Source organism: Lonchura striata, chromosome 15 (assembly GCF_046129695.1).
Source record: "Lonchura striata isolate bLonStr1 chromosome 15, bLonStr1.mat, whole genome shotgun sequence".
NCBI classification, from domain to species: domain Eukaryota; kingdom Metazoa; phylum Chordata; class Aves; order Passeriformes; family Estrildidae; genus Lonchura; species Lonchura striata.
In genome coordinates, this window is record NC_134617.1 from 6,332,325 (window position 1) to 6,611,498 (window position 279,174).

At 52.2% G+C, this 279,174-nt stretch overlaps 10 protein-coding genes and 1 pseudogene across 13 annotated transcripts in view; 6 read left to right on the forward strand and 5 right to left on the reverse strand.

Moving 5' to 3' along the window:
- The first annotated feature begins 19,896 nt into the window (after positions 1-19,896).
- ARSI (arylsulfatase family member I) lies at positions 19,897-22,656 on the forward strand. The gene is made up of 2 exons (XM_021552220.2): positions 19,897-20,216; positions 21,249-22,656. The coding sequence occupies exons 1-2, from the start codon at positions 19,897-19,899 to the stop codon at positions 22,654-22,656; spliced, it is 1,728 nt and encodes a 575-aa protein (XP_021407895.1).
- Positions 22,657-29,333: 6,677 nt separating this feature from the next.
- Positions 29,334-63,667, forward strand: CAMK2A (calcium/calmodulin dependent protein kinase II alpha). The gene is made up of 18 exons (XM_021552244.3): positions 29,334-29,603; positions 35,072-35,166; positions 38,170-38,229; positions 41,866-41,920; positions 42,157-42,222; positions 43,749-43,821; positions 44,194-44,296; positions 44,769-44,852; positions 45,446-45,540; positions 45,925-46,047; positions 46,792-46,875; positions 48,190-48,232; positions 49,958-49,998; positions 55,656-55,704; positions 57,000-57,075; positions 57,872-57,966; positions 58,297-58,534; positions 58,740-63,667. The coding sequence occupies exons 1-17, from the start codon at positions 29,542-29,544 to the stop codon at positions 58,527-58,529; spliced, it is 1,437 nt and encodes a 478-aa protein (XP_021407919.1). The 5' UTR covers positions 29,334-29,541; the 3' UTR covers positions 58,530-58,534; positions 58,740-63,667.
- A 2,217-nt stretch (positions 63,668-65,884) lies between these two features.
- SLC6A7 (solute carrier family 6 member 7) lies at positions 65,885-79,501 on the reverse strand. Of its 2 annotated transcripts, XM_021552288.3 has the most exons (14): positions 79,164-79,501; positions 73,582-73,762; positions 72,793-72,924; positions 71,987-72,221; positions 71,361-71,499; positions 70,954-71,088; positions 70,243-70,346; positions 69,576-69,700; positions 69,087-69,199; positions 68,874-69,005; positions 68,455-68,554; positions 67,999-68,099; positions 67,626-67,793; positions 65,885-66,691 (listed from the first exon to the last, which is right to left on the reverse strand). In XM_021552288.3, exons 1-14 carry the CDS (start codon positions 79,194-79,196, stop codon positions 66,476-66,478), a joined length of 1,914 nt encoding a protein of 637 aa, XP_021407963.1. In that variant the 5' UTR covers positions 79,197-79,501; the 3' UTR covers positions 65,885-66,475. The 2 variants fall into 2 exon arrangements, with proteins under 2 accessions (XP_021407963.1, XP_077642801.1); XM_077786675.1 differs by having other exon boundaries at positions 68,874-69,199.
- A 6,059-nt stretch (positions 79,502-85,560) lies between these two features.
- Positions 85,561-98,151, reverse strand: CDX1 (caudal type homeobox 1). Its single transcript, XM_021552207.2, has 3 exons — positions 97,725-98,151; positions 86,437-86,582; positions 85,561-85,818 (listed from the first exon to the last, which is right to left on the reverse strand). Exons 1-3 carry the CDS (start codon positions 98,149-98,151, stop codon positions 85,612-85,614), a joined length of 780 nt encoding a protein of 259 aa, XP_021407882.1. The 3' UTR covers positions 85,561-85,611.
- A 7,463-nt stretch (positions 98,152-105,614) lies between these two features.
- PDGFRB (platelet derived growth factor receptor beta) lies at positions 105,615-136,518 on the forward strand. 2 transcript variants are annotated; one of them, XM_077786676.1, is made up of 23 exons: positions 105,615-105,979; positions 119,425-119,500; positions 120,509-120,805; positions 121,241-121,504; positions 121,781-121,908; positions 122,212-122,386; positions 122,975-123,167; positions 123,379-123,494; positions 124,243-124,369; positions 124,530-124,741; positions 125,379-125,473; positions 125,732-125,864; positions 126,275-126,379; positions 126,470-126,580; positions 126,930-127,083; positions 127,916-128,082; positions 128,323-128,441; positions 129,555-129,677; positions 131,082-131,193; positions 131,477-131,576; positions 131,678-131,783; positions 132,261-132,499; positions 133,004-136,518. In XM_077786676.1, the coding sequence occupies exons 2-23, from the start codon at positions 119,452-119,454 to the stop codon at positions 133,152-133,154; spliced, it is 3,276 nt and encodes a 1,091-aa protein (XP_077642802.1). In that variant the 5' UTR covers positions 105,615-105,979; positions 119,425-119,451; the 3' UTR covers positions 133,155-136,518. The 2 variants fall into 2 exon arrangements, with proteins under 2 accessions (XP_077642802.1, XP_021407855.2); XM_021552180.2 differs by lacking the exon at positions 105,615-105,979 and adding an exon at positions 116,057-116,104.
- A 5,477-nt stretch (positions 136,519-141,995) lies between these two features.
- On the forward strand, positions 141,996-161,575 carry CSF1R (colony stimulating factor 1 receptor). The gene is made up of 21 exons (XM_021552219.2): positions 141,996-142,186; positions 146,649-146,894; positions 147,653-147,937; positions 148,646-148,782; positions 149,459-149,618; positions 150,491-150,680; positions 151,649-151,764; positions 152,001-152,121; positions 152,792-152,982; positions 153,562-153,674; positions 155,102-155,228; positions 155,717-155,821; positions 156,147-156,257; positions 156,391-156,553; positions 157,081-157,178; positions 157,299-157,414; positions 158,142-158,264; positions 158,389-158,500; positions 158,794-158,893; positions 159,447-159,552; positions 160,019-161,575. The coding sequence occupies exons 1-21, from the start codon at positions 142,138-142,140 to the stop codon at positions 160,148-160,150; spliced, it is 2,901 nt and encodes a 966-aa protein (XP_021407894.2). The 5' UTR covers positions 141,996-142,137; the 3' UTR covers positions 160,151-161,575.
- Positions 161,576-161,821: 246 nt separating this feature from the next.
- HMGXB3 (HMG-box containing 3) lies at positions 161,822-181,428 on the reverse strand. Its single transcript, XM_021552202.3, has 20 exons — positions 181,350-181,428; positions 180,574-180,721; positions 179,976-180,150; positions 178,819-179,382; positions 178,062-178,160; positions 176,425-176,556; positions 174,231-174,646; positions 173,706-173,881; positions 173,317-173,414; positions 172,657-172,755; positions 171,983-172,132; positions 170,046-170,347; positions 168,601-168,728; positions 167,925-168,056; positions 167,483-167,667; positions 166,680-166,899; positions 165,481-165,614; positions 164,978-165,094; positions 164,460-164,669; positions 161,822-163,746 (listed from the first exon to the last, which is right to left on the reverse strand). Exons 2-20 carry the CDS (start codon positions 180,717-180,719, stop codon positions 163,291-163,293), a joined length of 3,939 nt encoding a protein of 1,312 aa, XP_021407877.2. The 5' UTR covers positions 180,720-180,721; positions 181,350-181,428; the 3' UTR covers positions 161,822-163,290.
- Positions 181,429-191,179: 9,751 nt separating this feature from the next.
- LOC110482727 (E3 ubiquitin-protein ligase makorin-2 pseudogene) lies at positions 191,180-192,129 on the reverse strand (annotated as a pseudogene).
- A 7,759-nt stretch (positions 192,130-199,888) lies between these two features.
- Positions 199,889-207,301, reverse strand: LOC110482733 (neuropeptide Y receptor type 2). The gene is made up of 2 exons (XM_021552192.3): positions 206,983-207,301; positions 199,889-201,319 (listed from the first exon to the last, which is right to left on the reverse strand). Exon 2 carries the CDS (start codon positions 201,300-201,302, stop codon positions 200,118-200,120), a length of 1,185 nt encoding a protein of 394 aa, XP_021407867.2. The 5' UTR covers positions 201,303-201,319; positions 206,983-207,301; the 3' UTR covers positions 199,889-200,117.
- An 11,298-nt stretch (positions 207,302-218,599) lies between these two features.
- On the forward strand, positions 218,600-224,557 carry LOC110482703 (nuclear factor 7, brain). 2 transcript variants are annotated; one of them, XM_021552144.2, is made up of 7 exons: positions 218,600-218,675; positions 219,175-219,449; positions 220,016-220,111; positions 221,727-221,960; positions 222,340-222,359; positions 223,094-223,209; positions 223,307-224,557. In XM_021552144.2, the coding sequence occupies exons 2-7, from the start codon at positions 219,177-219,179 to the stop codon at positions 223,849-223,851; spliced, it is 1,284 nt and encodes a 427-aa protein (XP_021407819.2). In that variant the 5' UTR covers positions 218,600-218,675; positions 219,175-219,176; the 3' UTR covers positions 223,852-224,557. The 2 variants fall into 2 exon arrangements, with proteins under 2 accessions (XP_021407819.2, XP_021407821.2); XM_021552146.2 differs by having other exon boundaries at positions 218,600-218,671.
- Positions 224,558-228,296: 3,739 nt separating this feature from the next.
- The window catches only part of FLT4 (fms related receptor tyrosine kinase 4), a 57,596-nt gene continuing 6,718 nt past the window's right edge, over positions 228,297-279,174 (forward strand). Inside the window, exons 1-27 of the mRNA XM_021552182.3 lie at positions 228,297-228,494; positions 249,541-249,637; positions 255,466-255,737; positions 259,331-259,443; positions 260,353-260,515; positions 260,743-260,882; positions 261,583-261,751; positions 262,281-262,398; positions 262,983-263,134; positions 263,796-263,958; positions 265,656-265,800; positions 268,347-268,455; positions 269,810-270,169; positions 270,416-270,562; positions 271,215-271,346; positions 271,618-271,724; positions 272,028-272,163; positions 272,970-273,074; positions 274,495-274,608; positions 274,875-274,963; positions 275,133-275,280; positions 275,840-275,934; positions 276,277-276,399; positions 276,759-276,870; positions 277,236-277,335; positions 277,827-277,932; positions 278,869-279,008. Of these exons, the coding sequence (XP_021407857.1) occupies positions 228,437-228,494; positions 249,541-249,637; positions 255,466-255,737; positions 259,331-259,443; positions 260,353-260,515; positions 260,743-260,882; positions 261,583-261,751; positions 262,281-262,398; positions 262,983-263,134; positions 263,796-263,958; positions 265,656-265,800; positions 268,347-268,455; positions 269,810-270,169; positions 270,416-270,562; positions 271,215-271,346; positions 271,618-271,724; positions 272,028-272,163; positions 272,970-273,074; positions 274,495-274,608; positions 274,875-274,963; positions 275,133-275,280; positions 275,840-275,934; positions 276,277-276,399; positions 276,759-276,870; positions 277,236-277,335; positions 277,827-277,932; positions 278,869-279,008 (3,713 nt within the window). The 5' untranslated portion in view covers positions 228,297-228,436. The remainder of the gene's footprint in view (positions 228,495-249,540; positions 249,638-255,465; positions 255,738-259,330; positions 259,444-260,352; positions 260,516-260,742; positions 260,883-261,582; positions 261,752-262,280; positions 262,399-262,982; positions 263,135-263,795; positions 263,959-265,655; positions 265,801-268,346; positions 268,456-269,809; positions 270,170-270,415; positions 270,563-271,214; positions 271,347-271,617; positions 271,725-272,027; positions 272,164-272,969; positions 273,075-274,494; positions 274,609-274,874; positions 274,964-275,132; positions 275,281-275,839; positions 275,935-276,276; positions 276,400-276,758; positions 276,871-277,235; positions 277,336-277,826; positions 277,933-278,868; positions 279,009-279,174) is intronic.

Sequence of the window (279,174 nt, forward strand, 5' to 3'; positions counted from 1 at the left end):
GTCACGCCATGGGGCTCTGTCACAGGACACGGGGGTTCACGCCATGAGGCTCTGTCACAGGACACGGGGGTCACGCCATGAGGCTCTCTCACAGAACGGAGTCACGCCATGGGGGTCTCTCACAGAATGGAGTCACGCCATGGGGGTCTCTCACAGGACAGGGGGGTCACACCATGAGGCTCTGTCACAGAACAGGGGGGTCACGCCATGGGGCTCTGTCACAGAACGGGGTCACGCCATGGGGGTCTCTCACACCCCTCAGCTGGGGACGGGGGACACAAAGAGCGGGTCCCGTCACGGCGGTCCCGAGCAGGGAGGGGGCGGCCAGCCCACGGCGGCTCCCTCCCGCCCGCAGGGGAAGCGGGGCTCACCGCACGGCCCAGCCGGGCCCTCACAGCCCCGGGCAGGAGATGGGGCGAGCAGAGAGCGGCAGGGCCGAGGACGAGCCGGCACCAGCGCGTGAGGCACAGCCCTGTGTAATTCTGTGTAATTCAGAGCGGTTTTCCATCAGATTCATCCAAAGTGCTCTGAAGGCGAATCCTCAGAGCTGATTTAGTGCTGGGTGGACTCTGAGCTGCTCGGAAGAGCCACACTGGCGTTTTTGGGGCTTAAATAAGCAAAGGGGCAGAGGGAAGAAGCTGCTCCTGATGCAGAGCAGCTGTTGGAGAGGGGCCTGTGAGGGGACTGCCCCACTAGCACCCCTCACCCCGTGCTGATACTTTCCAGGAAAAAATCTGGCTCCCATCACTTTGGCAGGGGTTTATTTTTGGAAGGCTTAATAATGTCCGTGGTGCGCCTGTCGCTCATTCAAAATACAGACCCTGTATTTGTATTCTTAGGCAGGATTAAATCTAAAACTGGCCTGGCTCCAGCTGGCTCTTGCACCGAACGCCTTTGACACCAGCATGGTCCAAGGCTGTAAAGGCACGGTCCAGGTGGCAGTTTTACAGCTCCTGTAAATGAATCGCAGACCTGGACAGCCCTTTCTGGGACTGACCTCCTCCTGCTCAAGTGGGCACTGCAGCCTGGCGTAAACGTGGCCTCAGCACACTCTGTGAGGGGGTGGCTGGACCACAAGCTGTCCCAGCGCTGCTCTGAGGTGACATGAGGCACAAAGTCTCAGCTGGTGGCCTGGTTTGCAGCCCTGGTTTTCCTGTCTGGAGAGGAAAAGCCAGATGAAACAGCCCAGGGCAGAGAGGAGAGAGAAGGGTGTCTCCTGGGGAGGCTGTGGATGGGGCTGAGCAGACAGAGGCAGCCTGAGGATGCTGTTCATGGCCCCTGGAAATGAGGTTGGATGCAGATTGAGCCCCTGGAGCCCAAAAAGAGCTCTGCTGCAAGGATATGGATGAACAGCTTCAGACCTGCTTTGTGATTGTCTTGGAATGGCTTTATACCTTTAGGAATTGCTCAGTTTGCTTTGTTTAGTTAAAGAAAAAAAAGCCAAATCTGAGCACTAACCCAGCAGGCTGGTGATTAGAGGAGCTGGTGCCCCGGGTTCAGGGTCTCTTCCAGGCAGCAACGCTCTCCAAACATCTTGAAACAAATGTCAAACTATTAAAGGAGGCTTGTGTGGTGCAGGGAATTGCAAAAGCACTGTTTGGAGAGGTCTTGGGGGAGGGTGGCAGGTGACCAGATTAGCAAATCATTGAGATTCCAGCAGAGAGACAAAGGAGGGGAGCACATCCTGCTAACCTGCAGGGGGTGGACAATGCAAGGAGACACTCAGGTCAGGTAGGGCAGGAGAGAGGAGCACAGCCCTGCAGGGCGGGGCTGGAGGTGTTCTGCCAGCCCCGCTTCTCCAGAGCCCTCTGATCTCCGTGCCAAGGGGACGATTCTTTACAGGGTGCCCGGGGAAAGCATCGCAGCATTTGGGTGCCAGGAATGCAGCAAGCCCCTGCTCTGCTGCATTTTCAGGCCTCTCCTCTTTGCCTGTGGTTCAGGGCACACATGCACTAGAAAGCATGACTTTGACCAACTTCAATAAAACATGGAAAGGAGGAAGATAGATGGGCACAGATGGGAGGAAACGCTTTCATGAGAGACTGCTTGAGAAAGGAAAATAAAGGATGTTAAAGCTCTGAGCACCCATGTACAAATAGCTTGAAAAATTGACTCCATTTTCCCCCTGCCTCCACCAAGTATCTCCTCACCGGTCTGCCATAGTTCAGGGTCACCTGAGTCCAAAGCTTCATACCCTCAAACCACGAATACACTCCACAAACCACAGCGCAGGGCCTGGGAATAACACAACCCACTTGAATGAAGAAATCTGAAAAAAAATAATATGTATGCTGCACCACAATTACAGGTAGAGAAGGTATTTGAGGTGGTTAGTAAACATGTCAAAAAATAAATACAGCTATTCAGTCAGCAAACAGATGCATGATTATAACCAGGAAAATCTACCCCAGCCCAAAACCAGCTGAGATCCAACAACATGTGCTTATTAAGGAGTGGTATTTTTTTGTGTGTGCACATTTTTTGGAAGGAGTTTGAAAATATTTTGCCCACTCTTTATTTTAGGAAGGTGAAATGTCCCTGGTGGATTTCAAAATCCAGCCTCTCAGGTATGTGTTCTCCATGCCAAGACACTGAGTCACGAAGGGATTGGAGGAAGCTGTTGGAAGTCCAGACAGGGGATAAAACAGCTGTAATTGAGGAGCCAGCTCAGCTCCGTCTGCTAATAACCACACAGCCCTTCCCTGCCCTCAGCCTACAAGCTGAGGTCTTTGCTTGCTGCCACTTTCACAGGCTCCCTGGTTATTGCTTGGGGTCAGACTTGTCCACACCTATTCCGTTCTGAATGACTGCTTGTGTCCCAGCCAAGCCTGGGGTCAGGAGTGTGCCTGCAGGCTGGGGAGCTCTGTCCTTCCTGTGTTTTTCCCAGCAGGAGCTGACAGCCCCCAGGCATGTCTGCAGGACCCTTGGGTTTGCAGGGACACACAATGCTGCTCTCCACCTTCAGGTCTTTGTCCACCCTGGCATGTCATGTGTGGTAGCAGTGCCATGTCTCCTGTCACCTTCTGTTTGGTGCCTTTTGTTTGGTGCATATGGGGTTGGTGATGCCGGATGGGACTTGCAGAATGAAGGGACTGTGATCCAGAGGGATCATAGGGCAGGGTGGCACACAGCACGTGTGGCATCTATATGTAGGAAGGTCTCAGGCTCTTTTCCCTTTGCTTCTGGCTGGTGTTTACACCACAGTGGTGGAGCAGGGACAAGAGGAAAGATGCTCTGTTTGCTCCTCAGCTGCAGCAGCTCCTCACTTGACATGTTTCATGGCTGCTGGTCCCATCCAGAATATTAGTTGCAGGCACAATGCTCCTTCTGCCTTGGCTCCAGAGCAGGGTGGGATGGGTGGCCAGGGACAGGACCCTTGAGACCCCCAACAAGTAACTCTGATGTGTTTCATGGGTCAGAACATTGGCTGAAAATGCAAGTCATGTTTAGAAGGATAATCTTCATGGCCCAGTTCAGAAGCTGAGCTGAACTTCCCTGCTACTGAGTGCCCTGTCAAAGAGCTGCAAGCCCTCTGCCTCCTGGAAAGAGCCCAGGGGGCACCACCTGGGCAGAGCAGAGAAAGGAATATGGAGGAGGTGGAGATGGGGCAGGACAAAGTGCAAGAAGTAGATGGAGATGAAAGGTGTTGAGGGACAGTGAGGAGAGAAGGTGAGAGCATGAGCAAAGAGAGGCAAAGGGGGAGCAGTGAAGGGACAGCAAAAGGGGTTTTTATTTGCAAGGGAAGATGAGTCAGGGAAGGGAGGTATGAAGTGTGTGAAGCAAAGGAAAATCTGAGGAGGGATGAGAAGCAGAGGAAATTATGAATTTAGCCTGTGGGGATTTGCTCAGTGGGGCCCGTGGTTGGGCAGCTCTGGGTGTGGAGGGGGTTGCCAGGTGCTGCTCCGCAGGGATTTGAGTCACAGCAGATCTCACCACGTCTGGGCAAGGAGCTGGGCTGGACTGGGAAGCGCCACGGGCAATATTGTCCCTGGCCAGTGCCACTGTCCTCTGCCCAGCCAGTGGGCTCAGTGGGCTTGGTGGGCTCAGGCTTTGCAAGGACAAGGAGCTGCTTTGGGAACAGTCTGACTCAGGAATCCCGTTTTATTCCCCCCCTTTGTTTTGCTGTTCTCTCCCCCTCCTCCTTTTTCTTTGTCTGCTAATGCACAGCAGATGGGAGGAAATGCCATTTTAAATGCCACAGCATCCTGATGAAATGTGATGGGTTATGGCAATCTCGGATGAATCATGGCATTGTTTTGTGCACAGGCCCTGCTGCTGCTCGGCCTCACTTGGGCAGCTTGCTCCCTCCAGCTTTGCAAGCACACTGAGGATCGTTCAGGCCTCCCCACCAGCCTGATGGCAGGTGCCCTCCCCAACCTGGGTGTCCAAGTCACATACATTCATTTCACCAGATGCATTTCTGGAGGCCAAGCCCATGACACTTTGCCAGTGATGAATCCAGCATTTAGTTTTGAAACATCTGCTCCACATTGCCTTTGGGGACTTCAGGGGTTATAAATGATACTCAGTTCTCATGTTATGTTTGAAAGATTTTTGCACAAGGTGGAAGAACAAGATCAAAGGAGCCTGACCTGGTGAATCACAGCCCTCCCCAGCACCTCCAGCTTAGCTCTTGGCCCCTCTGGAAAGCTGGGTCTCCACACCTGCCTCCTGCTTGCCCCCACAGCAAGGATGGACTCACAGAGCCAAACCTGAGGGCTGTGATGTGGCTGCTTGCTGTTGAGGCTTTGCTTGGGGTGATCAGATCATTTCCCCTAAGCCATGAGGTAGGCATCTAATAATATTGACTCACTCTCTGGCAGCTTGCTGCCAGATGAGAAGGAGCAGCTCAGAAGTGAAAAGAAAAATATTAAAATATATATACACATATCCCAACAGCTCCATCACTGGAACTCAGAGCGACCCAGCCCTTTTAGTTTCAAACTAATTAATTGGGGGGAAAAAAGTCACCTCTAAGCCTGTGGAATATAAAGCAGTCTTTTAAATTTGGTAGCTGAAAGAACAGATTTGAGAACTCCAACGAGCAGAAGACGTGACATTAACATTTCGTTGCAATATGCTTAACAGCCTCGATTGGAAGTGTCTCTCTGGCTGTGTCTCACTGCCTGTGTGTCTGCTGGCGTGGCACTTATTCAGTGCTGGCACTGAACACCAAATAGCATTAGGCCATTTAATTTCTCATTTTTTTGGGGGAGTAGATCCAATGCACATCGATGCAGTGAGCAGAAGGGCTGTTATTATGAATCAGCCCCCAGCCCAGCCCTGCTTTCCTCTCCTTTGTAAACCTATCCCTGTTAAAGGCCTGGCAGCCTTACGTGCAGCACGGCCAACACCAACAGCCACAACAGCTCTGCTGTGTTGATCCAGGGCTCAGCAGCTCTGCCTGGGAGGAGAGGGAAGGGGCTCTGTTTGCCTTCATGAAGCCAGGGATCTGGGCTATTATTTTTCTCCCACTGAGCATCCTTTGCTGCTCCAACTGAAGTCAAGAGGTGTGGGGCAGGAAAAGGGGCTGCTTGTGCTGGGGTCCTGCTGTGGACCTGAGCTGTGGTATGTGTCCTTCCAGCATCCTGAACTTCCTCAGCTCCTTTCTGAGCAGAGCAAAACTGTTGCTCCTGGTTAAGTGCCACAATATGAGACTGAGAAAGGAGGAACAACCCCTTGTTTTTCAGCAGTGAGCTGCCCCACTGCTGTGGCTGTATCCTATTACTTTGCCTCAGGACAGCTGGCTCTTGATTGTGCTCCCACCAGACCAGCAGCATTTGTCCCCCTAGCCTGGCAGTCTCTGTCCCACAGTCCCTGACCATAATCACCACCTGTGGCCAGCAGATTTGTTCTGAATTGCCCCCATGTAGAGTCTGGGAGGCTGGGAAAGAGAGGAAGGCTTGCTGAGAAGGCTCAGCAGGATGGATAAGGGAAGGATTTCTGTGAGGAGCATCAGTGTGCAGCAGCATGTCCCACCACCCTCCCTGTGGCACCATTCTAATGGGGCACAGCCATGTGCCAGCAGTGGGGATGCAGCAATCTGAAAGCAGGGTTAAGAAGAGAGAAAAAAAGTAAGAATTTAGGCCTCTCTTTCTGAGAATTTCTGCTTTGTACATTAGCATCCCTTCCTGGTCCCCTTGTGCCTGAATGTGGCTGCTGGGCACGAGAGAGCCCCATTAATGGGCTCTTGATGTGTGTTTATTTCGTTTAGCACATCCTGAGAGCCGTGGTGAGAGCCTCAGAGACGTTCATTACGCTGATTGCTTTCCCTGCTTATGAAGATGGAAAAAGCCACAGTGGTTAAAGGAGTGGAATGGACAGATGCCAGATGCATTAGTGCTCTGGGCAGTCATGGAGGGCTCCTTCCTTAGGAGTTTTGCCTCAGGAAGAGGAGAGTTGAGAAGAACATGGCTTCCCCAGGAGCTGAACTCATTGTCCAAGTGGCTGTGGGTTGAGGAGAGACCCCACAAGGGACACAACACCCTGCAAGGGTCTACCCTGCTCTGGCAGGGCTCAGCCTGAAAGCAGGGGAGACTTGTGTGAGCACATCCAGCATGAGCCTTGCCTCGTGTCACAGTGCTGCCAGCCCTTCCTGATGCTTGTGGCATGAGCAGCCAGGGGTGGGCAGGGTAATGGTCCTGCTCACAGCATCCTCATCCTCTAAAAGTGTGAGTGCTGAGCCAACCTGACTGGCTGCAGCCCAAACCCTCAGTCCCTGCCCGGGAGAGGCAGCCACAGAAGGGTGGCTGGGTGACCCAGCACAGCCTCTGCTCCCTGTCTGCACAAGCTCTGCCTCCTCTGCCAGACAAGAAGGTGGGCAGGATGGAAAGTTCGTGCTCCTGCTACCCAAACCTGTCTGCTCCTGGGCTTCCCAGGTGAACTGTGAGGGACTTTGCTTCTGCTCAAGTGGGACACAACCCCACACTGGCTCCAAGCACATTCTCCAAATTGATGTAAGTTTGATGTACCAGAAAAACTCAAGTTTAAGGCAGGAGCAACAGGTACATGTGTTCTTGTGAAGAAGTAACATGTGGGGGGCCAGATTTGGACCTGCACTGATGAGGATAGCCAAGATGGACTTCTGTAGCAACATTAGTCCCTGTTCTCCCTGCCTTGCTGAGGGGCAGGATGGTCAGAGATGCCCATTTATCTGTGTATGACAACAATACGCAGGAATTGCAAACAGATTTTTGCCTTATCTTGCTTGAGGGTTGTTGCAGTACAAGGATTTATTTTGGCTCTTCTGCCTAAAAAATGTATGCAGAGATTCCACCAAAGCACATATATATATGTTTCTCTTGGGAACAGAAGAAAACCATTATCTGAAAAAGCCCTGCACTGTTATTAATCTCTGGAGCTTTATCCAAGTTTCATTAGGAATCTGGACATACTTGAAATGGCTTTCAGATAAAGCTGAATGAATCTCTCTCTGTCTCAGAGGCTGTTGTGGCTTAATTTCCTAGCTGAGATTTGGGTGGGTTGGGAATTGGGCAGGAGATTTTCAGCCACCTAAACCAGGAAGGAGGGAGTGCCTTAAAGCAGCCCAATCTGAACGACTCTCAGACACTTTCCGTGGCTTGCCTGGAGCGTGGGGTGAGCAGGGATGTCTTGGTCGAGGGAAGCTCTTCCTTGAACGTGAAATTGCCTTGGAGACTCCTGACTCATGGGGCAGGAGAGCTGGGAGAGCCAATCCTCTGGGAGTGGAGAGCCTCCCCTAATCCCTGGGAGCAAAAGCCAAAGCAGGGATGCTGGAATAAGGAGGATGCTGAAGGCTGTCCCCTGCCTTCTCTGGACCAGGGGTCCTGGATGTGGCCAGCTCAAAGCCACAGCAAGCCTGCCAGTCCTTGTAAGCCACAAGAGGGTGACAAAGTGCCATCCTGTGCTGTGGTGGCCCCGGACAAACCCAAAGGTGTCCCAGGCTGGCAGAGGACAATGATCCCCTTTGGAGGGCAATCAGAGACTCTTGGAAAGTCCTTGATGATGTCCTGGATGGGAGAAAGTGCTGGCTGGAAATGGGATGCTGGTACTGAGGAACTGTGGACTTTTTATTCCACATAGCTTTAGTTAGCATCAGTTCTGGCATCAGCAAACCATTTTTGTTGCCAAAAGCTGAGGGGGGGGGGGAACTCCCCAAAATTGATGTAGCAGACAAAGAGGGAATCCTTGCCTTTGCTCCCCATTGGTGGTCTAATGTGAAACCCATGATATATACACAGAGCTACTCCATGTCTGTCTTTTGTGCTCATGGAGAGCTCATGGCCAGCCAAACCTGCACCTTCCAGTGCTCCAAACATCCTGCGTGCTTGGAGACATGGATTGGTGGAGGAGCCGCCTGAACTCAGACAAGTTTGGGGTGGAGGCAGCCTGGTACCACTGGACAGAATGCTCCAGGACCATCTGTGCCACCTGAAATGATACTGAAAAGGGAAGATGCACCTTTTACTCTTTCTGCTTGGGATATCCCCAAAGTGCCAGTGTATGGTCACTCTGGACATGTCACACCTCACAGGCTGCGGCCTTCTGTCCACAGCCATGCTGGCCATCTTTTGGCCCTGTGGGGACTCTGTTGCAAATCCCAATACTTGTGGCCTTCCCTGGGGAGTACCAGTGGTCTGCCTCTTCTCCCTCCCTCTGAGATGGTAGCATTGTTCATGGTGTAGTGTGTTTGGGGACTGGGGATATTCCTGCAGGATGATCTTTGCCATTCTGCTTCTAGAAGGACAACCCTTCTGAGCAGCTGCCCGAGGCACTGTCCAAGACAGAAAATTGAAGTGCTCTGGGAGGTTTCTCCTCCCAGGAATCTCAACCTCCCTCTGTCCCTGGAAGCTGGAGCAGCGGGTGTGGGCTGGATGGCATCTCCGGCCTGGAGCTCCAGCCAGCTCCCCTGTGACTTCATTTGGGCTGTGATGGGGAGCCTGCAGTGCAGCAGACAGGAGGGTGGCTGTGCCAACCTCTGATCTTATCTGCTGCTGAGATCAGCTGCCGAGGGCTGGCCCTGCCTCCCAGAAAGGTCGGGCTGCCTGGCTGAGAGCTGGGCATTTTCCCACAGAGCGTGGACTCGTTTTACCCCTCATGCTGTTGCAGGAGTGCACCTATGGATATGGTATATTGGGATGTATATTTGTAAATCCCCTCGCTCCTAACTGTTGTTTGTGCTGTTATTGGTAAAAAGACAAGGGGACAAAGGGGTGACTGCCCCCTAAGTGCTTCAGGAGGTGCAGGGACATGGGGTGATTGTGAAGGAGGGTGTTTGCCCGGGTAACACAGGCTTTTCCTTGCAGCTGCAACTTCTTCACTGAGTTTACACTCCAAGGGGATTCTTTTCTGTTCTCTTTAAATACTAGAAGTAATTAGATGCTGCTTATGAGTAATTGCTTGGACTAAGGAGTCTGGTTTCAATTAAGTGTTTGGTATGAAATGCCTGATGGTTTGGTAGGGAAAAAAGTAAGCAAACTCCTCTTTTAGGCTCCCAGGCTGCCATAGGGTTAAAGCCCACCTTTCCTCACCCATCTGGGACTATGAAGCCCTCCAAGAGGGAGGTGGGAGAAAACATTTTCTCATTTGAGGAGGGTGGGGAAGGTGGAAGAGGGGCTGGTTATGCCAAAACTAGCAGGACCTGGGTTTTTTGGTGAGGAACAGCTGATCCCACGCTTACCTTCAGTCCCACAGCAACATACAGGAACATTTTTGCCACTCCCCAAGGCAGAACTGTGAAAGCCTAAAGCCAATGTTAACGACCGGCTTGCAACACACTGGCTTTTACCGACCTCAGTGAAAATTGTGACAATAAATCTGCCTCAGGCTCCAGTCGTTAAGTTGTCCTCAATACCACAAAAATCCCTGCATATTTTCTGTTTACTTTGGCCCTGCAAACGCTGTGCTCTGTTACAGTGTTAATGGCAAGAGAGATTTTCGGGGCCTTGGCCGCGGCAGCGGGAGGAGCGGATGGAGGGAACGGGCTCTGTTTGGTGCGTTCAGCACATTTTATCAGCTTATCCGATCCGTAGGCAGATGAAACACTGCAAGTCAAGCGGGGTGAGAAGAGATTTCCCAACAGGGTAAGCAGGCATTTGGAGGCAGGAGGAGTGTGGGAACTGCAAGGGAGAGGAAGGTTTGGGATCTGGGGCTGGGGAAGGCTCTGTTCCCTTTTTCTGGCCGAGAGTTCGGGCTGAGGGGCAGGACCATGTGTGTGGCATCTCCTTGCACAAGCTCTGTGGACAAACCCAAAGGTCTCCCGGGTGCTGTAGGCATATCCTGATGCATCCCAGAGACCATCCTGGAGATGTGATGCTGAGGAGCTGGACCAGGGCTGACCTGCGCAGCCGTTCCCATGTTATCCTCGCATCCCTGGGCTCTGGTCACCTAGCAACAGTGCATCAGATCTCACAGCAGCCTTAAATAAATGGTGTTCAGCAGGACTGTGAACCCTGCCGGGCCCCACATCCGCATCCCCACTGCTGCAGCCTTGGCTCTGGCAGCTCTGCAGTTGCCAGCACAGTCTGTCATGTGCTGCCAGGGCAGCTACATAATCCGTGCTCATGCTTTCCCCTTCCTCAATCCCCTCCATCCTCCCGGATTTAAGCCAGTCCTGTGGCACCTGGTACACTGGGAGCTGCTTTCATCATATTTGAGAATCAACTTCTCCCAGGGCGGGATCCCAACCCTGCCTTGACTTGGAGCTGCATCCCCTGTTTTCATTTAGCTCGATGTTTAGGGGAGCTGAATATGGGTTATACCTTTCCATTTATAGTTTTAGCAAAGCATGATTGGATTTTGTTCCAGTCATTTTTTATCTTGACTAAAATGTCGGTTTTGAAGACCTATTATTAGCAATTTTTTGTATAGCTTCTGGATTACTGCAGATAATCATGAATCACCCTCTGCAGTATTGATATAGGTACTCTAAGCCTCCCAACAACCACCCTGTAAGTAATGCCTGTGATTACAAGCAGAAAACCCTCAATGGTAACGAGTGTGATTGGAATATGGGAATGGTGCTCCAGATCCAGTGTCTGCAGAGCACATTTCTCCAACAGAGCACATTCCTCCTGTGTGTGGCAGGAGTCCTGGTGCACATGCTGTGGCTCAGTTCCAGCTCCCAGTTCCAGCCTGGGACTTTGCTTCCAGCCCCTTCCAACCCCTTCTCTACATTTGTCCTGCTGGGTGCCCTTGTTGCCTTACGTGGTCTCCCAGTGCTGGTTTGGTGCTTTCTGATTAGGAAACTGCATCTCTTTGCTTGATCTGATGGTTTTACTGGTGCCTGGTGGGCAGCTGCCTACACTGGAGTGAACACAGCACACCCAGACCCCTGGCTCCATGAGGAGGCTGCTCCAGGCCCCTCTGCTTTGGAATGAAGTTATTTGCACCCATCATAAAATCTTAGAATCATTAAATTTGGAAAAGCCCTCTAAGATCATCATGTCCAACCATTAAGCCAGAACTGGCAGTTTCACTCCTAAACCATGTCTCTAAGCACCAAATCTATATGTTGTTTCAACACTTCCAGGGATGGTGATTCCACCACTTCCCTGGGCAGCCTGTTTCAATGCTTGACTACCCTTTCAGTGAAGAAATTTTTCTCAACATCCAATCTCAACCTCCTCTGGCACAATCTCACCCTGCAGAGTTTGTCTGCAAATGCCATGTGCTGCCTCTGAGGAATCACTCATGGAGTTTTCTGTTCAAGTGAAATACTCCAGTGTTCTCAGTAAATTCAGTTGAGAGAAACTGGGTTTTATTCTCATTACTCTGCTCTGTTTCCCATTCAGGAGGGAGGAATACAAGCTCCAAAGTTTAATCCTAGATTTCTCTACTGACAAAGCTCACTGCACAGCCAGGAAAGGAAGCTCTGCTCGGCTTGGGCAGAACTGATACAGCATCATGCTCATCCTGGACCTCTTCTGTGCTAGTTTAAGGTCCATAGGGTGTCTGGGTTTAAACCAGGACCTTCTGGTTTGACTCCTCTTAGGAAGCACTAGCAACAGCAATGCTGCTGTGTTACAAACCAGGGCAAAGGGAAACGTGGGTGCTCAATATTCAAAGCTCCATTCCCTTATATCTTGCTTTCCACCCTGCTAAAATGTGGGCACCCTGGGCCTTCGAAGAAACTTCAAAGGAGGCAGCACACCCTCTTCTGTTAGCACTAAAGACTGATGAATAATAGAGTGGACCCACCCACTTGTACTTTAATCTGTCATGTTCTATGGAAATTAAGCCTTTCTTTTACAAGAAGGCAATTTGTGCTCTTGGCATCCTGGGTGAGAAGGAGCTCTCATCTCCTGCTGGATTATTGATACCTTTTGTATTAAGCAATGCAGTGTCTAATTGGGCTCTTTGCCTGTTCTGAACCACTCCCCAGACAGTGCTCAACAGCACAGAGATTTTTGGAAAGGGTGGGAGCGGGAGCTTCCAACACCTGTGCCCAGGGTTTGCTGCTGCCTGCAGGGATGGGTGGGCAGAGAGCAGCTGCGGGTCTGGCTGGACATGCTCCCTGCCCTGTTCCTGCTCCAGCAGCATGGTTGTGGACAGCCTTGATGTGAAACTCTTTGAAATGCCACTCCTGAGCTTTCTGATTTCGTCTCCTGCCAGGATGGAAAACAACCCTTGGTGCTGGGGAGCAGCAGTGTCTCTGCCGTGGTCCCCCAGAGTGCTGAGGAAACTCATCCTGGATAAACAGGCATCCATTTGCCCGAAGGGGGTACAGGTGTGAGCCCTGCTGGCACGGGCAGCTGTGTTTTCCTTGTGCTGAAGTGGGGTTATAAACAAGCAGGGTGCTGAGGCCATCCTGCCCTGCCCTGCTGCGAGCTCAGCGGTGATAAAGGGCTCCTTGTCTGGGGCAGGCACCTGAGCCAATCCAGGGAGTGCTGGGCTTCATCCTCCTCGTCCCCCACGCCTTGGCAGCAGGCAGAGCTCTGGGTGGGCACCCTGCCCACCGGCCGTCGCATCTCCTGCCAGCCCAAACCCACCGGCTGCCTTTGAAGAGGTTGCACCTGAACGGGGAGATGGAATTTAAGGACAGGCAGGAGCCAGGAGGCTGCCCAGCCCTGGGGAGAGGATGGCCAGTCCCTTGCTCTGCTGTGGCTTGGGAGGAGAGCCAGGACCCTGGTGGAGTTTTAGGAGGACATGGAGGGGCTGGGGCTGCTCCCATGGACCCAGGAGTTTGCTGGGTTCCTGCATACCTCATGGCCATGGCTGCTCCAAGAGGGAAGCCTGTTCAGGGGCTCCACCAAAGGTGCCAGGATGCAGCCTGGAATGGCTCTGGGATGCAGAGACATTTGCCAGGCAGGTGCTGGGAAGAATTGCTCTTTCTTTCCCAGCCTGGGTGAGGCTGAAAGTGATGCCAGCATTTTGCATACTTTGAGGATTGAGGAGTTTCTGTGTCTCCCATGATAAATCGTGTCAGGAATGAAGGTGGGGGAGTCCAAAATCAATAAGCTGGGGAAGCCAGTGTCAGGGTCACATGGCAGTGCTGCCAGAAACCTATGCTAAATGCTTAAATCCTTCCTTCCGCTGCCTTGGGACCTTCAAAGAGAGCCCTCAGAGGCCAGGGAACTGCTGACTCTTTTTTTATACAATATTTTAGCAAGGCTCACTCACCTTCTGGAAGGTGAGTGTGTTGGGGGCAAAGTAAAGTCCACACTGGGAGCCTGAGCCATGAGAGCCTGACGGGACCAGGCAATACCCACGTGCTCTCAATCTTCTTATCAAACATTGCTACACCTGGGCAGGTTCCTCATCTCCAGCCTGTCCTGCCTGCAAAGCCGGAACTTGAATTGCTTCCTGTCACCCTCTCCAAAACCTGTGGCGATCCACATCTCAACACATTCCTGGTTCACAGCAAAGGGAATTCTCCATCTAGACTGCCAAGCCATGATGTGAGCCGTGGGGCTCTGCTGCGAAACTCCAGCGGGGAGCACCTCGCTTCAGGGAGTGCTGGATTTTGGGTTGGAAAGAGGGAGCAGGACGAGGAGCGAGAGCACCCAGGCGACGTGGAAAGCTTGCCATAAGGCATGGGAAGGAGGGAGCGGTGCCAAACCCATGGGCTCCTCTCCAGCTCTTCAAAGCAAATCGTTAGAGAGAGGAGAGGAGAAGGCGGCGAGCTGCAGTTTCCCAGAGGGTGGAGAAAGGCAAGGGAAAGAATATTATGTGAAGGAAGGGAAGCTGATGGACTGAAGTCTCCCGAATGAAAAGGAAGGGAGAAAACAAACATGAGCAGGAAGGCGTAGAAGTAATTTCACAGGAGGATTTGCAGAAAATCATTGAGATGCATCATCACAATGACCAAAAACAGAAGAAAAATTCCTAAACCTAAGAGGAACTTTTCTTATTCAGGGCTTTTATTTCCTATTTTGCTGGTACTGCAGGACCTGGAGAGGAGGAAGGGGAACAGCAGTGTTTTTATGGGGAACAAACCCTGGCCAAGCTCAGCATGTGTTGTCAGAGGCTATGGTTTACATTAGAAAAGACTCTAATACTGTGCTACGGCTTCCAAGTGCCTTTTGACGGTGATGATTATTTTCAACTGCTCAAATGGTGTGAAATACAGGCAGGGAATTGAAAAAAAAGACCATTTGGCTTCAAGAAAAAAATCCAGTGCCCCTGTCAGAGGGAGAGCTGATGCTCTCCTCTCTGCTCCATAACGTGCTGCCTTGGTGGCTTTGGCATCCTGTGCCATGGCTGCTGCTGCACCGCTCTTCGTCCTTTCAGCAGTGATTAGGGTTGCATAACCAGGAACTGATGCAGATTTGCTGTTTTCTCCTCCTCTTGCTCCAGCTCCCAGAGAGTGAATTATGGCATGTTCAAAAACCTCTGAGTTTCCTCAACCCAAATCTTGTCCCTGTAATCTGGTGGAGGTCTTGCTGCAGCGGTTGTCACTAGAAAATTGGTTTCTATCCACAGGGTCCATATGGCCAGAGGCAGAGAGGTGCTGGGCTCTGTGTGGGAAAAATGAGGTCCTAGAGTGGGCAAAAGAATATGGAGGGCTGGTGGGGGAGGAGGCAGGTCCTGGCACTGCCTGGCAGGAATGCTGCCTGCCTGAAATGCATCGGGGAGGGAAGATGGTCCTTGGGGATAGCCCTGGAGGATAAGACACTGGGGAGCAAAGAGTACTCCTGACACAAAGAAGTCCAGGACAGAACCGTTTACCAGGCTGAGGACATGATGTCCAGGACCACGTGGAGGCTCCCAAAGTCAGTGGAAAAGTGCTCATCTCCAGCCCCATCCTCTCCTGGGCTTGGAACTAGGGATGCCTCCAGCCTCTTTCCCTCACCACAAATTACCTGGCCCCTTCTATCAGCCTTTCCCCCCTTTCTAGACAAAACAACCTTTCCCCACTCCTGGGACTGCTCCTTTCTTCTCCAGACTTGCCTAGCCTCTTTCATCATGCCAATAAAAGAGTAAATGCATCACACGCTGGCCAGGGAGAGTGGAAACCCTTAAACATCTAAGAGGTGAGAGCGACAAGAGGTGTTTTTCTGAGGCTCCCTGATGCCCTGTTAGGTCAAATGTCTTGCTCTGAAGCAGGAGAGAGGGGACTTGTTAAAAACCTTTCATTTTTCTGATTTTTAAGGTCCTGTTTCAGCAGGCCGGAGGCCGAGGCGTGAGTGGGGCTGTCGGAGGGGAAGGGCAGTGAGCTGACAGCGTGCAAACAGATTGTGCAATATTTGCCTTGCACAGAGCTCCCATTGTAAAGCCTGGGAGTTCTGCTTCCAATAAATCCCCTGCCATAATGCCCCATTGATGGCAAGAGAAAGGCAGTATTGAGGGCTGAAACAGCTACAGCCTCAGGAAGGGTTAAAAAATAGAGAAAAGGGGGGAAAAAGTAAAAAAAAAAAAAAGAAAGATTTGAGACTTAGTTTTAAACTTTGCTGTGTGGCCCTCGTGGCAGATCGCAGGCGCAGAGAAATATGTGGAGCCTGTTTGCATAACCCCATTTGCAGCGAGCACTTTCGGAGCCAAAACGCAAGTGCGGCCGGAGCTGGGGGGCGGTGGGGAGAAAAAAGCAGGAAGGGCTGTGTTTATTTTCATTCTTGCCCCAGGCCACATAAAATTAATAATTTGAAAAAAAGTAATAATTAAATATTTGGTCAGAGAACCAGCTGTGCAAATGTGAGGAGCTGTCACAGCTGCAGGGACATGGAGGGACTTGGTCCAGGCACTGGTCAGGGTTTGAAGACTCACAGGTCATGTACCTGGGTGTAAAGGCACCAAAAAGGAGCGTTTTGGACTTTGGCTGGTGACTTTACCCTGGTTGCTGAGTGATTCCTCAGCATAGCGGCTTGGTTCCAGCTGGGAAGGGTCTGCAGGCACCTGGAAGGGCTGGGCTAGGGTGCAGGTGGGTGATGCTGTGCCCACAGAACTGCTGCCAGCCCCACATCACCCAGCATCCAGCTCACCTGCTGGGCCTCCCCATCATCCTGAACTGATACTGCTGCTGCAGACAGGGCTGGGAGGGAGATTCAGTGTCTTTTGTCACAGCAGCTGATGTAATGGGAGGAGCAGGGCTGTCCTTGCCAGGGCAGATGCAGGACCAAAGCAGGCAGGGTCTGCTGGCTGGCTCAGCACTCACAGCCAGGCCAGCTGCCAGGGGAAATCTCCCCATTGTGCAACATGCTGGAGCTCTCCAAGGAAGCTCCTGGCTCTTGAGACATCTTTGAGTGAGGCTGGACGAGTGACTGCCTTGAATTAAGAGCGGTTGAGGGGGTGCCTGCAGGCCCTGAGTACTTTTTCCATCCCAAGACCTTGTGATGCATTAATCACTCTCAGAGCAGCTGTGCAGACAGCTTAAATCGTCCTGACCCCAAAACTCCAGACGTGTAATTTCTTCCTCCTCCTCTCTGCTAGCCGCTCCCTTCTCCTGCCTCCTGTCATGGTATCGGTGGGGTTGGTTGGAGGGTCCCACTGCACCCCATTCCCTGGGATCTGGAGTGTTTTCACTGTATCCCTTGCTGCTTTTCACCCTTTCATAATTTCTTGGAGGAGCACGCAGAAAGTGTCCATGTGCTGCTGAGACCTAGCCAGCTGTCCCCGAACCTTCTGAGCAGGGTCACTGCCAACAAATTCACTATTTATTCACCCTTTGGCTCTTGGAAAAGCTCCCTTGGCTGAGTTAACCCTGCTGTTTCCTCCCCAGACCTAGGGCCAGCTTGGACCCATCACTGATTTAACTGAGCTGGCTGCCCTGGCTGGCACAGAATGTCCCCTCCATGTGTCTGTACGTGCCCACATCCCTGTTGCCACCTCCTTCCCTCCTTCAACCCTCTGAGCTTTGGTCACTGACAGCAGCTTAAACTCAGGATGACTCTCCCAGCCCGTGCCTCCTGATCCTAAGGGTGTGAGCTGGATGTGACCCACCACACAGCTGTGGAGCAGCAAATCCTCACACCCAGGAGGTGCTTGGCTCTGCTCTTGCTCCTCAGAGGTGGGATCCAGCCCTGCTCCTCGTAGGTGGGCTCCAAACCCACTCCTGTGACCACACATCCCTTCTGCTGCCCCCTCCTGCACCTCCCTCCTGCTCATCCTCTGGCCCCAAGCAAGACATAGTTTATCAGTGATCTGTGTTGCCTTGAACCCAGTTTCTCTGCCATGTCTCAGGCCTGACATCTTCAATTTCCTCTCTCATCTGTAACACTCACCCAAGTGGACCATTATTTATTATTTGGGAAGAGCTCTGATTACAAGCCCTGGCAATAACTCTGTCTCTGGTTTGGGGTGTGTGTACAGAGCCATGTGTACAGGAGAACACAGGATCCAGGAGACAGGGATCCCCCACCTCTATTTCCCTTCAGTCACATCCAGGTTTTTCCAGGAGGAGGATATTTTTCAAAACTAAAGGTGTTGGGGAAGAAAAGGAGGCAAGTGGTGGGAAGGAGGAGAGAAAGAGAGAAGAGAATCGGGTGGAAGAAATGAGAGATGAGCCCCTGGGGATTAATCAAACCTCACTGAAGGGCTTAGCCCAGCCCTTCTGAGCTGTTGAGTGAGCAGGGGTTCCTGCCAGCAGGGAAAAGCACAGAACACAGCTATCCATCCCTGCCTCCTGCTCCTGTCCCCTGCACCCCTCCCTGTGCTCCTGCAAGCCCCTGAGCCCCGGCTCTGTCCTGGTCCCTGTCCTTGACCCCATGCTCTCTGCCGGTGTCTCAAGCTAGGAGGGAGAAGCCCATCCTCCCTTTGCTGTTCCTGGGAGTCCCGGAGAGTGAGGAGCCTTTGATCCCTCCTCCCCACTCCTCCATGGTGTCTAGGGTCCTAGGGAGCAGGCTGGCGTGGGGCAGGGGGGACACTTGGGGACTGGAGGGTCAGTGGAAGGACAGGGAGTGTGGGAGGAGCCCAGGGAGGGGATCTGGGAAGGGAAAATGTAGGGAGCCATGGAGCCATCTGTCTCATCCACTCTTCTGAACCAGTTCTGAAGGCAGAGTCCTCCCAGACCCCAGTGAGCCCCCACCACAGCCCTGCAGGTGTAAAGGCAGATGGCATGGCTGGGCTGGGGGCTCTTGGTGTGCCCAGTGTACTGGGACCCCTCAGGTCCATCACTTTGGAACTGCAAACAGCCACAGGACTCTGCTTGGGCCAGCTCTGACAGGGATGGGTCAATGTGAGTGGGTTTGTGCAAAAAATCCCCTTTCCTGGGCCATGTCCTTGGCTGGGAAAGTGGGGGGGGACAAGATGGATACCAGGCACGAGGGCTTCCTGGTGAGTGCTGGCCCTGCAGAAGGAATTGCACAGGGCCATTGCACATCTCTGCCAACTCCTTCCGTGAAGCATCAGGGCACTGGCCCCTTGTCCCAGCACCCCAAGCTCAGATCAGTACCCCCTGCATTGGCAGAAGTCTCTGGTTCCCATCAAACCTTGCTCCTCTCTGGCTGTGACAATGGCCCTTTCCCGCCTCAGTTTCCCCACTTGGAAAATGGGTGCAGCAGCACCCACCACTCCTTACTGCTCTGCAAGTCCCCGTGTGGTTTTATTAACACTGGAGGTGTTCAAGCAAGTTTTTGCAACTTCTCGTCGCTCGGGGTTTATTTGGACGATGGTCCTGTCAGTGTGGGCAGCTGGCCCCAGCAATCCCTCCCAGAGATCCAGCCCTTCCCGCTGGATGCTGCGGGAGCTTCAGCTGAGCATCCCACCGCGGGTCCTGATCCATGTGTCACACGCCTCGGTGGCTCAGGGAACGCCACGCTTAGGACCCTGCGTGTCCTGGGGCTTCCCAGCTTTTTGCTGGAGCTGCTGAGCTGGGAGGGGCCGAGCCGGCAGCTCCCCATAAACCTGGCGGCTTAGAGCAACTCCTGACAGATGTTGGGACTCTGCCTGGGAGCGGAGGCTGGGAAAGAGAGAGGGCGGCTCTTGCCCGGAGAGCGAGGAGGAGAGCTCGGCACCCCTGGCTTGAACTTTAGCACCCTCTTCCGCAGGAGTTTAAAGACGAGGATCGCCGGACCCCGAGCGAGCCGCCCGGATAGCCGGGCAGGCGCAGGGCTGGAGCAGACCAGAAGCCAGAACAACTTTCTTTGACGGGGACTTTGTGGAGCTCTTCATAAAGAAATAACAGCAGGGGAAAGCCCCAGGAAGCCAGGAAGCGTTTCCAGCGCTCGGGACGCTGGTGAGCGGCTCCGGGCCGCCGGCAGCCCGTGCGAGGAGCTCGTCCCGCCGTGCAGATGTGTGTGATTGGAGCAGCGTGAGCTTATTTTCCTTTGACTGAAGGCAACCCAGCCCCGGCGGATTAAGCTCTTTGTGTGCACGCCAGTGTGCCTGGATGGAAGCTGCTCCCGCAAAACCAGCTGCGAGGGTTGTGGGGAGCATCCTCTAGGTCAGGGAGCCCTCCTGGAGGAGGGGGAGAGCTCCTGTTTCCGTGGCTCTGAGGCGATGCTGGGACAGTAACACCCTTGGCAGGCAGCACAGCGCTTCGGGATGGCCGTCTATGCCCTCACGGGTTTCTCGCTCGTCAGCCTGCTCAGCTTTGGCTATTTGTCTTGGGACTGGATGAAGCCCAGTTTGGTGGCTGATGTGGCCACAGACCCCATGGAGAAATCACTGCCTCCCACCTTCACCAGGCCACCCCACATCATCTTCATTCTGACTGATGACCAGGGCTACCATGACATCGGCTATCACGGCTCAGATATCCAGACGCCGACGCTGGACAGGCTGGCAGCAGAGGGTGTGAAGCTGGAGAACTACTACATCCAGCCCATCTGCACCCCGTCCCGGAGCCAGCTGATAACTGGCAGGTAAGCCAGTGCCTGCCCACAACCTACTCATGTTCCCCTTTTGTCCTTTCTCTGAGGGGCTTAACCCCAGCTTGCTGCTAGAGTGATGCCCTGGTGTATTGGCTGAGGATGGAGATCTGGATTTCTCTAGAAAGCTTCCTGGGTAAATAGTTGATTTCCACACAGGATAAATAGTGGCACATGGCAAGAGCAAAAATGTGGATGCTGCTGGGTAATGGATGTCACTTTGGGAGAGGGTGGTCCCTAGTCAGGAGGTCTTTGGTGCTGGGCAAGGAGCTGTGTCCCCAGGTAGTCCCTGACACACTGGCCCTTGGAGATTTGCTGTGAGGCCCTTGGTGTGTGCTTTCCCTGAGCACAGGGTAGAGCTGCACTAGCCAGCACAGGCTGGATGTTGCTCCACTGCCTTTTCCCATGGCAGCACAGTCAGATGTCCCCTTATCCTGGGCCATTCTGCCTTCTAAGATAGGTGGGGCTTTCTCTGGAGCAGTACTGTGTGTTCAGCATTCACTGTAGGAGGCAGATCCCACCAGACCACCTCCTGCTGAGAAGTAGGCCCCAGGGATGTGCTCACCTACTGCCTGGAGTGGTGGAGCCCACCATGGTCCAAGCAAAGGCCTTCCTTCTCTCCTGAAGGTTCTTGAGGGGTCCCAGATATCTTTGTGGTGTGCAAAGCAAGGGAGGACAGAGACAGGGGGGTTATTCAGGTGGGGCATTTTGAGCCCACTTGCTTGTGCTCCCCAGCCATGACGCAGCCGAGCCACCTCCCTAGGCTGGTAGCAGTGGGGACAAATGCTGGTGACATTTTTGTGAGATGTCTGCTGAGCCTCTCTCTGTGTTCTTTGCATCTACTTTTGGTACTTATGGATGGATGAGGAGCTCCCTGTCCCTGGCTGGAGCTTGCTTCATTGGGTTGGGTTGGGGACATGGAAATCTGCATTTGTTTTGGTTCTCTAACACATAAAGTGCCATCACATCCTCCTCCAGTGCTGCTCCTCATCACCATTGCTTTCCCCTGGCTCTTGCTCCTGGCAGGTACCAGATCCACACAGGATTGCAGCACTCCATCATCCGCCCTCGGCAGCCCAACTGCCTGCCCCTCGACCAGGTCACCCTGCCACAGAAGCTGCAGGAAGCCGGCTACTCCACACATATGGTGGGCAAGTGGCACCTTGGCTTCTACAAGAAGGAGTGCCTGCCCACCCGCCGGGGCTTCGACACCTTCCTGGGCTCCCTGACAGGCAACGTGGATTACTACACCTACGACAACTGCGACGGGCCGGACGTCTGCGGCTACGACCTGCACGAGGGGGAGGACGTGGCGTGGGACCAGAGCGGGAAGTATTCCACCTTCCTGTACGCCCAGCGCGTCAGCAAGATCCTGGCATCCCACAGCCCCAAGGAGCCCATCTTCATCTACGTGGCCTTCCAAGCGGTGCACACGCCCCTGCAGTCTCCCAAGGAGTACATCTACCGCTACCGCTCCATGGGCAACGTCGCCCGCCGCAAGTACGCGGCCATGGTGACCTGCATGGATGAGGCAGTGAAGAACATCACCTGGGCCCTCAAGAAGTATGGGTACTATGACAACAGTGTGATCGTGTTCTCCACGGACAACGGTGGGCAGACCTTCTCCGGGGGAAGCAACTGGCCACTGCGGGGTCGCAAAGGGACGTACTGGGAAGGGGGAGTGCGTGGCATTGGTTTTGTCCACAGTCCCCTGATCAAGCGCAAGCGTCGGACAAGCTGGGCGCTAGTTCACATTACAGACTGGTACCCTACTCTGGTCAGCCTGGCCAGGGGCAACCTGAGCAATGTCCAAGGCTTGGATGGATATGATGTCTGGCCTGCTATCAGTGAGGGCAAGGACTCACCACGCACTGAAATCCTGCACAATATTGACCCCTTGTACAACCACGCCAAGTATGGCTCCTTGGAGGATGGCTTCGGCATCTGGAACACGGCTGTGCAAGCTTCCATCCGGGTTGGGGAGTGGAAGCTCCTCACTGGTGACCCAGGGTACAGTGACTGGATACCCCCACAGACCCTGACCAACTTTCCAGGGAGCTGGTGGAACCTGGAGCGTCTCACTGATGGCCTGAAGAAGTCCGTGTGGCTCTTCAACATCACTGCCGACCCCTACGAGCGCTACGACCTCTCAGGGCAGCGCCCAGACGTGGTCAGGACCCTCCTGATGAGGCTGGTGCACTACAACCGGACAGCCATCCCGGTGCGGTACCCTGCGGAGAACCCCCGGGCTCACCCAGACTTCAACGGTGGGGCCTGGGGACCTTGGGCCAGTGAGGATGATGGGGAGGAGTGGGAAGGTGGCCGGGAGTCCCTGAAAAGCAGGAACAAGAAGAAGAAGAAGAAGTGCAAGATCTGCAAGCTGCGCTCCTTCTTCCGCAAGCTGAACACCAGGCTCATGTCCAACCGCATCTGACAGACACTCCTCCAGCATCCACCCATCCTGGCCAGGGTGGGGCTCTGGACTGCAGTGCCATGGGATGGGAGCGAGGGAGAAGGACAGGCAGGGAGGTGGCCAGTGCTTTCTTGCTCTCCCTTGCTCCAAGGTTTACTCCAAAACACTTCTCCCCCCTGGCTGGAGTGGTGGCCACAGGGAGTTGTTCCCAGTGGGTGAGGAAGGGCAGTGTGGTCTCTGCTGCAGTGCTTGGTGGTGGTGAATGACTGTGCTGAGCTGGGCTGGCCCTGCACAGCTGCTTCCAAAGAGAGAGACCCTTTCCTCAAGGATTCTGCAGCCAGTCATAAGCTTTAAGTGTTGGCCATCACAAGGGCAAGAGGAAGCATGGGGTGCTCTGCCTTCACGTTAAACCTCAACATTTCTGTTTGTCCCTGGCTTGCAGCCTGCTGCCAAGCAGCTGCAACCTTTGCTCTTGCTGGGAACTCAAGGCCTCCCCCAAACCCAAGACCACATTGCTTCTTTGTGGAGCACTGGATTCCTGACCACAGATGTCAGACCTGAGATTCAACGTGGCTGGACTAAGTAATGCTGCTACTGTGACCTCATGCGGGGCTATGGCTTCCCCTCTGCACTGGCCTGGGGAGCCGGGAGCAGCCCTGATGAGGAGCTGTGGCCATGGAGGCATGGTTGGATGCTCCCAGAGGACAGGTGGTTCTCTTTGGCCTCACATTTGGGAGGCAGGTTTGACCCAGGCTCTGGCGGTGGACTGCACATGGGTTAGGTACCCAGCAGAGCCTTTCACTCAAAATTTGCCTGGACACCCCCATCATCTGCAAGCCTCTAGGCACCCCTGTTCCTCCCTATGAATCCTATACATCCAACCAGCCAACCACCCCTGTCTGCCCCTTCCCAGTGCTGGAGCTGTCCCTGTCCCCACATCCCATTGCTGAACCTGGAGCAGTAGAAGATCTCAAGAAGGTCTCTGCAGAAGCTGATCTGCTGTTTTGTAGCTGCAGGACTTTAGAAGCAATGGTGGAGGACGGGGATGATGGGGACGTCTCCCGCCTGCCAGCAGCGCGCCACATCCCCTCGCCACAGATGGGCACTGCTCTTCCAGCAGCGCACGCGTGGGGAGGAAAACACCTCCCCATCATCCGCTGCTGTGGGGAGCCAGCCCATCCCATCGCCAGCGGCCAGGGAAGCCAGCGAAGCTCCGGGCCCCCGCGCCTTCGGCGGGGTGAGAGCGCGCACACGCGCGCTCGCAGGATCGCTGGCGAGGATGGAAGGGGGTAAATAGCTTTGAAATCACTTTGGATGCATGGTGCATTTCCATTTACACAATGTGTTTTACATTTCTCCCCACAGGTTTCTCTTGGTGCAGCGTGTGTAGGCGAAGGCCCTGCTGTGAATTTTGAAAATAGTTATTTTTGTCTCTGGAAAATGAGGCCCGTTAGGACTTGTCAGCTCTTGGATGAGCAGTGTGGGCTTTCTATTTTTTTTTCTTTTCCCCCCTCTCTTTCTCCCTTGCAAAATAACATTCATTTAAAATCTGTCATTGAAAGATGTGACAATTGGCAGCGTGCACACTGAATACCTTTCAGTGCTCTTTCAAGCCCTGTGTGTGAGAGAGGGATGAGGATGAGAAGAAAATGACATGTTTGTATTTTTTTTTTTCTTACTCTTAGCTGGATTATTTGGGGGTAATGGGATTTTCTCTAGAAACAAAGGGGAAAAAAACCAGCTGACAGCAAAGCAGAAGAGAGGAGGCTTCTTCTTGTAGAGCTGGGAAGGAGTTTGAAAAGCTGGAGCGTGGCAGTGTGTGTGCCAGTCCCCGCTGCTCCACGCACGCCCATTGCTGTGCCATCCCACCCCGCTGGCTCCCTGCATCCCTGCAGGCACATCCCAAGCACAGGGTTCAGAGGGGACCCCGCTCCTCCATCAGCCCCATCTCCATCCCTGCTCCCTTAGCATGTTGCTCCAAGACGACTGTTCCACATGGCATTACCTGGGTGGAGGTGAGCCCCAGGAGGAAGCTCCACATCCTCAAACTACCTCAAATCAGCCAGCCTGGTCCCTGGAGATGTGCACCATCAGTGGGACTGCGGCACCGGCTGCCATTTGGCAAAGCCAAGCAGTTGCTGAAAATAAAGCAACATTTTGCTGAAGAAGAGGAGGCTGCTGCAGACAGAGCCAAAGCCAGGGGAGAGCAGCAGGTGATGCTGCAGGGGCTTGGGAATAAATATTAGCTAAGGGAGCGTTGGTGCTGAAGGGAATGGGAGAGCAGGGCTGGACATGATGTGGTGACAACGCTTGGGAAACAGCTTTCATTTCCATATTTACATAAATGCATCCAAGTTTAGTCCTTCTTTTATTTTCTTTTTTTTTTTTTTCCAAAAATGTAAATTTCCATGAAAACATGCTCCATTTTCCTCCCTTCTCTTTTACAAACATCCCCATGAAAATGCTCGTCTGGTCTCACTTCCTCTTTCTGGGTTTGGATCTGCTGGGCTGATGCTGGGTTTGCAGTCAGCCTGGCCACAGTGGTGGATCTTCTGTCATCTGTATTTTAATTAAAAAGAGTTGGATTCTGAATCTTTGCAAGAAAAAACAGCTGAAGGAAAAGCTTAGTCCCTGAAAACAAAGAGGAGAAGTAGGCAGGAGCATCTCCGGGTGCTAGGAGAGAGCAAAGCCTCCAGCCTGAGGACAGCAGCTGTCCTTCACCCCTGATTCCAGCTGTGCTGTGTCTTAACATTGGGCTGGGAAAGGAGATGCAGCTGCTGCCACGTGTTCTCCTCATCACAGCAATGCTCTTAATGGTCTGTGCTGTGAAAAACGCAGCTATGTGCCAAAATCCCATGTTTTCAGAGAGCTGAAGTCCTCTGAGACTGTGTGCGCGCTCTGGCTGCCAAGGGGTTAATGCAGCTGGAGAGATGCTCAAGCAGTGGAGTTCCCCGCACCCGGGAGATGTGTTTTCACAGACAGGCTGAGGCTCCCCTCCCTCCCAACCTCCCTTCAAAGCTCCTGGCAAGCCCCAGGGAGCTCCCGAGCCCAGCAGGAGCTGGATGCAGGATGGGGGCCTGGAGGGAAGGGGCAGGGGGTGCAGCCGGGGCCCCCGGGGATGGAGGGGTGGTGGCTGCCTCTCTGTCCGTGTGCACTGGCTGTCCCCACCCTGGCTGTTTCCAGCCTGCTGGCTGGAGCGAGTGGGAAGGGGATGGGCTGGGAAAGAATGGAGTTGGGATGGGATAGAGATGGGGAGGAGGATAAGAGGGGGGTGGGGCTGGGCTGGGCTGGGCTGGGAAGAGGAGGGGAGTGGGATAGGACGGGGATGGAATAGGGATGGGATGCATTAGGCAGGACTGGGGGTACGTCAGAGCCTCTCCAACCCCACAGGCAACTCCCACCGGAGAGAGGGAAGAAGCCCAGTATCAGGCCAGGGGATGGACATCCCAGCAAACTGCCCCAGTGGCAGAGCACCCTGAGCATCTCAGAAGGTGTTCTGCATCAGGGGCACTTGTGTTCTTTCTCATGCCAGTGATCTGAGGACATGTGGTTTTGCAGGTTCCCCCCACTCAGATCTGGTGCACGATGGTTCCAGGGAGCCACATGGCACCTACTGATTGTCCCCAAGTGTCATGGGCATGTCCATTGGAGGGTCTTTGCCTATGAACCCTGCTGTAGGGGAGAGAGTGGCACTGAGAACACCCTGTCTCGGCCAAAAGCACCTTCCTGTGGTTGCAGGAGTAACTGCTGGGCCCATAGGGACAGGGCACGTTTGCAAACACAGCCCTAAATGTAAATCAGCTCTCCTCACCACGGTATTTATAATCTTATCTAAAAATAACCCCAAATTCAGCTTTCCAGAGGACAGCAACTGAGCATCCCCCAGACCCCAGCTTGCATGTGAAACTGTCCCAGTAATTTTGGGATCTCTGCAGTATGTAATTGGCAGCCTGGCTGGTTTGGTGTGCGAGGCACTGCTGTAAGCCCCATCCCCTGGGAGCAGGAGCACCTGCTGCAGCCCCCCAGGACACGTGGGTCCTTCCTGAGCTGCGCATCCCGTGGGGTTGGGGTTCAGCATCCGACCTCGGGTGCCCACCCTGGGCCAGCCCCGTGGTGCAGAAACCAAAGCTCTACAGGCAGAGCTAGAGGGTGTGGGGAGCAGGATGCATTTTTGGAGAGGCCAGCCCAGTGATGGAGAGGAGCACTGGGGATGAAGGTCTCCATCAGGTGGCCAGACCCGAGCATGGCAGCAGAAGAGCAGCATGGCTCCCAAAGCCCTGCAGGAGCAAATCTTGGGATGGTGGGAACAGACACATCCTGAGAATATCCGGAGGCCTCTGGGAGAGGACTGGGACTATTCCCCCCTACAGGGGAACCCCCAGCCCAGAGGTGAAAGATTCCACCCAGAGCTCCTGCTCCCCTCGGTCTGTCCCCAGGCACTCAGGACTGAGACCTGTTCCTGCTTGGGAAAACACTACCAGCAAAGTAGAGCTTGTTCAGCATGCAGAAGTCTGACACCCCCTTACCCTAAGAAACAAAAATGTCGAGGAAAAGGAAAAAAACTGAATAGAGAGAAGAACAGAGAGGAAGAAACTTTTCCTGGAGAGCCGTGTCTCTGCTGGGCAGGAGAACCCTGGGGGGGGAGGCAGGGTCCTGGGGGGGACTTTGCCATCACCCCTGCCCGGGTGAGGGGTTTGGGCTGCAGCAGGGGCCCCGGGGGGAAGGAAGGGACACATCCCTCCTCCGGCTCCGGGAGCACGCAGAGTCACGCGTGTGGGGTTGAGCACGTGTGGCAGTGTGGGGGTGGGCACGGGGAGGGGGGCAGGTCACATTGCGGAGCTCACGGGGACACGAACAGCAGCGCAGGTGGGAGGGAGGTGGGAGTGAGGCAGGGGCACAGCGCTGCCCACGGCCATCCAGGAGGTCTTGGGAGTGGGGGGCTCTTGCTCTTGCCTCTAGGGTTCCAAGGGGCTGCTGGGGGCTGGCAGCAAAATGCTGGGGGAGGAAAGCACTCCCACAAACATCCAGATGCACCGGCCCCCATGGCAGCCCCCCACCACCTGGCAGAGCCCTGGGGTGGAGAATGAACCCCTCTTTTTTTGTGGGAGCACCATGGGGAGGAGTTGTGCAGATGCCTGGAGGCATTTTGGGGACTGTCATGTCCCCGGGGCACAGGTGGCACATGTGCATTGCCTGTAGCCCAGGTGGGGGTGCCTGGTGTGCTCTGCCCATGCCAGGGCACGGCCAGGGTGGGTCTGGAGGTCATCAACCCTTGGGGACTGTGGCCTCACCCCTGTGCCCTTCCATGGCTGGGAATCAGTCCCTGCTCTGCCACCAGGGTCACCTGGATGGGACCAGACAGGAGCGGGAGGCTGGATGCAGGGATACAAGGTGGGGATGAAGGTGGGTAATGGTGCAATTAATGGAAAAGCCATTAGACCTTTCTCCTCCTCCCCCTCCTCTTCCTCACTCCGCCACTTGCTGTCCTCCTCCACTTCCACCTCCTTTCTTCTCTCCCTCTCTGCTCCTCCTCTCTCCCCTCTCAAAGATTTCTCCCTATTTTTGTCTGGTTAGAACCTTTTATTTTCCTTTTAACCCTTCCATGGCAGCCTGAAAGAGAACTCAATCTGTCTCAGCTGCCAAAGGCAATGCCCTCCCAGCTGGCACAGGGAGTCCCTTCTCCTGTTGTGAGGAGGGCCCCGCTGCTGCAAAATCATCCAGAAATGGGACACAAGCCTAGTAGAAAGATCTTCTGGGGGAAGTCAGCAGGTGGAAAATGCAAGGGGTGCTGTAGACAGAGTGGGTGCTGCTGGATCCCCAGAGAGGGCTGGTGGGGACTCAGAGGGAAACCCCTTCCTTGAGGTTTTGGATCTCACATCTCCACTTTTATCACACTTTTTGTGCTTTCTTATGTTCAGCACAGCAGAAAGGCGACTCAGCAACAAAAAGTCCAAGGACTAGAGGCCAGACCTTCCTCCTATTCGCACTTTGAAACTCCCCCCTTTCTTCCCTGGCTTGGGCAGCACAGGGACACAGCACCCCAGGACACAGTCCTTTTGCTCCCCTCTAGCTGTGCTTCAGGCCAGGCTGCTCATCCCTCTCTGTGAGGGACCCTCAGGAGCTGCTCCACAGGAACCCCAGGGCCCTTGGGGGATGCAGTGGGCAAATGGGGGAGTGGGGAGCAGCCAGCCCTCCCCTGCAGTGTGATCGGGGCCAGCCCCTCTGGGGACCCTGGCTGAAGGTGGGACAGTGTGGGGACCTTGGGACCTGCCATGATTTCTCCAGCTTCTCCTGACACACTTCTGCTCCATCTGCTCCCTCCTGCTGCAGTGTGGCCCCATCCCACAGCCCGCAGGGCCCCCAGGAATGCTGCTGCAGGTACCAGAAGGGCCTGTATTTTTTTTTTTTTTTTGGGGCGGGGGGAGATAAGCAGTTGCTGGGGTGACAGCATCCTCCTGCAACATGGAAACCACAGTTTCCATGGAAACCTTTTTTGCCCCAATTATTTTACCACTGCCACAGCCTTTAATTTGCCATTAATAGTTGTATTTTAGATGTCCCCCTCCGCAGCAGGTGGGTGACCCCCGGGCAGCCCCCGGCCCGGGTGCCCAGCAGGGCCCTGGTCCCCACGGAGGGCGGCGGGTTTGGGAAGCAGTTGCCCCGGCAACAGAAACAGGGCGTTTCTGGCAGCGGTGGTCACCATGGGGACGGCGATGCTGACGAAGGCTTGTGAAGCTGAGAAGACAAATTGCCCTCATCATTATCTCCGGGCTTGTCAATCAAATATATTCCCTTATTTACCTCAGCGAGGAGAGAGCCCCGGGAGCACACGGAGAGGGAGGGAGCGAGAGGAGAGCTGCTTGCCCCAAACTCCGCACCGGGAGGGAGCATTTCCAGCCCCTCAGGATGGCCACCATCACCTGCAATCGCTTCACTGAGGAGTACCAGCTCTTTGAGGAACTGGGCAAGTAAGTTGGAGATGGGGCTGGGATGCTCAGAGCGGGGCTGTGCCCTGGCTGGGAGAGAGACTCAGCGGTGCTGGGAACTGCTGGAGATGAGGGAAAGCAGATGGGCATGGAGAGAATGCCGTGGGAATCAGAGAGGGCACGCGAGTGAGGACAGGAGCTTCCAGCCCCAGACCTGCTTCTCTGTCCCTGCCTGAGTTCAGGGGCTGCTGGTGGATGCTTGGCTGGGGGCATGGGACACCCCAGAGGTTTGGAGTTGCTTGGGAAAGGCTCGGTTGCCCCTCTTATGGAAAAGCTGCTCCCAAAAAAGAAGGCTGCTAGCTCCCTTGGGAAGTTCTCCAGCTGGTAGGAGGGACAGGACAGCTGAGGAGGAAAGCCAAAGCAGTGGACACCCCTCACATTTCGTTAGGGAATTTATTTGTGTAGATTCACTAGGGCTTGAGTAGATCTGCAGGAGACCCAGTCTGCCTGGCAGTCCCCAGAGAATCCCTGTGGCTTTTGGAAAGATCCAGGGTATTCTCCACCCCTGTCCCAGTGAGCCACAGCACTGTCTGACCCTGCTTTCCTGCAAAGGAGAGCTCGGCTCCTCTGGTCCAGCTGTCATCGTGTGTGCCTGGATCAGTGTGTGCGTGTGTGTGTGTTTGTGTGTGTGTGTGTGTGTGTGTGCAAACAGAGCTGCCTGTGCCCAGCCAGGGGATCCTGGGGAGCACTGAGCACCCCCGGGTGGAGCAGGGGATGCCAGGTTCCCTGTGTGGAGGGATGCTCCGCGTCCCGCCCAGCGCGAGCCTACAAAACGGGTGCAGGAGTGAGCAGGCATGTGCCTCTGTTTTGGTTTCTGTGCCTTTTTTTGGAGCTGGTGTGCAAATCTGGGCCGTGTGGCCACCGTCCCTTCGGAGTGGCTGGCAGCGTGGTGGTGGGCTCAGGGTGCCTGTGCCCTGGAGGGGAAGCTGTGCCCGTCGGCAGGCACAGGGATGCTCCAACCCCGCAGCCCTGCATTGCCCGGGCACAGAGCAGCCTGTGCCTCAGCGTGTGCCCACATGCACGTGGGTGTGTTAAATGGGGGCGAGGGAGAAGGGAGAGGGCAGAGATGGGGACATGGAGAGGCTGAGACAGGAGGACTTTCTGATGGCTGGGCTGAGTGCTGCTCACATTCCCCAGCCAAACTGTGGCATCGGAGTGCTGCTACAAAGTGCAGCTCCGTGGAGGCAAATGGAGCCCACCCTGTCCTGGGACATTCACACCCATCCCTGTGGCATCAGGGTGACAGAGAGGGGCTGGTGGACTGCAGGGGATTGGGTTCAGGAGTGGGTCCCTGTGGTGGGGACAGCCCCAGCTGGCACTGCAGGCAGGGGGATGGGCACCCTCCGGGGAGCTGGTGGCAAGGTGGGATGTGGGACCTGCTTTTTCCAGACTTTTCTTGGCTTTTCAGGGCTCTAGGGTTTTCTGGTGGTGACAGGGGGTAGGCAGGTGAGGCAGTGGCTGTTCTGTGCCTGTGGTGAAGCTGTGGGGCTCTGGCTGGGCAGAGGTGGCTGTGGGGATGTGGAAGGGAGTTCGCAGGCTGGGAGTGATGGGGGAAGACCAGGAGGGCTCCTGAAGGTACCTGGGCTGTGATGCTTTGCTGGGTGGGTGCTGACTGGAGGGTTGAGCACCCAGGCTCGGGGGCTGCTTGCATTGCCCGGCACTGTGGTCCAAAACCACCTGGACAGATGCATTTTAAAGGGAATAAAGGAGCAAAGCTGGCGCAGCAGCTCAGCAGCCCCTGAGAGCATCGCCCCCGACCACCCCAGTTCTGGGGGGATGCAGGGCAGTAGCCCCAGCTCGGTGCATCCCACAGCTCTTCCATCCACTCAAGAGGGAGGTACAACAGCATCACTGAGGTGTTCCCGAGTTAGGGGCTTCACCAGGTTAGCCAAGGTGCTGTGGAGCTGGTTGGGGATTTTCCACTGGGATGGTTTCCAGCACATCCTGGCACATTCAAAAATCAGCGGTTTCCCACGGGGAAATTTCTGCTTCATGGGCTTAGAGAGGGAAATCAGGACGAAGTGCCGCACCTCTGCTCTGCTGCGGCAGCTGCTGGCGCTGGGCAGCGCCGTTCCCCTCCGGAGAGACGCTCCCGGTGCCAGTCGGGGCGGGTGTCCTGGCAGGGCTGGGCAGAACCGCTCTCCCCGCGCCAGAGCCGGGCAGGGAGCAGCGTCCTGCAAGGACTCAGAGCAGAGAGGGTCCATCTTGAGTTTGCTGTCCCCAAGGGACGGGAGCGGGCTGTTGTGGGGCACACGGTGAGTCCCCAGCCCGGGCTGCCAGGCTGCTGCACCCGCCCTGTTTCTCTGCCGTTCCCTCGGCTGGCACCCACCCTGGCCGCCGGGCAGGCGGGGGTCTGAGATGCCACACACCTAATGGCAGCAGCACGGTGGGGCTTTGGGGGCAGGCCGAGATGGGCAGGGAGATCTGCAGAGTCTGCCCAGCGAGGCACAAGCCCTTGGCACATCCCTGCACCTCCCAAGCATGGGAGGACATCTGTCCCGAGCGGGGGACACGGAGCTGGGGAAAGCCCACTCCTGCGGCAGCCCCCGCAAAGCTGAGCCAGTGAAGGGCTGCTCCGATCCCCACGCCTGCAGGAGGGAATCGGGCGGGGGGCAGCGGGGGGGACAGGGAGAGGATCCTGCCCACGGCCCCCCGGAGTAGGACAAACATGAAGTGCAGCTCCATCGGCGCCTCCAAATCCGCCCCCGCAGCAGGTTCAGGGAGAGGCTGGAGACAATTACCGTGCCGAGCCGCAGGATCAGCCCCTCCGCTCCCGGAGCTGCAGGAGAGGGGGCTTATTAAAAAGGAAAAAAAAAAATATGGAGGAACAAAAAATCCCCAGCCCACACTCTGCTCTCTAGAAAGGAAAAAAAATGCCTCGGAGGAGGAGGAGGTGTTGAAGAGAGGGAGGGTGGCAGCAGCACAGCCGGGCACTGGCAGGGAAGGTGTGAAAAAGGGAGAAGCGGAGCAGCCTGGTGGCAAAGGCGCTGCTTGAGCTGGTGGGGAAGGCCGTGGGGACGAGGCATGGGGTCATGCCTGGCCTAGGGATCAAGGGACAGAGGCTGCAGGGCTGGGGCTCAGCAGTGCCAGGGCTCGGGGCTGCAGAGACAGGGCTTGTTCTAGGCTGTGGGTCCAGCCAGGTGACCAGGACACAGAGTGTACCCATGGCCCTGCAGGTGATGTACCCGTCCCTTGCTCACACTGGGACATGCTGTCTCATCCAAGCCAGGCAGAGATGGGGGTCCTCAGCTGCCACCAGGCTTGGGGTGATCTCCACCCAAAGGCCCAGAACCCTGGGAGCAAAGGAAGATGCTGCTGCCCATGGCCAGGGAACAGGACAGGAGACCTTCCTTCCAGAGGGGTTTCTTGCAGCTCAGCAGGGCTGAACTCCCTGCATGGCACCCCCAGCACTGCCTGCAGTGCGCCATGAGCCCTTGGTGTGGAAGGGGATGCTGCCTTTGCCATGAAGATGATGTATTTAGATGGAGCAAAGTGGTTTTTTTCCCCGCTAGGCTGGAAAAATCCTACATGGAACTGAGTAGCAAGGTAGCAGCCTGGCACAGAGAGTAGAGCCGGGCTGGGGGTCAAACACCCAGTGTGGAGGGTTCCTGGCCAATGCAGACCCACTGAAGGACCCAGCTGGAACAAGGATGGGGGTATGGCAAGTATGCTGTACCCCTGGGTATCCTGCACCTGCATCCAGTGTTCCATGTTCCACCCACCCTCCAGGCACACAGGGTTTTACTTATGCTTTACAGACCACAAGTAGACATTTGGTTTCTGTTAGGAAGGTCTGGAGGAGCCAAAAGCCAGGAATGCAGCTGGGGGAGTGAAACAGCCGCTTCCCATGGCTCCTCCTTTTTTGCTGTTCAGTTCAACTAAATAGATGAGCAAGTGGCTGTGGACACTGGGACCAGGAGTGACTATTAGTCTCCAGCCTCCAGTGGATCTGGGACACCCACAGCCCTCCAGCCTCATGCTGGGTTCTGCAGTGAAACCCTGAGCTGGGGCAGAGGGACATCCCTGCTTGCTGCACTCTCTGCTGCAGACTGTCCTGCCACTGCAGAAACATCACACATGTCTTTAGGACAAAAATTAGAGAAGATGAATCCCAGGGATATACAGGAGCCCACAAACTCTACACGGTGTGGGGTTCCCAGCAGGATGAAGAGAGCGAGACCACAGGACTGCCAATAGTTCTGGTCTGCCTACCTACTGCAAGCTGGATACGAAGCATTTCGCCCACCCTTTCCAGTTATTCTTCCCCAGGATTCAGGGATATTAACAGCTCAGCTCTTTCAGGAGCCAGGATTAAATGGCAGGACGGGGAAGCTGGGAAGCACCAGGATGTTTTCCCTCAACTCCTGCCTGGCACGTGCCGTGAGCGATGCTCTGCGAGGCAGCACTGGGCGCGTGGGCTGCCAGCTCTGCTGGGGCTCCATCCCCATCCCTCCACACCCGCTGCTCGCCTGCTCCTCCAAAAATCACATTCAAACCCAAATTGCCCGTCTCCACCCGCCCCTGCCGCTAAAATCAATTATCAGCCGCACTCGCCAGCCCGCGGCCTTTTATTCCTCAGCAGGGAGTTGGAGTGGGGTGAAAGGGAATGGGGGAAGGTGGGGCAGGAGGTGGGATTGCTTTTAATAGTTGTTATTTTAGCGATTGGAGAGGTTTGGCAGGAAAGGGAACCTGGCACAAAGGTTGTGCTCAGCAGGGCTGGAGCGTGCATGTGTGTGTGATTGCAGTGCTGCAGCTCCCAGCATTGCGCCAGCACTGGCAGTGCCACGAGCTGGCAGAACTTGGGGCATGGGGTACCAGGGCAGACAGGAGTCTTTGGAGTGTCCCAAGGCCTGCCAGACCCCAGAAGAGCTTTGCACATTAGCTTGGGCATCTGCAAGGTGCAATAGCATCCATCCCTGTCCAGCTGGGCTCCATCCTCACAGGGTCACCCGGCTGTCCCTGCCTGGGTGACAGTTTTGCAGTGCGGGGTGGGAATCTGGCACTAGTCACAGCTGCCAAGTCCTGCTGTGACTGAAGGGTCTAGAACACACAGACTGAAGTGACCAAGAGCTACATGGCAGCTGCAGCCATCACGGTTTCCCTTGGGAACCAGTGGGAATCACTGCCCCTTCCCTCCTGGCAACAGGTAGGGCAAAGCCAGGAGGAAGGGGAGGAAAAGTGCACGGTGCCTGGGGTGTCCCAGAGGAGCACAGCGGGGAGAAACCCACATTCCTCTCTAGGCCCGCATGTGCCTCCTCCCATCATCCCTCAAGGATGGTGGTGCAGGGAAGTTGATCCCTCCTTGTTTTGCACAAGTCCCTGCTCCAGTCAGCACCTATCCCCATCCTTGTCCCCATGCTGTGGCTGCCCCTCACCCCACAGTCACATGAGAGCTGAGCTGTGCTTGCTCCCACACTGAGCCCTTCACCTCTGGCTTCTTCTGTTCTCAGGGGCGCTTTCTCCATTGTCCGGAGATGCGTGAAGGTGTTGGCAGGACAAGAGTATGCAGCCAAGATCATCAATACCAAGAAGCTCTCTGCTCGAGGTAAGTACTGAGGGTGTTTTGGGGAAAGCAAGAGGTGAGCAGGGCTCATACAGTGGGGAATTTGTCCCCTCTGCATGGTGCTGGGATGATGCCTTTGATGTGCAATGAGATGAGGGGTCTTTGATTGAGCTGTGCTTGACTCCTCATCCCACTCTGTCCCCACTGCAGTACTCACTGAGCTCCTTGATGGATGAGCTCCTCCATCCCAAGGAGGTGGTGTCTTGGTGGCTGCTAGCCACATCCCATCCAATCACAGGGATGGCTCTGCAGCCTGTCTGTGCCAAGGCTCAGGGGAACTCCCAGACCCCAATCTACATCGTGAGCCAGAGGACCCCATTTCTGTCCTGAGACCTCCTCACCACCACCCTGCACACACATTGCAGCAAAATGATGGTTACAGCCTTGCAACAAGTCAGAGTGCTGCCAGCTTTGGGCACAGGGTAGCACAGTTATTTTGGGAGCATAACTTCTGAGAGGGCCCCTGCTGACACCCTGTCCCTGCACTGGGGTCTGTAAGTTTTCTTACTCATATACCTACATCAATGAAAGGGGAACACCCCTTCAGGTGAGGGTTTGACTTCATTTCTACCTGGGGCCCTCAGCCCTTGCAGCCATCTGCTCTGGTGGAGCACATTGCCTGTTTGCTGCTGGAGGGTCTGTCCCAGTGGGTCTATCTCTAGTGAGGCTGAGATGAGCCAGCACAGAAATCATTAACCAGCCCTTGCCCCAAGCCAGGGACCCCTCTGCCCCCGTGTGCCCCACCTGGCAGAGGAGCTGTGATGAGGTGGACTGAAAGGAGGAGGCAGCAGATGCTGTGTCCCCGCTCCGGCTCCTCCCTGGCTGTTGGGAGTGCAGGATAAGTGCTGGGAGGAAGCGCCCTGCCGGGAGGGTTTAATTAACCTCCCTCGGTGTCTCTCCCAATTCCACTGCTGGCCTCCAAAGGCAAAACTGAAATGCAGGAAAGAGTGACAAGCTCCTTTCTGACCTGGAATTAAACCAGCATGTCGCAGGATCCCTCCCACAGTGCTGCCAAAGCAGCACAACACAGGCACTGAATCCCTGAGGTCCTCCAGCACCGACCCCTGCCCCTCTTCAGGGATGCAGGTAATTTTCTTCCTCCAAAGCCAAAGGCTGGGCTCTGGACAGGGTGTGCAGTGCTGGGCTCAGCCCTTGGCTCCTGCCCGTGTAGCCCAGCTGGCAAACGCCTCCCAGTTTTCAGGGCTGCCTGGAGCAGCAGATTGAGCCGCCTTCCCTTTGCTCCCTCCTGCCTCCGCTCTCCTCCTCCGACAGTTTGCCCCTTTCCATTCTCCCCTGGGGTTTGTGCTGTCCCTGCAGTGCCCAGCAGTCCCCTGGAGAGGATTCACTGGAGTTATTTTCTCTCTCTGCCAGCTGAATCACCAGTGACTCTGGCTAATGATCTGGACCCCCTATTTCTGCAGTGCTGGCAGGGGGGATGGCACTTCCCCAGATACAAAGGGCAGGCAGGAGGGAAGTGGGGAGAAGGTGAGAGAAGCTGCAAAACATCCCCAGCCATGGGCTGCTTCTTTAGACATCCTCCTGGCTGCCAACACAGACAGGCCAGGAGGAGACAAGTTGGAGATTTTAGAGGAAAAATTGGGTTTGGCTGTGTACAGGAGCTGGGTTTGTGTCATAGGAGAGGCTGTAACCCACCTCCTTGGTGAAGTGCTTGCCCCACTGGTCACACTGTCCCTCCATCCCATCCCCATCGTCCATGCCACAATGGACTTGGACTTTAGTTGTGAGAATATCCTGAGCTCCAACCTCTCCTTGTCACCCTGTCCCCCCCTGGGAATGTTGCCACCCATCAGGGGAAACAATGTGGGCAGCTGAATGAATCCACCAAGGTTATCTCAGCCTTCAGCTCACAGCCTCCAGCGCAGGCTGCAAAATGCACCCCAGGGCCCAGGGTGCCTCTGGGACAGGACACTGAGACCTGGGGAAAGCTGCAGCCCTGCAGAGAAGGGGCTGCAGCTTGCAGAGAAGGGGCTGCAGCCCTGCAGAGAAGGGGTGCAGATTGCAGAGAAGGGGTGCAGCCCTGCAGAGAAGGGGCTGCGCCGCTGTCACGGCTCAGCGGTCGGAGACACCCAGGTTTGGTTTGATGCAGAGCGAGACTCTGGGGTGTGAACCTGCAAGGTAGCAGTGATAGCACTGAGAGACAGCAGCCCTAATTATATCCTCACTTGTCCTGGCTGCTGAGTGCCTGCACAAAATGCCTCCAGTCAGGCGCCTCCATGCAGGGTGGCTGGGTCAGGTGTGAGCAAGGAGAGAAGAGCAGAAGAAGAAACAAAATGATTTGCAGATTCATTCTGAGCTGTCCCAGGGTGGAGGATTTTTTTGGCTCAGCTCAACTTGCTTTGCCCAGAGCTCTGTTGTCTCACATCCCCAAGCCTGCTGAAAGCTGGGGAGTGGGACCTGTGCTTCCTGTTTGGAGACAGGCACTGGTTCTGAGATAGGGTTCTGCTGTGCAAAGGAGAGCAAAGCCCTGATGTGGAACGGCTGACGATGGCGAGGGGGAGTGAAGCCCATAGCCTCATTTCATCCTCACACCTCTCACTGGTTCACTCTGCCTTCAATTGCTCAAATTGTACCATAGGAGGCTGGCAAAGTCCTGGCTGATTGCCTGTGCCTGGGTGAATAAGAGAAAAAGGAACAGTGCTGCCAGCAAGGATAACCCAGGCAAATCCAGGGTATTTGGAAGGTGATTGGAGATTGTTCAGCAAAGAGAAGGGGAGAGTGAGGGATCATTGCAAACCCCAGATTGCCCATGGCATCAGTGACTGAGGGGCTTAGCCAGGGACTGCATCTGTGCTGGGATTGTGCCCAGTTGTGCCCTGATGCAGATCTTATTCCAAAATCTGTAACTCTTTCGCAAAAACAAAAAAAAAGCCGCTCTGTCCCCCCAGGTTTCCTGTGCCATCACCTCCTCTGAGAGCCGTGGATTCTCTTCCTCAGATCTTAATTTAGGGCGATTGCCTCTTTCAGATCACCAGAAGCTGGAACGAGAAGCCCGGATCTGCCGTCTCCTGAAGCACCCCAACATTGGTAAGTGCCCCAATTGCTGCTGCTCCGTACCTGGCTCTGCTGCCCACTTGCCCTCCCATGTGCCAGCCAGGGCTAGGCAGTCTCCATCCATAATCCAGCCCTGTCTGTAGCAGCACGGACTGTTCATCCCAGAGGCTGAGAAGGGCTCGGTGTCATCCTGCCTGGTTGATCTGCAGAGCCATCCCTCCTCTTCCTCACGGGAAACACCATCTTCAAATGGGGTCATGGGGGAAAAAGCCCCCACTGGGCACAGGGGACTGAAGTAAGTCCGGACTAACCCGCTTGGCCATAGCTCCCTCAGGGAGAAGCAGAGCCCCAGGAGGCTGCAAGAGGCTATTTTTACTGCTCTCCCCCCGCTCGGGTGCCGTATTCCTCTGCATGCTCCAAAAAGCGGCTGCAGCTCGGAGCAGCAGCAGCGGCAGCGCGGGGCGTGTAGGAGGAGCGATGGCGGGGGGGAAGCGAAGACTTTCCCACCGACCGTCCATCTGAAAGTAGCCTCCTTCGGAAAAGCTGTTTCAGGAAAACTCCTGAGCCCCTGCAAAAGACAAAAATAGGCCAGAAGGAGAGAGAGAGAGAGGGGAGGGAAAAAACTGCAGTAAAAAAAAAAAATAAAATCCCAAACTCCATCCTGGAAGGGATGCTGATGCAGCCTCTTGATCCCTGTGGATGATCTGGATGAACCCTTTTTTCCCTCTGCTGCACCTCAGGATATACCAACCCCAACGAGATCCTGCAGCTTTTGGGAAAGCATTTGGTGGTTTCTGCAGCCCTCTTAACCCACAGTCGGGAGCTGGGAGGGTTCCTCTGTGGCTGAGCTGCTCCCTGTCCCCATCACTGCTCCGGTGACCTGGATCCGTCCTTCCCCAGGAGCTGCTGCAGCAGATTCAGGGAGCTAGATCCAGGGCCACTGGGACAAGCCATGTGCCTCCTGTCCCATAAATATTTCAGTTCCAAAAAAGACTGTCAGCTTCCATCTGTCTCGGGCACTCGGCTGCATGGCAGGTCTCCCCTTCATTGCCGGGGTGCCGGACCTTGCAGCATTCCCCAGCCTCTGCTCCAGCAGGACCAGGAGCTGTCCTGCAGGGGTCCCTCCGGGGCCTCCAGCCTCCTCTTTGCACCAAAATACGTGCGGGGATTGCCGAGACCTGAAGGAAACACACTGCAAAGTGTGTGACTAGGAAGAAATACTAAACCTAGAGGAACTCACCACGTGAGACCTGCCGGATGGCACCTGCAGGTTCCCCATGTTCCCAGGCTCCCCAGGTCCCCAGCTTGGCCACAGCTCTTTCCCACCACTGTCTTCCACCCTTCCCTCTCCATCACCTTCCCGTGGGGCTGGCAAGGTCTCTGAGGACCAAAACACCTCATCTGTCCCTGCCCTTGTCCCCCATCCCTACACTACCCCTTGCTGTTTGGCTGTGACCTGGCAGCTTCAGAGCTGCAAAGGCTGGAAGGGGTTAACAGCATGAGATGCTAACAAGCCCAATCTGCTGCTATTTATACCCAGGAGGCTCTTCTCCACCCCCCGCCCCACACCTTCTTTCCTTTCACCCCCCTCTACTGCTCCTGCTGCCTGGAAACTTGGGCTTGCAGCTTCCCTTCCGTGCAGCAAAGGCGGCTCTGTACCCACACAGGAGCTGGAGCGAGCGCTGCCACTGCAGAGCAGCCTGGCCTGGGGAAGAGGAGGCACTGCTGCTGGATGAGGCAAAGCAGCCCTGTCCATCCCTTCCCGAGGAGAACACCCCAGCTGTCGAGGGGCTTTGCTGTCCTCTTACTTGCTCCCTGCACGGGGCCCTTCTATCTCCCATGAGAGGCCATGCTGCAGTTCCTGGAGGAGCCAACCTGTGCTGCACTGTGCCTGCTGGAGAACCTCACAGGGAAAGCTGTGCACGGGCAAAGGCAGTCCCAGGTCTCCAGGACTCCACAGCACATCCACAGCACTGAGTGGCATACTAGGGAGAGCTGTTTCCACTCAGGGAAATCTTGCTTTATTGGGAAAACTTTGGCTGCACCCAGCCCTGGAGTTTGATCTCCGGGTACTTGTCCTCTGACTCTCATTCCTGAAGCTGTGTCCTGCTCCTGCCTTGGCTCTCAACTCTGAGATGGAGTGGTTTGGCCAGTGTGGCTCTCTGACTATGGTCAGTAACAGATACTTGTAGGATCAAGCTATATTTAGAGCAGCTGCTCCCTCTCATACCTTCTTGGCTCCTGGCAGCCACAGGCTTTGGGACTTCCCCAAGCAGGGACCGTATCTGGACCATATGCTTATGGTTATGCTGGCCTTATCCACACCAAACTCACCTAATCCCTCTGAGAATACTTTGGCTTCTGTGGGATCCCAGGCATAATACCCCCAAATCCCTCCCAGGCGAGATGAAACGGGAGGAAATATGTTTCTTCCAGCAGAGGAAGGCAGAAAAGCTGGGGTTGTATATTGGAGAAAAATGGAGCAGACACAGATGTCAGAGCACAGGGGATGTCTGCAGAGGCCAGCAGTTAGAAATGAAAACTGGGGAATGGAATGAGCAAGTTGTGTCAGTAGTCAAGACCACAAGAGAGACAGAAAAGATGCTGATGAGCCCATCAAGCCTTGTTTGCTCTGTGCTCTGTGCCCTGGCCAGATGAGGTGATGATGCTCTTGGCAGCTGCTGGATTTGCCCACAGAGCTTGGAGACAGGAAAAGGACCAGCAAAGTGGTGTTTGCTGGCCTGGCAGATAAGAGTGACACAGCTCAGTGTCTGCGCTCAGTGCTGGGGTTGTTATCTCCTCTGGCTCACACTGAGTCTGGAGGATGTTTCCATATAGGGCTCAGCTGATTTAGATGCAGTAAAAGGGGCTAGGAGTAAAAACTCCCACAAAATCTCTCACCTGAATGTTTCTTTTTTCCTCACTGATTCCCAACATTCTCAAATATGTTGAAAGTTGTATCAGGCTGAAGCCAGGTGAGAGAGAGGAAGCATTAAATATTCATAACCTTTAGGGAATCAAACAAAATACGAGATGGGGGCAGAGGATGCTGGACATGTGTCTGTTTATCCACCTTACCTGTTTCTGTGCCAGTCCCCTTGCTGCACACCTGCCTGCTAAGTTTGGGCAGGGATCTGAGCCTGAAAAATCAGCATGCAGCAGGGTGACAGGTTTATACCTGGCAAAGGGTGTGCCCAAGGGGAGATGGTGCCAGGAGATGGGGCAATTCAACACGTGGAGATTCCCAAGGAGAAAAGGAAGGTCATGAGCAGAAAATAAAAAAGCCCCATGGGTGCCAGAGTTGTCAGCTCAGCTCCCTGCTGAGCTCTCCCTCTGCTCGGGCACCTCTCCTGATGGGACACCCATGCCTGCAGCCTTCCCAGTGCCCAAGATAGCCCAGCAGCTGCCTGGAACCCTGGCCAGGTGCAGCCCCAGGGCAATCCCCAGTTTGGATGTGATCTTTGAGTCTTTCACGACTCTCCAGGCTGGGGCCATCGCTGGGGTCCCCTGTTGAGCAGGGACCCCCACCCAGCCAGTGGAAATAGCAAGAGGAATAGCCCTGCTGTGCCCTTCCCCAGCTCCTGCCTGTGCCCAAAGGGGAGCAAAGGCGTTCCCAGGGAGTGGGGTGGGAGCCAGGTATACCCCATAACCCTTCTGTCTCTGCTGCAGTGAGGCTCCACGACAGCATCTCTGAAGAGGGCCACCACTACCTGATATTTGACCTGTGAGTAATGCATCCCCTAACCCACGGGCACTCCGTGCTGCCCCCGGAGGGACGTGACCTCCCGAGCCCTTCCCGAGGCTGGGTTTGACCCAAACTCGGGTCCCCAAGCCAGGCAGAGGGCAGGTCCCTGTGCTGCACCCCCGCTTCTCCCCCCATGCACGGTGCAGTGCCATTTTTGGGGGTTTGCCAGGGCTGGGTGTGCTGCCAGCCAGTCCAGCCCCGCTGTTCTCTCGCAGGGTCACCGGCGGGGAGCTCTTTGAGGACATTGTGGCCAGGGAGTACTACAGCGAAGCGGATGCCAGGTGAGCCAGGCTGTGCTGGGGACAGGCGGTGTCCCCTTCTCCCACAGGCTGCTCCCTCCCAGGCTCCTACAGGACTGGCTTTCTGCAGCACCAGCTCCTTCTGTACTGGGAGGTGTTTTACAGCCACTCTGCAACACATATTCATAGACTGGAACTGTGGGGAAAAAAGAAAACAACCAAACAAAACCAAACCACCCCAAATGCTCTTTTTAACCCACTCAGCTCATGTGCCAAGAAGTGCCTGTGCTGCCACAGGACTGGTCTCCACTTTGACTCTGATGGCTCCCAGCCATTGCCCACAGTGTCCTCATTCCCCAGGATGCTGGGATAGCAAACATCTGACCTCACTGTAAATGAACACGGTGTTGGGGGCTCCCTGGTCTCAGGGCATCAGGACTGCCTGGTCTGGGGGCACCAGGGCTCCCCAGGCTGGCAGGGAGGAAACCCAACACCAGGCTGGTGGCCAGCCAGGGCCATGTTAGCACAGACACCCTGGGGATGTCACTCCTTCCCCGTGGAGCTGCATTCCAGCCCTCTGCCAGTGTTTCTCTGGCATTTGCCACTTGAGAGCACTGAGGAGGAGCAGTCAAGACAGGCTGTGCTGGAGCTCTGCTCCCTCCCACACTCCCACTGGCACTTTCCAGGTACCTTCTGCAGAACCATTTCAGTCACCCCTTTGGTCCCTGCAGCTCATCCAGGGGACAGTATTAGTCTCACTCTTTTGAGGGGACATGATCTGGCCCTCTCCAGTCTCCAGATATAATGTGCCCCCAAGCTTTGGCATAGCCTCCAGGCTAAGCATAGCCTCTATGTATGTCCAAGGGGTGGTAAACTCTACACTACCTCTCTGCATGGAAATATCCATTATTTCTAGGCAGAAAGCAATCTCATTTAATGGGCTGCCTGCACTGAATCCACTTACAGCCCATCCACTTATTAGTGTCATACAAATAAAATAAAATACATGTAAATAAAGACCTTCTGCCTTGCACATAAGCTGCTTTGGAGCAGAAGTGATCAGTGCCTCTGTCTTTTTCCCTTCCTGTCTCACGCACACAACAGAGCTGGAATGTAATGAACTAGATATAAAGCAAGCAGACACAGCAGAGCCACCTGCATTAGAGGAAAGCAGGGAAAAGGGGCTGGAGCAAAGGTTGCACAGAGCACATCTGCTCTGCCTGTGTTTGGAGACCAAATCTTTGCTGCTATTGTGGTTCCACTGTTGGTCTCCAGCTCCCCGCCTCCAGTGCTGCTCCTGTGGGGTCCCCACAGGCTCAGCTGTGTTCCCTAAGTTCCTGCTCACCATTATTTGGTGTTCAATAGCTCTGTTAGGTTCCTACTGGGTTAGAACTGCTCCCCCCAGGCGTGTGGGTGTCAGTGGAGGGGGATGCTGAGCTGGGCTGCAGGGCTGCTGATGGGCAGCCTGATGGGGAGAGGGGCAGAGGGGTGAAATGCAGCAGAATAGAAGTGTCTGAAAAACTCTGCCTCACCGGGCACTTGTGTGAGCTTTCTCCTCTCTCCCACAGCCACTGCATCCAGCAGATCCTGGAGGCCGTCCTGCACTGCCACCAGATGGGGGTGGTTCACCGGGATCTGAAGGTAGGAGCTGCAGGGAGAGCGCCTGTGGGAGGACAGGGAACCCCATCTGTGATGCAAAGCACTGTGAACAATGCCCAGAGTCCTCCAGGGCTGCTGGAACAGCTGGGAGGAACCGTGCAGGGCTGCGGGGAACGCACACAGCAAAGACAGCTCCGGACTGAAATAACACAAGGGAGGTGGGGTAGGGAGGTCTTTGCAGTCTGTAAACCCCTAAGGATCCAGGGACACCAGGACACAAAGCAAGACAAAGCAGTTAGGGAATACATCCTAATCATCCAGATCTTCCTCTGTGCTGTGCTGGGAAGCTGCCCCTGCCAACAGCAGAGTTCCTGAGGGGTTTTCACTCCTCTCCAACCCCATCTCCCTCTGCAGCCAGAGAACCTGCTGCTGGCATCCAAGCTGAAGGGTGCTGCCGTCAAGCTGGCTGACTTTGGCCTCGCCATCGAGGTGGAGGGCGACCAGCAAGCGTGGTTTGGTGAGTAGCACTGGCCTGAGGTGGGGTCCCCTCCAGCCCTGCTTGGCATGGTAGTTCAGGGGGGCTCCAGGACCTGGGTTATGGGAGAGTCCCAGCAGCAGCAGCCCAGGAAGCACTGTGGATGAGCAGGCTGATGTGGAGCAAACAGCTCCACAGGGACTAGTCAGTCACCGAGGTGTCCTGGTGAGATGGACAGGCCAGCAACAGGGACAGAGCAGCGGAAGGAAAACCTCTTCCAGGCGCTGGAAGTGCCCAGCAGAGCACCCCAGCCTTGGGCACCATCGGGGCTTTGGCAGTGGCAGAAAAACACAATTTGCTCTGCGCTCGGGGGTCACGGAGGTTTCTGGAGGGAGGGTGTCTGTGCCAGGGGTCGGGATGTGCCAGCACCCTGGGCTGTGCCTGGCCGGGAGCAGTCCCGGCTGCGGAGCGCTGCGGGACGGGGGCTGCTGTGGTGACGGGCTGTCTGTCGCAGGTTTCGCCGGCACCCCGGGATATCTGTCCCCCGAGGTGCTCCGGAAGGACCCGTACGGCAAAGCCGTGGATCTGTGGGCTTGCGGTAAGTCAGAGCTGGGCTGGAATGCCGGGAGCGGGCTGGGCTGCGCTGGGCGGGATGAGGCAGGCTGGTCATCCAGCTGCTCTCCACGTCCCAAGGTGCAGTTTCCAGTCACACCTCAAGGAAGTCAGCGTGGAGGATTTACCCAGGAGGTGGCACATCACCCTGGGCAACACGCTCTCTCCCAATTCAGTGGCACTCTTCTCTGAAGGATCACCCTCTTTGTTATGTACCCAAAGCTCCCAGCCAGGAGAGATCCTGCCTCTTTTCCCTGTGGTGCTGGTGGAGTCAGGCAATGCCTCCGTGCAGTTGCAGCCATAGGGGAGCCTTTTTCCCTCCACGATGGGAAGGAAGCATCACCCACCCCTGCCAGGGCACCCACTTTGGGCTCTGTGTGGTGCCTGCCAGAGCCTTCAACCTCCCCAGCTGCTGAACTGGACCCACCAACAAGCCTTTTGCTCTTTAAGCACTGAGCAAATCTTCATGTTTCCCCAATTTCTGTTTCTCTGCTCGAGCTTGATCAGTCCCAGGCTGTGTGTGCTCCTGCTGCCAGCAATGAACTCTTTCCCACTGATTCCATCTCCTTTCCTGGGCAGGTGTCATCCTCTACATCCTGCTGGTTGGGTACCCACCCTTTTGGGATGAAGACCAACACCGACTCTACCAGCAGATCAAGGCTGGGGCTTACGATGTGAGTGGGTTTGTCTTGCTGCCCCTTCCACAGTCTCCTCTCTTTCCTGCTGTCCCTGTCTTGCAGCCTGCTGCTCTAGAAGAGCACCAAGACAAATTCTGACCGATGAGAACAAGTACTTTCCTCTGCCCTGGTCACAGATCGTTGGCTTCGTTGCCATGCCCACTTGCACACATTGGCACATTTCAGGGTCACTTTGTGGGAGAGGCAAGTCTTGTCCTGAGCCTTCCAACTTCCTTTTTCTACTCCTGCTCTTTGATTTTCCATCTGGCAGCTCTTTCCAGTGACTACCATTTCTCCAACCTATCCCAAGCTGCAGGAGAAGCAACTCAAGTGCAGAGGGGCTCTCTGCCATTTCTCACCCTCATCCCTTTGCTTTGGCAGTTCCCCTCCCCTGAATGGGACACGGTCACTCCTGAAGCAAAAGATCTCATCAACAAGATGTTGACCATAAACCCATCCAAGCGCATCACAGCAGCAGAGGCTCTGAAGCACCCCTGGATATCGGTGAGCTGGGGCCGAAGGTAGAGAGATGTGGGGATTCACAAGTGGGAAATATCCCATTGGGGATCACTTGCTATCAAACATGCTGCCTGCCAGCTCTCTTCTCCATCCTGGGTAGATGGTTTCCTGGCAGGGTTCCTCTCAATGCTCTCACAGCAGCATTTTCCCTGAGGTTTTACAGCAGAAAAAAGCTTGTGAATGCAAACAGCATGTTCCTGGGGGACCTGGTGATGGCAGGCATACACAGGCTCCCTGCCTTGTTGGGAACAGACTAATTTCTGTGTCACGCTGTGCTGGGGGGTCTTTCTTCAGAGGCAATGGGAGTAGGCTCATGTTCATCCATCCATCCACTCCAGCAGCAATGCCCCCACCCTTCACTGCATCCCGCTGTTTCAGCTGCTGGTTCTCACTCTGAATCAGATCCTAAAGACAGGAGGAGTCTGTGGGCTTAACCACACACGTGCAAACCCTGAGCACATTGCTAAACATGGCTGGTCAGGCAAGGGGTTAACTCAGGGGGCAGACAGTTCTCCACACACCCTCACCACCAGAGCAGATCCTGCTGACTCCAAAGCTTCGATCTCTCACTGCCGATTAAAGTTTTATCTGCTGCTGCTGCTGCTGCTGCAGGCAGCTCTGGCCCATGCCTTGGCCATGGGAGATTATACACGTGTGTGAGCATGTGAGAGCCAGTTGGGGGGTCCCTTCTCCCCAGAACTGCTCTGAGCCAGGTCTCTCTCCCCTCAGCACCGTGCCACCGTGGCGTCATGCATGCACAGGCAGGAGACAGTGGACTGTCTGAAGAAGTTCAATGCCCGGAGGAAGCTGAAGGTAACTCTGTCCAAGCTGGTTGCTAAATGCACGATCAGATCATTGGTGGGTTTGTTCCCTGGGTGGGAAACAACAGGGTGGTGTCTATGGGCAGTGGTGTGGGGGTGATGGGCATTTGGGGACCCCCATTGTGAAGAAGAGGAAGGAGACTGAGTGTAGTGACAGGTTCATCTGGCGGGGTTCCCATCTGCTCAAAGAAAGCCATGGTGAAGGAAAGCACTGTCATACCAGACACTGGGTGAGGACTTTTGCACTGGAGCCAGTATCAAGATAGCTTCTTTTTGGGGCTGGCCTGGGAGGCACAGTGAGACCCTTTGCCTGATGGCCGAGGCACTTTGCAGCCAAGAATAAAGGGATCCACAGACAGACAAAAAACTCATCAACCCCAGCAGCCCCACAGCCTTTCCCTTCTCGGATGCTCCATGTACCACAGCCTGGACCCCTCTGAAATCACCATCTCCAGCTTGAGCACCTCCCTGAGGCACTAATCTCCCGGGTGCTGCTCAGCCTCAGCTGGCAGCAGGGCGCTGGGAATGGGCTCTGGAAATCACAATGCTGCCTGCAGAGCAGGGTCAGGCTGGGCTGAGCCACAGCCTGAGCCATCAGCACTCCAGGCCTGAACACAGCATGACACAGAGCAGACAGCTGCAGACTACTTACAAGATTATCAAGCAACAAAACTGTCTATAAACTATTATTACTTTTCAGCTAGACAAGTAATCAAATTAGTTCAGGCATACACTTCAAAATAGTAATCCATTACTGTAAGCAATTAGTCCAAAGTAATCTCATTATACACTTAGCAACTAGTTAGTGGACTCAGCTGGAAAAGGGGAAAGATTTTTACAAATGTTGTTTTGCGGTGGTGATCTTTGCGTGGCTCCCATGAGCAATCCCTGCCCTGCTGCTCTGAGCTGGCACAGCTTTAATCACAATTAAATCCGGTTCCACTCCCAGTGGGTCCCCTTGTTGCCAGGTGCTGGCCCCAGTCAGTGGGGTTGTGCTTCATCTAGGACAGGGTAGTATGAGAATGAGAAGTGTCCCACAGATATTTAATATCCCTTTAATCTCAGAGGCAAGGCAGTTTTAGAGAATGCAACCCAATGCCATGGTGCTGGGGATATGGAGTCAGGTATTGAGAGCTGCTTTTGATGGCAGGAAGAGAATATCAGTCCGTGGGCAAGTTTCCTTCCTTCCAGTGGCTGGGGGGCAGGTGCTGAGCAGGGCTTTCCTCCCCCAGGAATGGGGGGAGCAACAGGGTGCAGGGACCCAGGGTCCAGCACACCCTTTCCTTCTGCCTTCCTTGTCTTTCAGGGAGCCATCCTCACCACCATGCTGGCCACCAGGAACTTCTCCGGTAGGTGCTGTCTCTGGGACTCATCTCCTTGTCTTACAGGACACCCAGGGCAAATCTGTAGGGTCCCTGGAAAGCTGGCTTTGCCTGATGTGTCACAGAGAGGCTGAGACTGCAGCCTTGTGCCTTTGGGGATGTGTGGCTTTGGGTGCTTCTCCAGAAAAGGTCACCTGGCACCTCCAGGCTAGCTGCTGTCATGGGATGCAAGAGAAAAAGTGTGTGGTTGAGGCTCAGTGATCCACAGTGCTTTAGGGTTTTGGGGTCTGCATGCACCCAGCCATCTGATTTGTGCAGGCATGGGGGTGTGGGTGCTGGGGGCAGCCAGAGCTCAAGCAGCTGGCTGTGTGTCCTCCTGGAGATGTCTGTGGCTCAGGGAGAGCATCCTCTGCATGAGGAGCAGGGAAAGGCTCTCGGCGCCACTGCAGGCAGATGGCAGCAGGATCTCGCAGGTCTCTCCCCAGGCAGGTGGATGTTAATCCTGCAGGATTCCCCACTCTCTTCTTGCCTCCCTACATCCCGAGGGCTGCCATGGCGACAGGACCGAGCATGGCAGCCCAGCCTATGCACTGGAGAGGTCTCAGTGCAGGCAGAAGCCCTCTGCTCCAGTGCCTTCCCCGAGAGCTGTTCCCTCTGGGGACACCTCGCCGAGTATGGGATTTCACAGGCGATTCCCCAGGCATGGAACCAAATGCAGCCGTGTGACTGCAGAGCTCATCCACCCGCTGTCACCTCCTGCCCTCCCCAGTGCTGGAGATGGCCCTGCAGTGGTGCTACAGGGCTGGGACACACCAGCCAAGCCCTGCACGCTGCTGAGCTGGCTGGTGGCAGCTGTTTGGGGTTAGCTGGATGTTTCAGGGTGCTTTTCTGAGGCTCCCCGAGTGCCAGGTGTAGGAGGTGGGCAGGGGTGCCAGGGTAGAGGGCTGTGGCCAAGGCTGGTATCTGCATTTGTCGTGGGGGGATCGTGCTGACACATTTAGCACTTGCGGCGGGCGCTGGAGGAGTCCAGCAGCTGGGGGGATCCGATGTCAGCCCCACACCGGGAGAGGCGGACAGGAAGCATCGAAAGGCAGGAATTTCAAAGCATCTCTCCTCGTGTTGCCCGTCCCACGTTGCCCGTCCCACGCAGGGCCCAAGGGAGCAGGCGGGGCTGGCGGGCCACAGGCGCTGGGCTGCAGCGGTCCCGTCCTGCGGCGGGGCTCAGGGCAGCGGGCTGTGCAGCCGCGGGGGCTGGGGCACTGTCGGCAGCGGTGGGTGGGCTCAGGGGAAGGCGCCTGCTTTTCATCCTTGTCAAAATGCGGGCTTGCAGCTGTCGGGCCGGCGGGCCGGCAGCACATGATCCCGGCAGCATGGGGCTAAAATTAGAGGGCGGCAGGCGGGCAGCCCATTCCTCCACACTGCACCACGCCGGGTCAACAGCACAGCCCGGCCAGAGCCCGCCTCTGCCGGGCAGCCCTGCCAGCCCCCTCCACCGCCCCAGGCACTTGGCGTGACGTTAGGACTCGGGTCATGCCCCCGGCCAAGAGCCACCGCGCTAGGACAGGACAGCGCCGGCAAGGTCGCCCCTGAGCTCCCGCGGGCTGCGCCGGTGGCTGCTGGAGAGAAGAAGAGCCCCAGCAGCCGGGCCGGGGGCTCCTGCCGCTCTGGCACCCACCGCCATGCTGCTGATCCTCGCCCTCCTGGTCTTGGTGCCCTGCCTGGCTCTGCTAATCTCCTTCCTCCTCTCTCCAGGAGGCAAGAGTGGTGGCAACAAGAAGAATGACGGAGTGAAGGTAAGCTCAGCCCCGCTGCCCTGTGCCGCCCGCCCCTCTCTGCCGGGCGGTCTGGGGGTGTCTGTGCCGTGCCGGCGGTGAGCGTTTCCGTGCCCTGCTGCCCGTGGGCTCTCGGGGCTGTGCCACGCCGGCAGTCCCCGCTACACCCTGCACTGTAAAGGGCAGCTGCTGGCTCGGCTGTGCCGGTGTGTCCCGGCCGCGCTCCTGCCCGGACAGGCAGCGCACAGGAGGCTTTGCAGCGCGGCGGGCGAGGGGAGTGGGCTGGTGCTGAGGGTGCTCGCTGCTGCTTCATTGCCGGCAATATGCGCTTGTCCCTCGCTGCCCCCAGGGAGGGGGAGAGGCAGAGGCTGGACCAGGACAGGGGACAGGAGGAGGCAGCTTTGCAGCCCTGGACCATGGCTCCAACAGCAGCTATCTGGTGGGATGGGTGGCCTCATGTCCTGCTCGCTCAGCATGGGGGTCCTGCTGCAGCTGGTGAGACTGGTCCCAATTCCTGTCCCATCCTGTACCAAGTGCTGATGTGCTGCTGGGTGACATGTGGGTGCTTTTAACCACCTTCACAGTGCTGCTTGTCCCCTGTGCCCAGTGCAGACAGCAAAGAACCATGGTGGTGCTTTGACAGAGTAAATGGCTTGGTGATGCTATAAAAGCAAGCTGGTGCTTGGTGGATCTTGTTTCTTGGGCTGCAGAGCCTGCGGGTTCACCAGCCCCTCTGAGGTGGGGCCTCAGCTCTGCTCCAGGACAAGGTGGCTCCAGGAGGCAGCAAAATTCTGCTGTTTCTGGTAACATGGAGATGTGGTGGATAGCAGTGGTTATTCAGCTCTGTTAAACTCCTCCTGCAGGAAGGAATGATCCATGCGAGGGTCCTTCTCTCCTTACCTGTTCCCTTCATAAATACAATGGATCACTCAGCAAGGGAGAGCTCGTGTGGTGACATCCTCCATCGTGGTGACATCTTCCATCATCTGGCAGAGCTTTGGGAGCCTGACTGCAGCGTGGCCGCTCTTCCTCCTCCACTGGGGCCCTTTGTTGGGAGAACCTACAGAACCTTCTCCCACCCTTTTACTGGGACCCAGCTGTTGGGCTGTGACAGGTGCAGGATTTTGGAGGAGCAGAGCCCTCAGCCAGCTTCTTCCTTCCTCAGTACGAATGAGTGATGAAGCTGATGGTCTGGTGATGGCATGTGTTTCTCTCACTCTCCCAGACCCAGCAGCTGGGACAGGAGAAGCCTGCAAGGACTGAGACCATGCACAGCCCTCCAAACCTGGTCTCAGCTCCACGAGAGGCCATTCTGCCCATGCAGTGTTATTCTGCAGCATGAGGCTGATGGCCTGGATGGCTCTGAGAGGACATTACTTTGAGCTGTCAGGATATCATGGGACTCCCAGAACAGAATTAATAGGGCTGGTGCTGGCAGATCCCATGGTAGTCACAACACCTCCTATGCTAGCCACTGCTGGCCTGTCCTCTGCTGCTCTGAGGTCCCGGTTGCTTCTGAGAGTCACATAAGATGTGACACCACAGGTAGAGCTAACTTGGTATAAGTTGCTGGAGCACAAGTGAGACCAAACAGAAGATGCATTTTTAAGCTATTAAAGGAGAGCTTGCTGGATGAAGAGGCTTCATCAGGCACAGTCCTGAATCTAATTTTCCAGCAAAAAGGGACAGCTTTGAATTTGCCAGCCCAACTTGCTAATGATGCTCCCTGTTGGACTTCAAAGGAGCTTCGAGGGCAGACATTATCCTGGGAAAAGAGGCATTTCCTATTGTAGCAAAATAGCTTGTTTGGGTGAACAGCCTTCTGGCTTTTCACTGAAACTCAGTGAGGAGAGTCTGGTTTCAGAGCAGGATCAGAGAGGCTGGTTTGCATCCCCAGCCCTCAGCCCTTGCTGGCAAGAAGGGAGCAGATAATGAGGCCTCATTCCAAATGCAACCTACCCACCAGCACTCATCTGAAGAGTGTGGACAAGCTCTGAGAATGAATTTGCCTTTTCAACAAGTAAAGGGGAGACAGCTTGGCTAGATGGCCAGGAAGGTGAAGGAGGAGAAGACAAGGTAGAAACAAGCTCACTCCAAACAGCTTCCTTGCATTGTCCACCTTCAGCATAACCATCCCCACCTCTCATTTCCATGCTCAGCCTGAGGAAACCTGCAGTGTATCTCATTCAGGGGGGCACGGGGAGCCTGGGTGTTGGGTGAAGCTCTAATGGCCTGCTGGGCAACCAGCAGATGTGAGGACACTGCTGAGCAGTGTTAACTTCTTTAACTGGCTGGAAAAGCAAGGTAGGAACCTGGAATCCTGCCTTGAGTTGTTGGCACAGTGGGAAGGGAATGGTCCTGTCTGCTCAGAGTGGGGCCACGTGGTGTGGGTGACAGGAGAGTGGTGTCCCCACTTGGAGTAATGTGCTGGAATGGCCATCCCCACGAGAACAGGCAGATCCCAGGCAAGCACCCCTGCCTTTCCTGCCCAAAGCTGTGCTGGTGGGCAGCAGGCAGCTGGAGCTGCCCTCTGGCCTGTCTGCACATCCTTCCAACACCAGCACGGTGCCAGCCCAGGCCCAGATGGCTCAAAACCCTCCTGAGGAAGTTCCTCACCTACTAAAAGCATTCCTGGGACCAGAAATCCCCCTCGAGCCCTGCTCTGGGATCCATGGGAGGGCCTCTGGTCCCAGCAGCTATGATACTCTCACTGCCCTGTGTAGTGTCACATCTCGTCCCATTGTAACGAATGGAATCACTGCCCCGTGTCACATCCTGTCCCGTCCTGAACTGACGAGCTCACTGCCCCGTGTTGCATCCTGTTCCTGTATGTCCCGACTCGATGCAGTCACTGCTTTGTGTTGCATTCTGTTGCGTCTGAAACTTCTGCAGTTTGCTGCCCCGTCTCATGTCCTTGGGTAGCAGAAGCTGTCAGTCCTCCCTGCAACAGCCCAGCTCCAGTGGCTCCCTTTCTCCATGGGGTTCCTGACAAAATACCACAGCTCGCTCTGCCCTTTAGGACATCTTTTTTTTCAGTGAAGGAAGGGCGAGAGTTGACAGATGGCCCAGTGCCTGAAGGGGTTACAGAGTGCTGGAGAGAGACTTTGGACAAGGGCATGGAGTGACAGATCAAGGGGGAATGGCTTCACACAGATAAAGGGCAGATTTAGATTGGATATAAGGAAGAAATTATTTATTGTGAGAGTGTTGAGGCACTGGGACAGATTACTCAGAGAAGCTGTGGGTGCCCCATCGCTGGAAGTGTTCAGTGCCAGGTTAGATAGGGCTCTGAGCAACCTGGTCTAGGAACTGGATGATCTTTAAGGTCCCTTCCAACACAAACCATTCTGTGATTCCATGATTCTGTGACCTATCGAGGTAGGGGAGAGCAGCAGTAGTAGAGGGGGAAACTCACTGAGGATGTTGGTGGGAGCAGTTAGGATGTGGAAGAAGCAATGAGGGAGAATGGATATCATCAGTTTTTATGCTGTAGCCCACCCACACACCCTAATGGATCTCTCTATGGACTTTTCCAAGAGATTTGCACAGTGTGTGGTACTTTTCCCTCTGCAGGGCAGGCACAGCTGGTGCCTTGTTAAATATGCTGGTACAGCACTTTGTTATTTGGCACTGCAGATTCTGATTTCTGCACGTTGGTATTCCCTGACGCACACTAGGATTCATTCCCTGGGAGCCAGAGGTGCAGAAGGGGTATGCAGGCATGTCCCCCTGTCTCCTAGCTAAATTAAAGATGGAGATGGGGAACAGAGCACAGTAAGGGAGGAGAGTCCAGAAATAGATTGGGATTGCAAGCAGAAGAGTAGATATGTGGTGATCAACTCAAAAACCTTAAGGCCTAGTGGTAGTGGTCAAGGACGGAGGTAAATGTGCAGATCTTCTCTTTGGAGTCCTGATTTAAAGCACTGGAGCTGTTTTCAGGACTGCTTCCTGCACTGCGGGCCTGCCTTGAGGCCTTAGTGCCTTTCTGGCCTTAAACCAGCCAGGTTAGGACTGGTCTAGTTTGAAAGCTAAAGGAATGTCTCCACAGCAGTTAGTGCACCCAGAGCAGATCCAGAGAAGTCAGTAGAGCATTCACACTGGGCACAGGGCTGTGGTGAAGCTGCCTTAGCTTTTCAGTACCCTGCTTCTGTTCCTGTGAGCTTGCCAGCCTGGTCACAGGCCACCAGAGATAGGTCTAGGGATTCCCTAGAGGGGTTTCCACACGCTCCTAGGGATTCCATTTTCCCTAAAGGGATTCCCATAGGCTCCTAGGGATTCCCTTTTGGACTAGCCAGGTCCTTGGGATGAGCAACCCCAGAGATTGTGGCAGGTCAGGAGAGAAAAGTGCTATCAGGAATGCGGGGAGAGAGCTGGCAAGTCACCACCAGCACTGCAGCCAGCGGCACGTCCCCACAGGAGCAACGAGTCCCTCTGCGCCTTTCGTTTGCCCATGAGGATCAAGAAGGGTGGCTCAGGAGCTGCTGCCTTTCATGTGCTGCTCTCAGCCTTTCTCACTCCGTGTCTCTTCCTGTTCCATCTCTTCTCCTTGTTTTTCCAGAAAAGAAAGTCCAGTTCCAGCGTTCAGTTAATGGTGAGTGTCCTTCGTCTTCCTAAATGCCGATATTGCTGGGCCTCTCCACATGTTCCAGCTTCCCCCGTTTTTGGAAGTTACCTCGGGGTAGGGAAGAAGGGACAGCGGGGTTGGAGGGAACATCCTCAAAGCCGTATCACCCACAAACCCCATTAACAGGGTTGGTGCAGGCACTTGCTGGCCACCAGCTGGTGGGCAGCCAGCCCTGGTTCTTGCTGATGGGTTCTCATGCCGTTTCTCCCAGTTCTCCTGACTCAGGTCTGCAGGCTGCATCGGTCCAAGGAGCCTTGGAGAAACACCTTCCATGCCTCTGCGGGGACTGTATGGTCATGGGACACCTTGCCAACCTACATCGGGGTCTTCTGGGTAATACACAAGCAAGGCTCTGCTGGGAAGAGCTAGCAGAGCCATTGCTCTAGCTCCGCTAGCAGAGTTGCCTTGATGAGGCTCCCGGAGAGAGATGGGGGATCAGTACCCCTCTCCCCCCAAATCTGTGTAGTGCTCAGCTGTTTCTTGAGAGAGCTGTGTCTCAGCCTTTAGTGGTCCATGTGGGTCTTGGAAGCACTGTTTTATTGTACATTTCTCTCCCTACTCTGCGGTCAGTGTGGTCTCTCTCACTCCTGCACAGTCCCCTCTTTCTCATCCCAGCTCCTTCTCGCTGTTAATTTGTACATCTCTCTCTTTATTGTACAGTCAACATGGTGTCTTCCACCCCTGCACAGCCCCTCTCCCTGCCCCTCCGGCAACGCTCCTAGGAACCCACCACACGGCCCCTGGACCTGCCCCCATCTCTGTCCCCACAGGTGTCAGTAGGAAAGGCAGCACCGTTCCTACGAGACCCTCCACAGCCCACCTCTTGTGCCCTTGGCGACAAGGAGTGGAGGTCAGGGAGGGCTCTGCCAGTGCTGCCCCAGAGCTGTGGTTGAGGACAGGTTGGACCTGCTGGCGTTTTCCTTGGTTTCTGTCTGTTGGCACAGTTGAGCGCTGTGGGGTCAGACTCGGGGGGCTGTCGAACACACGAGCACCATCTGTCACGGGGAGAAGACTCTTCTCACCACCCCATGTCTCCTTTCTGTTCTTTGCTCAGGAATCGTCGGAGAGCACCAACACCACCATTGAGGACGAAGACACCAAAGGTACCAATGGGGGCAAATGGGAAGGTGGGCAGGTTGTTTTGGAGGGGTGCCCATAGGTCTGGCCACCTCTCATGAGATATTTGCCACGGTGAGGCAACCCACCACCATCAAGCTGCCTCAGGGCCCATCAGAAGTTGCTTTAACTCTTCAGATGGTTTCACTGCTGGTTTGCTGACACGAGCAGCTGGGGCACTGGTGGTGAGGAGTGAGGTGCTCCCATGAACAGGGATATTCCCTGAAAGCAGGTGTGGAAACGGCAGGAATCTGCAGGGATAGCAGCCTGGCTGCTCTTTTAAAATAAGCTTCCCTTTGGGAAAAGCCTCCAGGGGAAATCCCTGTCTGCCGCCTGCCTGCCTGCCAGCGGCAGCTTTCTAAGAATAACCCAGGGAATCATTTATCCGTGTTAATTTGTAAAGTCTCTCGATGAAGTGATCCCTACACAAAGCAAAATGGACTTTGTCCTGACATGAGAGCTAATGGGACAACTTGTCCTCCTGGAGAGGGGCTCCTTGGGCCTGGATGTGGAGGCAGGTGGTGCCTAGGAAGTGGTGAGATTCCCTCGCCTTTCTGAGCAACTCCTGGGAACACATTCCCTCTCCTTTCATTAGTCACAATGCAAAGGAAAAAAAAAGTCAAATATGATGTCAATTTGTATTTGAAGTGAAACTTTGTTAATAAGCCCAGGGTTACCTCTGACATTTCCTCCTGCATCCCTGGGAGCCCCAAAGCCACTCTTGCAGCCCATCCCTTCCCAGATGAACTGGCAGTGCCTGGAATCTCTGGCAGCAGCTGCACAGTTCTGTGCCCTTTGCAGGGTCTTTTCTTGTATCTCCTGGGGTGGCTGCACATGTCAGTCACCTGTTCTCTTCCCTTCTGAGACCATTTCCTCCCATTTCAAAAAGAAGGTGAGAACATTCTTGGTGCAGTTCACCCTAGCTGGCCTGTGCTGTGAGTCCTGGGGTAGAGGGTACCAGCTTAGCAAAGTTTTTCAGCCAAAACCAACCTGTCCCAACTTTAGGACTGAGGGTAACTTCCCACTTGATGATTAACCTTTTGGCTCTTTAGGAAATTACAGGCATTTTCAGTTTTGCCCTGGCTTTGAAAATCTGGAGATGAAGAGCCATGTCTCTCTCCCCAGCTGCTCTCCTGCCTTTTCCCTGTACAGTTTCCAAAGTCCCCCCACATCCTGTGGTCTATTCCTGATGAGATAAAGATTTCTCACCGATATGGTAACACCAGTGCCTACTTCTCATTTGTTTTATCCTTTTATTTCCCTTTTCTCTTTAAACCAACAGTACGGAAGCAAGAAATCATTAAAGTCACAGAGCAGCTGATTGAAGCAATAAGCAATGGCGACTTCGAGTCCTACACGTGAGTGTGCAGGTTTGGGCTGGGTGAGGGCTCAGCCTCCCAGGCTGGAGTCGCTCACTCTTACTTGCCCAGGGGATTTTACTGCTGCCCAGGGCAGGGTGACAAGGTTGTTTGGTGGGGAAGAGTGGAGACCATCCAAGAGAAGAAGGAGACATCAGTTTCCAAGCCTGATGCTGCTCTTGTGCTCATCTGACCACAGTTCTCTGGTCTTACTGTCACAGATGAGCCCAATTTTTGGTTTGCAGAAAGGAATAATTGTAAACATGAATTATGGTAAAAGAAGTGTTTGTATCCATGGAATCCATTATATCCAGATTGCCACAGGCTGCTCTGAAGTGTAGATGATTTCTGCTTGCTGAGCTGATGCTGTTCAGAGTACACCTCTTCTGTGTCCAAGGATGATGTAATTAGTGATGTCTGAGGGAGTGCAGTCATCCCTGCATCAGAGGATCGCAGCAGGGATATTTTGACATAGAGCAGATAATATGAGCTTTTTCCCTGATGTCTTCCTTTCTTGTAAAGAAGATGACAATGTCTGACGAGGTTTAGTTGCAGAGGGTGACTGATGGAGAAGGCACCCTGCTTTGGTGGGGCCTTGGCTACAGTTAGTGGTCGGGAGGGGAGGTGTGCGGGCAGAATGCAGGGTTGAGGTCAGATTTTTGCAAGAATTACTCACTGGTGCAGACATGCCTCAGCCTCAGACTGAGGGAGCCATCCTGAGCAGGAGGCATTTGGTTCTCGTGTCAGAAGTAGTGAGATAACCTCTCCCTTTTCTCTTCCTTTCCTGGCTCCCCAGGAAAATGTGTGACCCTGGGATGACTGCTTTTGAGCCTGAGGCTCTGGGCAACCTTGTGGAAGGCCTGGATTTCCACCGATTCTACTTTGAAAACCGTAAGCAGCTCACTTGCTTTCTGAGGGACCCCTCCCACCTCCCATGTGCCTGTCTTGACCTCCATCAGTTTGTTGGAGGGAATAGGGCTAGGGTTGCTGTGGGAGCATCTCCGGCTGATCTGGAAGATCCCAGCAGGGGTTGTTAGGCCAGCTGGGTCCAGGTATCTGTAGAGGTTGTTGGGTTAGCTGTTTTCTAGATGGACCCATGCTGAATCCACCTGTACAACATTCACTCAGCGCCGTCAAGCAGAGAGCTTAACAAAGTGTCTCCACTTCCAACATTGCTGCCACCCAAACTCCTAAATCCACTTGTGCTTGTTCCCTCACCAGTGTGGTCCCGGAACAGCAAGCCCGTGCATACGACGATCCTGAACCCCCACATCCACCTGATGGGAGACGAGTCTGCCTGCATTGCCTACATTCGCATCACGCAGTACGTGGACTCTGGAGGGATCCCCCGCACTGCCCAGTCCGAGGAGACCCGCATCTGGCACCGCCGGGATGGCAAATGGCAGATTGTTCACTTCCACAGATCTGGCGCGCCCTCGGTCCTACCGCAGTAAGCCCTGTGAGTGTCCAGGGTGGGGCACAAGGGATAGGGAGGGCTGCTGTGGGCACGCTGCAGCGTTGGGGCTCTCAGGATGTGGGATCCTCTCCTGAGGATCTGCGGTGGGGAGATGGCTGATTGCTGTGAGATAGCAGTGGGGAGAGGGATGCTCTGACAAAGGGATGGTCAAAGTGAATTCCGGCTCTTCCCGGGTTGTGTTTTGCAGCTGAAGTGTGGCCCTGCCCGTGTTGGGTTTGTCACTGACTGACTACCAAGGGGAGACCTCCTCCGACATGTTCACCTACGGGACTTTGGCTGTTGGCTCTGCTGCTTGGTTCCTGCTGGAATAACCCCTCGCTTCTCACCGCACACACACGACAGCCCCGCCAGTGCAGCACAAGCACCCCATCAAACCCCCCACCCTGCCGGGGTCGTGGCGCTGGGCCCCCTTCCTCTGCATGAACCAGAAAAAGAGAAACCATGAATTTCAACCCAAGCATCTGCCCGGTGTACAGGCCCCCCTCCTCGGCTGCATAGCATCGGTGGGCCTCCTCACTACCCAGCACATCTACTGAACTGGGCTCATCCTCCACCTCCATTCCCACCTCTGCTGGAAGCCCTCCATGGAAGAAGAGGGCAGTTTTGAGCCGCTCTCTGCTGCACCCTCCCTGTGTGCTGGTGGATTTTGCTTTGCTGCTGTCAAGGTCCCTTTCTGCTGCCATGACTCCTGCCTGCTCCCAACCTGAGTTCCTGCTTCCCAGCAGCCTCGTCCAGGGAACTGCAATTCAATCCATTTGCCAAGTCCATTTTTCATGCGTACCTGTGCAAGGAGGGCCGTGTTTGGATGGGTGAGTAAAGACTATCTGTTCATTTTCTCTTCCCAGCGCAGGCTGGCTTCTTCCCAGGAGAGCAAGTAGGTTTGCACCCTGGCTCCAGGCTGTGGAGCCAACTGCTGTGCCAAGAAGGATGCTCTCCCTTCTTCCTCCCTTCTCCCTTTGGAGCAGAGACTGGCGATGCTGGGAGAAGAGAGGAGGAGAATGACAACTGCTTCCCTTCAGCACAGATGGGAGCTGGGGCTCTCCCATCCATGTCCAGGTGGTAGCATCGCCCCTGCACCCTCCTCCTCACCCACCACCCAGCCTGGGTCCTTATCCCCAGCACCCACCCTGCCCCCACGTACAGCACTGGCGTTCCCTTGCTCCCGATTCCCAGGATGGGATGGGGCCAGCCAAGCTGGCTGCTGGCTCGGGCACAAAGCTCCATGGCCCGCGTGACTCCTTCCAGCGACAACAAGGAATGCAAGCTTTAGTGACAAACTGCAGAATCTGATTGTGCTTCAACAAAAACAAACAAGCCTTTCGCTGTCTTCTCCTTTGAGCGCATGCCTTTTTATAGGGGAAAGAAACCAACCTACCGTGTATTTCGTAACTTGATTTTGAGTATTTGCTGAAATGGATCTTTATGTAATAACTAGAAGCATTCAACTGTTTAAGTGGGGCGGGAGGGGGTATTTTCGGGGGTTGCTGTTTTTCATTGCGTTTACATTTGAAGTGGGGTTGTTCTGCCACGATGCTCCTACCAGGGGTCCCACGGCTGCCAGCCTCCTCCTCTCACACCGTGGTGGCTTGTCCCATTCTGTCCTGCAGCGTTGGGTGGCAAAGGCACCCGCCTCCAGGGGCACCCATCTCCAGGGGCACCCACATTGCCGTGGCACCTTCCTGCACCCCATGGGTCTTCCTGCAGGGCAAACCACAGTGGTGGCTCTGGAGTGCCACCAGCATGTGGCTTTCAGGACAGAAGACATGGCCAGGAAGGGGAACGTTAGTTTCACCTCTTTGCCATCAGGTAGAGGTTCAAGTGTGGGTGTTCTTCTGGCAATTCTTCCATTTCAAATTCTCTTTTTTCCAACTGTAGCCTCTTTGCTCACTGATGAGGCTTCTGCAGCACTGCTGCCCCGGGGTACTTTCTAGCTCCACTCTCTTCGTCTGCATGTGTTTAACTTTTTAGACGGTGCGTGTGTTGAAAAACAAAGAAACGAACAAAAACTGCTTCTTTTGGACCTAAAAAAAAAGGAAAAAGGAAAAAAAAAAAGGAAAAAAAAAGAGGAAATGTTTCCTCCATGTAAATTCTGAGTGTGTATTTTGCATTTTCAGTGGTTTTGAATGCTTTGCTCTCTGTTGAGGCAGGGACAGCCACAATGCCAAATGCAGCTGCATCCTTGCAGACTGCAAAATTATTTTCCCACTGGATGGAGGGGGAGAAATCTAAACTGCTGGGGCATGGACAGGCCCTGAGAAGTGTTTTGGTGTGTTCCTCTGTGCCAGCAGTGTGATGGCTGCTGGTGATGTATGTAGGAGATGCCTTTTTGGGGGCAAATCACAGAGCTGATCCATGGGTGCCCACGGGGTTCCCCATGCCTTTGGTGGACCTGTGCACCATAGGCTTGCAAGAGTTCCCCAAAGCAGGGAAATCCATGCAGGGAAAGGATTAACTTTTAAGGTAGAGTTTGGGTGTTTTTACAAATCTGTTTTTCTTCCTGTAGTCATGTAGTGCTGAAGTTTTTTTAATTTTTAAAGGAAGGACTCAGCTCTTTCATAGTTCTCTCTCTCTCCCTCTCCAGAGCTGGCTCTGAAGCTGGCTGTGGTCAGTGTCATCCACCTTCTAATGTCCAAGCTCTTCAGGTGTCAAGAGGATTTTTGGGAATTGGTATAAGGTGGATGATGATGGAGGACATCATATCAGGACTCTGCATGGGGGCTGAAGGGCAGATGCCATCACAGCCTGGTTTTGAAGCTGCTGATAGCTGTGGACCTTGGGTGGCCTGTGAGGGTGAAGCTGCTCCAGCAGCTGCTACTGGAGAAAGGACTGGGACTGGGGTCTGGTGGGATTCCCTGGGAATAACAGATGAGATGTTGGGGTAGATACAACCTCCTTTCACTGAGAACCCACAGCCACTTCTAGGGAGAAGCATCTTGGTCCCAGGAAGGCTTTGAGGTGTCCTTTTGGAGGGAGTTTCTCTTCCTTGAGGTTTCCCTAAGGTCATCTCCCCAGGAGGCAGCTGGATGTCCTTGCAACACTCCTTTGCAAGGGAAGCAGAGTCTGAAGTTTAAACTCATTCTAGTCTTCCAGTCAAGCTTCAGCCTGACCAAGGAAGACCCAACTTCCCAACATGCCCACGCTGGCAGCATTAAGCACCTGCACTTTAGGGGTCTGTCCTGCCTGGTGTTTCTGCCCCACCTTGTCCTGCTTCTCCAGAGCAGGTTCCTGTATCTCCAGACCATCTCAGCTAGCACTGATGGACCTCCACCTTTTCTTTCAGTATCCGTGGAAAACATCTGTCTCTGTCTTCCTTCGCATTTGCTGATTTCTCCTAAACTTGCAGGAAAGCTATATAAATAAGTTTCCACCGTCCTTCTTTGGCTGGAAGAGTCAGGGATGCTGCTCTACTTTTAAGCTGTTGACATTGTCCCTGACACATGTAAATGGGCATTGCCCCAACAATCTCACCATGGATCTGGGAATGAAAATGTCCAGGGATATTCCTAATAAGCAACATGGGCAGGGATAGAGTTTACCACCATGGACCTCCTGTCCCATCGGCCTCAAGTCTGGAGATCAGGCTATGGCACATTTAATTTCCTGGCACAGACAGAACCCCTCTCCTCTGATCTCCTGGTGCCTGGGTCAAACCAAACTCAGAAGTCCTCCAAACTCATCCTCTCTTCCACCTCTCCCAGACCACAGGGGATGTTTAACTGGAAGCACTTGCTGTAGTGGTGTCGAGCTCCCAGCTCCACAGGTGGGTTTCGGAGCTGCCTGTTTTCCCTTCCTGGCTGCCAAGGTCCTTTGGCAACATCATAATTTCTCACATCTTGCTGATGCATCCCCTCTGGAAGACAAAGAGGCCTCAGCTCTTTGCTGGAGGAGCCGGCGCCCTCCTTCTCACCCCAGCCAGACACTGCTGGGAGAGTTGTCTTTTCCCCTCAAACCCACATGAAATGCCCCTTCTGCCAGGCACCAAATCCTTGTCTGACCCCAAACCTGCCTCTCCTCCCATGGCTGCCCCCATGGATCTCCAGAAGCTGAAGCAGGCAGCAGTCATTTCCTCCCACCTGGAGCTCCTGGTGGGCTCTGCAGCCCGTGGTGGGATTGCAGTGCCGTGTGTGAGGGGGCAGCCACACAGCCCCATGGACCAAGAGGTGTCTGCCAGCAGGAGATCACATCCTCTGATCACCTTAGGAGACAGACTGACCCTTCTTGCCCACCACAGGATGGGTTATGGTGTACCCCACGCTCCTGATGCTGCACAGATCCTCCAGCCAGCAGAGACCTTACCCTTGCCCATGTCCCAAGGTGCAGGTCCTGTCCGTATCAGACAGGGAAACCCAGATGTGAGCAGGCTGTGGGGACACCAGAGCAGGGGCTGGTGGCCACTCTGCCACCAGATTCATCTGAATCTCCTTCCCTCCTGCAGGTCATCAACAGGGAGTGGGAGAGAGGGAGCAGTGGAGGGGACTGTATCGAGTGGCTCCTTCCTTCTTTGGATTGTTGTCCCTTTTTTCTAATTGTTGCACAATTTTAGGGCTTTTGTAACATTTTTTGGACAAGCAGGGAAAATATGTTAACAGTGGTTTAAAGAAAGAAATTGAGATCTATCTCTCTCTTATATATTATATATATATATAAAAAATATATATACTTACAGGAAATCTCTATGGAAATATTTATTTAAGATGATTGCAAAAAATATATTATAATTAAGAGTATACCAAGCTTTGTCACGTAACAAAATAATCAAGCCCCAGGGAGGGGTCGCTGCCTGTCCCCTCGTGTCTGTTCGTCCGTACGGTTGCAGCTGAAGCCTTTCTCTTCTCTTTTTGTAAGTGCACTCGAACTGTTGAGCAGTGTGACCGTGTTGGATTCAGTGGGAACTTGGGGGGGTGGGGGGGTGGGTAGGGGAGGACTGATTTTGTTTCCTTTTCCTTTGTCTTTTTTGAACCTGCGGCTGTGAACAGAATGATCACTGCTCAAATCGGATGCTCTGTTTGGGGAGGGCGGTGGGGGGGGACGGGGAGCGGGGTGGGTTTGGGAGGGAGGGCGAGTGTCAGTTTTATTCTTGGTGTTCAAGTGCAATAAATAGCTACCAACTTCTGAGCATGGAAACGGATGATTCTCCGTCACTGCAGTGACTCAGACCGTCTGCCACCCCCTTGTCCCTCCATCACCGCACTCCTGTCCTCGAAAGCATCAAGGCTGAGACCAGGCCTTGGGCAGGGGCTGCAGGTATCCTGCTGCCTGCAGGATGCTGGTACTCCGGACGCTGCCCACCCCTCATCTTCAGCATCTCTGTGGTTTCAGAGAGCTCAGTGTCACACCCAGACCCAGCTCATTGCCATCCAGCCCTTTTCCCAGGGGCAGGGCTTTGGGTGCTGCAGGTGTCTGGGATCCCCCAGCAGGTGTTTAAGCTAAATGGGGGGTGGAGTTGCCCACTGGGCAGTTTGGGGAAGTTTAGAGGAAGCTGATGGGCACAGGACCTCCAGCTAAGTGCAGAGAGTGTCTGGGGGGCTCCCAGGGGCACCTGCTGGGCTTTGCTCATGCAGGTGGGCTGGTACCTCAAGGGGACTGGAGTCAGGCTGCCACATTCTCTGCTCCTGCTCCACGCCAGGCCCTGGGGTGCCCCCTTGCCCCCTTGTCTCTGCCATCTGTCCCAGCCCTGGCAGGTGTCAGCACTGGAGTGTTCCCCCCAGCCCTGGGCAGCCATGCGTGGCACAGGACACGTGTCCTCTGGATGTGCCACTGCCCCACTGCCTTTTGCCCTTGGTGTCCTCCCTCAGTGCCAGCTTTGCCTCCCAACCACACCCCTGGCACAGCTGCAGCTCCATCCCTCCCATCACTTGCTGGTTGATGGCAGCTACCAAAGGAGAGCCCTGAGGATCCCAGGATCACAGTGGGGATTTGGGGAATATGGTAGGATCCCATGAAAGTAGGAAAACCTGAGAAACGTGCAGAGACTGGACCATCTTGGTCAACCCAGAGCAGCCTCATGCTGTGGGAAGGCGTCAGGTCCTCCTGCTGCTTCTGGTACTTTGTGGCTGGCAGCACAAACCCCGGAGTCCATCACCCCACACAGACCCCTGTGTGTGCCCCCCAGGGGCCAGCCCAGCCCGGGCTCCCTGGCCAGCACCCACAGCAATGGCTGGGCAGCACCGTGACCTCCAGAGGCCTCCTGCTCAGTAAATAGTGTCAAGGTTAGAGCAAGGGATTCATTGGGGCCATAAATGTTTATGGCAGGCCCTCCCCGCTCCCCAGCCGCCATGGCCTGAGCTTTCCATCAGCCAGGCTTTTATGGCCAGGCTCTAATGATTAACCTGGGGCCAGCAGTCGAAGGTGCTTCAGTTTTGCTGCCAGAGCCACACACCCAGAGTGGCTGGAGCTGGGGGACCCCCATTGCCCCCATGGGCTGCAGCCATGGTGGGGCATGGGGAGGAGGATGGGGACATTCATCAGTGGTCCTGCAGGAGAAAGGAAAGGCACAGCCATCTGGAAATGAGCTCAGCATCCCTGGACAAGAGGAGGTGAGCAGGCAGGAGGGCAAGGTGTAGGAGCTGATCCTTGCAGAGGGGCAAAGGCAATAATTAAATCTCTCATGCTATAGGGTAAGAGGAAGACTGCAGCCTCCTGACAGAATTCACCCTGGAGGCTCAGGCCACAGTGCTGGACCCAGTGCACCAGGAGCACATCCATAATCCAGACACAGACCCTAATTTTGCTTTGCCCTATGGTTTTGTCTTTTACCAGGATAAAGATTTGCAGAATAATATCAGGAGGAGCTGTGCCCCACTAGATGTGCATGGGAAGCTCCTCTAGATATGCCTTTCTTCCATGCTGAAGACCCCCCACAAATAACCCAGGCAGGGGCTGTGTCACGCAGCTATGGGTGAGCTGATGGCACATGGCAGAAGGCACATGTGGCACAGGGATGATGGGGACTGGCAGCATCAGGTCCAAACAGCCTCATCGAGGAGGTCACCAAGACCCTCAGGCCAGAAGTGCCAGCAGGAGGTGGGACATGGACTAATCTACCCCAAATCACACATGGACACCAAAACCCAGCCCTTCTCCTTTCCCTGGGAAAAGCAGCACTCGGGGCTGGGGCCACAACTTGGATCTCCCTTGGCAATAGACACAGGTCCTCTTTGGACACTGGTCCAACTGAAACCTGTCCCTGACCTCCTGCACACATGAGGGACAGGTTACACCATCTCTTCTGTCCTTTCAAATCACTCCAACCCTGCCAGACATCGCAGGGAAGAGCCACCCTGACCCACTAAGGTCCTTGGGGGATCTACAGCCTGGTTTGTTTATAAAGCCTTTTCTTTCATTCTTCTACTCATTTATTACTGCTCATTTATTAGGTCAAATTGCTTGAGGAGGACACTGATTTGTGCTGGTTTTGCTGGAATACCTCTGTGGGATCAGAGCACTCTGGCACAAGTTGTCCTCTGGGCATGAAGGCTGTTACAGATTCTTTCACACGTGTTTATGGGTTATTGGAGTCACATACAGACAAACACAGAACAGAACAACACACAGGAGCTCCTTCTCCTCCTCCCCACCTCCTGCAGCCTGGACATCCCTCCACCCTGGACAATCCTGAGAGGGGACAGCAGGGCTGGGGCTGTGGGTGGGAGTAGGGCAGCTGTGACACTTCAACCAGACACTGTCACACAAACACATGGACTCATCACACAGTTTGTCACACTGAACAGAAACACATCGGGGGCACCAGGACAGGCAGCAGCTCTGTCCTGGCAGGGCCAGGGTGGTGATGGGGAACCTGGCAGGGTCAGCAGCTCCTGACTACTCCTTGAAAGACCCACCAAGCTGTCCTGAAGTGCTGCAGTGCAACCTGTGCAAAATGGGAGGCGAGCTCCCACCCAGCCTCTGGGACGCTGGGTCCCCTCATATCATGGACTCCTCCTCGTCCTCCTCCTCCATCTCCCGGTCCACCTCGATGGCCGTGTTCTCGTAGCTGGTGATGCCCCCGTATTTCCGCATGTGGACCATCAGGGGTTTGGGGGACTGGCTGCCAGCCAGGCTCGCCACGTACATGCCGGTGCGGTTCTCCTCCAGGGACGGGCCCCAGTCCATGGCCGGCCGGCTGGCTTGCTGCACTCGCTGTGGGGGGACAGGCAGAGGGAGCACAGGCACCCCGCAGCCTCACTCCCCAGGAGCACCCCACCCCACAGCTCACCCACCGCTCCCAGAGCCCTGCTGGCCCCCAGGGACTGAAAGAACCCTCAATGAGGATGGGATGGGGTCAAAAGCTCGTCCTGAGACCTTCTGGGGAAGGTGGTTCTGTCTAAGTGTCTTGCTGTGGGTGGGGAGGTGTCATGAGCTGTGGGTGCTGGTGGCGAGGGCTTGCAGGAGTGAGGGGCTATTGGGGGGCTACAGCCCTGTGCTGTGGGGTTAGAGCCACTCAGACAAGGGGTTAGCCTTGGCCAAGGTGGCTCCTGGCCATGTCACAGTGCCCATGGCTGTGTCAAGCCAGGTTACAGCCAGCAAGTCCTCCAGCAGGGGATTGCTGCCTAGGGAGGGCATCAAGCTCTGCTCCTCTGCTTTTAACAGCCTGGCAAGAGCAGTGAAGGTCTGGGAAAGCTGTGAGCAGCCACAAGCTCTGTAACCTGCTCTTGGGAGAAGCCTTTCAGGGCAGGGATCCCATCTGGGCTGCCTGCACAGTCTGTCAGCTGTCTGCCTTGCTCTGTCTGTGCCAATTGGGTGCAAAGTCCCAGGTGCCCATGGCCACCCCACACTGAGGACAATGTGTTTCCTCACAGGGCACAGCAGGCTTGTTTTGGAGTGGGAATGCACACTGGGCTGCCCCTTGGGCAGCTGTTTACTCAGTACCTGCCTGGCATAAAGGGAAGCAGCACTGCTGGAAATGCTTTGGGATGTGCCATCTCTCACACCCCATGGGCAGCAAGAGGGACACACAGCTCCAGGAGAGAGGATACAGAAACTCCCAGAGGATACTGACTTGGCAGGGGCTTGTGCTCCCTGCTGCATATTTCTGGGATGCTCCCTAGCAGTGTCAGGCCCCAGTACCTCCTACCTCCCACAGCGTCCCTTCTTCTTGGAGCACAGCCACCACCATGCCCATGGGAATCATCAGGCAGGAGAGGACTCCCATGAGGATGCCCAGGACCTCTGCCCAGGTGGGGAAGCGGTAGTTGCCATACTCAGAAGGCTGGTACTTGACAATGTTATACACCAGCAGAGCCTGTGGGATGGGAAGAAAGTGAGATCATCCCAGAGGGCTCATGCTTAAAAAAGGCCTGGAGATGATGGACACCTCCCAGAAGAAGGATGGTCTCTGGGGCAGGAGGTGCCAGCAGAGTAACTTATCACACTGGGAGGTCACCCAGGGATACTGGCAGCACCATGGTTTTCCAGCACCACCCAGCAGCTCAAGCTGAGCACTTTACCATCATGGTGGCTGGGGATAGGACCATCCAGCAAGCTCTGAAGTAGGGGCCTGGTTTGAATCCTAGCATCATGTGGATATCTCGGCAGAACCTCTTCATGCCTGCAGGAGGGAGAGGCACTCAGAAGCTTTGACCCCCCTGCCAGAGCCTTGTGCCTGTACCAGGCTGCCCTGCACTGATCACAAGCAGTGGTTTGTATCCTCCACTGCCATCTCCCCCGACCCATCTGGGAGGTGCAGGGGGGGCCCAGCTGGTGCTGCCTGAAGGACCAGGCTCAGCACCACATGTATCTTTGGAGAGGTGAATCAATGACAGTCAAGAAGAAACAGGTGATGGGAGCAGAGTCTCATGCTCCACTGTGAGGCTGCTGGTTTCCCCTACTGCTCCCTCTAAATTCCTCTCTTCATACAGACAGCACCTCCTTCCCTGTGCCCCTGTGGGGACAGGCAGCCTTACCATAGACACGTGTCACCACAAGGCAGGTAGTGATCACCACCACCATGAGACCAAAGCCAGCACTGTAGTCATCCAGTAGGACCAGCCAGTACATCCCACCCTGTGGACACAAAGCATACAGGCCAGCATCTCCTGGACCATCATCCTAATAAACCTCCACCCATGTCCTCTGACTTTTGGGGACCCTGGGGAGGACAGCAGTCACCAGCCTCAAGAGACATCAGTCTCTTCATGGGGGTGGTGTAGGGATGGGAATGGCACTGTCACTCCCCATGGCCCTCACACCTTCTGAAAGCCCAGGCTTGTCTCTCTTTCACTGGTTATCTGATATGAAAATGAAAACTTGGCCCCTGACCTAAGTTCTCCCTAAAATGAGTCCCTAGTTGGTCGCCACAATGGGTCCATCCCCACAGCCATACCTCTGTCGTGAGGATGAGCCCCATGAGGAAGAGGGCGATGCAGATGACAGCTGAGAAGGAAGCTTTCTTTGGCCGCAGGTAGTAGGGGAATTCATCTGTCACTGCCGTAACGATGGTCTCCATAAATGCAAACTGCAGGCACAGGAGGAGAGGCTCCCCTGAGCCCTCAGGCTGCCTGGAGTCCACGGCTGTCTCCGTGGGCTCTGTCCTTACCTGGCTGTCCAGGCCCAAGGTTAACAGCATGAAGAAGAACAGGAAAGACCAGAATGGAGAAAGGGGGAGCATTGTCATGGCCTGGGGGTACACCACAAAAGCCAGACCAGGACCTAGGGGAGGCAAAGGACAGCAGGGTGAAAAGGTGGTGACAGAGCTGGGCGTGGGGGGATGGAGGAGAGGAGAGCTCAGCAGAGCAGCACCATGGCAGAGACTTGCCAGGATTCTGGCAAGATGGGCAGTAAGGGTCCTATGGCAGAGGTTGGAGAAACAGCCTGCTCCTTGCTCAGGAGCTCCTTCATTAGACAGCACTTGTTACTCAATATTTACACCATGGGAACTTATCTGCCCCCTTCCCTCCCCTGGCCAGCTGAGCATCCACCTTCCTCCCTCATGCTGATACCCTCAGGCACCGTCCATCCTGGAAAGGATGCTCCTCAGCACACCCAGCCAGAGGGAGAAGGGGAAAACATCTTCATTTGGTCTCACCTGCTTTTGCCACCTGGTTAACAGGGACCCCAAGCTCCTGGGACATGTATCCCAAAACGGAGAAGATGGCAAACCCTGCCAGGATGCTGGTGATGGCATTGCCCAGGGTCACTATGAAGGTGTCCCTACAGAGAAGGAAGAAGATGCTCTGAACTTGGCCATTCCTTCCCACCCCACACCAGTGCAGGGTGGCACTGCCAGCCCCAGATGCCACAGTAAGGTGACCCAGTGCCTGTCCTTCAGGGCCTCTCATGGTAAGTGCTTTCCAAGGTCAAAAGGAGCATATATTTAATGGATAATACTGTGGGGTTCCTCCAAAGCTTTCTGTCCCCTGTGGATGGGATTGGACCAAATGTCACACTCATCTCTTTCAGTGAACTGCACTGGATGCTGGGGACAGGGCACACAGGCACAACTCCAGCCTCAAATGTCCTCAGCTTCCAGCACCTACAGCCCAAAATATCTGAGCTGAGTGCTCTACCTTGGTGCTTAGGAGAATCCCTCTGCTGTCAAGCCTGCACATAGTGCCAGGTATTCCCCCAGTGCAAGGAGCAGAGCGAGGTGACTGTGCTGCACCACGTGCTTCTGCTGGCTTTGAACCCACCAGCTCAGGTTTTCACGGCTCCCCACAGCCCATAATTTTTACAAGACAGCAGCTGACTCTCACCTGTAGATATTCTGATGGAAGGTGTTGTATGAGGCGAAGGTGAGGAGGCCCCCAAAGCCCACCCCAAGGGAGTAGAAAATCTGCAGAGCTGCCTCGATCCACACCTGGCGAAAGAAGCAGTTCTGAGGAGAGCAGGGGTTTGGAATCCTCCACATGAGGAAGATGACATTAGAAATCTGCTTCCCCAGTGCTCCAAGCATGCACAGATTATGGGATATTTGTCTTTCCTTGTTAACACTCACCACCACTAGTGGATCAGCCGGCTACTGGAAGGGCTAATAAGAATGCTTTAGGGCCAGCCCAGTGTGGCATTAAATGCCCTTGTAAAACTGGGTGGTCTCTTGATGACCCCCACTCCACATGCTGGGATTTCTTGAGAACAACAAACAGTCAAATCCACCACAGGCACCCATCAGCCCATCACAGGGTTGGGGATGATCATGCCCATGGTTCTGGTACTCAGTGGAATTTTAGTACCATCCCATCCGTGCAGATCCATAAACACATGCATAGGGTGGGGATACATGGGAATAGTGGCCCAAACAAGGTATGGGATAAAGATTTTTGGTCTAGGAGCAACCAAGAGAGCTTTAGGTTAGAGTGTGGCCAGAAAAGACACCTGAGTAAGGGAACTGCTTCTGTGGCATTCAGGAGGTAGCAGGAGAAGTTTCATTTTTTTGTCTTGAACAAATTGCACAGCATCCTACTCACCTTGGAAGACAGCAAGTGATCAAACTGGGGTGTGAGGTAAAACTGGATCCCCTTCCAGGCCCCCTCCAGGGTCACACCACGAATGAGCAGCATCACCAGGATGAGGTATGGGAAGGTGGCAGTGAAGTACACAACCTGTGGGAGAGCAGAGCCAGCTGGGAGAGCTGGGAATGAGAGCATGGCATGAGTGCTGCCCCCACGCCCTGTCCCTAGGGTGGGACACATAATCCTGGGCTGCAGCAGGGCCGGTGTGCCAGCCCTGCTGGTGTCTGGGTGTGCAAGGCATCCCCAAAATACCTTATACCCAGCTGATGCTGTTTGTGGGTCTCACTTTCCCAGCGGTGCAGAGCTGCACACACTGGTGAGCAGAACTGTAGCCTCCCCAGAGGAGAGCAGCCAGCCCTTACCTTGCCAGAGGATTTGACTCCCTTAAGGATGCACAGATAAACAATAGTCCAAGAGAGGAGCAGGCACAGACACAAGTTCCAGCGAATCCTCCCAGGATCCCCAATCCCCGAGCTGCCTTGGATGTGCAGGACATACCGGCTAGGGAGGAAGGAGAGCTGCTAGTGAGCATGGGCTGCCTTCTTCCAGAGCCCTCTGACCCTAGAAATGCCTCTGCTGCAAAATGACCTTGTCAACAATCACAGGCACTGGCAGCTCCTTGCCAAGCAAACAGGAACACTTGGAGAGATTTCTCCACCACATATTAAAGAGCCCAGAAGGGATGCCTGGCATCTCGAGAGCAAATTGCCAGCCATTCCAGACGTGGGATGCATTTTAGTCTAGCATATCTCCAGGCCAACAAAGCAGTGCTAGAACATGGACACCTCCCACATCCCAGTGGCTAAACTGAGCTGTCAGCCAGAGCTGAGCACACGAGCCCATTGCTGCACCCACACCACCACCCGTGAGTGAGACCTGCAGCATCTGTGCTGTGAGACGTGCAGATCCTCACCCCCATCCCATCCCATCCTCTCCCTGACTGGATACCAACCATGTCCCCGGGCCTGGCTCGGGCTGCCCTCGTTACCTCCAGTACTCCTCGCTGGGGCTGACGGTGTTGCTGATGTTGACGGGGAGGGTGCTGTTCCCCGCCTTGATGACGTGGTGGTCCAGGCAGAGGTCAGTGTTCCACCAGTTGCCACAGTGCTGCCAGGGCAAGTCGCTTGTGAGGGATGCAAAGAGGTAGAAGAGAACGTAAGCAATGATCATATTGTAGTAAATGGCCACCAAGGAGACGATGAGGATCGTGCCCATGCCAACGCCTGAAGGAAGGAGAGGGTAAAGAAGGAGTGAGCTGGAGCAGAGCAAAGCACATCCAAAAGCAGGGTCAGACACTGCACCTCAGCAGCCAAATGATCAACCAGTCCAAGGTTCACCTGCTGGGGGAGCCACTTATTGCCATTATAACACCTGGACATGCCTTCTCTGCATTGATGACCTATTGCCTCATGCAAAAAGCTTTACACCAGCTTAATGTTGAGAATAAAAGCATTTGATCTGAATTTTTATTTCAAATGCTTTATTCTTACCTTTGTTTTTAACAGGTATTGCTTAGTTTTCATGCTCTATTTTGTACAATAGCTGATTTAATAATCTTCATACCATTTCTAGAGCTGGCCATGTCATCCAGAGCCCTCAAAGACTGACCAATCTCATGCATACCCTGCAGCTACTATAACAGCTATCTCAAAATTCCAGCCTGCCACACCTTCCCCCAGGTTCTTTTGATTCTAACAAGAGTTTTGAGGACCATGGGATGTTGCTGCTGGTCCATGTCCTCATCAAAGAGCTCTTGCAGAGGTCCCTCAGAGGCTCTGGACTTCGCTCACGCACCTTTAAAGAGAGGGCTGATCTTCCACACAGCAAGTGGCCCTAGGCTGGAGAACTGGCCAAGTGACAGCTCCATGAAGAAGATGGGAATCCCACAGATGGCCAGCATGATGAAGTAAGGAACCAAGAAAGCTCCTGCAAGAAGCAAAAAAAAAAAAAAAAAAAAAAAAAAAAAAAAAAAATCTTGAAAGTAATACAGAACAAACACCTAAAGCCTAACTGAGAATAAAGCACATTCAATATTTTTGGCTCTGAGGGATCTACATAAAAATCAGGAAGGTGGGGAGGAGCAAGAGCTCCCTGTTAGTGTAGGAGAAAGGGGCTGTGAATCACCTGGTGCTGTGCTTCCCCACTGCTTCCACCTCTCCTTTCTCTTTGAATCTTTCACAAACACCATGAAATTTTCCGGTTATTATTGCTCTGGGAGGAGTCGAACCAGCATTTTGCACTATCACCCAGGGCTCTTGCATTGCAAAAAGTTCACTCTCTCCTTTGATAGCTGGGAAGGGTTTGCTGACCCTGCTGAGTCCTGGAGGACCCCAGACCAAGGAGAGCTGGTGTTTGGTTCAGCGTGGAGACAGGGGTTTGTGCAAGGCCAGGAATACAGAGATGTGCTTGCAAATCCCTTCCCCACATGGATACAGGGGATTAAAGCACCAAACAACCATGGGGAGGGCAGGAGGAGGCTTTACCCCACAGGTGCTACTTTCCAGCCCTAGGAAGGGGAAGGGATACTCTACCAGCCCAGGTCAGTGGGTGGGAGACTGACCACTGCAAAGGATGCCCAAGTACCTCCTCCGTTGGTGTAAGCCCTGTAGGGGAACCTCCAGACGTTTCCAAGGCCCACGCAGTACCCGATGCAGGAGAGGAGGAAATCCAGCCGCCCTGTCCAGTTCCCTCTGTCCTCTGGGCACTCGGAGCCCAGCTCCCCATCCTGGCTGCTGGGGCTTACCAGGAGATCTGGTGTCACTGGCTGAGTGAGGGACCAGGGTATGGGAGAGGGCAGACAGGGGTTGAGCAAGGAATAAAAACAGAGAATGAAGAATGGGAGAGAGGGAAGAAATGCCAAGAACTCGCGAGTGAATTTGTGACCCCAGGTCACAGCACGGACACTCGTCCCTTGGGAACACCCTGTCCCAGCAGGCTCTGTTCCCCACCTCAGCCACTGCCCTGCTCTGCCACTGAGCAAACAAAAAGGATAAATGTGATCCCACATGGGCACAGCTCTCCTGGGAAACGTGGGATTGTCCCAGTTCATTCTGGGAAGGTTCACCAAGACCCAGCTCAAACCCAGGCTCCAAAGACATCCTTTCAGGGGGCCACAATAAACTTTCTGCATCTTCCTGCAGAATATGGGCATGAGGGCAGGGGGAGAAGCACTGTGGCATGCCAGGGAGCATGACACCCAGCCCCATGTGTGCTGCCATGCCAGGCACTCAGCTCTGTGCATTTTTCAACTTTTCCAACTGCCAAAAGCCTGCACTGTGGGAATTTAGTGACACTCCCAGTTGTTCCTGCTAAGAGATGAGAGACCTCCTTCCAGAATTCCTAATATGCTCTGGATCAATGCAGCACAGGCGGGGCATTAACCCATTCCCTTCCTCCCCACTGCCTCAGCCCTGCAAGTGGAACTGTGAGTCCTGCAATCCATTTGGGCTGGGGTGATGCACCAGGAGGGCAGCTCTGTGTTTGCATGGGTCTACATCAGGTTTGTAGTGAGGTGCTCAGTCTGAATTCCCCCAATTTCCTGATCTCAGGAGAACAGGGAAAGCATTCCCACTGACTCCAGAGCTGAAAGCCTGAGCCAGCAGCTGCCAGAAGAGATCCCATCACAGATACACCCACAGCAAAACCAGGCAGCAAAAAGGGGTGGAATGAGGATCCTGTCCCTGTGTCACCATGTGTTGCTGTACCTGGCACAGGAGTTTATCATCTTTCTGTTGAGGCACAGGAGGATTCTGGTGTCCCTGCTGACAAGGTACAAAGACCAGGGCTGGAGGAGCCCATTTGGGAACCTTTTCTTCTTGGGCTCTCTGAAGAAAAAAAGCAGCCATCTCCCTGTCTTTGTTCACAATTGTAGAAACAAACCCATGGGATGTGGTTGAGGGAGGGGGACCTGGGTTTGGAGGATCAGCCAGAAGGAGTTGTGGGTCTCCTGTACCAGCGTGCACTGGTGTTCAGAGCTGCAGCAGACTCCAGGCCCCAGGAGGCCAGAGCTGGCTGGTGATCAGAGCTGAGTGCTGCCCTTTTGTGGCCTCACGGAAGGGGCAGCCACCTCCTCTCCTCCTCCTCTCCAGCTGGACTGGACTGGAGGATGCTCCTGCTGCTGGTTCCCATGGAGATGCTGAAGGAGAGGGCTGCCAGCTCCCACCCTGTGCAGGGTGCACCCCAAACCCCCAGCTGCTGGCACTGCAGACATGCTGCTTGCAGCCCAAAAGCACCAAACACAGAGGCAAACTCCTCCCCATCCTCACCTGGTGCACAAACACCTCGAGGGACAGGACAAGGGCACACTCTTTTCAGAGCCAACCTGAAATGTGCAGCTCCAGCAAAACTCTTACATCAAAATCCTCTGTGAAAAGCCCATCCCTCCTGGATGCCACTATCACAAGGCAAGGGCCAGAAGAAAAAGTTGCAAAAACACAGGCTGAAAAGTCCAAATATGACCCAACTGTAATACTGTGCTATAAAACCATCAGTACCTGGCAACCCTCCTGCAGCTGTTGAACACAGCTCTGTGGTTCAGCAGCACCTCCAGGCCATGGCTGTGCCTGCTAATTAGCCCAGCACACACAGCGTGTGCCCACAGCTGTCTGTGCTTGCAGGGGATGCACAGGCTGCTCTGAACTCCCTCCCAAAGACTTCAGCAGCTAAAACCTGTACTCACAAAGATCCCTGCCAGGTAGGTGTCATCACACTTGAGTCTTCCCCTTGCAAAATAATGCTTCTCTGTCCATCACACTGGCTGGGGAGCTCTTGTTTTCCAGATTTGAGTAACAGAAAACCAGCAAGCAAGGGATGCTGGAAGACCATTAAATCCTGTTGCCTAATTCCTGCATCTCTGTCTGGATCCCAAACACCTGCAGGAAGGCACAGGTAGAGCTGCAAGATCTCATTACATGTGGATGCCTTTCCATGAGATGTAGCACAGAAATCAACAGAGAAGCAGCAAGAGGAAATGAAAGGAAGCAATGGGGTCTTTTCCAAAATCCAAATGGCCTGGTCCCCACCTCAGTCACCATTTCAAGGGCCATAGGATGTAGTTTGTCACTTGTGTCTCAATAATGACTGCCCCCTTGATCTGGAGCTCTACAGCTCAAATTTAGGACCCCAGAGCAGAAAGCAGAGACGACTCAAATGTCAGATAAATGTGTATGTCCCCATTGAGCAAGCTGAGGAGATACAGGTCAGGGATGCTGCTGGAAAACACACATAAATTGACTCCCTGACTGCAATGCTAAAAATTCCCCCAAATACCAGCCTTTCTATAGAAATCACAGAAAAACTGGCCTATTTACCTGACTTGAAATGAATTACAAAGCACAGTATTTAAGGCTTCCAGCCCATCCTTGTCCCAAATCGCAGAGGGAAGCACACCTCCCTTCTCCTGACTGCTGGGAATCTCACACACCAGCTTGACTCTATAGCTTTTTTTTTAGGATTAATGCTCTCTTTCAGCCTCTGTCATAACAGAAATTCTCTTTTTCAGCAGCAGCTGAAGTGCTTCAGCATTGCTCTAATGCTTTCCACCATCAGTTGCCATCCTTCAAGCCGAGCTCCCGTCTCGCAGTTATAAACAGACGGGGACTAACAGCTCCCTTGGCAACCACGGCCTCTTTGAACACAGCATCACTTCCCATTATTCACCAAAAGATGCTCCCAAAGAAATCAGCAAAGCAAAGGTCACTGGGAAGAAAAAGCACTTTAGTTTCTGCCAAGATAAGAGCTCAGGTCTGTAAGGAAACGCCTCTGTGCTAATTATTTTCTCTAAACCAATTTACTTAAACCAAAACTCAGCTGTATCTGAGAGAAGAAACTGCAGCCAGATCAAAGGTATGTTTTCATCCTATTTCGTCTCCATTCAGACTGGCATTGTGGGGTTATTTTGTCAGTGTTTTGTGTGTGATCACAGCCTTTGAGCAGGAGAAATGCCACCCGGCACCAGATTTCTCCCCTGTGGATCTGAGCACAGTGAGTCTCGAAAGTGTGAGTCACTTCAGATTAGTTTGAATTGCTTGTTAATCTCTGAGAGAAAAAAAAAAATCTTAAATAGGCATAAAAATTCATTCAAATGTAATATCACTTACAAAGTGAAGTAAATAAAGCACTGCTATGGTGAGGAAGAGCCCCTCGAAGGGCTGAACTGACCCTGGGTGACCTCAGCCCGGCGTCACAGCTGATGCCATGAGAGGGAGCAAGTGATGGCAGAGCCAGCACAGGGATGTTGGAGATGGCTGAGGCTAAAGCAAACTTATTACAGCAATGTCCAAAGCGTAGGGAGTATGCACAGATACAAATGCTTGTGGTTTTTTCTCTGTTTTTTTCCTCTGGGGAAGTTTCAAGGCAGTTTGTGGCAGGCAGAGGAGGGCAGTGGCTCAGGTAGGGAGATGCTGCTCAGCAGCCTGGACAGGTTTGGGAAGGGGCAGCAGGAACCATGGCTCCCACTACTGGCTCTAGTGGGATTTAGTCCATTTCTATCAAAAAACCCCAAAGGAAATAATAAAATAAATGAAAACAGCACTCAGCTCTTCTGGAAATACCATTATGCAAAAACCAGCCTGAAATCCTTAGAGCCTGAGACAGGTCTTCTCTAATCAAGAGGTATTTCCATATGTCTAAAATATCTCTGGTAAGAAGAGCTTAAAACTCCACCTCACCAATGGGAAGTGGATCAAAATGAGAGGAAGAGGAGGCTGTTAGGGCCCTGGGTGGGTGCTGCAGTGGGGATGGGCACATCTCTTCATCAGCCACCACCAGGTCCAGGCAAGTCCCATGCCAGCATTGAACATGGTGGTCCCAAGGTGGCTGTGAGCACCAGGTCCTCCATCTGGAGTTCAGCAATAGTATTTTTGGGTAACGAAGGACAGAGGGCTCCGAGCAACACTGGGAATGGGGAAAATAACTCCAGAGACATCTGCTTTCTATCCCAACTGATCACCACAGGACTAAATGAATTCCTGAATAAATGCTGAATAGGGTCACCAGCATCAAGTGACTCAGAAAGGCATTGGAAGGGGCAAAGACCACTTTTAATGGATCTTGCAGTCACAAAGCCATCTGGAAAAGCAATTTGTAAGAAAGAGGAAGAAAGAGAAGAGCCAAACGATGCCTCCAAACAACAGTGGAGAAATAGGCTGTCAGGGCCTGCTGGCTGTCACCAGGATACTGCTGGATTTTGTACGTCATTCCCCAATATCCGAGGAATTTCCTGGCAGGGATAAAACTCTCCTGGGTTTTCATTCATTCAACAGAGTCAACCTGCCCTGTGTTCAATGGGCATGGTTTGGCACAGGGTGTAGCTGAAGAGGCTCCCAGCCCTGGGTCACTGCCTGGGATGCTCCAGGAAGGGCTGACCCATTCAGCAGCAGCACATGCCCATGATGGAGCTGTGGGTGACAGTGTCTCTGCCACCCTGCTCCACTGTGTCCCCACAGAAAGGACTTGGTCCCCAGTGTGGGGGAAACGGGAGTTCAGACTGATAAGAGCAAAGTGGCAGTGGAGGGGAGCCTGGGATGGGAAAGCCTGACAATTGGGTTAAAAAAGCGTTTCCAGCAGGATATAAAAAGGGTTTGTAGCTCTGCCCTGAACCCAGAGTTCAGCATCCAGCTGACCCCACTTCACCCACACCCCTTTAAACCCTACGGAGGAGGATGAGGAGGCAACCCGAGCTGCGGGTGGGAAAGGCACTGCCCAGCCCCTGCGCTCATCCCCGGGAGGGCCCCCGAGCCCGGGCAGTCCCGGGGCTGCTGCAGCAGCGATGCGGGGTGCCAGGCTGCGGGAGGCAGCTCTGCCCCCGTGCCACCCAGGGCGCCCGGCCAGACACAGCCTGAGTCAGCCGGCGCCGGCAGGCAGGGCGGGGGCAGCGGAGCCTCCGCTCGGGCGGAGCGCCGCGCACGAAATGCCCCATCCCGCTGCCACGATCCCGCTTTGGCCCCGCGCTCCAACGCCATTCCCTCATATCCCGCTGATCCCGGTCGGCTGCCCACGAAGGCTCCCCAGGACGGGATGCGGGGCATGACTCCCCCGCTCCCAGCCCGGGGCTATCCCCGCTTCCTCTCCCAGCCCTGGGGTCCCCTCGCTCCTGGCTGTCACCAGCCCGGGGTACCCCTGGCCCCGGCTGCTATCGCTGGGGCATCCCCGCTCCCGGCTCTCACCTTCCGGAGATGCTGCTGCCGAACCTGCTTCATCCTGTTGCTATGCGCTCCCCGCTCCGGCACTTTTCGTCTCGCTCTCTCCGGCGCCGGGGAGGGCGAAGGGGGAGCGGGGGACGATGGCCGGCACGGAGGGGTGGGCACGCACCTGCTGCCGGGCAGGGCTGGGACGAGAGGAGCGAGGCTGAAGGAAAGGTTTGCCTGGAGTGGAGGATGGCTGCGTGCGGAGCAGGGAGGGAGGAGGGAGGTCTGTCTGTCAATAAGCACTCCCGGCGGGGAAAAGGGGGCTCCGGGACCTCAGCCCCCCACCCGGGCAGCGAGGGAGAACGGCTGCTGCCTTACTCGCACCACAAATGCATCAGGTGTCCCCAGGTGTCCCAAAGACCTGATTGTGGGGTCACTCTGTCACTGAGCACCCCATGTAGAGATGGCAGCAGATGCCAGCACCTCACAGCACCTTCCTGTCCGGCTCTGAGATGACTTTCCTATGGCAGGACACAGCTGGAGCTTGAGCAGATGAGAAGTGATTGTTGCCCATGCTGCCTGAGCCCAGCACTCAGTCCAGGGGAGGGGGATGCTCCACAGCCACCAGTCCCTTTGGGTAGAACACATCCCACCACACCGAGGGCAAGAGCAATCCTTGGGCAGTGCCCAAACTGAGCATCTGAGCCCAGCATATCATGGCCCCAGTGCTGGAGCACAGGTCACATCTCCAGGGTCCAGATGTCCCAGTTTGAATCAGCAGTGGGATACTGGAGCCCCAGTGTCCAGGGAGATGCTGGCTTTTCACCCTCATACTCAGTCACATTCCCAATAAGGTGGCAGAGCTGGTCTGTGCCTTCTCCTCCCACTTTCATGGTGGAAATGGGAGAAAGGACAACCCCACATGCTGCAGGACCAGCATGGGACCAGGACAGCTCCAGACTCACAGTGGAACTCTTTCCCATGATAATATCCATTTGTCCATCACTTCATCCCTCGACTGTGCCCAGTGCTCTGACACCAGGTGTGTCCCTTTTCCTTGCAAGTGCCCTACAGGATCCACCTGAGCCAGACTTCTGCCCAGGCTTTACTGAGGCTTAATGTGAGTGGGGATGAGGAGAGCAACGACAGGGCTGGAACAGAGCGAACCCAGCCTGCCTGATATAAAAGCAAACATCCAGGACATCTAATGGCAGTTGTACTCCTACAGCCCTCTAAGCACTTCTGAAAATTTTCCCTGAAAGGAAAGGTATTCTCAGCATAAAGACACATTTCTGCAGGAATCCATATATGATGAAGTGGCTCAGCATTTGCACAATGGGTCTTTTAGAGCTAATATTTACCTGGATTTCCCAGAGAAAAGAGGAAAGAGCAAAACTAGATAATCCATCAAACATCTCTTTTCACACACTCACATCTTCCTCAAAAATAAAACTATCTCTGGGAATTCACTCAGGCTGGTTTTACTTGCCTTGGACTTGCCCACCACTTCTCCCTCTCCCAGATGGTGGCTGGAAGTGCTGAGCCTGGAGCTGGAGCCCTGAGCCAGGCTGATGGCCAGGGGCTGCATCAAGCACTGTTCCTACCTCAGCCTCCATGCAGGGCAGGGATGCTTTGTTTGCCTTTCATGCCAGTGCAATCTGAATCAGAGAGCCTGGTGCCACCTTCTTACAGCTGTCCCAGCCCCACGTCACCAGCACAGACTGATCCCTACTCAAACCATTCAGCATTCCTGGGCAGACTTCACAGCCTCATCTTCTTGTGTCCAGGGCAGTATCTTTCATTAGAGACACCCTGGACTGATGGTGCCCTGAAATGTCCATGCTGATACCAATTCTTCCAGGATGCTCTGTACCTGGAACTTGCTCTTCTGGTTTGCCTGGTGCTGCTCTGGTAGCACCAGCAGCTCTTCATAGCCTGGGACTCATCACCAGGGAGTAGATGTCCCACCTCAGGGACCTGGGATGTTTCAGCTTAGCATTGCAGGGCTGGACTACATCTTGCATTGCCCTGGAGCTGCCAAGAAATGCACTTAATGGAACAGCACACCCCAGAGGCAGAAAAAACCGAAAGGAGCAGTGCAATCTAGGGACCCCAAAAGCCCCAGGAGAGGACAGGGGTGTGCACAACTGTCCCTGTGCCCTGATCCCCAAGGAGCTGGCATTAGGTAGCACACACAGGGCTTGCAAGCATTTCCTAGCAATTTTTGTCTTCTCCCACTCCACCTCTGAGCCACCCCTGGGACACCAGGTAAACCTTTCCCTTCCCATGGGCCAAAGCACAGCACACATCCTCCACCCAAGGCAGCACTGAGAGCCGCTGGCACTGCCTGCTCTTTGTGACACTGGAGGGCAAGGAGAGGGCAGAACACAGGCTGGGGAAACACCCTTGCCCACCCTGCCTGGGCAGCCCACACATATCCTGGTGGCAGCCGCCAGGGAAGGGGTGAGAGGGTGGCTGGAGCAGGATGGGACCGTGCCCAGATCTGTGCCACAGACACGAGGAAGGCGACGAGGCAGCGGTGCCTGGTTAGTCACTGCTGGGAAGTGAGCCATGCTGGAGGATGCTGGCAGCACGGCTTGCTCGGCCACCTGCTGTGTGTGGCCTTATTTTGCTGATGGCTTCAAGATTTCTCCAAGGAGAGGTAAAGCTGGGCAGTGGGAGCTGATGGGAAGTGCAGAGGGAGGAGCAGGGAGAAACTGTGGGAACTTGTAGAGGACAGCCCCCAGGGTCCCCCGGCTATGAGAGCAGGATGTTCCCATAAGGGCCAGATTCCATGTGGGACATGTGACTCGGGAGGCAGCTGCTGCAGGTGCTAGAACCAGGTGTTTGTCACCTGCCAGGGGTGACACGTGTCCAGGAGGTTTGAACCAAAGGTTCCAAAGCTGGTGAGAACACGGTGTCCACCAGCCCCTTTCCTGGCACAGGGTGGGCCCTGCATGGTTCACCCATCCCTGCCCAAATGGCAGATGCAGGGCGCAGGGGAGGACTTGGGAGGGGGAACAGAGCAGATGCATTTCGTCACCCGGTCAAGGAGCGTGTGTGTGTGTAGGGGGAAGGGGTGGCTGGGTGTGTGGGTGCATTTATTGCCTCTTCCCGCCAGCACTGGCTCCCTGTGCACACACGGGTGGCAGGGACCCAAGGGCACAGCCCACGGCTCCCTGGACTTTTACCCTGCTGTGCAAACAGGCAGGCGCCAGATTAGGGTATCAGTTGGAATTTCATCTTGTCAACAGCACCCGCAGCCTCTCTGGGCAGGCAGTGGAGCATCTTCCCTCTGTTCCAGCCCCTCACCTCCCTGCCGGCCACCCAACACCTCAGGTGAATTTGGGAGATGCACATTTCACCCCCACCAGGGCTCTGTTCCCCTCCCCACTGCTGTCTGCAGGCTCTCCCCTTGCAGACAGAAGTGATGCCCAGTGCTGGGCTACCACCACCCCATCCCCTGCCAGGGCAGGACCCCACTGCTGGTCTCCACGTGGCAATGGAAAAATTGAACATGAAAGGCAGTCAAAGCTCAGGGAGGGAGGATGAGTGTGGGGGAGCCAGCCCCCACCATGGGGACCATGCTGGAGTCTGCACAGAAGCAGCTCCAGTTTCCCCAGTGCAGCCCACTCTTCCAGCAGGTGGCTGATTCAGTCTCATCCCTTTCCTATATGGCATCAGCTCCATTGCATTTGCACCCCCCTGCCTGTTTTAGCTCCTGATTCCCCATGTTTCCTTGCAGAGGTGCATGAGGTGGTTCTCCTGTGCCATGGGCAGCCTGGCACCATGCTGGTGAGTGCAGGGTCACCAGGGTGCAGCAGTAGGTGCAGCCTCTGTTGCAATTGCAGGAACTCTGCCCCTCTCCCAGCAATGCCACCTCATCCTGTTCCCACTCCTCCATCTCCTCCACCCACGAGGACTTTATCCTGCTTCAGGTGTCCTTCCACAGCCAGCTGTCCTGCCCTGGCACCTCAACACACCCCATGCAACCCTTGGCACTGGGGAGAGTTTTGGGGCTGGAGGAGCCATTTGGGGCAGGGATCTGAGGGCAGCTGCTCGCTCAGTGTTCTGCTAGACAAGGGGAACACTGATGGGATGGAGAGGGGAGAGTGTCAGGCACCAGTGCCAGCTGTCCCTGGCACTATCTCACATCCTCATTCTCTGTTTATTCATCTTGGACAAGGAGGATATTCAGCCCATCGACAGCCATAAAATGAGATTAGAGACCAGGAGGTGCCAACAGGAGGCAGCCACATCCATGGGCAGCTGGCCTTGTTCTTTGGCCTCTGCCAGCCCAACGATGGCCTCACCCTCTCCCCTCTGTCTCCAGTGCTGTGAGTTCGCAGCCATCGTGTCTGCCATCCCTCTTGGTGCCAAAGGAGTGAGACGTGGCAGTGCCATGCCATGAAATGAGCCATGCCACTGCCAGCAGTGTCCCTGTGGGACAGGCACACTGTGCTACAGGGACAAGGCTGCTGCCTCAAGGTGCCATCCCAACCCTGGCTGTGCCCAGGAGCATCAGCACCAGTGTGACCCCAAAGCCAGCATCCTCCCCTGCCCCAGCACCACGGACAGGAATGACAGCAACAAACCTGTGTCACACAGGATCCCTGCTTGTTTTTATTTTCACCGATGCCTAAAAAATAAAAAGGAAAACCAGTTCTGCCTTATATACACAAAAACTGAGCTGAAGTCCTGAGTTGATGCAAACATTTGTCCTCATCACCGAGCACACCTGGTAACAGTGGCTGTGGGAAGTGTCACTGGAAGGAGGGAGAACCAAAGCCTTTGAGGGCTGGAGCAGAGCAGTGCACACAGTGGGATAACGAGGACCTGCTTGTAAAAGCCACAGCACAGCCGGGGACTTTGTGTTCTGGGGGCTGGCAGTGGGCAGTGTGGCCGAGGGACGCGAGGCACAGCAGTGTCAGGTGGATGTGAGGGCTTGACTGGGTGGTGTCCAGGCAGCAGGGACACGTCTGCTGCTCCATCCTCCCCGAGCCTGGAGAGGAAATGCTGAGAAACATCATACAAGCCACCATGCAAGGCTCATGCTCCCTCATCCTAGTCTTGGTCTTCAGAACTGCAGCTGAGGAGCTGCTTGAGAAGGAGCCACAGACCCTCCTGTGTCCCAGCTGTGTCCCAGCTGTGCCCCACTGGCCCGTGGGGCTGCTGAAACTGGGCTGCACATTAACCTGGGCCTATACAATGGTCAAGACTCAATAGGATAAAGGGACTCCTGGGATAAAGGGACTCAATAGGATAAAGGGACTCCTACTGGTTCACCAGTAGGAATGGATGGGATTTAGCTAACTGGCCTAGGGAACACAGTGGGTGAGAGGGAGTGCAGTGCATGGAGGAGCAGGGAGACAGGGAGGACAAAATCTCTAGTCCTGTAATCAAATTTTTTTAAAAATAAGAAAATAAATGCTTCTCTGTCTTTCTGAAAACCACCTCTCCATCACCTAACACCAGGGCACGTGCCAGTCATTTCTTGCATGCCTGAAGAGGCCCCTGCCCACCTGTCAGCAGCTCCTGCTGTCTGTAGTTACTGTGCTCCCTTGGACCAGCACCCAAAACTCTGCCAGTATTGGCCTTTCTGGACAGCCTGGGGCTGGTTCTTGGACCCTGTCCCGCTGGGAAACCTTCTGTCCTTCTTCCTTTGCTCATGGGAGGGCTCAGCAGGGTGGTCTGCCCCAAATGTGCCTGTGTCAGGCTCCCTTCTACCCTCTCCCTGTGCTCCAGGTGGAGGATGGCTGCCGTGCCACCTCGCCATGGCCCAGCCAGGGGAACCAGGGCTGCTGGAGGTGCCTCCACATGGCTCTGTGTGGCTGCAGGGGCAGGGCTGGGGATGGAGGGGTGGGCACCGCCAGGGTCACTGGGGACAACGATGGGGATGTTCAGGTACTCTTGTCAAGGATGTGCTCCAGCTTGCCACCATCGCCGTGGTTTGAAGGGCTCCCATGTCACATCCTTCAGCCAAGGTCTTGCCTCGTTCCCAGAGCCCATCTTGCTCTGCCCTCTTCACCTCACTTCCCAGGAGACCAGCTCAGCAGAAATTCATTTTGCCTTGAGTCCAGCCAGGTCTTTTCTCTATTTCAGTCTTGTTTGAACTGCCCAAAAGCACCAGGCAGCTGGATTGCCAGGAGCACCAAAGGAAGCACCTGGAGCACCGTAGGAAAGCCCTCCTCCACTATCACCCCTTCCTTCTGCTGACATCAGGACCTTGCTACAAAGACCAGAGACCAAACCAGTGTGTGGTTCCTATGGGAGAGCAGGACCTAACCCAGGTTTTTACACAGTGAAGAGCCCACCAGTTCCTTGGGAAGGCCCCAGTGCCACCTGGCCCAGCCTCACTGTCTGTCCCATCAGTTCAGCCAGGGACAGTCATGTCTTTGGAAGGGGCTGTCACCCTTCAGAGCACGTGGGCTGGCAGGGCTCTGCTGCATAGTGCTTTTCTCTTGGGGTCTGTAGCTGGTGAAGACGGTTAAGGCATGAATTCTTCCTTGATTGTCAGCGGAGATGAGGAGACGAGGTTGGGGGCATTGCTGCTGCAGAGGCCCCCAATGGGTCCCAGGGTGCTGACAGCTGGTGGGGTTGGTGTGGTGGTGCTGGTGGGCTGGCTCTGCTGCTGCAGCTTCTTCTTGTTCACCTTCCTCTCCTTCGCCCTCCGATTCTGAAACCAGATTTTCACCTGCAGAAAGGGAAAGAGGGCAGTGAGGAGATGAGGATGGACACAGGCAAGGATGACAACCTCCAGTCCTCATGAAGCAGGGAGGGCAACCCAAAGTTTGGAAAGGAAGGAGTGTCTGTGGAGCAAGGTGGGGCCTCCTCTAACTCCTTGGGCTAAAGCTCCCACCCTTCCCCATGCCCATGTCCCTTCTCCGCCCTTCCCCATGCCCATGTCCACTCTTTTTCGCCCTTCCCCATGCTCATGTCCGCCCTTCCCCATGCTCATGTCTGCCCTTCCCTGCCCTTCCCCATGCCCATGTCCCTTCCCTGCCCTTCCCCATACCCATGCCCATTCCCTTCCCTGCCCTTCCCCATGCCCATTCCCTTCCCCGCCCTTCCCCATGCCCATTCCCTTCCCCACCCTTCCCCATGCCCATTCCCTTCCCCGCCCTTCCCCATGCCCATTCCCTTCCCTGCCCTTCCCCATGCCCATGCCCGCCCTTCCCCATGCCCATTCCCTTCCCCGCCCTTCCCCATGCCCATTCCCTTCCCTGCCCTTCCCCATACCCATGCCCATTCCCTTCCCCGCCCTTCCCCATGCCCATGCCCGCCCGGGGTTCCCGGGAGCCGCAGCACTGACCTGCCGCTCGGTCAGCCCCAGGGCCGCCGCCAGCTCAGCCTTGCGGCGGATGGTGATGTAGCGGCTGTAGTGAAACTCCTTCTCCAGCTCCAGGCGCTGGTGGTCCGTGTAAACCACCCGGTACTTGTCCTTTGTCCTGGTCTTGCCTGGCAGAGAGAGCAGAGTGGGGGTGAGCCAACGGGGGAAGAAGGGGAGCAGTGGAACGCAAGGAGCATCCCCAAGGGCATGGAGGAGACACACAGCCACCTGTGGAGAGATCAGGAGAAACATGGCAATGCCCTGGGGACCAGTGGGAGAATCAGGAGGTTCCTACTGGTTTTAACATCCTTCCTGTTTTGCACCAGAGTGTTTCTTCTTGTTGGGAAGTACCTGGGATTTGGAGGAATTGCTTGGAGGAAAGAGCAGGAGGGATTCAGAGATCCCTTCTGAAGATCACAGAAGATCACAGAAGCACAATGTTGGAAGAGACCCGAGATCATCAAGTCCAACCCTTTCCCTGACACCTCACCTAAACCATGGCACTGAGTGCCACATCCAGTCTTTTTTTAAACACATCCAGGGCTAGTGACTCCATCACCTCCCCAGGCAGACCATTCCAGAACTTTATCACTCTTTTTGTGAAAAACTTTTTCCTAATATCCAACATATGGACCATAATCCCCTGTGTCATGACACATGGTCCCTGAGAGGAGCAGAGCTGCAGGTCCTGCAGTGGGCTGAGGACAGCTGCCTGGCAGGGTGAAGGAAAGCCCAGCTCTTTTTCTAGGAAGCCCCAAACCAAGGTGCCATCACTTGAATGTGCATGGATCAGAACAGGGAAGGACAGAAAACCCTGGAAGGACCACATCTCGCTGCCACCCAGAGGGTTGCTCTCCTTCTCCCTGTACCGAGCTAAGACAAAGGGCAGTGCTTTAGGTGCACTCTTTAAAGATGCACTGGAGAAAGCCCACATGATGCCCAAGAACTCCTGGGAACTGGCTCCATGGGCCAGGGTATTTGGCCAAAGCCAGCCTGAATCTCTCCTTGGTCCCCCAGTATGGACAGAGCTTGGGGCCATCAGGATCCACACGTCTGTGCACATCCCATGGGTCTGCAAACAGCACCTGCTGCTTTCTAGCAGAAAAATACAGTCAAAGGTAGCCCAGCTGTCTCTTCCTAAGTTCCTTTGTTATCCCACAGGCACACAGGGTGAGCTGTGGAGCTCTGCCTGGGCTGTGGGGGCAGGTGGCACTCTGAGGGAGGATGCCCATGCCTGGCAGTTTGCTGAGAAGTTCCTGGTGTTGTCCTCTGCAGAAGAGCCCATAGGCAGGGAATAAACACAGCTGTGAATATTTGCTTCTCCACGCAAAATTACAAAATCCTGTTCCAGGGAGTTGAGAGGGATGATGCCTGGTCATTTGTTTGCCTGGCAGAGGTGTTTGCCCATCTTCTTCTGAATTTCTGATGCTGAGAATGCTGCTGTGGGAAGGAGTGGGAGCAAGCTCAGAACAGCTCAATGGATTTCCCTGGGGCTGCCTGGGTGTATCAACATGGACAAGATCCTGCACACCACTGCTGCACATGTGCAGGAAGGGATTTCTAGTGACCCAACAACCTACATAACTGTGCTGGCAGCCTGGTTCTGCCAGGAAATGGGATCTTAGTGTGCCTGCCATCCTGTTCATCTGTTCTCCCTAACAAATCTTTTGCACATCCACTCAGGCCAAATCAGTTGGACACTGGGCAGTCCCAGCAGTACAATTATATTCTGACACCATCTGAGTGGAAGCAGGAGTTTAGGTAGTGCAGAGGAAAACTGGGCTCTAAACACCCTAATGGGACATCAGAGAACATCCACAGAGCAAACTCCAACCTCCAGGCTGCAAATCTGTTTGTCAACTGGCACAGTTTTATTTTTGACAGTGTCTCTCTCCTGCTCTCCCATTGCAAGGAGATGGAGACATTCTTAAGCCATTTCTCATGCTGAAACCTAAATGTGAAAGAGTTCAAGACAGGACAGCCCATGGCCCCAGAGTACTGCAAGTGGGAGAGGGGCTCCCTTGCAGCATCACATGGGATGGAAGAAAGCAGCTGATTTTCTACTGTATGAGCAGGAGCCACAAGAGTCCAGCTCATGGCACTGACCACTGAGCAAACCAAGAATGGAAGCACGAGTGGGAGCCAGCAGGACCTGGGATGGGCATGGAAAGCTTCTCACTCTGCTGGCACTTGATGCTGGCACTCCCAGGCACACAAGCAGCAGTCACTCAGTTCGAGTTAGCAGCCAGTTTCCACTGCTGTGCCTCTGTCTGTGTCCTCCTGCCATTGCTCCCGGTGGTGCTGGCTCAGCAAAGCATGAGCAGGGCGATGGCTGAGGGTCCCAGCACAGTCCCCAAGAAGCACTGAAGCTCTCCAGTGATCCATGGAAGAGGGAAGGAGCCCAGCCAGGCTGCAACATGACCAGGAGTAGAACCAGATTTCCAGCACCACTTCAGGATTTCAGCCACTAACTGGTATTTGAGGGATGTGATGAATTCAGTGAATGTTTCAGAGTGGGGAGCCCAGCTCATCCCAGGGCTGGGTAGGAACAGACACCTGATCCCTCCTCACCACCATTAGGTCATACCTGTGCATACCACACAGGGTGACCCTGTGAGTTAAAAAAGGGGAAAAAAGGTTAATTTGATTGAACAAGGTGTTAATGGGCTGTCTGCAGAGACAGGGCAAGGGGTGTATGGCAGCTCTGCCAGGCACTTGTCTCCTGTCTGGCACACATCAGCTGTGACAGCTCCAAACAAAACTGCCCACGGGAGCCCTGCGGGGCTGGAGTGATGCTGGGGACACCCAGCCCATGCAGGATCCCACCCTGCCCTCACCCTCCCTCAGGGCCCCTGTCCCTCCCGGGGGTCACTGCTGCCTCTCAGCACCCTGCAGGGCAAGGGTTCACCAGCATCAAAAGATCTTCTGCACCCCAGCCCAGGAGGGACCTGTGCTGAATCTGCAAACACAGCAATTCCCAAGAAGTTACAGAATAAACCAGATGCTCTGGTGGAGATTTATGTGAGGTTTAGCAGCTCCGTGAGAAACTGGGTCCCCTCTGGCTCCTCCAGGCTCAGGGGCTCCTGCAAGATTTTTCTTTCTCATAGATTTATCTTTTTTTTTTTTTTTCCATTTGAAAGCAAAAGCCTCTCTAAAGAGATAATAACTTTTAAATTATCTCACTTGCAATGTTTTTATTTGAATACCACTGTTTGGAAAAAAGGAATACCTGTAAAGTGAAGGAGTTGACAGATAGAGTAAAAAAAATGAATTAAAGACTAAAGAAATAAGGCGGTTTGTGAATATCACATATGCCATGAATTTCAGTAGGAATTATTATTTCCTGCTGCAGCTGTAAATAGATCCATCACAGCCTGTTCTTTGTTATTCCTTCTTCATCCTTCATCCTGGATAGAGGTTGGGCTTTGCCTTGGGGCTGGCAGAGCCATCATGGGGTGAGCTGGGCACCAGCTCAATATCAGTATCAATATCATCACTTTCTGCTCAATATCAGGTAGAAAAAATTCAAAACAGGGGGCTGACGACCAAGCCAGAGATGGAAAGTTATTCACCTCCACTAATTGCTGTTTTCAGATGTTTGCTGAATTCAGAGATGTACTGTGGGTGATTCACAAGGAGAAGAAAAGGATTTGCAAGAAATACTATTGACAATGAATAATTCAACTACCTTGAATATGAATGCTGGGTTACACTTAACTCTCTCCTGGAGCCTTTTTATGGCTCTGTGAAAAGAAAGAGGAAATTGGGGACAAGCCAATCCGGTTCCTTATGGGGAGCCCTCGTGCCTATGGCCAAATAGAGGGATGGAACTGCTCCTGCATTTCCAGCCAAGCCTGGCAAAGCTGAAACAGGCTGGGATAACCTGGAGCTGGGGCTGCTGCCCCAGGAGGGAGTGGATGGGGTGCAGAGGGGGTGCCAGTGATGTCTCTTAGCACAGTTGTTAGCCCCTTCCAACCCTGCTATGCATTTACAGCCCCTCCTGCGTGTCCCCGAAAGCCCAGGCAAAGGAACTGCTGGACAGGCAAAGGGAGCCATCCGTGGGGCCAGTGGGAATGGTTTCGGCTCTGGGATCAAGGCAGGGCCAATGACAGCGTGGGGAGAGGGCATCGTTAGCACTGTTAATGTATAACCCTAATAGCACTCACCTGAGCCACGATTAGATAAGGGAATAGCTTTAATGTGCTGTGCAAACCCCAAGGGACGCGCTCCCGAGGGTGCACGCACACACCCAGGGGATGGAGCCCTGACCCCAGCCTGGATTCACTCCCCACAGCAGCCCTGCCCCAGCACAGGGATACCAGAGCTCCTGCCCGGGGCTGGATCAGGAGCCTGGCAGGGTAAGGGAAAATCAAAGTGGATCCTGTGCCCACCATCCTAAGCTCTATCCCCTCATAGCCACAGTGGAGGCTAACAGGAAGGGGATATTTCTCCATCCCCACTCCTGGCCTGCCCAAAGGATGGTTTTAAGGAAAAAACTGTGCCCCAAAAACCCTAACAGACTGAGAATATGGACATTGTGAGACGTGCTGAGCAGCTCTAAGAACAGCTGGGAAAGGGCTGGTTCAAACCAGGGAAGAAAGAGACTGTGGGGTGGCAGTGGCACCCTGTGTGGAGGCAGAGCAAAAGCTGACATGTTATGAGGGGTCAGCCCAGCTCCAAAGGGAGGATCCCCATCCATGGGACACATTTCTCCCAGCCACAGCAGGAGCAGCACAGATGCCAGCAGCCAGGAGCATAAATTGCAGCACTTTTAGAAAAGTCTCTATTTCACAGGTCAAAGCAGCTCAAAGTCACCACAAACACAAACTCTGGCTCTGTGGGAAGCTGCTGTGCAGCCACCAGGGCTCTGGTCAGGGAAGCTGGGCTATGGTAGTGCCAACTCACTGGCTGGAGTCACTGAGATGGTAGTGACAGCTGCCACTCCACAGCAGAGGTCCCCAGGGCCTGGGGACACACTGGGTGTTGCTTTGCAGAGGAGGTGCTGGCAGGGGGATGGAGGCATCACTGCCAGGCTGCCTCAGCAGCTCCTATGCCTTGATCTCTGCTGGCTCCTTGTGCTTCCAGAGCCATCCTGCCTGATCCCATTTCCTGGCTGTGCTCTGGCCCCACACTGGCTCCATCTGTACAGCCTTGTCTGCCCATCTGCCTGTACTGGGGGCCTGCTCCCACACTATCTGGTGGCATTGCAGTATTATAATGCTGAAAAGCATCAGGTGTAAAAGTCCTGTCACCACAGAACACCTGGGAAAGAACTGGTCCATACCAGAGGTGAAGTGCAGCAAGACAGATCACAAGGCTGTCCCCTCTGTGTGGGTGCTTCCTCTCCGTGGTAAAGCTGCTCCATTCTAATGAGCAGCATCTACTTCCAAAGAGGATAAAATCCTCCCATCGCAGAGGAATCGGTGCTCTGTGAGGATCTGGCATTTCTACCCAGGGAAAGGATCAAGGAAAACTTCCCTCACCCCAACAGAGCTTAGGCAATGCAACAGCTGGAGAAACTGAGGCACAAAGCCCCAGGGTCAAAGCCATGAGATTCCCTGTGCAGTTTAATCCCCAGGCTTCTGTAGATCCATGGGGGGAAATCCCCCTCACAACCCCACAAAGCTGAGGACAGCCAGCAGAGAAATGCCCCATGAAAGACACACCAAGCCCAGGAAAGGGCTGAGGTCGGCTCCTAAAGCTCAGGAGCTTCCAGGCTGGCTGGAGCCACCCTCATCTGGCAGCCAGATGTGCTCCAGCTGCCTGGTGCAGAGGGGCCGATGCTCCCTCTGCCGAGCAGCGATGATGGAGCCGCGCTGCACAGAGCTGGGGCTGGGGCTGGGGCAGGCAGCCCAGCCCCTTCCACCAGCCCTAAACCGACGGGAAACGGGAGCCCCGAGGTCTGCACTGGTGGTGGCAAGGGCTGAGCCTCGGATGCCCTCCCTGTCCACCCCCTCTCCACACTCATTCCTTCCCCCTCCAGCTCCAGCCGCTCCGAAACACCCACGCTCCTCTGTGGTCTGGGAGGGGGGGATAAACCCGAGCCCCTCGCACTCCCTGAGCGCTGGGAACCGGCAGCTCACGGCTTTCACAAGCCTTCCCCCTTCCCTTGCATACTTCAACATCCTCAGCTATTTTCCCTCTGCCGCAGGAAGCAGAGGAGTGATGGATGGGACGAGCAGCGCGGGGCGCAGGAGCGGAGCCATGTGGCTTGTGAACGACCCCCTCGGCAGGACAACCCTCCCCGAGAGCCTGCCTGACATCAGTCCTCTGCCAGAATGCACTGCACTTAGACAACGGCTGAGAGGAGCCACACATCTGTGTACACATTTAATGTCTCAGTGCTGAGGAGGGAGGGAATGCTGGATGAATCCTCACTCCTCAGAGCTCCCCCATCTCCAATCTGGGTTGGAAAAATGGGCATTTGAGAGATCAGGGTTGAGCCAGGACTCATCTTGGAGTCTGAGGGCCCCTCCAAGGAGCCCAGCAATGCTCCACCACCCCGAGTAGCTCTCTCCATGGCAGTTCACCTCACACAACCTGAATATTTCATCCTGGTGCCAAAGGCTTCAGAGCAAACTGCAATTCTCCAATGTGTACCAGGTAGCAATAAAACCTGGTTCAGCTTCATATGGTGAGCACTGGAACCATTTCACTTTCCAAACTGCACCGCTTGACCCAATGGCTTTCTGGTCTCCTGCTCACTGAGGATCAAGCTGTGTTCCCTAAAGAGGTTTGCTGTCAGTGCCAGTGTGTGGCTGGGGAATGCATGCCCGGGGGTTGCAGCAGAGCCCAGGCTCGGTGCACAGCACAGGCAGGGCAGCCCTGCTGCAGGAAAGGGCAGAAACACCTGGTCAAAGAGCTGCGTTTGGAGAGTACAAACTGGTGCACAGGAGCACAGGCTGGCCCTGGCTGGGTTTTACACAGCCAGCACCGTGGCACAGGGACAGAGCTGCACCCACTCCACACCCATTGGTGAGGACACCCCTCCTGCAAGCCCCATCCTCCTCCCGGGAGGTGCAAACCCCAAGGGGATGAAGAGCAGATGCCTGGTGTTTGCAGCGAGCTGGCGATTCCCCATCACAACCCCATGCTGCTGGACATGGACAACACAACCAGATGCCCCCTTCATCCCCAGGGGCAGCAGCACAAAGCTGGGTGTTGAGGCAAGTCTCTCCCAGCCCTCCAGCAACTCAATCCTTTATTTTGGCACCTGGCAAATTCCTTCAGTTGTTCCCATGTTTTATGAGTGCCGAGCTGAGCGCCGCCAGCCTGGCTCCTGGGTTGGGTCAAAGAGCACAGCAGCTCCGGGGTGACACACGGGCTGCTGGCACACGTGGGGTGGGCACAGCCCCACTCAGCACGTCACCTCACTCCAGCCTGACCCAGATCATCCCAGCCTGCCTCCTGGCTGGATGTGGCTCATCTGCAGTGGGCAGAGCAGGACAGAAAGGCAGTGGGGGGGGGGGGGTCCATATGGACACCAGGGTTCCTCTCCCCCTTTGCAGCCTTATAGGATTTGGCCCATCCTTGCCATAGGGCAGTGTGGGGGAAGGATGCAGCCCCTTATCCAAGCAATCACAAAGCTAACAGGACTGCAGTGGGTGTCCTTGAAAGGTCCCCTATAGGAAACATCTGTCATTGGCCAGAGGTTTAAAGTGTCCCTCTGCTAATCCCAGGGTATTAGCCAGCCAAGCCCATCACGTAGGTACTGCCAGTGGTCCAGGGAAGCCCTTTTTGTTAAAGGAAAGTCAATTCTAGGAAAGTTTGAGAGGCCTGTACCTTGGCCAGAAGGCTAAGCAGTCAACAAACCTTAGCTGGGGCCAGGAGCAGGTTGTGGGTTAATAATTCAAAGGGAGAAGACTGATGGGGCCTGACACACACCTCAAGTGTCCCAGTGAAGGAAAGGGTCTCACAGGGAATGAGCATGGCCTAAAGAAAGGCTCCCCATGCAGGGACTGAGCAGGGAAATGCACTGTCCTCCAGCCAGCACCATCATCCCAAAACATACCAAACACAGAATTAATCCCAGCAGTCCAGGGGAAACATTTCTGTCGCATTACTGGGACTTGAACTCTTCCCCCAGTGTTCATGGGCCCCTCTAGGAAAATAAACAGAGCTGGAAAACTGACCTAGAAATAATAAAACTGAGATGGAAAACTGCACACCCAGCAAATCACCACATGCCCAGAGCATCACTGCTCGCCCTCCATCAACCCAAAACCTGCGTGGGGACCACAGGCATTGGTACCACACGAAACCCTGAGCACATTTGCCTCTGCAAGGGATGCTCCAATTGCACTTTCACTTGCAATATTTAGCACTGCAACCCCTGCTCAATTAGTGACCTAAAAGTCAGACCCGAGGCGGTATCTGAGGATTTGCATGACTAACAAGCAGAGGGTGAATTTCAAAGTTCAGCCAGCTCCACTTCCAGCCACCTTCCTGAGCTTTTTATAAACCCTGGGTGCAATTCACAGGGAAGTTTGCAAATAATTGTGAATAAGGAGGAAGCATGAGGCTGCTAGTGAAGATTTTATGAGCAGAAAAGGAGGTGACATTGGAGAGAGAAATGAGGCCTGGGGACATTTTTCCAGCTCGATTCCCTGTAACTCCCAATTCCCGGTTTAATCCCTTCTGCTGCTGGGTTATCTCAGCTCAGCCAGGTGAAGCATGCATGAATGTAGCAACAGGTACAGAAAATCACCCCCCTGTAAAGCCTGACTCTGCAGTGAGTCATTGGGAGATTTCTCATTGATTTTTCTCAAGCTCTGGATCATATTTGCAGAAGTGCCCAACACACTCATATTCCCTGCACAATATTTTATTTTGCTACCATTCAGCTCTTCCCCAAAAGCTTTCAAACTATGGCCAGAAGCTGTTCATACAAGCCAAGACACAAGGGGAACATTGATCTACAACTCTCTGAAGGATTACGATTTATAGCATTCACAATGAAACTGTTGATATTTGTAGCAAAAAACCTCCAGGTATTCATTTCCTATTCCCACTGCGGTGAGATGAGGAGTTTATCAATCCAGACTGATCAAAGTCCAGTTCATTGATTTCAATAAAATGATTCATCTAAGAACTTCACCCTTATCTATGTCAAACCAATCTCTGCCCTACTCTCTTTCAAGCTTAAATAAGACTTTTTATTTAAAGGGCAGCAGTGGAGAACACCACCTGCATCCCACCATCTCCCAGCTCATGATCCCACCACAACCAAATCCTGCAGTGTTTGGCAGCAGCAGCAGCGTTGGGCTTGGATCCCACAGAGGTGCAAGGACAGGTCCTTAACCCCAAGGAAACCACCCCAAGAAAGAGCTTTTCACCCCTGCATCACTGTGGTGGGGCTGGGGTAGCTCCTCTGTGTGTGAGAGGAACAAGGCTGGTTTATTTGTTCCTTTGTATGTATTTGATCTAAGAGATACATACTAAGCAACTAATGATATTTTTCCAGAATTCAATCAACTCAATTGTCATCTAACTCAATCAGAGGCACTTTCAAGCTCCTGTTTTATCTTGGCCCCACTGCTGGGTGTAAACCCATGGCCTTGATCCAGAGGAGAGGTGCTTTCCTTCCCCATTCATTTTCCCTCCTACCTCTCTTCTTAGAAGAAAGCAAGATGTTCAGACCTACCAAGCCTGCAGAAGTGGCAGGGTTCCCACTGCAGGGGAGGGTTGCACATCACATTTCCCTCTCCACCCTGCGCAGAGGGAAGCCCTCAGCCCTGGCAAGCCTGTGGGTCTCCATCACTGCATCTGGGGGGAAGCATTTTTCCTAAATAGTTACATTCAGTGCTTAAAATGGGACAGGAAATACCAGCCTGCCTCTCCCTCCTCTTTCCAGACTGGGGCTGGGTTTTTTTCCATTTATCAGGCTGTTCTGCCTGCTCCACTACAGACACTGGTCCCCATCCCTGCCACACGGATTCTGGGAATACGAGTAGGTATTTTCCATGCTGGAAGACCCCAGGCTCCTCTGCAGAAGACCCTTACATGGCCCTTGGCCACTGGGAATAGTGCAAAGCCAAAAACTGGAGGCACTTTTCACACAGGGAGCCCAGGCCCTGATTCCAGGGATCTGGGGCAGCAGTAACTCAAAGCAAACTCGCCCCTGAGAGATGCCCACAGCCACTCCTGTAATGAGCTGGCCCCAGCAGTGCTCTGAGGAGCTCATGGCCAGCACAGGAGAGGGAGAGGGGTGGCAGGTTCAGTCAAGCCCCATGGGTCCTGCTGGGAAGGGTCCAGGCTGGGAAGATGAAAGGGTGAGGGTAGTCAGGACAAAGGGCCCGCACCTCACCTCACTGCCAAAGGAGCCGGCCACCATCTCCATGACAAAGAGAATCCTTGTCAATTTGGGCTGGCCCCAAGGGGGATCTGCCCACCGCCTTTGAAGTGGACAGCAGGGCGGGGAGGGGGCTGGGGTCACCCAGACGCTTCCCCCAGGTCAGGAGTTCAGCGGGGACAGGACCCTGAGGACAGCATGAGCATTCTGTGCCCAGGCCAGAGGCAACCACAGGAACCAGGGCCCCCTTTCCTGCAGAGCCGAGCACCCACTGGCCCGTGCACCTGCAGCACCCACGGCCACCCTCCACGTGGCACTGTCCCCAGAGCACACACAGCACCCTGCACACACACACTGGGCACCACGCTGTCCTCACAGCACCCTGCACACACACACACCGGGCACCTCACCTTCCCCACACACACCTGGTGCCACTGCCTGTACACACACACACTCCTCGTGGCGCCCTGCACACCCACACAGAGCCTGCAGCTCACACACAGGGCATGGATATACACACACCTCCTTCCCTGCACACGCACACAGCTTTGGGCACCTTGCACACCCACCTTACACAGCCTCTCACACTCACGTGTACAGCCACAGCCCCACACTCTCACTCTTGCACTTTTGAGACCCCCCTCCCATCCAACACCTCCAGGGTCCTGGGGGTCTCTGGCTCTGCCCATCCTACCCAGTGGCCGCAGGCAATGGCACCAGTTGGGGAGAATGGCTTTCCAGCCAGATAAGCCCAGCTGCGAGTGTGGAAGGACAGCACCCTCCCTGCCCATCCTCAGCCCCTGCCACCTCAGAGCTCCCCTGCTCTTTGAGGACTGGGTGTCGTGCCAAGGACAGGCCAAGCTTGCTGTCCCTCTGGCAGCCCCCGTACAGCCACAGAGCAGGATCCAGCCCTGCAGAACTCCAGAGGGATCCTCTGCTCCGGGCACGCTGCAGGGTGCAGGGCTGGGGGTTTCCTTACCGTTGTTGCTGGTGCTGGGAATGCTGCGCCTCATCCACTCGTATGGGGTGCGTCTCTGCGCATTAGGGGAGAGCTGGGGGACCGAGCTGCTGATGGCTGGAGGCAGGAGTCCAGAGCCCGGAGGTTGAATGGGATTAAAATCTGGGGGGCTGAATCCGAACTGGCCCGGGCTGGCGGTGGAGGGCGGCGCGGCGGTGCCATAGGAATGCCAGTCCTCCTTGGCAGGGGTGTAGGGAGAGCCCCAGGCTGCCGCCGGCTGCCCGTGGTGCAGGTCGCTGTTAATCCCCGGCACATGGTGGTAGCTGGCGAAGTCCGAGTACTGCGGTGGCCCCGGCACGTAGTTCTGGGGGCTGAGGTTGAGGCTGGGGTGCCGGACCGGGCTGGGATACATGTTGGTGTCCTTATCCACGAGATATCCCAGGTACATCTTCCCGGGCCGTCCCCGCGCTCATGCTGCGCCGCCGAGCCGCGGCTGCGGCCGCTGGGTGCGGGGAGGCGGCCGCCCCTCCTTCGCCAGCACTCACCTGGGCGCCTTGGGGAGCTGTCCTGGGGCCAGGCACCTCCCTGCCCACGGGCTTTTATTGGGCCCAACCTCTCGCAGCATTTGCATTGAAAGGCAGGTTTGCATTTCAAAGTGCAGAAACCCCAGCGGGTGAGGGGGACGAGTTCAAACTTCCCACTCTGACTGCGAGGAGGATGAGCTAGGGGGTGACCCCAGGGAGCACCGAGGACCCCCCAGCCCCTCTGTCACTACCCCACAGCTGTGCCCAAGCCACAGGACGTGGTTTCTCTGTAGCAGCTGGCTCTGGGGACATTAGGGTGCCGCAGGAGTCCCATGAGGATGCCCCAAGGGACCCCACCACCATCCATATCCCAGGAACAGGGTGCCTTGGGATGAACCTCTGTATGGAAAGCTGGCTGCATGCAGGGGACAAGCTGGCCTGTGTGCGACTGTCACCCACCCTGTCCCCATGTTGGGGAACACCAAACTCTTGCTCCAGATAGCATTTTCCTGTGCCCAGTGGCAGCATCTGCCCCTTTGGAAAAGAGGGGCTGGTGGAGGCTCTGGGTCTGCATTTCCTTCATCCCAGAGCAAATCCACCCCTCCAATCCTGACAGCAAAGCTCAGCCCAGCCTCAGAGAGCAGGACAGGTGGGCAGAATCCTTGTGCAGGGAGAATGGACACCATGGACACTGCTGGGAGTACCTGGGCTGACACATCTCCAGGGGGCTCACGGCCCTGCAGCAAGAGGAGCTGCTCACCTGTTTTCTCTCCTAAGAAAGCAAAACTATCCCCTTATGTTGGTGACAGGGAAACTCAAGCAGAAAGGGGACACCTGTGAAGCCCTATCTGCCTGCAAGGTGGGAGGTGCCAGCCACAAACATGCCAGCAGAGATCACCCACTCATCACCTGTCAGGCCAGACACACCCGCACTGCAGAGGGGCACTGGGTGACACACTGCCCAGAAACCCCCACCACTGGCAGCCGGGAACCTTGGCCCCACTGACGTCCCCCTCCCTGCCAGTGTCACACTCCAGCTGCACTGGCCACCACTGCAGCCACAGCTCTCATTTGCAGGCTGACTTCTCCTCAGTCAGAAGCAGAGTCCATAGAAGCTTCAGGAAGGTGTTTTGTCACTTCCCCAAGGCAAAACACCCTCTGTCATTTTCTCTGCAACATCTCTGCTAGAAATGTGAGCAGGGCAAGGATGATCCTCACCCTCTTGGGACAGAACTAACCTGGAATTCGATAATAGGAGTCAGGGGGGAAAAATTAAGGATGACATTGAGAGGAGAGGATAAAACCTCTGTCATGGCGCTTTGGACCCTCAGTGGTCTGTGTCAGTCCCAAGAACCTCATCCCATTGGTCTAGCCCCTGTTCTACCTGAAACAGGGTGCACATATTCCCCTGTGCTACATCCATTTCCTGCAAGGGTGGGTGCCAGGATGAGATGCAGGGAAGATGGGTAGGAGGTGAGGGGTCTGGTTTATGAGGACAGAGATGGGTAAACCCCCAGCAATGGGAAATCACCCCCAGAGCTGGCATCACTTGCATTCTGCTTCCCCAAACCTGGCATGGCTGGAGGCACCAGGAGAGGTAAGCCCTTTGCAGCATCCCTTCTGGGCCCCCAGGGGCCCCAACCCCTTGCTCAGCCTTGTCCCAGGTCCCTCCCTTGTGACAAAGGTGACTGTCATGACTGTCCCACCCAGTGATGATCTCAGCTCAGCACTCAGCTCAGATTGCCTGATGTGCCATATAACCCCATCTACCCTGGATTTGCCCCAAGATCTCAGTACAGCCATGGCTCTGTGTAGAGAGTCAAGGCCACCCTACTCTTCTTCTTCCTTCCATCAGCAAAGATGCTCAGGAAGTGGGAAAAAAAAAAAAAGAAAATTCCCTCTGAGCAGATGGTGGGAGGTAGAACACAGACGAACACAGGTGGCTGTTGGGTCCCATCCCAGGGGTGGCTGCACCCCCAGTTTTAGGGACTGGGGTTATTCCTGCCACTGGCTGTTTCTGACGGGCAGTGACAGGGAGCCCAGCCTCCCCTTACCTTTTCCCAGTCTGTGGAGCCAATGCCAAGGGCTCAGGCAGCTCCTGGGTGCTGGGGGGCTCAGGGCTCTGGGGCAGCAGCCCACACCTGCATCCTCCCCAGGGGAGCAGGTGACAGGCTAGGCAGGGCACAGCATGGCCAGGTGCCCTCTGACAGCTGAGCAGGATCTCCCTCAGTGTGGGCAAAGGGGAGGACAATTAGGCCATAAAGACCCACCAACAAAAACTTCCCTCTTCTTCCTTTCTTTGACCCATTTACTACTGGTGGTGAAGTTTCTGCTGTGGAGGAGCCAGATGAGGAGCCCTTCATGGGCTCCCCAAGGAGCATCTCAGCTGCTCAACTGGGGCTGAAGGGGGCTAAGGGGGACCCTCAGTGCCTCAGGATGCCACCTGCACTGGGGTCCCATGGGTGACCAGATAAGGAACTGACAGAGCCCCTGGGGTCCCCAGCTGGGTGAGAGCAGGTGGCAGTACCCCCTCCATCCACCCTAGAGACCCCCAGAAATGCACCCAACCTGCAGACCACCCCTAGTCCTTCAGACCTGCTATTCCTGGTAGAAACCAGGCAGATGAAGTGGAGAGGGAGAGCAGTCAGGGCTCCCTGGATGCTCCCTGGGGCTCGGTGCTGCTATCCGTGATCGAGTGATGCCATCTCCTGGAAGGAGGAGGGCTGGGACGTCCCTGGGGCCAGGCTGCATGCAGCTACCCCAGATGAAGCAGGGACACCATCCCATCAGCTCCTGCTCCCATGGAGGAGGCACTCAGTGTGGGAAACCAAGTTCTGCCTTGTCCCCAGCTCGCTCTGAACCCCACCATGGTTTCTGCAGGAACTGGAGATGCCCACACTGAGTCAAGGAGATGTCTCCCCTTGCTCCCCTTTTCCCCCACAGCCTTCTGCCCCACCACCTCCCCACTCCCTCCAGCTCCTATTGCTCCCAAAGGCAAATCTGTGGCTTCAGACCAGCATATCCCAGAGCTGCATGGCCCCACTCATATCCCAGTCCAGCCAGGAGCTTTCAGTCATTCCCTAAATCCTGAATGCCCCAAGAGTTACCCCTCCTCTCTGGCAATGGAGACATCAGTGCAACCCTCTTGCAGAGGACAGCCCCCTGCCTCATCTCCCTCAGCTCCACTGCAGACTCGTGTGTGGCCTTTGGCTCTCCCCAGATGCCTGAACCACCCCTGTGCTGTCACTTGTGTCCTCAAGCTGAGGAGAGTCTGCAGAGCTGATCCCCAGAGATGGACCAGGACAGCCCAAATGGATGTGCTGCCACACAGCTCCCCTCTCCCCATCCAGGGCTCAGTGATGCTCCTTGGGATCTGGATCAGCTTTCTTGGCAAATGCAAATGCCACAAACTGACAATTCTCAAGAGGGCACTGGGGACAGGGACACATGCTGCCAGCCCTCACTGCTTCCCAGCATGTGTGGGCCCTGCTCTCAGTGGGTTGGGTGTGTGACTCCCCCTGCACTGCTGGCGAGCGTCCTGGTTTCACTCCTTGGCTGTGTTTCGGGCACGGGGCAAGCAGAGGGTTAACAATTCCCACATTAAAGTGGCTGCAGATGTGTGGGAAAGTCTGGGGCCAGAGGACAGCACCGTTATTAGTATTCACCCAGGAGCCTGTCGCTGCCTCCCGGGGCTCTGCCGAGCACATTTAATACCAAGGTTCGTGGCGGGGGTGAGGAGGAGTGCGTGGGACGGGGTCGGAAAGGCCCCGAGGTGGGGAAAGGCAGCAGGATAACATCGTCCTTGGCTGCTGCCTCCTCCCAGTGCCCCAGCCCAGAGGATGTAGGCAACGGGCCAGCACCCCTAAGGACACAGCACAATACATGGGTACAGCCCAGTGTTACCTCCTGACACTGCTGGCACCCTGTGGTGTCCATGGCCAGGGTTTCCAGTGCTGCAGGAGTGTTCCCAGTGCTGGGCAATGCTGCAGGATACTCCACAGGATGCTTCCCATCATGTTATGCTTGGGCATGCACTCACTTTGGAAGAAGCCCAGCCCTTTCTGCCTCCCCTTCTTCCCTGGGCACTGGTGTCACCCACCCAGTGCAAGCAGGACCACACACACACACACACACACAGACACACACACACACACACACGGTACAGGCTCCTCAGGGCAGAGCTTTAGAGATGCTGGATGAAGCCTCGGGGCAGCTCCCTGCAGGGCCCAGGGGCTGCATCCAGCCAGCAGCATGTGCTGGCAGCTGCCACAGCAGATGGGCTGCCCAGATGTGGTGCTGTGCTCCCTGGCACCCGCCACTCCTCTCTTGTGCTCTGCAGCTTCACACCACTTCAGAGCAACGCTGAAATTCCTGGGCTGACTTGGAACTGATAGAGGCTCTGAAAAACTGAAGCTGGAGAAAATCTGGCCCTCATCAAACCTTCAAAGGAGTGGAGTAGGCCAGCACCTGCTGCTTCTTTTGTACCTGCCTGTCACCTGCTGGCACATGGTACCTGTTGCTGACTCAGCATGGTTGTTTCCACCATTGTCTTGGGTCACCTGGCTCTGGTCTCTCTCCTCTATATCAGGCTTGGGATATGGGCTTTTCTCTGTGGTCCCAGCTCTGCCTGGGATGGGGCAGGAGTTCAGAGAGCTGCTTTTATCCACGTGATGCAAGAGCAGACCAAATACCCTGGAATGTCCTGTTTCAGTGGTTGATTTCCCTACCAGAGATGCTGCACTACATGACCCCAAGCCCCCATTAGCACTTAACAACGCTTATTGAGGCTGGAGATCTCAGCTGAGAGGGGTCTGGCATCCCACACTGCAGCTGTCCCAGCCCCAGGGGGACCACTGGGTCCTGCAGCACCACGAAACACCAAAAATAGAGGTGAGCAATGAAGGGCTGATGATGCTGAAGTAGCAGAGCTGCTGCCCTCCACCCCCACACTTGCACAGGCGAGTTCCTCTGGCTTTGGTGCTTCCTCTGCGCTGGCCTTTCCCAGGAGCTGCTGTAACCCCAACGTGCTGTTCCTAAACAAAATGTGCGGCTGCGGATGCTCCCTGGGGATGTACAGAGTGGGCTGACGTGTGCTTGCCGGGATGCTTTGGGCTCCCCAGGGCTCTCTCAGCATCCCCAAACAATGAATCCTGGCCTTTGCAAGACTGGGAGGTTTTGTTTGCCAGATTCTTCCTGGACCCAGCCTGGAGTGGGTATTGGGACCATCTGTTTGCAAAGGACTGAGGGAAATACGTCCCACTTCAGGCTCAGGATGCTCTACCCTCAAGCATGGTCTGTGTCATCTTTTCCACCCCCTGCTCATCCCAGGTAGCCCATCCCCAGTGCAAGGGGCCCAGCAGGATTGCAGCAGTGGGTTTCTCCCTCTCCCACTCTGCCTGGAACAGTCACGTCCTTGGAGCGGGGACACTGCCAGGAAACAGCTCTGCTGAGCAATTCCCAGCAGCCCTTAGGTCCCCACATATGGACCCAGCAGACACATCTTTGTCCCTCGGGAAAAGCCCTGGGAAGAGCCATGTGCAGAGCACATCCCTCTGCTGCCTGCCCCCCACACGAGCTGCTCTCAGCTCGCTGCCTCCATTTCTGCACAGCAGCTTGTCTCAGCCCGGGGGCTGACAGGGCCCCTGGCACAGCCACCACCAGGTCTGGAGCTGGGGGAATCCTTCCAAGCCAGGGCTGCATCCCTCCTGCAGCTGTCCTGCTGCCAGGCACAGCAGCCCCATGCCATGAGTGGCACACAGGGATAGCCTGGCTGCTGCAGCCTGGCTCTCCTCACACTCCACAGCTGCACAGAATAAACACCTCCCCTTTGGTTTTTGATAGATAAAAAGAAAACATGGAGATAATGTGAGGTAAGCAGCAAATCTCTTGGGCTGGTCCAGCCAGGGGATCATTCCCTCTGGCCATTGTGCAGGCATTGACTAGCTTGGCAGGAGGGGATGAGTCTGCCTTGCAAAAAAGGCAGAAACACAGATTTCAGCAGTGTTGTCATGGAGAGGGCTTTTTAATTCTTAGAAAGGAAAATTAAAGGAAGATGGGCAGGTATCTTTTCAGGATAGCAGTGCAGTTTTGAACTATTTCTTATTTGGATCAGAGAGAAACACAGAATGGTTAAGGCTAAAAAAGATCTGTAAGATCATTGTAAGATCATCTTCACCACTAGGCCATGTCCCCAAGTGCCACATCTAGACATTTCTGAACACTTTTGGGGATGGTGATTGCACCACTTCCCTTCGCAGCCTGTTCCAATGCCTGACCACCCTTAAGCATCCCCAGGATGAAAATCTTGGCAAGAACTGATGGATCAAAGGCAGTTTTCATCCAAAGATAACCTGTCCCTTGTTACAGTGCTAAAAAAAATTGAAAAAAATCCACTCTGCACACATGATAATGTTCTGCCTACTGAAAGTTTCTCAGAAACTTGATTTGAACTCCTTAAGAAGCTGGGAGGATTTAAAACTGGTTCATCACGTGGATTCCATCCCCCAGGGCAGCAGGGGTGTAGGACATCTGAGATGATGGCATGGCTGAGGTGACCACTCCTGCCACCTCTCCAGCTCTGTGCCCTCAGCAGCCCAAACAGCGCCAAATCCCCAGCTAAACCCACCCTCGCTGCAGCATCCCAGCTGCAGAAAGCCTTTTATCCCCCTTTCCAAAAAGAAGAAGAGTTGCAAGGGTGCGTTGGTGGTCCCCAAGGGGCAGTGGCCAGTCGGGGTCAGGGGCCAGGAGCGGCGGGGCCGGCACAGCTCAGCACAGGGAGGCATCGGGGGAGCACACGGAGTCAGCTCAGTGCAGGCCTTCTTTAATAAAAACATGAGTCAGCTGCTGGCGTGGGCAGTGGATTTTCTAAACATCCCCTCATATCCTGAGAAAGGGGAAAAAAAAAAAAAAAAAAAAGAAAAAACGGGAGGGGGGGGGGGGGCTAGAGGGGGGAAAAAAGAGAAAGAAAATAAAAGAAAAAGAAAACAGAGGGAAAGGCCAGAATTGAAAGCAGACACAGGGAGAGGGCAGCTCCTTCCCTCCGGTTTAAGGAGGCGATAGTCGGGCTGCTCCGGGCTCCTTTTGTTCCCTGTTAGCCGGGCCCTCATCGCTCGCCCCATCTCAGCCCGCAGCAGAACTCTCCTCTCCTTGCAGCCACTTTGGCTTCTTCTCCTTTTATTTATTTTTTTTTTTTCCTTCACCCATCACACTCGTCCGCCGGGCGTTAATCGCAAATTCTGCTCCGCAAAGGGTCCCCACAGAGGGTGGAGGGAGGAAGTCGGAGGAGCTCCGCTCCTCATTGGCGAAGCAGCCTCCCCCCTTCTCCTCCTCCCGAGGTCTCTTTTATTTATACACGCACGCACACACGCGTGCACATCCCTCGGCCCCGGGCTTTGCTCCACGCTGGGGTCCGAGGAGGCAGAGCCCCCTCCCAGCTGGGCTGGGGCGGCACAGGGCACTGCTCGGATGCACTAGAGGAGCAGAGCAGGGGCTTGGCTGCAGCCCAGCCTTGGCACAGCCTTGCCTCTCCTTTTGATTTTATTTTATTTTCCCCCCGCTCCTCCCTTCCACTTCTTTCTTTCCCTCTCTTTCGCCTTTAAGTGGAAAAGCCTTGCCAGCTGGGGAAGGCTGGGAGGGCAGGGAGAGCCTCAGCAGGCAGCAGATAGAGAGTTTGGAGGAGGAGAGGGAGGAATTTCGGAGCCTTCCCGGTGGGACGTGCGGCGCAGGCACTCGGCTGGCGGGACCCTGCTCAAGGTAAGCTCTTGTGTCGCCCACCCGGGGGCTGGCTCGCCCTCCTGCTCAGCTCTGGCTCTCCAGATGGGAAATGTCGTGTTGGACCTGGTACAGCCCCGAAGGACCCTGTCCCTGATCCGGCCCGGCTGCTCTGCAAGGGGCTCTGCTCCCCTCCAAGGGTTGGCAGCCCGAAACGCCCACCAAGCCCTGGGGAGATGGTGTTTGGTGGAAAGCAGCTGAATTCTCCGGCATCCCACGGGAAGGAACACGGCATCAGCTCTCACCAGCCCCTGGGTGGGGATGGCTGAGAGGAGCGAGGGGATGCTGCGGCTGTAGGACAGGAAGGGGGGACCCCACTGCAGTGGGAGTAGGGCCCAGGTGATCTCTGCTTCTCCCTGGATTGGGGCTAGCCCTGGCTCTGCAGGATGGTGGCTGTGGGAGGGCTGGGGTGTGCAGGGGTCAGAGGCTGTTCGCCATGCCAGTGAGATATCCTTTGGAGTGTGAGTGCAGAGCAGTGTCACCCCTGTCATTGCCAGCCTGTCCAAACACACCCATGGCCATCAGGCTGCTCCAGGGACCGTGTCACCTCTGTCTGTGGCCATGGCAGGGCTCCTGTGCCTGTGGCATGGAGAGGGACATGTGCAAGCCCTGCCCAGGGTCTGTACCTGGGAGTGCTGCATACTGGAGAGGGCAGAGCTTGGTAAAACTCTACTAGGCATAGATGTGGGTGGCTACTCTGCTGTCCTGAGAGCACAAGAGCTGAGGGCCTCCAGCAGGGCAGAGCTGGTCTGGAGTGAGGCTCTGACAGCCCAGGAACAGGGGTGAGCATGACCTGCGGAGCTTTGGTGCTCACAGTGGCCTTAGAGCATCCAGCTCCTGCATTCACCTGCCAACTGGGAGTCATTCAAAACAGGATTTGTGGTGGAAAGGGATGTTGTGCTTTTCCGTCCTGGTCCCAGAGCAAGTGGGATTTATGCTAAAGCATGGGGAAAGTAGCTTAAAGTAGTTGGTCTGGTGTGCACACCCTGTGCTGGCAGAGGCTTGGCATTCCCAAATCTTTTCAGAAGATCTCTCATTGATGAAAAGGATTAGCAATGTTGAGACCCAGTGCTTCCCAGAGGCCATTGAGGGGTGGCTGGGAGGGTCATTCCCCCTCAGCACCCTGCAGGACAAGATGCTTGTGCCTCCCATGCTCTTGGGGAAGGAGTGAGTTTCGTGTGGTCAGTGAGCCAGTGTCAAGGACGTGTCTCTGCCTGGCAGAGGACACAGGCCAGGCTGGCTTGGAGGAGGAGCTGCCAGGCAGCTGCCCTGCTTGGCAGCCCTGGCCAGGGTCTGACATGAGGCTTGGAGTCACTTCTTGACAGGGATGTCACCCAAGCTTGGGTGTGCTCTGGCTGCTGTGGCAGCCACCAACCCTGGGCAGTGTCCCTGAGCCCAGGAAACACCTCTAAATCAGTCAGTGCATCGGGGGGATCGGAGTTTTGGACAAGCACCAAGTCACAGCATGCACAGGGCTTTTCCTAAAGCTGGCTGTCCCTTCCTCCAGCTCAGGACTATGGAGGGTCCTCATAGAAGGAGCAGTCCAGGAGACAACAGCCACTCATGTCCCTGTCCCTGCATCACCTCCTGCATCCCTGCCCAGGACTGGGAGTGCGGGGTGCCCGTGGTCAGTGTGCAGCAAGCACAGCCAGCTGCACTACTGCAGTCTGGGAGAAGTTAGCCATGGCTTATTGTCCACAGTCCTGGGCACATCTTGTGGTGTGCTGCAGGGCTCTGGCCTGGGCTTGGTCCTGTGCAATCCCTGCATGAACCACCTGGGAGGTGGCTGAGCACACATCCTGCACCCTGGGGTGGCACTGAGCTGGGCGGGCAGCTGTGTGTGAGGAGATGCCAAGAGCTCCAGCAGAGTCCAGAAGCGAGCAGAGTGGCTGTAGTGGACACAGACCAGATTGCAGCACGGTGCCAGGAAACCCAAGCTCTTCCTGAGGGATGCACTGGAAGATGCATGGCTGGAGGCAGCTCAGAGAGGCAGGGTGGATGGAGCAGGTCCTCCCCAGCAAGTGACACCAGGTGCTTCAGCAGGGATAGGTGTGGAGTGGATGGGCTCAGGGACAGCAGTGAGGATGATGAGATGTCCAGAAGAAGCTGCAAAGGACTGGGAGAGGGGTTGATGTGGCTCGTTGGTCACTGGGTGTTGTGGGAAGGTGACACACAGCTTCATGCACAGGAAAAGGCATCACAGAGAGAAAAGAGATTTTAGGAGGAATATCTCTAGGTTTAAAACAGAAGGCTGAGTTCCTTCAGCATCACAAGTCTCAAAGCACACGTCAGGGAAAGCTCTGGCTGGAAGACATGGGCACAGGACAGTGACACCATGATCTCTTTCAGCCTCATTTTCAATGGGTCTGTGACAGGATTTCCAAGGCATTCAGAACAACTCTCTCAGGGAGAGGAGAGCACCGAGCCTGTCTGCAGGAGCAGAGCAAGACAGGATTGTCTCAGTGAACACCAGAGGAAGGCTGAGATTAAGAAATGCTCTCTAGCTGTGGGAGTAATGCCATGCAAAAAGAGACCATTGGCTGGATATGGCATTGGCCAAGTGTCCAGCTGCTGCCAGAGGCTCCAGGCAGAGACTTCTCTGCTGGTCCTCAAGGTTCCTTTGGCCTCGGTGTCTGATGGGAAGTGGGATGGGATTGCAGTGCTGGCCACAGTGTCAGGCTCCAGCAAAGCTCAGCCCGGGATGCAGTGGCAGAGGTCAGGGGGCAGAGGGGCCGTGCTGCGCTGAATCCCGTGGGAGCACAGCCGCCGGCGCTGGCAGCCAGGGCTGCCTTTGACCCAGAGCTGGAAGGAGCTGGGACCATGTGGGCTTGGGGCTGGCTGGATGTATCCTATCCCTGCAATTGGAGCTGAGCACTTCGTGGAGTTTGTTTGTTTGTACTTTAAGCAAGGGAAAGAAATCCCCTGGAGGGGAGCTGCAGGGGGAGGGGGGTATAGACTGGGTATTGTTTCCTGAGGGGCTGGAGCAGCTCCAGGAGGCTCCTTCCGCTCCACCAGGCAAATTGGACATAACGAGGCTTGTTTTAGGGGTCGGTGTTCCCCCTCCTCCTCTCCCCCATTGCTAATTAGGGTTCCCAAGCCAAGCTCACCTCTGCCCTGTTCTGCTGCCACTGAGACACCTTCTCCTGGAAGGGCAGCACGTTCCAGCACCACGGGGAACACAGAGCAGCCCCAGCTGGGCCAGGGACACATCCTGGGGATGCACAGAGGGGTGCTGGGATGGGTAATGTGCTGAGCAAGGTGGTCCCTCGGGCTCATTGTCCCCCAGTGTGGTAACAGGAGCTGTGCAGTGCTCACAGCCTGCTTTTCCCTGGGTGCACACTGGGCTGTGGCACACCCTTCCCTGGCAGCCACAACCTGCACAACAAGGGGACCATGGTGTGTGGAGCCTTTGCAGGGAGCAAGGAGCTCACAAAAGTCCCACAGAAAGGCTGGTGCCAGGAGAGCCAGGGCAGTGCAGTGTGTGGTGTTTGTCCTGCAGCCATGGATGGACTGATCCTCTCCAGGCCATACCTGCAGGGGCACCTGCTTATCCAGCCAGGAATTGTCTCACACCCATCCTACTCTCTTCCTTGGGCTCAGTAAGAGCCAGTGTGTGATGGAGCTGGTGGGGAGTTGTGGGGTGGAGGAGCTGGAGCAGGGAGAGGGTGGAGAACGCAGGGATATATCAGGGCACTGCACTGATTGCTAAACCCTGGAAATCCATCAGGAAACAGATGGAGCACCTTCTCCCTGCTGTGGAAAGGAGGGTGGCAGGTCTCCGTGGGCAGCACAGCGGTGATGCTCCCAAAGCAGCAGGAGATGGGCAGTCCTGCTCCTCAGCCCCATCCTGCCAGGCCCTCTGCCTTCCCCCTTCCGGCCCAGATACCATGTGAAAGAGGCTGTGACTGAAATCTTAATGCTACCAAGACCCAGCAATTGGCACCAATTAAATTGCTACATTCATGTTTGAATTGCTTTAACTGGCGAGACACACTGTCTTATTTATACAAAAAAATATGTTTGCTTGTGGGTTTGTCTGAACCGGTGCCAGCAGAAAATACACCATTTCAAGCCCTGTGCTCTGCAAGCTCATTCTCCTCTTCCAAACTGGAAGTCACCTTGGTTTCAGCCTTTGCCAGGCAATGGTGGAGAACAGAAACACTGCTTTCCTCGGGGCCGGGCGCTGCAGGCACCACGAGAGGGGTCCCCTCCTCTCTCCCCACAGGCAGCTGCCAAGTTTCCTTCTCCAGCCTGGGAGCTGTTTGGGAGAATATGGTCTGATTCAGGAACAGGACTCCGTGCCCATTTAAAAGCTGCACTCGGGGAGGGCAGGGGGTGCTGGCAGCTGCTGGTGCCAAGTCCTGCCTCAGCTTTTCCTCTGGAGGTTCTGTCAGGTTTTGGGGGTAGGGGCTGTTTGCAGAGCATGGGTGCAGAGGGGGGCTGATTTCTGATTTGTGACTGAGAGGAGAAATTATAAAGAAGCCTGCATGCAGGTTGGCAAGAACGGCTTATACTGCTTGGGCAGAGTGTACAGGGGAGATAATCCATCTCTGCAGTCCTGGTGCCAAGTGACACCATCCTCATCTTCCTGCCCCACACGTGAGCCTGTGCAGGAGGGGGCAGAATCCGCTCACAGCTCCAAGAGCTGCACCAGACATTGCATTTTGCCCCCTCTCAGCAATCCAGAAGTAACAGGGCCAAACAAAAACCCCTCTGAAAGCAGCCTCTGCCCTTCACACCCAGCACTGGCTGGCTCCATCCTTTCCCACCCTGGCCACAGTGCCAGGCTCTTCTCCAGTCCCTGCAGATTGGCTAAGGGTGCCTGACTACAGAGATGGTGAGTGCCTAATCCCAGCCACGAGAGTCTAAAACCCCAGAACAAAGCAATTAAGCTTGGGTCCCTCGGAGGCAGCTGGGAGGAGTTGACGCGTCCACAGAGATTATCTCCTCCTCCGCAGATCTCAGGGAAATGCTCACAAGAGGATCAGGTTGCTCAGCCTTCGCTGCGATGTTGGACTGGTAAAACCACAAGACTCTGCCTGCTCCTGGGGCTTTGCAAAGCTCCTACATCCTACTGGGACTTGGGATGGTTCCTTTTCCCATCCTGCCTCTGTTGCCCTCCCCTCACAGCTTATTAGTGGTTAGTTAGAGCCAGCTGGGACCTTTGGCTCCAGCCTGGGCCCCACCAGAGCAGCCACCCCGGATCAGTGGCTGTGAGCAGGTGATGGAGGTGCTGACTTGCTGGGGACTGCTCTCCTCCCTGTGCAGACACCAGCAGAGAGCTTCCCTTGAATCACCATGGGAAGGCAGACACGGCTTTCTGGCAGCCATGGAACCAGAGTGAGGAAAGCCCTGGGAATGCCAGGACAAGGGATGAGAAGCCAAGACAGTCCTTGATCTTGGTTCCATGTCCCCTGCTTCCTTCATTTCTCTGCTCTGGTGGGGAGAAGCAGCAGATAAGCAGAGGGACTCTGCTCAAGGCAAACAACCCCCATCCAGTCTGACATGCCCAGGATGGGACCCCTAAATGTGCAGTTTGGGGGTGGAGGGATAGGAGAGCTGAGCCAGCTCTCTCAGCCAGCCCCAAGGCTTTGCTGTCCAGTTGGAGGGGCCAGGGGGATGCAGGGGGATGTTTGGGTCCCTGCAGCCATGTTCATAATTGGCATTGTTTACATGCTTGTGAAACAGCGTGGGATGTTCTCCCAAAAATGTCTTTGTTGTCACGGGTAATAGAGAAATTAGGGAACTGTCATGGACGGCCCTGGCTGGGCTGTGTTGGGTATTTTAAAGATTGGAAAAGAGCACTGGGAAGGGCTGAAATGCTCCCAAGGGCACATTTCTACCTCCCTGGGGGGGTCATTGCAGTACAAGGGGTGAGCCCTGAGTCTGCACAGGGCTGCTGTGACCTCTGTGCTGCTCTCACCACACCCCGTGAGAGCATCCCCAGACATGCACAGTGCCAGGCTTTGGGCTGTGCTCCAAAACACTGCCCAGCCTCCAGCACCACCCCAGACCAGTGCCAGCACCACCATGAGCCAGTGCCAGCCCCACCACGGCCCCGGCACAAATTGTCTGCTCCAGGGAGACCAAGGTGGGCAGGATTTGAGCTGGGTGAGAAGCAGGGGATGCAGCAAGGGACAGGGCATTGCCTGGCACGTGGCAGCCGTTCCTCCCAACACCCCCTGCCTCCTTTCCCAGGCCCAGGTGAGCCCTGGTCCTCACCCAGGGTTTTCCCACAGTCCAGGCCAAGCTTGCAGGCTCTGGGGAGCAGCCCACAGGCTCCGGCCTCTCCTCCGAAAGCGGAAGCAGGGGAGCATGCGCAGCCGAAAGGGCCATGAATACCAGCACTGGGGCTGGGGGATTATTTATAACACTGGCACCTCTCCAAACAGATGTTTCTTTTTATTCTGAACTTGCACTAAACGGGTCACTCGTTTCCTCTGTCTCCCATGGGCTTAAAACAGAGGGGGAAAGAGGAGGGGATATGGGTGAGAGTGCAGGGCTCGCCCTGGTCCCACGTCCCTCTGTGCTGGCTCCTCGCAGCGCGCTGTGGAGAGCCCATGGCTGGAGATTTGCTGGGTTCTGTGGGTGCACATCGTGGTCCCCCCTTCCTCGGGGAGGGAGGATGGCAGTGGTCACACAGGGTGCGTGGGGCTCGCCTCCCCACCCCATTGCTCACGTGGCTGACCCCAGGGCAGCTCAGTCACACTGCTGGGGCTCAGTGTGGGCTTGTCATCCCCCCTGGCAGTCTCCCTCCCCTTTTCAGGGTCACAGTCCTCGTTTTCAGCTTTCTGTTGGACGCTGTCAAAGCCTGTGTCAGGGTGCCCTGGAAGAGGCTGGGTGTGCCACCCCGTGTGCTGACATCTGCTGCAGGACCCTCATAACCACACAGCCACATTCTCCAGATGCCACTGAGGCTGGGGACCGGAATCTGGGTCCTGGGCAGGGGCTTCGGTCATGTCAGATCTGCTCCCTGATGCAGAGGTCAGCAGGAGAGGTGTCCCCTCCTGTGGGCACAGTGTCCCCGGGCGTGTCCCTCAGCTCATCCCCAGAGGTGGCATCTGCCCATGTTTCTCCTGTCTCCTAGAGAGCTCAGTCCAAGGCTGTGGCTTTAATCACAGCCTCACGCCAAGGAGCTCTCACAAAACCACTCAGAGGCTTTTGACACTAATAACACTGCCTGTGCTTGCAAAACTTCACCTGTCCCAGACTGAAACCCCCCCAGATCCAGCACAATGCCAACAGGTACCCAGGCTCTCAGCACCCCCTGCTCTCAAAGTGTCTGGGTAAAGCTTTGGGGCCCCCTTGGCACTGGCATGTGGCCAGGTGAGGAGGGTCTTGCCCCCAGGTGTTCATCCTGGTGCAGGGATGGTGTGTGGGATGCAGGGACTCCCCAGCCCTTCTTCTCCTCAGTCTGGTTTCAGATTTCCTACCTCTGTGTTTTATCAGCAGCCGTTTATGGGCCTTGGGATGACAAGTTCCCCATGTGTGTGCCCTGCCTAATTCTAGCCTTTTGCTGGGAAAAAGAAAAAGGGCTCAGTGATGATAATCTGGCCTGTGAGTAAACATGGTGTCATGGGAGCCGAGGGACCCCAGAGGAGAGATGTTGCAACTCTGGACAATTCCAGCCAAGGGAAAAAAAAAAACAAAACAAAACAAAAAAACAAAAAAAAAACAACCACTCAGTTTTATTTAGATTAAAGGGTGGGAAAGAAGCAGTTGCAGAGGCCAGAGGGAGAGTGGCAGAGGAAAACAGGACAAGCCAAGGAGTTTCACTGCCGGATAAGCAAGGTTTGGGTTTCAGGGGTCATCAGCCTTTGCTCGGGGATACTTCTGCCTTCAAAAGCAAGGGGATGGTGTCCCCCTCCTCCTGCCAGGAATGCCTTTGGTCCCTGGCTGTGAGAGGTATTGATCATGGGATTCATAGAGGGAATTTTTTATTGCATATGGGCACCCATGATCTCACTTAATGACTCAGATGTGATTAGACAGAGAAGAAATAAAGTATATTTGACTTCCCACTAATTTGCACCAGATGTCCCTTGCCTGTTTGGCAGGACAGCAGGGGCCATCAAGCATTGTGGGAGCGCCTGGAAGCACAGCCCTGCAAGAAAAGAGCTAGAAATAGAAATCCAGAGGAAGGGAAAGGATTGGCAGCTGTGTGAGAGCTCCTTCCTGGTCAGACGAGATGCCCTCGTGGGCAGGGCCAGCATCCAGCACCTCTGCCCAACACCACACGAGCAGCCATGAGGGCAAGGAGAGCATGGCCAGAGAAAAGAGCAACGTAGACAATGGATTCAGAAATTGTCCCTCGAAATACAAAATAGAATTTGCTCAGAGGGGGCTGTGCACCCTTATTTCCAGCAAACAGTGCATTCCCTTACTGGTGACTAACGGTCTGTCGGGAGCAGAGCTCCTGCCAAGGTGGCTGTCAGGGTGGCTGTGGCTGCTCTCCCACTCCCCAGCATGCTGAACTGTCTCTTTCCCTGAGCACCAGCTCTGCAGGCTGGTTCTCAGCTCCCACAGCTCTGGGGGTGCTTGTGGGACCCCACAAACACTGCTTCTGCACAGGGCACTGGTTGTGGAGAGGCAAGAAACATAGTCTAGGTGTGCTGGGAAGAGAGCAGTGGACTGGGAGGAACATCCTTGGTGTTCCTAACCCATTCTCTCCCCTGGTTTATGATGTTTACAGGGCTGGAAGTGGCCCTGTCCCACAGGATCCATGCTTGGGGCTGGGCAGTGCCCTGCAGTGTCTGTGCCAGCAGTGGCTGCAATGTGTGCTCTGCCAGGATACTGGGAGAGGGAGCAAGTGCAGAGGAAAGGGGGCTCAGCCTATGGCAGGGCACACAGAGCAAAATCAGAGGAAATTCTTGCCTTGTTACCCAAGAACAGTGAAGGCTGAACCCACACAGCATATTTTGGGCATTAGCAAAGGCATTTTAGGCTTACTAGCATTCTTTAACAAGAAAGAGGTCTGGAGTGGGGGAACATTAATGAGTCAGTAAGGTCTGGTGATGCTTGAGCTGCTTAGCAAGGCACACTGAGGTGCCAGGAGTAGTAGAGGTGACTCTCTAAATAAAGGTGGTACCATCCCCAGCAGAGGCTGGATAAGCTCCTCCTTTTATCCAAGCTCTTGGGCGTTGCCCTGCTCCTGCTGCAGAAATTCCTGTCCAAGTTCATCAGCCACAGAGGCATCAGCCCCGGCTGCTCGAGCGAGGGACTGGGGGAGGAGGCAGAGGAGAAAGCTCAGCTGTCATCAGATTTGGGATGCAGGAGCAATGGGAGCAGGCTGCTCTGGAAAAGCTGTGCAGTCATGAGATGGGGAATCATGAGATTTGAATCCCAGTCCTGGCGTGGCGTGGCCATGGCCATGGCCGTGCTGTTTGACCTCTGCTCTGGCCCTCTCGTGTGTCCTGTCTGTGGGATCACAGAGCCCTGTGCTCACTGCTGCAGCTGCTCTGGGATGGTGGGGTGACCCCTTTTATTCCATCCCCCAGACTAGAGATGCTCAAGCAGGATTCCAGCGGTGCCTGACCTCAGCCAGCCCTGGGACACTCCTTTGCCAGCTGGGAAAGCCAGCAGCCCCAGGGTTGGCTCAGCTTCCTCATCTCTGCTGCAAACTCCACTCCGCTCTGCCAGGCTGGTGTGATTACAGAGGGGAGATAAGGACAGGCAGTGTCTGTGTCACCAGTCAGGGACAGTTGCCTGTATCTGTGTCTTGTTTGGACTCCAAACCCTCCCAGACACTCTCAGCCCAGCAGTGCCTGGCTCTGGCCTCGCTGGGCGTACGTGGGGGCGAGCAGGGACGTGCCAGCTGCCGGGGACCAGCCTCCCCACGGCACTTGGCAAGCCCCAGTGTGGCCCCCGGGAGCTGAGCCCCTGGGCGGCACAGCCACCCCACAGGCATGTGGGGCTGCAAGTGGTGTGGGGCTGTGGCACCCAGCCTGCGCCGCTGCCCTGCGAGCCAGCCGACCTCCTGTCTCCTCTCCCAGCCAAATTCCTCCTTTACAATAATAAACAGTGTGGCTCAAGAGAAAGGCTCCTTTCCCTGCCTGGCTAGGATTGGTTTGCCTTCACATCGAGGAGCTGCAGAGGGGCAGAGGGAAGGTCTGTACCAGTGCTGGTGGGGAGGGAAGGATGGTGGGGGGTGTAGCATGGGGACAGAGAGGTGGGGCAGCACCTTGGTGGCTCTGCAAGGTGGGAGGTTCCAGGGAGCTGCAGGGCTGAGTGAAGGGTGCTGGACATGGCATTGCTGCAGCAGCTCCCTGGCCTCCATGGTTGTGTCTGGATGGGTGAAGGAAAAGGATCTCATGGCTTGAGCATACTCAGCTTGTGGGAAGGATGTAGGAGTCTGAGGGGTCTGTGGCACCCTGCTAACCCATAGGGGTGAGAGGAGATCACCCAAGGCAGCTGAGCATCATGTGCCTGTGTTTGGGTCCCTGGGTGGTATAACGTCTGGGTGCTTGATTTTATTGAGTGGGATTGCTCCTCCTCGTCTGGCACTCTCAGTGGCACTCACAGTTCCTGCTAAGAACAAAAACTGGGATTGAGGAGAGAAAAAGTGCTCTCACAAGGCTGGCAGTGAGCTGGGTGCATTTGCATCCCTTGTGAGAAGCCTGTGCGCACCCACATGTGCAAGCACACGTGTCCCCGTGACAGGGAGGGACAGAAGGACCGGCTTGTCCCTCTCCTCCCGCAGGACAGAGCTCAGCCAGCGTCTCTGAGCATGCCTCTCGCCCCGGCCGGAGCAGACAAACAAGGGAGAGGTCACCACTCTGCGAGACGTTGCCACCCTCCCACTCTGCTTGGGAAGCATCTCCAAGAGAAATGCCTTTCTGCAAAACCAGCAGCTTTATTAAAAGCAGCTATGAACACAGTGCAGGCGGCCAGGGCCGGCGGGCGGAGGCTGCGGGGCTCTCGCTGCTCGATGCAGCAGCACCCCTGCCAGCCCAGCACCAGCACCAGCACCAGCACCAGCACCAGCACTCAGCCCCCGAGCCGCTCCCCGACCCGGCAGGGCAGGGTTTGCCCATCGGTGATGCTGCAGAGATCCCATCACTGATCCTGCAGAGATCCCATCAGTGATGCTGCAGAGATCCCATCACTGATCCTGCAGAGATCCCATCACTGATCCTGCGGAGATCCCATCACTGATCCTGCAGAGATCCCATCACTGATCCTGCAGAGATCCCATCAGTGATGCTGCAGAGATCCCATCAGTGATGCTGCAGAGATCCCATCACTGATCCTGCAGAGATCCCATCACTGATCCTGCGGAGATCCCATCACTGATCCTGCGGAGATCCCATCACTGATCCTGCAGAGATCCCATCAGTGATGCTGCAGAGATCCCATCAGTGATGCTGCAGAGATCCCATCACTGATCCTGCAGAGATCCCATCACTGATCCTGCAGAGATCCCATCAGTGATGCTGCAGAGATCCCATCACTGATCCTGCGGAGATCCCATCACTGATTCTGCAGAGATCCCATCACTGATCCTGCAGAGATCCCATCAGTGATGCTGCAGAGATCCCATCAGTGATGCTGCAGAGATCCCATCACTGATCCTGCAGAGATCCCATCAGTGATGCTGCAGAGATCCCATCAGTGATCCTGCGGAGATCCTGCAGAGATCCCGCTGCAGGCAGAGCTCTCTGTGCGGGGACGGCAAGCCGAGATCCCGCCCGCACAGGACTGGCTGTGGCAGCCATGCAGCTGCACGGGCAGATAGATAAAAGCTGGGCGTGAGCTCGGGAGGATTTAGCCGCTTACAGGCAGGTATCTGGTGGATACAACCTGGCTGGTGCATGCAGGCAGGGAGGGGTCAAAGGAGAGGATCCCAGTTGTCCCTACAACCTTGAACATTGAATAATGGATGAATCACACGCCTCTGTAAAGGAGAATGGGGAAACGAAGGTGATTGTTCTCATGGCAGTGCCTCGGGGGCAGAGATTAGATTGTCCGTCCTTCTCTCCTGCAGCTCGGTGCTCCGAGGGTGGGTGCAGGGAGGTCACATTCATTTACAGCCTGAATTTCACCTCGGTCCTTTCATCCTACCCACCCCCATCCCTTGCCCTAAGTGCTCTTATCCCCTCTGGCAAACGAAGAGAGAGAAAAGAATTATAGAGGCTTTTTTTCGGGAGGAGGGAGACGGACGCTGCTGAATAATCTGGAGACCTGGAAGGATTTGTGGTAGATCAGACTTCTGTTGAGCCAAAGCAAGAGAATAATAAAAACATCTGACAAGCGCACGTCATTTAAAAACCATTTCCTCCTTAACATCAAGCAGAGCGGGAGGCCGCTGCAGGGCCAGGAGGCAGCGGAGAGCTCGGGAAGAGACGGGGCCTGGGGCCGGGTGAGCGAGCCCAGGTTGCCCCTGGAGCTCCTTGAGCTTGGCAAGAGCTCCCGGAGCCTGCCAGCAGCGCGGGGGCTTCTCCTCGGCTCTGCCCGGGGAGGTGGCCCCGGGGCCGGGCAGGAGCTCACCTGGCTGAGCGCCGAGGTTCAGCTCCCGGCAGGAGCATCCCCGGGCTCTCCCGTGAGCTCATTTCCCCCAGGCTTTGCCCAGGCACAGAGAAAACCTTCCCCCTTACTCTTCCTCTTGTCGGTGTGTTCATTTTGCTTTTCAGAAATACTCGTTCCCACCCCTGCAGGCACCATGGGGAGGGGTACCTGTCACCCCAATACACGGGAGACAGACCCCTGCTCTTAGGGATCTCTGGCCTCGTCTCTTTTGGCTCCTGGTTTGCACCAGGGAGGGCTGAAAAAGCTCTGTAAAAAAAAGATTTATTGAGAAATGTTGATTAGAAGGACTTAAAACTAAAAAAGAAAAACAAAACAAACCCCCCCCCCCAAAAAAAAAAAAAAAAAAAAAACCTCATGGATACTCTCTTAAGTTTATGTATTTAAAAGTTAAATGCAAGAAACTAATTTTTTTGGTGAAGTTTCTTCAGGCTTGTTGTGGTTTAGCCCCAGCCAGCAACCAAATGCCATGACAAGGCTTCTTTTATTTCATTGGAAGGAGCAAACAATGTGGGAGGGTTGGAGGGGGATCTGTTTTCTAGCAAGTTTTATCTCACTGTGACTGAGGGAAGAAAAACTAAGGAAAAAAGGCAAGTGGTAAAGCAGAGGGAGGGAGGGAGGAAGGCAGGGCTCTGCCAAGGGGGAGAGGCATTTCCAGCTGAGATGAGCAAAAGTTGACACAACTGCTGGAGCCTCCAGCAAAATCCTTGCTTACCAGTGGGAGAAGCCTTAGAAACTGCAGATCCAGCATGAGGGGAAGCACCACTCCCCCAGGAAGAAGCTGAATAACTGCAGAGATGGAAGGTTTCTGAGGTGGAGAAGTGAGGCCAGGGACCCCTGCCCAGGACAGCTGAGGGATCCCTCCTCTGCTGAGTGCTGTGCTCATATTGCTTTTCTCCTGACAGGACTCAGACCCCAGCCCAGAGCCCAGCATGCTGTGCCCCACTCTCAAGACGTGTCTCTGGCTCCTCATCCTCGCTGGTGAGTGCTGTCACTGGGCAGGGGGGTCCCTGGGGGGCTCACTTTGGGGTGAGGGGGAGGAAAGGGGCAGTGCCATGGGGTGCACAGCATGCTCCAGGCACATCTATCCCTGATCTATCCCTGCTAATGCCTCACATCCATGGGCTGACTCAGTCCTGTGGTGGGTGGATGTGAAGTGCCCTCCTGCTTCGTGGTGGCAGGAGGAGACCTTTCCACAGGCAGCAGTGCCAGGTGTGCTCAGACCTTCCTTAGCAGACACCTGAGAACCCACATGAGGTGGACACCCCACAGCAGGAGGGATTTGGTCAGATCCCATATATCCAACAGCCCCCCACAGCAAGGCTGCAGGGCTCCTGGCTGCACCTGGGCTGTTCACAGCATTGCTGCAAGTCCCTGGAGCTGTCCCCAGCTGTCCTGCCCACCTGTGCGGACACCAGAGGGGAATGTGTCACTGCCCCATTGGGACATCTGGGCAAATGGTGGAGCAAGGAAGCTGAGAGAGACATGGAGAACCATTCAGGAAGACCTTTCCTGCTCTATTGCTTCCAAGGGATTTCCTGCTAGGTTTTGCTTTCATTCCTTTTTCACTTTCTTGTGAACTGTCATTGTTTCAGCCTCATCTGTGTCCTGCCTGACACTGTCCGTGTGGACAGGCAGCCAGAAGTGCAAGGAATTGCCTCCTATCCTCCTTGGGGGTTCTCTACCAATACTGCCATGGACAACATGGGCTACTGAACACTGCTAAATGCTGTGCTGTCTGATTTGCTCTCCAGTAGGGGTTGTAGGAGGTACAGGAGATGAAGGGTGACCCACCAAGATCTGGACTGGCAGGACATTTTTGAGGAGACCGTGGGTTTGTCAGTGGTGATTACACTAGGGAAGGCAAAGCCAGGAAAGTTATTTTTCAGTGTAAAGGCTGACATCACAAAGCAAACACATTGCCATGAGGTGTGCTTCTCTGTGGATTTCAGAGGAATTCAATTTGGTCTCATGTCACCCCTCTCTCAGGTCTGCCAGAGGTGACATTTGGGGACAGCAGGCCACACATCGAACCCAAAGACACTGAGCTTGTCCTCAGCCTCCACAGCACCTTCTCCCTCCTGTGCTATGGGGACAGAGAGCTGGTCTGGGAACGCGAGGGGCAGCCCCTCGCTGCCTCGCTGGAGCACAGGGACGGTGTCTTTGTCAGCAATCTCACCCTCAGGAATGTGACAGGCCATCACACCGGGGAGTACACGTGCACCTACAACCCTGAGCAGGCGCCTGAGCCAGCAGAGAGGAGAGCCCTCTACATCTACGTTCCAGGTAGGGGACAGCATGTCCTTGCCTATGGGTTTCCATGGGGTTTAGCAACCAGGAAAAAAAGGGCTTTGACCTATTGTTCTGTCTCCAAGCACCTGGAATCCCCAGATCCCTTCTCCAATAGCAGGAGAGCCCTCGTGGTAGGTGTCTCTGGCTGTGGCATGTCTCTGGTGTGCCAGGTCCTGGAGAGTGTGTTGTGCTGGGACAAGTGGTGGGGAAGCAGTGGTGCTCAGTGGTGCTGGGTCTCTTTCACCCTCCCAGGGGATATTTGACAAGCACAAAACATGCAGCTCTACTTTCCCAAGGGAAGGATGGGAAGAAGAATCCCACTAGCATGGAGTCAGGGCCCTGTGGTGGAGTATTCCTGGAAGAGCACAAAGCAGCCCTGGTTCAGTTTCCAGGCAGCATTCTCTAACCAATGCTCCCACTCTCCCACAGATCCCTCCCTGGTTTTCCTCCCCACCTCTGAAGAGATCTTTATCTTCATCACTGGCTACACAGAGGTTGTCATCCCATGTCGTGTGACCAACCCACAGATGGAGGTCACTCTCTATGAGAAGAAGGTGGAGAACCCCATCCCAGCTACATATAATCCGCAACAGGGATTTAAAGGCTTCTTTGAGGATAAAACCTATTTCTGCCGGACATTTGTGGATGACCAGGAGGTGGATTCAGACACTTTCTATGTCTACAGGATCCAGGGTGAGATGACATTGTCTTAGCACACCTGTGCATCTGCTGTGGCTGTTTCTTCAGGCCAGTGGCAGGAGGCACCAAAACTCTCTCCCTGCCTCCTCAGTGGTGATCAGTTTGGAGGCTGTATTTAATCCTGTCTCCATTAAAGAATGGTTTTTGCCTACAAGTCAGCTCCATCCCTCAGGGAAGACAGTTTCTAGTGGACCAGTCCACCCCAGCTAAATGGACTGGGTGCCCATTTATCCCTTCATAATTCATTCCTCTCTTCCACCTCTCCCACAGTGTCATCTGTGAACGTCTCCATCAGCGCAGTGCAGACCATGGTGCGCCAGGGAGAAAACGTCACCGTCATGTGCACCGTGAGCGGCAACGAGCTGGTCAACTTCAACTGGGATTATCCCCGCAAGCAAGTGAGTGCTCCACACACACAGGCTCAGGCCAGCAGCTCCAGCCTTCACTCAGATGTGCCATGGCAATCACTCATTGATAGCCCATGGCAAAATTATGGGATGGTGCTGCTGCCACACAGGAGGTTTGATGGGGATATGCTTGGATTAAGACTGTCTCTCTCAGGGGTCTCTGATCAGTGCATGTTCCCTGTCTTGTGGCAGCCAGACTGGGGTCCTCTACCACTTTCTCCCCCCTGCCTGTGAGCCCAGTTGAAGAACATGCTTTTGGCTCCTCATACCACATCTCCTGTCCCCATTTTGCAGGCAGGGAAGGCTGTGGAGCCAGTGACTGACTTCCTGCCTGGATCCATTTATGAGATCCGCTCCATCCTCATCATCCAGAATGCAGAGCTGGAGGACAGTGGGACCTATGTCTGCAATGTGTCCGAGGGCTACCATGAGAAAACAGACCGGAAGAACATCACTGTCCAAGTGATCGGTGCGTGGCTGCCCACATGCCCAAAGCCAGCAAACCGTGTGGACGTCCAGGCAGGATGTCCTAGAGTGGCCCCCTCTCCTCTGTCACAGCCTCCAGCTTTCTCCTCTCCTCACTTCTGCTCTAAGTAACCATGACAATGAGCCAAACCTCACCCCATGTCACCCCTGCCCATTTCTTGGCTTCAAAACAACCCAGATTTCCCTTCATGGCTTTTGTGACCCTTTCAGACCCTTGAGAGTATTGGTAAGAACTCCTCTGTACTGTGCAGTGCCAAGGTGATGTGAAGGCCTGTTGTCTTCTATCTGCATCTGACCTTCTTTCACGTAGTTTGAGGGAAACTGCCCCATCTCCATTATCTCCACAAGATAACAGCCACATGCTTCTGCCCTGTGAGCTCCTCTGCTCCAGTGTGGCTCTGCATCCACACTCCCCTCAGACATAAACCTGAGGTCTTGAGGGATGGATCTGGAGCTGCCCCACCACTTCTGGGTGTTCAGAGAGTTTTGTTGCAGATCCACGTTTATCCAAAGGGCCGGGGAGACAATGTTCCCCTCTCTGACCGCCCTGTTCCTCTTCCTCTTGCCTCAGAGCGTGGCTTTGTGCACTTCCACACCCACCTGCCCAGCACAATCTATGCTGAGGTCCACAAGAGCCACACTATCCAGGTGGAAGTGGAGGCTTATCCCCAACCCAGCATTGTGTGGCTGAAGAACAACAAGACATTGACCATGGAGAGCAGCAGCGAGTTCACCATCACCAGCAGGAACCTGTCAGAAACCAGGTACGGGCCCATCGTTCCTCACCTGGGTGCAGAGAGGGGGTAATTCACAAAGGAATCTCCAAATTGCTGGTTGGGCACAGTTAGTGATTGAATAGTTTTCTCTGAGTGGATTCTGAGCACTCCTCAGGTGGGTGGGAGCTGTTTGCTCCCTGGCATTATCAGTCCCCAGGTACCTTCCCACAGCCATCATTCTGGGACTGTGTCTCCCCAGGTACCAGACAGCTCTGGTGCTGGTGCGGGTGAAGCAGGAAGAAGGAGGATTTTACACCATTCGAGCTTCCAATGAGGATGATGAGCAGGAGCTCTCCTTCCATCTGCAGATAAATGGTGAGGATGGACGTTGCACTGATTTTTTAAAGTGTTAAGATTTTTTTTTTTATAGTTCTTTTGAAAGTCTTAAAGTTCTCATAAAACTTCTTCAGCCTGCTGATCTGTTTACATATTTCTACTGGAGTTCTCACACACTGTTCATGTAAACAATAATTGTTTTGCATTGTTCTTTGTATGAGGAGAAAATTGATGGACTGTTGGTTTGACCAGTGTGGCTGGAGAGGTGGTAATTTCATCCTCCAATCCATGGTCACCTCTGGAATTCTATAAATATAAGATGCTCGAATACAACGCGCTCCTTTTTGGCCTTTGATCTTACCAAGCATTTGTGTACTTTGTGTCCCATAGCAACAGATGGGCATGGACACACATGGCTGGGGAGAGCAGGAGCAGGCTTGGCCTCAGAGCAGGGGGGGCAGGGAGGCAGCACAGACACCATCAGCTTGACCCAAGGCAGTAGATGTAGAGATGATTGTACAGCTGCTATGTCCTGGACTTTTCCCCATGCTCACCCTGCTCTCCAGTCAAGCTACGTGAGGGCAGATCTCCTCAATAACCCCCTCAAACCTTACTCTTCTTGCTGTTCCCTTTCAAAAATAAAACACAATGGATGTGATAAGTCCTACTTCATCCCTAGGCTATGGCAAGGATACAGTAGACTCACATTTCCCAGAGGAATCATGTTCCCCTTCCATCCTGCAGTCAGAAAGGAAAATTAATTCCCATCAATCTCTTTTGGTTTCAGTGCCAGCCAAAGTGGTGGATCTCAAGGAGAACGGCAGTGCCAGCAGTGGGGAGCAGACTGTAACATGCTCTGCTGAAGGCATGCCCCAGCCAGAGATCAGCTGGTCTACTTGCAGTGACATCAAATGGTGAGTGGAGGGATGGAGGCCATGAGAACAGCTGGACTTTTATTTATTAGAGTAACAGGCTGTTACTTAATTGCATTCTGCTGGCACACTCACCTGGGCGTCCCATGGTGGTGCGTGGTCCCTGCTGCTTCTCAGGTGGCTTTCTCCTCTCTTTCTCCAGGTGCAGCACCAAGGGAGAGCCCACCCGGCTGCTGGGGAACGAGTCGGCCGAGATCGGTGTGCAGACCAACGCCTCGTACCACGCGGAGCGGCAGCTGTACCGCGTCAACAGCACCCTGCAGCTGCACAGGGTGCACGAGCCCCTGCTCCTCAGGTGCACCGTGCACAACTTCCTGGGCACCAGCTCCCAGGACATCACTCTGGTCCCACATGGTGAGGGCTGAGACAAGTTTTGAGCCAGTAGCAGAGAGATAGACCTTCCTGTGTCACCAGCCTGGAAACCTGGGTGCTTCTCCCCCAAGTGAAGCTTCCTTTGGGTTGAAAAGAAAAGATTTTTCCAGTTGGAGTGTGAAGCCCTTATGTCCAATGGCCGTGGATATGCTCTTCCCATTACTGGCAGGGTCATCTCTCCAGGGAGGCAAGACAAGAGTGCCTGAGCAGGTCCCCAGTGTCTTGTCGTTAGCCCACAGGTCACTAGATGGTGCCACGGACTTGAACATCCATGTGCTGAACGTCCCAAAAATGAGGAAGGATGGTCTCAGCCAGGCCCAGAGCTGACAGCTCTCCCCCAAGCAAAACAGCCCCGCTAGATCTTTTCACCCGCCTGTGGCCAAACCTCTCCTGAGGCAGAAGCCAGTAACAACCCATCACCCCATCATCCCTGGGGGGCTGCAAGTGCTGGGAAATTGTGCCCAGGAGGAGACTGTCCCTACCCAGGGAACAGCTCAGGGTCAATGTCTGGGGGAGGAGTGTGCAGGGACCTCTCTGCACTGCTCTCACCTCCTTTCCCTGGGTGCTCAGGCCATGCAGGGGTGGAGGAGTCTGACTGCTGTCTCTGTTATCTTTGTAGCCTTGCCATTCAAGGTGGTCATCATTTCTGTCATCCTGGCCTTGCTGGTCCTCACTGTGATCTCCCTGATCATCCTGATTGTGCTGTGGCAGAAGGTAAAAGAGGAGAGTGTTCCCAGGCTGACACAGTGGTACCCCGGGGTTAGGGTGGCTGGGCCTGATGATGTCCCGGCTGCATCAGTATCTATGGGCCTCCATCAGTTCCTGCATGCCCCTGGCACCTCTGGGGTAGATGGGGAATGAGACAATGTCTGTAGGGACCACAGGCTCCCTAAAAATGTCTGGACACATCTCCCATGCCCTCTCTACTCCCAGCCTCTCAGATGTCTCTTTTCCCTCTGCTCCCTTTTCCAGAAACCTCGTTATGAAATCCGCTGGAAGGTGATCGAGTCAGTCAGCTCTGATGGGCACGAGTACATCTATGTGGATCCCATGCAGCTCCCTTATGACTCCACCTGGGAGGTGCCCAGGGACAAGCTGGTGTTAGGTAAAGGATCTGCAAGTCCTGCTGGTGGATTCCTGGGGTCCTGGCTTTCTGGAGGTGATAAGTTTTGGGTTGAGATCTCCAAAAGAGACCAACCCAGAATAGATGCAGAGATCCCTGGAGATACGATGTGGTCCTGGAACAGGGGGATGATCTAGGACCATGGTGGGAGGCCAGCTGCCTCCTTTGGCATTAAGCACTATATTATTCCTGGCTATTCCACCTTGTAGCTGGCAGTTCTGGAAACCAGCCCCAACCCCAAACACCATAGCTCATGGCCATGTCCATGCCCACCAGAATGACTGCAGCAAGGCTGATGTGGTTTCAGACAAGCAACTTGTATTTTCCAGGCTCCTCTCCTCACCTCTCCCCTAGAACGTTGCCAACTTTGCCTCCTGGCTGTTTCTTTGCAGGACGCACTCTCGGCTCTGGTGCCTTTGGTCGTGTGGTGGAGGCAACAGCCCATGGCCTGAGCCATTCACGGTCCACCATGAAAGTGGCAGTCAAAATGCTCAAGTGTGAGTTCTCCCCCTTTGCCCACCCTAAGGCCAATTGGTGCCACACTCTCCCCTCCTTGCCCTGCTGCTCACACTGGCTCTCCCCAACAGCCACAGCCCGCAGCAGTGAGAAGCAAGCCCTCATGTCTGAGCTGAAGATCATGAGCCACCTGGGACCTCACCTCAACATTGTCAACTTGCTGGGGGCCTGCACCAAAGGAGGTAGATGAGCCCTGAGCACCCTGTCTCTGCTTTCCTGGGCTGTGCTTAGGAGGACAACTGTCCTTAGATAGAGTAATTCCTGTTTTCTGGTTCCAAATGATTCAACCTTCTCCTAAGAAAGCTGTGGGGGACTCTGAACACCTTTCTTCTATCCTTATTGAAACTGGGAAGGCCCAGTTAACCCCACCTCCCTCCACAAACACAAATTTCAAATGCCAAAAAATGCTCAGTACCAGAAAGCTGGCTTTTCCCTTTGCCCTTGCCTAGACATCTTGTAGTCTGGTAATATTCTTGTGCAATGAAATTCACAGCCACGGTGGCAGGGCTGACAGGGGTTCTGTCCCACCAGGACCCATCTACATCATCACGGAGTACTGCCGCTACGGGGACCTGGTGGATTACCTGCACCGCAACAAGCACACCTTCCTGCAGTCCTACGGGGAGAAGGCACGGCGAGAGGCAGAGCTCTACGGGAACACCCCCAAGGAGGACCACGTGCACAGGTACAGCAGCTCTCTCCTCCTCCTCGGTGCCTGCCCCATCCTAACCCCATTAGGGAGGGAGGCTGCTACTCCCAGGAAGGATCCTACAATTCTCCAGAGCATTGAAATGAACACTGGCCCAGCACTGGGACACAGCTGGCTCCTCTGTTACCTTGTTAGACCAGCCCATGTGCCAACCAGTGACCTCCAAGGAGCTCCTGACAGCGAGGAGTTAGCAAACTGGAGCTTGAGTTTGCTAGCACATATGCCAGCTGCTCCGTGCCAGTTGGGAATATTTCCTGGCATCATTAACTTTATTTGCATAACCATAGCCATGCACTGAGTACAGAGACTGTGGGTTTTCCAGCATGTCTTAACCACTGGAGATCTCAGCTCTGCATTTCCAGGGCAGGTTAAGTTGCTACCAAGCCTAAGGGAGAAGTGCTACAAGGAGGGCAATTGCACAAGAGGTGTCACAAAGAAAGGGAAATGGTCCTTTATCGCCTTATGGCTGCCAGCTGTAAGGGATGCAGGCACAGGAGCACAGAGAAATGTTCCCCTGGGAAGTTAGAGAGCAGCATTTCCTTCCAACACAGCCAAAACAATAGTAAAATAGAGCAGAGTTACAGCTCCCCCCTGTCCTTTCTGCCTGAAGGCAGCTGAGATCTTCCTAAGCAGTATGCCGTTTGCACACCACTTCATCCATGATGCAGGGCTTCTTTCCCAGCTGTGTGAGACATTTCAGTGCTGAGGCTGAGGGTTTGGGAATTTCAGACTCACAAATCATTGCCCCCAACCCTCATGTCTCCTCCTCTCCTCTGGGCCTGAACAGCCTCTTGGCTTCCCCCCACAGCCACCTCTCCATGTCTGTCGAGAGTGACGGGGGCTACATGGACATGAGCAAGGACGACTCCCTGGACTATGTGCCCATGTCTGACATGAAGGGTGAAGTCAAGTACGCTGACATCGAGTCCTCTAACTATGGCACTCCCTATGAGCTAGACAGCTACTCCCCCTCAGGTAACAGCTTGGCCACAGTGGGAGGGAGAGGTGCTTGTGCTTTGGGTGCTGGATGCCTTTGCTTGCAAAGGTCACTTTTGGGACTTGTCCAGAAGCAGTGGTAGATGTCCTCACAATGAGAGCTCCCAGCTGTGTCCCTTTGTTGCTGGAGGCAGAGCATTCCCCAGTGTGTCCTTCCACTACTGGGAGGCTCACCAGTGTGCTGGGTAACACCAACATCCATCTCTGCTTACCCTCCAGCTCCTGAAAGGACAGACCGGGTGACACTGATAAATGAGTCTCCACTCCTCAGCTACATGGACTTGGTGGGCTTCAGCTTCCAGGTGGCCAATGGGATGGAGTTCCTGGCTTCCAAAAATGTACGTATGCTGGCTGGTCTGTGGAGTCTGTAGTGGTGGTGGCCAGCATTGTGTTTTCTGCTATGTCCTGTGGTCAGCTTCCTCCCACTGCCCCTCTGTCCGTGCCAAACTCCTTGTGGGATAAGTGGCCGTGCAATTGAAGAGCTGCTGACCACTTCTCTTTGGAAACACAGTCCTGGAGATCAGCATGACTATATTTGCATGTGACAGCTAACCCTGGCTCACACTGAGCTTCAGACCTCAAATTCCCTGACTCTGTGCTCCTTCTGAGCCGTGTTCAGCACAGCTGTGGCATTGTATCATCCCTGTTTGCTGGGATGGCCAAACAGTGTACAGGGAGCTAAAGCACAAGGCACTCTGCAGCAAGCACCTGCTCTTCCTAGACACCCTTATTGCACTGCATGCTCTGAGCACCCCAGGACTCATCAGAAGTGCTTGTTTAGTGGAAATTAAGCCACCATGGAGGACTAGGCTCTGGGGTTTCCTAAGGTCTGGCTTAGCCCAGGGCAGACAGTAATATAGCTGGATTGTGTGAAACATCACACAGGGCAGGGCTAACAGAAGGCATCAGTGGTATCAGTGCAGAGAGAAATTCCTGGCTCTGTGTCCCCAGCCAGACGGTCTGATCCCTAAAAGTGCATGGTCAGTACTCCCACAACAAATGTCAGGGCTGTTCATGTGGAAAACGTCCAATGTGCTGGCAGATGATGGAGACACAAGCCAAGCTGGTGTAACTCTGATGTCTTCAGGCTGCTGGGTTGAATTGTCCAAATGGAGATGGAGACACCCCCTCCTTCCAGCCCACCAAGTCCCTTTGCTGGGTCCAGCCCTGGCAATCTCCTCTCTGCTGGGTTGTTCAGGTTCCCCCAACTGGATCCACATGGCTGATGGTGTCATGGAGGAAGCAGTCCAGGCAAACAGCAAAAATGTGGTAGCTCTGCTAGTGATCGAGCCATGATTGTCCCTAGAGGTGAAGGAGACGCCTGAAATGACCTGAGTGACTCCTGTCCCTGCAGCCCCAGGAGTGGGCTGGTGCTGGAGCTGGGCTGTGTTCTCAGGCTGTGTGAAGGCCCCTCACAGTGACAGTGACAGTGCCCTGTCTCCCCACTGCAGTGTGTGCACCGTGACCTGGCAGCCAGGAATGTCCTCATCTGTGAGGGGAAGCTGGTGAAGATCTGTGACTTTGGCCTGGCGAGGGACATCATGAGGGATTCCAACTATATCTCCAAAGGCAGCGTGAGTACCAGGAGCCTTGCAAGCTCCTTCTTCCCAGGGCTGTGGGCCTGGCACTCCCTACATAGTTCCCCTGTGAGCCACCTGTCCATCTGTGTGCCCAGAGGTGGTGACAGGGCAGGACTCCCCAGAGATGATGTCAACAGGCAACCATCTGTCACTTTCTTTGCTCTGCCCATTGGCAAGTAGCAGAATTGCTTGCCCACATCTCCTGGCTCTTTACAGAAGAACCTGAAGTAGCAAAACTCAGGATTGTCCCCTGTACACTGTCCTGACCATGGCAGCAGTGCTGCATCCTGCCAGCACTGAGTGTGGTCCTGAGCTTGAGGCAGGAGGAGGGCAAGGTTAGGCAGCTTGGTAGGGCTGTAGTGACTCACTGACCACTCTGGCAAGAGATTCACAGGATTCTGCTCTAACCACTAGACCACAAGTTAAGAAGAAGTGTCTTCTTGCAAGCAGCTACTTTCCAGAGAGATGTCTCCAATCTTTCAATGCAGGAGAGGATAAGGCTGTAATTGAGCTTTGCCAGAAAGCATTTCCCTGTGATTTCAACAACAACCTATCCACTCCAGCCCTGAGGCATTTGTGAATCTCCAATTCTAAGCAAAGCATGCCATGTAATTCCCAAAGAAACTGAGGCTGAGAACCATGACAGGTGCCTTAAACCCCAATCTTTATCTAATCTGCAAAGTTCTCTCGTGCTTTCTCCCACATGCTCTCAAACAGGTACTCAGAGCTTGGTCTGGGGGACCCTCCCTCAGAGGGGTTGGGGTTTTCAGTCCAGCCTTAACATAGCTGGTTTCCTGTCCAAAATGGGAAATGAAACTGAGCCCCTCTGCAATCCTTCCTGGAGATTATTTTGGTATATTCATTGTGCAAGCAAATCCCAGGAGCAGCAGCCAGTGCTGCCTACAAGCTGGCCAAGCGAGGCTTTATTTTTTATTACTCTGCAGGAGTAAGAACAAAAAATAAGCTGGATGTATCCTTTGGTTCTTTTCTGGTCATCCCTTAGCCTCCTCCAGCCTGGTCTCAGGTCTCCAGTCAGACAGGCCTGGACTTTCTTCAGGAGTCTTTGGTCAGGTTGTGCAAGTCAGTGGCCTCCCCAAGAGTGAGGGAGCAGAGAACACACACTGTGTGACATGTCTGCATTCATCATGGCAGGCTATGATGGAAATGGATACAGCACATCCATTCTTTCCTCCTGCCTGCTGGGTCTGTTCTGCACAGAGAAAGAGGAAACTGGTCCCTCCCAGAACCAACTGACAGCAGATATCAACAGATGTGTTGGACTCACAGGCAGATCTAAAGGGTCTTCTTTGCTTGTAATTTGGGTGTCAGGCTCTTATCTGTTGAAACAAGTGCTGTGAATACAGCTGATTCTCTTATTGTTTAATTTTTGATTCTTAGACCTTCTTGCCTCTTAAGTGGATGGCTCCAGAGAGCATCTTCAACAACCTCTACACTACCCTGAGTGATGTGTGGTCTTTTGGGATTCTTCTTTGGGAGATATTCACACTAGGTGAGTGTCCTGGACATCATGGTGGTGTCTGTACTTCTGATAACACATTAGCAGGATGCCTTCAAAAACAATAAAAAGGCATTTCTAACCTGCAAGTCCTTACTTTACCAGTCAGAGTAGCACTTCATTCCCTATCTCTTTCTTCCCCATGCTCACATTGCATTTGGAAGTGAAATGAAACAAGAAAGGTAAAGAAATAAGAAAACCTTGGTGTGAAATGCATGTTGGCTGGAGGGTGGCAGGCAGTCCTGCAGCCTAATTCCTGCTCTCCCTTTACTCCCAGGAGGGACTCCATACCCTGAGCTGCCTATGAATGAGCAGTTCTACAACGCCATCAAACGTGGCTATCGGATGTCCAAACCCACCCATGCCTCTGATGAGATGTAAGTGCTGTCAATGTGTGTTTGCCCTGGATGTGCTCTACACGCTACAGAAGCATTTCTACTTGTTTTCCTCACCTGCTAACTCAGTGCTCTCTTGGCAGCTACAACATCATGCAGAAGTGCTGGGAGGAGAAGTTTGAGATCAGGCCATCCTTCTCACAGCTGGTGGTGCTTATGGGAAACCTCCTGGTGGATTGCTACAGGAAGGTATGTCCAAAGGACCCTGTGCTGGAGGAACAGGACAGGGTCAGTGCCTTGGTGAGGGCCCTCAGTCAGGCTTTGGAGACTAGTGTTTAGTGCTGCAGTGCCAGAGGATTTTGCTGTGACCAAGGCTGCAGTAGTCTGAGCAGTGAAGGTGGTTTTGGCATCCCAGGGACATTGCTAAGATAACTGCACTGCCAGACAAGCAGCTGGTAACTCAGCAACTGTGGAAATCAGAACTGGCAGGGGATCAAAATCCTGCCTCCAACCGTGTGGTATTTTGGAGCTGTGAAGTTGTGCCACTGATCTCTCCCTTAGGAAAAGTTCATGGTCTATCTTTGTTAGAGTAAGGACAGCTGAACCCAGCTAGAAGATGCCAGCCCCTCTAGGAAAACTCTGGCAGGCACGAAAAGGAAACACAAGTGCATTCTCCCTACTCACAAGCCCTTTCCCTTTCTTTGGTCACCTGCCCTGTGAGAGCAGAGGTACCAGCAGGTGGATGAAGAGTTCATGAAGAGTGACCACCCCGCTGTTGTCCGCACAAGACCCACAATTCCTGTGCTGAACAACGCCCGCCTTGCTGCCAGCTCCCCCACCAGCAACACCCTCTACACAGCCGTGCACCAGAACGGGGGCGAGAATGATTATATCATCCCTCTTCCCGACCCCAAACCTGAGGCAAACTGTGGCCTCCCTCAGGAGGCCTCCATCAGCCGGGCCAGGTAAAAACATTGCTTCCGAGTGGTGTCCTTTCCCCCAGCTGTCCAAATCTGAAACAGAGACCTCCAGAGAAAATGGGGATGCTCTGTTGAGGCACAGTCTGGGGGTGGATATACTGGGAGGGAAGGAGGGCAGAGTCACCCCGTCTGAGGTGCTGTGACCTGCATGAGCCCACAAGGATGGAGATGAACCAGAGGAGCTGGGACATGAGCTAAGATAGGGCACAATGTCACGTCCCTGCACATCAGCCAGCACAGCTGAGGACAAGCAATCCCACTCACAGGGAGGAGAGCACACAGGGAACCACGTTCTGTAGAACCCAACCAGCCACATGTTGTGTTTGAAGGCTGAATAGACCCACCTGATATGGTCTGTTCCACTGGGGGAAGCTACTCAGATAGAGTGGGGCTGCTGGGAACTCAGAACACTTCTCTGTTTCTGGGAATCCTCTCTCACCAGACCTGGGACAAGACACTAATTTCTCTCTCCCTCTTGTTTCCCTTCAGCTCTATGCTGAACGAGGCCAACACATCATCTACAATATCCTGTGACAGCCCTCTGGGCCTCCAGCAGGACGAGGAGCAGGAATCTGACCCACAACCAGGCTGCCAGGAGCCAACTACAGGACACCAAGAGGTGGAGGAGAGTTTCCTGTAGTCAGAACTGGGCTGACTTTGCATCTCCTTATGGAGAGGCCAGCTGAGGGGGCTGATCAGATGTCACAGAGAGCCATGCTTGTGCTTGGGCATCAGGACATCCCCTCCTGTCCCAGCATTCCTCCTTCCCTCCTGTCTCCCAGTGCTGGCTGGGGAATTAAAGATTTTTCCCCATTAGCATCCCCTTCCCCGCCTTAAGAAGAGGTGGCTCAGTGCCAGAAATCCTCTAGATCACTGCCACATCCTCCTCAGTGACCAAACCACTGCAGGAGGGAGACATCTCACACTCCAACATCTTCTCAAGTGGAAGACATGGTTGGATCTCCACGAGACGCCACCTTCTGCATTGCCAAGATGATACTCCAGCCTCTTCCTCCTCCATGGCACAGAGTTTTGTCTCCTCTGCACCAGCACTTCTCTGATGGTCTCAGCACCAGCCACACAGTGGTTCTGTGAAATGCCACTGGGACAGATAATCCACCTGGAGCCCATTGCTGGGGTGTAGAGAGCCTGCAACACCAACCTTCAGTTGCTGGAGGTCAGGAGTACATTGGAGTCTCCTCCAAGAACAGCCAAGTCCTGAAGAGCCCAGCCAGTGTCTAGGAGGTACAGAATTACCACGTTCCTCTCTTGGCAGTGCTTCCATGGTGGATGGAGCATCACAAGCACTACAGGTGTGACAGCTCTGGGGCACAGCTCTGCATCCCCCTGGAGGCTGTCACACCTTTTGTGCCCAGCAGGGCACCAGGAGCTCCAGGGACATGCCAGGAGCTCCAAATGCCTTCACAATGACTTGGTTATAGAAGCAGAGAGGGCAGTCACTGTTGTTCGTGTTGTCTGTGTGGACACTAAGCTAATTATCCTCCATTGAAGATTTAAAGGGAACAAATATATTAATCCACTAGCCAGGGCCAGTATAAGGAAGCAATATGGTTATTCATTAATCTACTGCCACTACGCCCAGCCCATCTGCTGGGAAACCATATAACCACGCCAGCTGCAGAATCCTTGTGCCTTATCTTTGGGAAGCAAAGGCTCACCTTTGATAAACTGTTCACCCAAACACTCTTTTCTCAGGATGGAAAGGCTTACCTTCCTTCCTGAGTCACAACAAGATTATGGGCAGAAATAAGGATGCCAGAACACCAACACAGGGATAGCTCCAAAGAAAAGAGAGGGAAAGAGGCTGGGAAGCTCCTTGGTCACAGCTGAACTGTATCTCACACCCTGCCACCTTCTGGGGTCAGGCAGAGCCACTTGCAGCCTGCCAGGGCTATGAAATGTCACAGGGAACCAAGCAGGGCAAGAGGAATCAGGGAGGATTCCTCTCTCTTGGAGAGTATTTTGAAAACTAAACAGGCCCAGACCTTCCCCCTGCTTCTCACCTCGTTCCCCACTTCTCACAGAGGGGTCAGGGGCTTCTTGTGCTCTCAGCTGGCACTTGAATGAGCAGACTCAAAGCAGGAGGAACACCAGGCTTTGGAAATCAGTTGTGAACCGAATCTCTGCAGAGATGAAAGCTGGACCCCCAAAACCACAGGTCTGACACCACAGAAGACAGCAGGTTTTTCTCTGAAGTGAGTTTCACTTCACACAGGGTTTTGTTCACTGCATGTCCTCTGCTCCCATTAACTCTTCATTGCCCTACTCATGCACATCTCTCTGTGCATCCTACAGGAACTGCACAGGCAGGTTTACAAAATCAGAAATTCAATCAGCATCTTGCAGGGCTTCTGCCACCTCAGAGCCACTGCAAATTTAAATTTTTTTTTCAAAATATGGAACTTCTGCCAGAAATCCCCAGCAAAACAGCTTCTGTTTAAAGTTTTCTACCATTCTAGTTCTGCCATTTATGCAGCTAAAGGAGGAGTAGGTGTTTTGTGGGCTGATGTCCTTGGTAAAATGTGAACATAAGAAATAGCACTTTTTTTGGCAGCCAGCAGAGGATATTTTCAGCTTATGTGGTCAGATTCCCCACCATCCATAGGAAACATACTGTGAATGACAACTGTTTTTCCATCCTCTGTTCCTCCTGCTTGTAATGAAGGAGCCATCTCCTATGGCCACAATTCATTAAATAATCCTCACTGCAGACAAGCAGTAATTTATGAGATCCTTTGGGTCAGATCACTTTATTTTTTTTTAATATGTAAGGTGCTTGGTAGGAACTGTGTCACTGCAACTTGAGCCCATAGGATGGCACATCAGATTATCCTAACAGCCCTTGTCTGCACCAGCTCCATTTTTAATTCACCCTTCTCTATCAAAGGTGACCAGAAGTACCCAGTACTCCAGATGAGGTCAAACCTTGATCTCACACAGGGCATTAACAGTTCTGGCCTGTGCTGGTCTCGACTTGCTGGTGTAGCTTTGGATAATATTGGCTTTTTCCCAGCCACAACATACTGAGAGCTTGGAGTCATCCTCTGACCAATCTAGGCACCTATGTCTTTCTACACTTCCAGCATTACTAACCAAGCTGCTCCCTGCTGTTCCAGACATTGGGTCATCAGCAAATTTTGTTAACAAACTGTTATTTTTGGGCTGGGCTGACTAATAAAAGTATTAGATACTTCTAGCAACAAGAACAATCTGAGAGAGCTACTTTTACTATCTCCTTCCAACTCAAAGATTTCCCCATCAATTAACACCTTCTCACTTTCCCTTTGGCCATTTGCTTATTTCAAAAATCCTGATCTAAACTTCATCTTGTACAGATTTAATTGCTAATTAAATTACTAATTTCCCACTATCAAATAGTTTCCACAGTCCTGAAAGGGAAGATCTCCCTGCTGGGGGAGCTCAGGCGTCCTGTCCCATTAGCTGGGTGTTAGCTACATTTGAATGCCTATTGCATTTTGTCCCTTTTGTAGATTTACTGCAATTATTATTTGCATCAAAATCTGTTCTGGCTGCTGATGGGATGCTACTTCCACCTCCCTATTCCTTCTTAAAGTAGGTACGCCAGACTCTGCAGAATGGTACCATTCTGCACTCCAGAGGAATATGACCAAATAGTTGCCCTTCACCCGTGATTTTAAGGGCTGAGTCTTGCACTTTGTGGTATTTTCTTGTCCTTACTGAACCTTTCACAGCACCTTTAGCAAGTTGCAGTGACCAGACTTTCTCAGCCAGGGACAAGCTGGCAGCTGGACAAAGCCAACATATTTTGTTAAGCATCCCTCCAAGAGAGGGCTTGGCAGAGCTGGGAACGACAGATCCAGCCCCACACTCCCTCTCTCTGCTGCCAACATTCCAGTCCCTGCATGGCCTGGCAGGTGAGAGCCAGGAAAAATGTTTGGCTGTTCTGGGCCCATCTCTTTTGTAGCCATAATTTCTCCAGTGAGACTCTGAAGGGAACTGGTCCCACTGTTTGGTGTTTTTTTTTTTTTTTTTCTGTTTTGATAATCAGTATTTTTGTTTGGGTGTATTTTTGTGTTTAGAGGTGGACCCAAACTGAGCCCCCCATGAAGAAACACATGCCACGGCTTGGGCCCATCTCTAGTGCAATATCTTTTTATTTGTAGATTATATTTTACTCTACAGCTGTTACATTGTTATCAGAACCAGTATATGCATAATCCTACTGCCAGTCACTATTTCATACGTGTATCCCAGAAACTAATGCAGCACTCTGGTGTCTCTTTCCACATTTAAGGTGTTCCTCAGACTGATGTGTGCACAGGTTTTAATCCTTTTGTCCTTCTCAGTTTGAGTGTGTTATTTTCTTTAGCGCGAGTGTCACGTTTAGTGTTTGTTTGTGTTGTGTTAAATCTAGAGCACAGCGGACTTTACTTGTAACTAGATTGTCTCTGTTCTCCTGCCAAGGGGACTGTGACAGGGTCCCACGGGGATGGGGGCAGAAGTGCAGTGCAGATGTGCAGCCAGGGGAAGTCAGCCAGAAGTGAGAAGCAGCTCTTCTCTTTCTTCCCAGACAGGGCTTGGGCTGGGGGGGAGAGACAGCACCACAAGTACAGGGTGCCCAGCACTCAGGGTTTGCCTGTGAGGAAGCCCAAGCTCTGTGCAGAGCTGGCAGATCTGGAGAAGGGGATTTCACAGAATGCTAAAGGACAAACCCCCTGTTCCAACACACAAGTGCAAGGAAGAGCCGTGCTTGGGCTCGATGCTCAGCTCAGGTTCCAGGATGATCAGGGAGCCTGGATGCAGCCTGGTTGTGCTCCCACCTGGAGAACACAGAGGCTGCCCTTTGGTGGCCCTCAGGAACCTTCTGGCAGCCTTTGCCGTGGGTGGTTGCCAGGCAGAGAGCAGCCAGGGCAGCTGCAGGTCCCCCCTGAGCACTGGGCAGCTCCAGGTGATTCCTGCAGCAGATCCCAGCCCTGCCTGGATGCTCAGTGGCCAGTGCTGACTGTAACAGTGGAGGCACCATGCCACCTGCAGGACTTGCCCAAAGCAGGCCAGATATTGCTAAGAGTAAGGTTTCATAGGCCAGCACACAGGTTGCTGGGCTGCCAGCATAATTCCCACGTTTCACCTGGACACCTGAGGCCCCTGGGAAATGCCAAAGTGGATCTGGTTTGCTTTGGCAAAGGCAGGGGAACTGCTCCAGGAGCACTTTGGAGAGATGACTCTTGCCTGGGGTGGGAGGAGGCAGGGAAGGCAGCTTGTGCTGGGAGGCCTGCAGTGTCCCATCATTCCTCTTTTCCTCCTTCATGGACTGATTGCACCAGAACTGCAAATCTTGCCCAAAGTGTGCCCTCTCTCCATCTGCTGTGCTGACATCACACTGTTTCTCTGCAGCCCTTCTGAACAGCAGCAGCACCTATCTCCATGCTCTCTGTCCAAATCAGCATGAGGGCAAAGGAAAAAACAGAGTTCAGACTAAGGTACCAAAGAGTTAACACTTTTCTAGGTTTACAGTTGTATTTGTAGGATTTGTACTATGTCACATTTATAGCCATGAGATATTTTTATGCTGTAAACTTTTACAAATACATTTTTAAAGAAGGAGTTTAAAAATAAAGGTGTTTTTCATTTTGCAAAGTCCCATCTCTTCCTTTATTTGCCTGCTTTTGGTTGCTCCCACTCAGATGGGGCTGGCAATACAGCTTAACCCTGTGGTGGGTGAAGGGTAAGCATGTTAATACGCTGTGCGTGACCCCAGTGCTTAGTGAAAGCCAAGCTGGGAGCCAGGCAGGGAGAAGCACTGCAAGGAGCAGCTGAGCCCAGAGACAGGGTAAGGAAAAGAGGCAGGATCTGCCCCATCTCTGGTGACTGTGCAGCATGTGGGACATGTGGGTAGAGGGAAGGATATCAGGAATTATGCCCATGTGTATCCCACTGCCTGGGGTTTGGGCCAGCACTCCCTGCTAAGGACTTGGCCCCTTGGAGCATTGCTGGGTCTGTGCTCAGATCAGGGTGGGGATGCAGGAGAAATGACAGACTGAACAGTGGCTGGGCTGAAGGAGATGGCAGACACCACAGCACTGATTTTTCCATGTAGTTTAACAGCTCAGGGCACTGGGAGGGCCTGGAGACAGCAACAGGGCAGGGCACCAGCAGGAGCCACACTGCAGCACACAGGGCTCCCCATGCCAGCTCTCCTCCCTTCCCTCTAGGATGAGGAGTTCGCTGATACCCTCAAAAGCTGCACCTCCAAAATCCTGGCTCCCCACACCAGCACTCCCTCAGATCCACGTGTCATTCTGCTCCTATCACCTTTCCCAGTCACCTTTCCAGAGTCACTGAGGTCCCCCAGCCACATGAGAGATATCTTTTTTGAGTTTTCTCCTCTCTCTAGCTCAAATTTAACTGCTCCTCCAAAATCCATCTCCAGCTGCAGAACAGAGATGTTTGCACCTGCTCTGAGCCATGTGCTTGGAAAGCCCAAGGTTGCTGCAAAGAGGGGTTTTTGGTTAAATCATATCAGTGTTGACCCTGTTTTCTGGCTACATGATGAAGCCCCCACTGGCAACAGTTGTGCCTCCCTCAGCTCCTGGAAATTCTCTGTGTACCCAGAGGTCCAAGGCATGGAGTGCAGCAGCAAGCATGTCCAAGTCCCAGCAAGGCTCCCCTTTCCAGCACAGCCTGTCCTGGGTGAGCCTTTGCTGGTTTTTCCAGAGTGGAGGTTTGCAGCCTCCCTGACCAGCTCAGGCTGATTCTCCCCAGATATGCTCTGAGTCACCTGGCACGGCTCAGTCAGGGCATTTTTCTCCAGGAGCTGAATCAGCAGGGAGAAAAAGAACCCCTTGTGTCCAGAGAGGCTGCATCAAAGGCCTGGGGAGAAGCAGAGGGGGAGACAGACCTCAGCCCTGAACCCTGCAGGCTCTCACTGATCCCTACCTTGTGCATGTCAGGATGTGCTGGAGTGGAGTCCTGGGGCTGGAAGTGAGCAGGCCAACATGGGGACCCCCAGCAGGGTATTTCCCCACCCCAAAACAAGTCTCCTCTCCAATGATGAGACAGATACCCCATGGGGGAGCTCAGAGAAGCAGAGAGACTGCAGTGACAAACTCTGGAGCTGTGGGGTACCAACAGCTCAGTACCAACAGGACACAGGTGTTCCACGTGTGTCCCCAAAGTGCTGCAGGGCAATTCAGGCAGGCATGGCACCATGGCCAGCTGTGCTCAGTGCTGGGGTCCCACAGGGCTCCCAGCCTGGGAAACAACTGAGCTCCCAGTGCTCCCAACCAGGGCTCTCGGCAGCCTCCATTCCCCCTTCCCCAGCCATCCACCAGGCACTGAGCAATCCCATCTTTCACAACCATCAGGGCCTCTACAGATATTCCTGGGCATCAGGTTGTTCAAAGTAAGGTTGCAGCTTCTCTGGAAGCATCCCTGCCCTGTGCTCAGAGCTGCCTGGGTACCTGAGTTCCAGCAGCACTCCTGTGGCTGAGCTGCTGCTTGCACATAAGATTTGGGGTGCAGGAGGAAGATAGGGACACAAAAAGGGGAGAGACCCCAAGCTTGTCCCAGTGAGCATCCCCAGGTGTGCCCAATCCAAGCTGTCACCTGGGGATCACTGCCAGCAGAGATGCTGTGCAAGGGGCCCCCTCAAAGAGAAGAAGGAAGGTTGAGAGATTGTTTCCCTTCTCTCTATTAAACCTGTCTGGTTTAATACTTACTCACATTGGTGAGTCAGTTCTCTCTGAGTTGGCATTTGTTCCTGGAAAAAGAAAAAAAAGCTTTAAAAAGAAGAAGGAGGGAAACAAACATCCTTTAAAAAGCCCCTTTGGCTCGAAAGGAGGAAAGAATAATCAAGCAGACACCTCCTGTGGCCCAGCTGCTTGACAACCCCAGCTCTGGGCAGGAGCCCCCCAGAGCACCGTGCTGCCTCTAATTCATGTTCTTCTTCCCTATCCTGCCAGGAAAAACTGCTGAGGGGAAACGTTCTTTGGCCAAAAACTGCTTTTCCTTCTCTCTGGACTCCCTCAGGCTCTCCAGCCATCCTTCTGGCCAAAACCAAGAGCTCTCCACGTTCCCATGACTCTTAGTCATCTCCAGCACAGTCAGCCATGCTTTCATCCCTTGGCCCCAGGGCCTGGTCTTGCTGGTACCTCTCTGACTGCCCCCTTTGGAGAAGCCCATTCCCCTCCAGGCTGTGGAGGCTTTCAGGGCACTGCAGGTGCAGATTCAACAGCCACCTCTGCAGATATTTTGGAACAAGCCTTCTCTTTCTGCCCATGGTTTGTCGTGGGGTTCCTGTCACCTCCTGCTGTTGGGGCTGCTGCTGGGGCAGCAGAGCCCCTGGCTGGACCTTCCTCCCCTGTGCTCCCTTCCCAGTGCTGTCAGGTGGTGGCTGTCACTTCCCACCCCAGAGCTGCTGTGAAGAGCCCTGAACTTCTGCTGCAGTGTGAGGTTATCCAGAGGCAGAGCAGGGAGCAAGGGGCGCCCTGTGTCTGACAGGATCTGCTAATCCTGCTGACTCCGTGTCCCTGGGAGAACTGGCTGACTTCGAGCCTTCCCTCACACCTCTTTTGGAAGACCCACAGTCCAGTGGAGGGTTAACAGAGTATCTGATGTATTAATTACTAGCACTGCTAATTAGCTAATTAGTTTAATTACTGCTTCAAGGTGCCTACCAGGTTATCATTACAGACCAGCTCCAAGCAGCCTCCCCACCAGCAAGGCAGGATGGCTGGGTGGGATGGGCTCCTGGGGAGGAAGGGTCTGTGCTCGAGCCCTGCCTGGTGCTGACAGGGTCACTCTGAGCCCCAGGCTTGGAGCTACTGGGACAGGAAAGAGCAGGGGTCCCCATGTGCCCCCAGCCCAGCCAGAAGGGGTCTGCAAGCAGGACTCCAACACGTCTCCCTGCCAGGGAGGGTGGTGAAGCTGGCATGGAGCTTGGGATGATCCTGTGTGGCCACAGGATCCCTCTGTGCACCAAGGATCACACTTTTGGTTAACACAAAATAATTTGGCACCTTCACAGGCTTTTTCCCACCTGGGAGCTGCCCTGGGCTGAATTGCCTTTGTGGGCCTGCTGTGAGGAACCTGCCATGTCCTCAGGTCCCAAAGCCAGCAAGAGCCACTGGGCCTGAGGTGGAACTTGTCCTGCTGAAATAAAATGGAATCCAGGACCTGCAAGTGTGGGGACACTTTGTGTCCCCATGTGAGGCAAAAGTGTATAAATGTCCCTGGGGATTAGAGTGGCAGAAGCCAAAGAACATCAGGATTATCCCAAACCCCAGCATGGTGCAGTGGCCCCTGCCAGTCTGGGGATGGACTCCTCTCTGAGACCTGAGGGGATCCCAAAAAAGGGGGACCCTGCAGCAGGGTGTGCACGTGGCCCCACCTCTGCCATGGGATTTGTCACTGGTGACGTGACAAAGCACGGCCTGGGTTTTTTCCCCCTGTTTCAAAAACAAACAAAATAGGGAATTTGTTAACTTGTGGTCAGCTCAGAAAGGAGAAGCTCCTGCCAAGGGAGCTCTGGGGACGGTGGCCACGAGAAGAGGCACCCACTGCTTGAGAGGATCCTTCAGCAGCATCGGCTCCACGCTGGGGACACCACGGTCCCTGGGGACATGGGTCCTGCTCTCCTCCTGCTGCTCACCACAGCTGGCTGCTGGCATGGTAAGTGCTCCCAAAGCCCCACATCACTCTGGGGAGTTTTGGGATGCGTGAGGGTTTCCTGCTCTGAGTGCTCCATTCCCTCTCGGGTGAGGAGGGGTGATGGCCTTGGTGGGGACGGGGCTGTGCTGAAGGTGGATTAACAGACACGCAGCTCCTGGAGGTGGAGGGTGAAGCTGGGCTCCCAGTCCTGTGTCCCAAAAGGCTGCTGTGGGCTGGGATGGTCCCTGCTTGCTGCTGCATGAAGTGGACACTGCTGTGAGCAGGTTCAAGGGTCCTTGGCATGGGTAGGCAGAATGTGTGTGCTCTGAGGCACTGCAGGGAAGACACCAGCACTGGAATTCTCTGCAGGCTTGGCTGGAGCAGCTTTCTGAAGGTCATCCAGAGCTGGCTGCAATTAGAGAGGGCAGTGGTGGAAAGAGGGAAAGGTGTATTGCTGGTCTGGAGCCTGGCTTGCTCTTGGCTGCCAGCAGCCCTGCCAAGGTAAGGCCAAGGAGGATGGAGAGGTACATGTAGCATAGGCAGAGCCTTGGCTGTGGGGAGATGGGAAAGGGAAACTTCCCACTCTTTGGGTCTGGACAGGGTTTAAGATGAAAGAATGGTTCAGCAGCAACTGTGTCCTGAGGGAAGCTCTTTCCAAAATAAAACTTTGCTCAAATGGGGATGGAGCTGGAGATGTTTGGTCTGCAGGTGAAGGAGTCAGGAAAATCAGGTGCACTGGCACCTTCCAAAGCACCTCATGCCCAGCTGGAGTGTCTGAGGATTGCTGGTTTCTGGTGGTGCTGGCACACACAACAGGGCTGTAGAGCCAGGATGTGATGGAAATAACTCAGCCAGCCAAGAAGGGAAAGGTGAACACGCCTGTTTTTTGAGGCTGCAGAGATGACCAAGAAGTGATAACCCACCAACCTCAAAAAAGGGTCACTAAGCCTGTTTTGAGGTTTACAACCAAAGTGGTGGTAACCAGTATTACTAATCTTGCATTTTGAAGTGCTGGGAACCTCTCAGGTCCTGTGTGGCACTCACCTTAATATTCCTTTTGAGCATACTTGGGAACACAGTGAGACTGTGGTGTGAAGTCTTCCTTGGAAGAGGACAACCTGTGGGGAAAGCATTTAGCATGGGGCAGGTGGGCAGCAAATCCTTCTTGGGCCACTGCAGCGCTCCTGTTTTCAGCCCAGGAAATTTGCATCCCTCTCACTTGTTTCACTTCAAGTGATGTTTGCAACATGTTGAGCATAATTTTCTAGATCTGCTGTGCTGTGAACTGGGTTGTGAAAGATTCAGGGTTTTTAATTTCTTGTGGTTTTTTATGATAATAGGGACTAGGCAGGTGTAATGCAGATCTGTGAGAGATCATAACATAGCTTTTAGGATCTCTCCAAAGGTTCCTTGAGCCACTGGCCAGTGCCAGATCACCAGCTCATGAGGCACTTCTTCATGAATACACATCTTCAAGAGGCACTGTCTGCCATGTAGGCTGTAGGACACACATTTGTGTGAGTACCAGCACTGCTGGCCATTTGCAGCACAAAGCTGCCCCAAAGAAATAGCCTCCAGCTGGATTCAGAGCCTGACTTCCTTCTCCCACCTCTTAGATTGCAAGTGCATCTTCTTGAGTACCCAGGGCTGATGGAATGTGATCGTTGTGATCTGGGCTCTTGCTGAGGGAGGGAAAGGGGCTCAGATCAAGCAGAGGAAATGTTTTAAACTTGATCATCTTGCATCTGTGTTCTTGGCCATCTTGAGATGTATTCCTGGGGATTTTGTTTTCTTATTGTGGTCAATCTAAACCTCTGAGGTAGAAGCTCCAGCTGTGATGAGCACACTTTTCTCCATCCCTGGTTCCCCAGACACTGTAGGTGACTTTGGGGAAGGAGTCCTCAGAAATCAAACTTTTCCTTGCTGTCATTGAGGGTGGGACAAAGGGAGCTCAGGTCTGGTATGGGTTTCTCTCAGGACTGGACCTTAGCCTAGTTACTCCCCAGAGCTCACTCAAAATCCTGGTGGCTGGGTTCTGTGGTGAGGATCCTGGACACTTCTGTCGTACCAGCCTTCACTTCTCCTTCCTCACCAAATGCTCAGCAGAGGAAAGCAGTGTTTTGGCTGGCATAGGAGAGGCAGGGACAGAGCCTGCAGCTGTAAGGAGAGGTTTGGTTACACAACCCAAATGTGGTAAAACCTCTGGCCAGCAGTTACTGGCAGTGCTGCGGAAGCTGCTGGAGAGCAGAAGAGACATCCCTGGGCTTCGTGCAAGATTGCACAGTGGTCAGCAGGGAGACAGCCTCCCCCAGCAGCCCTGCTTCCCCATTCTGGAAAAGGACCCACTGCTCTGACCCATCCCCCAGCACACATGAAGGAATGGGTGCTTAGGTGACCTTCACCTCATCTTGTCCTGCATTTGGTGTCCCTCTCTTGTCTGTCCTCCCTCCACTTGTGTGGTGCTTGTATTGTTGCTGTGAGTCTCTAGTGACAGCCTGAAGGCTTTTCCCTCACTGTTCTGAAGAGCACCTCCCCAGAGCCTTTTCTGGCCACAGCATCTCAGTAGTACCTGTAAGCTGGTGACAACACAGATGACTCCTGTTCATTTTGTTTTCTTCCCTTGTCCTCCTGCAAAAAGAGTCATTTTCCCCATGAAATGGTGCCAAAGCCCTGGATGTGGATGGATAGCCAAAGCAGAGAGTAGGTGAGGGAAAAGAATCTAGAAACAAAAAGTTAAAGCAACAGAAATATCAAACCCCACTAGAAAGCACAGCTTAGCAAAAAGGGAGGAATGTTTTGCCTCAGATATGTGGAAAATATAGCTTTGTAAATTATTCTGGGATATGTTTTTCTACACTCTGGGCTTCTTCTCTTTCCACAGAAAGATAAAAGTATTAAAAAAAAAAAAAAAAAAAGGGAACAGGGAGATAAAATGTCAAATTTTCCATGCCTTGAAGAGTCTCTGCTTCTCCCTACAGGGCCAGTGAATTTAATCTAGGCCTTTTCTGAGCTTCTCCAGAAACCACTGTGTCATTGATACCCACCAGCAACACTCTCCAGGGCCTTGAGTTTCATATTCTCAACCCTTTGTTGCATGGAGGGAGTCATCAGCCCAAGATGGCTTAAATGCTGCTCTTTGGGCTCTGATGTGTGGGCTCTGGATGGCACAGCCCTGAGCACAGCTGGCAGCCCAGGACACACAGCTGTGCCTTGGGCATCGCCTTCCTCCTCAAAAGAGCTGAGGACAGGGATGGATGAGGATGGGGGTGTGCTTCTGCTGGCTGTCACAGGGCCAGCATCCATGGCAGGAGGATCACTGCCTGCAGAGCAGTGAACTGATAATGATTAGTATTATCTGAGTGAGGGTGTGTGTCCCTTTAAGAAGTGAGGTTGGGTTAGTGACTGGGAAGGAAAGCAGAAGTGGAAGAATAGCCCTGGATAGGGGCTGGAAGGGGGTGCAGAGCCCCCCAAGCACAGAGAGCCATTTGCAATGTGTTTCCTGTCCTCCCTGAGGGCCTGGCGTGGGGTGGCTGCACCACTTCTTCCCCAGCCCTGTAGCACTGATTCATTTTGCACTTCCCCCCACCCTAAATATAGGAGGTGACTCAAAGAACTCGCTGACAGGGCAAAACAGGGGAAAAATATTTCCCTCTGACACTAAGGCTGGAGTAGGACCCTGGTTCCCCTTTATTCAGCCAGCAGAGCAGGCATCTTCAAAGCAGAGATGCAGGAGAACTCTGGCTGGTTGTGATGCTGGTGTCTGCAGGACTGGGGTGTTGTATGAACAACTGCAGCTATGGGCTGTCATCAGCTCTTTAGCTTTTCCATGCCTCAGTTTCCTCTCCCAAACAGGAATAATAATGGTGTATCATTTCATAATGTTTTGTTGGTGTCTGCGAGGAGAGACAGTGTATGACTCCATGATACACATGAGGAGGTGTTCTTCAAAATCCAGTACTTGGCAACAAAAAGCCAGTTTTCCCAAATGATCTGCACTGACCTCCTGCTCTGCAGGAGCCACCCAGGTCTGTTCTAGCTCATCTCAGCACAAAGAGCTCATGCATCAAACTTGGCTTAAACTCCACCAAATGATGCTATGGGCTAACCCAGTTCATAGAGCAGCTCCAGCTCTGCCACAAAAGGAAAACTATTGTAAGGAGAGGCAAAAATCAGCAGGAACAATTGCCAAGCTGGCATTTGCCCTAATCAGCTCCAGATGATTGTTTTTCCTGTCCCAGTTGTCTAAGTGTTCAAATGGCAGGGAAGTGTGCAGGGTTATGTTTCTTCCCTGAAATTCATTCCTTGGAGAATCAGGCCATATGGGTCTGGTGGGACAGAGAATGGGTGAAGTGATGTGACCCAAAAAGCCAGTCTGAATTCCAGCCTTTCCTGATGCTGAGCTACTCCATTCTCAGCAGGGTTAACTCCAACAGAGAACCATTAGGGATCATTTTTGCATTCTCACTCTCTCTTTCCCTTGCAGGCTCAGCATCTCCAGTGATCAGCCCTGACCTCCCTGCTCTGGTTGTCAACAAAGGTGATCCAGTCCTCTTGCACTGCTCGGGAGAGTCTGAAGTTGCATGGAATAGCAAAATGAATAAATTCCATAACCACAACACCAGCACACTCAGTATTCCCGAGGCCAGTTACAGGAACACAGGCACCTATAGCTGTGGTTATGTCAACAGCAGTGACAAGGGCATTGCAGCCATCCACCTGTTCGTGCGAGGTAACCCTGCTTCTCTCTTCCCATGCCCACGGGCAGAGCAGCCTCCTTCCAGAGAGCCACTGCACAGGTCCTTTCTGCTGTGCTGTGCTTGTGTGGGTGCCTGGGGAGCCGTGCAGGCTCCTGGAGGAGCCACAACCATGTGAGTCCACCAAAAATGGGGCCCATGGTTAAAGCACTGGGCTAAAGTGTAGAGCTACATCTCACATATATGTGGATCTCTCCCGCCGTCTGCTGTGGCTTCACTTCTTGAAAAACAGTCTGTTCAGTATTGTAATGAGCACTGAGAAAATCAGAGAACTGTATTGCCAGTATCTCAGATAAGGGAGAGAGTCATATGAATTACATCCTCCCAATATGACCTGAACCCCAAATATTCTTTTATCCCAGAAGAAGCTATGCTGTGGTATCTCTACCACTTGACTTCACCCCTTCCCTTGTAGCAGAAGTGCTGCCCTGAGCAGAGAAGCTGGAGGTCTCTTAAGTAAAACTTTCACCACAGTGACAAGTTCAATTAGAGATATGCATATTTTCAGCCTCTCTTTTCCGTGGTTGTTGTGACCCCCTCAAATGCCTTAGCTGGAGCTGGGTTTGTCATGTGAGTGTTTGGAGGCTGAGTCAGGCAGGCGCTGAGCAGGGCTGCCCCAGCATCCAACTCCCACTGGGCAGCAGTGCTGGAGGCTTGCCCTTGCTGGAATGTGTTTCTCAGCTTCAGTGCATTTTCTGACCCCTCTCACAAGCCTGTCCTGTCTCCTTCACAGATCCTGGCAACGTCTGGTACGTCCCCTATTTCCGGGTCGGGGCAATTAAAGGCGGGAATGTTGATCTCCCCTGTCTCATCACGGCCCCCGAGTACGGATCCAGTGTGACTCTGATAATGGAAAATGCCCCTTCTCTCCCACCTGGGACCAACTACTCCTTCAGTGCTGAGAGAGGAGTAAGACTGTACAATGTACAAAACAACCATAAAGGTTCTTACCGATGCCAAGCACAGATAAATGGAATAATAAAGAATTCATCAAAAATAAAACTGATTATAGAAGAAGGTAAAGAGCAAGGGTTGTTGCTGTCCTAAGGGCCACAAACAGCTAAGCTGGCCACAGTAGATAGTTAAGGGAAAGCTCCTTTCCAGCGGCAGGAAAAACCTTTTGAACCTGCAGTTTCAAAAGGTTATTTAATGGAGGCCAAATTCCATCAAATTCGTTCCTTCAGATGGGTTTGCATGGGTTCAGCAGTCTTCAAATCTTGGCAGGCACTGTCACAGATCAGAGAAAAACGTCCACCAATCTCTCCAATGTTCTGCACGTCCTTGGGCCCCGATGCTCCATCTGTAACCATGGCAAAAGCTTCTCCTTCCTTTTCAACCCTCAGCCCTGACTGCTGTGTTCTCCCCACCTGTACTGCTGCCCACAGACTCGTGCTCAAAAGGGAGTGGTGATCTCTAGGGAAGGGGTAGGCGGGGGGTAAAGAGGCTAAAGAGGATGGAAAGGAGGAGGTAGAATCATAGAATAGAGTCATAAAATAATTTGGGTGGAAAGAGACCTTGAAAATCATCTAGTTCCAAGCTCACTGCCACAGGCAGGAATGATCTGCCTTCAAATCAGGTTGTTCAGGCCCCCCAAACCTGGCCTTGAACACTTCAGATGGGGCATCCACAACTTCTCTGGGCAACCTGGGGTCCTGGGGAGTCTCCAAAGCACAGGGGATCACTGGAGAAGCTGACACTGGATCTTTCCCTGCTTGCCTCTGTGCAGCACTGGTGCAGCCTGTGTCAGTGATGATGGACCCTGCAGACCATGTGCGAATCGTGGGAGAACCTTTCCAGGTCACCTGCAGAGTGATTGCTCCTTCCCACAAGTATGACATCAGATGGGAGACAGCAGCAAAGACAGTAAGTTGGGGTGTGGGGCTTTCCTGGAAAATGGGGACACAGGGTGGTAAGAACTGCCCAGACCCATAGCAAAACCTTGAACTACCCAACCAAAGCGGCTATTCAAGCTGTAGAAATTTGAATATCCTTTCTTTGGGATGGCACAGGATAAAGAAACACCTGCCTGTTGTCAGAACAGTTCTGCAAGGCATGAGAATGTGTTGTTTCAGCTGAGTTTATTGGTCAGGAGCCATAGTACCTATTAAAGCAACATTTCTTCACCCAGCCCTGCCAGGGCTTATAAAGCAGCAATTATTTTCAGGACAGAGTTCTCCAGAAAAAAGATATGTCTGAAGAAAAGGAATACATTTCAAAATCTCTATGATGCTGACTTCTAACTGCTAGATGGTTAGATGAGGTTTGCTAGAAGTCCTTATTATAACTGATGCCTTCATTAAGGAGATGAAACCACACACAAGGTATGTTTGGGTCACACAGTGTAAGGTCAAGCTGCAGTCACAAGGCTGACATAGCTATAACCTAACTGCTGTGGAATATCTGCCCTGGGTTCTTGGGTTTAATGTTCCTCTGGGTCTCCACACAGGTTGCTCTCAGTGATGCTCTCTAGCCCAGAGCAGGCAAGATGTGTTTGCTCTGCTCTTCCAATTTGTGCTGTTCCCTGTTCTCTGCCTGACAGGTGATGAGAACTAAAATGGCTGGTTTAGAAAATGATAACTACTTCATCAATGACACCCTGTCCGTTGCAGCCGTGACCATGGAAGACAGTGGGAAGTACACCTGTATAGCTAACAATTCAGTAGGATTCAGGAATGCCTCAACAACACTCCAGGTAGTAGGTGAGTACTTCCCCAAAAGCCTAGTAGGGCTGAATCATACGTAGCCATGAGTATTTGCTGCTTCTACCTCCATTCTCTTCCAAGATTTGTTGTTGAAAACATAATTCTCACTTGTGCCTGAGGGCTTACATGAGAACTGTGGAGCTTCTAGGAAAGGAACTGGTACTCCCTTCATATCTGGAGGAGCCAGAGGACATGTTTTGGGCTCTGGATGAAAAATTGGAGTGCTATTCTCAGTCTCTGTGCATTTCTAAACAGCTTAGGAACAGTAAAAAGGGAATGGGGCAAGGTTGTGCTGGAAGACCAGGAAAGGCTGGTTAGAAGGAAGGGCGAGCCACATGAGCAGAGTATGGATCTGGTCTCTTCCACCCACAGATCCACACAAGGGGATTCATGTCTAATACACACTTGTTTGTATCTCAAGATGGAAAATTCATCCTTACAGCTCACAGGCTGGAGTTTGCTGATGATCCAAAGCTGCTGTGCACCACAGCTCAGAAAGAAGGCTCAGGCTGAGTTATCTCCTAGTGAGAAGCCAGGATTTTAGCTAAAGGGCATATCTTTTCTAAACAATTAGGAAATGCTGTTCTCGCCTCATCACTTCTTAGGAAACAGCACATATGACTTCTTTCCTTACAAGACTTCACTAAGATTTTCTAGGTCTCCTCAGGCAGTGTATTCTAAGGTGCCATGGCAAAGAAGTAATTTAAGAGTACTCCTTTGGGAACATACCTGTGTAATGTTTCATTCCCTCCTGCAGTCTCCCAGCTGAGGCTGCTCTTTCCAGTAATGATCCATTTATGGAGCTGGCGTAAGTTATTCCAGATCTCTGGACATGCCTGCTGATGGTCATGCTCTCCTCCACCCTGCAGAGAGAGGTTACGTGCACCTGATCCCAGGCCAAGCCACCAGCCTGGAGGTTGCTCTGGGAGAGAGTGTGGAGCTGCAGGTCCACATTAAGGCTTACCCAAAACTTCTCCAGTGGGCTTGGGAACACAGGAATCCCTTGAAGGACTCTAAACCCACCATACTCAAGGGTGAAATGATCTCTGGAAACAACTGGTACGTGCTCTTTGTCTTCTACACTGGCTATGGAATGTTTCCAAGAGAGCTTTCCTTGAGACAGGCCCCATTCTACAGAAAACTCTCTGGTTTAAAAGAGGGAAACTGTTCTGCATTTCTGTTTTCTCTTTCCAGTATTATTAGCAAACCACAGTATGATCAGATCAAGGAGGACACCACCCTTCTCTAAACTGGTGGCCTTCTCTTTAAAAAGCCTTGTGATCTGCTTATTCGATTCTGCACTCTCCTCGCCACAAGAAATTGCAGGAGTGGATGAATAGTACAAAAAGCTTAATTCCCTCACTGGTCCTTGGACCCATCCCCTGCTCTGAAGTTGAAAGAGTGTGCACTGAGAGGCACTGAGAGCCCCATGTCACAAACATTATGTGAATATGATCTAACAGAGGTTACAGGTCTGCTCTTCCAAAGCCTACAGCCAACTGAGACTGAGGGGAGACTGAAAGAAAATCATTCCATTTGTTGGGGTTTTGGGCAATTCCCCTTTCATTTTCTTAGAAACAAAAAACAATCCACAAGAGGAACTGTGCCACTTGGCAAAAATTATGGCTTTAGGCAGAACTCTTTCTTGCACGGGGGGCTGAGAAATGGGCTGGGGGCAGAGATGAGTGGGCACTAGGGAGTACAACTTCATGGAGAAACTCATTCTGCCAAAGGCAGGAGGACCAGCATCCCCTGACCCTTGAAAGGCGATGATTTAGATGTTAAATTATTTCTCATCATTCACCCACCTGTAGCCTTTCAGAAGTGCTTAAGTGCACTTGGTGGCAAAAGGTATTTCCCCTAAAGAAGATCAGCTCTTCTCTATTTCCCCCAAAGAAGCAACTGGCGAGCTCCCTGATGGGCTGGGATTAGTGCTGGAAGTGTTCACTGCTCCAGAGCACAGGAAGCAGCAGCATCTCACTGAGCAAGGCCTGTGTGCTCTTCACAGTGTTTCTCTCTGTGAGCAGGTACAACACCACACTCTCCCTGCACCGCCTGAAGGAAGGAGAGGAAGGGTTCTACACATTTTATGCCTTCCACAGTGTGACCAATGAATCAGTTACCTTCAGTATCTTTCTGAAATGTAAGTGCTTGTCCATTCTTTCACCCTGCTTGCCCCTGGGACTACTTCCCAGTTGGAAAAAATAGTTGGTTGGGGTACCAGGCTCAGCACACACAGGACACACAGACCCAGCCCAAACCTGCAGCACAGGGGTTCCTTCTGGTTTATTGTTGCATGCATGGAAAGGAAACCAGAGCATGGGGGATGTGCTCTTCCTCTGGTCACAGCATTCACTGTTTTTGTGACTTCCCCAACAGCTTCTCCAAAGGCCTGCAAAATCAAGGTGCCAGCCGAGGACTCCAGCACCCTCCAGTGCGTGGCTGTCGGGTACCCTGCCCCACGCATCGAGTGGTACCAGTGCCCCGTCCACTCGGACAGGTGAGAGCTGCCCAGGGGCCCCTCCAGGCTGTGCCCCTGCCCTTGCCACGCTGCCATTCACTGAGCAGCACCACATGGGCTCCTGGGCAGCAAAACAGCACAGCCTGCACAGTAACAGCAACAGGTTCTTGGGGTCTGCCTGAGGAGTCACTTTCTATTCCCAAAGTCCTGAGCTTGAAGATATTGTCCACTTGTGCTTCATGTTCTCCCCATGCTTTTCCAAGGAACAAGTGGATCCTTTGGAGAGGTGCCCTGGTGTATGTTGCTGTAGAGGTACATCCTGGCTGGCTCAGTCATCTTTTTTCAACTTCCACAGGTCTGAGGCAATACAGAGCATTAATTTACTTGAGCTACAGAGTCATGGGAAGCAACTGCAGCTGCCTGGACAGGGCTGTTGTGTCTCAGGACCAGCCCCACTGAAGGGACTGATGGCAGAACATGTAACAGTGTTAATTATTAGTGCTGAGCCACATAAAGGCAGTCATGGCTCTGTCTATACACGGCTGTGCTGTTCAGGATGAGATCTTTAATTTGGCATAGAAAAACACATCTCACAGAGCTGCAACCCTAATTCCCTGTGTCTCCTGTCTAGTCTGGCACAGGCCACCCTCAGCTGTGAGCTGCTGTGCTGCAGAGCAGCACTGACTGTCTCCTCTTGCCATCCCTGCAGGTACAGTGAGGACTACAGGCTGATACGGAATGACTCCAGACCCCAGGTGGTGAATATGTTGCCTTTCCAAGAGGTGGAGGTGGAGAGCATCATCCTCTTTGAGGAGCTGGGTGACAATTTCACCTTCTGCTGCGTGGCCATTAACGGGGAAGGGAACATCTCTGACATGTTTCACTCACTCACCATCACCAGTAAGATACAAACCATCAGCGTGGCAGAGTGGGGGAGAATCTGGGGACTTTGAGATTATATCCTTTATGTATATCCCCACTGTCTTGCAAGAGAGCTGGAACAGATTCCACAACCCTTTACCCTCATAGCTCTGAGGCTTTGACATTTGCCAGTCCTGAGAGGCATGTGGGAATTCCTGGCTGGGTTACAGTCTGGAGCCAAAGGCTGAGCCACACCATGAGCATCTTATAACTGCAGGACACAGCTCCAGGGTATGGTGGACCAGCAGTTTCTCAGCCCACAAAAATACAGGGGCTGCATCTTTTGGTGGGGCTGTTCTCGCTGCACAGATTTTGGTCCCCAGTCAGTCTGACCTGCACCTGGTGCTGTTTATGCAGAAATAGGGGGTTATGAGGAGAACCATTCCAGCCTAAAGTTTGGCATCAAGACCTTCCCTCAGCTCCCAAAAGGGTGTGCTGAGGGCAGTGCTGAGGTGTGTGGCATACAGCAGAATCCGAAGTGAATAACTGGGCAAAATGCTCCCAGATTTGTGATTGAACTAAAAGTGTTTATTCATTCTCCTTTTTTTCCTCTTCCAGGGAGTGTCATGGCCCTTCCAAACAAGCTCTTCAGCCCTGTTCTCTCCACCTGCATAAGCGCATTGGTGCTGCTGCTCCTCCTGCTCCTCTTCCTGCTCTACAAGTACAACCAGGTGAAATTCCCTGTTCAGGGCAAGGGCTGCGAGGGCTGCCCAGCCTCAGGGGCCACACAGCCTCTGCTGGCAGCCAGGCCAGGGACCATTCAGCTTGGAGGTACCACGAAGCTGCCTCCTTCACCTCCCCTGCCTCCCAGATTCCATCTGGAGTTTCCTGCTGCAGAGCAAAGCTCATGCACCCAATCCAGTGTATAAATACCTCCCCTGCCCTGGTCCTTCAGTCTTGTAGCCCACAGGTCAGTGTGGTTATTGTTTGGTGTCAGACAAAGGTGCTCACTCTGTGCTCTCAGTTGCAGCTGGTTTTGCTCTGGTCCCCACAAATCCATGGACTGAATTAAGGGAGAAAAAAAAAAAAAAGTGGTTTGCAGTTTGCATCTACTTTTTATTCTGCTCACTACTTTATAAAAAACCTGTTTTATGGAGAAACAGGATGGTGTTAGAAGAAGTTTGTTTTCAGGAAGATTTGGTCACTATTTTTATATAAGAACTTGCCCCATTTTCTCTGCAAGGCTCATTTCCATCTTTTGGATTCCTTCTCTGTTTTTTCCACAAACTGAACCAATCAGTAGCCACCTCTGCTTCATCAGTGGGTGAAAATGGCCTGTTTTTCATCTCTCCCTTTTGGCACCCTTCCTTTGACAGCCTATCAAGGCTGGAGATTTTGCAGCAAAGTTCTGATGCTGGTTGTCAGAAGATCCATCAGAGCCCTCTCTCAGGCAAGCACCTACAGCTTAGCAGGCAGAGCTGCCTTTGGACAGTGGTTCAGAGACAGAGAAAGATGGATCAATGTGTAAGCACAGATTGAAATAAATAGCTTTTTGGAAGGGCTTGCAAGCCCAAGAGAAGCAGGACATGTCTATAAATGACATTACCTATCTCACACAAGTACCAGCCTTCTCTGCTCAAGGAGTCCAGCACTGCTTCTCTGCCTTGCCTGGTTACTTCTGCCATGACATTCTTGGAAAAGAGAAATTCTTACTTCTCTTTCTCCTTTTTCACCCCTGTAAGGGAAGTGGGGGTGGACCAGCTCCACTGTTCTGCTGTGCTCAGCAACCAGGGGTCCAAGGAAGGAGACACAGTGGGGACATCTCCCTCCAGCAGCAGCTGGGCACTGACAGCCACTGCTCTGGTGGGACATGCTGGAACTTCCAGCCCTGCCATCCCAAATGATGGCAACAGGCTGCTGCCAGTGGCAAGAGAGCTTCCCTCAGTCATAGGTGATGACTTGGGGGGACTTCATAACTGCAGAGAGTCCAAGCTGTCCAGAAAAAGCCTCTCTCACTCAGTCCAGATTCAAAAGATATTTGATGGGCTGAAATCTGTATCCTCCCCCTGCACCTGCAGAGTGAGCTTGAGTGGATGCTGGGGCTGGGGAACCCTCCCAGTTTGGGAAACACAGAGTAGCTGGAGTCTCTTCCTTGCAGAAACCCAAGTACCAGGTGCGGTGGAAGATCATCGAGGCCTGTGAAGGCAATAATTACATCTTTATTGATCCCACTCAGCTGCCATACAATGAAAAATGGGAGTTTCCAAGGAACAACCTCCAGTTTGGTAAGAAACCTTCCCTGCTGCTTGCCTGGTGGCACGAAGCTCATCAGAGAGCTGAAATGCTTCAAGAGTCAGAACCAAAACTCTGGATGACATCCTAAGCTGCATCCAGACATTCCAGCAGCATCCTTAACCAGCCCTTACTGCTCTCTTCCACAGAGGATGGCAAGTGGTAGGGTGTAGCCTGCCTCCCTCCTCCTTTGCTCCAAGGAAGGCTGCAGGGGTCATGTCCCTCCTCTTGCATGTGGGGTCATTCCTAAGGCACAGACTTGGTGAGGCAAGGTTTGGAGATGGCCTCTTTCACACCATCTTTGCTCAAAATGGAGTTCCCCACACATGTTTGCCAGCTCCTGACTAAGGGATGTGTCATCTTGTGTGAGCCCAGCAGGCATCCCCATCCACCAGACATCCTCCTTGAGGCTGTGTGCAGGACAGCTGCTCAGTCTTTCTCTATCAAATGTCTTAAAAGTACATTTTTTTTCTCTCTGCAGGAAAAACTCTTGGAGCAGGAGCCTTTGGAAAAGTGGTAGAAGCCACAGCTTTTGGGCTGGGCAAAGAAGATTCCGTGCTCAAAGTGGCTGTGAAGATGCTAAAATGTGAGCACAGAGCAACTTGCAAGGGTTGAAATCGTCCAGGCTCCTCTGGGCAGGATGTAGAGTGTGTTCACCACATGTTGGTGCTCACAGGCTGCAGCAGCTACTTTTAAAAGTTGTTTCTGTGCCAAGTACCAGATGCTGGAATCACACTACTGCCTTTTTTTGTGGACAGGGGAGGCCAGAGGCACAGTTAGAGGACATAGTTTTCACTCTAAGTGTGTTTCCTCCTTTTGTCCCGTAACTCGGTCTACATCTTTTTCTGTCCTCTCCCTTAATCTCCCCTTTGTCCCTCACTCCTTCACACAGTCCTTCTCTCACCCCACAGCATCAGCAGACAGGGATGAGCAGGAGGCTCTCATGTCTGAGCTGAAGATCATGAGTCACTTGGGACACCACGAGAACATTGTTAACCTGCTGGGGGCATGCACCTGTGGAGGTAGGATCCCCCAAACCCCTGACAGGGCCCCTCCTCTGAGGCACAGTGTGGATTCTGCTGCCCTCCCAGGGGAAGCAATTCTCAGGTCACAGTAACAGCATTCCTTAATGAACCCTTTCTGCTGCTCTCCCAGGCCCAATCCTTGTCATCACCGAGTACTGTCGCTATGGAGATCTGCTGAATTTCCTAAGGAAGAAGACTGAATCTATAATTATTCAGGATTCTGCCCTGGACACCTCTATAGACAGCGCTGCTGACTACAAAAACATTGAGCTAGAGAAAAAATACATCCGCAGGTAGGAGCAGAGCTCGGGTGGCTGCAGGGCTGAGCGATGCAGGGCCTGGGTACTCACTGGGAGAAGTGTGAAGAGCACTGTGCTGGGGAGAGATCAAGGTCATAGATCAATATATCAGGATGTAAAAGCCACTGGGGTTGCATGTGTTCAGTCCTGGTTTAATTCCAAGTTTTTCAAGGACTTAGAATCATTGAATATCCCACAATAAATGCAGGTTTCAGCCCTTTCTGTCCTCCCACAATTCAGAAACAAAACCTTTTGGCTTTCTGAACTATGCATTTGATAGGATGGAGCTGACTGCTCCCTATCACCCTTAAAAATGGGAATGGTACAGCCCCATAGCACAGAGGGCCCAGGCCCCCTTTCTGAATCAGCTCTGAGTTTGCCTTTGCCCCCAAGCCCCTGCCTAAGTCACCTTCTGCAGGCAGGCGTGTGCTTTCTCCTCTTGGTGGACCTGAAACAGGGCAGGAGGTATACTGCTGGAGGGTTCTAACAGCCTGCCCCCCTCTCTGTTGCTTCTTACTCAGTGACAGTGGCTTTTCAAGCCAGGGTTTGGAAACATATGTTGAAATGAGGCCTGTGTCATCAGCAGCAGCAGCAGCATCAGATTCTGTGCAAGCCAGGGGTGAGTCAAAGGTTAATTTCTGTGATTTTGTGATTTCTTTCTTTTGGCCATCCTGTCTGGTTTAGCTCTGGGAACCACAACATGCCACATTTTGCGTTACTCACCAGCTTTGAATTTCAGGGAGAAGCTTGGAGGAAGATGAAGCCAGGGAGGATCTCCGTCCCCTCAATCTCTCTGACCTGCTACAGTTCTCCAGCCAGGTGGCCCAGGGCATGGCATTCCTCGCATCAAAGAACGTGAGTGCCAAGAGGACCACTGCCCCCAGCAAACCGAGTGGGCAACACGAGTCCAGCCAAGCAGGAGCCACCCATCCTGGCTGCAGAAGGCTTGGGATGTCTTTGGATGAGGTGGCCAAGCTCAAGCAAACTGCTGAAGGACATGAGCCTCTCTGCTCTGTCTGTTGGCTCAGACAGGCTGGGCCCTGGTGTCTGGTCCCTCCGGAGCCCTTGTGTCCCATGGCCATCATGGGAGGGCAGTGTTACAGAGGGACCCCAGGGCTGTGCATTCAGCTAGTCTGAACATTTTCTCCCCTGCTTTTACACGACGTCAGGAACTTTGTTGTGAAGCTTTCTCGCTTTGGCAGCGTCCCTGCTACCCTAGGGACAAGGAACTGAAAGTGGCTGTTGAGCTGACTGCCAGAGCTGGCTCAGAGTGTGACAGTCACCCTCAGGCATGAGGACAGTGTCAACAGCCCCTGGTTCTGACCCTCCCACTATAGGGAAGACAACCCCATGAGTGATTAAAGAACAGAGTACGACATGTCGCAGTGTCTTAACACTGCAAATGAAGTGCTTGAAAGAGAGCTCCAAACATGGAGTTTGTACATGACGTGGTGCCTCAGACAGAGGCTTTTCAAGCAGTTCATGTTTGCCTTGCCCCTACAAGCAGGCCTAGGCTGTAGGGAATTTTTTGGAACTGCTGAGGGCCAGTGACTGAGTCTCAGTTGTGCTGTCTTCTCCCCAGTGCATCCACCGTGACCTAGCAGCCAGGAATGTGCTCATATCAGATGGACGGGTAGCCAAGATCTGTGACTTTGGCCTGGCCCGGGACATCATGAATGACTCCAATTATGTTGTAAAAGGCAATGTAAGTAATTGAAATGGGCACAAGAGAAGGTACAAGGGTAGGAGGGGCTGGAGCAGGAAGGACAGACAGGGTGTGGCATAAGCTGCCAGCTTGTCCCAGTCTGCAGGACTCTCTGCTCTTCCAGGCCCGCCTGCCCGTGAAATGGATGGCCCCAGAGAGCATCTTTGACTGCATTTACACAGTGCAGAGTGATGTGTGGTCTTACGGCATCCTGCTCTGGGAGATCTTCTCCCTTGGTAAGAAAGAAGCAAGCTTGCAAACCTCTTTTGTTTCCCATGGCTCACTACCACCCTAATGTATCTGCAGAAAAATTTCCAAGGAAGGAGGAAGGTTGACAAAAATTTAGGTTTATCAGGGCTGTAAAACACTGTGTTATGTTTCCAGAGGGACCATTCAAAACAAAGAATTCCACATCATTTTCTCTAACTCAGACCTCCCTGGTGATGCTCCAGGCTGCCTCTTCCCACCCCTCAAGGCTGGAGTGTTGAACACTGTGGTCTGAAAGCCACCCTCTGCTCCTTTTACACAGGGAAGAGCCCCTATCCTGGCATGATGGTGAACAGCAAGTTCTACAGCATGGTGAAGCAGGGATACCAGATGGCCAGGCCTGACTTCGCTCCCTTGGAGATGTGAGTGGATGCACTGAGATTCACACAGCAGTGACAGCGGGGCTGGAGCTGCCTCATGGCAACAGGCAGGGCCATGGCACAGGGACCTTGTCCACAGCTCTGCCTGCTGCTCCCACGTGTCTGCCTTGAGGTTAAGGATGGATCCTACCAAGCTGCTCCTTTAGGAAAACAGGGCCTGAGGCAGTCTATTCAGCATCCCCTGTTTAGGGACAGGAGGATAAGAGCATTCACATTACACTGAACTTGCTGGGGTTTTATTCTTTTAGTTAGCTTCTTTTGACTCTGTGATTATGAGAAGACAAGCCTAAGTAGGCTACAGGATGTAATGAGTGTAAGCCTGAAGTCTTGATGGCATAAAGCTTCTTGTTGATTAGTTTGCTCCATCCACCCCAGTGCTCACCATTCCCTAGAGCACTGCACTCACCATGTTTTTGGAAGACAAGGGACTGCTCGGTACTGTGTCCCTGACAGTAGAGTGCTGCAGGGAAGAGCCCAGGGCTGCAGACCCTCCAGCAGCACCATGCAACCTCCCTGTCCCTGTCTGGCCCTGCAGGTACAGCATCATGCAGGCATGCTGGAGCCTGGAGCCCACACGGAGACCCACCTTCGACCAGATTGGCTGCTTCATCCAGAAAGAGCTGGAGCTGCATAAGGAACAGGTGAGGACCTCTGGAGAGGACAAGGGGGAGGATGTCTTTCCCTCTATATGAACACACCTTCTGGACATGTTTTCTTTTATATCCCTTACCATTAGCTGTTTGGAGCAGTGTAGTGTTGGTGAGAAGTGCAAAGAGGCATCCAGCTGAAGGTTAAGTCACCACAGCCAAAGAGGGCTGGAAATGGAAGCACAGCTTCTTGTCAGAAACCTCAGTGTGACAGGCAGTCAAACACTACCAGCACAGCCCTGCCCCGTTCCCCTGGACTTGCTGGGCATTCTCTCAGGACTAGCTGTCCACAAAAGCACAGGCACATGCCTGCCCTGTTAGCCACACCCTGCGGGCACAGCAAAGGGTGGAAATGTGGAGGGAGCACATCCCCAGCTGGTCACCCACACAGGAGCAAGTGTCATACATCAAAGGGACCAAAATACACTCAGGCTGTTGTGTTTCTTCCTTTTTTTTCAAGGACTACACCAACCTCCCCTCCAGTGCTGAGGAAGACAGTGGCTGCGACACCTCTGGCTGCTGTGAGGAGTCCTGCGAGCAAGAGGAGAGCGGGCAGCCGCTTCTCAAGGGCAACAACTACCAGTTCTGTTAGGTGGGACCTTCACCCTGGGGCTGGTCCTTGTCCTGGCCCCACAGAGCTCACCCTAGGACACAGACACCTTCTGCTTTGGCCTCCTCTGTGCTTTCTGAAGTGTGAGTGTTATGGACTCTCTCACCAAAAGGAGAGCGAAGGAGTCACCCTGGAGTCTCTGAAGTCTTCTCTCACACATGGCATAGAGCTGTTAGGATGGTAACAGGCTCCATCTCTACAAGGTACAGAGAGCCCCAGCAGCTGCCCCCCCATGCCCCAGAGAAGGCTGTGGGAGTTTGGGTTTTGTAGTTTTTTTAAAAAATACTAGTCACAGCCAAGTAAAACATTTCCAAGTGTTACTCGCATTACTGAACCCTTGAGTTTTCTAAGCACATCTTGAAATATGTCTTGGCACTGGAACCACTCCACACACTCCCTTTTTTGATGGTTCTGCTCTCTTCCCTTTGTCACTATGATCCTGGACAGTGCAGTGTGTTTAGAAATAGGTAAAGCTTCGACACAGCATTAAATATGGATTAACCCCTACACTTCCTTGTGCAATCCACCTCTCTGCAGCTGATGCTTCTGCAGGGAGTGTTTGGGTGAAGTGAGCCACAGAGCCCAACCCCAGGGTTATGTGAACTTGTGCCTCACTAACAGGACAGAAGGACAGTTCTTTCTCAGGTAAACTACAGCAGAAAACAGTGCTCTTCCATGAGAGGAGCACTGAACACAATCCCAATCCAAGAAAGAATGGCAGCTTAATGAGGTCTAGAAATTATCAACATTACACACATCCTACAGAACTTCTGAGTTACTGAGCATGTAGTAATCACTGCCCTTTGTCACTATTACAGATTTGTACTAAATTTCCTTAATGTACTTTTAATAGTACAGCTGAGATGATTTTTTCATAAGCTAGGTCCTAATGCACTTCAACCTATTTCTCAGTTACCTCTTGTTCAGGGTTACTACTGCCCTGGCCACCCAGTCCTGTGTACCCACCCAGAAGTAGCTAAAGAACTTTCTCAGCTTCACCTGGCTCAGTGGGTAAAGGATCTCTATTCCAGGTACAGGCAAACTGCAACTGACAGGGCTCAGGGAAACTACAGCTGCACTGCAGGTGGCCTTTGTCATACTCTGAGCAATTTCATAGTGAGCCATTTCTGATTGTATTAAACCTGGTTTTATGCTAACACCAAGTGATTCATTCCTCCTTACTAAATGAAAAGCTAATGTAACTCTGTCAGCATTATAAAAAATAAAGTACGTTTAACAAAATTAGTCTCTCCTAGGGCTCTAAGGACTGCTCTCAGAGGGGAACAGCTCAGAGCCTGAGTGATGCACTGGCCTACCCCCCTGCAACTCTGTTTCTCAGTACCAGTTCTCAAAACCATTCATTATTGTGTAACACAAAAACTTATTAAAATCAAGGTTTTAAAGCTCTGAAGTAGTCCCTGTGCCTGGATATAATGGAATGTAATTTCAGTTGTGATGATGGGACATCTGACAAGTCACCATGTGGCACATGGCAGCAGTCTCTGGGACACGTGCAATACCAAAGACAGGGCAAATGCAGAAAAGATTCAGCAGTGTTTGTGCTTTTTCTCCTAAAGCCATCCAGGTCTTGTACACAAAAAAAACCAAACAAAAAACCACCAAAACACAAAAAAACAACCCAAGTCACTTGACCATAGTTTCACCCCCAAAATTGGAGATAATTTATTAAACTTTATCACTGACTGAAAAAAGTCACTAATGTCTCTTATAATAAGTTAATGTTCTTAACAGAAAAACCCCAAGCCATGATTACTGCATTTGCTCAGACTTAATACATTTACTTTAACAGTACGGTACTCAATAGTTTCCCCTTCACAGAAGGGAGTTTTCAACCACACCGCAAGCCTCAGAATCTTCCCCCCTGCTCACTCAGACAAAATAAATTCCCAAGATGGCAACTTAGCAGTCTGGCATCCTGCTTGTCTCCTCTGCAGGTCACAGCAGACACCAAACACCTTCATCACCAGCCATGGGCAAAAGGAGCTGCAGCAATGACAGCTCAGCTTTGCACCCACAGACCCAGGTGTTCTTCAGGTGTGCTGCAGAGGCAGAGGTCTCATCCTGACTCCTCTCAAGGGGCTGACAAAGCAACCTGGGCAGCAGGAGACTCCTCTATAACCCCCAGAGAGCTGTGAGAACACGGGCAGGGCAGGTGTGACACCTGACAAAGTGATGAGATTGCACACGTGGATGCAGCTCTCCCAGCATGTCCATGAGGGTGGAATACAGAACCCTGCTGACTCTGGTGACACTGCATTAATTACTCCTCCTTGATCCCCCAGACAGCGTTTGAGTGTCCCTCCCCTCTCCACAGCCACCCCTTGCACAGCACTTAAACCATCCTCCAACCCCTCAGCTGCCCTGGGGCTCAGTTCTTACCTTACCATACAGAACACTCTCCTCTCACTGTACCTTTTGGCTTCTAAGTTATTAGTGCTCATGTAAAGGGACAAACAATTCTAGAAACTCCCTGAAGCCAAAGCACCGACAATCCTGGACCAGGAGTGCAGCCTCAAGGGAGGCTCCCCAGATACAGCATGTTAAAGCAGCTTCCCCTCAAGACTCCTCACAGCCAATGCCTGAGAGCTCTGCAAGTTTACCAAGCAGGAGTCAGTATCCTAAATTCACCTATTCAGAATGTTTTGGGGGAAATTGTTGTAGCCATCTACCATTTTTGCCTGGTCCCACACCCCCAGCCCTGCCACCAATAAACACAAAGAAGTCAGCAAGCAAGATTCAGAATTAAAAAAACTTGTGTGTGCTTGACCACGCACACTCCCTGCTACCAGCAACTCTTCTCCCTTCTCCAGCTGCAGGGAGGGCAACATCCCACAGCCCTGAACAGCAGGTCCATCACATGCCTTGGAGGCAGTTGCAGCCTTCTGCAAGGGGGTGACAGATCCATGCTCGCAGCAGCTATCACGATGCTATGGAAGCACAGAGCTCTTTGGTCAGTAACAGCAGTCAAAGCCATCAGCATCACATCTCCAACCTGTGGAGGTTGATAAAATAAAAAATAAACTCTCAAGCCAGACAGCGGCAAAAGCTGGCTCAGCCCACCCATCCACACGACCAGAGAACCCAACAAGCTGTTTTGTTACTCAGCAGCCTCTATCCTCCTCATCCTCTTCCGTTTCTGTTTTGATCTGGGCCACCCCGAGCCGGTAGAGCGCATCACGGATCACCACCTCCCCGGGCTGGCAGCTCTGCACGATCTCCTGGATCTGCCTGTTCACGATTTCCCTGCTGGTGAGGAAGTCCATGAGGCGGTTGTAGAGGTAATAGTGCATGGGGTTCTCGAAGGTGATGGGCCGCTGGCGCACGTTGCTGGTTTTGCTGTCGCTGATGGCGGCGGCGATGGCGCCGTACGGCTCCAGCTCGCGGCACAGGGAGATGCAGCGGTGCCGCGCCGTGGGGTCCCAGGGGCTGCTCTGCTCCGAGCCCGCGTGCACGATCCGGCGTGCCGAGGACTTGGTGATGGGGTGCTGCAGGGAGTGCTCAGCCACCGTCACGTCTACGCTGTAGTGCTGGTCCAGCAGTTCAGGGCAGGACACGTACTGGGGGAGAGACACATGCACACCAGGTGGAACAACAAGTAACATCCCCACAGCTGAGAAGACAAAACTACTGGCTGGCCAAACTTCAACCAACACTGTGACCCAGATCAGAGGGAGGCTAAATGATCCAGGCTTCCCCTACATGCCACAAAGATGATATGTACACTGCCTCTTCACTTGTATGCCCTCAGATAATCCCAAGGCATCAGGAACAATCTCTCTCTCTCACTTCCCAAGGAATAGCAGTAGTCTGAAAGGTGTGAGTTCCTGTGTCAAAATAAGTGAAGTGCTCCAAAGTTCATGATCTGAACTGTTACAATGCACTCCTAGCACAGGTCTTCCTCTTAAGGACAATTAATCAAACACAAACCCCAGGCAACACCTAATACATTCTGCTAAGCTAAGGAGTGATGCACAGGCAAAGCTTAAATCAGGAGATACTTATCAGGTCAAATTCACCCTTGGCAGGGTTCAAGACCAGGTTGGATGGGGTTGTAAGAAACCTGGCCTAATAAAGGTGACCCTGCCTGTGGCAGGAGGGTGAACTGGATGAGCTTTAAGGACCCTTCCAACCCAAACCATTCTGTGATTCTACGAAACTATCTCAAGCCACAATGCAGGTTACGTACGGGGGGAGAGGGGTATTAATTTTAATCTCCCTTGCAGCTTTTCCATACTAGGCTGGCACAGCAGAGAGCAAAAACATAACTAACCGTTGGAGGTTCCATGGGGTCAGAGAAGCAGCCCTGGTTCTTCCCCCACATCTGGGAAGTCAGGCCAGGCCAGCAGAGGTCTGCACATAGCGCCACTGAAGAGGCTGAATCAACAACATACACTGGAGGCCAATGACGTGAGGATACCAACAAGTCCACGTGATCCCGAGCATTTTCTCCTCTTACTATGTACTTTGAGCCACACACAACCTAGAAAAAAGAAAGGACTGACAGCAGCAGCACAATAAAACTAAAAACTTACAGGAAAAAAAATCTAGTCTTAAAAAATTCAGCTTCCTTTCAGTAGCCAGAAAGTACTTTCTCTAAAGGTACTCTATTTCCTCATACACATTCACCTTTCTTGGGGAACTTTCCAAGCCCTGAGGAACATGTTTCATTCCCAAGGCTCAGAGAAGCCCATTCCATTGCTTCTATTCAATAAGGAAGTTCCATGCTGTTAAGTCAAATAATGAACAGCCAAGGAAGAAAAGAAACATTGTGGCTCCAGTCTTCCCTACCTGATGTGGACACACTTTGTAGATTTTCCCTCCTGTGTGATGAGCAGAAGGTGGTGTAATGCTTGTCCCATTCTGTACAAACTCATAGAGAGCAAGGAGGGAGTAGCAGAGTTCATCCTAGAAAAGACAGACCCCAGAGAAAGTGACTAAAATAAACAGATTCCTGCAGAGAGAGAAAAGGCAGCATGCAAGGCCTCCCAAATCCTAATTTGCACTTCATCCAATAACTTCCTAATCCCACACTCAGCACTGTGAGGATGACAAGCAATTACACAATGCTGAGCCAGTGACAAGGTAATTACAGGCTCCCTTTCTTCTAGCCCACAAAGGTTCAATTTATTTCACCATGTGTAAATTATCCTATAACCTGCTGGCACCCATCCCTGCCCTTAGTGCAGTCAGATGAGAAATTAATTGTCTAGAATGGCAAGAGTGGATGAGGGAAAGACAGTGAAGAACAGCTCCACTCCTGCAGGCTTGTATACGGGCAAACAAGCCATTACCTTTGTATGTGATGCTTCCCAGGGGATGCCACACTGTGTCAGAAAACTCTGCAGCTCTTCCTCACTGTAAAAGTTTATCAGCTCAGGCCTGAAGACTTCTTCCTGAAGAAGCCTCACCAAAGCACTCCCATTACCTGCAAAGGCAGGAAACAGGTTTTAGCACTCATTCTCAGGAAGGGAACTTACCAAAATAATTTCTTAGGAAGACTACAGAAGCAGAGATTGCACAACCCACAGCCAGCAAGAGAAAACTGTGAACAGTCCTACTTGCAAAGCACGTCACAGACCGCTTGTCTAGAGCCCTTCACTGCTGAGGTCACCAGACTGAGCCCAGCATAGCTGCAGACTCCATAAACACTTATCTAACCTGTCACTTGTAACCTTTAAATGACTCATGTGAGGACAACCAAGTGAAGAAGAGCAGAGATAAATGTTACTGCAGCCTTTGGACCGAACAGCTTCAGGCTCAGCCTTCACATCTCCCTGGTTCTTTCTCTGGAGCTCCACTTCCACAAAAGCCCACACAGCTCTTCTGCAGCCCAATTCTGAAGAAGCTGCAGCCCTGTCTGCAAAGCCAACTCACACACTTAAGCTTGCAAAACCAGTTTTCCTTCCTATACACAACACCTAAATTCTTAAGGGAACCAGGTGTTAACTGACCTTAGCTCCAGATCTGAGATTATTCCTCTCACTGTTTCTTATTCCATGCAGTCAATATGCAGTGGATGTACTCAATGTTGGCAACTGATCAGGACTAGCATATCACTCTCCTAGTTTTTTCTCAAGTTCTGTAAAAACTTATTCACCCTTTATTGAGATTGTAACAGAGATGCCAAGCACTGCCAGTAACTTCCACACTCCAAGTATCAGTCTAACACGAAACAAACACTGACTGGCATTGAAGATGTGCATGCATCCCTCTGCAATCAGACTTTATCTCACTTGGAGTGCAATGCTCTCAAGTCCCTCATGTCTCAAATGCATCAGAGCCCACCAGTGCATCCAAACTTCACAGGAAAAGTCAGGCCTCAAGTAGCAAAGTAGCCTGAGAATAGCTGAAATCACCTCAATGTTCCTGTCTTTTCTCAGCACACTTTTAAAGTGTCATGCAATCAGCAATTCTTAATGTTAAACACCACCAAGCCTGAAGTCACCAACACATCAAACACTCCCTTAATAAGCACAACCTGAGCCATTACCTGGCACTGGCTGTGCATGCAGGTTCTTGTCCTTCTCTGTATTGATCACCACTGCTCCTCTCATCAGTGGAGGGAAGAAAGGAGCAACAATAGAGGCATCAAACTTTGTGATGGGGATACTAGAAGGAAAAGCCACCTGCTCAATCACCTCTGTCTCCATTGTGGACCAAAAGTCTTCTACATTCACTTCACTTGATGGCAAGTATTCTGGCCAAGTAAACTATAAAGAGAAAGAAAGAGTGATCAAATACAAACAACCACAGTTCATTTGACAGTTTTATGCCAGTCTCACTCATGGCGTGAGGACTATCCAGGAGAGTGCTTAGCTCAAATATAACAAGATTATTTCAGTCTCCTAAAGCTTCCCACAACCACTTTGCATCAGGAAAGACTCAAAATTTGACATATTTGACATAAAAGCAAGACATGCTACATTCTCCTACTAGGGCTTTTTCCTCATTAGGGAAGACAGCACCTCAGGGAAACTTGAGGAAATGTGTTCATGTCAAAAGAAGAAGGCCAAATTCAACAACCTCCATCCAAGGTTCCTACTGCCCAAGGCTGCTGGACAAAAGCTGTGGTCCACGGACAAAGGATCTTGTTTTCTCTGAACTACGCACCAACATCTCTAAGAGGAAGCACAGGCATTGCTGCTCCAGCCACATCCTCTTGTCAGGCATCAGCAGAAAACCACTCACAAAGGTCTCATGTATTTATCGTGCATCACGAAGACCAGAGTCAGCAAAAAATCATTATGATCTGCTTTGAACACGAACAGGATATGAGCTGTGGAAAAAACCTACCTCTATATTTTTCAGTGCTAGGACATTTTCCATATTCCTCTGGGCTATTTCCACCTTGGGGGTTATGCCACAGATTCCACAGATCATATCATTGTAATCCCGGACTGTCAGGCATTCAAAAGCCCAGTAGCCATTGCACAGCAGTTCCTGGAGCTGACCCTGCTCATCAGGGCTCAGGCTTTTGTCTGAAAAGAGAAGATGCCACTGTTACAGTTTTCATGTCCTGAAGCCAGTGGAGAGGTAGTAGGGCTCTCCTACACAGGATAAAACCAAACTTGCCCTTCAGAGAATTGTTACAAATAACTGGTAATAGAGGTACTGTTTGGTTTAGGAAGTGATTTAATAGAAACTCTAAAATAGGTGAGGTTTGCCTTTTTATAACCTAACAGTAATTATCAGGTCACAGATTGGTATGTTATGGTAAAAAGCAAGAAAAACCCACCAGTTTGCTCCTGAACAGAGTCAATGATGTTGCCAACAGCCACTCTGGGATCCTCTCCAAGTTTAATGTGGTTTCGGATTGCAAACAGAAGATCCAAGCTCACTAACAATTTGTTACCCACATTGAAAAGGCCTGCAGTTAAAACAAGACAGTTATTGTCTGTAGGGTTCCAGATCTCCCTCACAAAGAAATATATTCCTTACTGATACACAATACACTCACCAGTACAGTTTAGAGGATAATGGAAACACAAACAGTGCTTCTGCACCTCTGAAATGCAGCGTTCCCTGCTGAAAGATCAGCTCCTTTCACAGACTTGTCTGTTGATTTAAAAAGCTACAAGGAACAGTTGTCTATCCATCTCACTAGCCAATGCCATGAAACAGCACTCTCCAGAGATGTCTCTGACTGATCTCAGGGGTTGCCTTGCAGAACTCAACATTCACATAGAGACCTACACCAGTGAATCAAGTCTTCCTCACTAGAACATTCATGTATTTTCACTCACAAATACAGATTTACTTGCAGAATAAGCAGAAGCAATTAAAAGATAATTCAAATTTAATGCACTGGAGAAATGACCAAGCTTTTCTGTGCCTGGACAATGCCCTGATACAATCCCAAGGCTTCCAAAGGGTTCAGACTGTAGTCATGCTGTATGTTCACATTTTCCTACCTGTGTAAATGTCAGTGAAGCTATGGAGGGCCAGACATTGCAGGTTCAAGCACACTTTGACCTGAGCTGTAACCACCTGTAACCGATTGGCTGTCAGCAGCCAGCATTCCTGAGGACCAGCAAGGGAACTGCAACACACAACAAAAAAACCACTCTGAGTGAAGCCAATGGGTTTTTTAGTCCAGCCCTGCAGTAACTTCAGACATTCCAGTTGACATGAGTTCATTATTATAAATCTAAACCAGCTCACCACATCATATCACACGAGAAAAAGTTACATTTTAAAACAGATTTCCCAGGCAGAGTCAGGTCACTGCTCACATTCTTTTCAACAGCACTAGAGCATGCCTTCAGCTCCATACACTGGGCATCTACTCTTGGAGAGGTAGAGAAAACCTGTGGTCCCAGCTGCCCTGGGAGAAGTGTCTGTACCATTGCTGTGGTGATCAGTAACACATTCCACCCGCCAGCCTGGCCTGCACATAGATTGAGAAAGGTCAGCTCCTCTACAGTGTAACTGACAAGGAGAAAGTTCAGACAGTAGAGTGCCAGTGGCTGAAATACTGCTGTCCACCTGAGAAAGCAGGAATCAAAGCCAAAGTCAACTCTTTCCCACTGCCAGGCCTTCAATTAGAGCCTATGCAGGCACATGGGAGAGTCCCACATGCAGAGCACTGCAAAGCAGCCAGGCACAGGCAAGGATTTACAATGCACAGGTTGGTAAGTAAATAAAAAACACAGAGCATAAAAAGCATCTCTTCTGGAAAGATCTAAATTAGTGCTAGCCTGACCAAAGCAAATATCCATAATTTGTATTAAGATTTTTTTTTGTGGAAGAAAGAAACAACATTAAACTCCCTAACATTTTGCTGTAGGAAAAAACTTAGATTATGTTTTCAGAAACAGGAGGATATATGGCAGACTCAGGGAAAAGATATCCTGCAGGCTTTCATACAAATCTAGCTAAGGCAATCTAGCCTATGTACTAAAAGTTTCTGACAGTCCTTCAGGTTTTAATTTGGGTATTTGTTACAAAAAAGCATTCACTCGAGCACACACTTAGAAATGAAAGGAATGAAAATATCATAAGCAAAAAGACAAACAGAGGAAATACTCAGACCAGGGAAGAGAGAGAGAAAAAGGACATCACACAATGTACACCTGTAAACACACAAGTTTTCCTCTCTCAACCTCAAAGCATCAGAATGGAAAACAAAGAGGGGATGACTAATGAAAATACTCTGTTTCAATAAGAGAAAAGTTACATCTAGACTTTGCAGTCACTCTTTGATCCTGCTAAATCTTTCCACACACATTGAGCTTACTCAGTGTCACTTTCACCAGCTTCACTACCAGGGGCCAAAGCAAATATTATTTTAGGCAGACTCAGAACAAAGAAAATCAGCATGAGTTTGAAAGAGTCAAAATCCAAAGCAGAATCTTACTTCCGTCCCCCTTTGAACAAGGGGCTGTTACAGAGGAGGCACTGCACACATGGGGACTCGTAGTAGTTGGACCAGGAGGTCTGCTCGATGGTCACTGTCTCCTCGCTGACGTTGGACAGGATGAGCCGGGAGCTGTTGAGCTCGTGGATGAGGGTGAAGATCTCTGCCAGCTCCGACTCGTTCTCGGGGATCTGCATCACCTTGCGCAGCAGCTGCAGCGTGGACTGACGCTGCGTTTCCTTCTGGGACGGCGTCAGGGGCTCGCTGGTGTTCAGCACGTCTGGCTGGCCTGGACTGACCTCCTAGAAAGCAACACATACAACTAGGCAAGCTTGGGGATGAAACATTAAGCCCAAAAAAGTCATAAAAGGCAGCAGAAACACAGTAGCCTTTGCACTCAGTAAACTTGACTTCTACTGTACTGCTGAATCACTGACTCCACTTCAAGCTCAAATTACTTTAACAAAAATAGTTTATTACAGCCCAGCCCTTCTGGAACTCCTGCATTGCCAAACCATCACAGATTGGCCATTGAAATGTTAAGTGCAGTGACTGGGGATCCAGAAGGTGAGGATAACCACCCACAGGTATATAAACACTTCAATAAGCCTAACCACTTGAACCCCCAGTTTTCACTATCTTTCTCCACAGGCTATCAGGCACAGGCTCAGGGCAGCCTGCACAGCTCTCCAGAAGCTGGAGGAACCAAGTACTATTGACAACTGGGGGCTGTGATACACAGAATACACTAATCAATAACAACTGATCAGCTACAGTATACCCTTCTCCAACACATACCATCACAACAAAGTGCACAAACACAGGAGAACCAAACTCCAGGCTGTGCCAGGAGAACAAAGAGAACCCAAACAGGCTAATCTATTTAATCCCTGAAATTCTTCTGTCAACATTTCAACCTGGTTTTCTGACTAGTCTAGCAATGAGATAAATGATCAGTCAAAAGCCCAGAGACAACGATGAACTGTGTGACAGGAATGTTAAACAGATCTATATCCAGAAAAACACTAAATGAGGAAGAGACAAGCCACATGCCTCTCAGAATGGAAGCTGAGCTAAGCACACTGCTGTTCCTTACACAGCTGTTTGTGTGTAGGTTTCACATAGGCCATCTCAATTTGTTTGCGTTTTAAAGAAAAAACAAAACCATTAAAACAAAGTTTTTCAAAATAAAAAAAACCTGGCAAGTGAATGAGTCATTACTACATAGACTAAAATTCTGCCTACTTGCTGAGAAGGCATTTCAGCTAAGAGCAGGAAAGCTCCTTTTTTTCATTTATTGTTTTAAAAACATCACAATTCAGTATAAGAAAAGCTAACCTCTGATACTGCAAAGGCAAAAAAAAATAACCCCAGAATTAATTACATCCACACAGAACAGCAGACAACTGAAAACATTTATACACCAGAAAAAAAAACCGACATCCAGAAATAAATTCAGGTTGGAATTAAGATTGCTCTACAAACCCTTAAAAACAGGAAACTCTAATATAAGATGTACTAACTTAACTGACACTAAACCCAAACTGCTCACAAAGCAGAGCATACTTGGGAGTTTCTTGATGAAGTCTGAAGTTCAGCAAAGCTGACACAACAATGTGGTGACTTCAGGGTCGATTTTCCCAGCATATACTGACACAACAGAAGCATTTTTAAGTTGAGGAGACACCCAGTGGTAGCACTGGGTGTGCTCAAGACTCTATCAGCCTGATGCACCACTGCTACAGGAGTTCAACTAACATCATCCCACATCATCCCAGATATTTTAAATAGAAACCATTCTGCCAGAAAAGTTTATCATAATTAAAAAATAAAAAAGCCCAAACCATGTTTCCATGCTTCCACAGGGACTTGCAAACTACATTTCTCTGCCCAGCTCATAACAGACACGTGATAAAGCAAGCCAGCTTGAACCTTACCAGGGATTTTGCTGTTTTCTCAGTCCTATCTTTGGCAAGGTTGTATCCACAGCTTGGACAGACACGTGGCTTGTGCCTGTTTGTATACACATAGCTGCAGGAGGGGTTCTTGCATTTCCCTCTGCCACGTGATGTTGCTAATCCCAAATCCTGAATGACATAAAACGGATATTTGCTGACCTTAACTTTTAATAGGTGGACTCCATTATGATAAAGGTCTTTTCCAGCCTGAATGACTCTATGATTCTAAGCCAAAAAGATTCTAAAAAAGATTATTATATGTTTTATCTGCACTTCATAGCATCTTGTTTAAACATCAATAGCAAGCCCTGTCACTTTGCACAGAATCCTTTAAGTAGCACTTAAACATTCTGGGGCCAGTTCTTCAGACCAGAAGAGCATTAAATTAATTCAGAAACCCCTGATCCTCCCTGCTGCACTCAAGGAGGGGATGGAGATTATGCACTGGGACATGAGTTAAAATCCATCTCTTAACAAGGCCCCAAACATAACTGCAAAACAGAACACAGTCATCCTGGACTAGGTCTAGAGATGACACTTCACACTGAAAACAAGATGTATTTGTGCAAGTCAGCAAAACAGAAGCCCCATATCATTCTCATCCCAGAGAGGACACTCCCCGTGGCAGAAGTCACAAGTTGAAAAATTCTCACCAAAGTTACAGTGCAACTGTACTTGTAGGAAGGGAATACGTCTGGTTTGACCTCTTCAACTTTAATCTGAGATGCCCTGCTTGTCACAGAACTGTGGAGCTAGAGATTGAAATCAGACAAAAAACACTCAGACACCTACTACTAAATACATACATGCACCAATATAATTGCCTATTAGCATTCCTGCCCCCAAGAGATTAATTAATGTTCATTTAATTTTCATAATACCATAAGACACTATTTGCATGCAAAGGAATTACAATTCACAGATTCATTTCAGCACCTTGGCATACACAGTCATATTTTACATGTGAAAAGCTCAGTATTCAATATTGCATGTCAGATTATCAAAGCACCAGCAGATCCTTAAAACATCTTCTGGGAGTAGCTGGGAGGTTCCCAAAGTAATCAACAGCAGGATTGTCCAACAGCATCTCTCAGCTCAGCTCTCACACTCAGCCACCAAGCAGTCATTCTGCTATCCAGTCATATAATAAGAACAGCCACTCACAGATCTCATCATCATAAGGTGTTACATTTTTTGTTCTATTTCTCACTCAGGTCATATCACTCACCTGGAAGAGGAAAGGAAAAAAACACACACAAACAAAACCCTCCCCCCAAAAAATCCAGGAAAATAGTTTGCATTTAAAGAACAACCTTTTGCTCCTCAGCAGTTGTTGGCTGCAGAACTGACTGGCCCAATTGTTTCAGTGTACTGGGCTTCAAGCCTGATGTTATCACAGGGGAATGCTTGTCTAGAAGGAGGAAAGAGATGCACCAGGTAAAACGTGAGAAAACAGGTTTTACTGCTTTCTGACATCTTTGTTAAATGCCACAGTAGTCATGTGAGATCTTTCCTCTGAGCTTGAAATAACCCAAGCAGGTGTTTCATGACCCATTTACTCCACTCAGGCAGAGACAAACTGGTTTTTTCCTAGCATTGGTAACCACCTCCCCTGAAATCTATCTCATTATTGGTAGACATCACTTCAGGAAGGGGAGGAATGACAACAGCTCCCAAAGCACACAGAGAATGCTGCTTTTACCAGCACTTGCAAAGGCCTGCCTGCTGCTCAGCTGCTCCATGCGGGCTTCTCTCCTCACGCTGATTGGAGCAGGCAGAATGGCTCGCATGGGTCTGGCTGCAGCCAGCAAGGAGGGCTTGGGTCTTGGTTTACTCTTTACTTCTTGTCCCTTGTGTGTAGCAGCTGTTGCATCGGTTCTGAAAAACAAGAGCTAGAAGTGGAAAAATATTCCATCTATTTCCCCTCAGCTTCAGCTTTTCTCTTTTCCCTGAATTGTGCTTTGTTAGCACACTAACCACAGCTATTGCAATAGAAAGAGAGACAGTGCTAAGGCTGCATCTGCCCTGTGACTACGATCTGTCACTTAAAAAAAAATAGTTCTGATGGACAAAGACTCAAGTAACAACCCTGAACTGGCACAAAACAGACAGCAAACACAGTAAGTCTTACAGGAAGCACTGCCAACAGCCTTCAACTTCTTGGACTAGTCCCACGTGCACACAATAGGCACCATATGCTCCCAAAACACATGGAAAACTGACTCACCCCACCACTGGCTTTTTCACAGAAGCATTTGGACTCAAAACCTCAGAAGACGTCGACATCCCCAGCCCTACACTTCCTTTCTCTGCCTGCTCCGAAGAGGTGTCTGCTTGCCGCTGGCTCTCCTGGCCCAGCTCCACTCCAACAGCACTTCTCCTGTCTTCAGCAAGCACATTATTTGGGAGAAAGTGGCCCTCAGAGATGATCACTTCCTCCCACTCCATCTCAGGCATCTGCCCGCCGACAGGCACAGCATTCAGCAGCTGGCTGACAGCTTCAGAGCTCTCCAAGGCAGACTTGGAGGAGCTCTTGCTAACGGCCGTGGGTTCTGTGAGGGCTGACTGCTGACCTCTTTTAGCTGCTGGAGTTTTAAGAGAGGTGCCCGAATTTGGCTCAGATTTGCTTTTTGGTTGCTTTTCCTGGAAACAAGGAGAGAGTCACATTTCAGAGCTTTCAGCTTTCACAGATAAGCAAGCCCCCAGCACATATGCCATGTTTCCCCTGGCCTATTGGATCAAAACAGCAAAATTCTAAGTGTTTAAGCAGTGAATTGTAAGGGAGCAGACAGACAGCATCTCCTACAACAGCAAAGACCCTGCTAACATTGTATCTGGCCTCTTGGCCCTTCATGTATTATTTTTAGACACTGTTTACTTTGAAGAATCAATCTTTCTTAAACTCCTTTAAATATCACCATTAGCATCAACACCACAAAGTCACCCACCACCTCTGTAGCAAGGGCCCACCTCCTACACTCTTCTTTCATAGCTTCAGTTCTCTGATGCTGTTCTTCCACATTATTGAGCAATCAAAGGGAGTTACAACAGAGAATTTGCTTCTTTTGGATACATGCTTTCAGAAGAGCAAAAATGTGAGCCAACCAGAAAACAGGATTACTTAGGAGGATTTTCTGACTTTAAGAAAAATGTTGCTTCCGAGACTAAGGCTACAGAAATCATTGTACTGAAGTCAACAAAGGTACAATGAACACTCAATGGAAATATGGAAAAATATATCAGAAATTGAGTCAAGCAGATCAGAGTAAGTCTGAAAGACAAAAAGGAAAACTCCTTCTAAAACCTTTCAGTTCTAACCAGGGTAGGATTGAACAGCAGCAGACATGCCCTGCTCGGGCAGAATCCAGAAGTACTTTTTGCATTCAGACATCTCTCTACCTCAGAAAGTTTACCAAACAAAAGTGAAGATGTCACCATCACTATTTGTACCCAACCACACAGGAAGCTCAGCCTTCAGCTCAGACACCACAGATTTCACAAGCTGCCCAAAAGAGTTCTCATCCCTGAATGTTTAATGGATCCAGACACAAAACAAAGGAAGTTTAGAACAAATCCACACAAAGCCACTGAATGTCAATGCCAATTTTCATACTGAGAACATTCTTTAAATTGTGTCTGAGGAGTCTTCCTTCAGACAGAAATGCACATCTGTTCAGAACTGACTAATTACCAGGATAGTGCCAAGGTTTAAGGACCAAGTGTTTTTTTTTCTGTACACAGCTAGCAGAGATGCCAATAGCTTAAGCAGAGTAGGCATCATGCAGAGAAAGACTTTTCCACTCAGTCAACTCTACCAACACCTGGAAACTTCCTTCCCATCAGAGGTCAGAACATCATGATCAGACATATAGCCATGAGGCAACAATACCCAACAGCACTTCAGCTTCCATTACATCAACTTTATTAACAAGCTCCTAAAGGATTGTTGACTGAGAGTTGTTCCTCCTCTCTGTTAAAAAAACAATGTTGAAAGACCACAGAAAACTAAATTTGTGGAAAAACTTCAAATGCTGGTATTACCACAAAACAACTTCCCAAGCTTAGCTGGGCTGTAGCAGGAAGAACAGGCAATGCCTTCCAGTCACAGGAACTGTGCAGGGAAAGGGCCAGAAGAATGTGTATCCTCTCAATGAGAGAACTAGCAAATGCAGCCCCATCTATTCTAACAGATACGAGCGGCATCTTTACCCAAGGTGTGGTGATTTCAGGTCTCACCTTGGCTGTGTCCTCTGCAACAGTGACTTGCTCCAGCACATGCACTGGAACACAAGTGCAGGAATAATTGATAATTTCTGGTATATCTGACCTCCTGCGCTAGATCTACAGGTCTAGAAGTATCACAGGCATGCACAAAACCAGCATGTTTTGTCTCGAAGTCAGGAAAGGAAAGACAAATTTACCTTTGGGATCCATTTCCCTCCCAGGAAGTTCCCACATGTTGGGCATTTTGGTGGCTTATGCCTGGTGACATAAGTGAAGGAACAGCCAGGATTGGTGCAATTTCCATGTCCCCTGCGAGTATAGGTGGTTGTCTGAAACAAGAATTGTCAAGAATTTGTCTACAGACTGCAAAGCTGTGCTTATCACTTCTTTTTCCTCATAAGTACCTTACAAATGTTATTTGGCAAATCACCAGCTTTCCACTATTATTCATTTTACTGAAGAAACACCACACAGCTGGGTCAGAGTGAGTCAGCACCATAACTACTGCAAGTCTAAATGCTCAGTCTACACAACAGCCTCTGGCATTACCAGAATTTAGATCAACTTGCAGAGCAGAGATGAACAATGCACATAACCTCCTGGAGAGGCTAATCTTGCATTTACAGTGATGTAACATTATTTTTTTGAACATGAAAAAGTCATAGTCAGATGGCATTAAAATGCTTCTAACAGCAATCCACAGTAAGACAAGATGTGATTAACACTCATGACAACACAGCAAAAAGACTTGAAGACAAGTATTCATGATGCAAAGGCAGTTTCACCAGTAATTTGTTGCTGTATGGGATGGTCAAGTGCTCCCTATTCCTTCACTGTAACTTGCTATGAACTACTGAAACATGAGCAGCATCACCAGGCACTATTTATACAAACAACTAAAGCAGAACATGTCATCTTTGCCAGGACAACTGCACTGACACATATGAGTGTTTGTCAGCATAGCACTTCCCAATATCCTGCTCTCAAGACTCCCGAGGGAGCTGTTGTACTGTAACTCCCTAACTAGGTACAGATTTCTTCTAGAAATGCAAGTGCTGCTGTCAAAGAAATGAGTCAATTTTAACCAGATCATTCTCAGGAAGAAAGACCTGAAGTATTTCCGTTCTCCCCAAGACAACTGGAAGAGCATCACACTATGCACCACTATAAATATCTGCAGTGTTCCACCAGCTGGAAGCATAGAGAACCTGGAAAACAGGATTTGATGCTAGCTTATATAACAGAAGGAGCTGCAGTACTGACTGTACAATGAACTCCCAAAATGGCTACAAAAACACTCCAGGTGGCTGGAGAGGTTAGTGAAATAATACTATTCTTCCTCATGCAACAGGCCACACAGCCTTTAACATATTAAAGGCTTCTCAAAACCTCAGGTCATTGTTCCTCTCCTGTCAAAGAGCTTTGGAGTTCATGTTTTCCTGCCATAAGAGCAGATCCCTGCCCTTAAAGGGATGGACACTGCTTTTTATGAAGACAAATATGCATCCAACAAGTGGATGTAGATGGCTACACAGAAACTGCTGTTGGCCAGATGTGTTGTGATAGCTTTATCTACTCCACCTGTTTCCAAGAATTCCCTGAAGATGAAAGCAGAAGAAATGTGCCCTGTAAGACACTGTAGGAAGTCAGAGATCCTTTTAGCCTATGCAAGACATAACACAAGAGACAAGAAATACATCAACTGATAAGGTGACTCCAAATTGAATTATCTTTAAAAACTGAATCATGAGCAATTCCCTCTAACATCTTTAAGACAAATCTACAACAATACAGCCAAACCTTAACACACCATACAAGATTCTGAATTTCTTACCAATTTAATTGATGCTGGGTTCTCCACAACAGAATGAGCTGGCAAAGGTAACATGATAAACTGTGTTGCAGGTGTGGAGGAGCTACTCTCTTCAGTATCCTGAAATGAAGTCAAAGGGAAAATACATGCAGAAAACAAGACATGGTGACCCATATCCCTCCCTCTCACGAACATTAATGTGTCTTAAGGACTGATGAGACCAGAATACAGGACAGAGTAACAATCATTTCAAAAGCAACGGCCTTACCAGGTGTACTCTGGAAATTACCAAACTCCTCAAACAAAACAGAGAATCCAGCTCTTCACAGACTAAGGTTTCTATGACCAATCCCTAAGACTTCAACTTAAAAGGACTCCCTTCTACCTCTCTGCAACCAGGAAAACAGCTACCAGGAGCACAGCAGTAGCATTTTTTCTCACCAAAATCTTGCAGTGCAACTGCAGAACCCAATTACTGGCACTGCAATACCTCAAATATTGTTATAACAAACAATTGAAATAACTCAGTCATGTTAAGACACAATTGGTATCAGTACAGTGCTGAGTCAATCTGCAAGTAGAGACAACTCAGTCCAGGAGTTACTTTTGCCTCATTGATTACAAAAGTTTCTGTTTCTCTCAACACTGAGCATCAGCAAGTTGGGCAATCAGAGGATCTCCTGCACCCAATGAGGATCTCAAGTTGAATGGGGGAAAGAGCACTCAGATGTTTCAGGTGAGATCTGGCAGGAGCCTGAGTGTCACTGGAAAAACTTACCCTCCCAGTCACCACAGTGACCACAGACACCCCATCAGGCACCTGGGGACGGGCCACAGTGATGCCCCCGTTGGAGATGTCTGTGGAGCTGCTAACCAGGGTCTCCTCAATAACCACCTGGGCTGTCTGGTATGGCTGTCCTTCTATTTCCAAAGAAGCCTCATCCAAGAGGATCTCTCCAGCCACTTTCTCTGTCACAGGCCCAACATAATGAGAAAGAACCTCTGAGGTAACTGCTTCATCTGCAGCCTCGGGCTGGGCAAAGGCTGCCGTGTCCTCTGCCAGCCCCTCGATGGCAATGCACGGCTCCGAGCCGCCAGCCTGGCCCGAGTCCACGGAAAGGACGTTCTGCACGGCGTCACGGGGCACGCCGGTGACATTCCTGGGAGCTGCCAAGCCTTCAGATGCTGCTGGGCTCTGTGTCACACACAGCTCCAGAGACTGCCTGCTCCTGTCTTCTTGAAGAGTGGTTTTGGGAATAATTATATAATCGGAGCGAGGAAGAATCTTACGGAAGCCTGGAATGTCAGGGACTACTGCAGTTCGAGTGGATGACTTGGAGTTCTGTGGGCAAAACCAGAGGATGGAATGAATTGAGAATATGAGAAAAAGAGAAAATATGAGAGAAAAGGAGAAGAGAGAAGAAAAGGAGAAAACAGAGAGAAAGAGGAGAAAAGGAGAGTATGAGAAAAGGAAGGGACTCGGTTCTCAATCCTGCTATTTTAGTCAGAGGATGGAATAAATTAATATGAGAAAAGGAAGAGATTCAGTTCTCAATCCTGCTATTTTAGTGCCTAAGGTTCAAATAATTTCCTGTCATTTGCTGGGAATTTCTCCACATGACAGAGCCTGTAGAATCCCTCTCAGTCCTGGTTTTATCACCCACTTTACCAGTGCTCACTCTGATGAAAGGACACAAAAATAACTGCCATGAGCAGGTACCAGACATATCCATCCTGGATTACAAACCATCCTCCCTCAACTGAACAGAAGGCAAAAGGAAAAAGGCAGTAGCCTCACACTGCTTCTCTAAAGGCTGCCCTGAGCAAGGATACAAACTAGAATCTGCAGTTAAATGACTCTCCCACACAGTGCTATGTAAGCAGGTAACTGCCTCTCTCCTCAGCAGTCAAAGAGCTTCCAGAAAGACAACTCACCGGGTCCAGCCCCTCTTTCTCTAGCTTGGCTTTCTCCAAGTAGTAGTTCTTTTCAGCCACACTGAGCAACCTCCAGCTCTCACTGATCTTTTTGTTGATTTCAGATTGAGGGAGGTGTGGAAGCTCTTGTTGTACTTTCAAGTAAATATCATAATAGTAGAGAAGGTAAGCAGAGCTGAAACACAACCAGAAATTGAAATATTAATGTCACTCTACATAAACTCCTTCCTACATAAAATCCACAAGGTTTAGGTTTGTCTCAAGGTCGTGTGACAAGAAAGTTACATTTTATTTTCTTTGTAAATGCATTTTTTAATCAAATGGAAACTCTCTGGGGAGAGCCTCAGAAGAAAAAAAGAGAACCTCCGAGGAACAGCCTAAGGCTAATTATTCTGGGGTAAACAAACTCTAAACTGAGCAACAGTAGCACCTGTAAAGAATGTCTGAGCAGGCCCAAAGTGTCAAGCTGATATTTCATATACAATGTTTTACACTATGAAGTTGTTCCAAGTGCACTGCAAAGTCCACTTATGTCAGAAACAAGGAAAACTGCTCCCATACCCTACAAAGGAACTAAATGAAGGCAGAAAGAACTTACCGAGGCTTCTTGGCTTTTTCTCCGGGATCAGCAGTACTTTTATGTTTCTTCTTCTTCTTGGATGGCACTGGTGAGGTGTAAGTGTAAGTGCTCTCTATCTCCTCCATCACCACAGTTACCTCAGCACCATCATAGGGAGCCTCCATGGCTAAAACAAATATTCTGGGTTAGCTCTTGCCAGATTATACAATGCTTCTCCCAGCAAACAGCACTTTTAATCACTTCAGTAAACTAACAGCACTGCAGGCATGTAAGTTTGACTCTAATTGAATCAAGATAACTATGTGTTCTCTATTCATCTACTTTTAGAAGGAAACTTCTGTTTCTACAACCTCAATACCATCAGCTCAGCGCAGACACACTGCATCTGCATTTCCAGAGCTGCAATTGCACGGGGAACTCTCAGGTAAGTCTGGTGACCCAGAGGGAGCCGCACACTCTGCCAGCAGCTGTGGGGCTATCAGGTGTCACATCACGGCCACGCTACACAAGCCAGGCCGGAGGCTGGAGGAGCAGGACGCCTCACAGCCCCTCACGCACCGCCAGCTCCCCGGGGCGCCTGGCTTGAGGGTGGCTGCAGTCCCGGGGCGCTGGGAGGCGGGGAGGACACGGGAGATAAAGGCAGCACCACGCACGCCGGGCACAGCCCCGGCACGGCCCGCACTGCCGGTGACCCCGGGCGAGCCTCAGGCCCCCAGCCCCGCCTCCTGCACACCGCCCGAGGCCAAGCGGAGCGGCGGGCTCCCTCGGGTCCCGCTAAATGCGTCCCCACTCACCGGACAGCTCCGCGGCCGCGCGGGCGGGCAGGCGGCGAGCTGTGGTCACGTTCCCGCCGGGGCGCGGCGGCGTGGGGGAGGCAGCGCCGGGGCCAGGGGCCGGCCGTGCGGGGGGGAGCGTGCGTGCGGGCGGTGCGGGACGGGCCGCCCCGGCATGCTGGGCCGGCTGCGGGCCGGGCCCGGGCGGAGCGGGGCTGCACCGGGGCCTCCGCGCCGGGGCCGCCGCCGGAAGTGACCGCGGCGGCGGCGTCCGGGGCACGGCGGGGCGGGACGGCGGCCGGCAGGGAGCCGCTCCTGCGCGTGCGCGGCCAGGCGCGCGCCGCGTTCCCGCCATTTCTCGTGAGGGCGGCGGCGCGCGAGGGCAGCGCGGCGCGGTTATTGCTTAATTAGCGCTTAATTAGCGCTTAGTGTATAATTGGCCCTTAGTTAGCAGAGGGTTCGGGCTGTAGCACTGCGTGCTGCAGGAGTAGCATCGAGTTCCTGTGCGCTGTCTTCACACATTTTTCTGCCATGCGCTCCTGGCCCTTCCCCTGGTGGAGAGCAGCAAAGCAGTGCGCCAGTGATGCCATTCCAGCAATCACAGAATCATTTAGGTTGGAACAGACCTCTGAGATCATCCAGTCCGACCTATAACCCAACACTGCCGTGTCAAACAGACCATGCATGCCATGTCCAGTGTTCCTTAAATGCCTCTGAGGATGGTGACTCCACCTCCTTGAGCAGCCCATTTCGCTGTCTAATCACCCTTTTTGTGGAAAAAATGTGTTCAACATGGATTGCTAGGGGAATATGAGTCAGAATATAATACTCCTGCTGGTGAAAGAAGCCCCATAGTAATGAATACAGGCTAGTTAGTACACGCTCTCAGCTATTAATGAAATAGTTTTCCAGGGAAATCAGAAGAAGCAGAACCAGTAAGAGTACAGCTGAAGCCTGACTGGTAAAGCAGAAACAATATACTCAAAAATGAGAAGATATAAAAGGGTTAGAATAATTAATAGCTAAATTTGTGAAGAAATTCCTCTTACTGTTCAACCTAAACCTCCCCTGGGACAGCTTAAGACTAAATCCTCTCATTGTGTTGCTGGTTATGTCACTGTAATACCTATATATAATATATATAAATTTGTGTATATATCATATATATAATACATGTATAATATATATATATAAAGTATATATAATGTTTAAAATAAATTGGAAAAGTTAATGAAAATTATTGATTAGGAAGGTTTCATAATTTCCAAGCGTTACCTGGGTATACACCCTCCTGTCAAGGACTTGCAGAGATAAGGTCACCCCCAAGCCTCCTTTGCTCTGGACTAAACACACCCAGCTCCCTCAGTTGCTCCTGGACTTGTACTCCAGACCCTTCCTCAGCTCTGTTCCCTTCTCCAGACACGCTCCAGCCCCTCAATATCCTTCCTGAAGTCAGTCCATTGCAGTCAGCGGTGGAGTCAGTCAGGCCAGCAGGAGCAGAGCTCATCCTTCCCCTGTACTCAGCACTGCTGAGGCCACACCTCAAGTGCTGTGTCCAGTTCTGGGCCCTCAGTTTGGGAAGGACACTGAGACCCTTGAGGAGCAGCGAGGGATGATCAGGGGCTTGGAACAAACACACACCCTGTGAGGAACAGCTGAGGGAGCTGGGGGTGTTCAGCCTGGAGAAAAGGAGACTCAGGGGTGACCTCATCACTCTCTACAGCTCCTGAAAGGTGGCTGTGCTCAGGTGGGGTTGGTCTCTTTCTCCAGGGCAGCAACAGACATAACCATAGGACACAGTCTCAAGCTGCACCAAGGGAAATACAGGTTGGATATTAGGAAAAAGTTTTTGACAGAAAGGATGATAAAGTTCTGGTATGGCCTGCCCAGGGAGGTGGTGGAGTCACCATCCCTGGATGTGTTTAAAAAGAGACTGGATGTGGCACTCAGTGCCATGGTTTAGTTGAGGTGTTGGGGCTGGGTTGGACTCAATTATCTTGAAGATCTCTTCCAACCTGGTCATTCCGTGAATTCAGTGAATTCAGTGAATTCAGTGAATTCAGTCCAGCTTCCCAGTCCCAGTGATGAGGCAGATGGAGTGACAAGCAGCAATCCACCTGGAAATCCAGGGAAGCTCAGTGCTGGGTTTAAGGGGCAGCACTGTCACTGCTGTGTCATGAGAGTTGCCAGAGATCTCACTGATGGGAAACAGGGAATCACCCCAGGTACTGAAGCCACTCCAAGTATTCTCAGGACCTTTGGATCCCAGCATTTCTTTATCAGCATTTGTTCCCTTGAATTTTGAAGGTTAAAAGTTTCCCTACGTAACAAAGTAATTGTTTTCTCAGTTTTCATGAATGTTAAAACTTAGTGCTTTGCTCCTCAGGAAACAAACAGCCCTATTAGGCTCTCTACCCATAACCCTCTTCCTTTGAACCTTTTGGGAAGCATGATATCGTGCAGCTATTGCTTGAACACATTTTTCAAATTACATATTTCTGATTTTTTTCTATATCCATGTCTATTTCTGCGATTTACATCATGACTTCTAACTTTAGATGAATGTAAACCACATCTATCTCGTGACTCCTCTGATTGTGGAGGAGCAGAAAAAGGGCTCCTCTCACCAAGCCAGTCATTAATAAACCCCACAAATCAATGATACTACAGCCAGTATTCAATCTGCAAATGGTTATTTATTCTCCTGAAGTCCTGCAGTCGTTTCTGTGCTCTGTGAGTGTTTATTTGTGATAATTGGAAGCAAGCTGTCTGTTCTGCATCAAACACACCATCCAACCGCTCTACTTTTCCAAAGCTCCATACTTTTATTCAGATCAATACACAGCCAATAGAATTTTCTTGGAATTATTACCTAGCCAAATATTTTGAACAAAATGGCTGTTTGACTTTACAGGATTAATGAACAACTGAAAGTAATAATTTAAGAGAAAAACTTTTGAAGGAAAGCAGCCATGTTTCTCTCATTGTTCAGGGAGAAGTTCTGACAACGTGCATGCTGTTGATGGCATTAGAAACTCAAATTCTTTCCTAAATTTACCATTTTGACTCTTCCATGGACATTTACATGGCTTTATCTCAGAAAAAAAATTACATTAAGAACATGAAAATGTTAATTACACGGTGATAGCACTTTGAGGGGCAGGGGAAGCAGCTGTGTCCAGGTATCTGTTGTGAGCCCGAGGGAGCCCCTGCTGTGTCAGGAGCGGGAAGGGCGCTCTCTCCCCAGGACACTTCGTGCATCATTACCTCAGGAAATAAAAGGTATTGGTGGAGATTGCACAGGGATCTCCCTCTTCATTTTCCTGACAAAGTACAAGGGCCTCTTTGAAGGAGTTCAAAAGACAGGCAGGCACACAGAACTGCAGCAGGTACGAGCCTTCACTTCTGAAGAGTTGACTTCAGAGCCTGCTTAAAAATATGAGAAATTGTAACAGATTATTCAGCTATTGAGTAGCAGTTCATCCAGCTCCAGCTCCCCCACCTGCAAGCCTCCCGATGCTCCAGCCCTGCTCCAGTTCAGTGACCACGACATTGTCGTGTAAGTGCTGTGGGGCAGAGGTGTCCTCCCAGAGTGTGATTTGACATCATCTCTGTGTGTCACCTCGAGCAGCACCAGTTTCCAGCAGGCTTTCGTGACCCCATCCCCTGAAACAAAAGCCAAATGAGATTGAGACAGTGTGGCAGAAAGGAAAAGAACACTGCCAAGGGCTTGGGGGGGATCATCTTCCCCGTGGAGTTGCAGAGCTTAAACCCCCATGGGACCTGCTGTGGCCAAGGGGGAGTGGTAGGGGATTTAGGAGTAGCCAGGGGGAGCTGCTGTCAGCTGTAGTCACCAGGGACAGTTTCCATGAATCCTTCCAAGCTACTTTAAACTTCCTGAGATTTACTCTGACACTGCACTGGGTGACTCTGGGCACTTTCTTTCCTCTGAGAGTAAAACCACGCTGAACCTGTCCCTCTTTCTATGCACACATCTGCTACAGCTCCCATGTCATCGTGCCATCCATGGGCTTGGTGCTGACAGTAACTGCACGGTGTGAGAGCAGCAGCCAAAGGACTGGAGACACAGAAGGAGCATCTGACTGTTGAAGGGTAAAAGAGCCCCTTTCCCTCAGAAGTGCTGCAATAAAAATGTTACTATTTTTGAAATGGCACCAGTGGAAAAGCAACAAAGGGATTTGTTTTATTTCTGGTGAATTCTGGTCTGTTTGGGAGCTCTTTGGAAGAATAAACATTAAGGATCTCAGAAATGTTAACATTTTCAGTGTTTCTGGTTATATGCACAGGTTTTGGGGGCTGGGTGTAACAAAACAAAACTTGGGCTGTTACTGAATTACAGCACAAAATCAACAAGAAGAGGGACTGAAAGTGTTACATTCAATTTAGACAACAAAAGATCTCTTATTGTGTTATCCAAAACAAAGCATACATTAAACCAATAGAGTTATTGCACCAATCTCTCATTTAATCTTCTAGGATCATAAACATTTCAATTTCTTTATGAGACAGTTCTAGCCACACACAGCACTTGGGATTTCTTTGTTTATAAAACAGAACCCACCTCTCTTCTTTGAAATTGCTTTGGCTCCTGAGTCACCATCCAACCAATCTTGTCCTCAGCAGGCAAACAAGCACATATTTTACAGTCAGTGAGATATTTTTCTTTCAAAAAGGTTACAGAAAACATTTTCTAGAAATTTTTTTTTCCTAAGTAATAGAAGAGAAGCAATGATTCATATGACTTCTCTATTTTAGTTGTTTCAAAAAAACTGTTAGCAAGGCTTCATATTTTAAACGGAAATTTGATCTTTACAGTTTTCCACTAAATGAGACATAAAAGTATTATATGTTAGGTGTTGAAAATAATGAAAGCTATCAGAAGAAGCACAGTTTAAAAGCCTGTCTGTAGAGACTTTATGAAGAAGAGAAACCTAGTGATACATTTGTGTAAAATAATGAACAGTGCAGAACAGGCCAGGCAAGCGTTCCCATTTCTTCTTTATTGCTGATAAAGGAAAGGGGAGAGCTTTTGAAATTGGAAATTCTAATTTCGTTCAGATTTGGAAAGTGAATTGGAAACATAACCATTCAAAGCTCAGAGGAAGAAATACCTCCAGCTTTACTGCCAGTTGATCACAGAGCAGTATAGGATATCTGCAAGTATCCAAAGCCCACTAAAACTTCCCATGAATAATGCACCCATCTAAAAAACTGTGTCAAGATAAAAAGCCACAGGAGCTGAACAACTTCCCATCTAAAGAATAAATTCATTACTGTCTAAAAACCAGGACAAGTTCTAAACACCCTGTGCCACCCTAAGAGTGTATTAGAGAGGATTGAATACAGTGCTGGTGGCTATTGAAGGCAAAGTCTTGATGAAGTCTAACTCTTCATCGGATCCAAAATATATTTTCTTGAAGTAAACATTTCAGTCCTACTCATTTCTTTCCTCAGGAACATCAGGGATATCATGTCATTATCCCTGATTAAGCTAGAGCTCTCCCCAGTGAACCAGAAAAATGGTCTTGCCTCAAGAAAGAGATTCTGAATTTTCTCCCACAGTTTGTAAGTTGTGTTCTCTATTTTCTTGTACAAACCCCTGTGGAGCCCTGAGCATGGTCTGTCTGTGGCACACTCATGACATCTTCCTGAAATGAATCAGGATAAATCCTCCTTCCTTTTACAAGCATGTTGATGATTTTGATCCATGTTGGGTGTTTTTTGTTGCTCCCAATGCAGTGTGTTTGCTCAGATCCCTTTACAACTTGTCAAGTACAGAAATGGGTTTCACTGAATGGGAAACCCATTCATTAATAAGGAGCTGCCCCTTATGAAGGCATAACCAGGTGGAATTAGAGTGTTCTTTGTGTTGATCCTGCTCGCTATGACAAGCCTGACTTGATCTATGTGATTTGTGAAGGAAAAGCTACCCAAAGCTCTGGCACTTGAAGGTGCAGCTGAGACTTTGCCAGCAGCAGCAGTGAAGCCTCCTCAACAACAGTATATGCAAATATGTGATGGGAGGCAGGTAAATGCTGCTGTTCACTTCCCACCTGAATGATTAAAAAACAGAGATATAAAGAGATTAAAAAGAATACCTGAAGATGGATATCTCCCAAACCCAGTAGAGTCACTCACTGTTCAACATCCCTGAAAATTCATAACAGTCAGGCATGATTTTTGGGGTGCCCTAAAATATTTTTAGCCCAAGAGCAGTTAACTGGATTGAGATAAACGTCTATTCCTGTCACTGTGAAACTCCATCTTCCAGCACAGCTGCCCCACAGCTGTCACCAAAACAGCAGGACCACAGGGTGACCACCTTATAGTGTGGGCGCCACAACTTAATTTTTTTCTCAGGAATGTAGAGCCAACAAGGAAAGGAAATCTCCAAGTCATCTGGCTGACACTATCTCTCTGCCCTGCAGTGCAGACAGGAGGCCCACACATCACACAGCTGTACATTACCTGGCACAGACAGGGATTTGGTCACTGTGTAGCTGCAGCAGCAAGGACCTCTGGGAGAACAGGATAAGGTTCTCAGGAAGCCATCTCCCAGCAGTGCTGGTCCTCACCCCTGCCCAATAAAAGCTTCCTCAAAAGGCTGACACACTTCTCACTGTGGCAGCAAAGGGCAGCAGAGTGCCAGGGGTGAAAGCAAGAGCCAACAGCTTCTCTCCTGGCACAGCACAGCTGGTTGCCACAATAATGGAAGAGCTTTACTGGGTAGGAAACAGCAGAGTCTTCTCAAAGCTGATCTCAGAATGCAAAATGAGCAGGATCCCAGGACCTGAGATCCTTTATAAATTCCACTGACTTCTGGCCCCAGAGCAGTGAGACTGCTTTTTCAATCTTGCCTCCTACAAGATAATTAAATACATATTTTTTAGAGATAGCCACCAGAACAAGCCACTCCTTGCACTCACATCTTCCCCTGGAGATGCAATGAGCAACAGGAGAGATGTGAATCATTTAGTGCTACATTGGAAAGAGCTCATATACCACTAGAGCTTTTCTGGGATATACAGAACACCTCTGAATCTCTCCAGAGTCTTGTTCATTCTGCTATGCCTTGTTCATGAAAAAAATGAAGGCTCAGGTGTGCTGTCCAGTGTCATGTCTGATGTATGTCTGGGATGCTGACAGTGTTGCACCAGAACAGTACAGTCAAAGCACAGCCAGGAGAGAAATTCTCCTTCAGTAGAAGCTGCTGGCTTACACCACACTACTGCCCTGGGACAAGTACTGGAATGCCACTCCAGCAAGGAGAATTTTGCTTGAAAACAAAAACCAGCTCCAACTGTCAAGTATAAAAGGTGCAATCCTGGTCTCAGATATTAATCTGGTTTCAAACAGAGCAAACTGAGTGGATGATCAAGTACTCTCCCACAGTGACATTCACAATTGCATCTTCTGGTGTTTTGAACAAGATAATGCCATTACTCAGCACAGTGCTGCTAATCTCGGCTCCACTCTTTCTGCTGAAGGAGAGAACATCAAAGCTTTAACATCTGCACCTCCTATCTGGTATCTCTCTACTGTCTCTCTCCTCTCCCCTCCCTGTTCCCTAGCCCATTTTGAACTGAAATCTTTTCCTTATCACATTCAGCAGTTGTCTGATCATTGCAGGAATTTAAAGAACTTGGAGTTGTATCTTGGCTTGCATGACAGCATTTCTAAATGTCTGCAAATCTCTGGCAAGCAGAGCTTGGTGCCAGGGTCTCTTTTCATGTAATACCTTGGAGTGACTTGACATATTCATCACTCTGGAGGGTTCCTGAACAGACATTCAGTAGAACAGTTTGCACAGAGAGACACAGGCAAGCTGCCTCCAACCTTCAGAGATCCACTGTCTTACAGAGGTTTTGCAGACTATGAAATAGGATGACAGCCAGAAATGAACTCCCATACCCATGCTTCCTTCCAACAAGCAGACTTGTTCATACAATCCCCTCTGATAATATACTGTTGGAAAGTCCCAGCCAAAATAATTTCCTTGTCATACTGTAGGGATGCACCTGTTAATTAATGCCCAAAGGCATCTATCTCATATTTATTAGCACAATGACCTGTAAATAGAAGGAATGAGCTCTATATAGCATTGTGGTAACCATAAAACTCAAGAAGTCCTAGATGTTATAAAAGGGCTATAGACATCCAAGAGAATTTATTAACCAGCAAACTGAGCTACCCCAATGCCTACAGTACAACAGAGATAGGGATTTTATAATCAAATAGGCTGGTAAGAGTGCATGCCCTTGTAACTCTGGATTGAAAACATCAAATCTGCACTGCGTTACAGTCACTGCAACAATGTTATATTAAATTCTGTTTAGGAACTTCATATGTAACTTGCTGTCATAGATCATCAGTTATCTGAAAGCAGAACTGAAGAATTTTTGCCACAGGACTGGTTTTTAAGTGGACACAGGGAAAGGTGTGCATGCAAGGGAGTTTATTAATTTATTTCTCCTAAGATGATGCAGGGTAACAGAAATATCAGAATATGTGGGAGTGTGACCAGACCTGATGAGAACTGTAAAAAAGGGGAAATATGTTCTGAGAATCAGAAAGCAGCTGCTCATTCATCTGTGGAATGGCCCCATAAAAATGCAAGGGGAATCCTTGACTTGAAACAGAACTTGAAGAGACAAAAGAGTAATGAGGGCACAAAGAGTTTCTGCCCCAGCTCTTCTGTTTGACAGGACACCCATGGAGCTGCTGCCATGACCATTAGTGCTTGTTAATGAGAAGTCCCAACAAGAGAAAAAAAAGCTGCTGAAAAATTCCAGGCACTGTCACCACTAAAAACCCTCCCACACCTTGATTCACAAATCACTACTTTTTTGAGTTTCCAGAATAAATATTTACCCCTGAGAATTCAAAATTTCCTTTTCTCTGAGTATTTAGCAGCACTTTTCAATAAGATCTGCCTCCTAGATCCGCAGCTGATGGCAACACAATCGTTGTAAGATGTGTTCAAAGACAATGCTTTTTGCTGCAGCAGCACAGATGACAGGATTTACAAGCCTCTGGGTGCTGCACTTGTCCTGTGTCATAGAAGAAAGCAAGGCTCAGCAGTCTAAGATAACTCATCAGGGATTTAAAACTGGAAAAGAGAATGAACTGAAAATAATTATACTTTCTATCCACAAGGAAATACAATGTAAATGCTGTTCTTCAAGGGAAGGTGGAAAAAGTAGCAATTAAAAGTTGCCTGAACAGGAGCTACACAGGACAGTGAGGAGGAGGTGACTGCTGCACTCACAGCATGGAGAGGGAGTGAAGGAAGGTGAAGGCAGCACAAAAAATAGTCCTGAGGTTGACTCAGAGACAATTTGTGAGGTACCAGGTTCCCCAGGAAAGGCAGGTTTAGACATGATCACTGTGGCCTCCTGTCACTTGTGTCCCTCTGTCCTAGAGAACCATGGTCATGCTGTGAATATACCCAGAGCTGCACACATGAGGCAACATCCCCAAGTGGAAAAGTGAAAAACTCAGTATGACTGGTGCAACTAGTAGGGAAACTTTTGCTTCATAATTGTTTTCACCTGTGAGGGCTTGAACAATGCCGCAAATTCTGCTGCTTTCACTGGTGTAGAAACAGGCGTGGATGAGTCAGAACATGGAAATAGCTCAGCTGACAGTGAAACAAAGAGCCTGGTCTCCTGCCATAGTGTAGAGGCAGTCACTGTGTTTGGAGAAGAGTAGTTCCCAATTGTGCATTCCAGCATACAGAGCAATTGCTCAGAGAACCTAACATTTTTGTCGGACCTTGTTATCTCCTTCTGCCCTTTTGTTCCCTGCAAAACTTCCTTCCAAAAACACTTTCATCCAAACTGGCGCATTCCTTTCCCTTTTTCAAAGTACTTGCAGGGCTTTTCCCCCACTCTGCTTAAACTCCTTAATCAGCTCATTTTTTTTCTGCTTTTCTACCCAGTACACACTGGGAATGACAAACTTGAATATTACTCAGCACTCTGGACAGGACTTAATGATGGATTTCTTGAACTACTTGGCACATCTCCACTGCCAGATGCAGGACAAGAAGTATGTGTGGTTGCAATTGGAAAGGATGCCAAACCTCCTCTCAGAGGCTGGTGGTTTCTCACACAGCACTTCCACACAGATGCTGCACACCTTGACCTGACTGGCCTGGAAAGCAAAGGCCTTCTCCATATCAAGCTCAAATGTTGCCATGCACATAATCTTGTGAACCTTCCTCTGTTCTTGGTTGAAAGAGTGAAGCACTTGCCACCTACATATGTCACCCATGATCTTGTGGAGGTACAGGCAGCACTCTCCCAAGTGCCACATTACCTCCTCCATGTATGGACACAGCTGCTCCCTGTCACCACAGGAGTTCCCAGTCCACTGCAAATTGCTTCCAAATGGTAATGGGACTTCACTTCCAGATTAATATTTTGGTTGCTGCAGCACAGCACAACTCTGAGGGCATTTGACTTCTGCTGCTCTTCACTCAAGCCACACAGATTTCTGTCCCTGAGCCTCCTCTTACTCTGTGCTCCATGTGGTGGTGGGACCACACTCGGGCAGTGGGGGACTGTCAGGGATGGCACGGTGGCTGTGGCTCACCTGGGGCTGTGACCCTCATCTGATCACACCTGTACCAAGCACTGTAGGCACACTGTCCCTTCTGGTAGTACTTGAAGATGGTGGAGGATTTGCTTGTAGGCAAATTATGTGAGAGCAGAAACTTGTTTGCCTCCCAACACTCTCTCTGCACGTAGTACCTGCACATCACCTGCTCTGTGCTCATTGTGGCAGCACAATGCCTGGCCCCTGGCCCTGACTTCTGGTTGTTGAGCACAGAGAGTCCAGAGGACAATGGTAAGAGCAACCAGAGGTACAGCAAATGAACCCTGCAAGGAGGTACAGAAAAAAAATTCTTGATTTAGTCTGGGGGAAGTGGAAAAGATACATGATAATACCCTTTAAATAGGTAAAAGTGCAGTATAGAAGGTAATAAACTGTGTCTGCCAGGAGACAAGAAGTGATAGGTTGCAATAAGGGAGATTTACTGGTTAGAATTAAGAAGGACTCACATTAGACTGTGTGGGGAGCAGATGAAACCACCATCACAGGAGCCCTAGAAGAGGTGAGACACCCTGTGAGCAGGAATGGTTTAGCAAAAGAAGTTCCATCTCCCTCAGATTTATTTCCTGTGATCTTTTGTTATACTATGTACATTATGAAAATACTCCAGAATCTCTCCCCACTCTCTGGGACACCTGTGAGCAGTGCTTTGATATCTGTGTCTCAGACACAGGCTCTTGCCAGGCTGTTCCAGCTGCTTTGGTTGCAGTGAGATTAGCTCATGTCCTTTTAATGATGTAATTAGAAAAAACAGGATTCCAAATAACTACTGGGTATTAACAACCCAACTGTCATTGGTTTTACTTGAAGCCAACTGGAATTTCACAGAACAGACTGCAGTGCCAGTCAGACCTTACAAGGACTGCAATAAGACGTCTTTGCCACTGCAACAATCTCATTCCTTTAGGCAACAGACCGTTTCAATCAGTTCTTGCCATGGTAGTTTTGTTATCTTACTTTTACTTAATTGGTTACTGCAGGGTTGTCTTGGAGACTTAAGATCTGCTCTTTGAAACCACTGGGTTCTTATATGCAAGCTAGGAAAGAGAAATGGGATTTCACACAGCAAAGTTGTCAGTAACAAAACTGGACCAAAAATGCTGAACCACTGCATAAATGCATTATCTGGTGCCCAGCAACACAGCCATCTGCTGAGCTCAACCTTGGAGATTGGCTCCCAGCAACTGAAGCCCTAAATTATTAATCTAATAAACACGTCTGAATTCTTGTCTGAAGTCAACTGCCACTACAGAGGGCAAATCAAACTTTACTCTGACCTTGTTGCCTGGGTTTACTATCCCTGTGTGTACACTCACCAGCCCTCAGGTTTGGTTGCTCCCTCCCCAGTTTTCACATGCAGATCTCTTGCTGATTCCTCTTTTGAAGGTTTTTGTTTCTGGCGCTCAAATCTTGGCTGACAGGAGTGCAGCCATGCTGTGTGCTGATTGCAGCTGGCAGGTGGATTAGAGCCCATTCAGATGGCTGTGAAATGCCTCTGCAAGACAGAAATGGCAGAACAATGGATTATTTCACCATGAAGAGCCCAGAAACTAATGCAGACAGTCACGTGGAGGAGACAAGCTGAGGAGCATGAAGACATAAAGCAATTTTTGCTTCCACAAGCCCCACGAGATCTTTCCAGCTCAAAGTTTTGGAGATCTGCTGCCAGCTGCCTTCCTCCTCACCTAAGTTGGTTGATTTCTCTGAGGTACAGGATGTTCTTGATTTTTTCCAAAATATGTGGGAGCTACAGTTGCCAAGTAACAAAACCTCATCACTCTTTTCCTGAAATGCATAATTCCTAATTTCTCAGTTTCATGGAATGGACAGATGAAGCTGTTATCTATGACACTTGTTCACTATCAGATCATTTAGACTCCAGTCTTTCCCCTGGATAAATCTATTGGATAGAGAGTTCAGGGTGTCTCTCATCGTCGAAAACAAAACTGGGGATGCATTCACGATTCACTGAACTGACTCAGTGACCAGTGTAATGAGATTTCATTAAGAATACAGCAACACTGCAGCCAGGGAGAGGCAGCCTGACGTTCTATTCAAGAGGTATCCTTCCTCCTCACCTACTGAAAAGCACTCATATGATCGATCCCAAGCAAGTTCAGAACAAAACTGATGGATCCCCCTCCTTCACAGGAACTGGGAGCAAAGTTCAGCTCATTGTAGTATTTGTGGAACTAAAGGAGGTCCACAAGATGATGAGGGATGAAGAAACTGTCTTAGGAGATGTGAATTGAACCAGGAGAGAAGAATGCTGAAAAAATGAGGACAGCACCAAGATTTTTAAAAGGAAGAAGGCCCTAGGTAAGCTCTGGTTCAGCTGCTGTTCAGGAAGTCCTGGAACCAGCAGGCATATGCTGAATCTAATAGGAGGTTGGTTTTAACAGATAAGAGGAAGTACTTAATCACACTGTGCAAGTGAACTTCTGGAACTGGCTGCCCTGGGAAGCAGACAGAATTGTCAGAGTCAGGCAGCAATTAGACAAAATCACAAGCAAAAAGTCTAGACATGGACACTAAATACCCTAGGCAGGGATGTCCACTTTAACGTAGCTGATACAACAATTGTGGCTGTTGTTAGGGCAATGAGGGGAATGGACCACTTAAGTGGCCAAGCAAGTGTGCTTTCCCTAAATAGCATCTTTTATTGCCTCAATCTGCAACAGAGTACTGGACATGATGGATCCAGGTTTGCTGTTATTTCTTACTTGTCTCTAATTTGATAGAGGCTCTGTTCTTCCTGCACCATGACAGAGTTCATTCCCCTTTGAACCTGCTCCCAATAGAGCCAACAATCTAGCCCAGGTTACATAAAGAACCATATAACCTCCAGATTTCATCCAAGGGTTCATCTTCTCCTGAATATCTTGAAATCTTTTTCTGTCCCCTAATTTCCTTCTTCCTTCCACACACCAGCAAGAAGCACTGTATGGCTGAGCTGCTTGTGAATCTTGAAGATGAGCAGTGTCTGAAAGTTTGTGACACATTAGCAGAGCGACAGTGACAACTCCATGTCTGTGCACTACAATAAGCTAGTTATAAACAAGAGGGTTTCTCCTCTAATGTTCCCAGTCCTTGCTACCACACTGGAGCGGACTGGACTAATGAAGATTTCCTCCTGTGAGCTCCATGAGGCATCTGCACTGTTCCTTCTGAACTCATTACAGTGAACAAAACATAGAGCAGAAAAAGCATTTTTTTGCTGGCTATAAATCATGAGTGACACTAAAGTATTGCTATTAGCAGCAGAAAAATGCTTTCCTCCCCCAACCTCATCTAGCCCTGTGTATGTACAACACTATGGCAATGGGTGATGGGGTGTCTGGATGGAAAATTAAATAGAAGTTGTGTTGTCTGAAGATAAATTGGTACCTCCCCTGATGTGAGTGACTTTGTCTTTTTCTGATTTGTCTTTTAACTTAAAAAACACTGAGACTAAAGATAAGGATGAGCTTTAAAACCATAGCCTTTGTCCCTTCCTAGGCTCTCCTGAGAAAGTCCTGTCTCTGAAATGAGCTCAAAATGAAGATAAATGTTCTGGCAGTAATATGCAATATTATTTTTGGCATTTGAAGAATCCCAAGCTAGATAAGAGAAAACTGAAAGGAAAACAAAGCTCTGTTTTTTTTCAAATGCAAGTGATAAAATGTTGCTTACCCATATGAACCCAGAATCTTTTCTTTTTTTCCCCAGATTGTTGCAGTAATTCCTGATTTTCACTGGAGTAGCTGATTATGGGGCCTTATTTAAAACCCAGCATATTCAGAGACCCTGGTGGAATCACACAATAACACAACTGAAAGACAAAGGCATGAGAAGACTGTGCCAACTCCCCAGCTTCTGCCCAAAGGCTAATTTGGTTTTGGACAGTGTTAGCTGTAAGAATGATAAGATTAACACCTGATATCAAGGGAAAGGCTGAACTGTCTGAGACTTCCTTCAGCAGAACAGAACTGGCTCCAGCTCCTCCGACATATTAGCATATGTTAGAGGAAAGGCCTCTTTCTTGGACTAGTGTGTATTTCCCTATAGAGCCTCTGTGCAAAGCTCAGAGCAGTGTTTCTGCTGATACATTTGTTGGTATGTTGAATAAAACATGTGCCATTTGACATTGTTTGCTTGGGCTTCCACGGAGAATGAGAGAGGGCATCTATTACTGTAAGGCAGAGAGGCATGAGAGGCTGAATCTGCCTTTCTAGGAGCAGGATGAAGCCCAGACAAATGTAGGAGCATGTCACATTTTGATTCTGAGAGAGCCCTGACCAAAGGACACAGCTCACCCTGCATTGATTGAAGTGCCAGCTGAATATATTGCCTTAAGACAAGGAAAAGTAAAAAGCCCAAACCTTTGCTCTCTGTATGTGCTTTACCCTTTTACAGACGTGTATGCTTTGTAAATTAAATGGGAAGAGATTTTCAGAATAAGCTAAGTGTTTTAGAGGCAAAATTTCTAGTGCTTAGAAAGGCTCCTGTGTCCAAAGGACAGCATGTGCTCTGCAAATTTTGATGTGCTTTGTCAAGGCTGGAAGTTTGATAAGAGGCTGGTTCTCAAGAACTCTTAGAGCATCCTGTTGTAGGGAACAACAGTTATTGATGCTGCTGGTTTTAAACTAAGAAGTTGTCACATCTCAGCTGTTCTTGGATTTGACTGGCATGTGAGGAATGGTTGCATGGAATAGCTACGGGCATTGCCACCTGTTGTGTCTATTCAAAGTTAATAATTTTCTAGGCAATTAAGAACTGTGCAGTGGTACATTTTATAATACAAGATTTGTATGATGTGACCAGAAGGAACATCCTAGCATAAGAAATAGGATGCTTCTAAAGGAATTCAGAATCTCCCCCCTAAAATCTGTGAAATATTCTCAGGTCAGTTCAGAGAAGCAGCATATTGAGAAGGACGTCAGCAGAATCAGGAAGAGCCCTAGAGGAAATTCGTTTGGCCACCAGGTACAGCACTGTCTTCCAGATAAGCTTTGATTAAACACTTGTTCATTCCATTTCTGTCACGGTGTTTCCAGCTCTGTAATGAAATAGCTCATCCCTGGCAGCTGTTGTGCCAGTGACAGGAGCTGTTCTGTCCCGTGTCAGTGACACCAGGGCAGCTCTGCAGAGAGGAGAGGCACTGGCCAGGTAGTCATGGATGTGCCATTGGCAAGGAACAGGCAGTGGGAAGATGACTCCAAGATTATCTGTAACTACTAAAGGATATGCCCTTGACACACACAGAGCAGGGTCATACCCTGTCCTGAGCTCTAAATAGTTCAAAAGCTAAAAAAGCTGCTGATCTTTGGTTTCATGGAGCTGATCATGGCAGTAAGGCCATCTTTAGCAGGTTGTTAATATTTGGGGAACCTTCATCTCCACGAGATTTCTGTTTCATGGAAACAAATTAATTCTTGTCTTCTATGCAGTCACAATAGTCAAAACATACTTTTTATCTACTCTGACCACCCTTTGTTAAGCAGCTTTGCTTCCTTACTCCCCACCTTCTCCTGTTCTGTTTGGTACTGGACACTAAGGCCCCTTTCCCTCAATAGAGGCATCACAGTTTTCCACAGGAATACACATAGTATACACAACTAAGAGCTGGTTTCCTTGCCAGCAGTGGGTGTGGAAGGTTGTAACTTTTTCCAATGGCAAGGAAAAAACAGCAAGCTCACTGGCACAAATCTATCAGTGAAGCTGCACAAGTGTATTAAACAGAGCAAACAAGAACTTTGCTGGTACCTTTCAAGTAAATAGTTTCTCCTTCTCAGTTTGCTCCAGCATAAAAATCCCTCTCCCCTGTACATGCCACTGCCAGTACTTATTTTTTAAGAACTTGGATCTGTTTATTTATTTATCCATATTTACTTTAAAAGTCTGGGCTCAAAATTAAACAGTCATTCATAATGTCATTATCTGCCTTGCTCTGCAGTTAGATACTCTGTGTGGTGTCACAGGACAAAACCTTTGGCAAGGTCTCCAGAAGAGCAATTTAGCTCCTCATCCATCTTGCCTGGCAGCATGATTGGCTTCCAAGTTTGCACTGCTAAATTTGTTATTTTACTCTGACTTATATTATTGAGCGTTAAATCACTTTCTGAAGTGTTTATTGGCAATAGTTGAATTCTTTCCACTCATTTGAGCAACTTTTAAAGCATAAACATTTCCCTGTATCTTGGAGCTTGATGGAAAGGTGGGGAGAGTTCCTCAGGAGGATGGGTTGTAGAAATGACCAGCTCATTAAGTAGGGACAGAATGTGCCAGTGTTGTGGAGGAGAATATCCTCCCCCTTCCATCAGGATGAAACAGTAAACTCCCACTGCCACTCCACAGCACTCACATGAGGAAGGTTAGCTTATGTCTTGGTTCTCCCATCATGTCTTGGCCTGTCAGGAAGCAGATGACCTGTTTACTGGATCACCAGTGACTTCCTGGCAGGATCTTGGTAGAACCTGAATCTCCCTGGATAGAAGGCCAGGTTGTGATCTGCAGGGTCGGGTGCTCAGGAGGTTATTAGGCACCAACATGCCCATGCTTCCAAGCATGAAGTGTGGTCTGCAGCCCTTCCCTGGCACTGATGCCTCTTGGGAAGGAACCAGAAACAACTTTCTTATACCTATTTAGGAAAATGGAGTGGAGGATCAGAGAGCAGAAATAAACAAAGAGCTGAAAATCTACTGTGGCAGTTAGAAGATGAGCTGAAGAACAAAGGCCAGAGGCAGGTCAAGCTAGAGAGAAGGCAGAATTTCATATAAACCCTTTGGCAATTGATCTCTTGAGGACCCAGGTGTGACAGCCCAGCAGCCTGATCCAGGCTGGTGTACTCAGTACTGCAGGTCCTCTTACCTCTTACCCGTGCATCATGAAGACCCACAAATTAAATTTTTTCTTTTAATTTTATTTTTTATGAGGAGATCCATTGAGTGTCTTTCTTGCATCTGGGAGTTACTTTCCAATCTGATGAACACTGACTTTTAGAGATGACACCAAGATCACAGTAGCAATCAAGACTCCTTTGATGGCAGAGCTAAAAATACACTCCCCAGCTGACACAAGCCTTCAGCAGCAGAACACAGTTTGGTTTGAAAGAATACATCTTCCTTAGTCTCCATGTCTTCTACCAGAGGACACCAAATCTGTGAAAACCATGCAAGCAGGTTACAATTGTCTTCTGAAATGAAGCAGCCATATACAGACCCATATTACCTTCAGCCTCAGCAAGGAGAAAGCTTTAAACACTCTGAGTGCCTTGGAGAAAGGTTTAATTGGCAGTTTTTTGCCTCTTTGGTCCTGTTGGCATTTGCCAAGTTATTGCATGGCAGGAACCGCATCTTTAGCTGCTTGCCCTTGACAATCCCTTAGGAAAGGAAAGATCTGGGGCAGCTGATTGACAGGACTGAAACTGAGCCTATCTGCCTCCCTTCCTGCTCTCCTCCCTGCTAATTACAGGGTGCTGGCACACAAGCCCTGGCTAATGAGGCATTCCCAAAGCCCTGCTTCTGCACTTGTAAAGAAGACTGTGGTAAGTAGTGCCACTGCCACCTCCTGGGCTTTCAGAGGACTTGACTACATCCTGTGGGTTACAAATGCAGATTTATGCAAATGTTGGGCAACAGATCATGAATTGCCCAGATGCAATCTGTGCCAGCCCACTCTGTCCCCAGGTCAGAGAAGTGATGGCACTAACAAGCAGGTGTTTGCAGAACAGAGTGCAGGTCTCCCTCCCCTTGGAGGCATTAGCCAAATCATTAAGGCTTCTGGGTAGGAGATGTACAATCTCACACAATATCAGCTCCACATTTGTAATGTGCAATGTGTCAGGGGGTAAAAGGTTGAGCAACCCACTTTGGCAAATGGAAATAGCAAGAAGGGTGTATTTTTCTGGCTAAATGAAAGCCTTCTCTCTGTGTTATTTTTTTTCTTGTGTCTCCATGCATAACTTGAACACAGCGAAAGGAAAAATTAAATTATTTGGTCAGACAAAATTGCACCAGATTTATTGTTTTAAGAGATACAGGGGATATTTCATATTTCTACATGGCTGCTGGAGCTATAATTGGCAGCACAATGTTCTGTCAAAAAAAGGCATTCACCCAAAAATGTCTCTGGGCCCAGCCAGCCTCAATCTTGGAGGTGGATGTCCCATCCCTAAACCTCTGTGGGCAATGCTCCATCACCAGGAGTCTGTTTGAAACTCCCATTTAGTGTGTTGGCCCTGAAGATGTAAGACCTCCCTCTAACTGAGCCTTCAGTGTGGATGCTTTCGGGCTTGTTCTGGCAACGGAAGAACATAAGGAAGCCATTCCTGTAGTTCTTGTTCATCCATCCATAGAGCAGGGGGTTGACAAATGTAGAGCACATGGCCCCGACATGGAAGACAGTGTACAGGAGTTTGTACTCATGGAAGATAAGAACCAGATCAAGATCGATGGCAAGCTGGAATATGTGGAAGGGCAGCCAACAGACTGCGAATACCACAACTACCATCACGAGCATTTTGGTTGTCTTCCTCCTCCGGCACTGGTTTTCATTCCTAGAAGTGGGACTGACATGGTTTTTCAGCTTGAACCAGATCCTGGTGTAGGCATAACAAATAATTGCAAGAGGAAGAACATACTGCAGGAGGAGCATGGACAGACTGTAGATGGTGGCATCTCTGTTGTTAGCAGAGGGCCATTTTTCTGAGCAAACTGCCATTTTGAGGTTAATGGATGGGATTTCCTCGTATCGGTACTCCCTGAAGATGGCCAGAGGTCCTGCCAGGACAGCTGCTGCCAGCCACATGACAGCTATGATGGTGAAACTGAGCCTCTTGGAAATCCTGCTGTCCAGGTGGAAAACAATACAGCGGTACCGATCCAGGGCAATCACAGTCAGAGTGAGAGTGGACACATGGACACTCAGAGCTTGAGCATAAGGAACCAGGTGACAAAGGACAGCTCCAAACTTCCACTCGTCCAGCAGGGTATACACTAGGGTGAAAGGCAGACAGAGTGTGTCCACCATCAGGTCTGCCAGGGCCAGGTTAGCTATGAAGAAGTTGGTGACAGTCCTCATGGTCTTGTACTTCACTATGATGTAGATGACCAGGGAGTTTCCGATGAACCCCAGCAGAATGATGAGGGAGTAGGCAGCAATCAGGATGACCTGGACCCCCAGGATCTTGGTGCTGTCCATCATGACACTGCGGGACCCAGAGAGATCCTGCGTAGGAGTGACAAAGTCCTTGGCATGCCAGCCGTGTGGCAGCTTCTCATCTAATGCTATCTTCTCCACGGTGAATGTGCTGTTGGCTCCCTCCAATGGTCCCATGCCTGGCCTGACACTTTCCATAAGGAGGAGAAGGGGGTCTGGAACACAGACATAACAGAAGTGAGAGCATGGGTTGCACTCATCTTTGATGAGATTTACTTGCCTACAAAAATTCCCCAACGCCTTAAGAACTAGGAAAGGAGAGAAACAAGGCACTCACAAAGTCAAGGTGTCCTCCACCTCCCTATAACAGTTTATTTATTTCCAGATTGTGCACCAGTTTTTTTCTATTTCTTATTTCTTACCTTTCCAGGTGAAAATATGTGTCCCTCTGCCTCTGTATAAGTCTCTGCCACTGTTCCTGCTAGTGATGCTACCACCCAATCCACCCAGTACTGTCTGCTCTCCTCCCGGTAATGTGGGTAGCACAACTAATGCCATTTCATGAGCCATTGTCTGTGATCAAATGTGTGGCATAGTCATTCCCTGGCCCTCACTACCAGGCCCTCAAGGTCCTGTGAAGCAGCTAGACAAACCAGTTTTCTTCTTCCTTCCCCTGCCAGTCTCAGGGTTCCCAGGCATCTGGCAATTGTTGCCTGCCTTGGTGGCTTTGAAGGTCACAGGCACCCAGCCAGGCAGGTGTTGTGTCCCCATCACAGAAGAGGGAGGTTTGACAGCACAGAGAGCACAGTTACAAGTCCAAAGTAAGGAGCTACTGGACAGTGAGACCCATGAACCCTATGGCCAGGAGACACTCCACATCCTCTGCTTTCTCCAAGGATTCAATGAGTGGCTCATATAGCTTTATAGGATTTTTGTGTCTAGATTATGATTGTTACAATGATACAAGAAACCATGTTTTAGGATTTGGCCCAATCTGAAGACAGTCCAGGTGATTATAAATTAGAAGTTGTATTATAAATTCTGTATTACTTAGGTGATTAGAAATCATAAATTACTAATAAATTCTGATTTTTTATATTTGTAGATTGCACTATGTTGATTCTTCTTGTAGAAATCCTGTGCTGTTTCAATCATAAATTCAGTTCTACATTAATCATAATACCCTGATGAAGAAACAAAGCTTTAACTGCCACCATGATTTAGTGCCATCTTCATTCTGCCCAGGATCCCTAAAAGAACCTCTCTGTCCTCTCAGTGTTGGTGACACCCAAGCATCCGCTGGCTTAGCAGAGGAGGGATCTCCTACAGGGACATGCATGTGCAGGGTATAAACCACTGAAGCTGTGAACAAGCCTCCCACAGAGCTGCTGCTGAGCATCCAGGCACAGACAGGCCGAGAGACAGAGCCCCAGCATCCATCAGCCTCCTGGGGCTCGAGGGCCTGAGTGGGATGGCTGTGGGAGCAGGAGCCCAAGGGGCCAGAGCTGATGCAGCCTGGGAGCCCTGGCTGGCATTAGGTGCCACTGGAACAGCAGCGTTGTCACAGCAAGGTGTTTATTGAATCCAAACACAGCAGGAGAAAAGCCAGCTCTGTTAGTGGCCCCTGCCCAACCTCCATGGCTCAGAATTGCTGTGGGCTATGTGGAGAGGGGTGGACATGGCCCCTTATATCCCCTCTTCCCAGCACTGTGAGTGGGGCCCCACTCCCACTGCAGACTTAAACAAAAGTGAGTGAAAGTCATCACTCTGCCCAAGCAGAGAGGTCAGCAAAACATTGTGTTTTCTCTAACCTGCAGAGAGGGTGACAGTCCTCGTGGCCTGTGAGGGTAAAATGCCCTTTCACTAAGGGAGGGAGGCAAAGAGCTTAAATGAAGTGTGTATTAGAGGCAGGCTGCTGGGTATCTTCTCAGGATCCTTGAGGAAGGAACTGGGTTTGTCCCAGAAAATATGTGAGCAGTGCTGACTGGGTGCTGGTGGGCTTCCTGCAAGTCCCATGCAAGCCAAAGCTTTAAGAACAGCCTGACCTTGGGAAGGGAGAATGCTTTGCAATTGCATTTCAACCTAAACTAAAACGTCTGCTTGTTCTGTCATCCCTCCTCAGGGCAAGGGTTGTGATTCCCCCCAGGAGCTGCTCCCAGGAGTCTGCCTGGCTGGCTGCAAAGCCAGGACCCTGCTGAGGCCCAGCAGAAGAGCTGCCTGCAGTAAAACCATCCCTGCTGCCACCCTTTCTCTTTCCCTCTCCCTGTCCAGTTGCCTGCCTAATACCTCACTCTGCAGACTGATTTATGCCACTGGTTCCTGTAAATGAAGTTGTTGGGCTCAGACACTGTGAGATAGTGGACGCCATATAGCTACTGCGAGGAGGGTAGGAAGCAAAGGAAAAAATGGGTGGATCTGCTAGGGCCAGGGTTTGTTTAAGGGTGATCTCAGACCTCCTCAACACCCCTGCCCCAGCCTTGGAAAGACCAAGAGGAAGCTCCAGCTTCTAAGACAGCAGAGAGCAGCTCAGAGCCATGTCATACAGTGGGTGCAGGGGAAAGCAGAGCAGGGGAACAGGCAGGGCCCTGGGAAGGTGGCACAGCCACAGCCCCTTTGGCAGACACCTGTGCTGCAGCTGGCCCTGAGCAAACCCCACTGCCAGGAGAGCAAGGTCAGCCAAGGAAACACAGCAAGTGATAGGGACACTTTCAGTGACTGTACTTTCCCTGCTTGCCACTCATCTGGGATTTAAACCTTCTGGATTGTCCAGCATTACTTTATCACTTGTTATCTCCTTTTCTGTGGCTTGCCTGTTCCACTTATCTTCAGTACCAACTCCTGGCACCAGGCCAGTGGACATTCCCTTCTCTTTTTCTCCATCTCATCCACCAACCGGCTGCCAGTTCCTGCACTCACATCTCAGGCTGTTTCCTTTTGCTGGAGACTGGCAGCTATCCACCATCTGAGAGGAGCCAGGAACATCATGGCTGCTGGAGCTGCTTTGCTTCCTAACAAAATGGCCTTAATGGAGTCACTATTTGATTTTGTTTGTTTTGTTTTTTCTCCAAAGGGTAACTATTACAAATAAATTAAGACATTTTAATTAAGAGACAAAAATTATTATAATAAATGCTCCCACTCCAGGGAATGCCTGGAGGTCACTGGGATGATGCTAGGAGTGGACTGAGGTCTGTTCCAGCAAGTAATGGAAGTACTGACATATGTGTAGGCTGCTGTCAGGCCCCATGCCTAACAGGCCTGCCAGACTAGATGAAAAAATCCTTGGAGCTAAGACTCAACTGTTTTTGGGACAAGAAAGCAGCAGGAGAGGCCAGGAGGAGGCAGAATTACTATCCAGGTCCTTTCCTCTGTGCTGAGTTGTCATGAAGGGATGCAGAAACAGAGTGCTGCCTGTATCAAGATAACCTTAACCCTCACCCTCTGCTCCAGCTGAGGCTCAGCCTGAGGCAGGGCTGGGACCCAGGGATGGCTCCCAGGGAGACAGAGCTGTTCCCTGTGCCAGCAGGGATCAGCCTTTGGGAAGTGGGGAAGCACAGAGGAGCCCTTCACTCAGCACACTGCTGTCAGTGACTGGGACAGTGGCCAAAGTGACAGCTCCATTCCTGCAGAGGGCCCAGACCAGGTGCCCTGGGACTCATCCACCTCTGCTTCCTGAGGCACCCCAGCTCCCTCCATGTCCCTGCTGCAGCCCCAGGCATTCAGCCAGGCTGGAAGAGGCACAGCCAGACCTGGAAGAGCCATATCCAGAGCTGGAAGAGTCATCTGTAAAGCCTGGCAGGGTTCAGAAAGCAAGGCTGGATGGGTGGTCAACGGGCTGGAGAAAACAGAGCTTGTTAATTAGAATTCCTCTTTTTGTCCAAGCATTGAGACTGGAGTCCATGGCATCAAAAGGAGGGAGTGAAAGGACTTAGGCCAGTCTCTGCTCTTCGGTTTATGACAAACTCTTTCTACAGCAGTGTGAGGGTGAGGGTTGAGGCTGATGGATACTGCCATGGCTTGGCTCACTGATTTATTCCATGCTCGTCCTTCCTCCAAAGCAGCTCAACTACACCAAATCCCTTAAGCTCCAGCAGCCCAGTCAGGAGCACTGACTCATCTCATCCCCAGACCCATATCCAGACAGATGTCCATGACAGGGAGGTCTGAGACCATTCCTCATCATGAGAAGCTGGTGGTCACCCTGGGACAAGCCACCTTCTACCACCTTCATGTTCCCTTCCAACACTCAAGAGGCAGCAGCATTCAGTGTCCCTGCACCCCACAGCACAGCATTTAAGGGAGGACAACACAATAAATGGGGATATGGAGGTTAACCAGACTGCCAGAGACCACACAGCACATCCATGGCAGGGCTTGGGCAGAGCCCAAGTTTTCTAACTCCAGCCTCTTGAATTCACCACCAGAGAGGACTCTGCATCTCAGCAAAACCTGAACATAAATCTCAGGAACTGCATGAAAATGCAAAATGTGACTGATGGAGGGGAACAAATTTTGTATTCTCTGTGCAATGGGCAGGTTTCAGGACAAACAGCAGCTCTGGATGATTTCCTGAAGCCAAAGAACAGATAGAAATTATCCCAGCTCCGTCTCCAGTGAAGGGGTGATTGCCTTGCTATGATACTCCAGCAAAAGGGAAGACCCTCTAACCAGCGCACCATTTGCTGTAGCTTTTTAAGTAATCTATCTGCCACTGGTGCAGAAACCTCATCAGACACTGATTGCCACCCAGAACTGCTGCTGGGGAACCCCAGCACAGACCTGACACCAGGAGACAAAGTGCAAGGATGAGGAGATACACCAGCAAGTTCTTGTGGTTCCTCACACTAAATATTTTTGTGTCCCAGCCTAGGCTGGAGCCACGGAAGACTCTGAAGGGGACGAGGTAATGAGGATGCCGTAATCACCCAGCTCAGGACAGGATGAAAAAGGAGGTGGTGAGAAGAGATCTGTTTGGCAAGGATACATGCTTTGTCATGGGAATTTATCCTACAGAAAGCAGGGGGGAGCAGTGCAGGGCCCTCTGCCCTGTGGGATGCGCCATGGGAGCAGAGCAAGGCTGGCTAGGACATAGGGATCAATGGGTGACACTGCAATAGAGACACACCAGTTGCTGGGGCTGCAGAAAGGAAGAGACAGCATGGTGGATGGATCCTGGTTAACCTGGGGAATCTGTTACCTCCTGGAATGCATGGAGTCTGGGATAGGTGAGACAGTGGAACGGAGGGAAATAACAACTCACTGACAGAACAAATGGAGAAAATGCAGTATCCTGCTTTGGGACAGACCAGAAACTCTGTAGGTGAAATGCACCTGCAGCAGGACTATAAGGGGATTTCTCTGATCAAGGACTAACATGCAATCGGTGCTGAGAGAAAGCAAGCACTGATTTTCCTCCTGTATCCCATATCCCTCTTTGCATCTCCCTCTCTGAGGACACTGATCTCTGGCAGACAGCCGAGTGCCAACAGTGTGTGCAGTCCCAGCACGGAGGAGCTGATGGAGGTTTGTACCAAGCCACGAGGAGGCAGACTGCAGGAGAGAACAGGATTTCTCAGTCCCTCACCTGCCCCTCTGGAGCTGGATGTGCCCAGGTTCTGCAGCACCCTGGAGCAACCTGCTCTCCTGACTGTTCTCACTCAACATCCTGCTTCCCACACTCCCTGCTTCTGCTCAGGGACCTTTCAAAACTCTCCTGTCAGTATCTCATTTGCTTTCTCTATTCCAGTTCTCAGGGCTGCCAGTCCCCCAAATCCAGTTTCCCAAAGATGCTTGGACCTTTTTTGCCTAAACAATGTGACATGGACAAGACCTGGCCCTATCTCAGCCCTTCTGCTCAGATGAGCCCTCCCTGACCCACCTGCAAAGGTCAGAGCTTCCTCCTCCTCCAGGAGCCGAGCCGCTCTCCTCCAGTCACTGTCTCATCGCTGGCCAGGACACAGCACTTGGTCCTCTCCACTCTCTGGAAGTCAACCTGTGGCAAAGGAGTGAAAAGCACTTTTCTGCAACTGTCCTCGGAGAAGAGAGGAAGTCAGGTGAGGATGGGGGCTGCTGGAGAGTGTTTCATGGCCAGGAGTAGCTCCGGAACCCTCCCTGAGCAGCCGCAGAGCCCCTCGGGCAGGGTGACTGACAGCCCCGTCTCACAAGCTGGATGCTGTCTTCGCTCCTGAATGAGAGAAAGGCAGAGAGCGTGTGTTTAACAAACAGCAATGGAAAGGGGGAGGGAGCCTGCTGCTGCTGTTTATACAGTGTTCAGCCACTGAGGGGCTTCTTGCATCGAGCAGAGAGAAGCTTTTCCACCACATCCAGTGAGAAGTGCTGGGAGCTGGAGCTCTGCAGGCTCCCTGTCCATACCACAGACCTGGGCATGTGTTATCTGCCCTCACTCCACAGCTGTCCCATCTCCTCAGGCTTTGACCTCATTGGGACTGGCACAGTCACATCTGGAGGGGGATCTCCCCTGCAGCAAGAGGTCTGCAGATCCTGCAGCTCAGCAGAGCTTTCACAGGCCTCCCTCCACCCTCCTCTGTCTCTGTGTTTGTACAGTGCTCAGAGCAATCTGCAGCTTTGGACAGGAGTTCAGGGACTCCTGAGATACAAACAGAAGTAATGCTGAAAAGTTTTGTGCCTTGGCCTGCTTCGGGGACTTTCAATTTTAGGATACTCAGCACTGTCTACACACCTGAAGCAAGAAAGAGGGAGAGACAGAAAAGCAGCATCTTCACATCCAAATCTGCAAAACCCAAGCTTGCTGGAGCCCAGGAAAGCACTCTAAAGGCAACACAGGGAAGCAGATAAGCTCAGATAAGCCCCACCTCTTCAGAGATTTTGCCCTCAAGGAGAAGTCGTGTATTCTTAGCACAGAATTTCCAACTCAGGCAATGTGTGAATTTGCAGCTCACCTGGGCTAGGAGATACTCCCACAGAAGGACATCTCTCCTTGGCTTTGAGTACCTACAGCTGGAATTTTATCAGAGAAGTCTCACTCTTTACCCCCACAGTGAACTTTGGTCTCCTTTTCTTTGTGAGAAGGGAAACAGGGAGGCTTTTCAAGCATCCCTTTGTGCCAAAAATTCACAATACACCAGGCAAAAGAAAGCACTCTAATGGCTAAGCAGAAAAAGAGGAATGAGAACATTCCTGAAATCACATGGAAAGTGACACTTGAACCCAAGACTTGGACAAGAGTCCTCATAAGTCCCATCCTTCCCCCTCCTCTCTCTATCTCCTCTTCAGAAAGGAAAGGACTAGGCATGAAATCCACCAGCTGTGCTAACTGGATTTTTGTGGGAGTTTCATGTCTTCTCTCCCTTCATTTTCCCCAAGGCTGTTGATTTAGCTGCTCAGGAAAGCTGGGAGTGGAGGGAAGCAGGACAAGCCAAAACTGCTTGGAAAGAGCCATTGCTCTCTGCCACTGGTTGCAGAGAGTGGCGAAGAGCAGGAGTGGAGCACGCTGCTCCCCCTGTTCCCAGTGGATGGATACTCCTCCTCTCCAGGCTCCTCAGCAGTGGAAGGTTGATTTCAGCTCAAGATTATTTTTTTCCTCCTTTCCCTTCTGTGTGAGATTTTTCTTGCTTGCTCCCCAGATTCCTTTGCTACCACTCCCCACTCTTCTCTTCCCAGGGTTGAAATAAGATGCCTGGGGAGAAGGCAGTGATTGACAGGAGAGAAATTGTGCAGCCTGAAGCTGTGAAGCTTCATCAGGACCATGGGGTGAATTCCAGTCATTTTTGGCACATGGTCTTTGCTGGATGATAGCAAATGCAAACTCTTAAATTATGGATTAGTCAGTGCAAGTCCCCAAGATGTCCTCTCCCACATTGAAGGGGTCCAGTGGAGCACCAAAACTCACTGTGCTCCAAAACATCACCTTGGCTCTTCAAACAGACAGAGCAGTGCAAACAGGTGCAGTTGAGCTCTCACCACACCTGCACTGTCATCCCAAATGGCACCCACCAGTCTGGAGTTTGGTCCCCAGTCCCTGAGTGCTCCCCAGCCCAGTCCCTGGGAGTCAGGCTCTTCTCACAGTGCCACAGACGTGGGCTGCCTGCCAGTCTGCCTAATCTCACCCAGCTACAACAGAATTACAGCCAGCAGTGGCTGCAGCACAGCCTTGGCTTCTCCATGGGGAAGGGACACCTGGGGGCTGCAGTGCCAGACCCTTCTCACTCCCATGGGCTCAGAGGAGCAGTCGTGGCACAAACTGCAGCAGCCTGAACACCAAGGTGCAAAACAATCTCCCCACACAGCTTACAGATCCCAAAGCAGCTGAAGGTCTTCCAAACCCCAACCAGCAACACTCTGAAGGAGGAGGATGGGGGAATACAAAGATGGTGCCTTGCATTGTCCTGGGGTGTGGAAGGCTGTGCAGCCCCAGCAGAGATGCCAGGACTCACTGCATGCACTGTTGTAACCACAAGCCTGGGTATTTCCACACACGGGCTGGATACCCACAAATGCCTGCACGGGTGTCCCAGGAGCCTCATGTCCTTTCATATGTGATGGGATCATTCAAAGGATCTTTGCAGTTCAAAAGCCTTCCCCAGTGGCTGGGCTTTTATTAGGCAAAAGCAAGTCTGCTCACCCGTGCTTCTGAGAAATACAACAATGAATTTTGTACTCCAGGGAGCAAAAATGATGTCAAAAGGCTGAGAGATGGGGCAGAGAAGAGGGCTGTCTTTTGGCCTGTAATCTGCTCTGCCTCTGTGAGCAGGCAGGTTCTCAGTCTGACCACCTTGCAGCTGTAAGCCATCTGCTGTAGCTTAACTTCTGTCAGAAAAGGAAGGTGGATTATCTGTTCACTCCCTGGGTGGAATCTCTAAGAAAACTGTTACCAAGGCTTCCAGATGCTCTGGTTCATCTTGCTTCATCTGGAGCAGCAACAGTGACATACTTTAAAAAGCAGCTTTTCATTTTTTAAACATCTGTTTAATTCCACCTGCATGTAACCAAAATATTTCCACTGCTCCTTCCTGAGGTGTCATGCCTGTGTTTTCCTGAGCAGCCTCCAAAGTATCTGCAAGTTTTGGTAACACAAAAGTCCCTTTTCCATTTGAATCCCAGAGCTCACGGATGCAGTGGATTTGGGAGTCTGATGCATTTGGGAACTAAATTAGCCACAAAGAGACTCAGGGGTGGGAGGGCGGGTGGCAAGCTGTCTGTATCTTCTCTGAATTTAAAAACGGATTCTTATTTCATAACAGCTTTTTGTCCCCATGTGAACATTCCTGGAATTAGTGAAGGAGCAGAGACACCATCAGGGACAAGGTTTGGCTAAAATATCTGATAGTGAGTGCCAGTGAGAAGCACTGGAGAAGCAGGAGAGGAGATGAAGCGTGGGTTGGCGTGGATCTGCCACAGCTGTGCTCACCTTCAGGGCAGGCAGAAGTCAGGGATGCTGAGTGTGTCTGCAGGATGAGGGTCAGTGAGTCAGGAAGGAGATGATCATATGGAACAAGATTAACGGGATTTGTCCTGCTGAACACATCACCACACTTCAGTTCCTGCTCCACTACGAGCAAACCCACAGGGCTCCTCTGGTTAAGACAACTAATGCCTAGGAGGGTTTACCCCTTTCATCCCATTCCCTCCCCTGGATCTCACTCTAACATGCAAAATCCCCTTGATCATCCTCACATCAGGACAGAAGGACTCCAGGCAGTTTCTTCAGGCAGACATCAGCACTGCTGAGCCCAGAACTGGCCCCTACATTTAGCTGCCATTTCTGCAAGTCACTGCACTCAAAGCTTTGTTAATTTATTAGAGGGTTGCTTGTTGTTTGTGTACTGAGCCAGGTAGAAAACAGCTTCTGCATAAGAGGATAATTGCAGTCAGATAAGCTCTTCAGAGCCGGGATTGCAAAAATACGATACGATGTAGACCAGCAGTTGTCTGGGTAAAACAGAAACATGGATGAGTTTTTGGGTTGGAACATGTTTCCCCCATCTCTCACAGACTCCCTGTCTGCCTTTGGGCAAATCATTTGATGTATCTCAGTTCTCTGTACATAAAAAAGGTTATAAAAATGCTTCACTCTGGCAAACTCACCCCTAGAGCAGAGGACCTGGTGCTTGGATGTGCAGCAGTGGCAGCTGCTTTCCCACTTTGCCCTATGGAATTTCTTTCAAAGTTGCCCATCTCATTTAGGCATGTTCTGTCATCAGGGTCCTGCTCTCCCAGACTGGATTCTCTTGCTGCACAGTTCCACAAAGAAATTTTTGCCCAGGCTGTCACTCCTGAGATGACAAACAGCGCTATAAATGCTGGATTGTGTGATGAGAACAGGCAGAGCTGGCTGGTCTGATGGCAGTCTCAGCCTAAACCCTTCCAAAGTGTCAAGGCTGAAAGTGATGCAAGTGGCTGGAAAATTCAGAGCATGACTTGTGGGCTTGGTGTTGCCAAAAGGCACCAGGTATCCAGGAGCTGGGATTCAGGTCTCAGCAGCACCATAGCAGCAGCAGAATCATGTTTGCTCCTTCACTGCCTTGTCCCATTTTTTTCTGGTCCTGTGGGGAGCAGGTTACCTGTGCCCTGCTCAGCAGAGCAGTGCTGTGCTGGGCTGGCAGCAGTGTGTGAGCACAGGAGGGCCAGATCCACTCCTGAAACAAACCCAGGGATTTGGCTGAAAATCCATTTGGCTCTGTGTTCCCCAGAAACATGACTCACAAGCCAGTGCCTGACACTGAGAGATAGGTATGACACTGAGTGCCCACGGGGAAGAGCTGTGTCCCCAGGGTATGAGCAGAGCATGCACAGGCTGAGTGGAGACCGTGCTGAAAAGCACAAAGCCTTATAAAGGCAGTGCTCTGGGTTTGTCCTTCTCCCAGCTCTTCAGGCGATGAAAAGGACGACTCACAGCCCTAATTAACTGGAACATGCTAATACCACTCAGCTTCCCTGGCCAGCAAATTTGGCACAAGGCATATGGGACACTTTCCAAACAACTGCTCAGGGGAGCGCGTGCCTGCAATTTATTATTCGAGGAGCAGTTTCCTCTCTGCCTTCGCTGAAGAGCTCACACCAGACACGAGGGAGGTGAGTCTGGAGCCTGCAAATCGACTTTGAAAGCCATTTCGTGCTGAAGAGAGAAGAGACTTATTTCTCCCCAGGCATTTAAGATATTTAAGGTATCAGGGGAAATATGACTTTGCACAGCATTACCTCTGGGAGCACTCAGTGCCTTCAAATGGTGCAGCTTGTAGTGCTCAGCTTCCCATGGGGAAAACCACACTCCTTCAGGGTGACATTCACTCTGGGCAGAAGAGGGAGGACCAGAAAGTGTGCATTGTTATTTTGCAAAATAAAGCAGAGGAGCACAGCCAGCCCAGGTAGCTGGAGAAAGGGGAAAGGTAGCAGGGGCCCTGGTGCTGTGTCTCCAGGATGGGTTATTCCCTCTTTTGACAACTGTCCTGGGCAAAGCAGTACCCCAGCTTATTGCCCTGAAAAAGGAGCAGGAAGGAGCCTCTTTATCTCCTATTACAAACAAATCAGTTTGTGAGCTTTGGATGGGAAGCAAAAGGCAGGATGTTGAAAAAGATCAATTCATCCCTGTGGTAAGATCATCACTGTCAGTATTTACTGTACTGCCAAAGCCAGAGGCAGGAGCTGCAGCCTCCTGAAGGCCATCTCCTGCCCCTGGCCTCACCTTCAGCCTGGCTCCCACAGCAGCCCTGGCCCCAGGACAGTTCAGGGCAGCTCTGACACAGGGTTTGAGTGGCAGTGAGCTGCCCAACCAAGCACTGCCACAACCTCACGAGTTCAGACACTGGGAACAGCTCAGTTTTGTGCAATGTTCCCAGGACTACCCTGGTTTGACCTGCCCCTCATCCTTGGCATCACCTGTGGCCATCAGCTGTGTGGCCAGGCAGGGCAGTCCTGCTTACCAAGGGCACATCTCTCCCTGCTCCCTTCCCACTGCATCCTTGGCAAACATTCGTTGTTATGGTGACAGAAGGAAAATCTTTTTGAGGATCTTTTGGATTTTTTAACAAAGGTACATCCACTTTAATTATTTTCTTTAAGGGAGATGGTTATTTCACTCAACGGCAACTGAATTTCTTTCATTTTGTTTCTGGTGATTTTTTGGTGATTCTCAGGTTCCGGATTTCAGTGTGTGGTTGTAAGAAAGTAGAAGGGGGAGAAGTAGAGCCAGGTTGTAAAGAGCTGTTTTTAAATCCTCTTGGGAGCACAGGAGGTGCCTCCAGGCTGAGGCTGCTGAGCTGCAGGCAGTGTGGAGTCTGAGTTTCTCCAAGATGAATGAGATTTCAGAGCACATCTGCATCTTTCTCAGATAGCAAAGTGTGAAATGAATAGCAAGGGGGGGACATTTATACCAAATAACCTGTGCTGTGTGTGAAATGCTGCACTGAGAAATACTGTTCTTGTGGAATCATCTGCAGAATTGGCTTTTGAAAGCTGCGTGATGGTAAATGAATTATCTATTTCCACTGAATAGACTGAAGACTTTCATATGTGACATCAGGGAGAGAACTGGGCTCTGCAGATGTCTTTATGCAAGTAATGAATACAGCAAACAGCCTAAGCCCAGCCAGGAGAAAGCAATCTGGGTATGGGATGTGACCACAGCCATGGATTTCATGGCTACTGTGTTCTGACCCTGGAATGTGGATGCTAATGGACAAGACTCCAGCATCCTGAGCAGCTAAGTCTGCCCAGCCTGCTTTTGTAAGATGAGGTCATGAAGATCTTTCCCACACCCCTCCTATAGAGAGCTGAGGTCAGAAACAAAAAAAAACAAAAAAAAAACAACAAAAAAAAAAAACCAAAAAAAAATTAAAAATCAAAATCTACAAATGTTTCAGGCACTGAATGGGGTAGCTTAGCACATCTATGAACACTCAGCACCTGAACCAGAGATCCAAGTGAAAGAGAAGAGCACTCCAGGCATTCTGCACGCAGTGACCAGCAGGTTGGCTGGGGGCTGACACACAACCCATGTGGAAAGCTGAGAGGACAAAGCTGTTCTGGCCAAGCCCATGCTGTGTGTAGAGTATCAGAGAGGTTTCACGCACAGCTCAGAGTAAACAGGCAAACAAGTGGCAGCCAGAAATGTTAATATTTGCAAAAATCTCCTGGTTTTGGCGCCTGGGTGTGGGGAGCTGAAGGATGTTGGTGGAATGCAAACATGATAGATTCTTGGCTGCCCAGAGGGTGGCATGGGGAATCTCACAGGGCAGGACAGACTGCCTGACAGGCCTGCCCCCTCCCTGGAGGAGAATGGGCTGAAAAGTTCAGTAGCACATAAAACTGGTCCCCTGGGATTATTTGAACATCTCTGGGAAAAACAAACAAAACAAACCATGTTCATCCTTCTTTGCTTGTTTCAGACATTGTTTCCCTCCCTCCATGTAGTAGGAGATGGATTTGTCCATGCTGATCCCCAACACTTCTCCTGGATACATAAGGGGGAAAAATGACACAAGGCTTCAGACTCCTGCCCTCACTTCACCTGGGTCCTTTCATGGTGTGTTTAGGATGGTTTGAACCTGTCCAACTCCATCTCTGCAGGGCTTTTACCTGGACCATGGCTGCCAGTTCACAGTCAGACAACTTCAGAGGTTTCACAGCCTTGAAGGCTCTGGCTTTAGTGAAACGCCAATATCATTTGAGACTAGGAAGAAAATATTGGCAAATAATGGCTACCTCTGGTCACCTTCCTCCTGCAGCTATTTATCCAAAGATACCCTATCTCGGAGCATTGCTTCATTTCCTGCTTGCCTTTCTAACCGAGGCCTCTAAATCACGTCGCTGCAGCTGAGGTCACGGAGGGAAGTGTAATATCCATTAGCAGTGATGGTGCTATTACTTTGATTTACCTCGTCCCTTTTTCTTTCACTCTTTCTGTTTACAGCAATCCCTTTCCACTTCTTTCCCCTCCTGCTCTCAGTGCAGGAAAGAGCTGGCAGGAGCCTGCAGAAGCAAAGCTTCCTGGGAGGCAGCCTGCTTTTGGGGACATGGGGAGTCTGGGGGTTTCTCCTGGACCAGCAGCACCCCATTCCTTCCTCACCAGCGATGCCAAGGGCAGTGGGAAGGGCTGGCTTCAAGCTACCCCATCCTCACCCCAATAGAGTCCTTCACCTGGGGCTTGTCCAGGTCAACACATGGAAAAAATCAACCCCAATTTACCCCTCTGTCCCTCTCCTGCTCCACAGCTGGGCACTGCTCAGGGAGAGCCACAGGATCCTCCAGGAGAGTGGGATCCAGAGGAATCAAAGTTCTCGAAGTGTATTTGCACTTAAACCAATATGAAACACGGAAATCAAAATGCAAAGCTTGTTGTCTCCTGTGGAATTTCCTTCCCTGCATCTGGAGAGCTGACACAAGAGAGTGACACTGGGATCAGGGCTTTCTTCCCCTTCCCCTCGTGTTTCACTGACACCCAGGGAAGATCCCCAGCAGCCAGACCCACTGCACTTCCCACTTCACCCCCCTCCTCCAGCAAGGCCAAACAGCTCCTCTGACTCCATCTCCAAGAATACATATTTACTGCATGGAACAGAGAACGGTGAAGAGTTTTGGACTCCATCCATGTGGTTTGAGCCAAACCCTTCTCAATCCATCTTATCCTTCACCTCCCCAGTGCATAATCAAATTCTCCAAACACAGCGTTCTCAGGTCCCAGCCCAGAGCTTGGAGCCTCCCAAGAGGGATATGCTAAAAAAGGAAAGAAAAACATTACATTGCCAACTGAAGTGAGTGCTGAAAGGAAGGAGATGCCAGGAGCACTTAAACAGGAATCCGAGACCGGGGGACGCTCGGGTGTGTGTTTTCAATCCCCAGAAGGGAGATGTGTTCATTGGGAAATGACTGCCACTCACTGCTAGTTTTAGACTTTGTAGTTGATGTCCCAGAATGTGAAATGGCCATGACAAGGACATCCCCATCTGTATTAGAACTTTCTTCTTGGATGGATAGATTAGTGCAGCGCATGGTAAAATGGTGCCACTCCTCCTTTGGCTCCAAAATCTGCATTTGCAGCTCAAACCTGCAAAGATGGAAATAAGCAATTTTACGTTAGTGACAGGTTCTGTTGGCAGCAAGGGGAGTTATATGGGAAAGCCTTTACATCGGGGGTCCAGGACTGTGTTGGGTGCTGAAGGATGTCCTGCAGCAGCTGAACCCAAGCTGGCAGTTCCACACCTGGTGCAGAGCAACTCTTCCAAAAGAGCAGCCTCCCATAGCCCCAGCCCTGGGCAGAGTATGTGCTGGCACTGATGCTATGCCAGGGAGGTGCTCCTGCTGTCCACATTGCACAGAGGGACCAGGACTAGGCTCCAGCTGGGGCTGAAAGGGAAGCTAATGGGGAATTTCGACATCAGCTGAGCTATCCCAAATTCTGCTGTTTCAGGGTGAAGCTTCAGTTATCCTGCTACAGCCTCTCCAAACAATGGGCCTACAGGTGCCCCTGGGAGGTTGTCACCTCCTGGGCTCCATAACAGGGAGAGATGAGCTCTGAACACAGCACAGATCCTGATCCACAGGGACACCTCCCAGCATTGTTGGCTTGGGCTGCTGGCAGAGCATAACCTTGTACAGCACAGTCCAGATCTCTGCTAAAAAGCAATTATTGATGCTTTTACCTCTCTGCAGAGCCTCACATATAAAGGATCACAGTGCTGCAACAGATAAGGGAGCAACATCCTGGTTCACCCTAGCCTGTGTGTCCTGTGCTGGAGTCTTGTTTGTGTATCTGTACATAGTTTATAAGGTCGCCTGGAGGAACAGTGCAAGGCCAGGAGGATACAGATGACAAAGCCATTTCCCTCTCAAAAAGATGCACCTAAGGAGATTATTCAGTTCCCATCCAAAATCCACGAGTTCAAAGCCAGCTGTTCCTCAGGATTGCTGGCACATGGCAGGAGGGTGGGAGGTAACATCAGCTGCAGTCCCACTGCGATGGGCTGGCACTGGCACTGCTCCCGTTCAGCCCTGGCATGTTCACAGGGTGAGAGCCAGCCTAGTGGAAGCACAGAGATCTAAATGTGGGGACTGAAGTTTTGCTGCATGAAGTCACAGCTGACAGAAGATGTTCAGGCATCCCTGGATCCCAGTGTCATTATCCTAGTGATGTTCCCAGGGGCACTCTTCTGTGTCGTGCAGTAGAAATGATAAAAGGGCAGCAATGGGAGCAGGTTCAGTCTGCTGGAAATAATCCCTGCCCAATGTGTCCTTGTCCCCCGGTGCCCAGTGAGCAGTGGGGACTGAGCATCCCTGTCCTAGAGCCACCATGGATTCTGGAGCAGGAGGGTGCAGCCAACCCACCTTGCTCAGAGAGCTGGAGCAGTCCTGAGCCCCCAGAATAACTGTGTGGGAGCTGCCAGCCCATTTGGCCATGGCCTGACCTTGTTGGTGTCCGCGCTTGTCCAACCAGAGGCCAAGGGGTGTACCTGGCTTGCCCATGGCCAACATCCCCCAGGACTGATTGCTCCTCGTGCATGCAGTGATGTTCCAAGTGCAAACATCAGCGTGGGGCTGTGGCTGAGCATGTCAGCCTGAGGGGCTGCTGGGGACAAGGCAGAGGCTGCAGGCAGGGCTGCTGTGGCCACATGCCAGTGACCAAGCACACACAGTGTGAGAGAAAGCCTGGGAAAATCCATCAGACAAGCAAATGAAGATGGGCAGAAATACTTTCTGCACTAATTGCACTGCTGTAATGAGAAAACAGAGCACCAGGAGGAGGAGGGGAATAGCTGGACAGTGCCTGGCACATTAGCCTTTTGGGGGCATGCTCTGGTTCTAATGGTGGTTAGGAAGGAGATGGTCTGTGCAGCTCTTCTAAGTCCCTATGTCCCCTCTCCTTTCAGTTTTATTTGCTTTTACTTCCAGTGTTGAAAGTTCTTGTGATTTTTCTCACATGTCCACCAGCGTCTGCCACTTCCCACAGCATCGCAGGGCTCATCATCAGGTGACCACACGAGGATGAAAAACCCTCCTTCTTTCTTTCATCCCTAACAAGGCCTCAGCCTCGTGATTTCTGAAGTTACCCAAAGCCTTGGCCAGAGCTGTGTCCCGAAGGCACCGTGAGCAGGGGAGAGGGAGGGAGGCTTTGCCTGGAGCTCATTCTGGGCTCGTTACTGAATGCGGCAGCGGGGCGGTGCAGGACAGTGCAGGGCAGTGTGCGGGAGGGCAGGGGAGGTGCGGGGACAGCAAAGGGGCAGCAAAGGGACAGCAAAGGGGCAGCAAAGGGACAGCAAAGGGGCAGCAAAGGGACAGTCCAGTCCGATCCAGTCCAGTCCGATCCACTCCGATCCGATCCAGTCCGGCGCAGCCCCGCACGCGCCCTCCCGCGGGCGGCGCGCGAAGCCCCCGCGGCTGGCCCGGCGCGCGCTCGCACGTGACTGCATCACATGCAGGGGCCCTGCCCCGCCCCCTCCACGGGATCCCACCCAATGAGCTGGCGGGCGCGCGCCGTGTCCGCGCCGTGATTGGTCAGGGCGGGCGTCAGTCCGCGGGAGGGGCGGGGCCGAGGTTCGGGGTGTCGGAGGTGGGAGAGCGACGGGACGGGCTGGACTGAGCTGGACTGGACCAGAGTAGGTCAGACCGCACCGAACCGAACTAAACTAAACTAAACTAAACTAACCTAACCTAACCTAAGCCGTCTCAGCACGGTGGGGTGCCCGGGACGGCGGGAGGCCGGGGCTGCGGTCGGGGAGCGGGCGGTGCGCGCCGCGGGACTCGAGCCGCAGGAGCGCCGCACCCGCAGCGGCGGCGCCGCACCGGCCCGGGAGCCCCTCGGGGTGCGGGTGGGTGCTCGGGCCGGGTGACCGCTGCGCTGGGGCCCGGCGGGGACACAAGGCCGGGCCCTGTCAGAGCAGTTTTGGTGAAGTGACAGAAAATTCAGAGTTGTTACTCCAAAGGGAGTGACCTTCGGCCAGGGCTGCTCTGTAATTCGGGGCTTTCCAGCCCTGCACACACCCCGTGTAGCAGCTGGACAGGCCCCGAGGTCAGGTAACCAAGCCTTGCCCGACAGAGGGATGGGGGTTTGTGTGCGGGGGTGGCAGGAAGCTCAGGAAGCATCCCTGTGTGCCCGCAGGGATGGCCGGCGGCAGCCAGGACCGCAGCCTGCGGGAGGAGCTGACCTGTGCCATCTGCTGCGAGCTGTTCAGCGAGCCCGTCATGCTGGACTGCATGCACCACTTCTGCAAGGGCTGCATCCAGCAGTACTGGGACAGCTGCGCGCACGGCCCCTCGTGCCCGCAGTGCCGCCGCAGGTTCCCCGGCCGCGCTTTCCGCTCGCACTACCTGCTCTCGGGGCTGGTGGAGAAGGTGCGGCGCTGCGGCTCCCAGGAGCACCAGCACAAGATGCGGGTGAGTGGCTTCTGCCAGGCTGGGGAGAAGGGGACAAGTGCCACATCAGCCCTGTGCAGCCGTCACTCCTGCCACAGGCCGTTCCCCCTGCATGAAGCCTTATCTCACCCGAGTACATTGACATTTGTGTCTCTTTCCTCTCCCTATTTCCTTACAGCCGTCTGTCTTTTGAACACTTTTCTTTTGCATTTGTTTCCCTCACTGCTGTGTCTGATTCCAACCACAGCTTTGTCATTTCTCGTTTAAGAATGTGGTTCCCAAGTGACAGGGGGGTGAGGGCTGCTTGTGCCAGGTGCTCTGCTTGAGGGGACAGTCCCTTCACAACACGCAGCATTTAAAGCTTGTGCAAACAGATATCCCAGGATGGAGCTCCCAGTCTTAAAAATCAATTGGATTCATCACATGCACAGATGCTTAATTCTCAAGGCTGTGCATCAGGTGCTTGCTTGTCCTTACAGCCTGTTGTATTCTCCTCCTGGCACTGACCACAGGAATTGGGACTGCTCCTGAATCAGCAGAGTGCTGAAATGGCCTCCTTACCTTCCTTCTGTTCCTTGTTCCTGCAGAAGCACCTGGAAGATGCTTTGCAAGCTCGTCAGAAGGAGATGGAGAAGTTGCTGCAGAGGAAGCGCGTGGTGCAGGAGGACATCTGCAGCCTGACGGTAGCACCCTGTGGGAGCTGCTCTTCAGGCAGCTTCTGGGGCAGTGTTCACAGAGGATGTGTGTGTCTTCAGCTGAGGTCTAGCTCAGCTTCCTGTAAAAATCTAGATGAGTAACAGTGGGGATGTACACAAACCCCCTTGCATGTAGGCACAAGCTCATCACTGCTGGATATTCAGCAGAGGTTTTGGGAGGAGCATCAGCACTCATTAATGCAATGTTTACAAAATGCATTGGTGCAGCAGAGCTGAGGCCTGGTGGGCGGTGAGAGCTGTGGGCAGCCTGCTGTGGCCCTGCAGAGCTGCCTTTTTGGGAGAGCATTTAACTCCTGGCAGCTCTAAAATCCTCTCATGTCGGAAGGGATGGCAGCAAAGCTGAAGGAACTGGGTCACTGGCAGGGTTGGCACTACAAGAGTGGTGGCTGTGTCACAAGGACAGTATTGGGATTCACTGCAAAGCTCCGAGGTGAATGAGGAGCCTGAGTGCTCTCCATGGGTTTGAGAGGGACCAAGGCCCCTCTAGGTACAGATCTGTGAGGTGAGAACAGCCACAGGCTGACTGTGCTGATTTCTTGAGTGGTATAAAAGTGTTAAAACCAAGGAAGGGGAGTTAAAGGAAAATGGAAGTAGTTAAAAGATGAGATAAAACTGAGAGGGGAAAAAAGCCCTGTCTTCTGACTGGAGCCTCTGACCTGCCAGCCTGCTCCATTTCAAACCTCTGCCCTCTTGCCAGATGTGGAATAGACCTCTGAGATTAATGAAGAAGTATTAGCAAATAAGCACGTGTTTTCCTGTTGCTGTGCAAGAGCTGAGAGGTGTCTCAAGAGTAAAGGAACAAATCACTGATGTGAACAGGGAGGCCCTGCACCTCCTCTGTGGTTCTGGTGTGTCAGCACAAACACCTGCTAGAGCAAGAAGAGGCTGGTGAAGCTTCAGATCCTGAGGGACATGGGTTTCCTGTGAGGAGAAAGGGATGTGCACTTCAGGAAGCACTCCTCGAGAAAGTAATGAGGGCTAAGGTTGCACTTGGAGATTAAAAACTTAAAAAGATTTAAGGAAAACAAAAAGTCATTGGCTGTCTCTTGTAAACAGGCAGGAAGGCAGTGAGAACACGGCAAGGTTGGCTGGCAAGTAAACAACTGGGAAAAAGTGACCTCTGGATAGAGCTGAATGGGATTTTATCAGCCTTAATGAGAGAGATTAGGTTGTGCAGCTTGCCTATCAGGCAGCTCTGCTCAGGGCCTGGAACAATGTGAAATAAATGCAGACTAACCTGAACAGCTGAGTCTGCATCTCCACAAAATTTAAAGAGCTCCAGTCTTGCCCACAGGCAAATTCCTGGTGGTGTGGGAGAGGGCTGTGGCTGCGTGTGGGGATTTCTAGTTACAGTGACCAGGCCTTTGGTGGAGCTGGCTTTTTGGGTTTGTTGGTTTTCCCCTTTAGCTCTGCAGCCTTGAAGGTTGTCCTTGTGTCCTGTTCTCCATCCAAAAAGTCATTGCTATGTCTGAACCTCAAATTTCCAGGGCTCTGTAAGCAGAGTAACAGGCACAGCCATCCTGTGCACCTACTTGTGTGTTCTGGCTGTTGGACTCACCTTCTGCCTCTTCCCTCTGCTCAGAAGGTGTCTGGGGAGCTGAACTTCAAGATTCGGGCTGAGTTTGCTCGCCTTCATCAGATCCTGGAGGAAGAGGAGAGAGCTGTGCTGGCAGAACTGGGTGAGAAGGAGGAGCAGACACTGGCTCAGCTGCACAGGCATGTTGGCCAGCTGGAAGAGGGGATGGCAGTGCTGCAGAGGGACATCAAGCATGTCAAGCAGACCCTGAGCAAGATGGAAGATGTGTCACTACTGGAGGTAAGATGCTTTGCTGACTCTGGCAGGAGGCTGAGAGATATTTCAGGATCTCAAACTGGGATGTGGGAGTCTTAAATGAGAGCACCAGGCTGTACCCCATCTCTCATCTGTTCTCCCTGCCATCCCTCTGGATTATCTACCCAATCCCTTGGATCTGGAGACTTTAGCCACAAGAGATACAGTGACATCAGTTGTAGTGGGTCTTGGGAGCCTTCCTCATTCTCCATCCAAGTGCCCAAGCAGTTTTCCCCAGGCTGCAGTTCCTGGTAGCTTGGTTTCCTCTCTCTGTGCTGTGTGGCATCAGGAAGTGGACAAGGAATTTATTTGTGCAGCTGCATGAATTAGAGTGCCTGCTAATTCTCTCTGCTTCTCACTGCAGGTGGAGAGCCTGGATATCAGGTATGTGTCTGGCATGAAAGAAGCTGATTTGCTTTTCAGGAGCTTATCTTAGTCTCTGGCTGGGACCACATGGGAGACACACTTTATCTCAAGTTTTAAAAGCATCACAAATTGCTCAGGAAGTTGCTGGTGCTGTGCAAGGTGGAGGCTGGTCCCCAGCATACACTGGATGCTCTTCCCAGGGAGCATCCCATGTGTTGACATGGCTGGAAGAGTGGGTAGAGGAGACAGTGGTTTGGGATGGGTGCAAAAGCCATGCATGCTGCAGGAGGGAACAGACTTTGGGTGCTTCATCTTCTCCCTGCCCCTCCTCAGCTTCTTACTACTCATGAGGCTGCAGAAGAGACCCTGAAGTGCAGGTTTGTCTGAAGCTGGGAGTAGCTGAGGGCCAGAACTGCCACAGGGATGTGTGTCCTGTCCCCTCCCTCCTGATTCCACAGGCCCAGCCTATCTGGCCATGCAGGAATCCTGTTGGGTGTGCTGGGTGTGGGTTTGCCAGGAGTCACTGCTCCACAAGCAGTGCTGCTGCCTCTCTCTTGGGCACCTCTGTCCTGAGCCACTCACTGCACTGGGGACAAGGCTGCATCAGGCAGAGCAAGCAGAGACATTTGTGTCCTGTCTTTACCAAATCTGTCACGTGCAGCACTGTCCTGCAGCCCTGCCTGTGCTTTTCATGCCTGCACTGGCAGTGGCTCAGCAGAGGGATTGACCCTGCCTGCCTCTCTCCACCCCAGGCCCTCGGTGCGTGTGGAGACCCAGCCTGCCCTGGACCTGCAGCACTACAGGGACAGCCACAGTGGTCCCTTGCAGTACATCTTCTGGAGGCAGATGCTGCGCTCCATCTGCCCTGGTGAGCACATGGCTGTGAGGGATGGGTGTGGTGGGGCAGGGGTGCTCTGCAGAGGGAGCGTACAGCTGGTAAAACATCATGCTTGATGTTTCCGCAGCTCCTGCCCCACTCACCTTTGACCCTGAGTCAGCCCACCCCAACCTGGTCCTCTCCAGGGATCTGACAGCAGTGACAGAGAGGAATCGAGCCCAGCCCGTGCCCATCAGCCCTCGGCGCTTCCGCCAGTGCGTCAACGTCCTGGGCTCGCAGGCCTTCGACAGCGGCCGGCACTACTGGGAGGTCTGGGTGGGCAGCAAAACCAAGTGGGACCTGGGGGTGGCTGCTGAGGCTGTGGACCGGGCAGCCAAGGTCAAGCTGTGCCCAGAGAACGGCTACTGGACGCTGCGCCTGCGGAACAGGACAGAGTACTGGGCCACTGCCAGCCCCTGGGTGCGCCTGGCTCCCCGCCAGCCCCCTCGGAAAGTGGGCGTCTTCCTGGACTGCCAGGAGGGCTCCGTCAGCTTCTTTGATGCTGGGGACATGTCCCACCTCTTCACCTTCCACCAGGTCTCTGCAGAGAGATACTGCCCCTTCTTCAGCACCTGCTTCAGTGACGGGAGGGACAATGTGGAGCCCATGCGCCTCTGTCACCTGGCCCTGTGAGGGACCAGGGTGTGCTGGAGACCCCGGCCTGGCTCCTGTCCGGGACTGCACTCGAGGCCAGTTCTGAACACACAAGCCTGAGCGGTGTTGGAGGAGCTGTTTTGGTTTCAGTTTTGGGAGGAAGGAGGGGATGAGTCTCTTCCCAGGTCCTGTCTGCCCTTCCTTCCCTGTGCCATGGCTGCGGTTGCCACAAGGCACTGACAGGGGTTCCTGGCACCTCTAGCAGAGCAACCTGCCTTCCCTGAGCGCAGCAGAGTGCACTAACAGCAGCCACGGGGCTGCAGGGGAGGGGGCTGGGAGTTGCTGGCACCTCCTGTCTCTCTGTGCTCCCACCCGTGACCCCCGTGGAGCAGGGCAGCGGTCCCGGGGCACCATCGGGTGCCTCAGCCCCACGTCCCGGCCATGGCATCCCCAGCGGGAAGAGCTTCCCGGGGCTGGGCTGCGGGCCGGCAGCAGAGGGAGCCTGGTGCGCGCCTCGCTTGCTATTAAAGCTCATTAGAAATTCAGTGCTGCCTGCTCGGGGCTTGTGTCCTGGGGGTTCTGCTGCTCTGGGGTGTGGCACAACCCGGGGGCACCAAGCAGTCCCCCAGAGCCCTGCTCATCTCGCAGTGGATTTTCACCATTTTAAGATTTCACCATGTCTGGCCTGGCTGGCTCTTAAGGATCTGTACATGTGAAAAAATGCCAAGTCCCAATTCTTTCCAAATTCGGCAAGAATGTGGCTCTTTTCCTGTCAGCCAACTGTGGCCCTGCTGGAAGTGCTGCACCTGCAGGAGGGCAGGCGGGGTCCCTGGGGGACAAGTCAAGGGGGTTTGGCTGCTGTGGTTTGTGACCAGGGGGTGCTGAAGTGTCTGCCTCATGAGTCAGCAGAGCTGCTGGGATGGCTCCAAGCCTGGCTGATGGAAGTGGTGGGTGGGAGGGAGGATGGCAGTGTCTGGGGCGGGTGGAAATGTCATGTTTTTCCCACCCAAATCCATTCCAAGCTCAAAGCAGAGGCCAAAGCTCCCCAGTACTGCACAGTCCCCAGTGCTGGCTGGAGCCAGACACCTCCAGCAGAGGCTCAGCTTTCTGCAGCATGGCTGGGGCTGGGTGTGAGGCTTTCCAGCTCCCACAGCTGGGCACAGGACACTAGCCGAAGCAAGGCCTTCACTGGCCACCTGCCTGCCCAGTGGGGATGGCACAGGGGCCCTGTTCCCCCGTGGTGCCACAAGGGCCATGGCCTCTCCTGCACACCCCTACTGCAGTGTGCCAGGGCTGAGGGTGCCTAAAGCCTGTGCCAGGGCAGCAGAGGAAGCCAGAGGCAAGGATGTCCCATGCAGGGTTCAGGCAGATGTGTCCCAGAAGCACTGAGGACAGCCCAGGGCTGCTCCCACTGCCTGGGAAGTCTCTGCTCTGTGCAGCCTTGCTCGGGGTTGGGTGTGGGGGGCATGCTGAGGGTTTGTGCTCCCTCCTGGCCCTGGGCTGGACTTTAGCCAGTGAGTGCTGAGCCCATAAACTGGACTCAGCCTCTTCTCCCAGCCCTCATTTCCTCTTGCTGCCCCACAGCCTCAGCTGCAATAAGAGTGGAGAAGACAGAGCTGTTGGCTTGGAAATGCTGTGAGCAGGGCTGTGGTACCCCCTGCGAGAGCGCCTCTGGAAAGGCGAGGCTGGTTTGGTCACAGCAGGGAGTTAACACTGGGGAAAGCTGAAACCCATCAGCTCCCCAGCCCACCCCAAACTGCAGCCAGGCCCGGCTGGGCAGCACAGCAGTGTCCCCGAGGTGTGAGGGGACACGGATCCGCCGGGCAGCGGCAGGGTGAGCACAGCCAGGCTTTGCTGTCTGCCAGCTCCCACTGCCCAGCTGCTGTGTGCCCTGTGCCACGTGGGCTGGTGTGATGGCACAGGCTGCCAGCGTGTGCCACTGCCTCCCACACCCTCCCCGAGCTGGAGAGCAGCCAAACCTGCTTGTCCCAAATGTTCCTGAGGGAGCACGTCCTTTCTTCTCCTGCTGGGCTGTGCGTGGTGGCCGTGGCAGAGCCACATTTTGGGGTATAATGTCCTCGCCTGGCCCTGCTGGCAGGACAGGGCTGGAGAGGCAGAGCAGCTCCTACATAGAGGGGAAAATGCTGCTCTGGACTGCCATGCATGCAGTGTTAGCCCAGTAAGGAAATGCAGTCTAGATGCTGCCTGAAAAACACATTTTTCTGACAAACCAGAGCGCCGTGGAGCAGGAATTATAAGCATGAATGCAGAATGCTACCTGAGCTTGGCCTGGGTTCATGCAGAAGGGGATAGGGATGGGAGAGTGGAATGATGGGATTAAAGCACCTCTCACCCCAGCATCCAGACTCTGCACCTGCCAGGACTGGCTCTCGCCATCTTCTCCCAGGTCCAGCCTGTACTCCTCTTGTGGGTTACCTCATTGTTTTGTCCCTTCATGTTCCCACCCCAGTGTCCCTTTCCCCAAGTTATGCTAAGGCTGGGCAGTGTCCAGCAGCTCCTGCCTTGGCAGCCTTCTGTGATCTGTGTATGTCTTTATCCAGTGCTTTGGGGAAGCCTTTGCTTCCTCGGATCCCCCCACGTGCTGGAATGGGGACAAGATTTTAAAACAAGATCCTTTTGTTTCCCAGGGCCGCAACAATGGAAAGGTCCCATCGGTCCCACAGTCGCCCTGCGTTTGTGATGGAAAATTCCCCGCCCGGCGGGGCGAGCCGTGCCGGTGTCCTGCCATTACTGCCATTAGATGGCAGCGTGGACGGGCTGGTCCTGCCGCCGCCTCACTGCGCCGGGGGAGGATGCCAAAATCCCTTGACTTTTGGGGTGTCTGTCCCTTCAGCCCCGGGTCAGACCCTCTGTTCCTCTCGCACTCGGATTCTCCAGGCACTCTGACTGTGCGCTTCGGCCAGCAGTTCGGTGGTGCCATGTGAATCGTTCCCCTGTCACTGTCCACCCCCAGCACCTCACCGCTCCCCTCTCAAGGACACTGACCCCGATGCTGTCCCCAGCGCGGGGACACTGCGTGGCTGCACCGTCTCTGATCACAGCCCCGTCACCGGGGAGGGGTCTGATCCTGTAACTTCAGCTCTTCACTTAGTGCTGGGCAGTGCCACCCCTTTGTGACATTCCAGCTCTCCCTTTTCATGGCAAGTTTTGGAAGTCTCTCTTCAAACTGTAGCGGCTTGGACACCCACTTGGGGTGAAGGGACATGGCCACTTTCTGCTCTGCTGAGACGCAGGAGGGAGGTGATCCAAGATGAGTGTGCTGAAGAGTGATGGAGTTTGCACTCTGGGCTTAAAACTCACTAATCAGGATGAGGAGAGTCGGGTAAAATAAATGCTATGGCTTAGAGTCCCTCTGAGGGTTGCAGGAGAGGGACAGGGTGATTTCTTCTGTGGGTTTGGTAACGTGAGCAGTTGAGTGCACCAGAAGTTTTCCTGCCTTTTTGAAGCCATGAGCACATGGCTTTCATTCAGGCTCTTTCTTCACTGCCTACAAGTGAGCCTAATTAATAATCCTGTGGGGCGCAGAGCGGGGCCGCGTTCATTTATCCGTCCAGCGCTCGCTGGGCGCACGGGCAGCCGGCCAGGGCCGTGCCGGCTGTGCCACCGCGCTCCCAGCGCTCTGCCATCGCCTCCGTCTGTGGCGCGTTCGCAGCCAGTTCGCTCCGAGCCAGAGCCGCTGCGGCTGGCAGCGGCAGCGCCCTGGGGGCAGCGCCGCTCGCTTGGCGTGTGCCTGCCGGAGATCCGTGCAGAGCAGTGCTGCTGGCGCTGTGCACGCATGGACGGCGTGAGCGGGGGACCCTACTGCAGCCCCGCTGAATGAGGGTGCGAGTGTGAGCACACCCAAGTGCGTGCGTGTCTCTGTGTGCCTCAGGGAGTGCGGGAGGGGGGGGGGGTTCAAGGGGGGTGTGCAGGACTGTGTGCGTGGGTGTGTGCGTACAGGTGTGAGGTGTGGAGCTGAGGGGGTGCGCAGGCATGCAGGGGTGTGTGCAGGCAGGTGTGTTCCATCGCGTGAGGTGCGTGTGCGCAGTTGTGGAGAGCGTGTTTGTGTGCATTCCCCCGCTCCGAGAGGCCGCGAGTGTGCACTCAGGCACAGACAAGAAACAGGCGATGTACGGGCAGTCTCTCACAAGTGCGGGGGTGCACACAGGTGTGAAAACGCACGCAGGTGTGGGGGTGCGCATGTACCCATGGGTCAGGGATGATGCAGAGCCACGCACATGGATGGGGAACACTCTTGCCCCCCTGACGCAGGGGATGCAGACCCACACACACAGGTGGAGACACCCAGGTGCGAAGGGATGCGCGCACCCCGCTAGTGCGGGGAGCGCGGATTCCCCGTCGGTGCCCGGAGCTGCAGGTGCGCTCCCCCCAGCCCCCTCTGCTCCCCGCCCGCCCCTCCCCGTCCCGCCCCGCCCGCCCGGCGCCCCGAGGCTCGGCGGAGGGCGGCGGGCGGCCCGGGCGGGCGGAGGAAAAGGAAGCGGCCCCGGTGCTCCCCGCCCGCCGCCGCCGCGCGTCGCCGCAGCTGGGGCGCGGCGGGAGCAGAGCTCGGGCGCGGGGCGCTCGCACCGCTCCGCATCGCACGGACCTGCCGGCAGCCCCGGAGATGAGGAGAGTTTGCACGCTGCCCCTCTGGCTCTGGCTCGGCATTGTCTCGGAGGCAGGTGAGCTGCCGGGGCTGCGGGCTGCCCTGCCCGCTCTGATGCCCGCTCCGCACCTGCGGGCGCGCTGGGGACGGGGCCGCGCCGGCGGGACGGGACGGGACGGGACGGGACGGGACGGGACGGGACTCGGCGCCTCCGCCCGCGTGTCCCCCAGACCCGCAGGGACCCGCACTTCCCGCAGCGTCCCTCACCCAGGACGGGGATGTGCCGTGCCTGGCGCTGCCCGTCCCGGGCTCCCATCCCCGGCGGAGACCGGCGCTCCCGGTCCCGGCGACCCCAATCCCCGACGGGGACCGGCTCAGTCCGCCCTGGGGTGCCCCGTCTCAGGCCGGCCCTGCCCGTCCCATCCCCGGCCCGGACGCGCCGCGGTGCTCGCTCGGGTGTCCCCGACGGCGGTGACAGCGTACCCGCAGTGACGGGACGGGACGGGCGGACCTGCCGCGGTCCCCTGGGGCCCGGGGCCGTGGGGAGCCCCCGCCGTGCTGGTGCCGCGGGTGTCTCGCTGCGAGCGGGGAGAAGCCTCACGGGACCCCCGCGGGAGGGATGCTGCTGCGCGGGGACGCGCCCGGCTGGAGGCCCGTCCCGGCTGTGTTTATTTATTTTTTCACGCACAGTCATTAATTTGTGTGTGCCGGGGAGGGAGGCGCGAGGAGGCGGGGGTCCGTGCAAGGCTGTCCAGCCTGCCTGTCCCAGCTCTGGTCTGCCTCGGAAGTCACCCGAGGCAGATCCCAGTTAAATGCTTTCCCTGCAGAGCCACGGCGGAGATGGGGCTGCAAGCCCTTCTAGCAAACAGAGCCCATGAGACAGGGCAGAGCTGGGTGGGCACTGCCAGGGCAGTGGGGACAGGACACCCCACCAGATATCCCTAGAGGAGTTCTTTCTCACACAAGTAAAGCATTTATAGCCCAGATCAGAGCAAGACTGAAAGTTAATAATGGTGGAAGCTTGCAATGTGGGGATTAATTTTGGCAGCATAAATAGAATTTGCTGTAGCATCAGCTCAATGACTCGCTATCACCAGTGGCATTTGCTGCTATCGTTGAAGTGAGCTCATGGGAGAGCTGCAGGTGTGGCATGAATAGCATCACCAGCAGTGTCACTGTCAACCTGCTCTGCCCAAAAAGCTGCTGATGTCTCTGGTGTCATGGGGCCAAAGGACACAATGGGTGGCTGGAGCTCAGGGGATGCTCAAGGAAGCTGGGCAGAAAGGAACCTGCTGCTGGTGGTATTGCAGCAGGAGCAACTGTGCAAAGCTCTCTTGTTAGCAATTTGTAAAGCACAGTGTAGCTGCTCCTGGGTTCTTTCATCTCCCGGAGGTGCAGGAACAGTGCCTGGGAGGCTCTGGCCAGTGCAGCTGTGTGGCCTCGTCGGCACAGGGCTGAGCAGAGCTTTGAAGCTCTTGGTGCTGCCTGATTAGTGCAGCGATGAAGGGCGATGTGGAGCTCAACTGGCGGATGGTACCATGGGGATTTGCTTCCCCTCCTTCCATTCTATCAATAAGGACAATTTGTCAGTGCGTAAAGGACCCACAGATTTCTCATTAACCATAATCCCAATGGGCTGCAAATATTTGCTCCCCTTGGAAGCAGAGATGTGTGTGTGAGACTGTTCCACCTGTGAAGGATGAAATAATCATCTCAGGATCATGAAAGGTCTGTTCTGGTGCCTGTTTAAATGGGCCAGTATTAGAGACTGCTGTGTGTAAGAGCACAAAGCTCTTACACATCCCAGCTCCATGATGCTCCCAGGATGAAATGGAGCTGGGGAGCTGCCCTGTGCAGGCAGTGAGATGGGGGGAACAGGCACAGGTTCAGCATTCCAGATCATCTTGGCCTCTCAGGGTAACCCTTTCTGGATGGTGATGAGACCATCCCTGAGCCACCATCTTCTGGACACAGAGCCCTGCTGAGCCCCCCACGGCCAAACAATCCCGCTGGGGACACTGGCTAGCCCCTTCCAAGGGCGTATGGCCATTGTGTGAGGGAAGGGCTCGTGCTTGTGTAGGACCTGAGCCGATTGCCTTGGCTGCTGCTGCTGCTCCCCTCTCGATCACACAGAGCTCCGGGCTGGGCGCTCGGACAGCCCCGCGCTGACCGTGCCAGCAGCAACAGTTGCCTGTGCAGCTGGGATTTGAAGCAGTTGCTTTATTGCAAGTAATAAACATGGGCCATTTCAGCAACACCCTTTCATTCAACAGCCCTGACTGCACAGCAACCCCACCAGGCTCAACCACAGCGCTGAGCCAGGGCCTCCCAGGGGAGTGGGTGTTTGCAGCCTGTGGTCCCTGGGGGCTGCCAGGGAGGGGACAGCCAGAGCTCCTGTGCCCTGCTGTCTGCTTAAGGATGATTTCAGATGAGTGAGCTGCAACTACCGCCCTGGGATTTGGCTTGGGCACGTGAGACCGTAGCTCACTGCCTGCACAAACACCCACCAAGGCATCACTGAGCTCAAACTGATGTCTGGTCAGAAGAACACTCCTCCAGCAGCACAATGCCCCCGGCCAGTGCAGGCAGGGTGGACAGGGCTTCCTCTGGTGTATCCCATTCCACTCTGCTGCCTCTCTCCCATGGGCTCGCTCCATGCAGGATCGCTATCCCCAGGGTTTCTCTTGGCCCCGCGTTGTTGCGGTGTTTTCCGGGGCAGGCGTGGGAAGGGCAGGTGCTCCCAGCCAGCCAGGAGGGAACAGGCTGTTCCCAGCATCCCGAGGCAGTTCCTGGAGAAAGAAGGGGAGAGCGGGATCCCACGGGAACGGCAGCAGGAGGGAGGGAACCGTGGCCAGGGAGCAGTTTCTCCAAAACCATAGGGGACATCCACCACACTCAGGAGGTTGCCTTGCAGAGCAGGAGGGGGTTCTCGGTGGGTCCCCAGGTCTGTCCAGCTCTCAGCAGCTTTGGGGAGCAAGGTGAGCCCTGGGGATAGCACCTTTCTCACCCACTTTCTCTTCAACCACTCCAGCTGGCACAGCAGAGGTGACTTTGCATTCAGCCTGCTGGACTGAAACAGCCCCAAAAAAATGGGTACAGGGCAGGAGACTCCTCAATCCCAGTTTGGGGGGCTGTGCATTTAAACCAGGTTGGTGGGGGGGAAGGCTGCAACAAGCTGGGGGTGATGGGGAGGTCCTGCAGGTGCAGGGAGAAGCAGAAAGCCCTGTGATGGCCAAAGCCCACAGGCTCCACTGCCCAGGGAAGGTGGGGTGGTTTCTGTGTGAGGAATGACTAAAGCTGCAGGGCTCTTCCACTGGGATAGACAGACTGGGGCACAGTGCCTGAGGGCTGCAAAATCAGAGCTCGCCTGGAGAAGGCAGCTCCTGGTGGATTCCCGTGTTGGGAGCATGGTGGGAGGCTGGTGGCTTGTTGCACAATGCTGAGCAGCAGTGGAGCTCACCTTCACAGGGCCTTGTGGGTGTGTTTGCCTGGGTCCATGGGCAGTTGTGCATGGGTTTGAAAGGAGAAAATCCACAGGTAGTTAGTTCAAGCTGAAAGCCCCCTTTTCCCACCTTAGGCTGGTAGCCAGATGTGCCCAGTGCTGTGTTTTGCCTTGACCTGTCCCAGCTTTCCCTGCAGCTCCTGCAAATCTCCAGCTGGGCGAGGGGCAGCAGCCAGGTACATGTCCCACTCCTGCTGTGTACTGTGGAGAGATCATGACCTCCTGGTGCATGCCACGGTTTTCCGGGGAGACCAGAGCTGAGCCTCGCCTTGGGCCAGAGCTTTTGTCCTTCATTAGGAAAAGAAATACTGCCGCAGCTGCACTGGCATCTAGTGACTGGTTAAATGAATTCCAGGGGTTTTATTGCCTCTGGCTATCCCAGACCTTTGTTTCTTATTTCACGTTGTTAAAAGAGGGGGTTAGCCAGGTCCCAGCGGGGCTTTTTCTCTTTGGTCAGAATAGTTCTGATGTTTTCGGCACAGCATTATTGCCCATCTGCGGTGCCTCATTGTTAAGGCAGAATAGTGGAAGCGGAGGTGGCCTGTGGTCAAGTCGGCGAGGAGGCACAATCCCTGAGCCCAGTGTGGCTGCTCCTTGTGTCGAGGAAATCACTCCATCTCTAGGTGCAAGTTCAGCAGAAGGAAGGTGAAAAACCTGGCCCTGCAGCAGCTGGTGCTGAAACTCCCACTAAGTTTTATAAGCTGAGGATATTAAGTGGGGAGTCTTGGAGTCTCTCCTGGAGTCATTTCCCTGCTGAGGTAGCAGAAACAGGTTTCAGCCAGTGACTTGTATTTCACCTTACAAGTTCTCCCACGAGTGAATTGTTTTTCTTGCTGTGTTTCTGCCCCCTCCTTCCAGGGCGAGGATCCCTCCCGCAGCCTCTGCGGCCAAACCTGGAGGTGCCGTGGGACGGACGTCATGTGCTAATGAGGGAGGATCGGTTTAGGGGGTCAGGAAAAGGCTCTCTCTGGGCAAACAAGGAAGACGTGGTGATGGGGGAAGGCAAACTTAAGTGCTACAGTCTCCTGTATCTAAGCACACAGTAACTGGGCAGCTGCTGCTCCCCTACTCGGGTTCTAGGCAATGAAAGACAACAAGGACCCCAGGGCTGTTCACAGGAAGGACCAGAAGAAAGGAACAAATCCTGGTCCTGATCCCTGATGGGCACACCTCTGGAATGGGCAGAGAGAAAAATTAGATGAAATTTTACCTGGCAGCAGCCAGCCCAGGGCCATTCCTGTCAGAGCCTGGAAAACCCCTGCTCTGTTTCAGAAGAATTAATGAAAGAATAAGCTTGACTCTGCTCCTGGTGTAGATGCATGTAAAGAGGGAAGCGATGGAGCAGCTCACTGATGTTTCTGGCACCCATTGTCTCTATGTGAGGAGTAGCTGCCCACCCATGTGCAGGTGTGGAGGGGTTAAGCATTCTCCTGGCTGTGAAAATGCCAGCCAGTGCACCAAGGCTGCCAGCCGTGGTCTGCGGTGCCAGCAACGGTGACACAGCGCCCAGGCTCTGTCCCACCCTGGCCACACCACCCTGCCTGGCGAGACCACCTGCTCAGCAGGCTCTGGGGGCCAGGGTGTCCCCCAGGGAAGGGTTAAGCAAAGAGGAGCAGTGCCAATGCCAGGCTGGGTGTCCAGGTTCTCCCTTGGCGGAGGTCAGTGGTGGTTCATGGGAAAGGAAAAATTGGCAGCTGGGCCGGATGTCCCTGCATTTCCCCTCTTCCTGCAGCCGCCTGAACGATGTTCCTTATTTAGCTTTCCTGACGGACAGGAGGAATCTGATGGCGGAAACTGTCACTGCCTGATAACAGTTCAGGGACCCCTTTATGATGGGCGGCACGGCAGGGAACAGGGCAGCGCTGCCCTGGCTGGGAGGGGACAGCCAGGCTGGGAGGGGACAGCCAGGGCTGCCCTTTGCTCCGGGTTCTCTGGACGGCCAGGCAGGGTGGGAAGGGCGCTCGCAGCCTTTCCCTTTATGCTGTTCTGTGTACAAACCCTCTCAGTGCTACTAAAAAGACTCTCAAGACCAAGAAGTGATGGTGTGTGTCTGTACATCTGTAATATTGACTATTTTTCCTTCTTTTTGGTGAGGCATCTGAGCTGGTGGAAAAGGGCCATGGATGGGCAGAGGGGAGGCATGGAGCAAAGCCACCCTGCCAAAGTCTGAGACCAGGTACTTTGTACTCACTGGGAATGAGGATGTGAAGGGGAGCCAGGTCTGGGATGCTCCAGCAGGAGCTGGGAGCGATGCCCAGTGCCACAAGTTGAGTACACACATCAGATCAGATGGGAGCAGATCCCATACAAGTGTGCTGCATAAGCAGATGAACACAGCAAAGGAGATGTTCCTCCATGTTTTGTCCCCAGCTTTTTTTCCATGAAAGGTGGCATCTTTTAGTGTCTGAGCCATTCTATCATATGTGCCCATGGTGACCAGCCTTAAAAATCACAAAAAGTCCTGGAACACAGCTTGTATGTCAATGTATCCATTGATTTTTGCCTTGCATCTGTTGGGGCCACCAGGCTGCTGCCATACCAGTAACAGCATTGTTTCCATGGCAATTAATGTACTTTGAAAGGGCAGAATGTACAGCAAGACTGTATTTACTCAAAAGCAAGCCCTAATCACAGCAGCCCTTGCCACTGGCCAGGGCATTGCACTCTCAGTCTGTGGAATGCTCAGGTTGGCATTGCTGTGTTTTGCATTGGGATGCAGGATGTGGTGAGCTGCTTCAGCCAAGGCTGGATGGCACAGGGCTCCCACAGACCTGTGCAAAGGCTGTGCCACAGCCTTGCATCTTGAGAACACCATTCCTCTGCTGCTTAGAGTTCTGTTTCCCTAGGGTGGTTAGAACTGCACACTCCAAAGTGAGCCTCTGTTTCAGTCTTAGCTGAGGAATGCTAAAAATCTCACTGCAAGATGCAAAACCTCAGCAGGAACTCATAGGGGTTAGGTCCATTCTCTCTGAGCCATGTGCTGTCTGACCAGGTCACCCACATGAGCATGCATGAGTTGCAAGGCTGAGGTTTAGATCATCAAACCATGGTGGTCCCTCAGGACCAAATGCTTCTCGCTTCAGCTGAGTTCAAATCCCTTTTGTGGTTGCTTTCTGTCACCAAGCAGCACGGGCAGGTGGTGCAAAGGGAATTGCTGTATCTGACTGTGTGTGTTCCTGTGCTGCTCTGTGTCACAGGTGTGTGCAAGGCTGGTGGACATGGCAAGGAAGCAGGAGCTCCTGCTCCAAACCCCAGTGCACATTCACATGGTCATGCTGAGGATGAGATACCCTTGAGGAATGACAGGGATTTGCATCCTCCTGGCTGTTTTGAAGCAGAAAAAGCAGCAAAACTCATTTTGCAAGTTATTTGTTTAAAGTTATATTTTTTTTTATGGTGTCACTTTCTAGCATGTGTCATTGCAGCGAGATGAGTTAACTTCCTGCTGCACTTTCCTGGGCAGGAGTCATGTCACCCATTCCCTCACATAAAAGTTTGGTGTAAAGCCCAAGGCATTTGCTCTATGCTCAGCAGGGGGGAGAAAGGCTTTTTTGGAGATGCTCCAGCCTGTCCTCAAGGAGGCGTTGAAGGAACTGGGGAGGTGATGGTAGAGCCAGCTCCTAGCCTGCACGGTGTCTGCACACATCCATGCTCCCAAGACTGGCTCTGTGCCTCAGCCAGGTTGTATTTAACCCCACAGTGTCCTCCTCTTCCTCACTGGCCAGCCCAGCTCCCTCCACCTCAGCAGCTCACAGCTACATGAGGGGACTGGCATGGTCTGGCTGAGGGTAAAATGAAAGAGCAACATCAAAACAACTGACAGCCCCAGCCTTGGGAGACGAGGCCAGGAGGAGACTGGGAGGCAATGGGATCATGTGGAGTGAGCAGTAGACAAAGGAAGGAAGTTTTTATTACTGGACCAAATCCTGAACTCCTTCAGTTGTATTTAGGCCAATGTCTCAGTGACTTCAGTGGAGCTTGGTCTGAGTAAAGAGAGAAGGAAGAGCTTCAGAATCTGGCCCCTGAGTAATTGTGTCACATGGGACGTTTATGAAGAATTTGCAAGCTTACGGTGGCTTTGCTGAGCAGCCAGTAGTAGCCAGTGAGCAGTGCCCCTGGCAGCTTCCCCTGGTCACTGTCCCCTTCCTCTCTGGGTTCTTCCCCACCCTGCAACAGGTTCTCCATGCCAGCTGCTGGCAGGGCAATTTGAGACTTGGCAAACACCCTGAGCTGGGCAGTGGCTCCACAGATTTATCAAGGTCTGTCTGCACCATCACAAGACTCACGAGACCCATGGCGGGTTTTGGGGTCCGCCATCATCCTTCTGAATTACAGAGGCACTTGAGCACTACATACAGCAGGGAAATCTGTAAAAGGTTTACTGGTTTTATTTATTCCAAAATAAAAAAGCGCAGGGCCATGTAGCAGAGCCTGGAAATTCCTCCACTAATTTCCCAAATTGATGAGGGCACCATGTATGTGTCTGCACAGACACACGTGTGTGCTGACAGTGAGGTTTGGCTCCAGGCTTAGCTCTCCATTTGTGACTTGTTTTCCCCATTTCTGAAGTACTGGTGTCCACTGACATGGATGTTAGATGTAGTGACCTAAAAAAATAAATACTGACATAAGTGTGGGTCAAGCCAGCAGTTTCCATAATGACGGTAAATCTTGACATTTACTGAGGCAGGAATGCTGGGCACAAATGGTGGATTATACTCAGATTTGGAAACTGCCAGCTCAGAGTGATGGCAGCAAGCGAAATGGCACCCAGCAGAGGTGACAGCATCCAGTGCCCACAGAAATCCATCACTCACACCCTGCATCGTCCCAGCCCGAGCAGAGTCCCCAGAGGAGCGTAACTGGGTCGGAGTGGCCATCAATCCCCTCCCCACACTGCAGCCCTGGCCCTCGGGAAGCAGAGGGCAGAGGTTTAACAGCATGTCTGGGAGCCTGGCAGCCAGCTGCAGAGTGGGATGCTCCCACAGGAGGGGCACCCATCCACACCAAGGACATCACTCACCGCTGGGCAAGCAGTGCATGGTCCTTGTGCTGGGATGAAGCACAGGGCAAGAAGCTGGCTCGCCTCCAGAAGGAGTTACCTGGCGATGCCTTGTGAAGCAATTTAGTCAAGAGTGTGCATCTGGGCCTGGTGCCTCCCCATGGGGTTTGTTTGCTGTTGCCAAACTGTCAGACTTGGCAGATCCTGGGCTGTAAGTGCTGGCTCTGGCAGTCCTGCTGATGCTGGGATGGGATCAGGGCATATCTTGGTTTTCCATCTCCTCTCTGTGCCATGACAGCCCAGTGAGCAAGGGAAGGGCAGTTGCAGCACATCCCGTGGCGCCCTGCTTTGGGCAGGCAGGCTCAGCCCCAGGATGTGTCCCCTTGGGTGACAGTGTTGAAGTGGGATTTTCCTGACCATGTTTGCTTACTCCCGTGCTACAAGGACTGATAGAGGCACCGCTGTTAGTGTTGCACTGGGTGTGGTGTCCACTGTTTAAACATGAGGATGGAGTTTGATGTTCCTCAAAGCTCCTGTATTGTAGGGAAGCAGGAACCTTTCCAATGACATCAGTCACACGAGGATTGTGTCCAGCCCAAGATGAAATCCCTGCTGCCAAGGTGCCTGTGTTGCCCAACGATGCCCCTCCAAAACATTCAGCATTTCACAATATTTATGGCTGTTCCTCACCCTTGGCTGCTTAGACAAATAAAGCTTGATGCAGCCTGAGGCAGTTAATCCCTGGCTCTCTGGCCTCCCAGCAATAACAAGGAGTGGGTGGCATTTGAAAGAATGCACTGGGGGAGAGGGGGAGTGCTGGGATCTATTTTTTATATGGAGGGGGAAATCCAAGCCTGCCTTCATTGAAGATAAGCGACGTGGCTGGGCTGAGCTCTGGCTCAGAGGTTTTAGTGGTGATAGAAGGCAGGAGACTTCGCACAGTGTTGGCCCCACTGTAACCTTTGCCAAAAGAAAAACACTTCTTAATACAATAGTGATTTAAAAAAAAAAAAAAAAAAAAAGAAAAAGAAAAATAAACAGGACCCCACATGAACTTAGGAAACCTGTTCTGGCATAAAGAGAGATGTGTATGATGAAATGAACCTGAATGGCATTTGGAAGTACTCTGGCATCCAGACCCACATTTGTGGGAGTGGGGAAGGGCCAGCGTCTGTTGTGGCCCCTTTAGTCCAGTATGGTGCCAAAACACCCCAACTCCCAAATGGCTTCTCCTGCACTTGTGGACTAAGCCAATGTGTCTCTCCTTCACCCACACCATGAATTCCCAGGGGGATGGAGAGGCCATCACCAGCCTCGCCCCACAGCTCTGAGCATCAAGTACCTCATGGTGACCAAACAGGGGGAGCCGAGGAAGTGGCGTGTTGTTTCCTTAGCACCGTTTCCCTGTTGGTACTTGTGCTCCTTGGCTGGAAGTCATTAGCCTGTGCAAACGCTTCCTTCCCAGCGCGTCCGCTTGCGTGCTCTTCCCACTGCGCTGCGTGGCAAGGGAAGCACCTTGGAGCAGGAAAACAACAGCCAGCCTCTGCGCACTAACAGAGAGTAACTGCGTGTTTGTGGGACTTGGCCACTCTGTTTGTAGGCTATTTTTAAAAAGCAGAAGAAGGAGGCCTTCAAAGAGTGCCAGAGTCCTCTACTGCCATTTAGGCTGGGCCTTTCATTGTAGGAATTGTGCTGTGATATACAAAGTGTGACATTTCCAACTCAGCCTTTCTTGGAAGGGAATTAAGTTAGTTTCATAGCTGCACAAGGGGTGTTATGTGGAGGTGGAGAGAGAAATCTGTGCAGATGTTAAACAGCCAGCTAATCTCAAGTGACGCGAATGCCCCAATACACTTTGGCTCTCGGAGATGATGATTATCATCTCCTGCTGCAGCGGGTCCTGGCTTGTGGTCACAGCTCTGTGCCAAGAGAAACTGAGAGCGTGTGCATCTGTGACTTGCCATCAACGCCCTGGATGGCCCCACAGGGCCAGGCTTTCTTCCACTGCCCTGAGTCTCTGCATCTTCAAGTCTCTTTGCCCAGCACGGAGCAGATGGGATCACTGACCCAGGGCTGAGGTGCAGCCTTGCAAAATCCTGTGTTGGGGGAGAGCTTTGGTGTGCTCTTTAGAGCCCATCCCTCTTGGGGATTCTGCAGAGAACACAGTAAGATTTCATTAACCACATCAGGGAAGGCCCTGGGTTTGGGCAGCTCCAGCTGCTTTCAGGAATGGCAGAAAGCCAAGCTGAGCTGAGTAGTGGAGGGTTGAAATTTCTTATCTCCTACGTGCTGTAGGTGCATTTACCCCAGGGATCCCACCTCCCATCCTGCTCGCACCGAGGGCTCTTAGATCTGCAGCGAGCACTCAGAACTCCTCTGTCAGCCCTCACTGCTTGTGCCTGACCTCGTACCTGAGCCTTCCTTCCTCTGCCGCTACCTCTGATGACTAATTCTGCTTTGAAGAGTGTGTGCCTGTGATCTTCCAGGCTCCCCTCATGCCCACCCCACCCAGGGTCGTGCTGATGCTCGCGTGTGCATGTGCAGGTGTGCACGGAGAGGCTGCGCAGGGAGGAGGGCTCATGCTCCCCAGGCAGCAACTCTCTCTGTGCTCCTGATCACTCTTCCCTTTCTTTATTATTATTTTTAGATTATACTCAGTGCTTGAAGCCCCCTCTTTGATAATCAGGAAGTTTAAATTCCTCCTGCATTTTGCTTGTGCTTCCTACTTTCTACACCCATCCTCACCTAATGTAGTTTTTTCATGTTGCATTGACTCTGGGCTAAATTAATTTTCTTTGTTCCCTGTGTACCTTTAATTAGAAGGAATAAGGATTTCTCATTTCTTGCACCAGTATACATTTTTCCAAGCCAGAGCAGACCAGTTTCTGCTGCCCTACGCTCGGTGGCTCAGGCAGGGATGGAGGTACATGGAAGCTGTATGACAGCCTTCCAGGGAGCCCAGAGCAGATGGGGAGTTGAATGCAGGTTTTCCAAGGCCAAGATAATAATCTAATTGCAAAATTATTTTTTCCCCACTTACCCTGTTTATCAATCAGCTTCTCTTGCGCCTCACAGCTGGAGATCAACTTGAGGGTGGGTTGTGCTGCAGAGAACAGTCACTGCCAGCTCCAGGGCAGCTGTTTGGTTTGAGGGCTCTGAGTTGATTTCAGTTCACAGCTAAGTAGCAAACATCTGGATGCAGACTCCAGGGACATGAAGATGGAGAAGCAGGTCTTTTTCTGCTTGGTACCTTGTCTCCCAGCACAGCTGCAGGGCTTGCAGACCCCTGAAAAAGCCCATCACAGTCAGTCTGGAGCAGCAGGCTGGGCAGGAGGCAGGCAGGGCACCCCAGGCTTTGCTCACGTGGGGAAAACCTGCCCTGAATGGTGTACAGGGCTTTTTCAGTGTCCTGCTCAGTCTGTCCACAAACCAACAGTCTTGGGAAGAGTTAAACTTCAAAGGCCAGCAATTAAGCCCACACACATCAAGGAAAAAGCAAACCTGTGACTTGTTTTTTTCTTTCCAAATGCTACTGCCCTTTTCTCTCTGTGCTCAGTGCTGACCCTCGGGCTCTGTCTGACTTCCCGGTCAGCTGCCTTCTGCCTCCTCATCTCCCAGCAAGAGTTGGATGCTGAGGCTTCCCATGGCTTGAACTCCATCTTGCCCCAACAGCACACCTGCAGTTTGCTTCAGCAGGAATTCACCTGAGCCTCTGGAAATGGCTCATGACAGAGCTATAGTTGATGATGTTGAATCTAGAGTCTCTCTCCACTGTTTCTCAGGCTTTCCCCTTCCTCTGTTCGTGCAGCAAAGTCTATGTCTGTGGGTGGAAACCTCTGCCCAGGGGCTGAAACTGGTCTTGGCTTTGCCTGGACTGCCAGCAGCCTCAGCATGGGCAGCTGGAGCTCTGGGAAAGGGGATGATGCCCTGGCATGGACAGGAAGATCCTGGATGTACACACTCTGTTATGGCAGTGGGTGGCTTAGAGACCCCTGGACCTGGATGTCTCACCTGGATCATGGTGTGTAAGAGTTGCTAGTAACTTGTCTTCTGGGGGCTTATCTCTCTTTGGGAATCTCTCTGTGGGTATCCCACAGCGGAAAAATCCACAATTTAGTTTGAGTTGCATGAAGAGGTACTTGGTCATCTGCCTCATAACTCCGTCAGGTACAGTGTAAGAAGCAGTGGATTGTAATTTCATTCCATCGTTTCCCTTTAATCACTGATGGGCTGCCATTTCTCCTCAATGGCCAAAGATGTGTCCTTAGGGTCCCATGGGTTTGTACCCACTGCTGCCAGAGGTACCTCAGGCCAGCAAAGCCCCTGGGGTTGCACCTGGATAGTCACAGGGTAGAATTAACCTCTGAATCCTGCAATGGTCAGGGAACCCCTGAGCAATCCCAAAGAGGTGTAATAGAAGGAGCAGCAGTACAAGCCTTTCCCAAAACACTTGCCTGGAGATCCCATGCCCCCAGGGCCCCCAGGGGATGTCCCATCCTAACCATGCATTTGTGCTGGCAATACCTTTTGCCAAGTAGTGGAACTGGACCAACACTCATTTCACACAAGCTATGGATCATCCTTTGCATCCCTTCAAGTCAGAGATGTAAGGAACGGTGTTAATTGCTGATATCAGTCCCGAAAGCCATCCGATCCCTCTGCTCCTTCTACACCACGTTAATCACACCTGGCTGGGGCAGAGAATGTGAGCAGGGTGAGATTTTGAAAGACGTAAATTAAAACAGGAAGAGAAGCAACCTGACAGTCCTTAAGATGTGGGAGGATAATTTTAATTGAGTTTTGCAAGGGTTTGGCCGTGCAGTTAATAGGGGCCACTGGAAAAGGGCTGGTTATGTATGCTAAGCAGGACAGCTCACCCAGCACTCCTGCAGAGCCACGGCGGTGGCAGAGTGGGAGCTGCCACAGGCATTTGGGTAGGTCTGAGGATTTCTGCCGCTTAGGGAGTGAATCCTGCGGACAGAATAGGTCCTGTTCCTGTCTGAAGGCGCTGGGCTCCCCCTCCCCTCCCTGCGCATCCCGCTGAGCCGGAGCTGCCCTCTGAAATGTCAGGGAGAGGAAGCAATCCTTGGCTTGTGAGTTTCTACAAGGAAATAAAACACACAGATGGCTCGAGCATCCTCTATCTCAAAGGCAGGAAAAGGATTCTCCGGGCAGGAGCAGGCAGCCAACAAACGCGGAGCGATCCAGGGAATGGAGGACCAAACAAAGCAGCGTCTGGCCAGCCCTGGCCCGCAGCAGAAAGGGAAACCAGCCCTGTGATGTGCCGGAGCATCCCTCGCTGCAGCGAGGGCAGCAAACAGGCGCTCCCCTGGGGCCCGGGGAGGCTGCTGACAGCAGAGATCCTGGAGGAGGTCTGCAGGGTGGCCCCGGCTGACCCGCTGCCCCCGGCCGGACATGCGGCTACCTGACACGGGCTAACTTTGGCTCGGGACGGAGCCGCTCGGGGAGGATGGGGCAGGGAGCGAGCGCGGGGGGGACACGGGCAGGGAGAGGAAAGACGGCAGGAGACAGAAATGCAAACATGGGCTGACAGCCGTGGGGCAGGGGGAGGGGAGGAGGAAAAAGCAGGGTAAACCTGGCAGGATGGAGCAGGAAACCGGGCTGGAGCGAGCAGGGCGATGGTGAGATAGAGCTTCCTGCCGAGGGAGAGCGGCAGACAGATAAACACTCCCAGCCAGGATCGCTGACCCCTCTTTGGGATGCTTTGGGATGACGTGGTGGCAGGACCCTGGGGCAGGGCAGAGTCCAAAAACAGGTGAGAGCATGGTCAGGCATTGGGTGTAGCCGAGCTCTGCTGCCCAGGGCAGCTGGCTCGGAAATACCCTGCTATAAATCCCTGCCTGAAGGCACCAAGGGACCGGGGATACGCAGATAACTTTGCTCCTCAGGACAGCCCATCTCTCTTGAAAGTGTTTTTTTTCTGCTTTTGAGCTGCTCTGTTTCTCTTCCCTGATGGACACCCAGCTTGGAAGGTGAAATGTTGGAGGAGCCCAGAGACCTTGTGCCTTTTACTGCCTCATTACCCATCGGTGCAGGTAGTTACGAGACACCAGAAAAGAACCTATTAATTAAAGTTTATCAGCCATGAGAGACTAAAGAGACTTGTTGGGGTGCATGCACTGAGGCCAAGCAGAGTTTTGGACTGAGGCCTGTTTGGCCAGAGCCACAGGCACTGGGTGTGCAGCTGTGGGGTGCCAGGGGCTGGGGAAGCAGGGAATGCCCAGCCTCAGGGTAATGCTGCTCTGGCTGTGGCTACTCCTGGTGTTGTGACCATGCTGCTGCCATGTAATGTGCTGCTTATTTCTCTGCCCACCTCATCCCACTCCCCACTTGGCTGCCAGGCAGGGATATGCTTTGGCTGGGGTCTCCCCCTGGTTGCAGATGCTGAGCTGGAGGAAAGCCCTGTTCCTTCAATCTCCAAATGTCTTGTCTATTTGGACACATGTCCTTCCTCCTCACCTGGCATCACTGCAGACACAGGATGCTTAGGGTGTCTCCCTAAGAAAAGCATTTTCACCAGCTCTGGTGGTCCTCTGGTGGCCCCTTCCTCAGTCCTCCTGTTGGTTCCTGCTCAGGGGGCTCCCACCTCCACACACCAACTTGCCCACAGGTGTTTTGGGGCAAAGATGATGTCTCACACTACTGGTGGTGCACAGGAAAGTTCAGATACCACACAATGATGGTCACCTCTGTGGTTGTATTGACTGAGCTTCTATATTTATTTTTCCTTTCTGTCCCCTGAGAAAGGACACATGTCCTAACTGAAACAATGGAACATCTGATGCTTTGGGTACATCCCCACAAACTGGTGAGGACAGAAATCTGCCCCACTTTGATTTGGTGTTGTTGCAGGGCTTTGAGGTGCACGGACAAAAATGTGCAGACCAAAGGACCAATGCCTTGCCATTGGCACTGCCCACGGTGAGAAGGGGAAAGGTGCTGCCCAAGGCCTGTGTGAGCCCCTGGTGTGTGGGTTCAGTTGTGGGGCTGGGACTGTGGTGGTACTGTAGCACAACAGCAGGATCAGAGAGGCTGCTCCTGCACTGAGAAGCACAGCCCCCCTGTTTAACCCTTCTGAGGCAGGTCTGAACTGAGGGTCAACCCTGAGTTATAGGACAGAGAACATCTTCCATGAACCCATAAAAGAAGGTGTCTGCTCTCTTTGTCCTTGTGCACATGCATCGTTTGGAGGTGATTTTCAGTTTTATTCTCTTTTTTCATTTGTTCATTAGCCTGTTTCCATCTGTTTTCCTCCTATCTTCACTGTGGATCTGGGTGGCTGTCACCCTGCCCAGGCGGTCCTCAGGCACAGGCTGCTGGGCAGAATCTGCTCTATTTTGGTGTCAGTTCCCACCAATGTTTGGGGCTCACTTTGCCCGCTGTGAGTTTGGAGAAAAGACACCCGGTATTTCATCCCTACATCGGCTGGAGCCTGACATTTATTTCTCAGCCTCGTGTGATATCTCACCTCTCTGCAAAACAAGCCTTCCTCCCTACTGGAGAGCACTGGGAGGAGGAAGAGGAGGAGCTGACAGCCCTACTTCAGATTTCCCCTGCTGCTCTGCCAGCTGCCTGCTCCTTGTGTGACGTGACACTCACGCTTTGCTGCTCCAACCCACAGTTGGATGCTTGCCCCGTGCATGAGAGCAAGTCACTCTATGGAGGAACTTCAGCCCTGTAGGTGGGAATTTGGCCTGGCTCTGCCTCCAGCACGTGGACTTCCCACATGTCTGTGGGCAACCACAGGTCCTCCAGAACAAGAGCAGTGAGTTGTACCACCACAGGGCAAGTGGGGAATTGTAACTGGAGCAGGGGGGGAAATGGCACCTGAGGTGCCAGAGTTACTTCCCATGGGGAACATGCAGTTTTGCCAGAAAATGCTCCTGATTCAGACAAGTCCAGCCAGGAAGGCAGGAGAAGAAGTCTGCAGAAAGAGCAGAGCAAAGCTTCTCCTCCCTCTGCCCCAGTGCTAGCTACTGCAGCTCTTTTGAATAGTCCCTCTTGGCCAAAGAGGTACCAGAATTTTACTGTTGGCTGCTGAGGAGCAAAGCTTTGCTTACATAGTATCTGGCACAAAGAAAATTTTCCTTTTTAGAAAGTGTCCAAATCTTGAGTTCCTGCATTGCTTCATTGAACAGATGCTCACTGACTGTGAGTTTTTGTCTGAAAACAGCAGAGTTGGGGTGATAGCAGGGTCAGGGGAGCTTTGCTGGGGGAAAGAATGCTCTTTTCCCTTCCAGCTGATCTTTTGCCCCAGTATAGCACTGGGGCAAGGTGCAGGGAGACAGGCCTCACCTGGAGCAGCTTTGCTTTGTGCATGTTGGTGGTGGCAGGAGCATGAGCTGGGCCGGTTAGCTGGGGACACGTGGTGGCTGTGACCAGAGCGATGCAGCCCAGTGCCAGGGAAGGAAGTCAGCGAGAAGGACAGAGTGTGAACAAAATCCCTCTCCGGAAAGGCGCCCCGTTCATCAGTCAGCAGGGCCGACTCAGCAGAGAGGGAGGGAAGGGGAAGCAGAGAGGGGCTGAGGTGGTGTGTGGGGGCTTGGGGGAGGATCCGGTGCAGGGCTTCCTGTGAGTGGAAGCAGATGGAGAGCAGGAGCTGTGCTGTGCCATACTGCACCATACCATGCTTACCTTGTCCTGCACACAGCCTTTGCTCTGTTCCCAAAGCCATGGCACGCTGTGGCAGTGCTGGCTCTGGCACTGATGCTGCTCTGCAGGGATTGAGCATCTGCAGCCCTCACAAGGCAAAACCAGGCTCCAAGAGGGGCTTTCCCACATGCCCAAGGGTGGAGGGAAGAGGTCAGGCTGCGAGATGCCCTGGTGTGGATAGCACTTTCCAGGGTGAACGTGGCTTCCCCACGAGGTAGGGAGAGCCCTGGATGCAGGATGCAACTGAGAGCAGCAGTGGTGTCACGGTGCAGAAAGAGGTAGAGGGGCCTGAAAATGAAGCAGCCACCAGTGATAAGGAGAAGGCCCTCAGTGCAGCCTGGCCCCTTTCAGAGCCATGCACTGCAAGATCAAGGCAAAGAAAACTGCTGGGAAATGTGATTCTCTGGGAATAGACAAGGTGTGACTGGCTGTGGGATCCTGCTTCCTCTCACCGCATCCCATCAATCCCCCTCTGTTTATTTTAATATCCTGCTGCCAACTTGCTTGAAAAAAGCTGCAACCATCTTGAAAAAACAAAGCCAGAGCTGCTGCATGCCTTTTTAATTACATTAATGCTCTCCCTGTGCAAGGGTACAATTGGGTGTGCGGGAGAAAGCGGGAGCTGCTTGGAGGGCTGAGGAGATAAAGCATCACAGGGGTTGGAGGTGGGGAAGGAGGGACTCAGAAGAGAGGAGACACTCCATGCTCTGGAGACATCTCCCTCACACTCTGGGATTTGCCAGAGACACAAACCATCTGTGTGTCGGTTAGCAGAGATTTAATGGCCAAACCCAGCACCAAGTTCAGGGCTGGGGAGAGCAAAACACAGGAGAGAGCCACGGCAGGGCACACGCTCCCTTGGGGAGGGAAAGGGCAAGGCCAGCAATGGGGTGTATCAGTCTGGCAAGCACAGAGTGATAGAGAATTTTTGCAGGGAAAGCTGATGGCTTTGATGATTTTGCAGGCTGGGAATGGCTCTGTGCATCCCTTTGCCTGTCCTGGATGCCATGGGTGGCTCTCAGCATCGGCATCCCAAGATGCCAGGCATCAATGTGAGCAGTGGGTCCCCAGCTGAGCCAGTGCAGGGAGTCCCCAAAGCTCCCAGCAATTCAGGCTGGTGAAGGGGCTGGATGGCCACGAATGCTGGCCAGCAGTGCTGCCAGCAGCAGGAGTGTCCCCAGCCCCGCGCCACGGTGCTTTCGGAGTGAGCAGTGGTTCCTTTTCCTGTTGTACTCACGGAGGGCCATGGACAGGATGCATCTGCAGGAATCCCACAGCCCCAACCTGCACAGATCGTACTTTTCCTTTCTTCCCCTCCACCCCCTGGTGTTGTTTGCTAACAGGTCACCAGGCAGCACGTGAAGGGAGGCAGGGGGTTATTTCTGCTGCCGTCCTGCTCCCCCCAGCCCCGGTGGTGGGGCACAGCATTGGCCAAGAGACTTCTGCCACCCTGGCACTTATTTAGTGGTTCAAGCAGAGGAACCATGCCAGTTTTAAGACCTAATGCAGTGCCTGTTGCAGCCAGCCTGGGAGCTGGCCATGCCAGACTTTTGGGGATTACCTTTCTGCTTGCTGCCCCAGAGCACAGACAGGATGAGAGGGTTTGCTGTCCCCAGCCAGCCCTATGCAAGCCATTATCTTCTGCTTTTTTGGGCTGAGCACTGTGGGGGGGACAGGCACCCCCAGCCGCTCCCTGGGACGATGGACAGGGAAGCTGTGGCCATCTGGGGAGCAGTGTTTGCACTGGGATAAGCGTGTCCGGCATTAATAGGAAACGCAGCTTAGCAGACAGATTCCTTCCCCCGCCTCCTTTCTTTAATAAACCTTGTTACATTTTGAAGGGATTTTACAAAAAATGTGGTCATTTATTTTCACAGCCCCGGGGCACATTTTTTCTCTGTGACATCTGACGTCCCCTCCTTTGGGAAAGGGGAGGTTGGGGGCGCAAGGCGGGGTGTCCTCCATTGTCCTCCATGGTGGCCGAGCGCCACGCAACCCAGGGACCACAGCGACCCGTGTGTTGAGTGACAAGGGATGGCTGCTGCTGCTGCTGCTGTTGAGGGGGCAATGTTTGTAGGACAGGCCGTGGCAGCGGGACACACACACAGGACTGGCCCTGGGCTGAGGCTCCTTTGCGTGGGCAAGGGGAGGCGGAGATGGCGGGGAGACGGCTGTCACCCTGCTGTTGCCATGGGGGCAGCCATGGGGACAGCACCTCAGAGGCGCGCAGGCGGGAAGGAAGTGGAGAACAATTGGGGGGACGAGGCCGGCAGGCCGGGCTGGCAGCGCTGGCGGTGCCGCTCCGCACGTCCCTCACCGCCCTGTCCCACAGCAGCCTCTCCTGCTGGCACCGCGGCTTCTCCACCAGCCTGGATCTCCACGCCACCCCTGTGGCTGAGAAGCTGGTGGACCTTTGTTGTCTCCTAGGTCAGGGTTCCCCATGGAGAAACATTCCTAGAATCACTGGATGATTAAAGTTGGAAAAGACTTCTAAAATCATCAGGTCCAGCCATTTACCCGGCACCAGTGTGTTCATCACTAAATCATGTCTCCAAGGGCCACATCCACGTGTCTTTTGAACATTGCCAGGGATAGTGGCTCTACCACTACCCTGTTCCAATGCCTGACCGCCTTTTCGGTGTAGAAATTTTTCCTAATATTCAATATTAACCCCCCGCTCAAGGCAACCTAAGACCATTTCCTCTTATCCAGAGGCTCTCAAACTGTAGTCCTCAGGTCACAGCTCTAGAGTACAGGTGTTAGAGCTGCTTGTGAAACACGTGGAGACACCACAACCCTGAGACCTCTCCAACCCTGCCAGATCTCTCTGATACCTGGATTTGAATGTTACAAGGGAAGCAAACAGACATACACAGCACACAGTTGCAAAAAAAACCCTCATGTTTTTGTAGAAAGTCAAGCTAGCAGCATATTTTTGCATTCTTTTCTTCCTTAGCATTTAGCACCTACCTGAGTCACAGCCTCACATTCCATAACATTTTTTCCCCCTCTCTATTTCTAGTTAGTTTGCTTGTTTTTGCAGTCAACAAGACTTCTTTTGCATTATCTCACATCTCCAGAAGCTGGAGTTTTAAGATAAAGATCATGAAGTAATGACAGTTGGCAACACTGTGCTGATGAAAAACAACAGTAGTCTCTGAGGGTAACCGGTACTTCGAGATGTTTTGTCCATGAGGAGCTCACTTAGGGTGCATGTCTGGCATGCCAAAAATGCAAAGACACAAAAAGTGGGACTCTCCCTGAAAAAAGCTGGAAGAAGAGCACGATAATGTTTAACTGCCTGTCCCTGAGCCTGGGTAATTTCACTCCTGGAAAGCCTGTCCATTGGTACAGGGAAGGGGGCTGCTGCAATCCACTAAGGGTGGTCCTAGTCAGGTGACTGCACATGAGAGTGCACCACAGGAGAAGGGCATTCCATGAATGCCTCCGGAGAGCATCCCAGTACAAACTCATTTGTGGTATCTAGGCATCCCTGATTTGTCCTCCTGATTACAGAAAGCTACATGTGTATGGAAAAATCTTGTGCCAGACTCGCTCTGGTTAGCAGAGGGGACCATTGTAGAGCCCTAGTCCAAGCAAGCCCGATATCAGTCACCTGGTAAGGAATGGCTACAGTTGAAATCCCCAGTTTCTGGTGTTCCATTTTTTTCTGGTCCTCATCTGTGCTAGGCTGTCTATCAAAGCCCAGGGGCTGTCTGGTCCTGGCCCAAGAGCTGAAGAGCTGCTCACTGGAGCCACGAGGGCTGCAGGCAAATCTCTTGTGTCCCACTGAACCAGCACCAGCTCCTTTGTAGGAGCAGACCCCAAGGAGATGTTGGCTTCTGAAGCCTTTGCATCTCTTTGGGCTAGGATACCTGCTGCCCACAGTGCTGGGCCCAGGCTTGTGGATCTCTGCATCATCCCCTCTCTCCTTTCTCTCCACAGATCTGGTGAGCAGCTATTCTATGACCCCTCCTACTCTGAGCATCACCAAGGAGGAGCACGTCATCAACGCCAAGGACACGCTGACCATCACCTGCAGGTAGGCACCAGCAAGTGTGGCTTTGTCTGCTCTCACCTGGTGAGGGTTGGAGGACCAGACAAGGAGAGCCCACCAGGGACACCTTGGCTGCAGTACTCCAGCAAATTAGCATGCCTTACTACATCCCCCAAGTGTGAATTAATCTAATTAATTGAAAAAGAAGCAAAAGACATCTCAGAGGATTCTGTGATAACCTCTACTCTAGTCTTTCAGAGAAGAAGAAAGAGAAACATTTTGTGTGATTTGATAGCTTTGCTGTAAGCTCTTCAGTGAAATTGGTCTTCCTGACTGTCCTTGTCTTTCTCTGACATTCCTTATTCCCACCTCATTGGGGTCACTGAGATTGAAGTTCTGGTTTATAAATCTAGTGGGACATTTGGGGGACACTGAGAAATACTCATGGGAGAAGGCAAGGCTGCAATTAGTGGTGGCTCTGAGAGGCCTCCAACTTTTCCAGGAAGATGGGATTTAATGCTCTCCCTTTATATATGTGGGTGAAAAGAAGCCCCAGCCAGGCCAGGTGGGTAACTGTGAGAGGAGCTGGAGAATCTCTGGTTGTTTTGAACACTGTGGCTCTGAGAAGGTGGTGTGTCCCAACTGATTTCTGTGTGCTGGGACACTTGACTGTGCGTGTTTTCTGAACTGTCTCTTGTCTCAGAAAGCATAAAAAAAAGTAAAAACAAAACAAAACCAAAAAATAAACCACACCAAAATAAAAAAAACCCATAAACAAGTGGGAGAATTGCCCAAGGTCAATTTTCCTGGAGTTTCCCTTCAGCAGCTGAAAACAGATCCATGCTTGGGATCTGAGTGCTGGGTCCAGTGGGGATCTAAATTCAGCATGGGCCTCAAATGGGTGTTTCTCAGTGTTATATATAACCACAGAGTAATTACTGCAAACACTTGGCTGGCATTGTGTTCATGTCTTGTCACAAACATATTTAACTTTTCCTGGAACAGATGGCATTGCTTTTCCTTTGTGAATCAGTTCATAACCAAGGGAGAAGGGCAGAGGAAAGGTTGTTGATATTAATTACTGAACTGCTTTCACTTGGTCTGGGAATCTGAGTGGTTGTGGGCTTGTTTTCATCTGGTGTCTTGAGGAGCCGTCATGAGTGCTGAGATGTAGGAAATGTGTGAGGTGGAGATCTGTCCATGACTGTCTGGGGGGGGCTGTGGTCAGCCACTGTGGGAGCATAGAGGAAGAGAAGGGAGTTTGGGGATTCCAGTGCTCTGCCATGGAACTTTTCTCCACAGAGGGATGTGGGAACTGACACTCTCTATTAAACCTTGAAGAGGTGAGATTCGGTGAGGATATTCTGAATGAGCTTAGAATCAGGGCAGACCCTTTCTCAACAGGAGTCCAGAAAGGGACACAGAAAGCACTTTCAAGACTGTTGCCTATAGATTGAGCCAAGTTTAAAGGACATACTGAAGTTAGAGGTGTGGTAAAAGAGTCTTCAGCAGCTGTGAAAGACTGAACTGGCCAGCTGAAGAGCACAGGACCATCTGCAAACAGCATTAGAGCCCATGTACCCTCTGCCCATATTGTTCTTTAGCTGCTCTTTGCCTCTGCATCCTGGTGTCCCAGATGTGCTCCTTGGGGCTGTGCAGTGTCCTTCACACCATCTGCAGATAGATAAGTCTCAGTATCTCCTGCATGGCTCAGAGCATTCCCCTTTTCTTTCTGAGCTCTCAGTTCTGTGTTTATCTGTCTTGAGGAGAGGACTTTGACTGCAGGACACTTATTAATTTGAATGAAGTCTAAATCTTTCCTGGTTCCTGGATCTCTAATTACACCCAGCTGCTTCTCCAACCTCTTCTCTGGACCATGGCCCACCCTGGGAAGACCTGGCTTGTGTTAATGGGAGCTGAAGGGAAAAACATGCAGACCACCAAGAGAACAGGCAAAGGAGAGGGTGGTGGGGCAGGGTAGGGCAGAAACAAATACAAAATCAAATCCAGGATTCAGGGATTTCCTGCTGAGCATCGTGTTGGAGGTGACTTCAGTTTGACCTTGGTCTTCCCTTGAGAGCAATGTCCTCTGGCTGCTCTTCGAGCTGCCCTGGAGCCAGGAGTACAGGCTTGCTTGAAGCAGTGCTTCAGCAGAAAGATGAGCTCAAAACCCCCGTGTGAGACTCCCTGGAGACCTTTCAAGCTTCACCCACTGAGCGTGAGAGCCATGCAGCCAACTGTGCTCTCAGGCTCCCTCGCAGCAGCCTGGATCTCAGTCCTCCCCAGCTCTGCTGCCCTGCTCCTGCTCCACAGCCCACCAAGCCTCATCAGTGACCAGAGCTCGTGCCAGGCTGTGGGACAAGCAATGCCTCTGGAGCTGGGCATGCTCAACAGATACACAAAGGCACAGCACACACACACCAGATGCTGCGGCTCTGCTTTTGCAAATGCCATCACATGCAGTCCTGTTCCCTTGTTACCCAGCACAAGGCACCCTTGAGAAGCCCAGACAGAGCAGGAGACCAGTGGAGGAGCATTTCCCAAAATAGAGATTGTGCCAGGGCTGGCTGAGAGCCCCAGGGATGTTTTGATCCAAGCATGTGGCAAAACAGGGGGAAGGGGCTGATGCCCAAATGGACAGTGCAGCTTTTATTAGCTCCCATTCCTAGAAGGAAGGAAAGAATATTGTGAATCTCTGCATTCATGTCCTCAGCAGTCTGCGTGGGGGGAAAGCAGAGAGCTTGTACTGTTCCAACCCATGAGCATTGGAGCAAATCCCACAAGAGCCAGCTGCACAACAGCAGAAACCTCTGGAGGTATCATCCCATCCCATCCCATCCCATCCCATCCCATCCCATCCCATCCCATCCCATCCCATCCCATCCCATCCCATCCCATCCCATCCCATCCCATCCCATCCCATCCCATCCTGCAGGTGCTTGGCACACAGGTGGGGAGAAAACCAATAAAAAGAAGGGGAAGGATGTCCTTTGCTGCCCAGTGACCTGTTCCCAGAGCTGACTTGCAGATGTGCAAACCCATCTGTGGCAGAGAGGAAATATTTGACCCTGGAGCCCTCTTGGCTCCCGTGGAGGAAATGAGCACTGTGGCAGGGCTGAAGGAGCCTGAGGGTAATGTAAAGCCCTACAACCAGTGCTCTGGAACAGTGTCCAGGAGCACACAACACCTGCTGCTCTCTCCTGCTCATGTATGGCTGCTGTGAACATCCTCCATGGTGCTGAGGGGAATCTGGTTTATCCCAGCAAAGCCACAAAGCCCCAACCAGCTTTGGCCATCATCCCACACACGGGAGTTTCAAAGAGGATTGAAGAAGAGGGGTGCCAATTGCAACATCTCCCTAGAAGAGCATCTATCCTGAAAAGATTGAGGGAAAACAGCTGTGGAGAAGACTACAGTGCATTTTTTTCCAGCTGGCATCAGCAGGCTCCATTGCCAAGAGGCACATTATCACCGAGCTGAAAGAAAACAACTTGGGAATAAATCTTGGAAGGTGACAGATAGAAGAGAGGGAACTGTCCAAAACTGCTGCTTTTGTGGACTCTTCTCCAAATGCAGGAGGTAGATTCAGAAATAAATCCAGGTGAGTCTGGCCTGCCCTCATTCCTGCATTCTTCTGGTCTTCTTAACACATCAGTGACTAACTTGGACTCACAGTATTGCCCCCACCTTCTGTGTCCCCACCAAACTTCTGGACATATGAAAGGAAATGAAAGCACATCTGAAGGGAATGCCTGGGTTGAGCTGCCCACGGGCTGGTTGGCACGCCTGTGTGCACTGGCCCATTCATGTTTATATAAATATGTGTCACTCAGCTGCTGCAGGCCTTGATGGGTAATGGAACAAGCGGATCTGATAACGTGTGAGAATCCCAGTAGGTAAACAAACAGAAAGCGGAAACACTGGAGACTTTCACAATTACCCTCCTACAAGTGGAGTGCCAAAAATGCCTGGTCTGAAGCTCCCAGCTCTGGGCTGAAAGCAGGGACAGCCCCATGGTCTGTGCCAGTGCAATGGGGCTGTGGACACAGCAGCAACACCTATGGCAGAGGCCACCAGGTGTTCCTGGTTTAGTGATCAGTTTCACTGTTATTTTCTGTGTCATGAATAGGATGGGAAAAACTCAAAATTCAGTTCTTATTTTTATTGAAGTGTTCATGAGACTCTGGTACCTGGGAGAAGTTTGCCTCTTCTTCATGAACACAAGCTACCAAAGCTGTACTTACAGTCAGTCTTGCCTCAGGCACTGATGGCGTTTTTAGTGAAAACAGAAGCTTGAGCTGGGTAAGAGGGGGTGTGTGGCTGTCCCCAGGGGTTTTTCACTGCCTCCAGAGCCCTTGTGCTTGGTAACATGGGAAGAGTGCAGCACACTCTCTCCAAACTCATCTGCAGTGAGCTGGAAGACAGCAAAGTCTGCTCTATCCAGGGAAGATAAATCAGCTGAAGACAAACACAAAAGGGCAGGTTTTTCCCCTGTGCTTGGACAGAAATCCTCATTGCATCTGAGCCATTGTGCCCTCCAATGGCACCTTATCTCTCTTCCTCCTTTCTGTCCCTCACTGTCTAGTGATGGTCACAGTCTGCCTGTGCTTAAAAGTATCTGCCCATGGAGCTGCCCTGGCAGAGGAGCTGTGTGTGCCAACAGATCTATTCCCAACTTGCATAATAGATGAACCCAGTTTCCCCTCACAGAGCTGATGGTGATGACAAAAGGCCATTTTTACCCCACAGCTGTCTCTTATGATGGCTTCTTTCCCCCCCCCACCCCCCCCCGTTTCTTTTTTTTTTTTCCACGTACTTAAGTGACTTTCAGCTATTTGGCAAACTTTCAAGTGGGGGCTAGGCCTTCCTCTGAAAGGGGCTCTGATTTCACAGAAGGAAACTTCCAGTGTGGAATAAAAGCTTGTTTTGTTTTTAGTAAACAAGTGCAGTTATAACAAGCTACGGTGGCACGTGTGTGCACATGCAAGCTCCCGCTCTGGAGATCCTCAGCTATATATAAATACACACGTGCGTGTTCTGTCTGGGGCTTTCTTGAGTTCCTGGACTTTTCTGTCTGTCTTTGGGCTGCTGGTGAACAGTCTTTGTGGCCATGCCATCAGAGAGGTGTCTGCAGCTCAGTGTCTCTGCAGAGGTGGGAAGGGGTGGCAGCCCCAGGCCAGCTGGGGTTTTGAGGGGCTGCAGGGTGCTGTGCAGAGCAAGGGGAACCCCCTCCCACAGTAACCAGGGAGGAAACAGCTGGCAGCTGGCCAGAAGGCAGTCAGCTGAGCCTCCTCTTGTTTTCCCCTTGCTGTCTTTTATCCCTGACTCCCTCCTGCTTTTCTCTTTCTCGCTTTCTTTCCAGTCTGCTCTCCTTCCCCCATTCTTCTTCCCACTCCATTCATCACACAATGAGCCTCAGCTAGCAGTTACATTGAGCCAAGGGAAATCATCACATCCATGTGTTTCCCTAATAGCTCTGGACCCTTTTAATAATGAGAGGGAATAGAAAATAAATGGAACCTTTCCCTCAGGGTCCTGTGTGTTTCCCTGTCCTGGCATTCATACCAATAGGACAGTGCCATGGGACAGAGGGGCTTGCTTGTGAGTGGGCTGATATCTTACAGCCTCACATGGCCAGAGAGGTGGCCTGGGGAAGGGGATGAGCCTTTGCTTGCCCAGCACTTAGGGAATCTGGTTGCCATTTCCTTGTGCCTGTTTTTTCCTGTGGAGGATGGCCATTCCTCCATGCCTCAGCCCCAGACTGGTGTCTGGCTGGGCCACATGCAGGTGTGGAGGGAGTCACACAGAGCGATAAAACCCCTGCGTTCACCATGCTCAGCCCAAAGCTAACGCTGCTTTTTGCCCACGTCTAGAGGCCAGCACCCTTTGGAGTGGTCGTGGCCAGGGGGCAAGGTGGATCCTGCTGGGAAGGAGGAGACTGAGTTGGTGGCCTCAGCAGCCCCCAGCAGCGGCTGGGCAATCCAAGAAGAAGACTGCGAGGGGACCGGCACGAAGCCGTACTGCAAAGTGCTGGTGCTGACAGAGGCGCAGGCCAACCACACGGGTTACTACCGCTGCTACTACAAGTACATTGATGCCAAAGTCGAGGGCACCACAGCAGTCAGCACCTACGTGTTTGTGAGAGGTAAGAGCTGTGCACCTGCAGGCTGGAGGCCTCGAGGCAGCCAATGCACCAACATAATATCTGAAAGATGAAATATCTCAGTGTGCCTCCCAGGGCAGAGCGTGGCTGCTGCAGCCTCGGGGAGGGGGCCAAGGGCTGGTTCCCTGGAAGTGCAGGGGACCAATATCCATCCATGGGATTCAATTATGTCCCGTCCCGGGGGCATCACTCCAGCCGGGCTGGAATGCAGGAATTCAAGGAGTGAGAACTCCTCAGAGACGCTCCATCACTAAAAAAAGCACAGGAGTTATCTTCTGAGCAGCCTGGGGCTCCCTGAGGTGCTGGTGGTGGGGGTGGCAGTGTTTTATAAAGCTGACACTGACAGGGAGAGGATGAGTGGTACAGCCACTCCGTGTGCAGCCTATTCCCAGACCTGCTGGCCTGAGTTGCTCCGCAGTGATAGATCCAGATGCTCCTCTCCACACTGTGCAGGGGCTGCCCATGCAGGCAGGGTTATGAGGTGTATTTTAGCAGAGGAGAGATGATCACCAGGCTTAGGGCTGGAACCTCAGCTTAGGGAGTGGCTGTGGGGTCAATACTCAGCATCTCTGTGTCCCAGAGGTTCCTCCTCCATTGTCTCCCCCACTGCTCGCAGCAGGCTCCAGCAAGATAAATGAACTCTGTCCCCTGGAAACAGTTGGCTGAGCTATTTCTCTTTCCACCCCCATTTATTAGTTGGTGCAGTTGTCATGAGCCAGGCAGGTCATGACATATAAGATGCATTTTTCAGAAGTCCCAGGGCAAAGCCAATTTTGCCTCTGCAACTATGCAGAGAAAAATGCAGGGGCAAATCAGAAAAGCTGGACAGCTGTTGGAGAGGAATTGAAGCCTGTTTGGGCAATTGCTTCCTCTTTCCATGGGCTATGCCGCCCACCCTGAAACAGGACACAGCCTGCCTGGATTTCAGACATCTGTGAGTTGGACAGGGGTGTTCAGACACTCTAGAGAGTTGTATTAGGATGGAGGCAGAGAGCTTCTTAAATACACTGAAAATGAGTACAATCCCACAAGCTTACATGCAGGGAGTGCTTTTGCAAGAACTGATTTTCTTTGCGATCCAACAAATGTCCCTTTGCCCCCTGATCCACCTTCTCTCACCTCCAGCCTCTCTGCAGCTCAGGAGCTGCTCTCCTGTTTACCAGAGAGTGCACCTGGGGCAGGATAGGGGCAATAAATCCCACACTGTCAGGGCCCGTGGGACTCACAGTGCCTGTGGATGGCATGTGTGTGACAGATCCTGCCAACAGCTCGCAGCACTGCTGTGCACATGGCTGCACAGCTCATCTTCATACTCAGTCCAGTCAGGCTGTCCCCTCTTGTGGTTATCAAGCATCTAGAAAACCTCAGAATCTGCCTTTCCAGACAGGACAGGCTTTCAGGCAATAGAAGGGACATGTCAGGAAAACTCAGGCATATGGTAAGCACAACCATTGCAGAACATTCAGATAAAGCCTGTTCCTGCTCAACTGGGCTGCAATGTGAGACTGTCCCTGGAGAGCTTGGAAGGGCTGATGTAAGTGTTGGGGATGCTTGGAGACAGGATGATCAGACTACAGGTTTATCCATCAAGCTCATTTCTCATGTTAAGGGCTTGGTGAAATTGCCAGGAACAGAATATCTGTGCTTGCCTGGAAAAATGGGTTCTTCTGTACTTTACCTGCAATTCAGTGGTCAAATGAACTCTCCATGCATGTGTCTCCTTCCCATGTGTGTGGTTAGATTTGTATTTTATTACAACTACACATAGCTCTGTAGACACAGAAAGCTTCATCAGGGTAGGATAGGCTATGTACAGCCCACATCTCATAAAGCTTAGCATGTATTAATGAAGAAGATGCTAAATTATTCCCATCCGACCCATTAAGGCAGTCTTAAGGAAATTTGTGATGTTGTCAGAGAGGGGAGTTAGTGCATGAATCACAAACTCATTGGCAGCAGGACCAGCCCAGTAAATCAGTTCTTGGCTGCCATCTGAACTTGAAGGGACCTCATAGTCTCTCACCTCTGGCAGCTGTGCAGCTTCTCCTTCTCACATGCCCAGGGTTTGGGAGAGGAATGAGGAACATGTTCACACTGAGAAACAAATCTGTGGTTTCAGAAGTCAGCAATCCTGTGGCAGAAAAAAAAACCTCAGGAAATAAAGATAAGAACTCTCTGGGCAATCCATGTTTTCCTAAGTTTTTTGAGTGTGGATTGTTTCACCTACTCTGTAGAAAAAGTGCTTCACACAGAGGAGAGGCCTTTGCAGCATGAGTATCACTGAAGCAGCAGCTTTACAGATCAAAAATTAAAGGTTTATGCACTTAACAGTGGGAGCACTGAGCTGGTTTGGGTTGAGCCCAATGTGATTTGAACAACAGAATGCCCAAGTGAGGATCATTTCTAAATTCACCTTTGACTTGTCCCTTTAGATGAGTCGCTTTAGGGGCTGGGTATCAGAGGGAAAGAATCTCAGAACAAATGGTTGTGTTCATGCTACACTCCCTTGAAATAATTTGTTTAGCTGAAACACAGGCGAAAAAAATAAAGGTAGGCCACTTGGATAATTTGGTTTAAATCCAGTGTACCAAAAGCTGTAAAATCTCCCTGGAGACCCATCACCCCTTTATAAAGCCCCCTTCACTAAGGGGACAATTTCCATTAATAAAGCCCATCATGACCATGTGCTGGATGGACATTTACAGAGGACAGATGCTGGCAACACCATGTTTTCAAGATACTAGGAACCAGTCTCTATTCAGAGCATCCTGTGAGGCATAAAACCTGTGGAAAAGGGCAGGCAGGGGCTGATAGTACAGAATAAATCATCTGTCACTGAGGCCACCGAGCAGTCTCACAGTTCTTTGTCTCTTCCAATTTTGTCTTCATCCCCTTTACTCAGCCTGGGTCGCTGCTGATTGTACACTGTCTCTGCACAGAATTTGTATAACATCCCTGGCCTTGCTAAGTCATTCCGTAATGCTTATTTCTGGGTGGTTTTGCTCTTCCTGTCAATATTTGTGCTTGCAGCAGTTGGGCGGCAGTGGGGTGGCAGCCCTGGGAAGCCCAGCTGGTGTGTTTGTCTGCCGGCAGTGGGGCTTTGGGATGGCTGCAGGATGACATCTGCACACCACCGCTCTGCCGATCGCTTCCTCGCCAGGGAAGGTCGCGCCGCCACCAGCCCCACGCTGGGGCACACGGCCACCAGCTGGGCAGGCGCCGAGCCCAGGACACCACACACTGCTTTCACAAAGGGTCAGGCTCAGGCAGAGACCTTGAGGGCTCCAGGAAAGGGGAGGTCATTTCCCGCACTGCCCAAATGTCACACAAGTGTCGCTGCGCTGGTACCGTACTTGGTGCGGAGGAGCTTTGCATTCCCGAGCTCCAGGTGTCTCCTCTGACTGTCACGTGTGGCAGATGGGGCTGAACAGCTCAGCACCACTCCCTCTGAAAAGCTTGTGCTGCTATTGCTGTGTTAAGGAAATTTAGAAAGCCTCCCTTTCTACTGGTTGTTGCCTTTTCCCAGTTTTTTTCTTCTTTTTTTAGCAGTTGTTCTCCTTGTATCTTTTCTACAGATTTTGAACAGCCATTTATCAACAAGCCAGAGACCCTCCTCATCAGCAACAAGGAGAACACTTGGGTACCATGTCTCGTGTCCATCCCGGATCTTAACGTCACACTGACCTCGGTGAGAGCTTGGCTGCTGGGAGACTGCACCGAGGTGTATTGCATTTGTTCTGCATTTGTAATTGCCTGAGTGGAAGCATGACAGGCACTGCCAGGAAAGGAAAATGCATGGGATACATTTTCCATGGAAAGTACAAGCCATTGGCTTCCTCATTTTATTTGCTGGCTGAAGCTGTGTTGTCCAGTTCCCTTGGGCAGATCCCACAGGTTTCCTGCCAACCTTGCTTCTTTTCCCTGGAGCTCTATGAAACAAAACAAGACTTTGTTCTAAACCCATTTCCCCAGAGCATCCCCTGTAGGCCTTGTTGCCTCATCTCTGTGATCTACACCCGTCTATGTGGTCGGCATCCCCACAAGGGAGGAGGCTGCAGCCCTGGGGCTCATGACTAAAAAAAGCTTTCTTATCAGTTTGCTTTTGCTTTTGCCTTTTTTTCTTTTTTTTTTTTTTTTTTTTTTTTTTTTTTTTTTTTTTTACAATGCAAATACATCCTTCCAGGATGAGTGTTACTATTGTACAAAGGCCTCCAGGGACACTCTGGGGGCCAGGGGCCTTTCCCTTGCCCGGGAAGGACACTACCCAAGGTCAGCACTCATCCCGGTGGGGCTGATGTTTGGGACATCAGCATCAGTTTCCTCAGCTATCTCTAGAAATTTCCATTCCTGGAAGTCTCTGGCCCACTCTGCAGACGGGGAGGTTCATGGTGCAGGATGCAGCTACTTGGGGTAGAGGGGAGGCCACGATTCCTAGATGGCAAACCCTCGGGGGGAGAGGGCAGGAGGCCAGCACAGCATGATGCTGCATCATTTCTTCCCACAAAAGGGATCTGTTAGCCAGCATAAAGCCTGGGAGGAGTGGAGTGGGAATGTTGTTACCCTCTGATTTCAGTTGGCAAAATTTTGATTTTTCCAGCAAAATTTCTTCATCCACCCTGACGGCAAGAGCACTTTATGGGACAACAAAAAGGGAATGCAGGTACCCACACACTTGATCAGGGACTTATTGTATGTCCACTGTGAGACTGTAATCGACAAGAAGGTCTTCAAATCCAATTTCTTCATCATCCATATAGCAGGTGAATATTTGGGAAGGTTCAGGGGAGCAGTTTGAGTGGTTCTGAATTCCATCATTGTGGCTCATGGGATTGTTGTGGTCCTCTCTGGCTACATAGACTCTGTATGGTGCTTATATCTGTTCCACTGTGTATTGGACAGAGATACACCATGCAGCAGGATTCCCACAGCCTGAGTCACAGAGTTAACTAGATCAGAAATCTCTTTTCATTCCCTCTTTCTGCATCAGGGAGTGAACTGTATGACATTCAGCTGTATCCCAAGAAAGCCATGGAGCTGCTAGTGGGAGAGAAGCTGGTCTTGAACTGCACAGTGTGGGCTGAGTTCAACTCTGCTGTTGGCTTCCACTGGACTTACCCTGGCAAACAGGTATGAGCAAGCTGAGCAGCTCCCTGTGCACTGAACTGTTACCCTCTGAGTCACCCCCTCCTGACCCTTTATTGCTCCTCTTCACATCATTGGCAGGGCTCTGCTTCATAATCCTAACCATCCTGTGCCCTGGACATCTTGGTCAGAATGTTCTCACATTTATTTTCTCCTGCACCATAAGGAAAGACAGAATGAAGACCCCTTTTCCTAGCAGAAAGCTCCCACCTTGCTGAGGTGTTACTGCTCTGGGGCTCTTGAGAAAACAAGGACTTCACTTTCACCAGTGCAAATCCAGAGCAAATGTGATTGGTTTGAAAGGAACTACTCTAATCAAAGAATCCTTGTTACCAAAATCCTGTGAGATGGTCCCTTCCCCACTGTGTTTTCCCCCTCTTGTATCCTCTGGCTTTTTTGAATGGTGTGACAGGGGAGTCCCTTGAGGACATCACTTACTTCATGGGGCTCCCAGCCTGGTTCCTGGGCTACAGGAGCAAACCATGCTAAGATCCGAGCCCAGCCTCAGGCAGTCAGTACACAGAACATGTGCCCTTCCATTCCTGAGGATGGCAGTCAGTTTTGCAGAAACGTGTCCAGGTAGAGGCAAGCACTGAACATCAGGAATCACATCTGTGAAGGGCCCATCCACACAGCCTCATCCCATTGTTGTCTTTCATCCCCTTCTCTCTGTCATCTCCCACAGACGCAGCGAGCACTGATCGAGTCTGAGCGCCGGTCCCTGCAGACACAAACAGAGCTCTCCAGTATCCTGACCCTCCACAATGTCAGCCAGCAGGACCTGGGAAAGTACACATGCACTGCCACCAGTGATGCCCAGATGCTGGAGGAGAGCACTGATGTCATTGTGCACGGTATGGCACCTGCCAGAGCCCTGCAGAGCCACAGCCAGAGCCCAGCTGCAGCAGAGCCAACCCCAGACTGCCTGGGCAGAGTGGCTCCTGAACCTCCCTCCACTCTGCTTTAGTGAAACCCAGCCCTCCTCCAGCCCCTCAGCCCTCCTGTGCGCCTCTGGGAGCAGAGTCACATTCAGCAAGGTCCCAAAAGGGAGGGACAGAGATGCCAACACCAAATTGGCCTATGGCAAATGCAGTGCCCCTGTGGCATGGCTGGCCTGAGAGGCACCAGCTGCAGGTGCACAAGGCACCATCTGCTTTGGGTGGTTGTTTTTTGGCAGCTGAAAGCCACAGGGCAGCCCAGCGTTCCTGCATTCCCAATGGTTCCCAAGAGGGAGACAGAGGCAGATCTTCAGCTGCCAGAATCTCAGTTGTGCTGTCAGGACACCCAGCCCTGTCCTTGCTGTCGGGACCTGTGAAGAGCAGCAGAGCTGTGTGACACCCCGTCTCTTTGAGTTCTCCTCCATGGTCCATTTTTCCCTTGCAGAAAAGCCTTTCATCACTGTGGAGTGGAGGAAGGGCCCAGTGATAGAAGCCACTGCAGGAGATGAAGCTGTGAAGCTGCCAGTGAAAGTCGTGGCCTACCCCCCACCAGACTTCCAGTGGTAACTCACCTTTCTTAGCTTGAGCCACTTTCTCCTTTTCTCCTTTCCTCTGTCAAATGGGGAAGCCTAGCCTGGTTTCCTTGCTAGGTCCCCCTGCCGCCAAGATTGTCACAAATGTCACTTTTTTCTGCCCATGGGGGCCATTTCTCCCATGTCCCGGCACTCAGCTGCACAGCCTGGTTTGGCAGCTCTGCATGGCTGGAGGGCCAAGTGGAGTTCCCACAGGAGCTGTCCCCTCTTGCCTCTCTGCTGTGGCAATCACAGCCACCCAGAGGAACAAGGCAGTGGGATGGGTTGTGCACCTCATCGTGCTGCACTTCCATCAGAGCTGACTGGAGATGGGAGCTTTGCACCCACTCACTGCTCAGGCAGAGCTACAACACCCCCAACCCCACACACATCCATACGACACAATGTGCAGACCCATAACCTGGGTCCAGGAAAGGCCCATGGGTCTCTCCAGAGAGGTCCTCAGTGCTAGCAAGAGGCACTCTGCACTCTTGTGGGGACCAGCAAACCCTTTGCCCAGCTGCCAGTGGGACACTTCCTCCCCATGGCTGCATTTTCTCTCTGCCTCCCTGCAGGTACAAGGATGGAAAGCTAATTCCCAAGCAATCTCAATCTTCAATGCAGATCAAGGATGTGTCGGAGCAGCATGCTGGGACATACACGCTGGTTCTGAGGAACAGGCTGGCAGGGCTGGAGAAGCACATCAGCCTCCAGTTAATTGTCAATGGTAAGGTGGGGCTGGGGCTGGAGCTGGGGGAGAGTGCTGAGCCCATGGCCCCAGCCTTGGGGCTGCTCCAAGACCAAGTGCCCATTGCTATCCTAATAGTACCTACATCACCTCTTCCTCTCCCATGGCACAATTTTATTCCTGGCTCCCTCACTTTGGGCAGTTTATATCATTGCTCAGGGGTCACTTCCCAATTGCAGTTGGAGATGCTGCTGAGGGTGACCCTGACTGATGTGGACTTGAGAGCAGGGCAGCTGCCACACAGATAAAGTCTTGATCTGGAGTAGTTCCTCTGGGTGGGAAGCCCCTATGGAGCTTTCCCCCAGGAGAAACTGGTCCCAGTCATGCAAGAAATAGATGCCAGCTAAAAAAGTGCTAGAAGGACACTCCTGCCTGGAGATGTGTCTCCAGGAGGCTCTGTGGCCCTGTGCTTTGAGCCCTGTAGCATCCAGACAGTTCTACACACCACAGAAAAGAGAAACTATGTCACTTGAATCTACTTAAGCATGACCTGCTGTGCCTTGCAGGCCTGAGTTGCCCTGAGAGCCAGAGAGCTGTAGTGCCCAGGCTGTCCAAAAACGGGCCTGGGGAGGGCTGTGCCAGGCTGGGGATGCAGTGCCTGAGCCTGCAGCTGCTCACAATGTCACTCTGATCCTTGCAGTTCCTCCACGCATCCATGAGAAAGAAGCTTCTTCCCCAAGCATCTACTCCAAGAGGAGCCCCCAGGCCCTCACCTGCACTGTCTACGGCATCCCAGCACCGGAGGTGATCCAGTGGCAGTGGAGGCCATGGATGCCCTGCCGGATGTTCTCCCGACGCAGCCTGTAAGTGCCATTTCCTCCAACACTTGTGTCTTGTCAGGCCACCATCCTGGTGTTATGGGCTTCTTATGACCATGGCTGTGCCCCCAACTGTGTCTCAGTTTTGTTCTCCCACTCACAACACAGCCCTGTGGGAAGGCAGAGTGGAGACACTTGTTGTCCATGTGGGAGTTTTGCCCAGTCTGGCTGGTCCCAGACACCAACACTTCCACAGCATCCTCTGCATCTTCAGCCACCTGCCTCTGTCAGTGGATGTCCGTGGCCCAGCCACCCCTCACAGCACCTGCAATGAAGCCACTGATCACTGTGATAGTGGGGAAACTGAGGCAGATTGCAGGAGAAATTGTCACATCCCCTTGGTAAGAACTGAAGACAGCAGCTGGGGCTCACATCATTCCTGTCCTGAGGTTCCCTTGGTTTTTCTGTCCTTTCTCTTTTCCTGTGAAGCAAAAGTGCTCATAGGCAGCTGCTGCTTGTGGGGAAGAATTGCTGAATCCTGGGGAAGTGCCAGATCTCTGCCAGCTGCTGGGATGATTTGCCAGCAGGGCAATAGGTAGGCAGGAAGGGTGCGTGCCCACTGCCCGTGCCCTGGGAAGCTGAGGCAGCATCAGGCAGGGCTGCAGTGGCATTTTTTAATGACAGTCTCACCAGAAGAAGGAAAAGGGATGCTAGGGAGCTGTAGCCAGAGCAGTCAGGGTGGAGAACATCAGGGTGTCTGGAGGAAGCCAGGTCCCGCAGCCCTGCAGGCTTCTGCCAAGCAGGGCCGCCAGAGTTTTCCATTGCATGCAAGTGCACTGTGGCCCTGTCAGGAAGCAGAGGGGCCCATGAATTATGAGCACTGTCTCCCAAGGCCACCATGTTTCTGCCTAGCACAGCTCCAGAGGATGCAGGAGGCTTCTTTCTAGCTTCCTGTTGTTTACACAGCTCACCAGTGTGTTTGCTCCGCCGAGTGCTCTGCCCCACACTGCCAGCACACACCTTTGCTACAGCTCCCCTCTGCTTCCCTGTCACCCAAAGCCTCTCCCTTCTATCCCAACCCACCCTCCCATCTTCCACTCTGACCTGCATTTCAAAAGCACCCTTCAGGCAGCAGCATGACAGGTCCCTGACAGATTTGGCCACTTCTCCCCACCCACCTGTCTCAGCCTGAAGAGGTACCATCATTCCCCTGTGAGACACCAGCAGCACCTTTACCTGGGGAGGTCTCTCCTGGCTTCTGTTGAATCAGGGGCAGCAGGAGCACCCCTGGGTGCTACGCCCTTGGGTGTTGCACCATCTGCTCCCCAGGCTAGCACCAGCCAGTCAGTGACACCTTTGACTCTCAGTCCCAGCAGGGCTTTAAGGTCTTGGTGCTGAGCAAATGACATAAAGAGTTGCCCTAGGCACACATGAATCATCCTGTCTTTCTCCACCCTTAGAAAGGAAAGATGAAGCCCCAGGCCTGTGGGTGAAGACACTGCTTGGGACACTTGTATCTGTTCCCTGCCTCAGTTTTCACACCTACAAATTTTTGCCTCGCTGGTGGTTGCAAGGCACCCTTATAAAGCACATCAGAATTGTGTAACCCAGGAAATTTTGCAGAGTTATAGGACTGGGCCATCAGTTCTCTGACACAAAGCTGCTTTTGCTATCTTTTCCTCAGCTAACCTTCTCTCTGTCTCTCTCCTCTTTCCCCTGCTGGTCCCTGGCTGCTGGATTAGCAATAGCAGGCACCGGGCAGCAAGGCGCCATCAGCGGGACCGGATGCCCGAGTGCAAGGACTGGAAAGATGTGTCACAGCAGGACGCCGTGAACCCCATCGAGAGCATTGACACCTGGGTGGAGTTTGTGGAGGGGCGGAACAAGGTGAGGCTGTATTCCAAACCCATCCTGGGACAGGGAACTGGAGACAGGCACAGGACTCCTTTGCAGTCAGCCAGGAAAAGTGTCCTGGAAAGGGGCCTGGCAGAGACAGATTTGGGGAGGGCTTCCCACCTCTGCTTCTAAAGCAAACCATCAGTGGGGGTTCCCAGCCCTGGGGCTCCACAGTACCAGGCAGCCCCAGGGCGAGGGAGAGCTGTCATCTTTGAGAAATTGCCCTGTGTCCAGAGAGGCCCCCACTGGGGCTGGCTGCACAGGAGGGATTTCATGGATTGCTACTGAACACAGGGCATCCAGCTGGGGAAGACGTGGCACAGGTGCTATGAGGGCTCCCATGGCCATTTCTGAGCATTTTGCAGGAGCTGTTCTGTAAAAACCAAGCCCTGCAGAGCATCCTGGGCAAGAGAGCAGGAGTCATGAGCTGACTAGGAAATCCCTGGCCTTGGGAAGGTGCATGTGTCTGGTGAGGCATTTCATCCAGCTGTGCCCATCCTGGTGGGGTGAGGGTGATTTGGAGAAGCTGGCATCTGTCTGCTGCAGTTTTGTGAGTAGGAGCAATGTGTGCTCCACAAAGCCACTTCTCCATCACAGCGTTTCCTCTCTGGAAGGAACATCTCTCCCTCACTGCAGTGTGTGATCTGCTTGCTGCCTGCTTCTTTCTGTCTCCCGGGTAGCCATGAGTGTCAGATCTGTGCCATGACGAGGTTCCTGTCCCTACGGGTGTCGGGCACCAGCGGCTCACAGAGGGATGCAGAACAAACAAATGGGCCCCTGTTTCCGAAAGTCACTTCCTGTTTTCCTACACACCTCTAAAGGCACTTCCCGTCCCCTGGCCTGGCCAGGAGTTCATCACTCTGCCAAAAAGGTGGCAAGGGCAGATGATTCTCCTCCCAGAGCAGCTGAAGGGAGGTTGAGGGATTGATGTTCCCCAGGAACTCAAGCAGGGGTAGTGGGAGCTCTTGGGTAAGAAGCTCTTGTCTCCCACTAGGGGTGTGACACTTGCATTGGTCCTTTCTGATCTTCCCCTGTTTTCCCCATTTTCTTTCTTCTATTCCTCAGCTGTGTCCTTCTCATTCCATCTGTTTGGTTGTAACTGTCCTGGAGCTTCAACTTAGGTTGTGCATCCCCACGGATGTGTTAGAGTTTTGGGAGAAAAGAGCTATTCCGTTCACAGTGGGATGCTACATCCTAAAATCTGCTTTCTCTCTCTCCTTGTTCTTTATGCTTGTCTTCTCTTGCCATCCTCCTGGTTTTTATTCCATCTGCAAAGGCCAGAACGAGCCACAGGATACACAGTGCACAGTCATGCACTGCAGGCAGCAGGATGATGTCAGATCAAGAAACCCCAACTCAAACATAACACTGCAGATTAGAAGGAAAATCCCCAAGAAACAGGAAAGGCAGCACACAAAAGTGCCAGCAATAGGGTCACTCTGGTTGTATGAATAACCCCAAGAAACGGAAAAGGCAATGGACAAAAGTACCAGTAATAAAGTCACTTCAGCTGTGTTGAGTATGCACTGAATGAATGCCTGTTCCTTCTGGTTAACACAACCTCAATACATTGCCCCTCAGAACGGAAATGCTTCCCAAAGTCTATAGTATTATGGGTTGTAAAGGGGAAAAAAATTTCCCTGCAGGATCATGTTAATTTTGCATTTTAAACACCATCTCATTAGAGGGATTTTTTAACTTGTCATTTAAACTGGAGCCTCAAACTGCAAGTCTCCTCTAAGGGGAGTGCTTGTAACACTTTTGGTAGCTCACACATGTGCTGTGTGAGCCAGGAGGAGGAGAAGAGCAGCCTTATTCCCCAGCTGCTTTTCTTGGCTAATTTGGAGGCAGCATCCCCAGGGTCCATGCTCCCAGGATGGCAGTCTGGCTGTTTGCCCAATCTTAGTCATGTCTTGCTGGAGGGAGAGAAGAGGAAGCTTTTAGGACCATGTCTATGTTTGGTTGGAATTCAATGAAAGATGACTACTCTTCCTGAAGGGGTGAGAGCTGGGATATTTTCACAGGTTTGATTTCTCCTTATGAATAAAAGGAGCACTTGCAGGTCTGTAAGTACCTGTAAATTCCACTGAACCCTGTGGGACACTAGTCACTTAACTGCAGAGGGCTCAGGGAATCAAAACCCTGGTGTCCTTTCCCTTTCTTCTCACTGTTATAAATAAAGCTTGGCAGGACCTTAACCATCCCCTCAGCCCTGCATCCTGTTACTGTCCCCCTTGCTGAGCACTGTCCCCGTTGTGACCCAAGGGGTTTAACAAGAAGTTTGCTCCTGTGGAGAGGCATCTCTGCTGACTGGGCTCCATAGAAAGATGCAGAGATTGGGAATAAAATCATGTTATTATTGGTAGAGCCAACAGATAAAGCTTGAAATGCACAAAGGGCTGTAGGATAAGGGCCTGTTTTCACATAACAACAACAGCTTGTCGGGGGCTTTGCTACCTGCCAGAGAGCAGCAGTGATCCTATTTCTCTTCCCTGTGTCTCTTTCTAACTCTTCCTTATGTTCTCTTCCCCCATCAGACAGTCAGCAAATTGGCCATCCAGGAGGCCAATGTCTCAGCCATGTACAAGTGTATTGCCTCTAATAAAGTGGGTCGAGACGAGAGGCTGATCTACTTCTACGTGACCAGTGAGTACTGTAAACTCCCCTCACCTGCACCAGCCAAGCTCTCTGCTTGAAATAGGCAGGTCCCTAGAGCTGCCAGGTCCTGCCACTCGCAGTCAGATCTTCAACAGTGACTGGAAAGCCAGCAGGAAAGCAGGGCCTGGCAGCAGATAGCACGGGCAGAGTTTGGCAGGCAGACTTGGGAATAAGCCAGCACTGCCTGTGCCTAGGTCCTGAAGCAGACCTGGCAGGTCCTGGGCGGGTCTTGGGCCGGGGACATCCCCTGGCTCAGGCAGCTCCCTGGGCTGGGATGTGCCTGGTCCAAGAGCATCCTCTAGTGGCATCGCCCGACCTATCCCAGGCCGGGTCCCGCTGGCCCCGGCCCCGGCAGTGATCCCACGGGATTTTGGTGATGGGAGGAAGCTGAGTTTATAGAAAGCAGAGCCCCGCGGTGTGGGCTGGAGTCATGGCCCATAGGGGGATGCATGAGCCTCCTGCCAGTGGTACCCGTCCTGGCAGGAGCCTGTCCCTGTCTGCTGAGACAGGGAGCCCAGCAAGGGCACAGCAAAAGCTTATCCTATGGAATGAGAATTCCATAATCAAATTCCCAGCCCAGAAGGCTGGGTTCATGGCTCTTGTGGTAGAACCTGTGCTGTCAGAGCCACCAGCTATTGTGAAGCCAGAAGACCAGTCGCTTCAGTCACTGCTTCAGTAATGCTTTCTGTGTTGTTGTCCAGGCTGCTGTGTCACTGCCTGCATGTGTGAAGGTGGGCATGTGTGCAAACCAGAATGCTGCAGCTGAGCTGGGAGCAGTAACAGCCTAATTCAGACCTCCCTGGCTTGTTTCATTTGTGACCCCCCATGTCACCCTGTTCTTTTAAAAGTTTTCTATACCTTCTGATGTTTACATATTTCTACTAGACTTTCTCACACACTGTCATGTAAATAATGATGGTTTTACATTCTTTGGGGGAGGAAAGAATTGATAGACCATTAGTTTGACCATTGTAGTTGGAGAAGTGGCAATTTCATCCTCCAAACCACTGCCACTTTTAGAATTCTATATATTGCAAGGTCAGAAATAAAGGTCCCTCCTTTTACTTCCTTTTACTCTTTTAATCTTAGTGTGCATGCATGAGTTATTTCATGTCATAGTGGGACCACCCCATCTTAATTTCACCTGGGACTTGAGCAGGTCCCGTAGCACTCACTGGGCTTAATCTATGATTGCCAGCAGTTTGTATGTCAGAGTTCTGGTCTACAGAACTGTGGATGAGGACAGGCAGATCTCTGAGAGCTGAGCCCAAGGAGACAATTTCATTGTGTCTGGCAGCTCAACCATGAAAACTCATTCACATGTTCATTTCCTTCCTGAAAGCCATTCCAGACGGGTTCGAGATTGAGTCCCAGCCCTCGGAAGAGCCCATCGAGGGGCAGGACCTACAGCTGAGCTGCAATGCAGACAACTACACCTATGAGAACCTGCAGTGGTACCGGCTGAACCTCTCCAAGCTCCACGATGAAGAGGGCAACCCCCTCGTGCTGGACTGTAAGAACGTCCACCACTATGCCACCAAGATGCAGGGGGACCTGCGCTTCCAGCCCAACTCCAACGATGCGACCTTGCTGCTCACCATCCCCAACATCTCCCTGGATGAGGAGGGAGATTATGTGTGTGAGGTGCAGAACAGGAAGACTCGGGAGAAACACTGCCACAAGAAATACATCTCTGTGCAGGGTGAGGGTCCACAGGGCTGGCGGGAGTGACAGAGGAGAGCTGGTGCTCTTGCTGCCATCAGCTTCCCAGGCCATCCCCAGGGGAAGCCACACAAGCAAGCTAAACTCAAGGTGGCAAAGGCAGGGCACCTGGGTTCTCAAGACACCCTCCAGCAGGGGTCAGAGACCCAAAGGCCCCCAGGAACACAGATATTCTTTTGATCAATCAGTTTCCCGTTTTCCCCTCCTCTTTGTGCTGCTCCTCCAGCCCTGGAGATCCCCCGCCTCAAGCAGAACCTGACAGACATTTGGGTGAACGTCAGCGACTCCATAGAGATGCGCTGTAAAGTGGACGGCAACCACGTTCCTGAAATCAGCTGGTACAAAGACGAGAAACTGGTGGAAGAAGTGTCAGGTACAGTGGGCTGGGGGTGGATCACAGGCAGGGCAGTATGTCCAGCAGCTGGAGAGCTGAGCACTGCTGAGTTCTGGGACTTGCTGTCCCCAGATAAAGGCACCTGTTCTCTGAATCAGCCAGAGCCTAGTTTTAATCACATTCTGTCCTAATTTGATGCAGTCTCAGTGGCCAAATCTATGCCCTAGGGCCTGGCTCAACACTGTCTGTGCTTGTGCACATCCAGCTGGAGAGCAGGGAGAGAGAAATCATTCATGTTCTTACTCTCAGCCCAGTGCCTGGCATCTCTGATTATGCAGGGACTGACCCAGATCTTACAGAAGGAGCATGTGAAGGATCCAGGCACATTGCAGAGGGAAAGGAACACGTTCTGAAGCTGAAGCAGAACTTGACACACCAGCTGGACTGCCTGGGCACTGTCCCTGTTCAGAATGTTCACTGGGGGATTTGTACCCTCTGTACACTGCCTGGGGAAGGCCTCTCCAGGGTTTTTCTGGGGCCATTAAGAGAAGAGCCTCTGCCAGCTGGTGTGATGTAATTATGCCATCTAAAATGAATTAGCCAAAAAATGCAAGCCTTGTTGTGAGCCTGAAACCAGTGTACTAATCTTCCTTCCCTGTGAGTGACCATGACAACCCTCTGTGCCTTACAGGGATTGACCTGGCAGACTTCAACCAGAGGCTGAGCATTCAGAGGGTGAGAGAGGAAGATGCTGGGCTCTACCTGTGCAGCGTCTGCAACGCTAAGGGCTGTGTGAACTCTTCAGCCAGTGTCTCCGTGGAAGGTACCAGCAGCCACAACACCCCTGGGGATGTAAAGGGGTGGAATAAGAGTTGCTCCCATGCCTCTTCCCTGTGACAGTGGGAGGCAGTGAAAGCCCCTTGGCCTTGCTGGTGGCATGGTGCTCTCACAGGAGGATCTGTAGGCCAGAGCATGTTTAGCTCAGGCAAACATGTCTCCAGTCGCCCCACATCCTGATGCAGATCATAAGGAATGGCTGAGCTGGAGCATAGAATGAGAATCTCTGAAACTATGATTGCCCTTCCATCCCACAGGCTCTGATGACAGGACCAATGTAGAGATTGTCATCCTGATTGGCACTGGAGTTATTGCTGTTTTCTTCTGGATCTTACTTATTCTCATCTTCTGCAACATCAAAAGGGTACGTGACTGTCACTGCCCCAGGCAGGGAGGGTGGCATATCAGAGCTTGGGACAGCATCAGTGCTGTGATGTGGGGCTCCATGACAGCACCTGCTAAAAGGAGGTCATTGAGTGATGCTTCCAGTGCTCTCATTGTCAAGGACAGGGTGAGTAAGGCCTGTGGTAAAGGAGGTGATGGGGAATGGCCTTTGCTTGGGCGGGCAGCAGGTCAAGGCAGTCAAAGAATCTAAATCCCATCTGGGACTCAGCACCCAGGGCAAGGAGGGCACCTCCTCACCCTTTGTGTTGGCTGGTTCCTTTAGCCAGCCCACGCAGACATCAAGACAGGCTACCTCTCCATCATCATGGACCCTGGCGAGGTGCCCTTGGAGGAGCAGTGCGAGTACCTGCCCTATGATTCCAGCAAGTGGGAGTTCCCACGAGACCGCCTGCGCTTGGGTGAGCCAGACCCCCTCCCTCCCACTGCACACTGCAGCCAGGGCTTCCCATCAGCCCTACAAACTCACCCTTCTGATTTCTGAACACACCTCTATGCATTTAATGCTTTCTCTCTGCCTCAGGCTTTCCATCCTCTTCCCCAGGCTGTCCCTAAGGCCCAGCTGTACCTGAGAAATCTCTTTAGGTCTGGCTGTAGACAGGTCTGAGCCAACTGTTATCCCAGACTTCCTTAGCGTATCCACAGGTATTACTGAAAACAGAAGACCCCTGGATGTGGTTTAAAACACATCCCCATATTTTCCAAGTGGGAGTCTGGACAGAACAGCTCGGTTTACAGCAGGTTCCCCAAGTTCAGGACCAGGATTGCATACATTATTATCCTCATGCTGAGACACCTGCAGCTTCTTCCCTCTGTCTGGCAGAGTTTAAAGGGCAGCAGACTACCTTTGAGGCACAGAACAGTGACATTAGTCCTGGCTGCTGTGCTGCAAGGGGTCATTTACCTTTCCCACACACAACAACTTGTTGCTCGAGGGCAACAAACAGCCCCTCACTTCTGCATGGCCATTTCCTTCCTCTGCTTTGTCCATGCCAGCTCTGTCTCAGTTCCTCCCATCGTCCTTTCTCTGTCTCACCGACACAGAAAGCAGCCACTTGAAAAGGCACATGTTCCATTCCTTCCTTTTCCTTTATGATGTTTTTTCTTTCTTCTTCCCATGATTTCCTGTTGGGATTTTTGTTTTCCTTCATTCTATTCTGCCTTTTCTGCACCTGCCTTTTTTCACACTTACTCTCCTTGTCCATAGGTAAAGTCTTGGGTCATGGTGCCTTTGGGAAGGTGGTGGAAGCATCTGCATTTGGGATCAATAAAAGTAACAGCTGTGAGACTGTAGCAGTGAAAATGCTGAAAGGTATGTGAACAGTGAAGCAAAACATGCAATGTGTGTAGACAGCAATTAATGAGGCACCTGCCACAGAACATTCACCCTGTAATGTCTGTATTTTAATTAATGGCTTCTTGGCCTCAACACAGTTGATCCTCTTTGGCTCCATTCAGCTGCACTTGGAGGCAGAAGTGGCAGAACAGACAGCAAGGACCTGGAGAACTCAGCTTTCAAGGAAATTTAGCTGTCTGCAGAGACAAAGAATGAAATCTGTATCAAAGGACTAACAAGAATCCAGAGTCCCTCTTTGGCATGCCACTGAAAGAAGTGCTGCTCCCAATTGCCTTCTTCCAAATGTGCCTATATTTTGTTTATGGGCCAGATCCAGGGCTGGATAAGGAAGCAGGTTGAAGCTCTTATCCAGCTCTGAGGGCTAAATTGGCTTTGCACCCAGAGCCTGGTCTATCCAGAGTGAGATTTTAAACTTTTATAGCCATGCTTTCAAACAGGCATCCAAAACATTATTCTGTAATTTGGCACCAAACAAAACACTGAGGCAGTCTCTGGCCAGAAGTAGCCTGTACATGGAAATCATGTCATGGCTCATCTGAACAATATTTACTGTTGTAAATCATGTCATGGCTTGTCTGGACAATATTTACTGTTGTAAGTGTATAGATCACCTGCACAGAAGAGGGGAGCCTGGTGTGCAAGGTTTTTTGAGGCAAGGCTTTCACATGGCCCATCAGCTGCAGCTCAAGAGGATAGTTCTGTCTCTCAGTCTAGATTTACAAACTCTAAAGTAAGACAAAATGTGTATGGGGAGGCTGAGAAGTATGAAAAAGGCACACAAAACCAGAGAACACACCCTGGGTGTAAAACAGAGGGTCAAGAATTGATGCGAATTGGACACTTGAGAGAAGATGCAGTACAGAGAGATGGCAGGAGCATGACACTGTTTCCTATTGAAGAGGAATCATCAAAAGATATCTGTGTTTTAGTTGAGACAGCTCCTGTATTCAATTGTGACAAAAAGAATCAGATGTCTTTTGTTCCTAATTTTCTTTCAAATTGTTTCATGGCTCGTTATCTCTGTTTGGAGGCCAAAAGGGCAGAGATTCAAACAGGTGCATCCCAATGAAAGTCTCAAGTGATGTTTTTCACTGCACAACTATCATAAAGAAAAATCTGTTGGGCACAGATTGTGTTGTTCTTTGCTCTGGGTCTCTGCACTTGCAGAGAGCACCCTATGTGTTACAGCAGAGATCCTGGAATCTCCAGACAAGGCTCAACATTTAATGTGGGAACATGCAATAACAAAATGTACTGAGGCTTTGAGGTCACAGCCTTCTCAGCAAGATTCACATTAACATGCTGCTAGAGAAGGGTGGTGAGGGGGAGTGAAAAGCTCTGAGGAGGTGTCATGACATGGTTTGTGTGCTTCCAGAGGGAGCTACTGCAAGTGAGCACAAGGCACTGATGTCAGAGCTGAAGATCCTCATCCACATTGGGAATCACCTCAACGTGGTGAATTTGCTGGGTGCCTGTACCAAACCAAATGGTAAATATCCCAGAGCAGCAGGCTGTGCCTGCTCCCAAAAAATCAGAGGTTGTCCCTTGTGTCTTTTTGCTGGCCACATGTGTGATCACAGGGACCTGTGGGGAAGTTATTTGTGTGTGTGTGTGTGTGTGTGTGTGTGTGTGTGTGTGTGTGTGTGCGCACTTAGAGCACATGTCACAGCTCAGCAGGGCTGTACATAACACAAGTTGTGGCAAATTCTGACCAACTCCAGCCCTTACCTCTTGCCTTTGGTCTCTTCTCACTAGGTCCACTCATGGTTATTGTTGAGTTCTGCAAGTATGGAAACCTCTCCAACTACCTGCGGACCAAGAGGGAAGGATTCAGTCCTTACAGGGTGAGGAGATTCCTTTGGTCCTAGGGAAGGAAGACATGCAGCCTAATGCATGATCTGACAATGTGACAAAGACAGGCTCTATCCTTTATGCAATGGTAGATGCAGCTCATGGGTGCAGGGGTTACAGTGTGAGTTGCCTGCTGAGGGTTTTGGTTTGGTCCCTTGCCAGGAGAAGTCTCCCAGGCTGCGTATTCAGGTGCAGTCCATCGTGGAGGCAGTGAGAGCAGACAGGAGGAGCCGCTCTGGGACCAGCGACAGCGCCATCTTCCAGCGCTTCCTGCTGCACAAGAGCCGCACGGCGCTGCCCATCCAGGAAGGTACCACTCCAGCCTTGGCAGCAGCTCCCCACCTGGACCCCCAAACCTATGCCAGACTTGACTGGCCTGGGGAATGGACAGGGAATATCAGTGGGGAGCAGGGACCCAGCCTTGGAACTGATCAATTGCCTGAACAGGGCTATTGTATCATCTGGTGTGTCTTCTGGTGTCTATTGGCACCTGAAACCCAGAAGGGAGAATTAAATCCCTTTGGGTATTTTAGCCTGAAAAAAGGAGAACTGAGGGGAATCTTGCTGAGTCCTCCCTAGGACAAAAATAATGAGCTGATCTTCAAAGCCCCTTCCAAGCTTGTTCTCCACAACTCTGTCTCATTGACATATGCTGGAGGCTGGACTCTTTCTCCTCACACTTGAGTAGGTTCCTGCCTTGTGCCTTCTGGCACCTAAGCAGAAAATCTTAGAGTGGAGCTGATTACTCCAATTAGGACTGAGGGCTAACTGTGTTTCACTGAGAACTGGCTGTATCCTGCAGTCCTGGAGAGAGGCAAAGAGGACAACAGATTCCAATTTTCTAATAATTTTGTGTTATTTCTGAACAGTGGATGACTTGTGGCAAAGTCCCTTGACAATGGAAGACCTCATCTGCTACAGCTTCCAGGTAGCACGTGGCATGGAATTCCTGGCATCCCGAAAGGTGAGTTCAGCCTTTTGCTCATCTGATCTTTTGTGCATGCCTGATGACAGAGACCTGACTACAGCCACTTTTCAGGTGACACACAGAGAGATTCAGTGCTCTACTTCACACTCCCCAGGAAATCTGACACAGATGTCCCAGCACAAAGCTGGGAAATTAGTTCTCTTGCATTTCAACCTCTCCTTAACCAGCCTTTTTTTGAAATTTTTATCTTTAGCTACTTCCCATTTCCACCATTCCCCCATTACAGCTCGGGCTTATGGGGGAAGGGAGGTGCTGTACACTTTCTGATTGTGGTTTCTCCCCCTCTTATTTTGCCCCTTCCTCTTTGTGTACCCTCAGTGCATCCACAGAGACCTGGCAGCTCGCAATATCCTGCTGTCAGAAAACAACGTGGTAAAGATCTGTGACTTCGGCCTGGCCAGGGACATCTACAAGGACCCCGACTATGTCAGGAAAGGCAGTGTGAGTGCCGTTTTCTCAAACCCTTTACAGATTAGGCCCCTTTGCTGAAGAGATGAAAAAGCAGGAGTGGGGACCAGAAGCCATTGGACCAATGACACATGTCCTGTCCTCCTCCACCAGCAGATCTCTGTCTCCTTCCTTCTATCCTTCAGCCTGTCATAAATTTACTTCTCCTTATACTCTTTCAACCCCTTTTCAGTGTCTCTGTCCCTCTCTGACAAACCAGTTCCTCCATGGAGAGAGGAGCAGAGCTATTGGCTCTGATTTCCTTTCATCCATTCTATCCCTTTGCTACAAGAAGGGCTGTCCTGGGACATGTTCCAAACTGAACATTTGTGCCTTGCCTCTCCCTCCTGCAGGCCCGTCTCCCACTGAAGTGGATGGCTCCAGAAAGCATCTTCGACAAGGTCTACACTACCCAAAGTGATGTCTGGTCTTTTGGGGTCCTTCTCTGGGAAATCTTCTCATTAGGTGAGTGCTAGTGAGGGTCTCGTGCTGCTGAAGGGGAAACCTCTACCCACGTAGCAGTTTGTGGGTGAGTCTGTGCAGAACAGACATTCTCAAGCACATCTAAGGACTCATGGGAAGAAATATGGATGTAGGCAAAAAAAACCATGGAGGCTATATGCACCCATGAACAGAGTGATGGGGACACAGGCATGCAGAGGTGGCTTCCAGCTCTGAGACAGAGAACCCTGACTCAGGCAGCACCAAGGATTGGGCTGTGTATGAATAGTGACCACACCTCTCAGTGTTCTGGGATGAAGGGCAGTCTCAAAAGGACTGGTTTCTGATGGCACATTTCATGTTCCCACCCTTCTCTGAACCTTCTTTAGGGGCATCTCCATATCCTGGAGTCCAGATCAATGAGGAGTTCTGCCAGAGGCTCAAAGATGGTACCAGGATGAGAGCTCCAGAGTATGCCACAGCAGAAATGTGAGTCAGAAACCTCAAGGATTCCAGCATTGGTCAGAGCAGAGGTCTCTGTGGGAGGGCAGAAACCTACCATATCCCAGCATAGAGCAGAACAGTCCCCTCTGTGGGATGCAGACCTTTAGCCAGGGTAGGGGATGAGCCAACACATCCTTTGCTCTAGGCCATTGCCTGGAGAGCAAGGCAGATGGGTTCTGATCACAGCCCTCAAGGTGTCCTTGCATGCCCGTGCTGGGATGGGTCTGTAAGTGGCACTGTGCTTTCCTGCTCAGAAGGGCATCAGAGGGGTCTGAATTAGATCCTTGTCCCCTGTTATAAGTGTATAACAAACCAACACCCTGCCAGTAAGTCCACCTGGCCAGTGTGCTGAGGGGGGCAAGCTTTCCTTCACAGTGCAGGAACTGGCAGTGCCAGTGGGCACCATGTGGGTGGGAGCTGTGGAGTGGAGCAGGAGGGGATTTCTGTGGTGTAAAACCAGTATCTCTTCTTGACAGCTACCGTATAATGTTGAGCTGCTGGCACGGTGATCCAAAGGAGAGACCAACTTTCTCCGACCTTGTGGAGATACTGGGGAACCTTCTTCAGGAAAATGTCCAGCAGGTGAAAGCCTGCTGTCCCTTCTCTGCTCCAGACAGCTCTTTTTCTGTCATCACCAGCTCCCTCACTGTGCCCTCAGCTGACCCCATGGTCAATGCAATACATTTGTGTAGGCCACCAATAACACAGAGATTCCTGGGTCAGAGGTCTATTTCCCAGAGCTGTTAGAGAACTCATTTCTGCAACAGCCTTTTAGCTGCATTCTCATAAAACTCTGCTCCTTGCAGGGCAGCAGCCCTCTCAGTCGTCATTCTAGTAACTTCCATCCTAATCCCCAGATACTTATTTGAAATTCTTCAGCTGAGTCAAGGCCCTGGTACTTCTGCCTCCCACACGCCAGCATAATGAAAACCAGGACTTGACCAGGGTTTCTGAAACTCTGTCCTCAGATGAAAATGTCAGGGCCATGTGAAGCAAACAACTGTTACATTACAGCAGTCAGTAATACAGATTTCTTTGAACATATTACTAATCACTTCCATGTGGTAACTCGCCAGGACATTTAACTGTGATGAGAATGCAGCTCCAATTTTAACTTTTTCTTGATGTTCCCTTTCAGAAAATGATAGCTAAATTCTTGAGTATTGCTTCATCCTGACGTTCTTGACTTCAACCTTTCAGAACTGGTTCCCAGCACAGGCATGACTAAGCCACAAATGACATTGCCCTGGAGCACAGCACTCTGTCCATGTAAACTGGAGAATTATGGGATTATGAGCATATTATTATGGGCAGTTGTTTTCCTGCTCATACACACCTCCATGCATCACTCACAGCTACTTAACACAAAGGTCACAGAAATCTCTAGCCAGATATTTTGTCCTAGAGAAATGAAATTTATAAACCAGAAATTTTCCTTCCCAGCTCTGACAGCTTCTGCTGTGGAGCCTTTTCTTGTGTTCCCTTTCTTGTAAGGCCATTTACTGTTCTTCCTACCAGGAAGGGAAAGATTACATCCCGCTGAATGACTCTCACAGCTCAGAAGATGATGGTTTCTCCCAGGTGCCTTCCTCTGCCCAGCAAAACTCAGATGAAGAGGACTTTGACATGAGGATACGCTGCCACAGCCTAGCAGCAAGGTGAATCCCCTCCGAAAAGGGTAGAGAGAGCCTGGCAGGCAGTGAGCAGCCTGACCTGCCAGGGAGCCTGAGGGATATGGGGAGAACCCAGATCTTTGGAAAATCCCAGGTGATAAGGTGTGATCCAAGAATTTAGGCCATTGCTTCTTGCTTATAAAAGCAAAAT

Coding starts and splice junctions, on each gene's coding strand:
- ARSI (XM_021552220.2), top strand. CDS start 19,897: ATGGCCGTCTATGCCCTCACGGGTTTCTCGCTCGTCAGCCTGCTCAGC. Junction 20,217..21,248: donor AGCCAGCTGATAACTGGCAG/GTAAGCCAGTGC, acceptor TGCTCCTGGCAG/GTACCAGATCCACACAGGAT.
- CAMK2A (XM_021552244.3), top strand. CDS start 29,542: ATGGCCACCATCACCTGCAATCGCTTCACTGAGGAGTACCAGCTCTTT. Junction 42,223..43,748: donor TACAGCGAAGCGGATGCCAG/GTGAGCCAGGCT, acceptor TCTCTCCCACAG/CCACTGCATCCAGCAGATCC. Junction 49,999..55,655: donor AGAAGAATGACGGAGTGAAG/GTAAGCTCAGCC, acceptor TTCTTTGCTCAG/GAATCGTCGGAGAGCACCAA.
- SLC6A7 (XM_077786675.1), bottom strand. CDS start 79,196: ATGAAGCAGGTTCGGCAGCAGCATCTCCGGAAG. Junction 69,200..69,575: donor TAACCAGGTGGCAAAAGCAG/GTGAGACCAAAT, acceptor TGCCTCCCCTAG/GTCCTGGTCTGGCTTTTGTG. Junction 68,555..68,873: donor GGCTCATCCTCACGACAGAG/GTATGGCTGTGG, acceptor TTGTGTCCACAG/GGTGGGATGTACTGGCTGGT.
- CDX1 (XM_021552207.2), bottom strand. CDS start 98,151: ATGTACCTGGGATATCTCGTGGATAAGGACACCAACATGTATCCCAGC. Junction 86,583..97,724: donor TCCCAGCACCAGCAACAACG/GTAAGGAAACCC, acceptor TCTCTCTGCCAG/GCAAGACCAGGACAAAGGAC. Junction 85,819..86,436: donor TGGGGCTGACCGAGCGGCAG/GTCAGTGCTGCG, acceptor CCCTTTCTGCAG/GTGAAAATCTGGTTTCAGAA.
- PDGFRB (XM_077786676.1), top strand. CDS start 119,452: ATGCTGTGCCCCACTCTCAAGACGTGTCTCTGGCTCCTCATCCTCGCT. Junction 120,806..121,240: donor CCTCTACATCTACGTTCCAG/GTAGGGGACAGC, acceptor ACTCTCCCACAG/ATCCCTCCCTGGTTTTCCTC. Junction 121,505..121,780: donor CTATGTCTACAGGATCCAGG/GTGAGATGACAT, acceptor CCTCTCCCACAG/TGTCATCTGTGAACGTCTCC.
- CSF1R (XM_021552219.2), top strand. CDS start 142,138: ATGGGTCCTGCTCTCCTCCTGCTGCTCACCACAGCTGGCTGCTGGCAT. Junction 151,765..152,000: donor CTTCAGTATCTTTCTGAAAT/GTAAGTGCTTGT, acceptor CTTCCCCAACAG/CTTCTCCAAAGGCCTGCAAA. Junction 157,179..157,298: donor AGATTCTGTGCAAGCCAGGG/GTGAGTCAAAGG, acceptor TTTGAATTTCAG/GGAGAAGCTTGGAGGAAGAT.
- HMGXB3 (XM_021552202.3), bottom strand. CDS start 180,719: ATGGAGGCTCCCTATGATGGTGCTGAGGTAACTGTGGTGATGGAGGAG. Junction 179,383..179,975: donor AGAAAGAGGGGCTGGACCCG/GTGAGTTGTCTT, acceptor TTTTGCCCACAG/AACTCCAAGTCATCCACTCG. Junction 174,647..176,424: donor GAGGGAAATGGATCCCAAAG/GTAAATTTGTCT, acceptor CCTTGTTTCCAG/GAAAAGCAACCAAAAAGCAA.
- LOC110482733 (XM_021552192.3), bottom strand. CDS start 201,302: ATGGAAAGTGTCAGGCCAGGCATGGGACCATTGGAGGGAGCCAACAGC.
- LOC110482703 (XM_021552144.2), top strand. CDS start 219,177: ATGGCCGGCGGCAGCCAGGACCGCAGCCTGCGGGAGGAGCTGACCTGT. Junction 219,450..220,015: donor AGCACCAGCACAAGATGCGG/GTGAGTGGCTTC, acceptor TTGTTCCTGCAG/AAGCACCTGGAAGATGCTTT. Junction 220,112..221,726: donor AGGACATCTGCAGCCTGACG/GTAGCACCCTGT, acceptor CCCTCTGCTCAG/AAGGTGTCTGGGGAGCTGAA.